Genomic DNA, 288358 nt, shown 5'->3' on the forward strand with positions numbered 1-288358 from the left:
GACTTGAAAAATAATTATCAGGTTATTTGCATTGTTAAATGTTAATTAGCTATGAATGGTAATTTTTTTTTTAACACTGCAATACTTCAATTTCTCATTACAAAATAATTTCAGCTCTATTAATTAGTTCTAACAGTAACTCATAGTAATGGATGACACCTTAAGTGAGCTATTAAATACAATTTACCACTGATTAGGAAGACAATGAAAAAAACCTGGGCAGGTTTACATAAAGACAGAATATGAAACAATACATTGCAGATTTATTCACTCTTTTAAGTAACGTAGGCTCAGCAGAACCAGAGATTTTGTCACACGTCTGTGAGGGATGTGGGGTGACCATTTTAACAAATGGCCTGGCATTGAAGCTCGTAACTATGTATGACACTGTTCCCTGTAGAGATCTCTATCTACATGCATGTATGTGTAGACACATACAGACCTGACTTCATTTAGCCACCTACACACTAAAATGTAGTGGCAGTGGCTATCAAACTCCATGATGAGTGTATTTGACCTTTCTGGGAAGCTCAAGCCTTTACATACCAAGATGCTACCTATAATGTCTCAGAAACTGGTGCAGACCCTTCTTTAAACCTGAAGTGATTAGCCCATCAGAATTAAGATGCCACTGGTCTGCATGCTGTGCAGTCGCAGATCACACTGTGAAACAGCAGCTGATGGGCCACAATGGCTGAGAAGAACCACAACCCAAATTCCAATGGCAAAGACAACTGACACTTTTAACTTGTAGTAACAGGAAAATGGTTACCGCTGGGGACAGTGGAAGTTACCTTGGATGCTGTTCTTCACAGGACATTCCAACAATTCCGAAAGAATTTGTGGAGCAAGAATGTGTCTTTCAAAATGTTCTTTGTTTTGCTGCATACTTGAAGTCTTTAGTCTTGCCCATAGTGCAGGCTTTCAGCAAGAAACTTGAGTAGATCTGCCTCCCCAGCCTCCCCACACAGGTCCTCCGAAACGGAAAGCATGGAAACTGCTGCAAGGGCAGCCTCCAGTGATTGAACTGTACAAGATCTTCAGGTTTTCCAGTTCTTTGCTCTGTGACGGGGAACATGAAAGCTTGGAGATAGTTTGTGAGACCTCCTCACTGCAGGGCCTGAAAAAATATTTCAAGAGCTGCAAATTGTCAGGGCTTCCAGGCTCTTTAACTTTCTGGAAGGAAGCCTGACTGAGTAGTCAGCCTATGGACAGGGCCTAGCAAAGCCAGAGCTGAAGACTGTGGTGATCTAGTATCTGAATAACCCACGGAATACATTGTGTCTTGGCCACAGTTTATTTGAAAAAGCACAATTCACAAAACATTAATTTTTGCTGAATAAACATTCTGACACAAAAATCCATCTGGGGTGAATAGGGAGTCTAGATCACGTATGAGTAGCTTGATTCCAAGCAGAGGAATTTTTTTCCTGTGAAGACATGAATTTATTGTCTCACAGTGTAAATGCAGATTTTATTCTATTAAATCTAAGCCAGAGAGGGAAAGTCACGATCACAGGCAGCCTACCCAGTGCAAAGTGCCTCTATGACCCTACTGCTGGTAGGGTCCAGGCTATTCATGGCCCTGGACGCTCAACTGGGAACCCAGCTATGAGAGGGACACTTCTGAACAGGAACAATAGCAAGCGTCACAGGCAAACATCAAGTGCTGAGAATACAATTTGCAGGTCTGAAACCCTACACCATTTTTTTCATGATCCTTCATCATGGAAAATCATATCCCTACAGGGGAAACTGCAGGCAGGTGCAATGTAGAGGATGAAAAGTGAGCATTCTCTACATGGTAAATTCATTTATCTTCCAACGCTTTAGCAAGTGGTAGCATTCCTGCCCAGTCTTGTCCTATCAAACCCCAGGCCAAGAGCCACTGTTTAGCAGCTGACCTACCTTTGTCTAAATTCAGTAATAAGACTGTAATTCATTAGCATTCACACGCTCACTAACAAAAACAAAATTAAAAATAAATCAACTTACTGCCACAAATATACAGGCTGGAGCACCTCTCCTGTGGAGACAGACTGAGGGAGTTGGGGTTATTCAGTCTGGAGAAGAGAAGGCTCCGAGGAGACCTTATTCTGGCCTTCCAGTATCGTAAGGTGGTCTCTTAAGGTGAGGAACGGAACCTTTTAGGATGTCAGGTAGTGATAGGAATAGGGGGAATGGAGCAAAACTAGAAGTGGGTAGATTCAGATTGGCTATTAGGAAAAAGTTCTTCACCATAAGGGTGGTGAGACACTGGAACAGGTTGTCCAGGGAGGTGGTAGAGGTGCCACCCCTGGAAGTTTTTAAGACCAGGCTGGATGGGGCTCCAGGCAACCTGATCTAGTGTGAGGTGTCCCTGCCCATGGCAGGACGGGTGGCACTGGATGATCTTTGAGGTCCCTTCCAAGCCTGACAATTCTGTGAACCTGGTAATTATGTGACTTATTATTTATACCACACTAAGAAAATCCTTAAAATTATTATTGGCTCATTCACAAAATCTCTTATTTTAGTAATAAGGCATATCACGGCAATCTGTAACAGATTATCAAAGTGTTCTCTCAGATACTGAAATTATTTGAGTTTGATTCAAGTTAACATACTAAAGTCACACTTGTCTTCTCGTTCGAGACATTTTTGCATTTTGTATTAACCATACTTATGTAAGTATGGTTTATGTTGTAGGTCATATCTATTACTACTAGAAATAAATAGTTTGGTGTTTAGGAAAGTTTAGAAAAATACTCCACTTTCTTCATAAGCAGCAGAACATCTAGATGCTTGAGGTAACCTGGAACACTTAAAAAAACCCAAGGCAACACACATGAGATTCAAACTTAAGACTTGAAACCAAAAGCACAAAGCTGAAAATTTGCATACTTGCAACAAGAATTTTTGTGCCTCTGCCACAATATTTTGTAAGAAAACAGCAAGACAGAAACTAGTGGGACTATGGTGAACATCAGTAAGTCTTCAAGGAAATAAAAAATCTAAATGCAGAAATATTTCATGGGAGAAAACAAAAAATATTTGTCTTGATTCTTTAAAGAATTTCCTCGAACAATTTAAATCCACCTTATAGTATACATATAACGAAACTATCTTACAGGCAATTAGCAAGAAAATGGTATGAAAAAAAATTTGCCTCTTTAAAGCAGAAAACCAAACATGTGGAAATGGACAAGCAAGGAGAAATCTGAGGTCCAGCACCAACAATATGAGATGCTTGAAAAGAAGATGGAGGAAGTTTTAGAGTGGACAAGTGCAGAATAAGCTAAGCTAACCAAGTCTGAAGGATTCAAAGTGGTAGATACATGAGAAGTTTCCCTTACCTCAGGTATCAAAATTCTCAGCATCTCTCAGAGCTGGGTCAAAATGTTGAGTCTGTTCTGCCAAACACTTCTAGATTTTTTTTTTTTTTTTTTTTTTTTAATTAGAGGAAGTATTACTTGGGACATATACATTTTCCTTTGCATAGTTCTGATGCACATTTTCCCCTACTTATCTGCCCACAGATTTCACAGATTTAAAATTTCTCATTGTATCATCGCCTCAGATGTTATTTTTGATTCCTTTCATTACCTATAATTCTTAACTTTCCTTTTTGAATTGAAAGCATTCATTAGCTTTTTCCTCCTATTTTTACTCATTACTTTGCTGGAAGGAAATGCTACGTAACACATACAGAATCAACTATCTAGTACTAGACTGACTGACTCCCTGGTGGTGTTGACTGTGACCCAATCTAGTGTGAGTGGTTCAGGGTGTGTTACTTTGGGCACTGCAAAATGAAGATTCCAGGTTGAAATGGCACTCTGACTCCTTGCACTGCTGGGGTGCACGGTGTTTGGTACTGAAAGGATGGGCAGACTGACACTAACAACAACCCAGTAAGTTAAGTTACAACAGCCAAACAGGTGCTTTAAAGAAATTTAGTGCTGAAGATGGGCCAGCACGATCCAGCACAAGGGCAGCTGACTCCAGGGGTGTGTGGGAAAATTTAGGACCTGTATCTTTTACAGGCAATGAAGTTAAGGCCCCAGTCTGCAAACACTTGCACACATACTTATTTTTAGACCTAAGCAGTACTTCATATCTTGAAGTCAATAGAGATATTTATGTGCAGAAAGCATCACATATCTTCCAGTCTTTATCATCTTGGGGCTAGAGGAAAGAGAGGGGCCAACACGTGAGCTTGACCAGGTTAAAGACATTTCAAATTTTCATGACTGATGAAGGCAGCAGTAGGTAAACAACTTCACTACACTAGTAGAAATTATATAAAACTTTGAGTGATATCACTTAGCTCATGCTTGAGATTACACTTTAAGAGAGCAAACACTGCATTCCGTCACTTAAAACTTATGTATGGTTACACTTTTCACAAAAAAAGGACAAATATTATGGATGGAAGATAACACTAAGGACAAGGCACAATTAAACTGAGAATATCTATGACCAAATATTCTGAAAGACAACACTTTAATAAACTCACATAATTAATCGGTGTAAATATATTACAATAAAACATACATTCCTCAGAGATTAATGGCTTACATTCACAGTTTGAGAAGACTCTCTGACATTTAAATTCATCATAAAAATACTATAAGCAGTCAGGCCCTAACCATACCTTCCTACAGATGGAACACCTCATATTAATTCAAAACCCTTTTCATAGCTGTGAATAGCCATGTTTCTCATGGGTGGGAGGTTGAGTTTGCAAAATCTGACTAATGTGCAGGCTTTCACTTAAAGATTGAATATTCAAATACAAGTAATATACCATCACAGTAAAAATATCTCCCATATCTGTTTTGCTTTAGGACAAGAGAAGAGAATCACAGTCCAAATGTTTCCACCAGAGTTCAATCATTAAACTTTCATTGTTTTTGTAAAATTCTCCACAATAACTTAAAGCACATTTACATTAAAAAGGTTTATAGTCTTACTGGAGAAACTCTCCTACAGCTTAATATTCTGGTACAGTTTTTACACAGATCTTTAGCAAAAATCAATTGAGACAAGCAGAACACCCATGCTAAAATGACTGCACCTCCTCCAAGTCTTTTTCTGGTATAGAGGGACCATTACAAAACAAAACCAATGCAAAGTTAAAATACTGTACCTGCAAACCCCCCCCCCTAGACTACAATAAAACCTTTTCCAGAGGGAACTCAAAGCAAAACCAAGTAGCAATCTTTAAAAATGCTATTTTCTCTTTCAGCATTTTATATTAGCTTACAACTGGTCAATAAACAAACAATCTGGACTGTGTTTTTGGAGACTGAACACACACACACACACACACACACACACACAATACCCTTTGGTGTGGGGCCCTATTGTGGGCAACTCAGTTATGTAATTACTGTATGCTAACTACACACAATTGCTGACAACTCTGCTAGGAATTAAAGTCTAATTAACAAGTCTCTTGACTTTAAAGTAAGAGGGAACAGATCCCCATTTCTGATATGCCGTTACTGAAGCTGCCCTGAGAACATAGGGAGACAAAAAGCAAAATAAACCAAAGTTTGGGTGAGTTCTCCTTGGCAGAAGAGTTTTGGAGAACTGTTTGTAAAGAAAGCACAAGGTCCTGTCCCAGTTATCAAAGCACACACATACGTAGAGTGAAGAGAACTTGTATTTAAACATCTTAGAAGAATATGATAACAAAAGTACTGCAAATGTGTTAAAAAAGGTATTCCCTGATGTTGTGGTGTAACCTTTTCAACTGGATAATAATAACCTAGGAAAGAAGCCCTAGTAAAAAGGTACATGTAAGGTTGTATAATAGCTTTAGCATAATATGCATCTGCTTGGTACAAGATATTAGCAATCTTAATTATATTTTCAGAAACAGCAAGTTTTTGTACTTACCTGTGCAATAATGATGCTATTAAAAAGGGCAGTTTAAAGAAAAAGAACACACAAAACCCATGAAGAAGAGAATCTATTTTATTTTGTCTTGCATTTGTGTGTTAAAGCAAAGCATTCTATACATATTATTTAGCTATTTACTGCCATTCTACACCCATTATTGACCTAATTGCAGAAAGACAAATGCAGGGACAAACTTGTTAAAGTGAGCATACTGATAATGCTACTCTGACTTTGACAAATACTTATTTTAAAATAAGAAACTGCTCATGAGTTTCTTTTGTCAACAGTTAATGGCTCAATTCACAGAACTTTGAGACACCGTGGAGCATATGTAATGTCTCTTCCCAAAACATTCTGCAGAGGAAGAATATTATGGTAACAGCTGAGCTACTGATTAATCAAACATCTAAATGGAAGGTTAGTGATGAATGGCAACTTTTAGATACAAGATGATCCCATATTTTTAGTGTAGGCAAAAAAACCTTTAGTGTCACAGCTGCTAAGAGTTATTATCTGAAAATACTTGCATATGTATTTTAAAATAATGTGAGCCAGCTTTATAGCAGGTATTATAGAATAACTGCAAGATAGGTATGGGAAAAAACTGAAGAAAAAAAACCCCAATAAATCTTAGTACTTTGACCTGTTTCAAAGCCAACTAACAATGAGATGTCTCAGAAAAGAAAAAACGTACAACTTACTTTTGTTTCTAGTTATAAATGTACAAAATTACACTACTGGAGTATATTTAAAAGCACGCCTATGAGATCCAGAAAAACAAATTAAATGATACTGAATTTTACTGAATTTAAAAAAAAAAATCTCAAAACACTATGCTAAAATATTTTAATGTGTCTTTTTTTTTTTTTTTTTAAAAGCTCCTAACAAATAAAGTTGACTGTCAGCTGTGGCACCTATGAGAATACCTACTGGAAAACAGACAAAACGTATCTATTTCTATAGGAAAATAATAGTTTCTCCCTAATAAACTGATTTAAAACAAAAAACTCTAAGATTCCCAAACAGACTAAATAGTTCTTCCATTATGATTGTTTACTGGGTTGGCTGCTTCACTCTGTCTGTAAGAAGGGATGAATGTAGAATTGAATAGGCTATAGAGGGTTTCTCTCAACACATATCCATTATTTCCCTCTTTTTTTTTTTTTTTTTATTCCAATAGGAAACATTTTCAAGTACTTTTGGGGATGCAGACCAATTGCTGCAGTAAATTGTACAGAAATATTTCATACAAGTGTATTATGTGCCATACTTGGAGCTTACAGCCTGAGATATGCAGGTGGTGTAACCAAGGCAGAACAATGGAATGTTGACAGAGAATGAATACTCCTTTACATTTTTGCAAACAGAGCTAGAACAACAAGAACTCAAAGATTCACTTTGACAATTCACACTTTGGAAATTATTTTCAGGAGCTTTTGATTGTGGTACACAATACAAAGTGGTCTTTAAAAGTCACTTGCTCTCAGTAGCACACTGCATTGAAAGAATAGGAATGTGTCACATACATTCACTATTGTAAATAACACTTACACAAGTGGGCACCTTTGTTAGCTGCAGAATTCCAGAATCTCAGCCCTTTGCAATTATGTGGCCCTGAAATTATTTGAATATGGAATGTATTCAACTCAGTTTAATTGTGCAAGAGATATCTGTAGTGACAACTCGCATTATGCTATGCCCCAAAACCCATCCAATAAAAAGTATGTATGTTGATTATAAATCCCAAGTCTGTTTAAAATTTCTTATAACTTCAAAAAGCAAAACCCCACAATCATATCAAGTATTTAAACAGCAATAAATAATTGTCCTGAAACTCAGGGAATATGTGCATTCAGGTATCATTAAAAACAGTATCAGGTACCAACCTTTTATTCTACGCTATGTGTATGGTGAAATATGGCTCCCAAACCAGTGGTACTCTCAGCAGAAAGCACAAAGATTTCTTTTAAGCAAATTCAGTGCTAAAATGCTGCCACTTCTTCTTTTCCTAGTATTCTTTTCTGTAAAAATATGTTAAGTTGAGGGAAAGTAAAACCACTTCTTAAAATTAATCCCTGTGTTTCAGTAACATGAAGAAAGCTGTGCTCTTTTTATTGTAAGGAAATATATTTGCCAACATCTAGAAGCAAGCATTTTTCTATGCAGTTTGGGAACAGAGGAAGGAGGAAACCCTCCTGTTGAAGAGAAAGAAAAAAAAGACTGAAGAATGAAAACCTGTTCCCTCTGCAGTCAGGGTAAATATTGCCAGCTGCTACAGGATTGTGTGAGGAGGCGGGGCAAGATTTCCTCCTTAGCCTGTTTCCTTCATCCCTATCATTTAATTTTAAAGTAGAATTTGTTTTATATTGCAGACCAATAAGTACCCTAGGAGCTTGATTGGTTGGTGCTTAATGAAATTGCTTCTGCTGACATTAGATACATTAGGATACTGATTAAAACACTTAATGATCTCTCTTGATTTTAAATTGCTAGCTTAGATTTGCGAGATGCCATCAAAGTATCTTTTTTCCTTCCTCCTTCACCCTAATCCTGCTTCTCTTTGCCCTTTTTCTATTCATGATCCTTAAAGGTTGTGGCTCATTGGCACAAGCACGATCACAAACCAAATGATAACACTATGTTGAACACTGCATTGTTTAAAATATGTCCAAACCCAGAATATAAACACTGAAAGACAGTCATCTTTAAAATACAATTTCCTGGTTCAAAGCTCAAACTGTTCTTAAATGTGGAAACACTGAGGATTATGAATATAAAGGGAAATCCAAAGTCAGAATAAACTTTAACCTTTTAAAACACTTGCTGAAAAAAGATAATCCTGTAAATGTAAAAACAAGTATAAAAGCTTAGCTTTGGAGTCTGAATGTGGGAGACAGTGATACATTGCCAGATAATGGTGTCAGAACAGCATTCCTAAGACAACAAAACCATTTTTCATGCTCTTATACAAAATTGCATACCATATCATCTTCCAGTGGGAAAACTGTATCTCTTATGGTTAAAATGACATTTTATCCTCAAATACTGTTAAACACTAGAAATGCCAGGTTTGGAAACTTTGCCTGAAAAGAAGCACAACACAATAGCTGCAAAAAGTACTATTTTCCTTGAGAAATCTTACCAAGGCTCTCGAGATGAAATTATACTTAAACAAAAATAATTTGCTTATATACTACAACTTGCTATGGCAGAAGCTTCTATGAAAAAAGGTCAATGTACTGAATTTTATGCTTAATACAAACTGTAGGACCACAGGAAAAAAAAAAGTAGAAGTTTTTGTACGTTTTAGCACCATAGTAAAGTGAGATTTGTATGCCAGTTCTGTCACTGGGGCTGTACCTTGCAGCTGGTGTAGCTAATGTGAAGTACATTGACTTCAGTGATCTTTGAGAGAAGAACAACTGGATTGGCCGATCACAACAAATAAGATGTTTGATTTTTTTTTTTTAATTTCCTTTTTTCTTTTTTTTTTTTCTTGTCTTTTAAAAATGAAGGTTGAGCTTTGTTTGCATTGAGCAGCCAGAGTGCATTTCTGTCAGCTAAATCCAAGTCCGAGTCCTTTTGGTCTCTGGATGGCTCGTATTGGCTCTGCCATCCCTTTGCCGTCTGGTCCGAGGCCAGTGCCAGGGGTCCAGCCCATGCTCTGAAGCATTCTGTTCCCAATGTTGTTTTCTGGGATTGGTTGGGTGTTTTCACCTACAAACCCTGAGATTAAAGAAACACACAGCATTAATCAGCACTGCCTGCCATGTGGAGAAGAGCAGGATAATCTCCCTTAAAGCTTTAAACCTTCTTATTCTCCTAATTCTTCTAATAGGTTGCTAGAACAGGCTGTCTTTGCACATGTTGACCTCCTGACTGCATATGATTCTAAATAATAAAGTCTTATGCTTTGCTTTATTTTTAATGTTTTAAAGACTCAGCTTTTAAGTATAACAAATACTGTCACAGATATTTTATATTCCAGTACAGTGGATTTTACCTCAGTCTCAAAGAACAGGCACTACTCTGCATAAGTCTACCAACATATCAGCAAGATTACCTGAAATTCTTTGTCCTATAGTTAATAAGTTGAAGCACATCAATGTAACACAACCACCTTGCCATTCTTAGCAATATTTACCATGCTCAAAATCTCTTTCCATAAAACACAATCAATAATTTCTGTTTAAACAATTACAGGTGTTACAAAAACAGCCCAGAGAAGTGGTCTGCTATTCTGAAATTCAGCTATATCTTTACTCATTTTCTGTTTCACTGAACACTGTAAGAGACATTTGATACATTCAAGTTTACTTTTGGTCTTTTCAAAGCCATTGTAAGTGTTGTTTACATTTTTCTCCCCACACCATCAATAACTCTGAGAAAAGCTGCACACATAATGGAGAAAAGAGGATCAGAATTTCAAATGTTACTATAACAGATTGAAACAAAGTTGTTAGTTTCACCTCATTGACCAAACTCCTCAAGCTAGAGTTTGGAGATGAGACATGGATAAGCCTTCCCATATGTAACTGTTTTGCATGAGGGACACAAATCATATTCATTTCACATATCTGCATTAAAACTTATGAATTTACACCATACAAACAATTTTTAGAAGTACTTAAGTTTGTGACCTAATATCTGCAGTTGCATGTAGGCAGCTGGATTGTTTTCAGCTTTGGTGAACATCTCCACACTGCTGATAACAGACTGCTCCCCCCTTTCCTCCCTCACCTCTTGTGTCCAGCTGTGAAATATTATCTGTTTAACTTTCTACCTATTTATTCTGGCCTGCTATGTGTTTTTTTTTTTTTTTCTGTAGGAGATGGTGATTTTGTGTTTGTGGAGACTACAATGTCATCAAACAAGAATTTAGCATTCAGAAGTAGCTGGCTCATCATTACATTAACTTAGTAAACAAGAACACAAGAAAAAGTTGAACATGCACTTCTGAAAAACCTCCTTTATCACAGACACACACAAAATTCCAAAGCTCCACAGCAGAAACTTGCACACACACACACAGAAGTTCAAAATGAGAGGTGCACATAAAAAAAAAAAAATCATGATGATTTTGATAAATTTACAGCACTCCAGCATTACAACTACAGATAGGTTCATATTCAATAAAATGTTGGCTACATAAAAGGCAGACAGCTTCCTAGTATCTCAGTTCCTGAGTCAAAGAAGAAGGGAAATGCACTGAGAGAAGGCATCCTTTAATACTGGTTTGAAGCTATGCTTAATGGTGGGCTTAAAATAAAGGCTTTCAAGTCAGAAGCCTCCAGTCCCCAAGAGAGTTCCTCTTGAACTGACCAGCACAAAATTCAATGTCCAAGATTTTCTTTCTTTTCAGGCCCCCACAGGCAGAGGCAATTTTCATACAGACAAGTCTCCAACACTGCCTGGCATACACAACACAGGCTTTTCAACCTTCTTATACTTTCCAGCTCAAAAAAAAGGGAAAGAAGAAAGGCTACCATCCAACAAAAGTTCTGGTACACCTTGAAGGTAAAATCCTGGAAGCAAATTCTGGTCCATTTTTCATAACTAGTGATGGTAAGAAATGAAGCATTGTTCCAATGAATTTCTGTGGAACAATTAAGGGGGAAACTTAAAAGGGAAGAAAGATACAACAGATCTGACAAGCAGGAAAGAGCAGAAAAGAGCACATTTCAAAAGATCTAAAACTGGAAATATTAAACCATATATAATGTTGCTTAGGCAAAGACAGCAATACTGTTGGAAGGGTATGCAAGGCATAGCCTGAGACAATGCAAACAGCTTTTTCTTAGCCTTTTTGGAGAAAAAAAACCCCCACAGATCTTTTGCTGTAACAGATGTATCTTTCTATACGAATTTCAGTTCTCAAGACATCCAGAACAACCTCACAAAAAAAACATACATGAAGGAACAATCCATACCCTGAAATGTTATTTAATAAACCAATGTTTCTATTTTTAATACTTTGAAGTAGTGCTGTGTTTCCCCCCCCCCCCCATAACTGATAGGATAATTGAAATAATCTTTGTATTTAGATACATATAAGTACTTCTAGAATGTATGCTATTTTTCCCTCCACTTCACGTGCTTTTCTTTCTCCTGTTAGAAGACTGAAACATCTTCCTAGGAGTCCTGTTTTATTTGCATACATCCCCAGATAAAAAAAAACCAAACAAACAAACAAAATCCAACCAACCAACCAAAAAACCCACGGAAAAAAACAACCAACCAAACAAACAGACAAAAAAAAAAAAAGAGCAGAAGCCACCACAAAGTTGGCTTCACAACCCACTTTTGGGAAAGCAATTGAACAGTGTATACTGTCCAAGGGATAATGTGTTTGGCGGCTTTGTATTGCAGCAAGAATAAGGCAAAACCAAAATCCCAACCAACTTGGCTATATTACTAATTGGCTAATTATTCCTTCCTGCAAATGAGGTGAAGATGGGTAGCTTTTATTTTAATTGTCGAAAATATTTAATATATGGAAGCAATCTTTAGCCGTATAGTTTTATCTGCCTTCAATATTCCTACAAATTTCACCTTTAATTTGAAAAATGTATCTGTAAGGCAATATATTTTTGAATCAGAAGAATATAGATAGTGGCCATTCACCCTTTCCTCCATTCCACAATGAATCAGCGCTTGGAAAAAAAATTAAAAGTTGCATTGCTGGATTGACTGTAACGATGGGAGAGAGCTTTTGAAAATCCTGCTACACTGCGTGCTGTTCCCCTGGCCCCCATTCCTGTGCTTTGGGCTTTTATTTTCTAATTAAAGCAGTAATTGTCCTTGCAACATTCACCTTCAAGTTCAGTTTACAATTCATGCCTATGGCACTTCCTGGACTAGCCAGTAGGGCCTGTTAGATAGAATGGTCCAAACACAATGGCCTTGAAAATGGCTGTACTTCCTCTGGGACCTGTTCAGTCTTGACCCACCCAGAAGCAAGAGCAAAATCAACCCAGTGCACTGTCCCACAAAACCCATTAAAAAAAAAATATATATCTTGCTCTATGAGGCTTTATGGGCTTCCAGGAGTTACAAGGAAGTTTCTGAATTAATAATTTGTAGGAATCTCCTGTGCAGACCCTTTTCTGTCTCCAGAATGGAAATGTTTTTAGCAACTGTAGCAACGTGGTGCTTCCTGATCTACCAGATGAGTAGTCTGCATGTAGAAGTGGTTGCTACTACACAAGTGAGGAGCAGTAACTTGCCTGAAAAAGACAGCACTGTAAAATACCCTCACTTATGTTCCTTCTCTTCGCAGTGCTGCCAACTGAAATAAAAAAAGAACCCAAAAAGGCCAATCCTCAAACCTTTGTGTATATGAACAGACACTTCAAGGTCTACACGTATTATGCATATGACCTTACATACAAGGAATATGGAACTTACGAGTAGGAAGGGGCAAAACAGGGAACAAAAAAACAAAGAAAAAAATCATCTCATTTGTTTAATTTTGGTATGATATTTATGATGGCATGAAAGGCAGATTTCAATGAAAAATAAGGGTATGCAATTTTTTAACAGCTGTTGAGACAGGTATGTCCTGGTTAAACAGTACACTAGCATTCAGTGCCATACCCTTGATTTTACAGTGATTGCCATGAATTAATTTAATTCCATCTGTAAGCTAAAATCAGATCAGAGGTCTAATGCTGCTGCAGGCTCCACATCTGTTTAATCATTTTTGGATACAACAGCTTGTGAAAGTTCAGGTTTTAAATTTGCTTCATATTTAAGAAACAATATTACACCAGTGTACAACATCTTCACCAGGAAAAAAAATGAGCCTATGCAGGGTTTTGATCAGACAGATCCACTTCATTTGCAAAATGCTTCTAAAAAAGGAAAAACTCACCAATTACATTATCATTTATTATAGAATGATAAAAGAACTGTGACTCCATATACCACTATTGTGACAATACTTATGTGCATGATCCAACTGCTGGATAAAACTAACATCAAACGTGTTTGGTTTATATTGGGGTGAATAAATTCACAATACAGACAGGTTCAATGTGTTAAATAACCCTTATTTAAAGAAAATGTTAGAAAAAAAGATTTCCCCCCTCAGTTGTAAGAAATAAATGAAGGCATATTGAAGTAATTTCATCTCTGGCCACTGAGCTATTTTTGATGTTAAGAAAACGGGGTTTTAAACAGTTCTGAGAAAATGATACTGTATATAAATACAGTTTTTGGCCTTTCATCTTTCTTTTATATGATTAAGACTTTTGAGCAGAACAGTGATGCCTTTGCAGTGCATACCACAACTATTATTTCCTCTTCTATCGCTCCCAGCAGCCTTAAATCCTTTAAATCCTTTCCTAGAAGGATCTCTTTTTGCTTGGGTAATTTTTGCAATACATGGCCTGCTAACCCTTACCCCCTACCCTGGATCTCACTTATGTCTATCACAGCAGAGTCAGTCTTTCTACCTCAAATCTTCCAAGGAGCATTGTGGATGGTAATTCACTTGCGTAATTGGCTCAAGAGATGAAAATCTTGTATCTGCCTCTCTTAGCCACTAATCTATCCAGCTGACTGCAAGCCTAATTGGCAGCTTGTTTAGTAATTTGGCTCCTAAAGTGTTGTATTGATGTTGGATAAACAGCCAATGGAAGGAGAAACGATACATGCTGCTTCACTTTAAAAGCTAGTGCACTTTCCCCCTCATTTTCTGAAAGCATTTAATATTCCATCTCTTCTTTTTCTTTTTCTGATTCCTCAATAGCCAGAGGAATAGGGACTGATCCTAATGCACAAGACAATTTTACAAGGATTGCTATCAGAAGAACACATTGCTCTAGCGTATCCCTTTTTATGCCAGCTCTCTCTTAACTAGCAAAATGGGAAATCAGACTGCCTAGACGCTGATATTCTTTAAACAGTTTTGGATAATTACACAGTCAGCATCATGAGCATAGCTGACAGCCGTGCCGTGCCTACACAGCATAGTATGGCTCTATATCCAAAAAAACCCAACAACAACAGTTATGAAAATGCTGTATTTGAGACTGCATGTTTACATCAGACTTTCATATATCCCTCACACTGAGCTATCTAAGACTGTGCCTACAGAATAACCTTAGAATGATTATAGTTCAGGTGAGTCCACTTGCATTGTATTTTATTCTGGCAAGCAGAGATACGATAACAGCAGAGAGGAGAGAGCTGTAACTTTAGTAGGTGTTGGAAACCTCCATATTTACCCAGCATTCACAGCAGAATTTTGTTAATGCCTGCACTGCCAAGCTTCCATTCTTACTGCCCTATTGCAAGGGGTATTAAAGGAATGATTGCATAATTGTGGCATGGGCTAATGCATTCTTTCTCTCAGAACGGACCCCAGATTTAAATAAAATTTCAACTCTCCTGAACAGAAAAACATATATCCACATACTGATGAAAACTGAGATACTGGACTTTAGGTTCAACTGGTCATCTGGTATCACAGATCACTTGGAAATGGATTTGCAGGTACTCTTCTCCTTCTATGCTTAATTGGACTACACTGTGTGCAAAATGTGACTTCATACTCATTCAGCCTTTACTACTATTAAAACTGGTTGAGAAGAGTTGGAATTATTAGATTTATCCCACTCCAAGGGGCATCTCTGGAATACCCACAACTGTCTTTCCACTTGCGTCCAAAGGAGATCTGTTGTGCACTCTAAGCTGACAGAAAGACTGTCACAAACCAGCATTTTGAAAGAAGTATTCTCACTGGAGGCTATTTCAAAGTACTGGTCAAATCCCTTGAACATCAGCAAAATTGCTCCCTTCTCATAAGCATTCCCTGACTTTTACAAAAAATGATTTGTAACCTAAGACTTGAAACCCAAAGGGAAAGAATTTAAATCACAGTAGTACTCTCAAAACAGATATTGTGGTTATTGCTAATTTCAGCAGAATGATCATGGATTAAATTGATATTAGGACTATGCATGTGACTGCAGCTCTGCCTGATTTAACTCAAGTTGGGATGGATTGCCAGGATACTGGAGGTGAAGTTCCATTTCTATTGCCTATTCTATGCCTAAGTGGTTGGAGTATTATCTTCTGTCAAATTATTTTCATTTTAAAATGAAGATAAATTAATTAAAACTAGGCAAATGCATCTGCATATTTTTTTACTACAGGCTAAGTAACCATTTGACTACTTATTTATGCAAACAATGCTCACTGCGATCCCTTTATCAGTAATGAAAGCATCAGAACATAAATCTTAGTTATTATTTCAGCACTGGCAGTCTCTATAGGCCAAAAGGTAAACTTCTCTTAAAATCAATTGCAAGACCACTACTTGGCCATAGAGCGACTCCAGGACCGGCTCTGGGGGCTCTAGCTGAGTGGTGCTTTATTTCTGTTTATTTTTGGGGCTTTCTTGGGGCAGGTGGACCCGAACAGACAGCGAGGACCAGCACGGCTGTCCTCTCGTGTGCCAGCTTGGGAGGGTGACATAGCTAGGGGCAACTGTGGGAAATTGAAACACGGAGAGAACAGGAAAAAATGCCAGACTGGAATTCAGTGAGAGAGATCTCTCACTGGAATGCGGTGAGCAGCGTCTGCTGGGTCAGGTGACAGAGTGCAGAAGCCTCAGCAGTAGCCTGGGTAAAACACAGACAGCAGTCCAGTGGGATAAAAGCCAACCAAACAAACAAGACAACAAAAAAACAAAACAACCCCCCAACCAACCAAATTTATTACTTTTCACCATCTCAGTCAAAATACAATGGTCTTATAACAGCAGCAAGCACTATTCTCCACAGGCTGCGTGCCAACATGTTTCCAGGTGAAGACAGGACAGGCAGACTTATTGTGAAAGGCGAAAGCATTTATTGCCTAAGCAACTAAGCAAAGCACTAAGCACAAGGAAAAGCAAAGCCTAAGCACAAGCCTACTACTGTGTTACATAGTCAATTTATATACTTTTCTAATACAGAGCTGTCACATCCCAATTAACTATCCTTCCATTGACATGGGTCCAAGCAAAGCATACAATAGGTTGATATTGACAAACAAGCTTCTCAACATATCCAGTCAACTTCTGCCTAGTCTTTCTTTTAGGTTATAAAATGCTTACATCCTTTCCAACTCAAAGACAAAACAGAGCCTTCTCAAAAATTATTCAAAGTTTGCTATCTTCCTGTATGTCTCCATCTGGCAGAAGAAGATCATGCTCCTGATGCCAGCCAAAATGGAGGTGGGAACCCAGACAGAGCTCCCACAGGAGGATGCAATGGTACAGGTCACTGGCTGTAGTGAATGGCTCAGTCTCTCCTTGGTAGCAGGGAGCTGTGCACGTTATGAGCAGGTGGAATTTCTACTCAGCTGTGCAGCACAGCTTCAAAGCGAGGTTGACAGATTGAAAGACAAAGTTGATAGGCTTAGGAGCATTAGGGAAGCTGAGGATGAGATTGACTGGTGGAGCCAGGCTCTGACTGCCCTGAAGAAGAGTTGGGAACATCCCTTAAAAAGTACTGAAGGTCAAGTACCCCCTGTAGCCTTCCCCTGCCAGACGGAAGGCAGTAACCTAAGGGAAAGGAGGGAATGGAAGCAAGTCCGTGGTCAAGGCAGTAAACAAAATCCTGCCTTGCCCACCTTCCCCCACCCCTTCAACAGGGAGCAGTGGCAACAAGTTCCTGCCTGGCGTGGCAGGAGTGTTGCTTCAGTTATTCCGCTAGCCCCCCATGTGCCCTTGCAGAACAGGTATGATGCTCTGCAAGTGCAGCAAGCCAATGAGGAAGATAAATCATCTGTCTTGGATGTATTCCTAAGATTAAGGAAGCCCAATCCCAGCACCCAAACATCTTCTACCAGAAAAAAAAAAAAAAAAAAAAAAAAAAAAAAAAAAAAAAAAAAAAATTCATTGTTACAGGCGACTCCCTTCTGATGGGAAGAGGAGGCCCAATATGCAGACCTGACCCACTTCAAAGGGAAGTCTGCTGTCTCCCTGGGGTCCGAGTTAAGGATGTGGTAGGAAGGCTTCCTACCCTGGTACAGCCCACAGATTATTGCCCATTATTAACCTTCCAGATAGGTAATGACAACCTTGAAAAAAGAAAGCTGAGGGCTACCAAAAGAGACTTCAGGGCCTTGGGCCAACTGGTCAAGGGAGTGGGAGCACAGGTAGTGTTCTCGTCTATCTTCCCAATTGCAGGGATTAACCCAGAAAGACTAAGGACGACTCACTGGATTGATTCTTGGCTTCAAGCCTGGTGCCTCCCACAGGACTTTGGGTTTTCTGACCATTGGTCACTTCAAATGATGCCAGGTCTGCTGGTGTCAGATGGGGTACATCTCTCTCAAAGGGGGAGAAGGTTTATATTGCAGGGGTTGTCTGGGCTCATTAATCAAGCTTTAAACTAGATTTGAAGTGGGGATGGGGGAAAACCATGCTTGCTGGGAGCAAACCTGGGATGTTGTGAGGTGGTGTGCCAGCTCCACTGCTACTTCAGGGAAAGTAGGGGATAATGACCCATGTGTGGGGGAAAATGCAAGAGCTATCGAGGAGTTAGAACTCACAAGAGAACCTGGGAATGATCAAGTAGGTGTGAAAGAGAAGGGGGATAATGGTATTATCAGGCCCTCATGTGATAAGCTGAGGGATGACACACGAGGGTGGGAGGGATGACACACGAGGGTGGGAGGGATGACACACGAGGGTGGGAGGGATGGGGGCCTAGTAAAGGCCTTCAGCCTGTTGCCATGCAGCATGCTGGGGACACAGCAACACAGTCTTACAGAGATGAGCCAGGGGCTCATGTGGTAGTAACAGCCAACGAGAAAACATCAGCACATGCAGAGCTCACTGGTAATGCTGGTGGCCAGGAGTGGTTGGACAGCAGGAATGAAAACTAATGGATTAACTCCCTCTCTGAAATGCTTATGCACGGAGCATGGGGAATAAGCAGGGGGAGCTGGATATCTGCGTTGGGCTGCATGACTATGATATAATTGGAATCACTGAAACATGGTGGGACAGCTCCCACAATTGGAGTGTTGTCATGGAGGGCTACATACTGTTCAGGAAAGACAGACCAACAAGGCGAGGCAATGGCAATGCTCTCTATGTGCGAGAGCAACTGGAATGTGTCGAATTCTAGCTGGGCAGGGGGAGGTAGAACAGGTCGAAAGTTTGTGGATAAGAATTAAGGGATGTGGAAGGGAAGGTGAAACTGTTGTGGGTGTCTATTATAGACCACCAAATCAAGCAGAGGCTGTTGATGAGGCCTTCTAGAGTAAACTGGAGGTAGCCTCTAGTACACACTCCTTGGTATTCATGGGTGACTTCAATCACCCTGATATTTGCTGGAAAGCCCACACAGCCAGGCACATCCAGTCCAAAAGGCTCTTGCAGTGTGTCAGTGATAACTTCTTGATGCAGGTAGTAGAGGAGCCACTACTGAACCTTTTACTAACTAATAGAGAAGGATTACAACCCTGGACTTCTGCAGGGCTAACTTTGTACTCTTCAGAGATACACTTGTAGGAATCCCATGGGCTAAGACTTTGGAGGGTAAAGGAGCCCAAGAAAGTTAGTAAATTTTTAAATGCCACTTTCTCCATGCCCAAGATAGGTGTGTTCCCTTGAGTAAAAAATGGGGTAGACATGCCAGGAGACCTACATGGATGACCAAGGAGCTTCTGAAGGAAATCTCATGGAGGAAATTTTATGGAAGAAGGGACTTGTCACTTGGGAGAACTATAGAGTAGTTTCCAGGGCATGTAGGAAGTCAACAAGGAAGGCCAAAGCCCTCTTGGAACTAAAACTGGCAAAGGAAGTTAAAGAGAACAAGAAGGGCTTCTTCAGATATATCAGTAGGAAAAGGAAGAATAGGGCAAGTGTGGGCCCTCTGCTGAATGAGGAAGCAGCCCTGATAACAGTTGCACCCTGTGATAGGACAAGGGGCAATGGATAGAAACTATAGCACAGGAAGTTCCACCTCAACATGAGGAGAGTCACAGAGTACTGGAACAGGCTCTCCAGAAAGGTTGTGGAATCTCCTTCTCTGGAGACTTTCAAGTCCCATCTGAATGCATTCCTGTGTGAACTGTGCTAGATTCTATGGTCCTGCTCGGGGTGGGGGTGGGGTTGGACTAGATGATCTCCGGAGGTCCCTTCCACCCCTAACATCCTGTGATCCTGTGAATCAAAATTTCTTCTCATTGTAGGAGAAATCAAAAGCAAAAACTTCTTTATGATACTTGGAGCATAACAAATGTCTACAACCTTTATCAAGAAACTTTTCTATCAGTTGCAAAGCTTTTATAGAAAGACATAAAACAGAAAATCATACTTGCCTGCACTGGAAACCTGACCAATTAATTTTGTATTCTCACATTACTAAAATATTCTCTCATAGCTTAAATGGTGGCAAAAACCTTCTGCATAAAGCTGCTATGTGCATAGGCCTACTTCCTTATTCAAAAAGTAAATTATATGCTAACAAACCTTTAAGAAAGTGATTTCTTTGCATAATCTATAGCATAGTCTACTTACAGCAGTGCTCCCTGTTCTCTCAGGAGAAAGAAAAACTAGTCACCATAAAATGAGAGGCTGTTGTGCAGAGCTGGGGTAAGAAGTTATACTGACTGGGGAAAAAGTACTCTTATTTCCTCCTCTCACATTTTAACTCACAAACCTTCCCTGGTTAACAAAATCCTTTGGTATTATCAACCTAAAGCAGCATGGCAGGTACTTGGCTGAGTTCTCAGAAGACTGCACAATGTGCATCAGCCCATCTAAAATGGTGATAGTTCTAACAATCTGCACCCAAAATGGAAATGGCTCATCAATATGAGGAACCGCTTTATTATGGTATCTGGCAGAGAATGAGGAGAATCTACAGAGCACATAACTGACCTGGAGGATGAGTCTCCCTACCAACACCTCCCAGCTGCATGCAAAGCTACTGAGTCTAATGAGACATACTTTTGGAACTTAACAAACCATGCCTGGTTTAGCCTTTTTTGAGAGAAATTTCTTGTATATTAAGGATACTCTCATTAGTGATATTCTGTGTTACGCTGATTTTCTTGAGAGTGAAGTCCAAAAACAATCATAGAATCACAGAATATCTCAAGTTCGAAGGGACCCATAAGAAGGATCATTGAGTCCAACTTTCAGTGCAGGCAATCTTAATGGTTCTCACAACCAGAAACAGTGACCTTTGGAATAACTCCAGAGTAATTTGGGGAAGTATTTTTGAACCTTCCACATAACAGAAGATGACAGCATTTAGAAAAGACAGGTACAGCCATATTCTATCAACCTGAAGGTTTCTTCTTGACTATATATTGGCTGTGTGGTGTAGAGCCTGGAAATACTGTCTTCTCTCTAGATCACAAGAAATCCATTAGCAAATTCTCAGTATAAGCCTGGTTCTTGTTGCACTATGGATCTCATCTTCTGAAGGTTGTTACTGAAGTCTCCTTATTACTCTAATATTTATATACAAGCAGCTCAGCCTGAACCAATAACCTCAAGCTCAACATGAAAAGTCTTTCACTCTGAAAGGACAGCAGTTTTCAACACTGGATGGCACTCTGTGATCTTTTAATTTTTGAACTGATTCAGGGAGACAATGTTGTAGGAGGAAAAAAAGAAACAGAAAGGAGTCTCTAAATATAAATGTCCTATAGAAACCAGCCAGCTAAAAAAAAAAGAGTATCCACAGGCTTGATAATCAAGCACCAGAAAGGACTTTGGAAGACTAAGCATAAGAAATAGTGCAATGCACTATGGTGCAGCATTCCCGACACATGCCAACATTGTATCACCCTATGACAATGGATTTCTGTTTATGGAGGTGTACCTTTAGCATATAGAAAAGCAGTGAATCAAGCTAAAAAGGAAGTAGGCATAATAATACATTATCCAGAATTTTAGAAATACATTGCCAGTTCATCCAAGTACACAAAAGTCTACCCTTTCTCTGCAACTACCTCACTAAGTTGACCTTCACCACAAACTTAGCCTTGGCCACCTCTGTTATCACAGTGTAATCACAACCTTTTTCAAATCCTCATTTTGGTACTGGAGATATTCAGGTCTGATTTTTAATCACTGACATATTAAGCATCAGCAAAATAGTTTGCTTAGCTGTTCTGTTAGCAATTTTTAAAAAGGAATGAAAACATGTACCCTTTTGATTACCTTGTTAAAGTGAGTCATGATGGCATTATAGCAGTGCTCACTATTTCTGCTCTAATTAAGAATCTGTCATATTTTTCATTAAAACACATTCTTTAAAATGAGACTTTTAACTTGGTCATTTCAATCAGTACCAGCTTGAAGTGTAGCATGCAACTAGATAAAGAAAATGACATCTGAAATTTGCTTTTGCAAATTATTAGCTGAAGTGCCCATAAGATGTAGAATAATTTATCTATTTTATATGCACATTCTCTGTATTTTAAGTACAAACTAGATTTCTCTTTTAAAAATTATTTGTTGCAGGTTTTTAATGCTGCCTTGAACTGTACACCATGCTGTGTAAACATCAGAGCAAAAGACTGTATTCAAATAGAATTAAATGGCTGTTTACAGGGCACACAAGTAAAACGTTGTCTTCTGAATCAAACTTTCTACATTTATAAAGTAACACCCCAACATTTCTGATTTAGAAGTTTCTTAGTTAAAAAAAAAAAACAACAAACTATCTACAAGGTCTTGGAGATTTAGGAGGAGCTGACTGAGAAAAAAATCTTGTACAGAAGAAGACAAGAATAGTCTTGGAGGGAATAACTGGGGTAAATGTATGTTCATAGAATGGCTTAGGTTGGAAAGGACCTTAGAGATCATCTACTCCAACCTTCCCAACATGGGCAGGGACACTTCACAACTAGACTCTGCTACTCAAGGTCTCATCCAAACTGGTCTTGAATACCCCTAGGGAGGAGATATCCAGAACCTCTCTGGGCAACATATTTCAGAGTCTCACTACCCTTGCCTTGAAGAATTTCTTCCTAAGATCCAGTCTAAACCTCTTCTCCTCCAGCTTCTCCTTCACCTTCCCCTTGTCCTATCTCTAGACACCCTTATGAAAAGTCACTCTCCAGCCTTCCTGCAGGATCAGATCAGGTATTGGAAAGCATCTGTGAGTTCTCCCCAGAATCTTCTCTTCTCTAGACTGAACAACCCCAACTCTCAGCCTATTCTTACAGCAGAGGTGCTCCAGCCCTTGGATCATCTTCGTGGCCCTCTTCTGGACTTGCTTCAACAGCTCTGGCTCTGTGTCCTTATGATGGGGACACCAGACCTGGACACATTATTAGAGGCTTGATATGAGACTTAGGTAATCTAAAACTGAAATTATTGTAAACATTTCTAATGTCTGTGTTGCAATTAGTAACAATACTTTGCAGAGAATGTCCTTTCTTGCATACATTGTGTGTGGGGTTGTTTTGTTACTATTTTCATTTATAGTGGACCCAGCTTTTGCAGGGCTATTTCCATGATGATATATTGGTTTGTCTCAGAGGTTTTTATACAAACTTGAGGGCACTGTTTCACTGCAATGAAATATGTCAGAGTGTCATATGAAATAGCTCTACCACTCAGGTAGTCAGAGAGGGCATAACGTCATTGAGAATGACCTGGACCCAAATCTGACTAGAATCAGTGAAATAATAATGGTTTCATGGAAAAAGATGTGCAAAAATGTAGCTATTTCTAATGTATAACACTTCATTCTTAAAGAAATCATAGGAAGCAAACAATTTTTAATAGTATCTTTTTCAGTTGATAAATTAATTAACCTTCTAGGTTAAGTAACACACAGATGGAGCTACATCAAGCACCCACAAACCAGAAAACGTCTCAGTAAAAAAAAAGTCAGAATAGGACACTCCTGTCTCAGAACTGTCAGCTCCTAACAATCCATAGCTATATTATGTCCCATTTTCTTCACTGCTTTTCAACACAGCTTTTCGTCACCCTTACAAATGACATTTTTGAAACTCTAAAATGCTCCATGCTGCTCAAAGTTCCTTGCTTCAATAGTTTCTCACTGCTGTGCAAGTAAGCCTACAACCTTTGTTACTAATATACACAAACCTACTGGTATGTGACTTTGACTCCAGACTGAGAACAGACTATAAATTTAGAAATCAATATCTAACTCTATCAATATTCATTTTACTTTTTCAATACAAAATACAAAGGTGAAAGAGCAGTAAATAAGCTGGAGTACTGAAATAAATTGGGTGTTCTTGTCACAATTAATAAATGTTTAACCAATAACACTGCTTGCTACAGAAGTCTATGGCTTTGTAAGGTGCCTGAAAGCAGCAGGTGCTACCCTTGTGTGAGACTCAAAACCAGAGAACACATTTTGATACTTCATTAGGCTCACCACTCATTCTCTCCAGTACTGCTACACAAATGACATTTTCAACACTGTGCACAGTACTAAGCATTAATTTATGATGTGATTTATTAAAAAAATCCAGATGAATCCTGAAAATACTTTTTTCAATGGACTGGCTCATCTAAGGTGAAACTTCGTTAATTTGTGGCTCATATAGCTCCAGAAAATATCTACAGTTAATGACTTATTTATGGACAGCCTTTCAGGTTTCAATCTGATGTCAAATACGGACAATGATTAAGAAAACGCTTCTTTTAATTTACAAATTCTGTTCATGCAAATACACAATTTTTGTCCTTTCTTTCAAAGAAAAAAAAAGTTTACAAATTCTTCTACATAAAATCTAGTCCTTCTGTTCCTGTACCTTAGCTAAGTAAAACTACTGAAAGAATAATCCAATTGTGACTTTTCATATTAGTGAAAATTTTAATTCTAAAAAAGAAACTGTTTCTTTCATAAACAAGGTCTATGATGGATAAAAAAAATGCAGGAAAGTTAGCTTTTGAGAAAACTGTGGTAATTTATAAAATGGTACATGTTACCTACCTACCTACCTGTATGCACAACTTTAAGTTTACCAAAGTCTCTATCTCCTTAAAAATTTATAATGATCAAATGTAAAAAAGACCACAGGAAAAAAAAACCCTCAATCCCCCTGCCTACAACAAAGTAGATATTACCTTGAACTTGGTAAGAAAAAAACCAAACCCACACTAGTTAAATGGCACCTTACAGGATACCCTTTATCCATCATTTTTCTTTGTTGATCTCCACATAAAGGCAAATTTTGGGGGCATAACAATGAATAAAATTGTGAATATGTAGATACAGAACATTGAATGACCACATAATATATTTGCTTTAGTATCAAAATATTGGCTTTGCCAAGTTACGCAGAGGAGCCAGCTTGCAAAATAAAATACTGAATGCTGAAAGTTCAAGGTAAAATGAATAATAAAATTAAATTCATGATACTTCATACCCTCAGTACAAAACGACATCCTCTAGTACTTGAAAGTTGTGAAGTGAAAATCACCTTGTAGAAATAATTATATTATTCTCTCTTCAGCCATTAAGTATCTTCCTTTCTTACTTCACATATGTTCAGAGTCTTAGAAGCTGACCCACACATTGTCTTTTTCCATACTGCTGCCTCTAAGGTGCTTTTTACCATTTTTAATATTATTCTTGATATGTTTCTGCCACTGAGGTTTGAAACAAAAGTTTCAGGAGAGGGAATTCAGTCAGACTACAAATATTAGGCTTCTCTAAAGACATCTAGTTAGAATCTTTTTGAAGAACTTCATGTGTTGCATATATTGTTCTACTAATTGATATACGACTAGGACATGCAACCTAGATTTCCATATTAGCATTATACAAAAATCCTCACATAGGCACGCACACACACAATTTAATCCTTCTAGTATGCACATATATAATATAACAAACTGATGAGACTCCTATAAATCATTCCTATGTATTGAAAAAGTCATTTCACAGCTGTGACATCAGCAAAATGCATCCAATGGTTGTGACCTTGCATCCGTAAAAATCTTCCAGAAACACGCTTGCAAGTGCTTCCTATTTAACCAACAGCACTAATTTTAAAGCTGGGTTTCATAGCCTGATCTCCACATTTTTAATTGCTTGCTCAAGAATTCACATCCTATCTTTATTGTGGAAGGTATTTATATTATTTACACGTGCTCCTCTCAGAAGACAACATCTAATTTCTTCTACCACGTAATGCATGAAAAGACATAAGCTGTAATCTTTACTGTCTGTGATTCTCAGTATATGAAAAAAGAAAGATATATTTTCTGTAAAAATGTGGTGCGTGACAACAGAAGAGAAACTGGAAACGTTTAAGGGAGAATTAAGAAAATCTATTTATTTCTTAATCCCTACTAATAAATAAGAACAGGACATCTCTGAAGTTATATGGGAAGTTACTGATTTTACCAAGCATTTCCCCAGGTCACTGACCTACTGCTTTGTATTTAGAGATTTAACATCTTGTGTTTTGTACTCTGTCCCAGCGAAATTGGTTACCTGTGGGTCCTGGCAGGGGAGCAGCTTTCCTTCTCCGTTTGATGTCTCCCATGCACAACGATCCTAAATGTACGCTGGTTTGTCTGCAAGTAATTACAGGAGAGAACTATTAACAAAGGAAGAAAGCAACCACATAAATACACAGCCTGTATAATCTGAACCTATATCAAAACATTCTCAACCAAGATGAATCTGCACAGTCAAGCCACCAATCTTGTTTATATTGAAGCATAATTATGTTTGTTGACAAGCGCTCAGGATCTAAATGCAGCATCATAAATTGTTACGGGAATGAATAATATAAAGGGAATGCTTTTTAATTTTCAAAACTGGCAATCTTTCTAGCTCAACATAAAACAAAAACACTGTTGCTCCTGACAGGAAAATAGCTAAGATTAATTATCTAAAGAGATCACAATACTGTTGGTAGGTTATCAATTGGCTAGTAACGCCTGACTGTCAGAACAATATTTATTACACGAAAAGTATTACCATTTTTTTTTTTTTAAGGCAAGATGAAGAATGAATGAGAAAACATGAAACAGTAAGCTCTTTAAAAGTACATGAAATAAACTTGTAGCACAGCAATTTTTCCTTTTCTAATTCACTGGCAAGTTGTGAGAACAATAACATGGGTTTAGCACAGTATCTGCTATACTCATTAAACAATTACGAGCTATACACTTGGAGACTGCAGAGGGTGACAAACAAGCAAATCTGACTGTATCAAAACCAGCTACTCAAAGTGAGGTACCACAGAAAAGGGTGAATTTTGAATTTCCAAATACTAAGTTTTAGAACATAATCTGAGAGGACAATTAACAGTTACTATTTTTCTTAATATTAACCTGCAGAATGGAATATATGTAGCTGGCGTTTTTTTTGGAAAGAACTGGAATAGAAAGGAAGAAAATGCAGTAATTTCTAAATTCCACAATTTCTATACGTCTCCACAAATGCTACCGGGAACTGTGGTTCTTACTGCAAAGATATAGTGAATTTTGATAAAATTACAAGCTGATAATTGCATCTGACAGTCCACTGTAGCAATGTAACACTGTCACTCATGGGATGTAGTTTCAGTGTGGATATATGACTTGTCCTTTATTGCGTTTATAAACTTTTTAAAGCTGTGCTGCTTCTAAATGAATAACAAACAGTCATATAATGTTGAGAGACCTCAGATGTGCTCAATAATGCAAAGAGTGACAACAGTGGCTCGATGAAAAAGATAGCAATGTACAATCCTCTACATACTTCTAAAAAGTTACAGAAAGGTACTACAGTACTTTTATTTAAATAGTAAAATAATCCAAGAAATTTGTTTCTCACGGAAGTGCACTCTAGCTTCACCTAGTGAACCCCTATTTCAACAGTTATGTAATTCTTAGTTTAAAAACAGATGTTTTCTTTGCCATTTTTCTAAGCTGAAATTACATCCTACTTTAACACCCAGAAACTGAACACGGTTGAACTAGTATATTAACATTGTGAGAAATTTCAATTCTAAATTTAGAAAGAAATCAGTGTAACCCTTTCATAACTAATTGTATAATAAAGAAAATAAATATTGGCATACAATATGGGGGGGAAATTATTAAGAGGAAAACCAAATGTTCAATCATCAAGAGATCAATATCTAACACTGATACTAAACAAGCAGAGTAAGTTGTGTTTTAAATTGTATGTTAAACAGTGTGCAACTTGTTTTTTCTCTTCCAAATGAAAACGGGAGAAAGTCTCCAGGAATACAAGTAGGATGAAAGATAAAAATTAATAAAGTCAGGCAATTGAACCTGAAGACCTGAGCCACAGCACTAACAGCTAGCAGTGTTTGAGTTATTTTACCCCGAATTGATTATCTGTTACATTACATTGAGATATCTAGATTATTGATCTGTATGATTATGGTACTGGGGTCTCCCCACTTTTCCTCCAGGCGCAGGGAATGGAGTTGCAACAAATAACACTAAGTAAGGACTACTTTGTTATTGTTGTCACCCTTCATGTAGAACATAGCAGTTACTTTTTAATTTAAAATCAATGAACGTCTGAAAGGCAGTCTTGTTCCTTCAGCATAAATGAATCATTCGCCTTTGCCGAGCACAACAACCTGATCACCAGCCAAGGTGAGAGTGGGTATTTCTTTGTTGTTGTTTGAAAATTCTGTACACCAGAAATAAATAACAATATGCTAGAGCACCAACTAAGCTTTGTGAAACCCAATTTTGCATCCACTAACATAAAACATTAAGCTAACTCATGATTCTAAAGTGGCATTCGCTTTTGCCAGTCTTAACTTTTTTATATGCATTGTCAATGTACATATGTCAAAACAAAATACTTTGTTCAATTTGGGTTTTTAATTTTTATTTTATTTTTTTTTTAAGAGGAAGGGATGAGAACTATCACTGCTCTAGACCTGGCAGTTTGGACAAAATGAAGTAGTATTTGGAAGCTGAACAAAGCATTTTGAAATGCTTGTAATGGGGGTATTATGAAGTAGGGAGAACTCTGACCCTCAATCAGGCTAAGTTCAGCATTATGCTTCTTAGCATTAAATCAGAAGAGCGTGGATTACAGAAAGGAATAAAGCTATTTGCCTGACTTCTCTCTACTTACCCCTAGCTTGCTTCCAGCTATCATTTATAAATAGTGCTCTGGAGGGAAGCTAGGCATTTTATTAGGGAAAAAAAATGAAACTTGTTAAGACCACCTTGCCTGAAAACTTGGCTTTTGACGTGCTGGTGACAGGGACTGGAGCAAGCAGTGTCAGATGGAATAATTTTTAAGGGAAGACAACAGGAACTTGTCGCCTCATTGTATGCATTTACAAATAGAGGCTTTTCAGAGTATTAGGCCTAGTTAAAGCTGCCCTCTGGATAAAAAGTGTTCCCAAGCAGCCTCAGACAAGCTTGGGAGACAAACAGATGTGACTATGGTCCCTGGCGTTTGGCAAGAACACTCACTGTCAGTAAGAAAAATATGAGCATGGACAGGGCATCAGCTGCACCACGACCGAGCAGGCCTGCAAGTGTCAGAGCAGCGGCAAAGTTGTGGCAGAGGGAAATGAGGGCTGCAAAAGCCAGGCTGGTGTGAACTTACACTAGCATGCCAAGAATTTTTTGTTGTTATCATGTCACGCCTCAACATATTAAACAAAAACACTGGAAAAGCCTCTGTCAATTTTTATTCATTTTTCATCTTGCACACAGTGTTTAGAGTCTCCTTTCTATGTGGTGAAAATAAAGACAGACTGAGAAGGCAGTAACAACAAAAAATCCTATTGAAATTATAAACAATAAAAAATAGCTTTGATAACAAATAATTTTATAAAAGCAATGACGTGTCAAACAATTAGTAAGCATCTATGCATTCTTGTGACAAACATCAACAGAAATTATGTTTTCTTCTTAAATAGTTGCAATCTATTATTTCTTTCTTCAAGGTATTAGCCTTACTAATACCTTGTCTCTTTAAACTCCTGAAACATTTCTATCCACATAATCTCTTCTGTAATTTTCACAGTTCAGTAAGAAAATATTTTTAAGTCCCTTTTCTACAGTTACACACATTCACCTCGCCAAGACATTCATAATAGGCTATGTCAATGGAGCATTTGGTTACATTCTCCAAATAAACAAATTGATGATCTTTAAAGTCCCTTCCAGCCCAAACAATTCTATGATCTTGTTCCAAGGGGGAACCTGTAACTGAACTGCTTTAACTGCAATCTGCCTCCTGTACAACTGAGCACACAAAGTGGTTAACTGTTTCACTAGTAGTTACCACCTTTGCTGCTACTGGAGCTGTAAGTTTACCAGCCCAGTCACTAAGAAGGATAATACAATAAATTTGGTGTAGGATAGCCAATACTCTTGAACATAAGTTCTAACTCTCTGGTTTATTACATGCTTCTGTAAGCACTGTCATCTCATGTGTAAAAACCACAAACCCAAAACCAAGGTCCCCAAATAAATGCAAAAAAGGCCCTCTCCTCCCTCTCCCCCAAATTAAAAAGCTGTATTCAAATTCAGTAATTGTTCCACTGTCTCTTCAGAGAGATACAATGCAGACAGTGTTATACAGTAGGTAGCTTCATATGCACTAGTACAATGGCCTAAACTAGCAAACTGTCATATCATTTGGGGAATACAGAGTAGTAGTGTATTCAATATAAAATGTTTGCATATTTATTCCATATGCCCCACTGTAACAGCATCTTCATTGATTACTTCGTCTGTTAGAGCCTGTGACTTTCCATGCAAGTTGCAATGATTTATTTGGTATCAGTGCAATTGCTCTTGTTGGTGGACTGTAATACTGCTGATAGAATCCTATGCAGCATATTATGATGATAAAATGTTTTTCTAAAAGACTGGCATCTATTTCATAATTAGATGAATTGGTAATGATCAATATTTGCCTACCCATTATATTCCAATTAACATCTCTCTTACCTGAGGAACAAATCCACAGTAAATAGTGACACACTGCTCTGCCACAGTATCAATGCATTCCTGCAGATGGCTGTAGAACTCTTCAAGTTTATCATCACTAAATGCTTCAGCTAATGGAGAGGCTTGATAAAATTTTGAGTGAGCTTCTTTCATAAGAGTATAATAAGGCAAGAGTTGACTGGTTTGCGTTATAAAAGGGACTCGAGAGAATTATTTTGAAGGGGAAATCTAACTGAAACTGTCAGTTCTCAGTCTTAAAATACAGTTACAAAACAGGTTTGAATATGGATATAACTGAAGACAGAATACAGTGAGGATCACCACTCACTTTAAGCTTGAGACGACTGGACAGTTATAAACTGAAACTGAGTAGGGAGTGTGTGAAGCAGTGTTCACAGCAGCAGTTAAAAATGAAAAACAGAACTCACAACTGCATAGCAGGGAATCGAGTCAATAAAATCACTAAAAATAACTGTGAAGATCAGCTCAACTTTCTAAAAATCAAACTATAATCTAAGCAAATATTATTTAAGTACTTTTCATTAAAAAAAATAATCACAGTTAATGGTTCTCATATCCTTTTATGTTGATGACCTCAGTTCTTAAAATGGCTTACAACAGCCAGAGAAGAATGACATTTGTAGCAATGCATGTGCCTTGAGGATAATTAGAGGTGGATGGCACCTTGTCCATTATGAAGATGCCCACATTCTTTAGCTTTCTAAAATATGCAAAGGACCTCTTCCAGTAGATGGACAGGACACTACTTTGAGGTCAGCATTTCTGGGCAGTAGATGACTACAAAGAACAGTGATCAATATAGTTGCTTTAACAATGAAGATTTGAACTCTGTACCTTAATATTATAGTATAGGGCAATCCTGAAAAAGAATCCAGCAATATTTTGATAAGAACATTTCAGCTAAACCTCACTCAGTACAAACTTACCCATCTTTAGGTCAAATCAATATTGAAATCTATGTTGTTATTTATTAGAGAAACACATGCATGGATGCCTGGTCGCAACCGGGAGTTAGCATTCCAGAACACTCACAGCACTCCACACTGCTACTACTGTGACAGCTGCATTCTTGGTGAACAGTTCTGCACCCGAGTCTTTTCCCCACAAAAAATACACTTTTGCTAAGGAGAAACTGAGATCAAATCCTCAGCCTCTATGTAAGGCCTACCTCTACCTCCACCAAACCCTCTGAGTGAATTTGAAGAATTTCATGGCTTTTATGGAACCCATGAATTCAATGCTGGTGATGTGCAGTATCAGGACACAAATTCCTGGAAATCAGAGACTTAAACATTTATTTTTCTGGTTTGCTTGATTTTGCTTTTCATGTGTGAAGTGATTCAGAAATTCATAGATGTCTCCTCATGCTAATTTTCTGCATGTTGACTACTACCACCCTGACTTCATCTAATACCAGAGTGTTGGCAATTTTAAAAGGATTTCTCACTTGGCTAGGACAGGTAGACCAGCACTGCTGTAAATTAGTCTTGCCTACAAAATACATTGCTTATACAGAAACTTTTACTCAGTGCTAAAGAACTAGCAATATAATAAAGAAATACAATGCATATGCAACATACATACATATATATATAATGCTTATGAAAATTAATATATATATTTCTTCTTGGTATCACTATTCTCAAACACCATTCAGGTGAGATCAGTTCCATACTCGATTGCTCCATTTCCTAGACAAACAGTAAAGGCTTTCTTCAGGCTTGTCTAAAGAATGATATCATTTATACACAGATTCCTTCATCTCCTTCCATAAGTGTGAAAATCATTACAATAGCCAGAACAGCTATGCACTTTATTTACCTATTACTAAATCTTAAACAGATGTGATAAATCCATGCAACTCTATCAAACTCCTTTCATACTATGCCGACCTGCATGCAATATAACTTTAAACATAAAGGTCACATGCCTGTATTATTGAAAGTCCTAGTGCAATCCTATAATGAGATGAATAAAATCTTCCCCTGGCCCCATCAGATTACCTCATCACATAATACTACATCCTAATACATTCCCTTCCTGTTATCTTTTTCAGCACTTTTTGGTGTCATTCAGACACAGTAGTCATCCAAAATTTACCTGAACTCTACAAATGTACATGTTCAGCTCCACATTGGCCTAATTTTAACAGATGCAATATAAAATAAATACTAACTTCACTACATATGTCTTGACACTCAATCTCAAGTCACTTTATTGTGAATTGAGTCTCAAAAAAAAGGGAGAATTCTGTAGTAGAGGCCCTACTGCCCTCAGAAAGGATAATGCATTGTTTTTTCTTGTTTCTAATTAGTAATTTAAGCATATGTTCAGCATTTAACTCTAAATGTTTGCCTTTTCCCCAAGCTCTAAGACAGCTGTCCAATATGTGAATGCCAGAAAACATTTAAATATCAACATCTGTTGAATTATGTTAATTTAGTGTAATATAATTGGGCATGAGTTGGAATTGATCAAAAGTATATGAATTACGCAAAGGCAAATCCAAACCAATATCTTGGTGTACAAACAAGTCACCAAGGAACAGTGAGGGCATGAAACTAAAAACAAAACCAACAACAACAAGGAAAAAAATCCACTTCTATTAAAAATTAAATAGCTAGAACTTAAAAGTTTTCTTCAACAAATGATTTAATTTCACATTTTCAAGACAGGAAATTAATATTTTTATACTCATTCAGAATATAAATTTTATATTCATACAAAATAGTACTACATATCTTTGACAGCAAGTTCTATTACCGTTTTGTGTCAAGGAATACTTGCTAAAAATAATGCTCATATTTGTGCAATGGTGAAACACAGTTAGAAGATAGGCTGCACTAAGAGAATGCCATCCTGCTACCAGACAATGTTGCTTCACAAATTCTAAAGCAAGCAAATATTCTTTATGTTTGGTTTTTTTTTTTTATTCATCTTGCAACAACATTGACAACCAGGAGATATGGGCCATGATCCAGCTCTGAACTGATTTTGGAAATATCTTTTTGACTTTAGCAGTAACCATGGTGTTGAACAGATACTTCACCAGAAGGACTAAATAGCTTACTCAGCTATACTTTCTTCCAGATATTTCTGGACATGTATTTCTTTACTAAGTTTGATATTCACTAAATAACTGAGTGCAGGACAAAAATATTGAAAAGACTATTAAAAAAACCTCTTAAAGTTCTGGATCATCATTAGCATCATATTCAAAATCCCTTACTTTTAAACCAGGTATGGAACAAGAAGCAAAACTAAAAATTGAAGTATCTAATGTAGTAGCTCAAAAATTTAGGGAGGAAAATGCTTTGTCAGGCTGGAAGCACCCAATACTCAGTCAATGCATGCCATTTGTTTCTTTACCTCTGTGCTGGTAAGGTGAGCAAGCATGGCCAACTGGAAGGAATTTGGTCCAATATCAGAGACCAATTACTCAATTAATCTAGGTGAACAGCCAGCACAATATATTTATTTTTAATCAGTCAGTCAGACCCAGCTCTGGACCAGCGACATGGAAACTTTTTTTTGTCCTACTACCATTGTGGTCAGTCCTTAACCTACTGCCTTCCAATCAGTTCCAAGAAAGTAATAGCCCTGCAGCTGGACTCCCTTTCACTCTGTGTTCAACAAACAACTCTTTGGACAATCTTATCACATGGCCAAGGTACTACAGTTCTACTTCAGCCAATAATTTAATAAACAGAGACATAATTGATGCAACTTGGGCTGAGAGGGGAAAAAAAAAAAGAAATCACTAAAGCGGAGACTGAATATTAAGCAAATTATGCTCTCTAACACTCTGCACCCATTTCCCTCAGTAACTGTCATGCAACTCCATTGAGTACAAGGGGGGTGTGTGTATGTAGAAATGAATACAAAATCTGACTTTAGAATAATAAAGGAGAAGTAAGAGGACATTTAAGAAACACTAATTGTTTTTATGTCTTTTTAGTTCCATAATTTGCTAACATTAAAATCTTCACCAACATCCTTCTCATCTATAGTGTTAATTGGCAACATGAGCAATTTTAAGAATATGTATAAAAAGTAACCAACAGCAAAACTAAATCAAAAATCCCCAAATCACCAGCCTGAACAGTGTGATTTGCTTCCTTTTGGCTTGGGCAGGTGCTGAGCATTGGTTTCTAAATAGGATGAAATGTGTTTCTAAAACAAGTGATAACAATTTCAAAATATCAACAAAGAAAATAACCATGAAAATTTGATGTGATTTAAAACAAACTACTTAAACTCTCTTCTAAGCTCTCTCCTTACACAAAATCACAGTCTGAATACAAGTCAGTGTGCTTGTGTCTCAGAATTTGACTGAATGTGCACCAGTAGATGCTGCTCAGAGATCCCTTCAAGGTTAGCAGGAACTCAATGTAAAAACTACACAAACAGTTTAATTTACAGTAAGAACAGAAAGAGGCAAACCCACCCTTCCTTTATGCATGGCTATTTATCCTTATGTTTGTGGTATGCAGCTTCCATTGTGCTTGTGTGGTGAACCAGACAGAAGAGTCACAAATTTCTTGTGACAAGGGAGATGGTGGGACAAATGAGTGGTGGAAAACCAGACTGGAAAACAACCAGACTGCTTAACAAGAGGTTAAACACTCAGTGGAACTACAGTGCAGGTAACTGCATATAGTTCCTGCTCAGAACTTTTAACAGCAGGAAGGGTCATCACACCTTTCAAGCCCAAATTAACTTTATCCTTATGCCATTAGCATTCTAACAGGAAAGCTGAGACAAGCTTGAGCTGTGGAGTGCAAACGTGAGCGAAAAAAAAAGAGAAAAACTAATGCAGTTGAGTATGAGAAAGGTGCTATCAATTTAGATGGTACATCAGTAGGATCCAGAAGTACACAATTACTAGAGGTTATCTGATTTTTAAATTTTATATACACACACACATATGTAGAGTAAAATCAGGAGTAACTGACTTTGTTAGTTAACATGCTCATGTGTACCTAGAAATCAATTCTAAGTGACAAATTTTCAGTGTCATTTATCAGCTTACTTATGTACAGTATTATAAAGTACATTGGATTTTAGAGCAATAACAACAAAATTTGGCTTGTAGTTTTGTACTTAATTGGTTTTGCATTAAAAATGCAATAAAACTTCTCAGATCATATGGAAAAATCAATTTTCTTCAAAATTTCAGCTACTTTTGCAAGTGTTCTTATTGTAGTGGCATTGAAATATGATACTTTTAAGACAGTTACTGATATTAATAAATGGATACTTTACATCTCTCCATGAAGCAATACTAAAGCTTGAAGATTTCCATAAAATTAAAGCATCACATATTGACTGCATTTTGAAATATTTAACTGTTGTCCTTATCCACTTGTCCCAAATGAAAATCTTTTCTGGACCTTAAAATAAGGCTAAGGTGTAGAAAATTCAACCAGGAATTGCCCTCTTCCAAAATGGTACAATATTCTATTCTTCCCAGAGAAGAAAATACTAAACTGATGGAATAACATTGTCCCCAAGCGTGACAGCATGGGAGGAAAGCAATGTGTCCTCAAACATTCACATAATTTAATCTGGAACTGCAAATATTATTAAGGACCAATCATAACAGTACAGTTACTGCTTCACGGCACTCCAAAGAGGAGATAAAACTGCTTAGTTGTTAATTTCTAATGATGTAAACACATTTGGATTTTTGATGTTATATCTATATCTCCTGTATTATTAGCTCTGGGTTTACAAGACATGAATTTCCTACCTTTAATAATTTTACACTTGAATTAAAAGGTGTGTTTAAATATTACTTTCTTTTAAAGTATTTTTGTTGAGAATATGTGTTCATGTGATGGCAGAAGTGAATCATCTAGTAAAACACCTATGCATTCCTCAGCTTCACTGCAGCCTAAACTATGTGCACATTTTCATGTATAATTTTCAAAAATTGGCTGAATTTACCTCCTCTGGTATTGTAATTTCATTCCACAAAAAACACATTAAACAATTACAGTTCTTGTAATTAACTAGTAGTCTAATGTACAGTTTTCTTATCCCAATCCATTAACAGCTGCTCAAAAAATGTAGTAATTAATGGTTTCATTTATTTTTGGCAAACCTGCAACTCGACAAATAGTTTCGTATCTGCTGCAAATTAGGACTCTTTCCCAAACAACAGATGACATGGTGGGAAAGATGGAGCAGGCAGAATCCTTGCACATCTTTGTCTCTTTAGAAGATCAAATAAAGAGCAGCTGCAATGCTATTTGTCACATTTGTGTAAAAAAGTACCATGATCCTTATCACCAGATGAAAATGAACAAGTGCTGTAGAAACGTAAATGTGGGAGTTTCCCTTCCAAACTGTGAAAGTCAGAAAGCTGTACCTCTAACCAAAGCAAGAGTACACGTTATTTTAAAACACTGTCATCAGGTTTGGCATCATTTTCTCTGAGAAGCTTTCTTTAAATATTAATTCATAGAGAATATTGTTAGCTATAAAAAATGAATATACTTGAAAGTCGTCATCCTCTTGAATTATCACAAGGCACATATTCAAACTAGATTGAGAAAAACTATGGGAAGGCTGGAAAGAGTCAGTTGCAGAAAACATGGTGTAAATATGACTAACACTCTGGGGTTTCACTGACACTTTATTTACATTTGATGCCATTTAGGAACATCTGATGTATTTCCTTTACAAAATCCTTCTTGTACTACTGCCAGAGTTTGCTTTCCTGAATGTCTCCTCTAGATGTGCAAATACCTCTATTTCAGTCTGTGCTGCTCACTATGGCAGGTGAAGACTCTGAATACCTCATGTCAGCTCAAATTAGAGAAGCAAGAGGTGATCATTTGACTACTGGTACACAGGTCTCCTGTCACAGTGTAGTAATGATTAAGTAGGTGGCTCCTGCTGATTTTTAAAGAAAAATTAAGCTACTACCTCTACCTCAAACTATGGTCTACAAGAAGTGGCTAACTGGTTCATACTAAGCTACTGCTACACTGACCAGATTGTTAACCCAGCATTAGTTAGCTAGTTGAAACCTAACCTGTGTAATACTGTTCCACCTGGAAGTCACTTTTATGTGTTAGCCTCCTTCCAAGCCAGAACTGAACTGTATAAGAATTACAAACAGCTTTCGCTCCACTCCCTTCTTTTAAAGATCTCTTCCCCCCACCCCCCCCCCACCTTTAAAGATCTTTAAAGCGGCATTTGAGTGTGGAAAGCTGATGCAGAATTATCAAGATAAAAAAGCCTGGTAAGCAGTGAAACTTTGAGCACTACTTTCTTTTCAGATTCTCAGTTCAAGCATGTGTCATAAATTCTACTTACAGTACAGTAAGAAAAAAATAATAAATGTGGGTAAGCCCATTAATGATTCTTAACAGAAACATACCATAAAAGAAATATGGCACAAGACCATTATGTGTAGTAAAGAAAACAATTACACAAGCTTAATTTATTCAATAACCTGCTGTTTTCCCAAACTACAATTCTGTTGTTTCTAGATTACAGCATAATTTAACTAGTTATGGCATCATCTGTATGACTAGAGGCAAAATATTAAAGTTGCTTAAGCAGAATATTCTGCCTATTCTGTCAAATAAGGATAAAATTAATGCCTAACTTCATAAAGGTATTGTGAGGATAAACGTATTAAATATCCAGAGATGGGCAGATGGTTGTGTGATGGAGGTCCCCCATATATTTGGCAATAAAATTACAAATTCAAACCCATGCTGTAGCAGCTCAGAAAAATACTGTTCCACGCTGTCTCCATTGATGACCAAACGAATCTCTTAGCTCTGGGGAATCTTCTTTAGGTAGAATTAATTTTAATGAAATCTTGCAAAAGTGACTTAAGAAGTTGTGTTTTACCTTGTGATGGGAGCAGGCAAGCAATGAGCCCATGATCAGCTATGGCAGTTCAGCTGCCTAGCAGCAACTTGTTAACTCACCGTAACTCAATCATGTTCAATTGTTTGCCCACAGCCTCAGGCTACAGACAGACATTTGGTCTGCTAACAACTGCACCAGATGAAGACATTACTATCCCAAGCTATTTGTTATCACACATCTGCTGGAGATTATCATCTCCACAGCACTGCTGAGGAAGAAATCACGTGAGCAATCTCTAATACAGTTTGTACAAAACCAGGCAATTTAATTTAAATAGGTGAGTTGAGCCAACCAGGCTGGTTTTACTCAAAGCATAGTAAAAAACACAAACAAAAAAACCCTTCTTCACTGACAAAAGAGCATGGGAGCTGGATGAATGAACACCTTTAAGCAGGGTGACTGAATTGGGGAGGGGACTGTTCCTTTCCTAATGCAGGGAGATAATGAAAACGGGCACCTTTTAAAGGCTACACAGGTTAAACACAGCTTCTAAACCACTATTATTTAGTACTGTCTACCTAATTTAAATATGTAATGGAAAAATGACATCCTTGTAGATTAAAGTTGATCTGTAAAGGTAGCACAAATATATACATATTTTAATGTCTTGAATACAGAAGACCATGTGTCAAACTGTATCAGCATAATATAATCCATCCAGGTTCTAACTTGTGCGGTGCAGGACTGCTCCTCTCCTTAACGTGTAGTTCATCAGTAACCATATCAACAGTTCTCAATAACCTAATTATCTTGCCACTAGTAAAATTTCATGTTAGTTTATGCAAGATTGCCTCATTACTACTAATTTGAACAGAAGACATGTAACACAAACAACCCAGTAAAGCTCACCAAGAAAGTATCAATATTATTCCAACACATACAGAAACAGCTGCAGACCACTGCTGTACTTACAGCTCCACACCTTTCTGATGTATTTAGCACAAATTATTCCACAAGTTACTGATCTAATGTATTTACATATTGTCTACATGCTGAGACAAGAGTGGTGTTCAGTCATCCAAAAGGCAAGCATAGAGAAGTGTCTGTATATGGATACCTAATACATGTATGAAAACCAGAAAAAGGGTTTTACAGAATGGCAAACAAAAAAAGATAGCCCCACAAAAATTAATACAGTCAGGAGAAAACCATACAAAGAAAGATGCAGAGAAATTCAGTCTTGCAATAAAAACAGATTAAACTGTATTCTAAGTACAATAATTGTATAGAATACCCAATACTTACCCACTGCTACTGTTTTATCACTGCGCTTAGCCACAAACAGTAAGAACTGTACAACCATGGTCACAGCCATTCTTTGTATGCCTCTTTTTAAGGGGGTTACTCATCTGAATTACCTTGATGTGTCAACTATAATGGTGTAAATTAGTTTTTGAATGTGTTAGAGTCAATTTCAGAAAGCTTCATACTTTCAGATGTGAGTCAAGACATGCATTCAACAGAAGATTTAACTGCATAAGCACGTAGTACACTGAAATAGTGGAAGATTTACTACAGTGTTTCTTAATTCTGTAACTTAACCTTGTGACATTTGATTAGCATCACTGTAGTTTAATGGTTTTTTTTAAGTATTTGGGCTAATGTAAAAATCTAAATGACAGATTCCCATCTTAAGATTTAAAAATTAAGATTTTTTACACAATAATGAAGATGCACATTTGCAACTATGGTGATGTTCACATTTTACTAACTATGAACAATAGTTGCTACTGAAACAGCAGTTTCTGTAGGTATTTTGTTAATCAGAAGCATTTTCTTTCTCTGTAGTGTCTGGTGAAACTAAGATTCGCCCTTCTGGTATAAGTGATAATTTAAAATTAAGTCATAACAAAATTCAGCCTTCAATATTATCCACAGATAAATCTAACGTATGTCACAACACACAATGAATTTCATTTGTAAGGAACAGAGTAACGGAGAAATTGTCTTGAATTGAACGAGAACAGATACTATGAACATATGAGGGAACGGACTGTGTATTTGTCACGTGTTGTTCTTACATATATCTGAAATTCAACCTCTATTTTTCTGTAACAGTATTCCAGAAAAAGCAAAATACTAGGTTACAGAACACTTAACTTGTAGAAAAAAAACCCTAGTAGACATGCTTTTGGCCAGAGACCAAAAAAAATGTTTGCACATTGTGCAAATAAAATTCTTATATTCAGCAGCTAAACTGTAACAAGAATGTTAATGTTTGTTCAATATATGTCTTGTAAACAAGACATATATGATTTGATTAATCAAAGACAGCAGATGGCCTGATAAAATGTAGTTTTCATAGATGTTTGAGAATTTATGTTTAAGTCACTTAGAGGAATGAACAGTAAAGTTTCTGTGGTAGAGAAAACTTAGATTTTCTGAAAAAGCACAAATAGCTATTTTGAAATAACCTGACTCCATCAGGAGGAAAAAGTCATTGAAAACAATAATGGTACCAGGATTTCGCTGTTTTTTATGGATGATAACATACTGACTTACCTAATGGTCATAAATAAACCACAATGGTTTATTTAAGTCTTATTTGAATAGTACAGATATTTTATGTAAAATGTCAGTCTTGAGTCTTGGATTTGCCATCTACTGTTTCTACACAACCCTATTAGATGTTTATTGGGATAACAGTCTACTCACATACTGCTGATTGGACATGAAGAGATGTTGAGGATCACTTCCAGCATTTAATGTCATTTGAAAAAATCTCTTTTCTAACTCCTTATGTAGGTAGCACTTTGCAAGAGCTTCACTGGTTAGAACAACAAACTTATCCTGAGTTCCTCAAACACCTTTTTTATATTGCAACAGCATAATAAAAAGATTCTAGAATGACTTCAAATATAATGTTTTTTACTGCACACTTTGTACTCTTAGTTTCATGTAAGCAATCTGATAATAAGAGTGTGTTTATGGTGAAAATGTGAATCTAAAGTGAAGTGATTCTAAATTTTGGAACAAAAATATGATTTAACAATCTTATGCCAGAAAAAGTATACACAAGCTTTTAAATTTCTTTTGTCTTAATACACAATGTTTAAGAGACAAAGATAATCACAATTTCTGAAGATAAATGATCAACACCTTCATAAATAATATCTTAGAATGTGTAACCAGAACTTGTATACAACAAAATAGATTCATATTCAATACACATGATTTTGAAAGAAGTATTGGTCCCTCATTAAAGCAAGTATTTGACAATATTCAAAACTTACTTCAGGATAACCCCATATATACAAAAAAGACAAGTGTCTGAAAGACAACTGCCACATAAAACCATAGTTTGGCATTACCATTTAAAAAGAAAAAGTAATTTGAAAGCACATTGACTTCTTGACAGAACACAAAAACTGCGTAAAGATGTTGTGCATAGCAAGTGAAACACATCAGAATTAAAATATTATTTGGCAGAATAGATGCAGCAGGTAACACGTGCATAAAAAACCCTCTAGCAACAGACACCTAGACCAGTGCCCATCAGTTCAGTGTTGAACCTTTTGCATTTTGAGGGGAAGGAAAAAAGCTGGAGGGTAGAACTAGATTTCTTTTTCATAAGTCTTCACAATGAAATTTTTATTGTCAAAATATGACATAAGAACAATTTAAGTGCTATAGCATTTGAGTTATGTTCTTGATTTCAAAAGCATGTATGCATAATGGTAATTTCATACATTTTTCAGCACTTAACTTAAATGCCAGAAGCACAAATCTTACTTTGGCATCCATTTAATTCTGATGTTTACTAAAGAGATTAACTTTAATAAATGTTGCTGGATACAGCCACCAATAAAATCTAATACTCATAGTCTAGGTTATGCCATATAAAATAAATTCTTTAAAGCATATCATGAAAGAACCCACAAGAGCCAAAGGATGGTGTCATTTCTTATATAAAAATTTGAGAGATTTAAGAAAGTGATAAATTCACAAATAGTATTAATAACAGCTGAAGCATTAACTTACCTGCTAGCTGTTTTTACAGAGCTGTTCTTCTTGTGTCCTCTCTCTGATCGGTTGTCACGCAAGAGTTGAAGCTATTAAAAAAAGAAAGTTCAAAATTGTCTCACAAACAATGCCTTTATTTGCTAAAACTACCACAGATTTTAGAAATGTTATCCTGACAATGCTATTCTTAACTGTCTTGTCAGTAGTTTTCACTCAAGGCTCAGTGACAGATATCCCACAGGATTTTACAGTATTAGCTAATATTTCAAGATATACTCACCAATTTAAAATTCTTAAATAACTGAAAATGTGAAAATGGAAGCATTCACCCAGTGGATTAGAAAGCCATGCAACTCACCATTTCATTACTATTCTATCTGTAAATTTCTACAATTTTCAAAATTACAAATAAAATTTTCAAAATTGTGTAACGAAAAACGTTGGAGACCACTTACATTATGAAAAAGTATTCACGTTGGCACTTGAATCTAAGCAGTTATGAAACAGTTACAAACTGTTCTAAGCCCCAGGAGCTTTTGTAATTTGAAAATTGCAGAAGCAACAAAACCCACAGTATTAAAACTTCCCATAATAGCGCTGAAGTAGGAATAATAAAGGATTCATTTAACTAAAACAGTGACTCAGCTTTTGGAACAAGTTCTGATTTACTCTGTTTGCTTTTAGACAAATAAAGACTTTTTTCCAAGCTGCTTCCAATACTCAAAAGTCTATTCCCAGTGTTATATTGTCATGTCGAGTAAAGTGGCAATAACATTAAAAAACAACTGTCAAAAAGTTAAGCAAAATAAATTAAAACTAGACTGAAAAAAAACCCCAAACAACTCTTTTTTTGAATCTAATAATATATCAAAGAAGCTATGAAATGAAAGACTGTTTAGAAAAATATTACAAGTGGATCTAATAGTCACAGCAAACACATTTGAAAGCCCACCAGAAATTAGGAAATGCTGAACTTTATGACTTGGCCAACTACATCTTAATATTGTACATGAGTATGGACTCCAAAACATGGCTCCTATTTATAGAATTATACTTGACTAATTTCCCCCCAACTCTCTATAACTTGCTACTTATAGAAGAAATATTTCTTGTCATTTCAACTATCAAGTCCTCAGATGCAGTAAAATAGTGCAATATGATTTTAAAAGGAAATCTGAAGGATATGTAAACATAAGACAACTTGTTCTGATACATTTTTGCAAAATGACTGTTTCATTCTCCTAACATCAACAAACCAAGAGCTCTTACAGTTCATGTTTAAAGGTAGCCACAATTTTTATGAGCATGACATTTGTACAAAGTGTATCTACTTCACGACCAAGCTAAGGAGAACAGTCTTACTGTTATCAATATCCAGATTCATAGAATGGTGTGGGTTAGAAGGAACCTTAAGATGTCCAGTTGCAACACCCCTGCCATGGGCAGGAACACTTCCACCACACCAGATTGCTCAAGGCTTCATCCAACCTGACCTTCAACACTTCCAGGGAGGGGGCATTCACAACCTCCTTGGGCAATCTGTTCCAGCATTTCACCACCCTCACTGTGAAGAATTTGTTTGTAATATCCAGTCTAAATCTACCTGCCTCAAGCTTCAATCCATTCCCCCTCATCCTATCACTACAAGCCCTTGTAAAAAGTGCCTCCCCATCTTTATTGTAGGCCTCTTTCAGGTACTGGAAGGCTGCTATAAGGTCTGCCTGGACCCTTCCCTTCTCCAGGCTGGACAGCCCCGACTCTCACAGCCTGTACCCATAGGAGAGGTGCTCCAGCCATCTGATCATCTTTGTAGCCCTCCTCTGGATCTGCTAGAGCAGTTTGATAATGTTCTTATGTGGCACCAGAACTGGATGTGGTACTCTGGGTGGGGTCTCAAGAGAGTAGAAGAGAGCTTAAGAATCACCTCCCTTGTCCTGCCTGTCACACTTCTTTTGATGCAGCCCAGGATATAGTTGCTGAGGGTGCACTGCAATCATTCTCTGGCTAGTAAGTAAGTTGTAGTTACAGCATGTACAAACACAGATCAGCTGCCAGACACTAAATGTTTTAAGGCAATAATTGCAATTCCAAAAATTAACTAAAAGAGAAAGTATTCAACTCATGCAACCAACAGTAAGAACTTTTAGGCTGTCAAAATTATCACAATTACACTGCACCACCATTCTTATTTCTTTTACTTGTTGAAAAAAAAATAACCCATTATAACCAGTAGTACCTACACTATTCGATGACATTAGTGCCACTTTACAATTCATTAATCTACCTCGACTTCAGCAGGGCTTTTGACACTGTCTCCCATGGCATCCTCACAGTCAAGATTAAGAAGTGCCAACTGAATGCCTGAGTGGTAAAATAGATTGGGAACTGGTTGAAGGTCAGGGCTTAGAGAGTTGTGGTCTGTGGGGCAGAGCCTAGCTGGAGAACTGTGGCTAGTGGTGTCCCCCAGGGGCTGGCACTTGGTCCATCCCTGTTCAATATATTTATCAGTGATCTGAACGAAAGGGTAGGGTATAGCCTCAGCAAGCTTGCTGATGATATCAAACTGGGGTTAGACTTGATCATCTCCAGAGGCCACTTCTAACCCCTACCATTCTGCGGTTCTGTGATTAATAATCTGTAAGTTACAAATACAGTGAACTTCAGGTAAACTCTGAAAACTCACCTCTTAGGAAATACATAAGATTTAAAATTAATTCAAATCTACTATTATATGAGAAGAATGAATCAATTTGTCATTATATAGACCAGCTAAGCAGACATTTTGCACACTCTATGCCAAGTGTATGACAGAGTTTAATGTGCTTCTCAGCCTGGAAATTTCCACACTGTTTTAAGCTTAGAATCTTTTAAAGAAGTAAACAGTACATCTTCAGTTAAGTACTCTGCTATGTGAGACAATCATGATACTAAAATTGCAATTAAAAATATTGTTTTATTCATGATTAATTAGGATGAAGCATGCTCATATTTAATTTTTTTTAATGTGTTCCCTTCTACTAGGAAATGTGTTTTAAAATAATGAGAATTAAATGCAAATTAGTCATCCATTTAGACGCTAAGTGTCAGTCATCTTACTGTATAACAGATTAAAAGTTCACAATTTACAGCTAAAACTGTACTATATTTCATTCACTCTGGCAGTCTTAGTAAGTAATATAACTCTGAGAGATTCAGCTTGCTCTGGAGTTCAAAAGAAGGGGGAAGAGGACAGGACAGTGTGTAGACTGAACTATGACTTATTGGAGCTACAAGTGTTCATGATGATCCTAAGATGAACCCTCCACATCTTACTTCCTTTTATGGTTTCAAATCTATTTCAATTTAGAAGTATACTAGTCAACTGGCACAAATCTAATTAAACCAACTGTGTTATATTACTGTTAACCAACTGAAAAAAAAAAAAAGTACTTTGGAACTTTACTCTTAAATTTCAATGTATTGATGACATACTCAGCTACTTTTATGGAATAGATAAGTATACACTTATGACATAAAACCAGACTAAGTTTCACATTTTATAGCTCTTGGCTATGCTTTGTTTAGATCTTACTACCAGTCATAAAGAAAGGTATTCCTCCTTTTCTGAAGACAAGCAAAAGAAATACAGTAACATGCTAATCAAGTATTGAACATACCTTCACATTGCCTCAACCACATCTCTTGGAAATTCTCAGGACTACATTACAGGGGCTCAGCAGACAAACTAGATATTTTCACCAATACCAGCACCATGATGGACATTTAACAGTTCGCTTTTAGATGCTTTGGTCATTTTAACCAATGAAATGCAGACAAATGGCACTGAAGATCTTCCTGTAGAAGCCTCTTTGATCTTGTCACTGTTCTGTATCTCTTGATTTTTTTGAGTCAAATGTTTTGCCTTCCAGCATTTTGAGAAATGCAACATTTGGAGAGACTATGATTAACAAAACCATTACAAAAATGAACGGACATTTCATTGAACCTGTTAAAATTCAAAGATAGTTAACTGAAATTAAGTGACTAATTAAAGAATTTTAATGAAGGGGCTTTTTAAAACGCATGGCTGTTAATGTTTCCTTACAAGAAAATACAAAATAATACCTGCTTTGTTTATCATTTCTTAAAACATCTACTATCTCTGGAGCAGAGGTAGTTAAATTCCTTTATATATTTCAAGTAAACTATTCTTGATCAAAGCAGTTCTTACCTGGCTGTGCTCCTTCCTAGCCCCAGGGCTAAACCAGTGGCTGTGGGAGAAAAAGAAAAGACATGTTTAACAATATAACTAACAAAGCACATGCTGTCATATGACCAGTCTGTACGTGCTTTTGGATATTTTATTGTCTGCCAGGAAAATACAGCCTTTGGCTATGCTTTATTTGAATGGGGTACTTTTATTGAACTCTCTTTGTCTGTAATAGTTTTGAAAGAATGCACCACAAATTTAACTTCTGTGTAGCTATTGCCTTTATAGGTAATTACATTTAGGTTTTATATGTTATTATATAAAACAATAAATGATCACATTTTAATAGACTATAATACATGTACTATAAATAAAAATAATCCCATATTTAGTACTGAAGTGCTATTAATGATTATAGACAACAAAATTTTAAGATAGTGTTGACTACCTGGTACTTGCTAATGTATTATTTCACAAACTGAGATCTGAGTTTGAATCTAAAGTGAAATTCAAAGTCTGTAAACTCAGTGACTTCTGCTTCCATGCAAGTGTACAATTTTAACTACCGGCAGCCTTATGTAATAGAGATGAAAATATGGACTAAGACGTTGAATACCGTGTCCAGTTCTGATGTTCCCATCGAAAGAAGGACACAGAGTTGTTGGAGCAAGTCTAGAGGAAGGCCACAAAGATGAGCTGGAATACTTCTGCTATGAGGATAGGCTGAAGGAGATGAGGCTGTTTAGCCTAGAGAGGAGGAGATCCTGGGGGAGCCTTATAGCTGCCTTCTAATACCTGACAGGATCCTACAGGAAGGCTTTTCACAAGGGTGTCTATAGCAATAGGACAAAGTGGAATGGTTTCAAGATGAGGGACAGTAGGTTTAGACTGGATCTTGGGAAGTTCTTCAATACGAGGGTGGTGTGACTCTGGAATAGGTTTCCCAGGGTCATTAGGGTGTTCAAGGCCAGGTTGGATGAGGCCTTTAGCAGCTAAGTCTAGTTGAAAGGTGTCCCTGCCCATGACAGAGAGGTTGGAGTAGATGATTTCTAAGGTGCCTTCCAACCTGAGCCATTCTATGATTCAGTGATGTTCAAGGACGAGAACTTGAAATGGGACTTTTCCCTAAAAAGCAGTTAAAGTATATTAATATGGGTTCACACACACACTGTGATCACATAGAACTGAATCACCAGCTGAAACTAGCTCTAGTAAGCATTATACAAACCTGGGACAAACCTCAACACTTGCAAAATGAAAAGGAGAAGAAAAAATAAACCCCAAGGGAATCTGAAATTACATATAGTACCTACATCTTACTCATGTAAGCAAGGAATAGATTTTGGGCAAAGGATAAAATAATGCTGTTCACTATGGTGTTGCACAAAAAGACCATCACATTATCTGCTTGCAAGTTTAGTGGTGAACTTGGTAGAGCAGGGTTAATAGTTGGACCTGATGATCTCAAGGATCTTTTCCAACCTGAATGATTGTATTATTCAATGCAGTTTATTCTCATTTTCCACACCCCCCCCCGCCCCCCCCCAGAAGTCACATAATGACACTAAAATTCTCACTTTAGATACTGAAAGAAGATGATTCCATGGAATTGTCTGGTTTAAATAAGTCTTTAAGTGGCTTTTTATCACTTTTCCTGAATTTGTTGATGACCAGTCAACTCACTCATTTTTGCATACAAGACCTGCTGTCACCAAACCTGCATACTCCTAACTCCTTTTCCTGTGTTTAAGGTGATTAAGGAAAAGAAGTTGTAAATGAATAAGGAACAACAGCAATAAAATTAAAGTATACCTCGAGATAAGGTAGACATTTATGTATTTTGGACATAAAAATGTTCATTAGCTGCACCAAACAGTTAAAATTCTGAGCAATGCACATGGCATTGATGCTGACAGTAGATGAAAAGAAAAGCCATCATGTTTGTGAGTGACCTTACAAATAAAATCACAAATATCCATAAGCTGATGAAGATAAGAAAAATAATGGGTTAGATCTTAATTTCACATATGAGTTTCTTGTCTCTGATCAACGTCAACAGCAAATGCTTGAGGAGGAGCAGTGAACCGAGGTATATTCCCCCCACATAAACTCTGATAGTTTGTGGCAAATCAGTGGACTAAAGACTAAATTACTAGTTGTTATAATTTATGAAGATGAATATTCTAGTAAAATGTATTTCTGTTGAAAAAAAAAGTATCAAAGTAAGGTCCTGCATCTAGGTTGAGGCAATCCCAAGCATAAATACAGGCTGGGCAGTGATTGGCTAGAAAGCAGCCCTGAGGAGAGGGACTTGGGGTGCTGGTGGACAAGAAGCTCAACGTGAGCTGTCACTGTGCACTTGCAGCCCAGAAAGTCAACCAGATCCTGGGCTGCATCAAGAGAAGTGTGGCCAGCAGGTCAAGGGAGGTGATTCTCCCCCTCTACTCAGCTCTGATGAGACCCCACCTGGAGTACTGTGTCCAGTTCTGGAGCCTCTATTACAAGAGGGATATGGACATGCTGGAACGTGTCCAGAGAAGGGCCACCAGGATGAGCAGAGGGCTGGAGCACCTCTCCTATGAGGAGAGACTGAAAGAGTTGGGGCTGTTCAGTCTGGAGAAGAGAAGGCTCCGAGGTGACCTTATTGTGGCTTTCCACTATCAGAAGGGGTCCTACAAGAAAGCTGGAGAGGGACTTTTTAGGATCTCAGGTAGTGATAGGACTAGGGGGAATGGAATAAAGCTGGAAGTGGGGAGATTCAGGCTGGACGTGAGGAAGAAGTTCTTCACCATGAGAGTAGTGAGAGCCTGGAATGGGCTGTCCAGGGAGGTGGTTGAGGTCCCATCCCTGGAGGTGTTTAAGGCCAGGCTGGATGAGGCTCTGGCCAGCCTGATCTAGTGTGAGGTGTCCCTGCCCATGGCAGGGGGGCTGGAACTAGATGATCCTTGTGGTCCCTTCCAACTGTGATGGTTTGAAACTGTCTTTTTAATTTTTTGCTTGCAAAGTTCAAAACAGAGAAAGTGAAAGAATGTAAATAAGTCACTATTGGGTGTAAGAAAGCAAAATAATGATTGTTCTAAACACTTCCATTGGATAGATAGAAATGTTTAAGAACAATTACCCAAAACAAAGTAGGCACTCTGCACATTCTGCGTTCTGCAGTGGGGGCAGTTGCTGGGCTGTCTGGCTGCTGTTTCTTCTTCTCTTCTGGCTGAAGATAACACACTGACCTTGGCAGCTAAGTTAACAACTTTCTGCTTAACTAACTCTGCTTCTCTGTCCAGGAGGGTCTGGGGGGAAGCTCTTGGGAGAGAGAGGCCCCTTTGGGAGGGTCCCCTTGGGGGGAAGCAAAGGGAGATCGGTTGTGCTTTTCTGTTGATTGTATATATTTGTAAATGTTGTGAATTTTGTATATTTGTACATATTCATTGCATTTCATCATAGATTGTAAACTCTGCTTGTAAATACAGCCTTCATTTGCTTCCAGACTGGGCTAGCCTGGTTACTTGTTGGTGGGGGGGGGAATTTCAGCTCACACCGACACACCAACCCTGGCTGATTCTATGATAATCTGAATGTATCTCATGCTGAGACTTTAAAACCCCTCATTAAGAATAAGGCCTCAATGGGAACGTGATATTCGCATCACACTGGCTTTTAGGATTTTGTCCATGCACTTAATTACCATATACTTTCTGTTCTTGTTTGTTTTAATAAAATAAGACAAAGCAAACCCCATAAAAATACCAGTTCAATTATTTTAGGGTAGAAATGACTTATGAAATCGCAAGATCTTTAGTTGACACATATTACCAAGTCACAGGGTACAGGAGAAGTGGATTAGTAGCACAAAAGAGTTGGCACTGACGACCTGATGTTTGTAGTATGTGTGCTTTGGCAAGTTTTGTTTTACGCTGCAGTTGTTATATCTAATAGCAGCTAGAACATACAAATATATTCCAAAATATGTTATTTCCTTATCATGTCTGTCTGTATTTTAGATTTCTGATTTGGAAAATACAGGAAAATATAATACTACTGCAACTATTAAAAAGTGGTACCTATGAAATAACATTGCTAAATGCTGTGAGCTGAACAGGGTAAGTGTTCACAGTAATGACACTCTGGAACAACAAAATGAACTGAATGATGTTCCCTATTTACATGTATCTAAACAATTAATTTGATGTCTTTTGTGGAATTCATTAAAACCTTCTTCCTCATGTGATACATCTTTTTTAAGAGTCAAAGATGTAATGCTTATTAATTTCCATCTATTCAGACTTGGCATTTCTGAATTTACCTTTGGAAAAAAATGAAGCAGGTCTTTCAAAATAACCCATATTTGGTATGTAACCTTAGAAAGTGTTGTGTTTCAGGAAAGCATAGACTTACCAAGTTAATAAAAGCACATTTACAAAGCACTGAACGTCATGTTTCCTTATAAAACATAAAATGAATTTCAAAAGATTATAAATATTATTATTAAATGAAGATCATTATGTAACTGAGCTGAGGCTCTCTTATCACATGTTTTTACAGTTGTAAAATATGGCTTTGGGCCAGAGGCACTACTGTAAAGCAAATGATAATAAAAAGTTATAACTCCCATCACTGATACTTACTCATGGTGAAGAGAATCCTGGGACAAGTGAACAGTTTTCCTGCTACCGCCTGCTCCTGGAGTTATCTAATGGAAAAAAAAAAAAAAAAAAAAAAGAGTCTTTGAATAATGAGTCAGCATTAATAAACAATCACACAGTGTCTAATTGTTTATTAAGAAAACCTATCACAAATACTAAATACAAAATAGAGATACAGATAACAGTAGAAAATAGAACACACTAGATTCAATAAATGTGGTTAGCAATGTCTGCAATTTCACAGTTTGAGTGCAGAATGTGCTATATAAAAATCTACCAATACTTTACATCTACTTCTGATTGAACGTCAGATGTCACGACATTTACAGATGTCAAGGGCCTAAGTTACTTTTGACAAGTCCATGAAGCACTTTATCTCAAAAAATGAAAGAAGTTTTAGAAATCATATTCAACACACTATACTCATTTATACATAATATAGCAATAAATTTATTTGAAAAATGCTCCCCACCTCTGTATCCCAACACAAAGCTTTTGAAATTCACAGAATTACTGAGGCTTGAACAGACCTCTGAGATCATCAAGTCCAGCTTATGACCTAACACCACCACATTGACTAGACCATGTCACTAAGTGCCACATCCAGTCTTTCCTTACACACCTCCAGGGAAGGCAACTTCACCACCTACTTGGGCAGTCCATTCAAGTGTCTAATTGCCCTTTCTGTGAGGATGTGCTTCCTAACATGCAACCTAAACCTCCCCTGGTGCAGATTCAGGCCATGCCCTCTTGTCTTGTCACAAGTTACCTGGAAGAAGAGCCTGACCCCCACCTTGCTACAACTTCCCTTCAGGTAATTGCAGAGTCTGATAAGGTCCCTCTGAGTCTCCTCTCCAGGCTAAACAACCCCAGCTCCCTCAGCCTCTCCTCATCAGACTTTCCCTCCAGTCCCTTCATCAGTCTTGTCACTCTCCTCTGGACCCACTCCAGCACCTCAGTATCTTTCTTAAAGTGAGGGGCCCAGAACTGTGCACAGTACTGGAGGTAAGGTCCCACCAGTGCAGAGTATAGGGGCAGAACTACATCCCAGCACTCCCAGGTCCCTCTCTGCCATTCAAGTTGATGTAGGACAGGTACCAAAGATAAGGTAATTTTTACCACACTGTACTCTACTTCTTGTCTAGTGTTTTATATACACTGAAATCAAACCCATATGATATGCTCAGTTTAAGACTGATTTTAAGAATGCACATGCAGTCTTTTGCAGATTATAACATCTCAGTATTGCTCAAGAATGCATTCAGTTTTATTTTTAGAACCTGCTTAATTTATCTGCACATGTAGATAGGTAAAACCAGAAGAGTAAGAGACCACTTGATAAAACCGATGCTTGAAAAACAAGAGAAGGTGGCAAACTCTTCCAATTGGAAAAAATGCAGGAACAAATTTTCAGTTCCTTAACGATAGTTTTACAGTCAGTAAATGACCAGAAGTGAGAATGAACTCGGATAGTCTGCCAGCTTTGAAAGGAGACCACAAAAACTTAATATATTTATATGGCCCAGCCTTGCCATAAGTACATACGCAGAAGGTTCATAGATAAAAGTAGGCTAATCTTTGTTGAAAGAACAATGCACTCAACTTTTAGAGCAAAATATCCCTACTTTTCTGGTGTCATGGAGAAAAGCCAGGGCAGTGGAGCTCCAAATCTGGAGAACTTTTGAAGAACACTCACTGAGTGATTTGAAAGCTCCAGGTGGCTAAAGTATTTGACCAAAATCTGTTTCTTTAATCTGAAGAATATCATCACTCAGGGCCAAACAGACAAGCTAAAGCACTGTCACTTTTCTGGCTGATAGTGATTGAAAAGAGTTGGTAATACCTTACCACAGAAAAATCTATGCAAACATACAAACCCCTAATAGAGGAAATCGTGGCAGCTACATGGAAGAACAGCACCTACTGCTTTACCTGCATTTGGAATGTACTCTTTTACTACTTATTGAAGACTTACATAGCTACAAGAGAATAATAAAACAGTGACCAAATATTATTTCTGCAATATCGTAATTCACCTAATAAGAGTGAGAAGCATCAGTTCACAAAGACAGACCTAGAAATACGAACAAGTATTTCAATATGTAATTTCCAAATGTTAAGATTAATAACTAGACTGTTACTTTAACACTGTAAGTAAACACGGTAGAGATGTAGCTCAGCTCTTGAGAGTTACATCCTGCATTAATCTCAAAATGAGGTTTTCATGCTATTCCAGTGGGTATCCCTAGAATACAGTAATCCATTTTCTACACTGTGGCTATAAGAAAAGCCGACTGTGCCTATGTCATGCTTTGTTAGAGGTTCATGATCACATTATCTCATGGTGGACCTGACACTTTTATTCAGTTTACAGTATGTTCTGTGTACAGGCAACTTATTTCCTTTGCCAGGGCTGCTGACAACCTTTTCCACACTATATTAATCTTGTTTACAGACTTTATCTTGGTACAAATATCAGAAAACTGAACTTTTTATCTCAGGGAGAAAATAAACAACATGTTGACAGAAGCAAAAGCTATTTTCTGGACTAAAATTGGTTGTTTACCTGCAGCCATATTTATGGAAACAAGTTTAAGTTTCCAGCTTACTCAAAATACATAATCTAAAATTTAATAAGCATAGCAATTTTAAGAAAAATCACTTCACAAATTGCAAGTTTAAAAATAATATATAAGCCACAGAAAAATATTTTTCCACTAATTTATATGAAAACATGAGCTTGCCTGGATTACAGTTACAACTCATCACAAATGACACTGCTCAGGTTTCTCTTGCACACCCCAAGTAACTTCAGTTACCAAGCACTCACAGAACATTTATAAAACTAAACTCATAATGCATACATACAGATCCTTGCAGAAAACTGAATACTGTTTACTGCAAGATTCACGATATGTTAATTCAAATGAATTCCTACTTGCAAAACCTATTTTGGGTGAAGAAAGGCTGAACAAAACCCACTGTCTATCCTCATGTGCTAACTCATTATGAGAAAAATCTACTCCAGAGATGTGCTGAATGTCCACAGAGGAGAGAGCCCATTGCTCTTGAAAGTGGCAGCAGACTGCAGGACGCTAAAATCAAAACAAATATCCTCTCAGCTGTTCAGCAAAACAAAACCAAACCTAAAACCAGCCAGTTACCTAGAGCTGGTTTAGGTGATGAAATCCCAGTGCACATGAAGAAGTCAGAAGGTAAAGTACTAGTTTTCCATTGGCTAACTAAAAATAAACTGCAGTGAAGGTTTGCACAAATAATTATTTTTTTAAATTATTTTTTCCTTCTCTACTCAATGTATGCAACTGTGCATGTCTGAGTGAGCGCACACCTGTATCAGGGAATTGGAACTGCTGCTGGGAGTGTTCAGAAGACTAACAGATCAAGCCTGTTTTAAACTTTAGACTAAGTTCATTCACTAAGAACATTCTTCTTGGACAATTCTTACTATTAAACACTCTTCTTCTAGACACAAGGGTGTTAGTTTTTAACTAACATGCTCAATTAGCTGAGTACACAATATCAGAGTTGGTACTGCATAGTTAGCTCTGACAGATACTGTACTTGATGGTTCTTAGCTACAGGGGTTAAGGTGACTAGGACTGAGCCATCTGAGAAGACACTGGAACTGAAGTGAGCTTTTCTTCCTTCTCATCAAATTCTCCTTGCCTGCATCTGATGTCTTTACATCACTGCTATCTCACAAAAAGCGAAGGAGAGTGTGCCTTCTCCTTTTCTGTAACAAATATCATGCATAAGTTATATGCAATCTGAAAAAAATGTATTTTGATGATGTCCAACATGTGCTGTAGACTGCTTTTGCCACATGTTTTACAGGAAAAACACACAGGAAGTTTTTTTTTTTTTTAGTAATATAAACATAGTAATATTTCTTTCAAATCTTTTGATGAATAAAACTACGGGAATAAAATGCCAGGGCACACTTCAAATTCATACACAAGATGATCAGAACTCTGGCTTCAAAAATTCCTTTCTATGAGATAGTAAAATGCCTAGGAAATGCCCAATGACTTCTCAATCTTTTTAGCAATATATTTAATAGGCTGTATTTTCAGAAGTCACACTACCCCATAAGCAAATATAATCACACTCATACTGGAACTTAGGTAACTATAATTAATATAAAAAGTAGAAGTATTTCTAACTATTTTTTCTATTTAAGAATAGTAGATTTAAAAGAAATTGGTAGATATAGCAAAAGACTGGGAGTGATGTCTCAGAGGATAAAATCCCAACTTTCAAAAAGTACAAAAGAAATATGAGTCTTCACACAGTCCAGTTGTGCTACAATTTGCACTGTGGCTTAATTGCATGAAAAAGCAAAATAAGTAGGAGTGTAAGGGGAAACTAGGGGAACCTCTGAGCCTTCTTGCTTGTCATCTTCCTCCCATGCAAAGGCTCCACAGCAGCACATTACACAAGAGATACTGTAATCTACAGTTGATATAACTGTTTTAATATGAGTGAAGTTTAGAGTAATCTTTGAACTCAGTTTCCTCTGGCTACAAGTCCTTTTATGATGACTTGAATGAGATGACAAGGTGGTGGCTGTGTAATATTTATGCAGCCTGAAACACATCAGAGAAAAAGCTCTACTTCTGGTTTACAAAGATTGCTTTGCTTGAGCAATTATGACCTACACTAATGGACAGAGCAAAACAATAAAATATTGAAGACTAAGTGGTTTTGCCTCAGAATAGTCAACATTGTATACTGCTTCCTGAGATACTTCATATGACAAACTTCAGAAGTGATATATGAAAATATGTTGGGATTAAACACAAAAACAAGACAGGATTTCACTCTGCAGAAATAATGTTGAGCACAGTGACTGTTATTTTAAAATGCTAATAAACCAGAGTGTATCAGGTGGAAGGGACATATAATGATTATCCAATCCAACCTCCTGACCACTTCAGGGCTGATCAAAATTTACAGCATGTTATTAAGGGCACTGTCCAAATGTCTCTTAAACACTGACAGGTTTAGGTATCGATCACCTCTTTAGGAAGCCCGTTCCAGTGTTTGATCACCCTCTTGGGAAAGAAGCGTTTCCTAATGTCCAGCCTCAATCGTTCCCAAGCTCAGCTTTGAACCATTCCCACACAATCCTATCACTTCATTCCAGGGAGATCAGCATCTCCCTCTCCACCTCCCCTCTTCAGGAAGATGTAGAGAGCAATGATATTGCTCCTCAGATTACTTTTCTCCAAGCTAGCCAAGTCCCAGCTACTCAGCTACATACCCTCCAGCCCTCTCACCAGCTTTGATGCCCTCCCTCTAGATACCTTCAAGGACCTTCTTCACGTCCTTTATTAATCATGGGGCCCAGAACTGTGCACAGTTATCAAGGTAAGGCAGCACCACTGCTGAATACAGTGGGACAATGACCACTTTTGACTAGCTGGTTGTACTAAGACGAAGCAAATTACTTTATTCGAGCAGCCTGTGACTATAGACAAAGTGCCCAAGACCTGAGTCTATACAGAACATTATTTAAAGAAAAAGAATCAACTTAGTGTATTATTGTGCTATTTTAATTTACATGTGCTGCAGTTTAAAGAAAAGATACTACCATGTGCCAACAAAGAAAAGACAGTAAGTTAACACAAACCAAAAACCTGCTTACTTCTGTTTGAAGGATTCTGTTTACTTCTCATTTGAAGTGTATTTTGATGTTTAGTTACTGAATAGCCCATGGGAAATCATCAATATTTTTAAAAGACATCTATAATACAGACATCTCAAGTATGGATTTGTTCTATGCACAGTATTTCCTTAATACTTAGTTAGTGTTAGCTTTATGGTTGGACTTAATGATCATACAGCTCTTTTCCAGTATGTTGAAGAACACACATAAATAATCATAGAAGTATTTGATTCGAATGCTTAACTTGGTCACCACAGTGTGTCACACTCATAGTATGCAAAATCAGTAAAGTTTCATCAAAATTATGCTGAACACATAATGTTACACAAATTAGTTAACCACTTTTCTAAATGAAGGAGTATCTCCTGTTTTCCACTCCCTAAATCAGCTGTTATGACGAATTACAGGGATAACAAATGTAACAATTTATTAAATTCACCAAATATTTTAAAGAAAAGATACTTTTCTGTGTTCACATACTCATAGTATCTTTCCCTAAAATCCTCTATATTAATGAATACAATTTGAAAATTTCAGCACATCCAATTTTCTCAGACAGGAGTTTCTGCATAACAAATTGTTGTCCAAATGAAAATGCAACTAAAATCAAATCCTGGACTATAGGATTTTGTAGCGGAAATTGCATCATGACAGAACTTCTCTAATTCACAGGTCTGTAATTGCCAATTTATAGGAAATTAAATCAAGCAATATCAAGGGAAGAAATAGAGAAAAATCTACTCTCTATATCTTATTGTGCTGATTAAGAACAGTTTCTTTCTGTTTTCGCCATCAATATATTATCACCCATTTTATACTCCTTCACTAGAATCAAAGGAAACCACCTACACTACACAAAGCTCTAGATTTAAAATACATCTTAAAAAAAACAGATTAAAAATTATTTGATTTGGAGCAGAAAAACTAAGAAAACAAAAACACTTTCACAGTATAATTACTGAGTCACTGCCATAACACCATCTTGACATCACTATTACATTTTTATTCCCCCTCTTCAAACACAATCTTGCTGAAGGGACCAAACTGACCATTCCAGAGAAGCTTTAATGTGCAGATTACTTTGAAGTGATGCTCAAATTCCTACAAAATCTTCATGAAAACATGGATCACTGGCACAATCATTCTATGATGGTTTCTTGCTACTCTAGTTACAATTCTTTAAAATTGACCTCTTGCTAACATAGTGTTGCAAAAAAAAAAAAAAATCAATGGATCGTTGCCATTCTGCTTGCAAAACATATGCATGGGATAAGGAAAGAGAAAAGCATCAAGAAAATTAGGTTGAAAGATGAGGACTTCAATCCTAAAGCAAAGACATCTCCCTTTATATGTTTTATTGTTTTAATAAACTAAAACAACAACAACAAACCTGAAATAGTTACACATGCTAGATAAAAAGAGAATCATTACCTTTCTTGGAGTTAAAGAATATGTCCCAGCTACCCAATCTCTCTCTATTTCACACACTGTTAAGGCTCTTCTCTATGTTTCTTTTCACACAACTGATCAAAAAACCTCTCTCTTCACATATAGTTTTTAATTGAACGATTAAAAGATGGAAAAAAAAATGATGGTATCAGGATCAAAATAAGAAAAGTCCACTATTGAACACAACTCGAGAGAAAGATGGAAAATTTAAATCTCAACTATAAAAGCAAAAAAAAAAATATTTGCAAAAAAAAATATTATTTGGCCTACAGAGAAAGAATCAGGGGAAAATGAAAAGTACAAGTGTCCTATCTGTAAGGAATTCAGTAGAGAGTTTCTTTTGTGACTCCTAATATTTAGTATGAAATAGTATTGCATGACACCACTACTCTAACAGCAGCTTACAGCACTGATCTCTAAAACAGGCTGATCACTTAAAGACTGAAGAATATAAATCAGAAATTATTTTTATATGAAATGAATTCCTTGTTAGAAGGCAAAAATAAGATCCTCTGGAATGCATAAACACACCACACAGCACCACTATTTTAATTTTTTGTATTAGGAAAGGGAGAACCTTCAGGGCATCTATCTGAATCATATTACATACAGCAACAAAACAATGGTCCCAATTTTGCTACTTCATTGCCCTGTAAGTAGCTAATATTTAACAAATTTCATTTAAATGAAACCAAATTTCCCTTAATACAAAGAGCTACTAATTCAATGCTGCAGTAATATGCATATTAAAAATATCTTAACACTTTATCTGTCTGTTTAGATTCAAAACTTACTCTAGGGTGAAATCTTCGCTTCAGTAAGTCAACAGGACCTTGCTTTCTGTAATGCCTGGACTGCATTCTTACTAGTTAAGAATGATCTAAAATGCTGAAATTGTGTTTTCACTTGTAAGACCACCACCAATAAGTGTATGTCACACAGGAATATAGACAGTAGGAGGGAAGAAGCAGTGATCAGGGTACTAGCCTTGACCTAGGAGATGCAGGTTCAGTTCCTTGCTCCACTGAAGGCTTGCTGTTTTGGCCTTTTGGGGAAAAAATAAAACCAATACACACAAGAAAAACATACAAATGAAACCCTCCCCACCACAAGCAATCTGTAAGAGTTTCTCCTTGTGTGCTTTTCTTATAACACAATGACAATAAAAAATTGCACCATAACTAATTATGTCATCAAAGAATTTGCTTTAATACTGCTTGAACTATACTACTGAAGGTGATTTTTATTCCTACCATGACAAGACTTATTATAGGAAACAAAAAAATGTCAATATTAAATACATTTACATTTATTAACAGAATTACTCAGAACTCTCTGCAGGTACAAGTCATACCATGATAGTTCATGGCAGCACAAGCTTGCTCAGAGTAGATTAAAAAACAACCATGCACCTAACAAACCCCCCACTTTCAAATCACTGCCCAGCTTCAGCAGCAAGCTATGAGTGGCCTCTACTGGCTGACCAAAGGCTACGGAAGTCACTAAGCTGTTGCTGTGAGTTACAGCTGTGGTTATCAAGTGTGTGAAGAAATGTTAACAGAAAGAATATGCCTGTCTGTGCTAAATAATTCACTTAGGCTGTGGTTAAAAATAGAAGCCAAACACAAGATGAGTGATAGAATAGACAATGGGGAAACAAAAATACCTTCAATACTGGTGCTCTTAAGATTTGTCAGAATATATGCTGTAAATATAGACGTGCACAAGTCCATTTTCCACAAGCTGATAATGGAATTTAGCAGGATATACTGTGCTAACTCTAAAGTTGGAAAGAAACCTGAAACTCAGGTAAGTTTATAATTTGTTTATATATGTCATATATTTTGTTTGAAGACTGAACTACAATTATGTTATTAATGGTTTGATTTAGATGCACAGTTAGAAAGCCTGTTGTGTCATCTGAGAAGGTAAGAAACCAGAGACTACAAAATTATTTTTTGCATAAATGTGCATCTTTTCATAAATGTGAAAATGTGGCCTTTTCCTTATCTATAAAATTAAAACCAGTTAAACACAGAATGTCCCCCCCACCCCCTCAAAAAATCCCACCAAACCAACAACAAACCAACAACCACCTTCCAAAAACCCCGTATGAAAGCATATATATTGTCACAAAGATTATCTACAACTTCTTTAAAGTACATAAAAATTACATTTTTAAGGAAAAAAAAATGAACAGCAATTATTAAAAAAAAACACAACAGAAAACACACAATAATTGTGGACACAACTTGAAGAGAATGGGAGTAAAAGCTGTCCAAAATATAGCAAACATGAATTACTAGATTATCATGAAAAATTGTATTCAAATTTAAAAAAATATTTAAAGATGAGGAAAAAAAAAAAAGATAGCACCAGTAGCAAGGGAGTAGTTTTTTTTTCACTCCACTTTTCTTTTCTAGAGGAATATGTACCTGATTTGCCATTCTCCCACATTTTAATTGCACCCCATCAAGAAGGATTATTGTCAAACATAAGTGAGCACCAATGCCAAAAGGTGATGCCTTCATAAGCAGCTGTGCTGTGCTCACGACACTGCTCTGTAGTATTTCCAGTTCCCATTCGGAATTCTGCCCCATTTCAGAGTTCTGCCTCATTTCAGAATTCAGTCCCATTATCTCCACTGCTCAAAATTGTTCACAGGGTTATCTAGCTGACATGTAAGATAACCCCTCCATCTCACTAGACACCACTGGGATATGACATGCTGACCCACAGTAAGCCCTGATTATTAGCTTGAAACACACACCATATAAATGGAGCTTCCAGCCAAATAATTTGTTTTAAAAGTCTTTTCATTTTACTTGTATGTTAAACCTCATTTTGAATGTGCTGACATCACTTTCAGTAATCTATATAGCCATGAACATATTTAGACATTTTAATCTTAGATTTTTATTATCAGAAAACAGATTAAAAAAATACTATGACTGGAATGCAGACTGAAAGGAAGTTTTTTTTTTATTTTCAAGAGAGAAAGGGAATACAGTTTAATAAATTATAACTTAATGAAAAGCAAATGGCCAGCCACAGTTATTAACAGAATGTCCCATTGCCTGCATTACACTGAAGCCCACAGTCTTATTTGCACTGTAAAAAGGCTTTCAGTAGACAGAAGCACAGTAAGGTCCTGTTCTTTCTGTCCCATCTTTTCCATACTACTACACTTGCAGTGACTGGGAAAGCAGTTGGGATTAGCAACCCCAGACAGAGGAGGGCATAAGTGATCTGCTAGGACAACCCTCCTTGTCCTCCTATCTCTGCAGAATGGTTCCCTATCATAGCCCCCAAGTTCTGCACCATCTTAAGAGTCCTGAACCAGTCAAGTGCCATTTGCACAAAAACCTTGCTACTTTTTCTTTTTAAAAAGGGTACCCAGTAAGTTATGTCACAACCTGGACAAAAAACCCCAAACAGTACCTGAATTATTTCCAGGCGAATGAGACAGTAGGTAGACTGAGCACAAGAAAAATACCTATAGCAGAGTACCTTAATTTATTTGTGTGGGAAGTTCTTAAGAAAAGTTTTGTTTAAAGGGTTACACTGGTAAGACCTGGAATTAAATACCTTTGAAAATTCATAGAATTTAATCAATAATAGACTGTATAAAATTTACACATTTGAATTGCTAAAATAAAAACATGACCTTTTGCTCTGTAGGCAAGATAACATTTAAATAGTTAGTGCACACAGGATAATTTTTCTTCATTTCAAGTAAAATTCCTACCAGAAGGCCTCACACCAGTAGTGAAAGAGCAAGAAAAAGGCTTTAGAGGAGTTTCAGGTACAAACTTGGTCAGTTTCACTGCTGACATTATTGTACCTGGATGACAATTTTCCATTATTTGACTCTGCAAGTTTACACGATTGGTAGATTCAAGAAATTTTTCGGTACTTGCCACTTTCTTTGCTACCTGCACTTCTAATGTATAACTATAACAATTGTTTCAAATTGCAAACACCAGCAGAGATGATCAGGAGAAGCAAGCAGGAAGCTCAGAAATCAGCTTTTCATTGGGTACTTTTAATGTTGAACTACATTCAGGCTTTTTATTTTTCATGCTAAGCACAATGGTGTCGAAATAAAATAAGTTTTAAAATACATTCTAATAAGTACTATTTTTCTTAGAAAGATATTCTCAAGCTTTCCCATCGTCTTGTCTTGAAATATCAAATGTAAATAATTCATGACTTCTATTATAGAAGAAATGGAAACAAGCAGGTTCTAATAGGAAAAAAAAATTACAAAAAAATAAAAAGTGGGAATTCCACTCATACATTTTTAAAAGAAACTGTCAAGCTTGTTAGCCTTAACAGCAGTCTCATGCTGAGATATCAACACCTGATATGGTAGTATTGCATTTCAAAATTTCTAACATAATGCAGCTACCAAAGATGTACCCTACCAAAAGCTCTGACTGTATTGTGCTAAGTCACCATTAACTTTGATTTGAAAACTAAATTGTCTTATCTAACTCTCAAATCCCTGCTTATCCGTAGGAGTCCTCCCAGGTTCTCTTTAAATGATATCAAGCTCTACATAATGGAAAACATCACAGTATGCTCTTAAGGGAGAGTCTATAGTTCCTTACAGTAATTTAAGCTTGCAATGCATTAAAATGATAGCTATCCCAAAATGCTAATTCATAAAGGAAGGTGAAGTCTGTGTTCTAGGAGCAGAACACTGCTTCTGTCTGTCCACTCCTCCAGCAGGATGAATTGCTATGTTTTGTCCTGTGTTCTTCATGGCACACAAGATGCATCTCCTTGGTAATTTCATGCTATTTTGTTGAAGCAGTGGATGTTTCTGGAATTGTGCTGTCAAGTGAAACTTTTACAGTGTTGCTGTCAAAAAAGTCGTGTTTACCATGCAGAAACCTTCTGCTCTTTTAAAATTTACAACTACATGGAGGAAACGGTTTAACCATTGGCTAGACAAGTGTATGTATGACTGAAGGCAGGGTAATGTATGTGACTGAGGGGAGGGAAATGTGTCTGCCTTACTGACTGCCTCTGCTGCAAGCCAGAAATCAGGGCATTGTTCTCATTTACAGGCTCTCCTGTTCCTGCAATTAACATGAGGGAAAGACAATTCCATTTCCCCTAATGGTGACATCAATTTTACTTTTTTTTTGCTAGATCCATAAGAATAGGTTTTATTTCCTACACAACACATCATCTGCCTTGGGCTTCTGAAATTCCTGATGAAACCATGTACAGGCAACTTCTGGCTACCAAAAGCATCTCCTTCACTTATGAATCATCACTGCAGAAATAAGGACAAGAAGAGTAATCGTTTTGTTGGGTCCTGACTACACAGAGGATCAAGTAAAGAACATTGTTCTTTCAAGTGTTTAATTTGTTGCAGGGCATAGAGAGCAACATTATTTTTCAGATAGGAAGCTATAAAGTACATTTTGCAGGGTCCTGGATAAAACTGACTTTCCACCCATGGTAGAGACCATACATTGGAAAATTATGGGCAACTATGAGCAAAATGACAATGGAGTTCTAAGTTACCTTGAGTTACCTAAGTTACCCTGTTCTTAAAGGAGGAAAAGCACTCAGGAGAAGGCAAAGTCTTTGTTACATTGACATTTTGCATTTAAAAACTTACAAATTCTCTAAGAGCATAGCAAGACTCAACAAGACAATGTCCAAGACAATATGGAAGGAAGAGAGTACTGACATGGAAATACATTGCATCCAACTATTTGAGTGAGAATCTTCTTGCTAAAGATGTCTATATATTACCAGTAGTTTTCAGAGACTATCAAAAATTTCTAGTGAAAGGTAACAAAAGCAAACAACACAAGATTCAAGAATTATGGAAATGCATTTTGTTAAACCTAAGTAGTAGGGTAATTTCTGCAGCTTAAAAATATTTAAGGGCTATACTATCTCTCAAGTTTAGTTTTAGAAGTCAAATGGCAAACATATAAACAGAGAATAGCAGGGAAAAAAATCCTTGATAGCTGAAAAAAGATTGACGTTATTCCAGATGATCCTTAGGCAACTGGAGCACGCTTTATTCACCACCCTAGGAACCTTAACACTTTAAAATTTACAAGATCAAGGTAGGGGAGAAAAGGGTGGGAGGAACAAAGAATTCTGTTTTGACTCTGTAGGCACATCTGTATCAACACAACTTTTCAAAATGGATTATGCTTGGAATTACTGCAGTTTAAATAAAGGAGCTACTTTTTGTATCCCAATATTTCTGTGTGTTTGCCTTCCACGTGATGTCAGAGTCAACAGCTGAATGTCTGCCTGTCAAAAGAACAGACACTAGTCTTCTCTATATGAATAACACCCACTCCCCAGTGTGCTTTAGGATTCTGATCTACACAAAGGTAATCACCCTTTTATTCATTTTCACAAAAGGCTATTTGTGGTTGTGGCTTCTATTTAAAAATGAGTATTTTTTAAACAAGGTACAATATAGTAAGAGAACTAGGGCTGGCTTACACAATTACTACTGATGAAACTAAGTGAAACATCACAAATATGGGACCTCTGTAAAGAAAGTGGAGACTTAGGGTCGGTGTTAGTCCTCCGTCACTCCCCCACTCCCTGCCACCGCCCCAGTTTCATACAATCCTGGAAAAGCAGTTCCCAAAAGTTTAGGTTTTCCAGTGCCTCAGGAATCTGCATTAAGTAAACGACTAACAGCTTTTGAACTGCAAAATCTTACCCCTAATAAAATGGAGGTCCTTCTTTCCAACTTTGGAATACACTTCTTCACAAACCAAAAACATAAACCTGCAGACGACGGAGCAGGTAACAAAACATATGCAGGCTAAAAATACATAGTGAAACCAAACAGAAATCCCACTAATTCCCCCCAAAGCTGCAGCCATTCATTTTAATGGAGCACTTAGGTTGTCTAAAAAGGGAATAAACACCGGAGATGAGACAATACCCCTCACAATTCTTTGGGAAGTTTGCTGACTTCAGAACCCATAAAACATTAGGCTGATTAGGACAGGATGTATTTACCAGCCTTTGCATGCATTAAAACAGCCCTCATCTATTATTGAATCATCACATAGAAAGGAAGAATTAGAGATGAAAACATGAAGTTTTGAAGAGGTCACACATCAACAGTGCAATAGGATGGGTGATCCTCAAGATGTTTGAAAATGGCAAGTCCCAGGAACCCTAAATCCCAATGTCATTGTTAGTTAACATACAATATACACATCTTAAAAATCACAATTTTTTATTTTTTATATATATATATATATATGTATGAAAAGCATTCCTACTAAGATATTTAATTACCCAGCTGTATGACTTAAATACATGAATAAAAATGTCTCCAATGAACAGTAAGCTCCCAAATCAAACTTTGTTAGGTGTCTTACACAATTGCATGCACTTCTTCAGCAACGGAGCAAATATTTTCTCAAGTGTGCTCTTCCTGATGGCTGTCTGTAGTGACTTCAGTCCAAAATGTTGCAACCCATGTGTCAAGCACAAGCCTTTTTCCATACCAGAATTGGTATTTCATCTCTCCTTGTTTCTTCTTTCTAATAGAATAATTTTGGGGATGTAGCAGTGACATCAGTGCCGTTCCCAATATACCAAAAGTTCAACCAAAGCACTTTCTGATTAAATAATTCAGTGTAATACATATTTTTACTTGCAGGAAACTAAAAATAAAATACAGCATTGACACATGTATTAATGCATCACCACTGTGCTCACCAACCTACAAGAAATAATACATACAAGTAAATCACAAATGTCTTGTTTCACACATGTGAATAGTGTGCTTCATGGCACACTATTTGTAGACCTGTTATCACTATGTGATGAAGAGATAAAGATGTGCATTCTACCTGAATTCAATTATCTGAAGTTTACACTACATATAACATCTTTATTCCAAACCTGAGTGTAAATGTCTCTAAGTGGTAAATTATATTCCACATGCCAACACCTAAGACTAAGACCACTAAACTGGTGTTTTCCACATGCTAAAGTGTAATTTCCACTTATTTGACAAAACCTTCACTTTTAGCATTTCAAAAGAAAGTGAATGCTGCTATAAAGACTCTGTATGGATACATTACTTTCAGCTTTATTAGTTTCAATTTCTTTTATTTACCTTTCTGCAGGGACTAACCTTTCAGCTGGTTTAAATAAGCACATTAAAGAAGCTACAATTAATTAATTAAGTCACCATTCTTCTACTAGCTGAGACGCCAGTTCTAAAATGTACACTCATAAATATTTATGTTTCCAGGACAGTAAACATCAAATAGACTAGAAAAGGAAAATGTTAAGATGCAGAATAGTGCACTTCTTCTCCCTTATTGCTATACCATAACATTTGTATTTAACAGTTAATTATTTCATGGTGAGAAAAGGCTCATTGGCTTTCATTTTCATATATATATATATATATATATATATATATACACACAAACTATAAATATCTTTTGGTTCTACAGCAAGAACAGACTCCTAGATACTTGAAAATGGCAGCTGCCACATTGTTCCCTGGGTGCAACACAATTGCAGGTCAAACTTTTGTTCCTCTTGTCCTACAAACAATTTTCAAGCCCATGCTCAATAAATAAATTTGGTCTCAGCACTCCCAATCAGGGCTGCACAATCCCCTCAGTAGCAGACCTATGATAAATGGACTTATTTTCCCAAATCAAACACTTGAATTTAAATTCAGATGAGTTAATGCAAAGGTCAACATTGTAATCAGTTCTTTTGATCTTTATAGAATTTCTAGAGTAATACATAATAAATCTGAAACAAGGCAATTTGCAGCTCTGTATGTGTGGCTGGTAATAAAAATCTTAACGATTAGAGCCTTTATGTACTTAGGGAACGTTTTATAGTAATAGCTATAGTGAGAGCCTCAATGCTTGGGGAATGATGGCAATAGATAACACAAAGACATGATTGCTTGATTCTTTATATAGTTTATACAGTATGTATAGATTATACATTATAAATTAAAGCACAATGTATCTGAAAAGTCTCCCAATGTTTTTCTAATATTCTATTTTCAATTTCTATCCTCCACAAAATAAGGCCTTGATAAAAAACTTGTGAATTTAACTAAAATCTTGTATATTGAGAATGTTATTGTTTCATACACTATACTATGTTACTTCAGCTAATTGTGAAAAATAGGAAGAAATTAAAATGTTTGTTCACAAAGTATATACATGTGCCTTGGTGTCTTTTAAAAAAAATAAAGATTCCTTTTCCTGAAAAAAGTATGTGTTTAGAAGTTCTATATGCCACATCTCTAATCAACAGAAAGAAATTACTAGGCTAAAGCTATTTTGGTTGAAAACTGGTACATGCAACCCTAGAAGCAGACTAAAATGTCAGCAACCATATGAGGAAGTTCTTAAGACCAAAAGCGTAAAAGCTGATTCTTAACTAATCCCGTAAAGTTTTAATTACAATAATCAGATAACTACCCATACATCAAAAGCTGTAAAAACATCCTCCTTTCCAGTATTCACAAAATAAATGAGCCCTTTAAGAACAGGTGTCAGAGAGCAGCTTTCATAAACATACAATTACATAGCAGAGCCAATACAGGGTATAATGTAGGAATTGAAGAAAGAATACATTTTCAGGGAAACTAAGACTAAGCAACTGGCAGGGATGACTGCAAAGTGAGGACCAAGATTTCATACCTGGAAAGAGCAATGGAGTATCCCACTATCAGGACACATCAGTTCCCTGCATCTATTCAGTAAAGTTGAGATAAATAAAATGGATCATTTGTTTACTTTCCCTACTCAAAAGCCTCCTATTCCCACAGAACACATACACATCTCTTCAGCAAAAACAAAATTCCGCTTTATCTCATACCAAATGCACTTGGGTGTTACCCATACAAACTAAATACATCATCACACAGAAGTATTACTGATACTGAATGCTGTTCATGGAAACTAAGTAATGCTTATTGCTTTGTTTTGGTGCAAGAGCACATACCTTCTGTAATGAACAGAGTATGTGACAGTGATCCTCTCAGCATGCTTGGAAGAACATCTTAAGTCTCATCAACTGAGATAACACAACTGTTTTAAGGTGAATACACCTGCTGCATCATATATGGGTTATGAAGTATACATCTAAGCTGAAGGCATTCTCTAAAGAATCTGACTTGATAATGCATGGCAGGTCTATTAAAAGTTATCATTAGTCAAAAATCAATACACCACCTAGTATATATATAATGGATTAAAATCACAGCTGATAGTCTTCAGAAATAATTACTTCTGGGGAATATTGTTTCTATAGACATATGCCTAACAGCAGCGCTCTACAGGAGTCTGAGAAAGATACTAACCAGCAAAAAGCTCAGAATGCAAAAACTGGAAAACAACCCACAAGTCACTAAAGCTAACATGCATGCAAGTGCAAATTTTGGTATTGTGTAACAAAAATTACAATGGACGAGATTTCTGGCAGGAGTCTTTTTGTCTGTACAGACAAAACAGTTTTCACAGCTCTCAAGCTGTCCTTTATAAAGAGGCTGCTGGTTTTTCAGTGATTCTGAATTTTGTTAAACTCCCACCTCCCTCTCTCAGAAAACCAGCATCTTAGTAAAACTCTGTTCAACAGGATGGACTGACATTTGTAAAACTGTCACACTGAGGACTTTCTCCAGTCTTTCACTGCTGTTTCTTATAAAATGCAGAGGAAGCTGCATGCTACAAAACAGCTGATAACCTCATGAAGAGGATGACTTCTGGGAGTACATTGACTGAAAAGGACTTTGGTCCTTCATAATTTAACTTGTGTACTGCTGGCTTAGTGTGAAGAAGGAAGAGGGAAAACATTGCCATTATAAAAAAATTATTAGAATAACAACTTCAAGATTGCAGAAGGTGGATTTAGTTTAAAGAAGAAGAAACTAAATTTCCTAGGCTAAGATCATGAACCACTGGAGAAAAATGTGTAGGCCCCAAGAATGGAGATCTTAACTGTTACATAAAAATACTCAAGAACTGACTTTGTGGTTTTGAAAAAGAAGTGTAAGAAGAGAGGTGACAATACAAGCAAGTATGACTGAAGACCAATCATCATATTGGAGGAACTTCCTTTGGTGTAAAGGTGACAGTTTAACTGCAATGACATTAGGGGTACCTGAAACAAAAGGCAGCAATACAAAACCAGGACCTTACTATCTTGTACACAGAGCTACACGGCCAAATTCCCCAAAAGAAAGGCATGAAACTTAAACTAAGATTTTAAACTCAGATATCGTGCAGTACTGGATAGCTGGCTATAAAAACAAACCCAGAAGGATCATAAGAGAAAGAAAAACATCTTAAGTTTGAAAAAGTTGGGAAAGAGAAGGCAGTTACAAAGACATTCAGCTAAGAAAGCAATCTTTGTAACCACGTTCTAACTGGATATAAACAGTCCAGAATGATTTTGTCAAGGCTAGACAAGAAACTGCAACTGAAGATAGAGAAAGATGGGAGCCTGAGCAAAAGATTAAAACTGTGTAGAAAGACAGAAAAAGAAAGGTTGTTTCTTAGCAAGACAGCCAAGTAACACGATTTAGAAAGAAAGCTAACTCAAAGCTGACACATACTATTGACTGATATGACAAAGGCTGGGAGCATTCTCCACAGTGATTAAACATGGGAAAGCCATATATATATTAAAAGACACAAAACCAAACAACCAAACAAAAAAGTGATAGCCCAGATAGGACACTGGAATGTTAGACAGTAGACTGGATAATGTCATGCTAGGAAAACTGTTTTTATCTGTGCTTTGATACAACAATTAAACACCAATACTACATTAAGTTATTTCTACTATTCTATCTGCTGGTATACTCCTGTTCTGTTTTCAGCTACATCATCACAAATATCTTTCAGACAACCATTATGTTATTTCTGTTCAAAATGAGACCACCACAATAATATACCAATCATTTTTATGTTAAATATATTTATTTTAAACAAAACTATGTAGAATGCTATCTACAAACTTGCTTTCAGCTGGCCGATTAGAGCCCCCTTGCCCAATATGCAACTATAATTTGGTAATTGAATACTTTGGTAGTATAATTAGTGCAAATACATATAACTTGCCAAGTAAGAAATATAATAATTAAGATGTGCAATTATAGAATTATCATGTGTAATTACACAGGCTTGCCTAAAACTTTGTCATGTAATTAAAAATATCAGTAATGATACCTGAGTTAAGAGTCTGAGCTTCATAATGAAACTAGTTTAGATTTCCAAGATAGTTCCTGCTGTACAGATGCTCATAGAATAAAATGTACTTTTAACTCTACTGTATTAAAGAAAAAATTAAGTTGAGCTGCAGTGTATCTGTATAAAATGGGCAAAATGAAGCACTTCCATAACTGTTTCCACCTATTCTTTGGTTAAAATTCTTTGCTTTTTAAATTTAAGCACTACTGGAACAAAATCAAACAGACAAAGCAGGAGTACATCTGAAGGTTCTTGGACTGGCATGATGGTTATCATGTTTCTAAACAATAAGGAAGGGTTTTGAACAAGGAACAGTTGGGAAAATGGTACTAATTGCTACGAGCAACAGTTTGAGGGTGTTTAAGGTACTGAATTAAAATGTATCTTGTACTGCTGATAACAGACTAAAAAGACTATGGTGAGAAACTGCTTCCATTGTAATTTGTTACATAATAGGTTTCTAGGAACAAAATTATAAATTCACATGGTTTTCTTGTACCAATTCTTTACACACTAGAAGATCTGCTATGTGAAATAACCCCAGGGAATTCTAGTTATAGAAGAGACAGAAATGTCATTACAGTATAACAGGTGATAAACACATTAGCCTAACAACCAGTATTGAGTTGACACTTTACACACAGGTTTTCAGAATCCATCTCTGCAATACCTCATCACAAACTAAGTGAATTCACTGACTCTATTAATAAGCAGTACTATAGTTTATATTTCTGGTGCCAAATGTATTAGAAGAGCTTTTTATGTTTGTGGGGACTTTTTCAATTTATTTTTTTCAAAGAGCAAACCTAGCCAGATAATCATAGAATCATAGAATTGTTAGGGTTGGAAGGGACCTCAAAGATCATCTAGTTCCAACCCCCCGGCCATGGGCAGGGACACCTCACACTAGATCAAGTTGCTCACAGCCACATCCAGCCTGGTGTTAAAAACCTCCAGGGATGAGGCTTCCACCACCTCCCTGGGCAACCTGTTCCAGTGTCTCACCATGCTCATGGTGAAGAATTTCTTCCTAACATCCAATCTGAATCTACCCATTTCTAATTTTGTTCCATTCCTCCTAGTCCTGTCATTACCTGATACCCTAAAAGTCCCTCACCAGCCTTCTTGTAGACCCCCTTAAGATACTGGAAGGCTGCAATAAGTTCTTCTCAGAGCCTTCTCTTCTCCAGACTGAGTAACCACAATTCTCTCAGTCTGTCTTCATAGGAGAGGTGCTCCAGCCCTCTGATCATCCATGTGGCCCTAATAATCAAATTGAATAAATTGCAGGGTCATCAAAACGCTAGCTACAGGAAAGCTTTAAATTCCTTTAAAGGTATTAATCCTGACTGCTTTTCTTTTTCAAAGCAGATATATGGTATGCTCAAAGTTCAGTTGGAAAAGAACTCAGTAATTTCTTCCTGCCATGAAATGTCACGCTTCCATGACCCTAAGTCAGGTCTTTTGCAGCTACATAGAATTACAAATTTTAAAAAGGACACAGATTTTAAGAAGGATTTTAAGAGAAATATTTTATAATATTTTTTAAAATTAATATGTAACATACATTACTATTAGTATTTTTATCACTTCACAGTTCCCAGTTACTGTCACAAAATTCTTAATACCACTTGCACAGCATTTGCTACATCTTACAGGGAAGAAACCCCAAAGCACTTAAAACCAAATAAATTCCTTTATTTAGATATAATCAATGGCTTTTCTGCAAATTCTTCCATTCTACTGTACTAGGCTTCCTTTGTTCTTCCCACAGTAGTTACTTGCTGTCTTTACTCCTCCTTCAACCTATGCTCTCACCTTCAAAAAACAATTCAATCACCCCAAAAAGCAACAAAGTAAAACATACCCATTACAAACAAAGTACTGCCTGTGAGATAGTAATTTTGCTCCCTGCTTTTACTGTTCTGGATACTTGAAATTGCAAAGCTCCCTAGGTCTAGGACTGCCTTTATGTTCTATTTCTGTATTGCTCAGCCCAATAACAATCTGAAGCTTTGGGGGTCTTGTGATGCTCACACTCATCAATAATTAGTTTATTCACCAAAAAAAAAAAAAAATCCAAATGCAATTGACAATTTGTAGATAGAATGCTTACAAGAATAACTATTAAAAAGAAAAAGCATAGAACAACCCTGACACCATGCTAGACACACTGATGAATTCAGTGTACACCAAACTAAATAGTACTGTAAAATATCTGCTTTGGGAGCTTGTGTACGGGGGTAGCATCCATGTCCAACAGAGGATTTCAGCTGGACAATGATGAAAAGTCCATATGTTACAGTGCCACCATAAATTATGTTAGAAGGTATGGTCAGGCCACAGAGGGGCTCCAAAAATAGGTTAGAAACAGCTCTCTGACTGAAAACAAATTGCCTAAATTCCAATATGAGAAAACAGTGTTCTTGACATATTTTCATGTGGCTACCGCTGTTTTGAGCTAGGTCTATAGAGATGGAATACAATATGCTGCTACTTTAAATTTGGAGGTTCTTATTCCATCAACACACTAAAATGCAGCGAAATCTGCATGGGTCTGATGCCTCCAGGCTTCAAGGTTTGTTATGAAATAAAGAAAAAATGAATGATTGTATGTCAGTTAGCCTGGACATCAGCCACTGAACCTGCATTATGGAAGCAAGGGAATGTTGAAATACTTTTAATCATCAGAGACATTAAAATGTTTATAAAATAACTATTATCACACAGCTGAGGCATGTGTAAAATGTAACACTTTTGAAATAAGCAAAAGAACATACAAGCTGGAATAATATTCTCCCATTGCACTTAATACTCTTTAAAATTAAAAGAACACCTGACTCTATCTATCTATAATGCATCACTTCACAACTTTGAATCTTTTAAAGCCAGGATTAAGCTTTGAAAGAACCTACTCTGAATGCAAAATAAGACAGCTTTACAGAAGAAACTGCTGTTAAGCAGCTTGCAATCCAGATACTATAAAATTCTAACCTCTAATAAAATCACCTTCATTTCAAAGTGATGACACCTGAGAGGATGTTTTTTTTTTCTCGCAACTAAGTATTTTAAAGTACAAGCACAAAACAAATTTACATAGTGCAATTATATTGACTTCATAAATTAATATTCAATAAATTCAATTGTCTTCTGTTGAAGAAGTGCTACACCTCTAAGGGGAGGAAGAATCAATCTGGGATTCACTGATTAACATGTTATGTTGATTAATCCTATGATCTCATTGAAAAGTCTAAAGATCAAACAAATATTAGATAAGCTGCCATGTTAAACTAAGTAGTATTCAGTTTTCACATTTTATATCTGGTGTACAACATGTTTTGGAATAATCCTTCATGCTTGTCTGATAAATACATTTGAGAGCTACACATGTGATGTAAGCCCAGCAGAATTGCACTCAGCAGAGAAAAGCATCACATTAAGATACATTAAGACATTTAGGATTTATAGTAATTACATGAAACTTGCCAGGGGCTAAGCAACCCTGCTATTTCTGTAAAGCATTGATAATGTCTTAGCATTTCCACCAATTTGTGTTCTATTTTGATATCTTCAGGTAGTCTAAAGCATGCTAATGGGAAAACAAGACAAAAAAACTTCATTGTGCCTGTATTTCTAAATCTGTTTTTGCATCATTACCTTAAAGTTTTCAGTAACTTGGCACTGACTGGTCTAACTTGACTTCCTAACTCAAAAGAATAAAAAGCTCTTTAATGTAAAGATCACTTCTTTGGATCACCTTTGGCTGAGGTAAAACAGAAGCCTGAAATAAATGAAAAATTTAGTTATTTTAATTGCCATTGCTGTACCAAACAGCACAAAGCCATATTGTCCCACAGCATGAAGTGATCAGATATCTGCCCAAAATGATGGACAGCTCTGGCCCAGTGAACAGGCAAAAAATCCCATTTACTCTCTGCCAGATGGGACCTACCGGACGCCTCAGCGCAAACAACTCATCCTTCTTCAGACCTTCTTGTCCGACTCTTGAGCTAGCTCCAGCTGATAATGATGGATATCAAGGCTACAGTAAAGTGGGTGACAACAGCAGCCTTGTTATAACTGCCAGTCTTTCAGTCTTGCCATTATTACACATCGAAGATTTATTTGAGTTTATTGTTGTGCACTGAGTGTAGCCATTTACAATTCATCACCTACTACAGAAGGTTCAAGATAGTGGCCGTAGCTATAATTGCCACATCCACCTGCTTCTGGAAATTATGAGGTCACCATCTAGGGCAGTCAAAAAAATTCACAGAGCTTTGCAAGTCCCCACAAGCACCCACACTGATGCTACTCCTGGTGTATTTGGAACCACTACCTTGGACATTTTGGAATGCCAGATTTTGTCTGTAGCTCCAGCATACATGTTTCAGAGTGTTCCTGAAGTTCCAATTCTTTAGCAGCATAATAAAACCTTGTATCTGCTTCAGAATCCAACGAATTGGTGTTGTGAGTCTTTTGTATTTGTAAACTAATATTTATTTTATGTACCTACAAAGAATTAATGCTATCTTTAGTACAGTGGGAGTGTACTTTTCAGACAGGCTTTCTTGAGGCTACAAAACATGAAGTGCAACGTGCTCATGTTAAACAAATCAAAAATAAGTAGCTTAAGAAAATAATTCCATGCAAAGAATCACATACTTTTAACCATGGGTTTCTTATTGCATAAATATTTTAGAAGTTGTAATTGGTTACTTACGACTGAAGTTTTCCTCAGTACTGGTAAATATTCAAGTAGATAAGTGCAGTTGTGAGAGGACAAAACTGGTTCCTCATCAGCTCCTCCATTCCCACTGCTTACTGAAGTGTTTTCTGGTTTTATTATAATATTCTCAATACTCACTTTTTTTTTTTCATTATTAGAACAATTACCTTTATCTAAATTGAAAATCATGGATTTATCTTCTATTAGCAATCAAGGATATATTATTAAGAAAACCTTCCAATTTCTCTCATGTCTTCAACATTCTAACACTCCTAGAACTCAATATATGGAAACCAAGAGTAATGCTTCTGCTGCTCATTACAGGGAGCCATTTAAGACAGGAGGGAACAAGCCAAGGTTCTAGTCAAGTGGCTTGATATAAAAAAATTAAATTTCTGTTCAAGTTTAAGCTGGGCTCAAGGTAAAGAGGGTTAACTAGGACCTCACAGTAAGTAGTAAGTAAACACAGCAGTAACACTTTTACCCAGAAGTTTCTAGAAAGGTGCAGCTTTCAAAAAGTGAAAATATAAGTCAGACCTAGTTAATGGTTACATATGCTGCTTAAACCTAAGGAAAAAAAAGGTAAGTTTTTTGGTATTGTTAGATCAGCAGTATCCTTTCTGTTCCTATCTTAGCTCTATTGCATGAGGTAGAACAGTGCTGTATTTACAAAGAATATAATAAGTACCAACTTACTACTCAGTCAGATTCGCAGAACCATAGGTTATTAAAAAAATAGTTCAGGATTCTAGTCAGTCATTAAAAAGGTATTTTCCAACAAAGTCTCATACAGAAGTGCAAACACACACCAAATGATTAAATTATTCAGGACTCAACATGACCCAGCATTATTAAAATATCACTGATGGATTTGCACATTTCACTTTCAAGTAACTCCTTTCATCCAGGAGAAGCTCTCTGATTTTTTTTCCCCTTCCCTGATGTCAGACAAGCAAAAGACATACAGAATTGTCTTGGGTAATTTCTTTTTTTAAGCAGCATCATTTAATTTCCAAATGCAGAACCATCTAATAAAGTAAAATGATTTAAGGTCTCAGTCATGAATTTTTCAATAAAGATGAGTACCTTTCCTACACTATAAGATACAAGTAGTTTGCAAAAGTGCATGAATATAAGAAAACACTGAAGCACCTTTCAGGTTTTTCATCTCAAAGCAAAGCTTTGCTCTGTTATTGCCTAGCATACAGTAAAATGAGACTGTTTATTTAGACAGTCTTAAAGTCATTATTTCATTTGTTTAAAAGACATGTCAAGGATGAATTTTATCATGTTCCCAATGAAGAAGTAAATCTATTTAACATAAAAATAAGTGTTTAATAAAAGGTCTGAGAATGAAAGTGTCTATTTGCTTTGAATCCTGAGTAAGTATAGGGGTTTAGTAAACAAGAGGGTCTCATGTTATCAAACTTCAATCAGTTACAGGTTATGGCGTTTTATTTTTAAATATATTTAATGCAACACAAACTGTCTATTTTTCCATCTTCCAATTTACAATATTTTCCTATTTTCCACTTAGGTTATTTCTGCAAGGGGAAGATGTAGTCAACACACTAAGATGATTTCAGACTACATTCTTTATCAAACACATTGCATATACTTTACAAACAGCATTCCCAAATAAGAACTCTACCCTTGGTTGAGAATAATGTGTATTTTTCTGGATTAGTGCCAGATTTTTAAAGTTCTCTTTTGCTAAGCATATTGTGATGGTTTGAAACTGTCTTTTTAATTTTTCTTTTCAAAGTTCAAGCAGAGAAAGCTAAAGAATGTAAATAAGTCACTATTGGGTATAAGAAAGCAAAATAATGATTGTTCTAAACACTTCCCTTGGATAGACAGAAATGTTTAAGAACCACTACTCAAAACAAAGTTTGGGCAGTCAGGGCAACTTGCTGGGCTGTCTGGCTGCTGCTGCTGCTTCTCTTCTGGCTGGAGATAACACACTGACCTTGGCGAGATAAGTTAACAGCTTCTCTGCTTCTCTCTCTTTGCCTTCTGCCAGGGAGGTCTGGGGGGAGGAGGCCACAGTCCTCTTTGGGGGGAAGCAAAGGGAGCTTGGTTGTACTTTTCTGTTGATTGTATATATTTGTAAATGTTGTGAATTGTGTATATTTGTACATATTCATTGCATTTCATCATAGATTGTAGATTTGCTTGTAAATACAGCTTTCATTTGCTTTCCTGACTGAGCTAGCCTGGTTATTATCGGTGTGGGGGGATTTCAGCTCTCACACTGATACACATATTCTTAAGGCTCATCTCGCACATTGCCTCTGTGTCTCAGTACTTTTGGGCCAGAACATGGAAATCTAGGGTGCTCCTAGATTTTGCATTAGTGGAATGCAAAATGAGCTGTTTAACTTTTAGGGTTTGTGGCAAATAGCTGGCGTTAAAAAAAACTTAGGAAGACTTAGAAACAGGCTGCACTGCATCTATGGGTAGAGCAGAGACCAAGCAGATCAAGAAAAAGCATGAGCATAGATGGCCTTTAATTCTGCACTGACAAAGTGAAGTGGCCACTTGATATTCATGAAGCCAACAGGTAAAGAAAGGTAACAGCACTTCCATTTGACAGAGCCATCCTTGGGCTTCTTTGGGCATAAGGAAAAGCTTAAAATCAAGATACCTTAAATCAGGTATTTATTAACAGAAATTATCCAGCGGCATTTCCAACAAACAAGAAACTCAACAGAAAAGGGAAAGAAAACAATGTATTTGGGATTATAAAATGCCCCTTCACTCGTGATGGTCAAAAGGCATAAAAGACTGACTACTACACGTGTCTCTGTGCTTTAAGTATATGGAAGGCAAGCAAACAGATGTCAAGAAACTTAAAGGAAGAATTAATTAATGCTGAAAATTATAAATAAAATGGTACAAATGCAATGCTAGAAATTACCAAAACAGCTTTAAAAAGTTTTTTTTAATGCCTTAATTTGACATGTGATAAAAATAATCACTTAAAAAAGATAACATTATTTGCAAATTGAGCAAGAGGACCTGATGATAGCCATATATAATCAGTTGTCACCTTGCAGCTCAATTAGCCCTCATGTAAAAATGAGGCATGTAAGGAGAAATGAGGTTTTGACATTATCTCTGCCAGCAAGATAATTACACAGCCTTCATTTAACAGTAGGGCAACACTACTGTAGCAACAAATTAACTCAGCTCCATTTGCAATTCATGGTGTGTTTTCTCATTTAATACCATTTGTCTTACCCCAAGTGAATGTTTCCATTAGTTTTCTCCAGCATAGCAAAATACTCTTTGACTTCACACATTACATCACCAACTACTTTAGTTCCAGTAACTTTCAGAAAGCTGTATAAATTTGATTAAGTGACACCCTCCCTCCCTCTAGTTTTAACTAAACCATTCTTTTTTGGTTTACAGCCAAATAATAATACAGCAGGTGCTTTTGGGTTTAATGAGCAAGGAACCGATTCCATTCCACATTCATTTCATTCCTGTAGATGACACCAAAAGCCCCAATTTCTTCATTTAATGAAAAATATACCAGATCCCAATGTACTGATATAAGTGCAAATGAACCTTCACCAGCATTGGCAAGTAAAATACACATGGCTTAATGGGAGCATATATTAAATACAACAAATTTGTGCATAAAACTGAGACTCAAAGACTTAAGATTGTGACATCTGCCTTTTCCTCGTTCCTCGTGTTCAGAAAACATGCACACATTTTTTTAAGCATGTAACTTCTTAAATGTTACTAAACAAGGGACTACAGGCCACAACTAACCTCTCAAAAACTTGAGCATATGCTAACTTCTAGTCATACCTTAATGCTTGCCAGCTCATAGGAATAGTTCGTGTTTGAATAGAGCTCCGAAGAACCCCCCCAGTGCACGTATTAAGCATTCATGTAGAAGACCTAAGAATGCCCTTCCTGGCAGTAATCAGCTATCTCTACATCTAGTTTGTGTATGTTTGAAGAATAATCAACAGTCAACTGGCTCCTGCCTTCACTGCCAACTAAGCAGAAGGTAGCATAAATGTCTGAAAATTACCATACGTTCTGGCCTAGGAAAGTGTTTACATAATATTACACAGTTTTGTAAATATTTTAATTGCTAGTCATCTTTATAATGTACACAATCACTAAACCCTTTTCTGAAAGCAACATCAATAGTTTAAAGTCTTTTCTACATCTTTAAAAATCCTTGTCTTCTAAAGGAAGGTCCAGTCTGCATCAGAATGTCAATTACATTGGAACTAGAAATTGCACAAGGACTGTAAGTCCTATTTTATTCAGCAGGAAGTGAAGAAAATAATTACTGATTTCTCAGCATCTTCATTTTCTTCCCCACAACCACTCCATCATTGTAATAAAAGAAGCTTTTTCATTAGTTATACATAAGTCCAAGGCGATTTATAACTTCCTAATGTTTCCAAGAAATCTTAAGACAAAAGCCTATAAAACTACTACAACTACTATTGTACTGACAAATACATAGAAGAGGTAGTAAGGGATCGTCCATCACAGTGACAATCGATCACAAAAATAACCCAGCCAGAACATGTAGGCCTAAAAACTTAAAATGGTCACTGCAGCTAGTACAAATTGTGGCAGCATGGAACAGCTATGTTTCTCTTAAGTAAGTTCTCTCTTTGTCTACTTAGGAAATACAGGGCCATTCCTCCTTGCATCAATAAACAAATTTTGAAAAGATGATATGCGCTGGTTTTAATCACATACTGTAAAAGATTAGCTGGTTTTTGCACCAGTCATAGGTCTGTTATCATTCCCATCATATTAAAAGCTTATCCAGCAGATGCCCTCCTCTTACCCTCCAGTGGTTCTTTGTGCACTCAAGATTAACACGCTAACACACTGTTTTGCTGTATTAACCAGTGCAAGATATTTGGAGGAGTCTTTGTTCACATAAAATAAAGAAAGTCGCATTAAAGGCATTCAAATTGTGTTCACCTGCTAGGAACATGAACAAAACACGACGCCAGCACTTTGTGCAAGGTATTCTATGCAAAAACTAATTAAAGGGTTTGAAAAACTGTATTATAGACACTCTTTCGAAACTTTACTCCATTTAAAATTGGCTACCAATGATATGCTGAATGTCACCTTTTCCTAGCAAGAATGAACAACCTCTCTGATAATAATCTAAACCACTTCAAAAAGTATAACCAGTTGGTTGGTTTTTTTAAGTGTTTAACAAACATGAACTCTGTGCTTGTCAAAGGAAAGCAACAACTATTTTCCAAATTAATTAAATAGAATAAGAGATAGAACTGACACGCTGATGATTTATCTAACTGAAGTTCACAAGATATATTTAGCCTATAGTAAAAGAAAGGGTGTCACTTTTTGTTACATGATTCCAAGGTGACTGCTTGTATTTTGAACTGCTAGGCTAATTCTAGCCTGAGCACAAATCTGTCTTTTATTTCATAATTAATTCTCAGTGTCAAAACCAGTAGATGTCTTTCTTTGTACCAACATACCCTGTCTGTTAATTATACCACCATAGAAATCAGGCTTGAAAAGAGAATAACGTTGTGACAGTCTGAAAGCACAGAAAAGGATTTCTGAGGGAAATAGGAAATCCAGGCTCAAGTAAGCAGTGAGCTCTAAGCTCACTTGACAGAAGATGCAACTTCACAGAAGGTTTCTTTTAATACAATAACTGAAAAGAAGGCATTCAAAATGAAACTCATTTAGCTGGTATTTTAGTATGTAGAGCAAGTGGTATTGTTTTACATATGCAAGGATAATATTTTATAGCATTACTCATAACATTTGTGGCTGGAAGATGGAACCTCTACCAACACAGAAAAGACTATTGGGGGTAGAATAGTGACAGCTGAAGGGAAGGGAAAGTGATGAAACATGTGGCTAACATTAGTGCTCTGATCGAACTTTAGAAGTCTCACTGTCTACAGAAGTGCTTAAGTCAAGGGTTGAAATTCCAAAATTAAATTCTTAAGAGTTAGGCAAAATTAAAAAACTTCCTCAGAACCAGCTCCTTCACTGTTATTAGTCACCATCTCCCATGCAATTAATAAAGCATGAGTGTGCCCACCGTACAAGAACCTGGACTTAATAACTAAGACTTCGGGATCAAGTACACCCTCAGCAAATTTGGAGATTACAGTAAGCTGGGAGGGAGAGTTGATCTGCCTGAGGGTAGGAAGGCTCTACAGAGGGCCCTGAACAGGCCGAGGACAATTGTATGAGATTCAGCTAGGTCAAGTGTTGAGTCCTGCACTTGATTCACAACAATCCCAAGCAATGCTACAGGTTTGGAACGCAGTGGCTGGAAAGCTGCCCAGCAGAGAAAGACCTGGGGGTGTTGATTGTCAGCTGGCTGAACATGAGCCAGTGTGTGCTCAGATGGCCACGAAGGTCAATGGCATCCTAGCCTGTATCTGGACCAGTGTGTCCAGCAGGGCCAGGGAAGTGATTGTGCCCCTGTATCTGAAACTGTCTCTACTTTTGGGGCCCTCACTACAAGACAGACATTGAGGGGCTGGAGCAGGACCAGAGAAGGACAATGAAGATGGTGAACGCTCTGGAGAGCAAGTCTTTTGAGGAGCAGCTGTTTAGCCTGGAGAAAAGGAGGCTGAAGGGAGACCTTATCACTCTCAGCTCAGCTACATGTTGTAGCAAGGTGGCTATTTGTGTCTTCTTCCCAATAACCAGGGATAGGACCAGAGGAAATGGCCTCAAGTCCTGCCAGAGGATGTTTAGATTGGATATTATAAGAAGCTTCTTCACTGAAAGGGTTTTCAAACACTGGAATATGCTCCCCCAGGAGCTGGCTGAATCAACAACCTTGGAGAGGTTTAAAAGACAGACAGATGTGATGCTAAGGGTCTAGCACCAGACTTGACAGAGATAGGTAATGGTTGAACTCTATGATCTTAAAGGTCTTTTCCAACCAAAATGATTCTATGACAGAGAGCTCTAAACATCCATTCTCCTTTGAGAAACATAATTCTTCCTGTGTTCAGCAGATTAGTCTTGGGAAGTAATTTCAATGACACACCCAGAATTATCTCTGACCAGTGTTTCAGCTAATTTCTGTTGCAGGAAAATCAAATGGAGGAGGTCCTTGTTCAGCTACTAGTCAAAGCTTCTGCTGGCTTTACACCAATCTTGGTCTGCACCCTAGAGGTTGTTTAGCTCTGCAGTCTGAAAATCTGAAGCCGAGGTTCTGCAGCCCAGAACACGTTTGTGATGGCTCTCAAATGCACCGACCTTCCATTTGTTAGTTTTCACCCAACCTAGATACCAACTCCTTTCCTGAAACCTCATGCAGACATCTGAGGGTCAGTGTAATATAACTGTAAAAGAACAAAAAGCCCAAACCGCCTGTTCTGTGTTCCTATTTTCCAAAACCTTTTAAGAACCTTAAAGAACCAGGAAAAGAAGGAACACTGATGTCCCAGTCTTCTCCTTTGCCTGCTATTCTCTCTTTAGACAAAAGTTTGGGTGTCAGACTCAAAGGTTACAGGATTACCTGAATTCTACCACCAGTATCACAAAACTAATTCAAGCCTTACATCATTTTTCATGCCCCCTCTCCTGCCCCCTTCCCCCCCCCCCCCCCCCCTCCATTTTCCTCTATTTTCTTTTATGCAATCTCCTTCTCTTTTGTCACGGAGACCAGGATTCTGCAATATTTTTAATTTTGTTTTTATGCTCCAAGCATTACCAGTTCTTTGGTTTCTTCCTGTCTCTTGCGCACAGAACATTTTTCATGAACTCATCTGTAAAGCTTTCACCCTTCCTCCAGCTAATTCCATTTAGAAGACCCTTGTCTGCCACACTGTCCCTAAGAAATCCAGCTGATTTATAATGACAAGTTAATTAAAAAATAAAATAAAAAAAATCAGTCTATTCTTATTTACCAGCCAACAGTCAAATATCCTGCTATAATATTTCCCTCCATCTCCTCTGTATATATATTTATATCACGTTAAAAATAAAACATAATTACAGAGCTATGATATGGTACTTCCCAATGTAACAGGATCATAGAATGGTATTGTTAGTACTATTGGAATCAACCAGTAATTCAGGTGGGAAGAGACATCAGGAGGTCTCTAGAACAATGACCTGCTCCTACAGGTTACTCAAGGCTTCATTTGGTTGGATCTTGAAACCTACCAAAGATGGAGACAATACACCCTTCTGAGCAACATCATCTACTGCTAAACTGTCCTCATGATGAAGTAAGACATTACCTCAAATCTGAATTCTCAGCTAGTTAAAATAACCCTACGAGACAGAGTGGTATGCTGATGGTGAAAGAAGCTAGTAAAACATATTTTAATTAAAACTGTACCACAATTACATCCAGATTTCTGTTCTTTGGAAAGACTGTTCTGAGTTTTGGGTTAATAACAAAAGTAATTTCAGGGTGCTTTTGCTTATCATTTGTTGCCGCCTTCAAATCCCAGTCTGATTAATAGTTAGATTTTCATATATCATTATTGCAGTAAACAGTAACATTGAAAAATACAGGCAAGTTTCAGAAAAATTAAATATTTCAGCTATGTCAAATTCTTCCTGAAACACAGGAACTGATTTCAGCTACTCCCTCCAAACCAGTAGATAATATGCTCACTGTACACATAAAATGATGCATACAATAATACTCTATTATTATACAGAAAAGCAGCACGTTTCCTTGATGCAATAATGCTCTATTAAAGCTGAACTTACGTTGCTTGCAAGAATTACCTTGCTGGGCCAAAGGATCTGATTACATCTTTTGTTGTCTAGACAAAAACCTTGTTTGTGCAGTAAGTATTAATTGTTACTCCACATACAACATCAAATGAAAATATTTCAGTATAAGAATTTGGCATAACACGATGTGACTGTTCTTGTAAGTTTAAATATTTAGGTAGCTTATTTTTCTTAAAGTACAAATTAACACCCTAAACTATTGTTTCTTCAGTTACAGTAGCTGTAGCTTCAGAATGGGGAAAGCTTAAACAGGTAGATAACCGTAGATTATTTCTTCTATGCTTTCTGGGCTTTTTATTCAGCAAGCAGGAAATCAATGTAATCAAGATTTCACTGCATTTCTAGTTGCAGTGAAGCAATTTCTGCTCTTTTTTAGACCAAGGGATTGTTTCTCTACGAACATTTCAGATACTGGGCCAGATTCTCAGAAAGCATTAACAATTTTGGGATCTACTCATACTCTGTAGTGGAAATCAAAGACCTGCACAGCTTGGCACCAAGAAACATAATATTAAAGATAACAACCCTGATAAACAGCAAAGGTTTGTTTTGGGGGCTTTCTTCTCATCCCCACCCCTTTCTGCTTTCTATCTATTGCTCATGCAGAAACATCAAGAGGACACACTAATACATCAGACAGAGAAGTGTTAGTGGCTGACTTCACTGTAACTGGTCAACAATTTCATGAAGTGAATGTTTGGACAGAGGACAGAAAGTGGGAGCTTTGATAAAGCAGTCAGCCAGGTTGTAGACTCTGGCTGGTTAACATTCCTTGCTGATTTAACAGCGTAATTCCCAAGATAGGCATTGCTTCTGATGTAGGACTACCAAAGCACTTGAATTTAAATGTTTCCCTGTAAAATTTAAGCACTTGGTCAAGTGCATAAATCTCCATCAAGAGACTGCATGCACCCTTTCAATATTGAGTACTATTCAGTTAGCCAAAAGACTAAGTGAGATTAAGTCTCTGCCAAAACTGGTTCTTAACCACTCAATTAAATCTGACATGCTTTAAGAGACAAAAGGTGTTTAATCAGTTGTTACAGCTTTTTCTGACAGCTTGAGCATATGCAGTCTACTCTGTTCTTACTCAAGTCAATACCAAAAACTTCTGCAGTGTTGCTTCAGGTCCATGGAAGGCAGCAAGGCATAATTCCCATTTCCTAGATAGGATGCATATTAGTGCCAAAAATAAAGAGGATGCTTCAGGCAAAGAAGAGACAAAGTAAGTTGTATGGGAATGAGAAAGACTGTTACAAGCATATCAATCCTACACAGGTTTCCAAACAACTTTATAGAGCCTTATTTATCAATTCTAATTTTATATAATCAAAAACTACTGGTAAAACCCACCAGGACATAGTCTGTAGTAAGAGACCCACGACTGCTAAAAGGGGTTGTCTCACATCCCCCGTACACCTTGCTTCACATTCCTGTCAGAGTTGATGTTTCTGACCTCCTTTAGATCACTTGCAGTTCACGAAAAAGACCAGAAAGCTAACCTCACAAGACAATCTGTCTTTTTTTCTTGTTTTGGTGAATTGTGGCAGCTCAGAAATGCATCTTACAATTTAGGGCTGTGGCAAGATTTAGAGAAGGAAACGCACAGCCTGGAGCAAGTGAGAGATGGGGTTAAGAGCTATATTAGAAAGCGAGAAACAAGGAGGTGAGCTTTTTCCTTCTAGTAGCAAGAAACACCTGGATCAATTCAGCCACCCCAGAGACCTCACATTTCAATTTCTCAGATATGTTTTTCTTAAATATTAGAAGCACAAAATATCCATTTCAATTCTCATTAACTGAAAGGCTGAAATAACTTTGAAAATCTCAGCAAACAAGCATTATTTTGTTTCTCTCAAGCTACCAACATAATTCAGAGAATGCATCACACCTGGAAAGAGGCTTATTGAATTTGTGTGTGACCAACTACCATTCAGTAAACAATTCACATGCAGAACTGCCTCCCTTTGCATCAAACGAATTGTGTTATAATGGAATAAGTGTGAGACTTGAAAGAATTGCTTACAATTGCACACACAAGAGAAAAAGATAGCTAAGTCTAAATTAAGATGTTGGCTATGAAGTTTCCAATAGGACCTTGACATGACTGTTGACCTACTCATGACATGATCACACCAGTAAGGATTTGGAATTCTATTAGTATTACCAGAGGAAAAAAGTCAAGGAGTCATCAGGAAAACAAATCCATATCTGCTACTCCATCAGCCAATTACTGTTGTTAAAGTGGAATTAGATGAGTATTGACAATGCGAAGGGGATAAGGATTAAGCAGATGACAGAGTATACAACTAGCATTGCTGTTCTCTTTTTCTATCCTGCAGAAAGCCTGAAAAAAAAAAATCAGATGGGAAAGGAATATACCATACAGAATACAGCATTATAACTCTGATAGTGCCCTGATGTAGCAGGTATATACATTAGCTTTCCAGTCAATCACAAAACCAGGCCAAAACCTAAACACAGTATTGAAGTCTGCTAAGGCATGACTACAAATGTGACTTTAACTTGACAATTCACTTGAACCCCAATTATCTGGATGCCATGAAATAATGCAATTAAATTATGTCAGAGGCATTATTCTCGGTTCTCAAGAACTTTTTTTATGTAATAAAGTCATAAACATTTCTCAGTTAAATGTAAGTCTTCATCAAGTCTGCAGACTTTTGGCATTTAAGAAATTAACTTTACAGCTTATTTGTATAGCTTCTTATACACTCCAGGTAAAGTTAAAAAGGATAAACCTAGAATTCTTAGTGATTATTTGTTTTGACTGATATAGCATTGAGTACAATCATGATTAATTTATTTTTAAGCACCAACTCAAATGCTTAGAGTGTATTTCCACTTGGAACAACAGTTAGACAAAGCCTTAGCAAACAACTTCCTCCTATGGTCTAGATTCATAAGCATAAAACTTTCTTAGTAAAAAAGACAGGTCAAATGGTATAAATGAAGCTAATAATGAAGTCGTGATGAGCTAATAAGAACTTTAATTGTTTGTATTTCTTACTGAGGATGGCAATACTACTAAGAACTATGGCAAATCTGGATAGATTATGTCAAGTTCTCTTTCAAATCAAGCACCTAATACAGTAGTACTGAACCATAAACTTTGTCTCTATGCAAATCAAAAGTAGAAACTTCTCATACTCAAGCCACCTAGTAGCACTGTATTATACAGTTTACTTATATGATCCAAATAAACATCAATGTAAGTAAGAAGAAATCAGAAGGAATGAAATCATTGAATCTCTAGAAATTAAGATTCTAAGTAAAGGATAAAAAAAGCTGGCATAAAGACGAATGCACAATAGTATTTCACTTTATTTTAAACTCATTGGTTCTGGTAGCTGTAAATGTGCTTCATATACAGCCCACATTCAAAGAATTAGTACATTACCTTTTCTGTTACGTGCTTCACTTGACTAAACCTAGCAAAGAGCCAATTCTTATTCTGGGCTACCAAAAAACACGCCTGCTTCCTCCTTGACCCATCATTCTTGGGACTCAAGGGACCTGCCCTTCTTGAAAATTTGCCAGGAATTTTCTTGGCGTTATCTTTTACCAGTACCTTAGGGAAACTTAACCTTGGACACTATTAAAACAGGAAAACACAACATTTTTAGAATATCCATCCGAAAGTTGAAGTAAGAGATAGAGGTCACTACAGCCATAGATCTAACCGCATCAAAAGAAATGAATCAGTATGGATTCTATTGGCAAAAAAGCTTCAAGTATAATGAACTGAAATATAAATAACATTTTCTAAAATAATTAAGGATAACAGAGGATACTAATTACTAACCATAACTAAAATAAATAGCCAGCAAATCAATAAAACCAGTGCTTCTATTGTTCACCATGCATCCTGGATAAAGGAAGGTGAAAACAAAGCAAGCAACACCACTTGGCTTCTTACAGTTTTACACCTGACATTTATGTGACTTTTGATGTCTAACGAAGACACAAACACCGATCAAATGCTGAAGTGTTTATAAGGTGACTCCCACGTGGGCTTCTCTCATGCTAATAACTAAGTTTATGTCACAAGCCTTTCGTCAAGGGAGTTAATAAATTTAGGTTTGTCACCTCAGCCTGGCTACTTCTTTTCAAGAAAGTTAAGTTATTTAATAATAATTTACATCTGAATGACTGTCAAATTTAAGTGGATTGTCAAATGAACTAGGAATTTCTGAATACATTAAAAGGAGATAGGAAGGGAGAAAGAACTGATAACAGCTTACCATACTTCCACAGAAAATTCAGTTAAAAAAAGGCAAGGAAAAAAAAAATTGGCTTTCCACTAGAGAATGACAATGGATAACATGCCTCTCTCCCTCTCCGCAACAAAACAGATTTATTATTCTGGAAAACACAGAAGTACCAACACAAACAGCTCATGACAAAAGTTATGCAGTTCAATTCATTATCATAAAAAAGCCTAAGATACCTGGAAGTTCAAATTAATTTGGAGAGACAAGGAAAGCTGTTCATTTTATTTGTTTTTCTAAGTTATATTGTCTCGAGTGATATGAAGCAGCTCTCGTAAAAGTCATTTTTCTTGCCCATGTAAAGAACAAATATCACAGACCTCACAGCATGCTTAGATGTTTCACTGCTATGAGGTTGTGGAAAACATTATCCATTTATCCCTAAAGACAGAAACTACATGCCTAGTTTCCAGAAGTTTCTCTACAACTTTACTGACAAACGCCCCTTGAAGACTTTCAGCAGCCCATAAGAATGTTTTCATAGTTTTCCCTTTCTTCCTTCTTTAATATATATTGCCATTAAAAGGAAGTAGCTATCATTACCTGTTCAACTTGCTGCAAGCATTCAGATTAAAAATCAGTACAGTATTGAAGTACATATTTGCTTTTTAAACTTAACTAACATGCATGATTAATATCAATACACACTAGCCAGACCACATTAAGACAGAACTGTAACCTTTTAAGAGTGAAAAGAAAATGATTCACAGTTTGTTTTTCAGCAGGGAAAAGCTCCCTACCTATACCCATCACTATCAAAGAGAATCTCTTAATCACTTTCTAGAGTTTAAGCAACTAGAACCACAGTATTAAAAACCAAGAGACACCACCATGGTTTTTATGGAACTGGTCATTCCCTAGGCAGATCTACTTGGCATTTGATAAGATTTATATGAACTTACTAGGTGTCATCTAAGTCTACATTTACAGACCAAATGAGGCCATATTCCACAATATTTTGTTGATTTGCACCAGAGTTATGATCCACTAGTGAATACTTATGCCCATCTTTACATCTCAGTTACTCTTCAGAGTGGCAACCAGCAAAACAGGCTGAGCAAAAACAGAGGTATGGATGAAGTTTAACATAGTAAGTCAGAGGATAGCCTTGTATTCACAGAATGCCTTGCACTAGGACTCCTCAACAGCCCCACAGCCAGCTCCCCTTTAGACAGTAGCATTTTGACATGCACCTACTCAGACCCAGCACTGCTGGGACTCTCAGCCTGTTTCTGGGTGAATGCAGGTTCATTATTTCAGCTTTCCAAGACAGAGAAGACTTAGAGCACTGCAGAGCCATGTTCCCAACCAGTTTTTCCTCATACAGTTTGTGGGCTTATAGCACAGGCACAGCTCTTCAGACAGCCTGAAGACTGTGTTTCCTTTAATATAAGATGGATATTTTAAGTTATTATGATGGTACAGCAATCGGCATCAACTACTACACGCTTGTTAATTTGCTTACTTAGGACAAATGAACTAGTTTAACATTCAAGTGCAAGAGAACAGAAAAAATGTGAGAAGCAGTAAGATTATCTCCATTGGTAACTCTTGTATATGTATTCTAAAAGCAAACTGCTATTGCACAAGCAGCTGGTTGATGACAAGATGTGGACAAAAGAGGTAATTTTATTGCCATCTCAAAAAAAAGGAGGGGATAGAACATTTTATTCAAGACAATCTATAGAAAAGCAGTCATTTTGAGAATTCTTTGCTCTTATTCTACTACCATTAAAGCTTAAGAACATTTCAAGATTTTTTTAGGTGTTAAAAAAACCCTCCTAGCTTTATGTAGAATACTTAAGCACTCACTAGGAGATGAAAACTCAGAAATAAAACTTAGGAGGTGTCACATGTGAATGACTATAACTTTGTCTGAATTCAGTGCCACTGGGTGCATCTTTTCTCAGTTAGGGGACATTACAATTACCTGTAATAGTGATTGAGAATAAAGGGCAAAAGAGCAAGAACATACAAAAGTAACACGCAGAAATATAAACTTAAACCAATCCACTAAATGTAACCTGCCTTGCCAGATCTTTTTCAACTTATTGGAAAAGTTGCTCTACTTAATATTGACAAAGAGATGTGTAAATCGATACATTTGGAATGAGTGATATATTTTAATTTAAAAATCTTCAAACTGCAGCAGTAAATCTATGCACTTAGCACACAGAAATCATCACAGGGGTTTGCTTGTGTAGTTCTGACACAGTAAGACAAGATACAAAGCTCAGATACATGTTACACAAACATTTTTGAAAAATAAACTAGTTGAAAACAGGAACATGTTGAAACAAACTGCATTACAACTGGCTTGAATTTACTTAGTGAAGTCAAGTAAAGGACAGTATGGAAAAACAAATAAAACTCTGTGTTTGTCTGTTGTGCAATCTGTTCCACCTATTTACTACTGTCATAAAATTGAGACCTGGGCAGTTTTCAGTAAAATGTATGTCCAAAATGGAAAAGAAAAATAGGAAAAAGCAGTTTTAAAAGTCTCAAGTGTAAGTAAGAACTCCTCATTTCTTTCTTTTGATATAATACTGCCCCCACACATTCTTCCCATGCTACTTCAAAACTACCTTCTTGCTGCCTTCCCTTTGTCTCTTATATGCATTATATTGAATAAGCTTTCAATAAAAAAAAAACCCCAAACAAATCTAAAATCAATTATCTTCATTTCACATTTTAACACGGACTACAGTATGCCATACACAACAAGTTATTGGGCTTTTTATATTAAAAAAATATACTATGGTAAAACCAGTCTCTTTTGAAGTTCACAAATTACACTGTTAGCAAATTAAAAAAAGAAAGCTTGGTAGCAAATAATTGTTGTAAACGAATGAGGGAGGAATCTAAACTATTTACTGAAAAAGTAATTATTGGAGGAGAAGGAGCAGGCAAGATGGGACAGTCTTAAAAAGATCTTAAGTTAAAGAACTGTTAAATAATATATTCCATATACAAGTCTCATTTTGTGTTCTCTCATTGAAGGGTAATTCTGATAATGGGAGATAAACCATTCTTAAAAAAGAAAAAACATCTGTAGAGGTTATTTCAGCAATTAACTTATTAGTCTTAAAATTTCTAAAGTTTAAAAATAAAATTGTTTAGTTTAGAAACAATGATAGCATCACCATTATGTACCACTTGTACAGACTAAATTTTTCCTTCGTAGTGCTACTGCTCTTCTTTGTGTTTGCCCTATTTGCTGTAGCCTAGCATATAATCCAAGTTTCTGCTGTTTCTACAAATGAATTCAAGTTCATAGCAATTTGAAACTGGGCTACAACTTTGATCATACAAATTAGTGCTAATAAGGCCAACTGTTCATTTGTTATGGTGATGGCAAAACACTGATTATTATTTAACTTTTAAGTACAGTAGGAGAATTGTAAAACAAGAGCTAGTACTATATCATTCAAACTGGATTTCAGCCATTGGGATCTTAAAAAGAGGAAGAAAATAGAATCACAGAACATTACGGGTTGGAAGGGACCTCAAAATATCATCTAGTCCAACCCCCCCTGCCAGAGCAGGATCACCTAGAGTAGGTCACACAGGAATGTGCCCAGGTGGATTTTGAATGTCATAAGCAGCTACAGTGTTGAGCTCAGCACTGATGCATTGCCAAGCAAGGTCTGTTTGTTTCTTTTCAGTCTCTGCTGTTAGCAATCTTTAATGACAATGTGCAAGTAAGCATTAATCTTACTGTGATAAACGGATTTATTGAAGTTAATACCATACCCAGTACAAACAACGCGAGTAAGGAAGGAAATAATGATTATCAAGAATACTGAAAAAAAGATCCGAAGAGAAAACGTCATGAAAATGCCATGAAGCATTTGTGGGAAATGAGGGTCCAGGAAACCAAATATGACACTACAGCTGGTGGCTTTCCTCTGTTTTCTCTTCCAAACCTGCTTTGCAATAATACTAAGTCACAGTTCAATGAAGGACTGATGCAAGAGAGAAAGGGGCTCTGGTTTATCTTTTGGCTCAAATGAGACAACTGAGCAAGACAGTTTTCTCCTATTCTTACCATATATACGAATGTCATGGGGGGTCATGTAATGTGTGCCTCCATGCAATGGCTTCTATGGTAGGCAATAGACCATGATGGAGGCTGTTGCAAGCAAGCTGGTACTTTATGCAGTGCCTCTCCAAATATATGCCACAGCTAATGTGTATGTTCACTGAGTCCTAAGGAACATTGCAGAGGTTTTATGTGGTTTCTAGAATTCATACCCCTAAACCAGGTAGAGAGAGGCCTAACTGGCCACATCTCACAATTCAGACAGGGTGCCAGGGATGGGATGAAAGCATAGCACCTTGCTAGAAACATGGGTGATATTGACACCACAGCACAAAGCATCAGACTCTGAGAAATGAAAGCCTCAAACACTGAGATTCAATAATGCTGTTCAATGTTTTACAAGATTTCTATATTTTAATTTGTAAATAATACTTCTTTAATAAAATACTGCAACACATAGAAATGCTTTGCATTTGGTTTTGGCAATACAGACTATCATCTGAATAGCATATCAGCAAGACAACCTTTTTTTCTACCAGACCCTCTTTTTAAAATTCCTTTATTTAATAAATATGCATCTTTCTGCTACATGCTCTACATCAAAGGTCTTCCCTTGCTCTTCTTAAAGCCCATGCACTATAAACCCTATTCTGCGTCACCGATTTTAAATTTCGTCTATAAAAGTCATTTTACATATAGTACAAATAACAATACATTCCCTAGTTTGAATATTAAAGCTGTAATTCAATTTCAAGGTTCTTGTGACAGCATTCCAGTATCACTCCTCTTTTCAAGATGCTACTTGAATCCCTGTCAGGAAATTCATAAAACTACCACAAATCAATAGTATAAAAGCAAATATATTTCATCAAGAACTTCATTAGGGCTTACTGCTATTCATTTGAACAGTACTAAGAAGTTGATCCATTAGCATAATAATGGAAATTAACAAAAGTAGTTAAAATTAGTTTTAAAAGTTCCATGATTCCATAATCCATACTCTACACATATCCTTTAGATTTTGCTATGTGTTTTCTTTTTGCATTTCTATCAAATGGAACGGTATACTAGCTATTAGACAGAAAACCCAGAGATATGTAAATTCATATTTATAGAGTGTAAACTCCACTCAAGTCTCTCTACCTTACATTTTACCAGCTTTAATTGCTCAGAGATACCTAAACAATACTAGGCTCCTACTGGAAGAAATGGATGAAATTTAGCCTCTATGAACCTGGATTAATCTCTTTCCCTTACAAATCATGAGATTGTGTCAATATAGTCACTGCTGGAAAATTTTAAATTATACAAATCACATGAAGCATAGTGAGCATATTTACTGTAACTATGGAGTTCTCCACACTTAAGAGAAGCCACAGATTTTTGAAAAGCTAATCACTGTTGTTTAAAATTTATTTACCACCTTCTTGTTATGAAGCAAAATGGTACCACAGAAGTATGATTAGTACTAGTAAGCTACATACATCACATCAAGCTGCCAGACAAGCACATAAAATGTTTTCTATCAGTTATGTACTCATTTTTCAGTTCTAATTTTACCTTCTCCAAAGCATTTTATTAAAGTAAATAGTATGTGCAACTAACGTCAGCAACAGACAAATGGAAAAAATCCCCACAAACTTTACTTTTGAACATGACTCTTTCCCCAGCTCTCAGTTTTGTCTTTGTGCTGCTGCAAGCATTTACAAGCCTCTACATAAAACCAGACCACAGCTATCTACCCTGCACTGGGCACAGCTGGTAGAGTTCTGGCAGCTGGAGGTGGGGGCTGCAGGATTGACTTGTGTTGGAGAAGGCCAGAGACCACTCTGTGCCAGTCACAGTTGGTACCAATTGGATGTGTGGTGGACAAAACAGACCTATTGTGCACCAAAATTGAACCAGAGGAGTCCCTGGTGCCTCTGCAAAGGAGTAAGAGGTAAAAGCCAGGAGATGCTCACAGAAGTACAGAGGGAGATGACAGAGGAGACTGAACACCAAGCAGAGGAGATGCAAGAGCTGGTGCTGGGACAGGAGAGATGCACGAACAGGCACAGGCAAGAAGCAAGACAGAAAAGCAGACAGCACAGCAGGAGAACTGCTAAAGCAAATGAGCCACTTGAGCAAAGGCTGGAATCAAGACTGAGGAGATACAAGCCAAAGGGACGGCAGCAAGCAGAGTAATCCATGCAGAGCAATTGGCTAAGAAACAAGTAGCAGCAAAGGCAATGCAATGCACAGGCTCCCATCTCCTGTGCCTGCCATCATCCCACTGAAGTGACTGAGTGTAAGGGATAGTAAGGGAGACCAAGAAGCAGAAAGAAGGGGTGACTGAAAGGAAGGCGAGGCAGGCTTGTCCAAGTGTTTGATTGGGTTCATTTTACAATGCCAGAATCAGTAATTGAAAGTTTGTTATATTTCAATAAAATAAAACGATTGACATTTCCTGACCTGAAGTTGTGTTTTGGCCCACAACACACCTTGAAACAGGAAAGCTGCCAGCCTTAAAAACAGATAGATGTTTATTCTGGGTCCATTGCACTCAGTAAATATGCACATATATTTAATACCATATTCTTTCTGCTAGCACACAAAGATCACAAGCAATGTACAGGGATAATTCATAGATCTTGGCTCAATTCGCTTCACTTGGAAGAGGCTAAACATAGTAAAAGAAAGCACATGGCAGAACACTTGGACAATCTCAAAGAGGTTCTCCCCCATCTCAACATTCCACAACCTACCACCCCCCTGCATATAATAAAAACTCATGGTAATGCCTGGGGGGGAAAAAAAAAAAAAAAAAGCCACCCAAACATCATTTATTTGACAGCTTTCAAATCAGCCATTGCTGCATAGTAGGTGAGACTCCACCAAACTCTCAGGAGATCCTTGACCAGGTGCAATTGCCACTGAGAGAATCAATGAGGATTTCAGTTTGGATTACCACTTTCGTCAGAGAAGGCTTAAAGTCCCTGGGATTTGCTGGCCTTCAGAGACAAGATCTTAAGTGTATAGGTGCTGCTGCTGCTCAAACAACACTGAGCAATACTTTCCTGTCAGGCCACATAATATCTAGATGATACTAAATGATGTGGGTCAGGCAGATAAAAAGGACTTATCTATAACAAGCATTCTGCCACATAAACCTTGAGGAAAATGTTGAACAAACTTAGACAAGAACCACCGGCTTCTTCAGAATGTTCAGAGTCAGAAGATGTGTGTTAAAGAAAGCACACAAAGCTTCAAAAAGTCTGCTCAGAGAATTTGTGCCAGGCACTTTGCCAAAGGATAGATCATTAATGGTTTCAATGATCTCCCCTTGGAGAGGGGGCTGCCAAGGCAAATCCTCTTAGTTATACTAGAAAGGTTAAATGAGGTCAAAAAGTCCCACCTCTCCTCAGCTGTGGGCACTTCACTGGTTTGATAATTTTGATAAGTATACGAATGCTTTAGGTGTTTACATTTAGTCTGATGCCAGTGGAGTTTCTAATAACCAGTACACTTGGGTTTGTGTCTGCTTTGATTAGCTCTCTCTGCAGCCGATCATCTCTGCCACCTTACTGGAATAATCTGTTTTGCGTAAGTCAAGGCCATTTGAGATCTCTGTGGCCTATGCGTATGCTGACAGCACGGCTGGCCACTTTCAGCTCCTCCAGCAGGACAGTGAAATAAAGAGAACACCAGATGTACCTAAATCTCCAAGCAATTTTGCCTCCCTTTAGGTTAAGGTAGATGAGACAGCCTGTTTATTTTCTTCTGAAGGCATAACAAATAGCTAGGCTTGGTAACACACTTTGAAAGCCACAGACAGTACAGTGGACAATACCTCAAGGATACATTTACCTTCCAAAGCAAAGTGTCTAAACATCCACCTGTTCCCTAAACATTTCTACCTATACACAGGAGGCAAAAATTCATCTCAGGCATAATACTTCTAGAGCTGATCTTCACAGCAACAAAGGCATAACTGAAAATTGAACAGTATCATAACATTTAGCATCCTGTCAAAAGAGTTGGCCACAACAGGTACTGAGAACTTATTCAAACACATTCTTCACAGTGCAATGTTCCCATTTCAATTGTTCTGAGATGAAGTTTCTTTGCTGTACTAATGGAAGAACTTGAAAAGAAACACATCCAAAATAAATCCAGAATTTTTGAGTATAAACAACCACAAAAACATTAACTGAAAGGTCACAGTTTAGTCTCAAAGAACCAGTAACAAATAGTACACTTACAGTCTGCAATAATCTTGGATAATTTTGCTAACGTTTTAGTGAAAGCCCTCTTCGAAATAAAAGTATTTTCTACTCTCAGTGTCACTACATGGTAAACTAGCAGACTACAGATATAATGGATGTAATCTAACACAATATAAGAGTTTCATATCTATTAAGGTAGCATTAGAAGAACACTAAATTGTTAAGGACCTACTTCTCCAAAGTCCCAGGTCATTTTAAAAGCATCACTACAGATAAAAGCAGGTCATCATATTGAAGCTTTCCAATGTTCATGGGGGATTTCAGGTCTGCTGTACTCTAAGACTGCTCAGCAGCTCCAACCATACCACCTGCAGTACCAATACCCTCCCAAATAAATGCACAAACATCTCTCTACAAAAAAACCCAAAACACAAAAACAAAACAAAAAAACCCCTGAGCAAACCCTAACTAAAATCTGACCAAGTTTCAGAAAGGATGGCATAACAAAATACTAAAAAAAAAAAAAAAGTTTTGAAGTTAGAGTGAGTTTTACCAAAGTTTAAATGATCAAATTTTTATAATGTGACAATTGCTACTTCTCACAGTTCATTTACAGCCTTGTATTAGTCTACTCCATTAAATATTCATATACTAACTATGCTTACTGATGCACTGCTAACTTCTTTCATCTATTTCACTTTTAAAGAACAAGAATATGGCTAACATAGTTACTCTTTCTACAGTTCACGCATCCTGAGGCTGCTGGTTGAAAATGCTACTAACAAAACTAATTTCTTTCTGCCTAGATCTTGCCCGTTAGTAGTACTAGGTAGATGACCTCCACTGCCCCATGGCAGACAGGTATTTAAAGGAATTAAACCAAACAACGTATTTATAAGAATTTGCTAGAGGACAAAATGAACATGTACAATACCTCTGTTCAGTTCCTCCTCTAATTCTATGATAGCTCACTCTTACCATCCTCACACTCCAGGACATAAGTCCTCTGGAGACTCTAAACAGATTTATACAATTGCTGGAAACAGCTTTGTTGCAAGCGTTTGGCTATTTTTGTAATGCACACTATTACAATTCATAGAATTGTTTAGGTTGAAGAGACCTTAAAGATCACCTAGTTTCAACCCCCTGCCATGGGCAGGAACACCTTCCACTAGACTGGGTTGCTCAAGGCCTCATCCAACCTGGCCTTGAACACCTCCAGGGAAGGGGCATCTATGACCTCTCTGGGCAACCTGTTCCAGTGTCTCACCACCCTCACCGTAAAGATTTTTTTCCTAATATCCAGTCTAAATTTCACACTCCCCCCCCCCACCAAGCTTCAATCCATTCCTTCTCATCCCACTACAAGCCCTTGTGAAAAATCCCTTCCCAGCTTTTCTGCAGGGCACCCTTCAGGTACTAGAAGGTTGCCATAAGGTCTGTTGTACTGGGTAGTACTGATTTTAACACTATAAACTTACTCTTGAAGACTTCATTTTCTCAGTAAGTGCATTATGAGATAGGTATCCTTTAATAAGTACTTTGAGCATTAGATTTCTACTTGTACACAATTAGAGGAAGGCTTAACAAATGTGTAACAGAATCATACTTCCATATAAAGATAGGAAATTAACTTTGAGAGTCATGAACATATTGACACTATTTTTAGATGAGAAGGTAAGACCTGTAATTAAAGCCTGATCTGTGCCTAAGAAAACAGATGTTTTCTTCAGTGTAATTAGTAAAATTAATGAATTCCAATCCATCCACACAAATGATTTTTTTAACTCTGAAATCAATCACTTGAAAATCCAAGATGCTTTCAGCTACACAAATTTGCCAGTAAGTGATACTGTAGTTATGTTTGAAACATATTCCAGCCCTTTCCCTCTATTCAGATACTGATGATGTTTATACCATAAAAAAAACCCAGATTGACGCATTAAGAAATTTGGCTACATAGTAGATTGAAGTTCTCATGCATAATTCTTGTCAGAAAACTGACTAAAAGATCATGTTGTTTAACTGGATCAGAAGAGGAAATACGCTTATTGGGGGATTCTAAAAAAATTAAGACAATCCCTCTCTGACACCTTTTATTATATACAGAGAAGGAAACTGCTGAACAGTGAATACAATGTCACAACACAGATTAGAAGATCAATCATTAGAGAAAGTTAATAGAATTTTCTTCTAAAATACTTTCTTCTTTTAAAAAGTGGTATTTCTCAGACTGTGAGGTGGCAGATCACCACACTTGAAGAGGTTAACACTGGATAATTACAGGCACAACAAATAATGACAAACACACTGTATGCTTTAGTGGTCTCAGTACTATCATTGTCTTGCTGCTATAAATGGACAACAGAAGCAGACTTATTCCCAGCTGGATTCTAATTCAAAAGGGAAATTCTGATTGTTCCTACAAAGACTCTTTGGCCAAAACCTATGTATCTGTTCATTTCCTGTAACTGTTTTAATCTTTCCCTTTGAATCAAGGAGATGTGCAGGAGAAAACCAGTCAACAATCTTCTAAGTATTGTTTTATGAATCTGGCCCTCAGTCAAGAAGTTGCAGTGAAAAGTCTTTTAATCACCTTCTGATCAGAATTTACTGGATTGTATCTAAGTTCAAGGGTATTAAAATGTGCAAAGGAGACTATGAAAAAACAGCTAGGTTATAGATTTTAACTTCTTAACTAGAAAATTGACTCAAAATAGATTTTCTAATTTACAATGAATCAAAAGAAAAAACATTAGACCATAGCAAAAGTGGCACAAATGTATCAAAAAGCAAATGAATAAACATTTGAAAAGATTTATTATTAGAAATTGTAATAAATTTTGGAAAGATGAATCGATTTTAGTTAAAAGGTATAACTGACAATTTATTGGGCGGGAAGATGCATTATTTTCCAATTGTTATCCACCTACAGTAAAACTGATTTGTGTCCCATTGTATTTTATGGAAAAGGAGAGAGCAACTTTCAGTGATTTAGATTAAATGTATTAATCATAACCAGGCACTGTGAACTATATATCTACTATTAAAGAAGATTTTTGACATTTAATTCTGTAGCAATATTTTGGCTCTGTACCACTCTTCCTAAATCCAATTCCTGCTACAGTTGGCAGATTTCTCCCTTTTAATTTTATGGGGCTTAAAGTAGCATTTAACCACCCATGCGGTAAATAATGCAGGATTAGAAATATTTAGTGTTTTGTTTCCCTTTCAAGAGTACTAATCCATCAACCTCCAAATATTTTAAAAACATTTTCCACATTCTAGTAATATTTAATATAAGATTCAGTAAAACAGCCTAAGTAAATTGTTTTCCAGAAACAGAACAAAACCCCCACATTAAACCCCTAAAAAAATAAAAGCATATACATCACCCATATAGGGGAATTAATTTTATAAATATATCAGTTCATGTAGAAAGAAAACTTCAATAAATCCTTCAGAGTTTTTAAATACTATATCTGACTTTTGTCACAATTTACTCTCAATAAGCTGACATATATTAACTTACTCTGTTCTCCTGAACAAGGGAGAACAACATACTTAAAAATATTTACGCCCAGCTTCACACTGAAATATTAGCTTTTATTTATGCAAAAACCCCACTTTGTTTTTATGTACTGATTTCCTGTCTTTCACTTAAGTGCTGTATTTTACTCCATGGGGGAGCTTCCTTTATGGTAAATTCTAACAGGTAATGTTCTTACAGTTGGTACACAGCCTTACAGTGTACCAGCCATGCCAGCTTGCCTAAATGATCTCTAACCTGATTCTCCTTAGCCTGGAGAAAGGAGGAAGAAAGGTCTTCTCCTATACCTTCAGACTGGGATTCTATACATACAACATAGAGTTTGGAAACCAGACAAATCATAGACCAGTTTGAGCTGGAAGACACCTTAAAGATTGTCTAGTTCCAATGCTCCTGCTTAAAGCCCCATCCAGGCTGGCTTTCAAACACTTGAAGGGATGAGACATCCACAGCCTCTCACAGAATCAACCAGATTGGAAAAGACCTCAGAGATCATCAAGTCCAACCTATTACCTAACACCACCTGACAACTAAACCATGGCTCCAAGTGCCACATCCAATCTTTTTTTTTAACACCTCCTGGGATGGTGATTCCACCACCTCCCTGGGCAGCTAATTCCACTGGCAAATTTCTCTCTGTGAAGAACTTTTTCCTTGCATCAAGCCTAAACTTCCCCATGTGCAGCTTGAGACTGTGTCCTCTTGTTCTGCCACTGGTTGCCTGGGAGAAGAGACCAATCCCCACCTGTCTACAACCTCCTTTCAGGTAGTTGTAGAGAGCAACAAGGTCTCCCCTCCTCTTCTCCAGGCTAAACAACTCCAGCACCCTCAACCTCTCCTTATGAGGCTTGTGCTTGAGACCTCTCTAAGCAGCCTGTTCCAGTGCCTCACCATTCTCACAGTAAAGAGCTTCTTCCTTCTTGCTTCTGTTCTATCGCTACATGCCCATGTAAAGAGTCTCTCTTCAGAGAGGCCTCCTTTGGGTACTGGAAGGCTGCTATAAAGGTCTCCCTGGAGCCTTTGCTTCTCCAGGCCAAACAACCAAAACTCTCTCAGCCTGTCTTCATAAGAGAGATTTTCCAGTCCTCTGATCATCTTTGTGGGCCTCCTCTGGACTTGCTTCCATAGGTCCATGTCCTTCTTACATCGAGGCCCCAGAGCTGAGCACAGTACTCCAGGTGAGGTCTCACAAGAGCAGAGTAGAGGAAATCACATCCCTCAAGCTGCTCATTACTTCTTTTGACGTAGCCCAGGATATGGGTGGCTTTCTGGGCTGCACGCACACATAACTAGGTCCTGTTGAGCTTCTCATCAATTCTCACATCTAAGCCACCGTCCTCTGGGCTGCTGAGGCGGACAGGGGTGAATGAGTTAATTGTTAAACAGTGCTAGTCTCAATACTGACCCCTGATGAACGTCACTCATCACTGGTCTCCACTTGGACATTAATCTATGGACCATAACTCTAAGTGTAACCAACCAGGTAATTCCTTATCTACTGAGTGGTCCATCCATCAGATCAATGTCTCTCCAATTTAGAGATGAAGATGGCACGTGGAACGGTGTCAACTGCTTTGCACAAGTCCAGGTAGATGACATTAGTTACTCTTCTTTTATCCACCAATGCTGTAACCCTGTCAGATGGTCACCAAATTTGTCAAGCACTATTTGCCCTTAGTGAAGCCATTTTGGCTGTCATCAGCTATCCCCTCATTATTCATGTACCTTAATATAGTTTTCAGGAAGACCTGCTCCATGATCTTGCCAGGCACAGAGATGAGACTGATTGGCGAGATGAGACTGATTGGCCTATAGCATCCCAGGTCTTCCTTTTTTCCCCATTTTAAAATGGGTGTTATTTTCTCCCTTTTCCAGTTAATGTGAACTTCACCAGACTGCCACAACTTCTCCAATATGATGCATAGCGGCTCAGCCCATCCTCAGAACTACACTCTCAACATGCACATTTGATTTTCCTGTTTCAAGAAACAAAATGGTAGCAAACCTGTAATTTTCCACCTGTGTTACAGGTAAATTAGGCTACAAACACTGTGGTTTACTCTACTTTATGATTATTCTCATGAGATTATTGAACATTGTCTTTATATCTGACAAACTAAAGCCACAATAATCAAAGACTCTTCATTCTCATACTGTATTTCACATTACAAAAGTAGAATAATTTTCTTGGATGATTCAATTTCAATACAACACATCATGTACATTTAATACTTTATTTTTGGTGCTGTATTTTGAAGTTATTTGATTTATGCACCTCCATGACAAATTGCTGGACAGGACATGGTTTGATTTACAGCTGCCTCAGTTTGGGTACAAGCCATAAAAGCTTGGACTGTATATAGAAAAGAAAACACCAACATTATCACTTGATTTTGTATTTTTGCTTTTGTTATAAATCAAACTATATTAAAGCCTTTTCACATCTTGTCTTTGCCTCATAGTAACAATTTTAGAGATTAGCTGCTAAGTTATGTTGATCACTTCCCAGAGAAGATTTTGGTTTTTAATATGTAGTCCATAAAGTAGAGCTAGAATACAGCTAGCAAACAGGTGCATCTGAGTAAAAATTGTGTATCTTGGAACAAATCTAGAAGATCACTATAATTAGGCTTAAGATAGATGTTTAGAGATAGGCAGAGCATGTCTCCTGTAGAGTTAGATAATAGTTGGACTTGATCTTGAAGATCTTTTCCAACTGAAACAATTTTATGACTCTTAGATATCTAAAGTGCCATTGTTTTCCCTGTGGATGGACACCATATGAATGATGAAAAAACAGAAGGACTGTTTTCAAGTAGTTCCACCTGTCGGTAGCCCTTGCTCTCCCACACCCCTTATTCTAGGCAAAAAGATAAAGTTTCCTATGGAGTGAAGAATCAACTCATGTGAATGAGTTGTTATGATTTGAATTAGGAAGAGATTTAAAGCACTTTCAGAGTATTACCTAATATTGTACTTGCTTTCAGTTAACCAGTGCTAAACAATGTGCTACATGAAATCACTGTCATGATTTACTTGACGTTTATGATGTTGGTAAAGCATAAATGAGATGTTGCTCATCAACTATGGCATAGTATTTGTGCATGTGTTCCTTGCCTATCACACATATGATTTTCTGTCTATTCTCAGCTTTAAATGATTGATCAACTCCTCCATCAAGCTCAATACAATGAAACATGACTCCTAGTTTGATACAAGCCCCTGTTATTTTACCATTAATTCTTCAAAATGCTGCTATTGAGGCATTCAGAAGTCTCTAAAAACAAAACCAAGTGAAATTATTGCAGGAAAGATACGAATCCAAATTTCTTCTTTCCATTAGAATTGTACTAAAATATAAAATATCAAAGAACCAATATGGACATAGGGAGTCAAAATAAGCAAATTCCAAATACCTGCAGAAGAAACATTTCGTGCAGTCAGGCACCAGAAAGGTGCTTTTCTTTGTCATAAGCAGCAGAAAACAAGAGCAATAATTATGCTGACTCATATTTTGAAGTCAAGAGGTTTCAAAAAATCATTATCTGTAAGGAGTGCTTCCAAGACAGACAGTAACTGAAGAATAGAAGTGATATCATTATGGTATTTGCCCCAATTTAAAAGTAATCTTAAGTGAAATTGTAGGTGACTATCATTGAACAGCTGAGGTAAGGTGAATTACAAGGAACACTGCTCAGACTAACAGTTCATAGCACTTGTCACCATGAATAAACCACAAAATGCATTTAAATAATAAGCAGCATATTTGGCATTTCTAAGACTAATGCTGGAGGGCAACCATTTTGCTGAAATGGGATGCCGGTTTTGACACTATACTTGAAGTGAGAGTCCAAGAAAAGAGAGTAAGTCACCACATTCACTTTAGCCAGACAGAAGTTAATCTTTGGTATTTTAAAGGTATGCTGTGATCATCATGGCAGGTAAAATATACCAAGAAAAACCACTGAAAGCTATGTGATACAGAGTGCATTGCCATAGTTACATCTGGTAGATACCTCAATTTTGTTGATAAAGTAAAATCATTACCTCCCTCTACATGCTATTAATTGCCTGATGTATTTGGATTACTTGTTTTTTCCTGGATAGGCATGTATTTCATAAGAATGAAGGATACAGTTCAAGACTATCCACTCTAATTTACAAGATCAGCAACAGAAGAAAAAGAAGAATAAAACAATCACACGCTCACCTTCATCAGTTAGTGTCTTTAAAGCTCAGGATTTCGCTAGCTCTTTGTTATTGCAGAGGAGTTTTACACTTGGATAAATGAACTAACAACAACAGTGACCAACATTAGATTTGTTGAATTCTAAACATTTGGTATTTGAATTACCTGTAACTCCTTTTTGCTAATGAACTGCAGCTTCAAATGAGACAGACATGCTGTGGTAATATTTGTACCTGTTTACTGGTCTGAGGAAACCAAGACGAATGAAGACTTTCATTAGATAATTACAAGGGATAGGAAAATCATTGCTGGTTAAATCAAACATAGGTTGCAAGGCAAACTTCATTATACCATTGAGATCTCATAAGGGATATGTAGAAAGAGTATGTAACAACCACAACTGTAGTGACAAACTGTCTACTAATTCTAGTGCTTCGCTGACCCACTAGAAAACATGGTACAGGTACAATCATGATGCTTTTGATGAATAAGTATGCTCAGCTACCTCTAAAGTCACTAAGAAGCTTTTACCCTTCCATCAGGTGAAACCAATTAAGCTTACTGTTACAAACAGTAAGCAGTGCCTCACCCCTCAATATTAGACATATGAAGCCAAGAACATCACAGATAATTCAGTACCACCTCCAATATTTACATCCCATTTTTTAAAACTTGTTTATAATGGGGTTTTGAAATCTGACAGAAGTGTGGTTCCTCCCCCCCCATTCTTTCCTCATAAAATAAAGATATTTCAATATAACTAAGTTCTGAAGTCTAGAATGACTGAATCTGACTTCTTCCTTGGGTAAACTGTAGTACCTTTGCCAGTAATGACTGGAAGAATCAAAGGTGTGGTGGCCTAAACTGACATCAGAGAAGCACCTCCTCTGATAACAACCTGAACAAACTGTATCTGCAGGAAGCTCCAGTGTAGAGAACCACTCACTCCTTGACAAAGTTTTTTCCTCTATGAAGTAAAACTAAAGTATGGAGTTAACTAAGAATTAAAAGGAGATGAAATCAAAACCCACGATGTAAATGTGATAGATGGAAAAAGTTGTCAGAGTCACTTTTAAAACCACCACTTATTTGTATGAAAGAGTTGTGAACAAAAGTGAGATCTTTCCAGTCACTGAGTACTAAGTTGTGTAAAACATTTTAAAAGAAATTAAAAAGTCATGTTCTGTTGTCACTAACTCAAATTAGTAACTTATTTTCTTTAACTAGGGCTTTTTTGATCCCCTTAGGAACCTGAGAAAAGCTTGGTGGCCTTAGTCATTGAGGTAAGGGGTTCCTTCAGTAGTCTACATCATAAAAATGAACCTTCACATTTCCAAAGCACCTAAAATATCAGATTTCCAATTTTATTCCACTAAATACCAAAGTTTTGTTATGCAATTTGTTGGAAAGGACAGAAATATATTACTAGATAAATTATATATCTATAAACATATATAGATTTAAAAAAAAAAAAAAGACAGGACCAAAAAAAAACGTTCCTTCCAAGAAATTATCATTTGATTCATACAACTTTACTTCTAAGTTGGTAGAACTTTTGCCTATCATGAAGGAATGCAACATGCCTTCTAAAGTGTACATTAACTACTGGTATGGTATGAAAGGATGTGTCATGTTTCTGACTATAAAGCTGCTACTTGCAACTTGACACAGATATGTCACATTTTTTCTATTTCTTTTCAAATGAAGCTCTGTTACAAATCATGCTGCCACACAAAAAAAAAAAAAAGACATGAAACGTCAGCATAACAACAGTATGCCAGAATAAATGTCTGACAAAGCATTTAATTGCAAATTCCATAAAACCTTCCCTACCTTAAGTAAATTAGACAATCCAAAGGACATAAGCCAGTTGTGAGGAATTAATTCTTTTTATTTTAATTTTATTGCTCAGGTTCTTCAGTTATCATCTTCTGTATGACAAGTAATTCAACCTGCACATTGGATTAGGTGATTTTCATAGTATTTGTATGTTAGGTTTTATTTGTCTCTTGCTTGCTCAGTGCAATATGATAATTAAAAAAGTGCATTAACTCAAAGGCAGTGATGACAGAAAAACACAGGAGTTTGTTCAAATTAACAACTCAATGAAATGCAGGAAGAGCACCTGAACAAATTCTGAGTCTTGGAAAAAAAAATATTTTTAAGTTCACCAACTGGCCCATAAAGAGGACATTCTTCCTCTCATTCTGAGCTCCCACAGCTTCTGAAAACTGTGGTGTGAAAATGACATAAGCAAATAATAACTACACTCTTAGCCTGATGATTCTCTAATAAGAAAACACCCAAACATCTGGGCATCAAACACTTTCTCTCAGAGGATGCCTAAACCAGTGATCTCTTCAAGGATTTGCTAGCTGTTTTAACTGTGAACATTCAACTAAAATTTCAAAAAAATAAAGATTCAACTCTTAATGTAACTATTCACTTACATTCCTTAGATACAAACTATACATCCTTAGAATGATTATAATGTGTCTCTCTCAGGTAGCGCACCTCAGTAGGAAACTTCATTTTTCACTTTAAAGGGATACAAAGCCTGTGTCAAAGCAGTGATACAGACATCAGACTCCTTGCTGTTAAAAAAGAATTAAGTCACACCACAACCCTGTTCAATGAGTTGAGTCTGCAGTGTTCTTTCCTCAGGATATTAATCTTTCTAAAAGCATTCTTGCTCTTCTTCACTGTTACTATCTAATAGCAGTAATTACTTCTTGTTCTGTGTTATCAGATGTCACAGGTATTAAATGGCTTTCTTTTTGGCCATTGGATTGAAGTATCTAAAAAGATTCTCTTTCAGAAGCAATCATGGACAAAAGGAAGCACATGAGCTCTGGCTTATACAGCTACGTTTACAAAGACACATACAGCAGATGGGACCACAAACATAAATAGTCATTAAGATGGTCAGAAAACTGCATCTGAAGAGTCAGCTGCATATCTATTGTATACACACACTCCTGCCTAAACAGTTGCTTAGAAAATACATTCACACATCAACCTGGTTTCAGAATACTATGTAAATGATATAGTTAATAACTGGAGGCAACTGAATTATCAGTCTTTAGTAGATCAGCTTGTATTTTTGTAGAGAGAACTAGGATACTCTTTATAAAGAGAACTAGGATACCATCTTCATATATAATGCACCATGATTGGAATACAAAATGGGTTCCTGAGGACAATCCAAAAAGTATAGCAGAAAATAAACATTAGGATTTTTTCATTATACATGCACACATTCGCAGTATATCTTCATCAACTGAAATTTAATCACCTTTTTACAATTTAGAGGAAAAGACAGTTTTTAGGGTAGTTAAGCCATGTATCATCAACACCATGAAGCTAACCTATCAGTTATAATAGCTCCTATAAAATACCAGAGTGAAATTGCAATAAGCCTAGAAAATGGGCTACAAATCCCAGATATGCTCAAGCAAGCACTGAACCAAAAATAAAAATAGGTAGATAGGAAACCAAGAACTAGATAGCATTCATCTAATTCATGACCACTAACAGCAGAGAGCACAGGCCAAGGTTTTAAAGCATCCTATTTGGCTCCAAATGGCAGTTATTGAACAAGGACTTCAATTATAAAAACCTCTCCTCTTCAGAGTGAGTTAAATTTCTAACAGTTTCTTTCTATTCTCTCTACATACAATAGCTCTTACATGTATTTACAAGCACTTTATTTTGTTCAGGCAAATTAAAGTTTGAAAATGTTTACTGTTCTTGAATAATAAAGAGCATCAATGTTGCAATATTTATTGTGCTGGGATAAGTTTATTACACACTGATAAAATCTTCCACATTCTACCCCTCTTCCAAACACTATTCTGGTAAGAAAGGTGACTGCACTACAGAAAAATACATTTTAACATTTTCTTTAAAAAGTCAAGTCCCTCTTCTCAGCCCTCCTACAAAGAACAAATGCTTAAAAATTCATTAGAATATAATTTTAGAAAAAAAAAATGGGAAAATCCAACAAGTAGATTGTACAAAAATGCAAGGACAGTTGCCCTTTTCTTTCTTTTTCTTAATTTATAAGCATTACTCCTAGAGCTGAAAGCACTAAAAACCCACAAGCATGTCTCTCTCACAGTCACAGCCTAGAACAAAGTCCAAAAGAATTCCTAAAGTTTGTGACAGGTTCATCACCAACTTGCCGTAAGTTTTTTGTATATACCCTTTCCCTGACCATGCAGAAGTCAACTGAACAAAGGAGAATAAGGAAGATTTTTCCAAACCAACTTTTGGGAGAAAAAGAAAATAATGAAACAAACAAATCAGAATTGTGCCACAGTCCACTCTAGAATGCTTTTAATTATCAGAAAAAAAATATTACTTTGGTTTGATTTTCATTGCAAGAGGAGAGAAACATGTTTTCATAAAGAGGTAAGATACATACTGAAAATGTTACATAAGCTCCTCTCCAACTTTTTCCTTCACTTGTTTCACGTAAGTACTGAAAAACAGTACCAAGACTGTTTCTGCCATTCAAGTACACATAGACATTCCATTACAACAGAATTGCAGTTGGAAGAGTCTAGCTACTTTAAAAAAACCAAACAATATTAGTGGCACTGTAGTCTTACCATTTCATTACCTGTCTACAACATAATGAAACAAGCATAAGAAAGAATATGCTTTAAGAAAAGCCTCTAAGAGCAGTGCACATTAGCTTACAATAATAAAAGCACCTACCAAGGCATTCTGGTTTCCTGAAGCCTTTTTTATGTTTCTTGCTGGCATTCCATGAAGATGACTAAATCTGTTCTGGAAACCTATAAAAAAGAAGTACAAATTGATGTAAGAATATTTTCTTATACCATATAACCAGTAAAATTCACCATTACATGCCAATCCATGAATCTGACTTCAGTTACACAAAAACACCTTACTATTTTCATATGTTGTACTGGTGGAAAGAAGAGCACAGACTGGGAAAAGTGAAAGAAAGGCTTTGCTGTCATGAAAATGAACATTTCTACAGATATTCATACTGCCATCCTGGGTTTATACACAGTCAGGTATATAAGTATAGCATACTGAACTACAGCAGGAAAGTGATTCTTCCATCACAATTTCATTAGTACCAGAAAATGTTAAATCTGGTGAATATGCAGTGACCAAATAATTCCAAGCATCTGGAAAATAAGCCTCATGAAAGTATTAAAGATACTCAGAGTTCGGAGTCATTCAAAAATGATTTGACCACGTCTCATACAAAGATCCGTATTTGAATATGAATGAGATCCTTGTCACAGAGGGAAGATTCAACAAAATTATTTAGTGGTAAGCTGAGGTCTGACAATTTCAATCTTTAGACAAGAGCAGGTTCCTAGGTATAAATGCAATCTAACATTGGTATAACCTACCATTGGTTGCGGTGGATCCACAATTGTCTCTTAAAGAAAAAAATATTTGATATTTTCTATGTTACAATCACAATCCTTGCTTTAAAGGAATTGTTCTCTCTTCTCTACAAACAATATGGCCTGATCATAAAGTAAAGCAAAGCAGATGTCCAGACCAGTCCTTCCAGCCCTCGAATTAATCAACTTCTATAAAATTACAAATATTATCACAGAAGCCAGGAACCAAATGGAATGTAACATTCACTTCAAATAAAGCTTCATAATTCTCAGTGCAAACACTGAGATAACAAGTAAGACCAGGCTATCAAAATGAGCCAAGTTTTACTCTTTCCAACTTTTCTGTCATTGACTTTTTAAAAAGTATTTCTAATTACGTCTTAAAAATTAAATAGTTCAAGGAAACAAACTTGTATTTCCAAAACCTGGTCAGCATTTCACATCTTTTGTACAATGCACAGATATCTTTCTATTCTACTCAACTGATTCTACAGCTTGCATTTGCTTGATTGCTACTTACCTCTCCTCCCCGAGTGGGACATAAGAGGGAAAGTACCAGTTAAGATACTTTCAAAGACTGGATCAGGCAATTCTTTTTCCAGTTCTGTAGAGTCTTCTTGTTCCCACCATGGAATGACCCCTGTAATTCCACATGCTCCACCAGATTCATTTTCATGAAACCAATCACTCTGCTCATCATCACCTGTATAAGGGCAGTATACCCCCCAAGACCCCAAAACAGAGGGAGGAGTAGAGAAGATAAAAATCAGATGTTACCATCAGCAAAAACTCGGGCAGGACAATTATTTCTTTTGCTTTATAGCTGTATAACAATTACTTGTATGCAGCAGTTCTGTTTGGAAAATGTTTCTCAATAGCATGAGAAGCATTGCCATCAATGAAACCACATAAAATGTAATGTTTTAAAACCAATTTACACCAGTGAAAAACAATAATAAACTAGTTAATCCTTTGGCAATAACTGCGGGGAAATCCATTTAAATTACTGCACTTTACATATTAACAAAAAACAAGTCTTAATCTCCTGCAGGGAATTAAAAGGTATAAAACTGTGAAACTAGTTCTTTGCAGCTGATAATGGTATATAATTAGCTTAATTTCATGATTTGTATGGCTAGTAAAAGGGGAAAACAATCATGAGCAGATGTGACTAAATGAAGTTAATCTGATTAAGTTCATTTAGAAATAAGTTTTGAAAAAGTTGATTTTAAATGAAAACTGACAGTATCATATGATTGAGAATTATACTGCATTATACCACAAAGCTGGTCATTTTTACTGTCAATATTTATAGATGTACTATTAAAATACCTGGATTTGAAGGCCAGAATAAAACCAGACTGAAAATACGATCTTAAAAACTTAGCTCATAAACACACTGGCAAGCAAAAATAAAATTGTTATGGTTATTTTATAACACCTTCTTTTATACAAACCACAGAGACATCTTCATATAAGACATGGCAAATTACCTTTCTTAGACCCCAAAATTAGATTTCAAAGTATGTGCTGTACATTTTAATTCAATTGCAAAGTATCCAAACCATGCTACACTATTTCTGCATATAAATTATTTGTTTGGCATTTCAATTTTTGATTAGACAGAACCAAGCAAGACATAAATGCAAGATTTATTAGATAAAATTTTGAAGAACAAAAAGCATTTCTGTGAAATTTCATTGCCACTCAACCCTAAAATGGGAAAATAAAAATAATGAAGACCCAACACAAAATCTGAGGAAAAATAAAATTCAACACACTTTATCCAAATTAATTGTTGAAAGGAAAAGAATACTTCAAGACTAATAGCTCCAAACATTCACTGGGACATGTACTTCAAGAAAAATATAAAATAATTAAAAGCTCTCAGTGATCAGTTGCAGGTGAAATGTGATCTTTACATCTTTAATGATAACAACTAAAAGCAGAATTAGCAGAGACTAGAGAATAATTTGGATAGGAGGGGAAAACAGAGATGCAAAGAGATACAGCCCCAAATAAAATTTAAGTTCCTTTGCATTCCTGGAGCATTTCAGCTTACTCTCCATATTTATTGTAACCCTTATTTATAGCTATGCCATTTCACAAAGGCATTCACCATTAATTCTATCTCCTTTCATTACATCCAGGTATGGTTTCTCTGGAGAACATCTAAAAATAATGAATGGAGATAGTTGTGGAAGGAGAATCACATCTTTTCATTTTGATCTGTGGTTCACAATTAAGTTTTAACTCCTTTGTTTTGATTTTCCAAACTTTTTCTGAATATTTTGTCATGAGAGCTCTAGACACTTTGGCTAACAAGGAATACTATCAGGAACTGAAAAGAAGTCTTGCTAAACATAAATCAGATATGAAAGTAAATAGAGAATTCCTAAACTGGCTTTCAAAATCAGCTTGAGGACAGAATCCTGTAAGAGGAATGCAATGCAGTCTTGGAAGAAAGAGAATTTAAGACTGGGCTGGACTTTCCCTTTCTGTGCAATAGGAACCATCCATTAAGACATCTTATCTCCTCCACTAATACATGCACTTTCCTTAGCACTTATGTTGGTTACTGCCAAATGCAGACCTAAGATCTGAACCTCACAGGCTTTTCCTACATGACAGCAGTGACAGCAGGTGTATCTGGATTTTAGCTTCCTTGTCTGTACACTTTAAACAACTCTGAACCCTTTGATTATTTTCAATCATATTATCACCTTGAGGTGAGCATAAACCTATTACTACTATTCTTATCCAGGTGAGAGCTCCCACCATCTCTTTGATTACCAATTGCTCCAACCCTGAAGGGATCCCATTTTCAAAAGGAGTCAGGGAAGACTGCTGAATTTAATCAATTCCCAACCTCATTTCTATAGGTAAGATAACAAGGAACCTCCCCACTCAAGAATATGGTAACCAAACACTTCCATTTCTTCTTACTTAATTTGTGGCTCTCAAAAGACAACATGGTATCCATGGCAAGCATGAACTTAATAAAAATTTAAAGCAATATTTCTGACTTCAAAAGATTCAGTACACTGTTCATTCCTCTTCTGGATGCTGATTCAGTACAAGACTACAGAAAATGATTGCATTTATCCAAGCTACAGGAAAGGCAAAATGACCTCCAGATGCCCATTAACTGATCTCTGAGCCCATGCATTCTCCTAGCCAGATATTTAAAATACAAACTTGTTTGTGGCTAAGGCTAATGCTTCAAGGAATTATTTCAAAGCAATTTACATTCAATTATAGCTGTACTCATCAGTACAAACAAAACCCACAAAATAAATTTAAGGCTCAGAAATGTCAACCTCAACTCTAAAATTTTAAGGCACTTCAGTCCCTGGCTTAACTTAATTATATTTATGCTTTCCCTTCCCCCCAGTTACTGTTTCCCTAATTTTCACTCTATATTGCTGAGTCTACATATTCATCTAATTACTATCCCTTCACATTAAATTATTTGCCTTTCTCTTTAAGAAGTTTAGAAAATGATTTATGTGGGCTTATGGTTTCTCTGTGGACACAGACTCCATCAGTTTCACGTTCAGAATAGCAGAACTGTTTCACCTGAATCGTATTTATTTACCTAAAGCAGTACAGGATTATTAACAAAAAGACATCCCCTTCACGCAGTGGAGTTACTCTCCTCTTCATAGTCTTCTTTCATTTCAAAACACCCAGATTACATGGGGTACATGTGCTCATCTGTAAGAAGCACAGCCTACTCCAAGAAGCCATCATGAAAAGAGCTCAGCATCAGCGTCCTACAAGCACTACTTGGATACTGTGCTACTCCACTATTCACCAACTTGCACACAGACAGCAACAGCACATGGACTAGAAATACCATAGGAGGCCTCTCTCATTTCCATGCACAGTGTGCCTCTTCCTACGTACAAAACCCCATACTCCTAATAGCTCTAATACTCCTTTGGAGACATCAGAAGACTCAGTGTAACACATACAAGGAGCTTCAGGAAAGCAGAATCTTAAGCTACCCATCCACAGAGGCAAATCACATCTTGCTCTTTGTGCTCTACAGAACTACCTTGGCAAAAGGGATAGGAAGACACCATTCAAACACCGTTCCATTTAAGCAGCTAGTTCTTCTGATTGAAGCTCGAAAATTTCACATGGAGAAAGCTTTCTCTCATGCCTTCCATCCAAAGTAGTATCATATCTACTCTGGAGTACAACTGTACACGTTTATTGTTAATAAGTTGCACCAAGAACACCACATGACCTCATTTTTATGCTCCTCTCCACCACTGTGATCCACATATGATATTTAGGATTTTGATTACTCAGGTCACAGACAACTTCATGTTATTTCTTTTTCACTTGCAAAGACTAAACTAATAAGTCAAAACCATTCAAAGTTAGGGGTTATACCTGACACTGAAAATTCCATTTCTTTCTTATATTGAGAACGATACCCTGACACCTGCAGCTACTGAGATGTTATACAAGGTCCAAATTAGTTTCTTGACAGAGAAGACAAAAGAATGGAATTCTCATATACTGAATCATTAGTGGTTCATCTTCATAAAGGACACAGTAATGAATATATATTTAATCATAAAATAGGGAACAGCTATCTTTAAAAGCTTAGCCAACTCCACAGTGGAACTCTGACATTCCCTGACCTTCTCCAATATTAAGTGTTTAACACTTTATTAGTATAATTTTCTTACCTACTTGCTTAGATCTTAAAGGGTATTTCACAAGTGCTGCGTGTCATGATTTAAGAGGGCTTAAGTCAACTTTGGATCTTCCCAAGTGTACTAGTATGTGTAGATGGACTAGGGTTGCAGAATACATTTTATTTGCAATGCAATAAACTAATATACTTGCAATTCGCTTTTTTAAATTTTGATATTACTGCTGTTTTGGAAAAACAAAGAGTGTTTTACTAATATTACAATTTTGTAAACATTGTATTGGAAGCTTAACTTAAAAAGTGCCTTTTGACTTTATAGGTCTTTACAAAGGCACTTTAAGGACACTGAAACTGCAGATGACCCTACTAGCTAGGACTATGACAGAGGTGTATTTATTATATGTTGCAACATAAGACACTTCATTTTGGAAGTCCTTGTAAAAAATTTCTACACTACCCATAACACTGCTTATCATTAACATTTTTAACAATGTTCATAGATGTCTGTTTTGCAATGTTTTTTATGAACAAGGAAGCTAAGATAAAATTGCTGAGACTTGAAAAGTCTTCGTCTTATGTGGTGTGCTAACAGGTTCAGTTCTTTCAATTACATTGTTGACAGGCTCTCCCACCTCCATATGCAAAGGCTCAAGGGCTTCATGTTTGCATAGGATTTTGGCTTTTGGATAGCTGTATCAATGGATTGAGTTGAACCTGCTACTGTAATTCACACCATGCTGCAGTCACAATAGCTTCGAAAAATGCAAGTGCTAACTGGAGCAAAGTATTATGGGGCTTGAAGTTCAGATTGCAACATGCAATCTGTTCTGGTTGCTGCTCCTGGGTTCTGGGATCTTGGGTGCAGGCTCCTGTTCCGGTTGCTACTCCTGGGTTCTGGGATCTTGGGTGCAGGCATGGCGGCATGACAGATGGGAGTCAGGTAGCTGCCGGTTTTGGTATTATGTTTTATATTTCCCCTGTATTTCACTGTGCTTCTTTTGCAAATAGGCTAAGCTAAGGTAATCATGCATTGTATTGTTATTAGATTATTAGCTAAGGTAATTATGCATTGTGATTATATCTCATGTTATATTAAACTCCTTATCTCAGTCCTGAGTTTTGTGTGTTAATTTTCCCCTCACTTTTGTGTTGGGGGATCAGGGAGTTTAGCCCTTGTGTTAAGCCATTATATTCTGAAGAGAGGTAACAATTCACTCGTGGTTTGTTAGTAGTTCAGCATCCATCTTCTTCACTGACTGTACCTGCATTGAGCATTTTCCTTAATCTTTATCCTTTTCCTGGCTAACCCTATATGGTACGCAATGTTTCACAGAAGAAAAACATTAGCCATATTGAGACTGCAAAACGCAGAGTACCAATTACTTCTGCCAGAAGGTAATTTGATAGTAGAAAGGAGGACAGCAAGAAAGATCCTTTTGCCCTCTCACATGACCAAATGTAATCACCTGGATAACTTGGAAAAAGAGGACAAGCATAGGTAGGTTCAGGGGTGGACTTCATAGGTACCAAAAAAACCCAAACCAACCCAAAAAAAAAAAAAAAAAGTCAAACACAAAACAAGCTATGAGACTAGAACAGAAGCAGGCTGGAAAGGAAGAAGGACAATTAAAAAAAACCACAAAAAACACAACAACAAAAACCTGTTAGCACACCACATAAGACGAAGACTTTTCAAGTCTCAGCAATTTTATCTTAGCTATTGATGGCAATTAAAATATATTTAGTGGTTAACCCATTACTACCCCCAATCTCAGCTACATCTGGCATTCTTAAATCAAACTATAAAAGTTGAAACTTTCCAAGAGCCTGTGCACAGAAGTATAGTTACTGTGCTGGAATTTACTTCAGTTTGCTTTCTGAAGCAATTTTTTTGAAAATAGTAAAAGGTGCAAGGTCAGGCAACTCCAAAGTTAAGAATGATATACTTAACTGTCTAACTGAGTAGCCAACTGCTCAGAGAAATTGCTGCCTTTTCTACAGTATCTGTCCCTTAGGATACATAGTCTTTGGGGATTAATTAGGGGTTTGTAAAGAGTATTTGTCTACAATAAATGAGATATGGTTCTTAATCTCAGAGACACAGAACGGAAAAGTGTTGCCCTGAAGAGCAGGATCCCCTTCTTCCCTGCTACCCAAATTTCTGAATGATGGCAGGGATATCATTTAAACCAAATAATTCATCAGGCAGCATTAATCAGTCTCTGGTTCTCCACTTGACTTAGCAAAAAACCTGAAGTCAGAAGTGCAGAAAATTTGAAGTACAAATGAGGTCAAGATGCTGATGTTCTGATATCCTGTAGAAGGGACACAGGAATCAGAATCTACCTTTAAAAATGGACCAAAAAAAAAAAAAAAAAATCAGCCAGTTCTTCCCTTAATACATTCTCATCCTGTTCTCTTCTCTCATCTAGGCTTTTCCTTTGCTTTTATCAGATTTATTCTCTTTCCTTCATTCTTTACAATTTTCTGTGTCTCAGTTCAGCTACAAATTAATTTACAGAGATAAAATAACCTCATCTTACTTCATATAGGGAACACAAAGATAAAAATTACTGGCATTTTCTTGGGACAAGGAGTAAGTGTTTTTAGAAAACAAACAATTCTAGTTTTATAGTAGCATCTCTACTAGTACTTTTAGGGAAGTCTTCACAAAACCAAAGCTTCAATGTCTGAGATCAAGGGTGAAGTTAATGATCCTCTGATCATAGCCACAAAATAATTAGTTCTAACTAGAGATTAAAAAAAAAAAAAAAAAAAAAAATCAAAAATGCTGTTTTGTCCTGATAATATCCTTCAAGTTTATTTATTGTTGTTCTTCTCATTTATATTTCAGAATACTATTTCAGGTCTAATACTTTCTGCTTGAAAATTACAATCAAACTGATTCAAGGTTCAAAAATAACAACTACAGCTTTACTATAAAGAACCAACACTAAAAATGGCAACACCACACCAGTGAAATAACACTATTGTTCATCTATCCCTCCCTTTTTCTCCTCCCTCAAAATATATAAGAAAACCAGAAAGTAATTTAGATGTTTTCAACCATATTATTCAAAGATTTAAATAATTTAGTTCAGTATTTAAGGATAAAAATATTGATACAAATACATCATATATACGTAATTACAAAATGTGATCAGTGATGTTACATTGAAATACAGAGGATAAATGCTTTAAATATTGCAGGTCAAAAGGGAAATTCATATAGGGAAGTAAAACCAAATCTTTTTCATCTATCTTCTGTTGAAACACTTAAAAGAACTGAAATATTGAAGTTAAAAGATCAGTCTAAACTTTCATAGAGAACCTAAGTTCTTCAAAAAAAGCTATGCATTTCACAACTAAAACCAGGTAGCACAGGTTATGCACCACAAGTTACTGCTGAGCAAGGAAGGTAACATCTGTTCTAAGTCTGAAAAATCACCTCCCTAATATAACAAATTAGGAGACAAAAAAACATAAAACAATGAATTACATTTTAGGAAGAAAAGGAAACAAATAAACAAAAAGACCACGAATATTCCTTTAACCTGAATCTATGGAATGGGCCAGGATTTGTTTTCTTGTACACAATGAAGCAGACTGTGGCAAAATGCTTCAGAAAATCTCATTATATTAGAACTGCAAATGGAGGGGTGGGGGGAAGTCTTTATCACCTAGCAGACTACTCTTTTTGCCTCATTTTTGTATACTGTTAAAAGCAGCAAATTCCTAGTCCATGAGCTGGGCACTAAGATGCTAGCATAATACAGGTAAATGTGTTACACTTAAAGATGGTGATAAACACTGAAGATAAAAAAAATCTTATACTTACATCCTCAATAGTTTTATCACACAAAAACACGCGAGAACATTATGTATGCTACAGGAAAATTGTGAATCTTCACTGTATTTCAGATTAAAGAAAAATTTTTCACAGGAGAGACTTTAAACAACATGCACCTTCTAATCTCAATCTTAAAACTGCTGAAGAAGTAGTCTGTTTGAAATTACTGAATGAAAAAGAACTACAAAATCCTGCCAATATCAATCTGGAAGAAAAGAAAGAAAAAAGGCATCTCAAAAATAGTTTGTGAAGAAGAACTGAGATCACAGAGTCCTGTCTGAAAATTGGAGCAACCAAAGAATTAAAATTTAAGAGATAAGCCTTCGGAAATGCTCAAGTTGTAATTAAGTTTGTTATATTAGAGACTGCTTCTCAAAACAGTTTTTGAGTAAGTCATGGATTCAGGACAGCCTCTGGTAACGTTTCAAAAAACCTAGACAGGAAGCTATTCTTCAGCTCAGTAAAACAGTAATAGCGACTGGAATACAGAGATTAACCTATGAAATAACTTGTAACGCTTACAGAACTGCAATTGATGTGGTTTGAGGGGTGGAGAAGGGAAAGATTGTTTCAATACCTTGTCTTCCCTCATCATTGGTAAACAAACCAGCATCACTGCTGCTCAGACTGCTGGATTCACTGTAATAAGAGAAAGAAAGAAACAGATCAAAAGAACAATTGATCTTTCAGTTGTAAAATTTTAAGGAGACAAGGCTGTGCTCAGATTGAACTTAAGCCCAACAGAGATCAGAAAGAAAATAGGATGATTTTTTTTAATCAAACTGCAAATATCCTAGTTCCATTAACTACAAAGCATATTATTTTTGGCACATAAAACCACAGGAATCTAATGGTACCCTGACAGTAAGCCAGATGTGACTGCAACGAGGTGCTGACACAATTGATGCATTTTATTATCTGTTTTCATCAAATGCTCACTGTTCCCCTTCTTATGCTGTGCAATTCAGCTTGATCCTGGAACACCAGTGCTCAATAAAATAGGAAAAGTCTCAATCAAAAGCAGCCTAAGCCTTCCTTCAGCACATGAAATAAGAGCCTAAAAATCAAATTACCTTTCTGAACATCGTTTGCAAATATTCCGGGAAAAGACACTGCTTAAGATTTCACAACTTTCTACTTGGGGAGAAAGAAACAAGTTTATAACAAAGGTAGCCAATTAAATAAAAATAAGGGTCACCCTAAAGAGTCTAAATATGATCAATGATCATAATAGCAGTATGAGGCACTTTTCTGTGACTTCCATTATGGCCTTAAAATTACAAGACGAATATAAAATATTGCACAAACTTCTGTCTAAATTCACAGACATCAATAGGTAAAGTATTTTGTTCTTTGCTGCATAAATATTATTACAAACAATATTTCACATGTCTCCAAATAGTAAAGTAGACTTGCCTTTTAATAACACAGATGATGACTTGGTGAGTTTCACTTCAAATGATTTTTTCGTAAATGATTTATTTCATTATTATCAGAGTACCTCTGCTAAGGAAGTAATATTCTTAGCAAAATTTAAATGCGTTTTACTTACACTGAAGTGTAGAACAATTTGAAAAACAAACAAACAAAAATCAGTTCACCACACAAATTCAAGCCACACTGTTCATTCATCTCATGACGCAGTCAAATAGGGCAGGGATCACAGCCAAGATAATTGCTACATGACAATCATTTCACTGAATAAATTCAAAACCTCTGAACTCAATACCTTAATATCTAAGTACATGAAAGCTGTTACAATGGAATTTATTTCCAGTTTTAATATAATTTTGAACTGTATATTGCTAATTGCTTTGCTTTTGAATTGAGAATTCCACTCTTGGCAATGTTTCCAGGGAAAAGGAAAAAGGCACAGATCCCTTTTAGTCCTGTAAAATAGTGTATTCAAGCAAAAATGTATATGAAACTGCTCTGCTATTCAAAAAGCTTTCACAGTTTTATTTATACATTTGTGGAAACGAAGAAGAAATTATTCTTATTTATTATTATTACTAGTAAACTGTCCCATACCTTGGCTTCATATGCAACTTGTGACCTCTATTACTAACAAAGCTAGTCACCCAGAACTGATCAGCCACTGTACTGGCACTGACTGGCAAACCAGTGGGTGGGCGCACCCAAGTCTCACTGCTGCTCTCTTTTGAAAGAGGCAATTGAGATTTCTCTTGATTTAGTCACTCAAACAATTACCAAAGCTTGCAGCAATTAAATACCATCCAGAACTCCATGCATTGCCAAACTTGTCTTAAATTAGCCAAGGAGTTTAAGCACTGAGGATAAGGGAGAATGAGCAAAGGTCAAGTTCTGATGATGAAAAGCTCATTTCCAGTGCTCAAAACCATCGCTGGGATCCTTTACATGCTGCCATTTTACAAGCTTGAAGACTTCTCATACTATTCCTCAACCCTTAATATCCTGTTAGTGTTTGGTGTTTGAACACAAAACCTGCAGAAGAAGGGTCATTTAGCTCTTGTAATGTGCGCTTCAAATATGTTATTTTGAAGTAATTCTGTGTATACACTGGAAATAACTCACCAATTTTAGATATGAGCAACAACTCCCATTTAAAAGCTACTGGATTTGTTTTCTTTTTAAAAACTGAACTTCTAAAAAATTAACCCTTTTTGGGATTACTACTAAACTGCATACACACAAATGTACAAAATTAGAGCAGCTTTGTATGCACTTTATTTTCCCTCTTCAGTAGGTACTGCTGAAGCATGAGTCTTACCCAAGATGCTTTGTTAGTTCATGTCTTGCACAAACTTAGAAAACTCATGTTCCCTTTTAAAACCTCAGTTTTTGCTTTTAGAACGTATTCTTAGGAACAGAGTTTGCCAATTGCTTCTGATTCTCCTAGGTAAATGATCTCAGACAGAGACACTACTGCATTTAAGTGAAGTTAGTTTAAAATTAGTTAAAATTATTCACACACAAAATATGCAGATACAGGATGTACCCAAGAGGCTTAGACATGGTGAATTTAAATCACATTATGGAATTTTTTTTTAATTCAGTGGTTTCCAAATCTTTTGGTACAGGTAATCACTGCAAGAAATTCAGTAGAATGACAGACCATCACTCAACCACGTGCATAAGCAGAAAACACTACAAAGATGAGAATAATTTAAAAGGCCATTTACTGGGGCCAGAGACAAACATCTGAGCTATGATTTGAATAAAGTGACAGCATTTGGTGTATCAAAAGCATTAGGCATTTTAAAAAGGAACATGAATTTTAAAATCAATAATGTTTGCTTTGCTGGGAAAAATAATAATATATATACGTAGCACAGCTTTGGGAGTTTACAAGAGGACTGACATATTGATCATTCTTCTCTTTACCCAAAAATTACCTACAGAAGTTTTGAGTTGGAACATAACAGAAAACATTTTCTAAATAAGAAAATAACAAGATTATGGACATGTAATAAACTATGCAATGGTTCCTAGCTCCAAAGAAATTTGACAATCTGTCTTTAGGTACCAAATTTGGGGGAACAGATTCTCAGTATCAGAGAAAACAGTAGTTTTCTATAGGCTTCCTGACAACACACTTCCCTGTCTTGCCTGTCAAAGCAGGTATCTGACCTTACACACTGGCTGCCTTGAGGCACTGCTTCTGCTCTACTCATTTAGACCTTAAGAACAATCTTTAAGAATCAGGATTCATTCAGCCCTTTCAGTTGCTTATTGTTAACAGGTGAGGGACAAGGCTGACATGTAATCAAACGACTTAGAACAACTTTTCTGACAATGACTGGAGTTAGTCATCAATAACGCTGTTTTTACAGTAACCAGTGTCTGCTCTCGTCAATCCCTGGGCACTCTGATTCTCAGTTCTACCTCTCCACTGCAGAACAGGCTTCACAGTTTATAGGCAAAACGTCTACAAAAACCCCAGGGAGTGCAGTCAAACAATTGACCAAAATTATGTTTCATTATGAGTCTTTCTTGTTGACACTTCTGCATTCAGAACCAGGTACATGGAATAAACAATAAAACTTACCAGGCCCTCCAGGTAACATCCCTTGTGTATGGTGGAAAAATTACCTGCACCTTACTCTATTGTCAAAATACTACTTTGGAAACAATTACCATTGTAGTATGACTGCTGTCTGGAATGGATGGATGAGGTGTACTGCCAAAGGGCCATCATTCTCTCATTTTTCTAATGGTAAGCTCAGGTGTTTCTGAACTGTAAATTGGTTTTTGCATTTCGTAAATGGTGTATATCCTTGGCAACCTGCAGACTTTTTATGCCCATGACACATAAGAACATACTGTCTAAATGGCGACTCTAAACACTGACAACATTTCTGAAGAATAGAAATAGCAAGCAAAGCACCCATGTGGAGAAATTGGAAAAGCATTTAATTTTTGTCTGTGAACTGTCAGTATTTGAAAACCCCAGAAAAAACAAGCATGTTTATCATTTGTATACGCTATCATTTTTAATCTTGAAACAACTAGACTGTATTAATTCAAGAAATTGTTTCCTTGGTTACTTCTCAGCTACATGACTGAATTCCATAACTTGAGCAATTCATGTAGTAGATTTTAAAAAAATAAATTAAGGAGTAACTTGTTAAAACAGGTATTACTGATGTTAAAATTTTAACTCTGAAATTAAAGAAATGTCCACAGATTCCCAGTACAAGCAACAGTAATAAAAGAAATATTATCCAAAGTTTTTGTAAAAAGGAAGAGAAAGAATAACCTGTCACTCATGTTCTCATCTGAGCCTTTTTGCTCCTCATACTCCATTTTGTCCTTATTTGCTTGGTTCACGTCTTCATTTTCTATAACCACCCCTTCATCCAAGATTTCTGGTCCTTGTCGAGCTGCAGCTACTTTTCTTTTTTTCACTTTGCTCTTGGAGAACTCTTGGTGTTGGTATGATTTATTATTATTGTCCATTTCTTGATCTCTGCTGTTATCCTGCTGTTGAGTTATTGTCAGCGCATTAGAGACTTCTGATGGCAGATCTATCGCCATCCGTTTTACCTTTCTTCTCCTGCGCAAAGTTCTGTTTCCCAAACTGTCAACAGCCAAATCTGGGTCATGCCACAGAGGTCTCTTGCCTCTAATGTTATTTAAGTTTGAGGAAGGCCTACGTTTAGCAACCAACAACTGGTCATCAGAGTCACTGTGGTCTTTCTTATTAGCATGATTCTCCCTGTAGTCTTTATTTGACTCTTCTAAACTCGAATCAGAACCTTCACTTAAGCAGTGACCAGTTTCCCAGGGATGATGAGTGGTAAATGAACGTCTTTTTCGTCCCCTCCTTTTTCTTGCCTGTCGTTTTAAAAGACAAGATACGCTTCGAGAATGATCTCCAGTATCAGCAAAACCTCCTCTGGCTTGCTCTGAACTTTCTTCCAGTGCTGAGACCAGATCATGAACCAGCTCCTCCATAGTCCTACTGAAATGCCTGTATATTTCATGAGAAAAACAAAACACACAAGAAAAACACCAAATGAATCTGAAGTGTTAAGTATAAACTCTGTAACAATTTTACCTGCCAAAATCATTTTAGTCATTGAAGGGAGTTTTGATATCCATCCTATAGAGATTATTGCATTTCTGCTGAGGCAAAGCACTGCCAATCAGTCCTACATAATCTGCAACGCATCAGCGTACATTGCTTTTATCTTCCCATATTTCTGTCTTGAAAGGAAGGGGGGTGGGGGTGGGGGTGTGTTATATAATATTCCTCCTTGACAGTATATTAGAGTGTTCTGTTTAACAGTTTTCATTATGGTAAAATATTTTTAAGGATAATTATTACTTGACAGTGCCCAAACGCCAAAAATTAAGACATCAATTCTTTCATAATATACAACTTTTTTGCTTTTAATAGTGACTAATTCTATTTTCCCAAATAGCTAATATCTGTATGATTTTTTTAAAATATTGATTTGGTGGCATGATAGTGAGATAACATACTCCTACAGTATCCTAGAGTATTAAGTGCTAAGTTTCCTACCACACATAGGTACTTGCAATCACTGAATCACACAGCTGTAAGGAATAATATCCCTAAACACACAGAATGTCTGCTTAAGGCCTTATCCTTTTAAATGTTTTGCTCTTTCCTCTCAAATTTCACTAGCATTTAGCATGTCTTTTAACTCGGTATGCTTCGGTAAGTTCATCCACGAATTACATGAACATAATTACGGAAAGACAAAACAGTAAGTGATCACTGCCAAAATCTAATCCTCTAAAGGCTGTGAACCTCCCTGTACAGCAATCGGATTCTCACATCAAAGCATCAAAAGAATCCTTTTGTTGAGGTAACGCAATGAATACGGTTCATGCTCCTTACTACATTATGCCAACTGATAAGACACTCAGTAAATTATGTAGAGGACATTTAAAAGCAAGACTCTTCACTTTGTTTTACAGTATGATGGAAGAACTAATAAATACTTTTCCACCCACACCAGCAGGGCTGTAGATCTGGACACATAGCACACAAGCTACCTCTCTCAACTACTGCAAACTGCAGTATTAACGGTACCTGATGGTGGTGGCTGAATGGACAGTCATGGCCACACACACATTTTAAAATAACAATGGGGCAACTGAAGAGCATGTTTTAGAAGAATTTCAAGCTGGTCATGAAATAGCTTACATACAGAAATTATATATTCTCCTTTTAAACCATTTTCAGACATACTTATTTCAAACCAAATGGCTTCAAACATTTCAATTGTAAGATCACCAAAAGCATGAAGAGTGGTAGAAAGACGGCCTTATTTTGAATTCCTAAGACTACTGTCACTTTATTTCTCATACCTCTTTTTTTTTGCCCTACTGTAATCTCTAGTCCTGTTACTACCCCTTAACCTAACATTTTCTTTGGCTCTTTGTAGAGTAGATATTATCTTGTAAGGAGCAAGACAGCTCTGTAAGGAGCAAGACAGCTCTGAAACAATGCTACACTTTTTCCTTAATTCGAGTCACAAAACTTCATAATCACACAAAAATATTTCTGAGAAGCTACACAGTAGAAAAATCATTCCAAATGAAGCAGTGATTTTCTGAAAATTCAGAGAAAGAAAAGTGGAAGTCAATTTACCTAGAAAACACTTTTGAGATGTGTGTCATGGACATGATTTCAAACCAAGTCTTACCTCATCTTTTCAAAGTTCCAGTCACTACAGAGGGTCTTAGGAGGTGTGTAGGGATGGTTGTTTAGTGCTTGTCTTTTTTCTTTTCTTTTTTTCCCCCTCCGCTTTTGTAGTAGAGATTTTTACCACCACCAGAGGCAAACTCAGGTATATTTGTATAAATTCTCAACACATGATATTAAATATATTCACCCCTGTTTCTCAGTAGCTGTAACTGCACAATGGGGAGGGTGCTAGCCCCTTTAATCTTATTGTTAAGCATCCATAAAGATGGCTATCCCTGTAGGTGTTCACATCACAAATGAGATGCCCTTAGATTTAAGGGGCTTTCTAAAACTTCTGCACTACTGTGACATGAGCCATAAGAATCAAGCAGACAAACTCCAGTACATTTCTTTGGGTTGAGACAGTGTGTCAGTGTGAGCTGAAATTCCCGCCCCTCCGACAATAACCAGGCTAGCTCAGTCTGGAAGCGAATGAAAGCTGTATTTACAAGCAGAATCTACAGTCTACCATGAAATGCAATGAATATGTACAAATATACAAAATTTACATCATTAACAAATATATACAATCAACAGAAAAGCACAACCAAGCTCCCTTTGCTTCCTCCCAAAGGGGACCTACCTTTCCCAAAGGGGCCTCTCTCCCAGGAGCTTCCCCCCCAGACCCTCCTGGCAAAAAGCAGAGTTAGTTAAGCAGAAAGTTGTTAACTTAGCTGCCAAGGTCAGTGTGTTATCTTCCGCCAGAAGAGAAGAAGAAACAGCAGCCAGACAGCCCAGCAACTGCTCCCACTGCAGAATGCGGAATGTACAGAATGCCTACTTTGTTTTGGGTAATAGTTCTTAAACATTTCTATCCATCCAATGGAAGTGTTTATAACAATCACTATTTTGCTTTCTTACACCCAATAGTGACTTATTTACACTCTTTCACTTTCTCTGTTTGAACTTTGCAAAGAAAAATTAAAAAGACAGTTTCAAACCATCACAGACAGCAATTCCCCAAGCTGCCTGCTCAGCCCTTCTGCACAGGCTTTTGCATTTATAGCAAACTGATGGAACTGAAGGTGCACCAAGAAATGAAACCTATATTCACAGCTCTCAAAATGAGCAGGTTTCTGCTAACTTGCCAGAATATAACTAGCATATATAATCTCCTGCAGCCCATTCTGCTAACATCTGTGCAGAACAAAGTAAAAGGGAATACAAACACAGGAACACTAATGTCTTACACCATAGTTTACGATTAATTCACTCGATTCAGTATTCTTAATCCACAGGGATAAGTATATCAGTAAAATGAATGTAGCACCTAGAGTGGACATACCAATTTACTCCCGATAATGGTGTAAGCATGGAGGTAAAGTTGCCTTAGTTCTATGAAATACTTCAAGATCAAACACAAATAAATCCAAGATGGATGTATTACCTAACCTCAACCTGCCCTGAATTCTCCTCAAAACATTGTCAAGTACTTTTGGTGCCAGATCAATAGATGAAACTCAAGAACAACAAACATCCTTCAGCATTTTTGAAGGAAAGGGTAATACAATTCTTAAAAGGCACCAAGCAGTAAAGACACTTAATTTCCATCAGATTACAACTTTTAATCTTATGCATTTCTGCAATTAATATTCAAGAGAAAAGATTAAGGCTCTTCATCGCAACTCCCAAATTACAGGGCAATGACCTTGTTTACTGTAAAAATTACAACCACAGTCTCATGCTGTAATACACCTGTATCCCAAGTGCACTACCTCTTAGACCTATCAGATGAATTAACATCGTAGTTACTCTGACATGTTTCCTTAGGATGATTATGAGAACTACCTGATCAGTTTGAGACAGTGGAAGCTCCTTTGTAACAGGTTGAGTATAGAATACATATGCTACTACAACTTTTTATATGGTAACAGCAACCACAAAAAACAATCCAAAACCTGTCTTCAAAATTCAGGAGCATATTTCTATTACAGTATTATAATTCAGAAAAATTCAATTTTCCAACTTTCTCCACTTTTCACAACCAGCTGTCAAGCTTCTTTTCTAAACCTAAGAAGTAATTTTAATAACCACTGCAGATGTTACTGTAACAAAAATATTTGCATTTGAAATAGGGTGAAAAACAAGTACAAGAAGTATTACAACACCACTTGCATTCAGTAGGACAAGAAATTTCAAAGGTTGTAATAAGGAATGTACAACATATTGAGGTACATATATTAAGTTGAGCCATAGTTTAGCATGACTCAAGGCTATAAAAACGCTGTTACAGCAACAGCCCACAGCTAGCAATAAACTGTAATGTCTTCAACAGAAGATTTTGTTTTACTATAAAGAAAATACAGTTTGCCTACACTAACCTTTGCGTTTATTTGAAGCAATCCTAGTGTATCCATCAAAGGCTGACCCATTTCCTCTCTAACTCTTACCAAAACAGACCATAAAAGTACTGGTGGAGGAAATACAGAAACTGCTTTCATCTACTCCAAAACAGTTCCCACAACTTGTGTTCAGCTTTAATATGTGCCCTGAAACTCCTAATTCAACTAATGCACACTCGCCTTTTCAGTGAAAAGTAAGTATCATTTTTGTTCACTTTTACCTAAAGCATACAACAAAATGTGAAGCTCTAACTGCACACAAAATATTTAACAAACAGACACTGACAGGAAAGCTAATTTAGTTGTACAACTCATAAGGAAAGGCAGCATCTTTCACTAAACTGACAGCTGCATTTGCATTCACTTTCTAGTTGTGTATCTTTTCCTGTTAAATAAAGACAGGGTCTCTTGCAGCTTAAGTCATGCTGCATCTGTGTCTCATCAACTCTGAAAAGAACCGTGATTTTTGCTGCCTTCACAACCTACCATGATCACAAGCTAAGAGCACAAGAAAAATCAAGTAGTTCCTTGAACATCAGAATTCTAAAACCTGACTTTCCATAATCTTTTCCTGTATGGATTCTCTGACGTCTTATAACACAGCTGTACTCACAGTGTAGTTTTATCTTCAGAAAGGTACTAATTTAAATCCCATTTCTCTGCCTTAGAAGTTATTTTCTCAAAACCTTAAAAACATCAGCTTTGAGATTTCTACTTTATTGACGAATGTGACTCAAATTTGGATTGAACAGGTGCAAGTATTTGGGAGGAAGATGATAAAACTAAAAAAAACCTCGAACTATCACAGTTCTTGGGACACACAAAGCGGAAAGGAAAAACAGAACAATGCAACTTAGCTGAAAGTATTAAAAAAGCTAGTAAAAGACTATGGCAGATGGGGAAATAACTGATAAATCTATATTATGTAGAAGGTTATGATATACATTAGAAAAAGAAGTTGTGCCTACATTAACCCAATGCACTGGCAACACATTCAGAGTAAATCTGATATGCAGACCAAAGTTGTCATATTAGGAATTTTTAAAGTGACCAGTGTCAGATTTACAGAAATTAAATGTCAGAAAACAATTATTTTGAGTTTCACATATGATAATGTGAACAGTTACAGGAACTGAGAACTCTTCAGACAAGTCATAGGATCATAGAATGGTTTGCGTTGGAAGAGACCTTAAAGAAGATGATCTAGTTCCAACTCCCCTGCCACGGGGAGTGCCATCTTCCACTAGAACATGTTGTTCAAGGTCCTGTCCAACCTAGACTTGAACACTTCCAGGAAGGGGGCATCCAGAACCTCCCTGGGCAACCCGTTCCAGTGCCTTACCACCCTCACTGTAAAGAATTTCTTCCTAATATACAGTCTAAATTTACTCTCTTCCAGCTTAAAACCACTCCCCCTCTCCCTATCACTATGAGCTCTTCTAGTAAGTCCCTGCAAAATGGCTTTCTTGTAAGCTCCCTGGAAGACCACAATAAAGCCCTCCTGGAGTCTCCTCTTCTCCAGGCTGAACAGCCCCAACTTGGGATACTACGTTAAAGCATATCTCTATCTGAAAAGGGAAAAACAAACCCAAAATCCCAGTTATTTCTCATCTTCAAGGTATGCTTCAACTCTCCTTTTTGAACTCAGGACTGTAAACAAATTAGTTTCACAAAATGATAAATGGACAGGAGGAGTTTAACAAAATATCTGAAAATTTATCAAAGTCATTGTTCTACAATGAAAGACAATTAACAGTTGCTGGAAATGCCCATAAATTCTTTTGTCTATCAAATATACAGCTCCCATACATTTAACTGTATAGAACTACTAGCAACATTTTACTCCTCCCATCACACACTACACATCAACTCTTGGTACCAGTTTTGCAGAGAAACTTCTTTAGACAAGTTTTAGGTTTTCTTTACACTTGTCCAAATTATTAGTATTTGATGAATAATAGAATTTTATTAATTATGCTGCTAATCCCCCCAAAATTAGGGCCAAACTTGCAATAAGTACACCTAACTTTTCCACAACTGATGCTTATCTAAGAAAGCACAATAAACACTTATCTACTCATATTCAAAAGTGAAAGCGTTCAGTAGAGAGCAATGGTACACAGTCTGAAAGATGCTGACATAACCGTATTTAATAACGCTCTAACAAATGAACTGGTCAGCCAGAAATGAGATTTAGAGCAATTTATCACGAGAGGTAGCAATTCCTGCAATCCCATTGCTGCCATTTACTGATATGCTTGCCCTTTTCAGAAGTATGACTTCATTAATTAATTGTCAAGGTGGAGAATCACAGGAATTGTCAAATGGTAATATGCTATAGCACCAAAGTCAAGACAATTGGAGTGCTCAGTAAGTACACAAAAAGCAAACTATTCCTAACTTGTCACATGTTCACAATATAAATGAAAAACATTCAGCTTCACAGGAGCTTTACCACCTGAAATGAACGCTCTTACACGCTGGCTGTTCTGAATCTACTCACTTGTTTAGCATCTTGATGCTTTCAGAAAGCACAAGTTCTTGATTCTCTGCATCAAGTATTAGACATTTAAAAAAAAAAAACAATTAAAAAAATCTCCGAATTTCTGCACCTCGTTCAAATGGTTGACACTGGAACAGGTTGCCAGGGAGGTGGTGGGATCCCCAACCCTGGAGGTTTTTTAAGGCCAGGCTGAATGTGGCTCTGGGAAACCTGATCTAGAGTGAGGTGTCCCTGCCCATGGCAGGGGGGTTGGAACTAGATATTCCTTTAGGTCCCTTTCAACCCCAACAATTCTATGATTCTAAACAAAATCCCTCTCTGAAAGATTTCTCATTTAGAAAAATTTAAAGAAGCCATGGAAAGATCCACAGGAAAAAGAAGTAGTGGTATCAGCAGAACTGGAGGAGGAATCAAGTTTTCTATGTAAGAAAACTAAATGTTGAGCCTTTCTCTTCCTCTTCTTCCCTGTTCTCAGAAATTAAACAAATAGTGTAAATAAAAATCTATTTCAGATCTAGAAACTTTCTCCAGCAGGTTATCTGTAAACATAACATAGCCTCTACAAAAAAGCCTCAAGGCCTCAAATTACCAACAGACAAGAAACAAACAAACAAAAAAAAAACCACTACAAGCACAACCACACCACATTCCTATTATTAAAATTGAACTGAAATAGAAGTTATATACATCAGCTGCCGCCTACTAAATCATAAAATATCTAACATTTGATGAAGGAAATGAAAGGCTTTCCAGGTGGTTGCTTGTGACATGTCACTTCTATCAAGCCTCTCCAATACCACTCTTTATATACTTCCTGTCTGTTATACTTCCATATACTGTCTATTAACATGTCACTTTTCTGTTCTGTTTCCCCTCTTCAGAGTTCTGCAGTAAAAAAAAAAAAAAAAAACAACAAAAAACGTGGCCTTTGGGGTCATTATGCTTGTATACAGAATTACATAAAATGGTGAATCTTCAGAGTTCTACAGTAAAAAAAACATGGCCTTTGGGGTCACTACGCTTGTATACGGAATTACATAAAATGGCAAATCTGTGAATTCTGTTGCAGTAAGCTACTTGTATTTTCCTTGTTCATTGGCTACAGCAGCACTTGTTGATTCTTGGTTTGCAATAAAATAGCCTCAGAGAAGCAAGACACCTAACTGGATATTTCTGCAGTATACACCTCACAAGGTTTAAGCCTTGGAGAGTTCACCATAATTAGAAAAAAACAAACACATACTAAAAGAAAGAAAGAAAGAAAGAAAAAAAAAAAAAAAAACCACAACAAAAATAACTACCAAAACTTGTGACAGAAAGTTTTGATTTACCGTTTGTCTGCTATCTTTTCTTAGCAACGAAGAGAAAGTTTCTTCCTCCAGCCTATTGCTCACTCATAAACATGGCAAGCCGTTGAAACGTGCTAGTGGCACCTGCCAAGCCTCCAACCCCTCTTCCTCCGAAGGCCTTTAGCGGAAAGCACCAACGTCTCCCCCCCAACGAAACCAGCAGCGGCAGGGGTGCATACCGGGACAGGCCTGGCAGCCCGCCGGTCGGCGTGGAAGGCCGGCCGGAGCAAGGGTACCACTTGCCCCCACGTCTCAAGCCCCACACACGACGAGGAGATGGTGTCTCCGATCCTTTCTCCCAAATACCGGCACCGCGCCCGCGGCCCTACAATAGCGCAGGGGGCGGTGGAGACGTCCCCCCCCCCCTCCACCCCGGCCTGTGGTCCGAGCGACCAGGCGCCCCCCGGGCCTGGGCTTACCAGCTCTTTCTCGCCGCCTGAGCTCGGGTCGGGGTAGGTTCAGCGACCCGGAACATGAACCCGGCGCCTCCCCCGGCCGCTCCCCGGGGAGGCTGGCGCCACTTCGCAGAGACTGAGCCGAGAAGAAACGGAGAGATGGCCGACTGCAGCACCGGAGACGAGCACGCGAGGGCCGAGAAGGAAGGACGCGGGCGACCAGAACTACCCCTCAGTCCCCCATGATGAGAGCCCGGAAGCAGCTGCTGCACCGGGAGGAAGCCGGGAGCTACCATCTCGCCTCTTCGCCTCCCTCTCCGGACAGTTACCCAGGAATGCCACATCCCCTCCGACACTCCCCACCTTGTCTCTTCTTCAATCCCAGTTCAGCTCCGCGGGGCCTCTGCTGCCGCTGGCGTCCTGCGTCGGGGCTGCCATGAGGAGCGCCACCCCCGCGCTCGCACCGGATGGTTCCGTCCCGTTGCCATGGTGGCGGCGTCGGTAGGGAGGGAAGGAGGGAAAGAGTATGGCTGCTTTAGCCCAGCTTCAGGACAGGCTATCGGTGCTGCGGGAGGAGTATTTCCGTAGGCAGAGGTAACTGGATCGTGCTAGTGGTGGGGCGTACGTCCCCATGCCGGGCTAAGGCTGGCGGGGCAGGCAGCTCCTGGACTCCCTCGGCAATGAGATGGCGACACTCCCGCTGAAAACGGTTTAGCTTTGGCACTCCCTTCCCCTCCTGCCCCCCGCCCGCGAGCATCTACCCAGCTTGCTCCCCCAATATTGCCAGACTGATTCGAGGAGACCAGATGGCAGCGGCACCGTTTCTTTAAAGGCTTCATTTATGCACGGAAAATAGTGTCGTCCTGTTTCCCCCCCCGATCCCTGCTAATTTTGAGGGGGAAAGAGCCTCTGGAAACTCCCGAGAGGCGCTGAGCGCCACGGGTTCATCCCCGCGCCGACCCCGGATCCGGCCGTCTCCCTCCCTCCCCGCTCCGCCGACGCAGCCCTTCCCGGAGTGTTACTCCTCTTGGGCCTCCCTCCGGCAGTGGCACACAAGCCGTGGGACCTGATCAAATCTGTTCAAATCTCTAACTTTTACTGGACGATTAGTTTATCCCGTTGACAAGCGTCAGGGGTTTGGAGGGGTAGAGGGGGAGAGGTTGGCTTGTTTGGGGTTTTGTGGAGGTTTTTTAGTTAATTGACAGAGAAGTCCCCAGCTGCTGAGCGAGTTGATTTTTATTCCCTACATTGTTTAAAAATGGGCATTGCTTCTAAATTAAATTATGCAGCCTGAGTTTCTGCGATGTTCTGTTTCTTTCTAACACCTCTGTTAAGGAGATGTTTATTATACTAAAGATCCAAAATGTTCCTTTTAAGACCTATTTTAATAATGCATAGATTTGTGCTGTAAATGCTTTTATTCAACTGCATTGTTGCTACTGAAAAAAAAAGAAAAAAAAAAGTATATTTCACATAGTATTAGGATTTTTTTTCCTTCACTGATTAATGAATAATTTGTTTTAGAATCCAATTACATCATTAACATGAATAGGAAAGCTGAACATAGCTAAAAGTACAGTGAGTTCGAGTCCTGCCTGCATAAAGGGTGCTGTGTTTTCCTGTTCTTTCCCTGAACTTTAGCTCGTACTCCTGTGGCAGTACACGCAGCAGTTCACTAAATGAGCATCAGTTACAGAAGACTATGCTTGTATTTCACGTACTTCAGGTTAGAAGGAGCAGGCTGAGCCAGACATGGAAATCCATTGGAGGGCAGCATGCTTGATGTTTGGGGATTTGTTTTTTTTGGCAGAGCTTTCAAAAAAATAAATTGTTTCCCTTTTAAGAATATGCTGTAATCCATCGGCTTCTTGAAATTCAGATTTTCAGCTGAGAATTTAAATGAGAAGCTTTGAACAGTCCAGGTCAGCAACTAAATGGGGCTGATCAGTAATCTGATCTTTGTTTGTTAGAGTGAAAAACTTGGACTACTTCAACAAAGCTGTCAGCAAAATCCTGAAACAAATCAGGACATCTTGGTTAGAGATTTTGGTAGATTCTTTTTTAACTCTTAATTTTAATAAATGAGGCTTTGATATTAATGTGTGTCAAATTTGCAGTGATCTTTGAATTATTTTTGGAGCATTTATATTTTGAAGTCAGACAACAGCCTTACTTTCTCTTTCAGAAGTCTGTTTTATCTACATAATGTCATAGATTTGTTAAAATTGACAAATCTGGGATGCTGTGAGCATGTGAGTCGGTGTAATCTATGCAGTCACTCATCATTCACAGATAGTTGGAAAGCATTCAGCATACAATACTTAATATTGTGAACAAAAATAAAGCTTAATTTATGATGTCAGTATTTTGCAGTGAGGGACCAGAACCCCCAAAAGATGTTTTGATCTGAAGCATCAGGATGTGAAGAAGTACATAGATTACCAAGTATTTACCTTTTTTTCCCCCCTTTTTTTAATAAATTGCCCTGTTTGCAAATACCTCCAAGGGTAAGACGTGAACCACACACTTCCACATGTGTCGAACATATTTTAAGGCAGAAGAAAGGTATTTCTTTCTTCACCTATGCATCAAGACCTAAAACCGTAATTCTGTAGAACACCTAGAATACACGCACCCTCCCGACCAGCTTGACTTAAAGTAACTCTGGTGAAATCTAAGTATTCTTGCTAGCAATTATCACTGCAGGAGGAAAGTAATAATTGAAGTGCCTTAATGTAAATCCACAAGTTAGAAAACTTTGTCTTTCAATTTTTTTTTCCTATTTTAGGACTCTACGCCTGTTCCTTTAAAACTTATGGCACGCTGATGACTGTAATCTTTCCTGTTGGTTATGGTTAGACAGGTTTACCTGTTCTTCTGATCTTAATAACCTTTCTGTCACGTTTTAAGCAGAACTCTGTTTATGTCTGAGGTATGAAGTTTCTTAAAAGATTTTATTACTTATTCAACTTTCATTTACTGTAACATCTATATGTCAGATGCTGACCTTGAGCATGCCTTTTTAACATTCAATAAAGTCTTTGAGAAGTATGTGACTCTAAAAGCTTTATTCAATAGTATGGCAACTATGTGATCCGATCAGAAGGGCAGATAATAGCTGGAGCAACTTACACCTCAAACCACTTCTTCTGTTGGCAAGGCCACTTTGAAAGTGTTTATGGAATTATACTGTAAGAAAAACAAGTCTGTTGCTGGACTGCTTCAATAAACTTTACAAGGATTTCAAAGATGATTTGGCCAGGCAAGATAGAATGTTAACTAAAAAAAACTGATGGGAGTAATAGGGAATGCTTCTGGTCTTCCAGAAGCAGACTGTTGCCATTGCCAGGTGGGTAGGACTGATTTTGGAGCTGTCACCTCTGACACAACCAGTCCCACATCCTCCTCATTTCCAAGTTGTAATCATGGCTGCCTATCCATATCCTTTTAATCAAAATAATTTTACTTCTGGGTTGCTTCCTCTGAAGTCTAGAAAGCTGAGCAAGACAGCAGCAAGGAAGCTCTCTAGAGTAAATGCCAGCTTTGATATCAACTTTTGTGGTCTTATTTAAAAAAGCCTGTTTCCTACAATTTCCAGGTATGGACAGGTTTGATGCATGTCGGATGGCCACTTAATTTGATTTGAGAGCACATGCTACACCAGATGATATAAAATGAATGGAGCTAATACTTCTTGATCTCTGGTAGCAAATCTGTGTTTTATTTTTGAAGAACTGTAATGAGGATAATCCTAATTTATCAGATAAAAATCAATCTCCTTTATGTTTACTGTGGAAATTAATTTTGCACAACTCATTCTTAGGAGACCTAACTAATATGAACTAGATAAGAAAAATACCCAATACTAACCTACTTGTTCTTGTGCCAGTTGTAGAAAATTGAAGAGTTTGGTAAATATATTCCTAATAAAAATGGGATAGAAAAAAAATCCATGAAAACAAAAATAAAATTTTAAGTTTAAAACCTTAGTTACTGACATTTTGAAGCAAACAAACAAACAAAAAATGAATAAAAGATAGCTGGATTCTACACCTCCACATTGAAACTCATAGTAGTAATGATTTCTTCCTGAAGTCTCTGAGAAACTATTTCTTTAATCTCTTTTCGATTCATGATTTTCCTTACCTGACATTTACTTTGTCACAAACACTATTCTTCTAACAGACAGTCACAGAAAGACGGCAAGCAACAACTACTTATGAAATTATTTTCTGACTTTCTCATGAGCTCCTTTTGCTTGCCCTTCTTTCCCACTTGTGCTCATGCCTTTTCCTTGTATTGTGTCGTTTGACACAAAACTTTGACAGCTAATAGTTCTTGGAAATCTCCTTGAAGTCATTGATTGTCTACTTACATCTATCTTGCATCTTAGCTGCTTCACCAGTATCTCTGTCTAGATGACCTTTCTTCTTGTGTAACTTTCTCTGTATCCTCCCTTTTCATTAGTTCCTCTAACATCTATATTAATCAGTTCTGCAACCCTGGTATGTTTCCTAATTCTTTTGTTTCCTCTTGTGCCCTCCTTGCCTGCCTGAAGCGCTTGCCAATATGCTGCCAGCTTCCTTTCTGCATTATCTCCAAAATCCATGTCTTTAAATTCCCCATTGTGAAAAGTCAAGATTCAGGAAGCTGTAGCATGGACTGCTATGTTTCCACATAAAAGATCCCATGGTTATATTTTTGGAATCTATTCAAATTACTAACACCACTGGTTTCCAATTCCTTTTAAGCCACAATGATGCAAAATATTAATTTTGTATCCTGACAGTCCCAGCCTTCTAGAGTTTCTACATCTACTGTTGTCCTATGCTTTCATTGCTGTAATATAAAAAGTTCTGACTTTCATTTGTATCTCACTTTTCTTCAATCACCTCTTCTTCATTTTAGTATTTTTCTTCTTTAAATTGCTTCCTAAGAAACTAGCTAAAAATGTCTAAATTCTCCACTTTCACTTTGTATAGCCAGCTTATACTTATTTAAAAAGGTCTATAGACAAGGAGTGCATCTGTCACCATTATTGATGATATCATTCTTCAAGTAATAAATAAAATATCTTGTATTGGTCATCAAACAATGTATTTGAACTAGATCTCATCCTTAATATATGCTTCTTACTAATTCAACTGATATTTATCATGATAATATTAACTATGGTTAATTTATTATTTATGTAGATGTACATTTTTTTTGTTATCATTCAGGCCTAATTATCATTAAAGCATTGACCATATATTTCACCTGCAACAAAAGAAGTCCATGACATGCTGACATGCTGATATTCATGTATTGGTTCATAGCCAACTGGATATGGGTCAGCAGTGTGCTCAGGTAGCTGAGAAGGCCAGTGGCATCCAGGCTTCTATTATGGATACCATGCCCAGCAGGAATAGGGAGGTGTTTGTCCCCCTGTGCTTGGCACTTGTGGGGCCACGCCTCAAACACTGTGTTTAATTCTGAGCCCCTCATTGTAGGGGGGACATGAGGCTTGTGGAGGGGTGATGTGGCTCAGGAAGGGCTTAGAGCACGTCCTACAAGGAGTGGCTGATGAAGCTGGGGTTGCTCAGTCTTGGGGGCCTGAGGGGGCTGAGGGAAACCCTCATTGCTCTCTGCAGGTATCTGAGAAGGGGTTGGAGCTGGAAGGGGGCCAGACTTTTCTCCCTAGTGGTAAACAACAGGGCTAGAGAAAATGGATGCCGGCTGTACTAGAGGAGGTTTAGGCTGGATATTGGGAAATACTGTTCATTGAAAAGGTTGTCAAATTTTGCAGTAGTCTGCCTAAGGCAGTGATGGGGTCACCATCCCTGGATCTGTTTAAATGGCGTGTGGACCTGGTGCTTAGTGACATGGTTTAGTGTTGACCCTGCTGTGTTGGGTCGAAGGTTGAACTGGATGATCTTGCAGGTCTCTGCAACCGACAGTAGTCTGTGATTCTGCGATTCAGTATTGTATGGGAAGAAGTACAGTTTCCCAAACCTTACATCATCTATAAGTTGCAATACTCTATCTTTGTTATCTTCATAAAATGGAACCAATGCAGATGACACTGTTCTGCACTATTATTTAACTATTAGGATGTGCAAAACCTGTTCAAAAACATCACAAACTGCAACCATATGACATATTAAGAAGAATTTTCTGCTTTGGTACTAAACTATGATGATGACAAGTATTACTGCTTTTTATATTTTCAGATCTGCAGATGAAGGCAGAAGAATAAAGTACAAAGCAGCTGTCAAAATCCAGAGCTGGTTTCGAGGATGCAGAGTTCGAGCCTATATGAGGTAGTATGTTAAGCCTATTGTACCATCCTGATTTTTTTCCTGACGTTTCTCAAAGTATTACTTGATTTTAATAAAATGGGAGAATTTGGGGAAAAATATTTTGCTTTTAAATAGAATTAAAATTACTGGGCCACTATAAGAAATATTTTTTTTTCAGAACTTCATACAGTTAAAATGGCATGATGATAATAATCCAAATAATCCATTTTGAGAGTAGATGCACAGTATTGTTTAAGATATCTTGGTATGACAAAGCTCCTGAGAGGACCAGTTAGTGCTTCTCTATTTCCATCACATGAGTAACAATAGCACAATGCAAAAGAAAGTTGAAAACCCAAGTCTTTGGCAGTCTGTTCTGTAGGAAAATGTTCTTCCACATGCACATTTGTATTTGCAATGACCAACTTATGAAGCACAATGTAATTATAATGAGCGTGTAAAAAGAGCTAAGTCAGCTAAGTAAAGAGGAGGATTTACCTGCAACTGTGTACAGTGATCCTGCTCAGTGTCCTCTTTCCAAAGGTGGATATGGTGTCTGATTTATGAGTACAAGCTCAGTATAGCTGCTTGTCAGTGCTCTGAATTACCCTCTCATTTAGGCCCTCTGAACTACCTGCTGGAAAATAACTGCCTCCACTGAGTGACTAGCTGTACTGCAAGGATTCTAAATTTCGTGTCCATGGTTAGGTGGTGAGAATGCTCCCCTATAGAACTTACAGGCAGCCCCAAAGTAATGATTGTGACATTCCAGAACTTTTAGTACCATAATAAAATATGTACAATAAAAACATAGTAAAAATTTTCTTCAGTTATGCTAGGTGTAATCTAATAAAAGGGGAAAAGTAATCTAAAAATTCCAGATGTCTGCGAGTTTTGTCAAATATTTAAAATTGTAAAGCTGTGGCAAGTTTTGCACTGAACTTGTCCCACATGCTGGTTAAAACCATTCATGAAAATGCAATCAGGTATCTTGCAAATTACATATGTAAGGTTATTTCATTAAACTTTTTTAATGACAACTGAAATAGCATATAGGTAAGTTTGCAGAAGCTCCTATTTTTTTCCATAATGAAAGTGTATGTGTATGTATAAATATTGGTTTATAAGTGTTTATGTGTATTTGTGGTTTTATACATGTATAAAGTATGTTTGCAGTGTCTGTGTTTGGAGTAAGTATGGATACAGTACACTCTGTTATTGTTAATATTAGGAAACAATAAAGTTACCTTGTAAAATCTAAAAACTATCATAAAAAATGTATTTCATTTTAGATATCTGACCAAAATGGTGATCTCTATACAGAAGTGGTGGAGAGGTTATCAAAGCAGAAGACACTTCAGAAAAATAGTAGAGGTAAAAAACTAGTTTTGAAAATTTTGTTTGGTTATTTATAGAATACGTTCTATTGTAGTATGTTCATTCACTCCCATTGGAATTAAAAAGCTGGGACTTGATTCTTTATATACACAGACACATACTTAACTTTACTGTGATGAAAAGCACCATTAGTTTCAGTAAGCCCACTCATAGCAGTCAAGTCAAGTCAGTGTTTTAAGTGTTTTCAGCTCTGGAGTATTAGTCTCCAAACCAGCAATGAGATCTGTTCATGCAGAAGCCTGCCTGTATGATGCTAATTACAGAACTGGAGCTTTACAAGATGCTATTTTTTTGCCGGTAGAACTTTTAATTCCGAAAATATATTAAGCCACTGTATCTACACGTTGCTCTTCTATGTTTTAGTGGTTTAAATTTCTTACTTAATGAAGCTTGAAGTATTTGAGGGTTTGCCTTAAGGCACACAGCAGATCACAGTCAATCTAATTCCCTTGAGAGACTTGAAGATAGCAAAAGTGTATCATAGCACACAAGCTAAAATCTCTGTTAGCAGGTTGAGAAGATTAAGAACAAACTAATTTGCCTTTAACATAAAACAGTTAAGTTTTTAATATGTAGTTTACTTCACAAATGTATTAATTTATGTCAGTATTTTACAGTAGTTTAAAACTTATTAGTCACTTATTCTTGATTAATTTTGGTAAAGTTAAATTGATTTGTTTCAGTTAAAAGCAACAATTCAAGAAAAAGCAAAAGAAATGAGCCATAACAGCTTGTACTTTAAAATCTAAAGTCCACATTTACTGAAGTGTGTTTTCCAGTAGCAGGATCTGTATGCCTAAAGGCTTGTCAATGTTTTCCCCAAGCCTATCAGTAATCAAATTAAAGATTTTCTCTCTTCAAACTTACCTGGCTTAACTAATAAATCAGGAGTCTTCCTTTCAGGCTATGTTTTCCAGTCCATCTTCTAAACTTCTAACTTTTGTATACAGGGCACATATCTTCATGGTTAGATTAGGTTCCACTTCGAAAAACCAAGGGTAACTTCAGTTGAATATTGTCCCTGAGTTTAAGGAAGGTTTGTTTAATCTGGAAAAGCTTCTGCAGAAGAAGAAAGATGTGATAAAGTATGTTAAAATTTGTTAATGAAAAGAAAGGATTCATGCCGCCACTACAAAAAGGGAAGGAAGAAAACAATTTCATATGAAACATTGACATGTACTGCCAAAAGATTCTGTGGAACTCCCTCTACTGCACACTTTTAAGAGCAAGTTAGACAAATGGCTATCATGGATGGCTTAGATATGCTTCAGGCAATGCGTTAGGTAAAGACATCTCATTCCTTTCAGTTCTAATTTTTTTCCACAGTTAAATCATTATAAAGTGGTGAATTTGACTTTCAGGTGATTTACGTGATTACGTTTCTGTGTTTTTCAAGATGAGAATAAGAACCATGTCAGCTTTTGGCATCTGCTAAGTCTTTGAGAGGCTTGAAGCAGGAAAAGACCAGATAGTGGCCATTTTACATATTTTTCAATTGTCTCAAATTGTAAGGAGCCATCTTTTTGTCCCTCCTATGTTCAAATGTGATTTTGTTGGTGGTGGTGATGGTAGTAATCAGTTTCCTATTTTAAACAGAGTTATGCCACTTCAGAGACTTATTTTTCATATAAAAGTTGTAAAAGCAGTGATTTTTAACAGTTAAGATACAAAATGAACACATTATCACTGTGCCTATTGTCCATTGCACCATTCTGAGTGGTGCCTTATAGGTGAGATAGCAAGAAAATTCTTCCCAGATACCCAGCCTACAATGGCATTTGAAATTGGTGCCCAGTGACAGGATGAGAGGCAGTGGACACAAACTGCAATACAGGAAATTTTACTGTGAGGGTGGTCAGATATTGAAATGGGTTGCGCAAAGATTTCAAGTTGTGCTTATGGAGTATCCATCCTTGCAGATAGTCAAAACCCAACTGATTGAGGCCCTGCACAACTGCTTCTAATTTACTCTGCTTTGAGCAATGATTTCGAACTCCAGAGGTCCCTGCCAAACTTAGTTGTTCCCTGTTTCTGTGAAATTTGAGGTATTTTACCTCATTTCTTTATTACCTCTTTCTTCTTTTGCCCTCTCTTCTTAAAAAACACACCTCACAGCTACATTTTAAGAGAGTTTCAAGTTAACACAGATTTCCTGTAATAACCATGCTGAGATAGGTTCACACATAGTTCTTCAAATAGACTTAAGTGACAAGCCCTTGCCAAATCTGAAGTCTATGAAATAATGTAGGACAAAAAAAGTTGCAAACCCACATTTAATACATACATTCTAAATTAGATCACAAGTTCAGCCAGTTTCTGGATTCCAGTATTTATCCAGTATTAGCCAAGCCTCTAGTGAAACAGAATTGTATCAACAGGCTTATGAACTGTACAGCAATCAGTGTAGCAATCTCACTTCTTCCCTCAAATTTTTAATTTTATGCTTGTGTCTCTTTGATTAGAAAAGACTGAACAGGACAGCTTGGTTGGAAGCTAACCTGAAACCTGTACAAGTACCAGATGAAAAGGCACCTTTTTCTACCTTTAGACGACTATATTCAGTATTGTATATTTTTGGGTGGACTTAAATACAAAGTTCAAGTTAATTCCCTATGTTCATTGTCTTTACTCAGTTAATGACTGAATCTGGAATATTTTAAAGAGAAACTCTCCTCAGCAGCTTAATGCAACTTTTAAGTTACAGGATCAGTTAATGTTTGTTTTAAATTCTTGCTAACAACTGTTTTAATGACTCCTGATTGTGAAACACAATGATACATTAAACATGATAGTTCTTTAAATACAAAAAAATTAGTCACTTTAAAATTTGTCCACTGATAATGATCAGATTGGTATCTGCTGCCAGCAAACAAGGCAAAGCATATGCACAAAATACCCATGATTACTTGATAATAAATCACTTTAATGATTATATTCAAAATTGTGAAATGTGAGTGGTACTGATGCGGAAAATAACAAAGGCTGAGGCTCGTCAGATTGGTTGTCCATATGTGCATCACTACTAGTATTTAATTTGTTACTCCTAGTGCCTCTTCCTTTCATTGTTAACACACATTAAGTTAAAAAAACCCTTTTGGTGATGGTTTTAATGGCTGAAATTATATGACTTTCTATATTCTGAATATAGCTACTTTGGTGTAAAGCTTTGTTTTCTAGTATTAAATTCAATCTAAAAGTAAGAACTGCATTCTTATAGTTTTCTTAATAACTTAGTTACATAGGTTGTACTGGATTCTGAAAGTCTTGCATGATCTACAGGAAAGTATGAATTTTAAAATCAGGTAAACAGCAGAACATGAATCAAACTATACATCACTGTTTCTTTTTACAATATCTCTCAGAGTCAAGAAATCACTTGTTAAAGCAAAGGGAATTGTAACATTTCATTGTTATGTGAAGTTAGCATGCATGATAGCCTTATTTTCAGATTACTTTGGATGGAGATGAAGTTGAAAAAAGTTAGTATTTTAAGTGATGTATTTTGAGACGACTCTAAATAGCTCAGATTCACCTCAGGAACCAGTTTTGAGTAGTCCCAGACCACTATGAATTAGGCAAATGCATATTTGGTCTAGTGAAAAAAAACACACAACAACAAATTGCCCATTCTCAACTCAGACCACGTGTGGATTTCTTCTCTCAACCTACTTGCAATCGAATTTCTTTCTCCTTTGGATTTGACACATTGTATTAACTGGCTAAAGGAAAACCACACTAATCATGATCAGACCATATCTGTGGGTGATTCTTAAACATGGTTTTAAACAGAATAGGAGAAGAACATACAGTAGTTTATACACAAAAGGTTTCAGGTATATTTTGGAATCATAGACTTAAAGTAGACTAGAAGGGACATCTGTATATTAACATCAGAGACAGATATGAAGACTTCATGGTTTGGAAGTGGAGATGGTGGGTGTGTCAGTGTGAGTGATTTAGAACAATCATTATTTTGCTTTCTTACACCCAATAGTGACTTATTTACACGCTTTCACTTTCTCTGCTTGAACTTTGCAAAGAAAAATTAAAGAGACAGTTTCAAACCATCACAGTGGGTGTGGATGAAGTGGCAAGGTAATTCTTCCCAGAGAGTGAGCCTTGCAGTGGGGCCTTGGCAGACAGTGAAAGAATGAAAGGCAACAGAATGGGCACAAGCAGAAATGCAGGAAATTCCACTTAGGCATAAGAAAGCAAATTTCTGAGCAAGAAGGTCCCAGTTCAGGAAAGAGTCTTTTGTTTACTAGGAAAGCACATAAAACAGACTTGAGTTGAAGCACTAAATTATGGCTGTGCTTTTGTGGGTAGGGATGAACACATTCTCCATCACTTGTAATAGCAGAGTTAGTGTATATTAGATTAGAATAGGATTAGAAAAGAGAGGGCAAATTAATTTGCAAAAGAACCGAGATGGTGACACCGGCTTTGGCTTTCAGCTTAAGACAGCTATACAAGCACTTCTGCATTTGGCCAGCTCGTGATTTAGAATAACATTGAGTCAAAGCAGGAATGTGTAATTTCCTTTTTACTGCAAGCAGGGTAAGGTTTGGATTTCTCACACCTAAGTGAGGTATGAAAGTTAGGATCCTATTTGCTTTTGACTGTATCTGTAAATAGCAAGCAGAGATGCAATTGCAAAGCACTTCAACACTTTGCCATGCTCAAGGTGAAAATGGTCCCACTGTCTTTCAGTACTGATGATACAAATAGCATAATGGTGTTAGGTCTCCAATTAGGTTCTTCAGTGAAATGGGATGGATTCAGACCTAGGTGCTTACAGCCTTCAACTGTGAAAAGAAGAAACAAAGATGTGTAAGATTCTTCAGTTTAATCACTGAGGGACAGAAATCTGATGAGAAAGCTTAGGAATTTCCATTAAAAATGTGTTTTGTCCATTTAAGAGTGTAACAATTCTTACATTCCCTTCAAAAGAAATTAAAAAAGAGCTGCAAAGTAAAATTTTATCAATTTAATCAAACAGTTCAGGAATATACTTAGACCTGGCAACCATTATTTCATTCCAGTATTAGCTATCTGCAGTTAATATCACTCAGAAAACATTTATGGAGACAAAAGGAGAGATGGAGTCCATTATTTATTCTAATTCATACCTTTGGGGTGAAGATTCCCTCAAATATATATAAGCATACATGTGTATACGTCTACGTATATACGTGAAACTTTTTGGAAATTTAGCAGTTCTGCATTTTTCTTTCATGTAAGAAATATCTTTTCCACTGTTTCCATTATTAGTAGATTGGTATGATATTAAAGTGAGCATTTAAAATGCACCTTAATTAAACTGCAGGAATTATGCCTTGCTTAATGTAATGAAGAAAGAGAATTTAAAATGAAGTAGCATCATTGTGTTCATTTGTAAATAACATATTGCAGCCAACTGTTTCTTAATTGCCCAGACTGTTGATAAATAATCCAGTCCTGCTGCTCTCCACAGACAATTTGCTTTGGATCAGACTAGGCAATTCAAATAACACTAATTACAGTGAAACCCTTTTATAGTGAATTCCTGTTTGCCATGGGGGAGAAAATCACTATATCAGGGGAAAGCACTTTTGCTTTTGATTTGTGTCTAAAACACGAGAAACACATAAAAGCTGCACGTTGTGCTAAATAAAGGACATACTCTTGCATTCAAAGTACTTATATTTTACTTTTTATGATACAATTGTGAATTATGTTCATTTTGCATTTGTAATTAGAGGGCGGAACAGATGTGAAAGCTTAGTTTAAAGTGATGTATCCATTAAAATAACCTATGCTGCCAAGTGATTGCTTAGTATAATAGGGGATTCGTTCACTAGGAGAGGAATCTACTTTATTGGAAGAAAACCAGGACTTCAGGAAATGTTTTCTATATCAGGGGATTCACTGTAACATAGTATCATTGTATTTATGATTTTATGATGTTAAAATGAATATTAAATGAAACAAAATTCCCAAGGATTACTCGAGAGGCAGCTAAGTACATAACATTTAGTACAGATGGTTGGAAGGCACAATTTTGCTCCATCACTGCATCCGTATCCTTGAACGATTTCGACTGAAGACAGCATTTCTTTGAATTTTTCATTAAACCAGACGTCTTGAAATATGAATTCCTTTTATGTTTCTGTGAGTTTTGGCTAAAAGAACCCCAGTGAATAAATCATACAATACTACGTGTCACCAGCACTTGTGAATATTTCTGCTTTGTTATTCTACTCTCAGTAGAGCACCATTGATTATCAAACTCAGCGGAGAGCATTTTATGATCATATATCTCCATTAGCTCCTAGTTTGACTACCATAGATTTTTCTGGTTAAGCCTGCATTATGTATTAGGAAGCCTATCTCTTCAATACAAAGTTTGATTTTATTCTCTCTAAGCCTAGAACTCTTATTATGTATTATGTATAAAGATTCTTATCTTTTATATGTAAAAATAGGAGCACTGTCTTTGTGTAACTGAAATATATGCCATCTTTTTTTTTTTCCTTGATTCACAGACAGCATATTTTATTATGAAGATGAATTTCTACAATGAAATGGCTGTCAGGGTAAATATTTCTTCACTTGTTAAACAAATGAAAAGTCAATTGTTCTCTGAATTTGCTTTTAATAAAATGAGCAAACCAGAATAATATACACTTGATTGATATGCTGATGGCAACAGCGGGAAATAGTACAAAGTTAAAAATTAAAGTTACACTCAGTGGTCTGGATTCTATTTGAAAACTGTAGCTGAATTTCAGGCATCTGCATATGTCTTGCCCCATTTGAATGTTCATTGTACCTTAGCATATACAATGCTGATCAAAACCCTAAACATTTTATCTGCCAGTATTCTTACAAATGTAGACATGTATTTACAATTCTGACAAACTATGGGGCTTTCATCTTTGCTGATGTGACTTGTGGCTGTGGTTTTTTCTTTTGTTAGTACATGATATTTGATGTATCACATCTCAAAAGAGGTACTCAGACAGCACAGTACAATTTCATTGTCTAAACTTAGAAGTGGAACTGCCACTGATTCATCAACTGCCATGATCTCGTTGATGATATTATGAGCAGATTTTACTAAATGAAGAAGTGTATAAACAGTCCTTGTAACTCTAATAAATATACAACAAATAAGGGGGAAAATGCAACATATATTTAACTAGAAATCAGCACTTTTCCCCTGCTGCACTTAAATTTGCCCTTAAATATGTAAAACAGCTGCACTTAAATATGTAAAACAAACATGGGAAGGACATGAGATAGTTCTTGGGATGAGGGACTTTGGCAAAGGAGCATTTTATGAGGGCATGTAGTAATAAGACAAGGGGTAATGGCTGTAAACAGAAAGAAGGTAGATTTAAATTAGGTGTAAGGAAGAAATTCTTCACTGTAATGGTTGTGAGGCACTGGAACAGATCACCCAGAGAAGTTGTGGATGTCTTGTCCCTGGAAGTGTTCCAGGCCAGGTTGGATGGGGGTTTTGAGAAATCTAGTCCAGTAGAAGGTGTCCCTGCTCATAACAGGGAAGTTTAAACTAGGTGGTCTTTAAGGTCCCTTCCAATTTAAAACATTCTATGATTCTGTGAAATCTTTTTATCTTTATTTGAAGGGAACTTCTGCAAATTAGGAAGATTCTTTGAATGGATTTTAATTATCTGAACTTTCTGGTTGCAGGAAAACTCAGGTTTTTGACACAGTTCCAGTTCTCTCAAAGGCACAAAATATAGTATTTGGTGCATTTTGAAGAGCTGAAAGCAAACAACTTCCTCAGAAATGCACTTTATTGTTGTTTTAGTGTATTCCTTAGCTGGTTTAACAGATGCCATAGTGGATCAATGCTGTATACTCATGTGGCTGAAATCATAGGTTCACAGATCCATAGAATGGTTTAGGTTGGAAGGGACCTTCAAGATTATTTCGTTTCAGCTTCCTTGCCATGGGCAACAACACCTTCCAGTAGACCAGGTCGCTCAAGGCCTCATCCAACCTGGTCTTAAATATCTCCAGGGAGGAGGCACTCATGACCTCCCTGGGCAACCTCTTCCAGCGTCTCACCACCCTCACTCTAAAAAATTTCTTCCTAATACCTAGCCTAAATCTACCCTCCTTCAAGCTTAAAGACATTGCCTTTCATCCTATCTCCACAAGCCCTTGTAAAAAAGTCCCTTCCTGGCTTTCTTGTGGGCCCTCGTCAGGCACTGGAAGCCTGCTCCATGGTCTCCCTGGAGCCTTCTTTTCTCCAGGGTGAACAGCCCCAACTCTCTCAGCCTGTCCCCACAGGGAAGGTACTCGAATCAGTAAGAAAACACAAGATGCAAGGCAGCTCTTAAAAGTTATCTGTGTACTTTTAGAAGACATTTGAAGACCAAATTTCAGAGGTAATTATGTATTCTAGTCAAATGAAGCTTTGCATTTGGTCTTTCATTTTAAAAAGTAATCGAATATGTTCCCATTCATTTGTAATGGAAATATAATGTTGAATCATTAGGTGATATAAATCTTCAAAGTATCATTCTTTCAGTCATGCCCTTTTCTTTAATGGAAATTTAAATCAGTAGAAAAACAATAGAACAGATCTTTATTTAGTTGCAAATGTCAGAATCTGGTTCTCTGTCTACATCTTGTAGAACCATATCTGCAGAGCTAAAGATGCTACCATTCTGAAACACTGCATTTTTTGTATTTTTTCCTGTCATCTGTTTTCATAAGAGGTAATCAAGTCCAGGGCAATAAAGAATAAGGCCTGTGGAGTTTCTGTATAGATGACATAGCCAAAATGTAGGTTTCCTAAGTCAACAGTGCCTCACATTCACATACTGTGAGCTTGATTCATGATTAATATACTTCAGTGTTCTGAAAATAATAACTGTTTATATTTTCCTATTTATCCACTTAGTTTTGCTGTATTAAAATACTTATTTCACTTCATAGCTACTGATTAGAAAGATATTTTGGACTTTGGCAATTGAAGTATCGTTGAGGGTGCATACACACCCATAGTTTTGAAGGCAGTCTACATCTCTGTCTTACTGGTTTGCATTTCGTTGTAACAAGAACATCAGTTTCATATTTAAAAATTAAATCAGAAAACTTGTTTTAATTTATTTCAGTTTTGAGTACTAGGTCAGAATATGATTCTCCCTTAAAAAAATTCTAAGGTTGCTATAAATGCTCATCAACAAAAGTAATCCTATGGAAAAAAAAAGTATTTCCATGAACAGATGGCTTTTGATATATCAAGGTTTTGCCATTTGTTTTAGTGCTTAAAATAAACATTATTTATAAGACCACTTACATTTTGATGTTACTTAATGAGGAATATGCATCATTGATTTGACTAGCTTAAGAGGTCATTTAGAACTTGCCCGTTAACAAGCTGTAATCTGCTGAGCACACAATGACTTTGTTTAAAATTATCTGTTCAGTGCTGATCAATGACAATAATTGTTTAGTACCAATCACTTTTGAAACTTGCTAATTACTTTGAAGGGCATATACACTTGTCTATTTTTTCCAAGAATTTTTTAAGCATTCACCTTGGAGTTAAAAAGAAGTAGTCACAAGACATACTTCCCTATATAACGGATATTTAGAACTTTCACATTGAAAATATGAACATAATCAGAAGCTTGTGCAAAGTGTTCTTTCCCAGAATGATTATAGTCTTCAGTTTTGTGATATGACACAGTATTAGGGAAACAGAATTCTAGCATAAAATAATTGGAGACATGTTGCAGTTTCTCTTACTTACGTTTCAATCGGTTGAAATCGGTGAGGTCATTCTGAACAGAAAATGGTGTAAAAGTAGGATGCAACATGTACTTGGTGCACAGAGCCCATTGGACATAATTACAGCTTTATACAATTTGAATATTTTGTCTTTCAGTTTGAGTTTTGATTGTTTAACCCAGAAGTATCCAGTTTTGCATATATAACTGGGAGGTGAACACCACCAGAAAGAGTTTCAAAGGGACCATAATCCTCCATTAATAAGCACACAGCTAGATGAGAGCCAAGTTACCTTTGTTGAGAAATTTTGAAGCCAAACAGAAAAACAAGGCTAAGATCCTTATTCACATGCAAAAGATTTTGCTTAATCCCAGATCTCTGAAGGCATTACTCATTCTTCACTCCCTCTCTATCCCTTTTTAGCCCAGTAAGCTTGTGTATAAGAAAGCGAAGATGCAGAGTATGAAATTTACTATCACCTAGTGCAAAGAAACCATTGGTACTTCTTGTTCCTGTTTCAGCTGCTCACATTAAGTCATACTATAACCATTTCTGGAGGTCCAAACTTTTTATTAAAAACCTCAAATGAACAACACTGCATAGGTAAAAGACAATACCAACTTCTAAAAATTCGTTTCGAGACTTTAGAAGGGAGGAAAATACATGGTGATGCACAAAGGGGAAATAGAAGAATGTACTAACACTATGAGTTAATATCTTCAATTCAATCTTCAATCCAATCTTCAATCCCTTCAGCTTTATTGCAAAATTTTATTTTCTTTGTGACACATCGTTCAGACTTATTGAAAGCTTTTTTCTTCTAAAATATCACAAAGAAATAATCAGAACTGTACCACAAGGTGTCATCAGTCAAGACTGAACGCTTGTTAAATAAAACCATTTTGATTTCTGTGATTGCAAAATGGTACCAAAGAAAGTATGAAAATATGTAACTCTGCCTTAGATAGTAATTTTATAGATGGCTCCTGCATGTTACTGTTCTCAGCTCAAGAAACAGCAGGGGATGGAAACATTACAGTAACTTTTGTTGGTTGACCTAGTGGTAAAGAAATGGCCTGCAACAGAACTGAAAGGACTAGGGACAAGTTTACCTATTACTGAAAAGCACTCCCAATACTTGAAAATACAGACCTTGAAGTCACTGAGTGTAAAACCTGATTACTAGCATGAGTAATGGACAGCTTTTCCCCTTGTCTTCTTCCTCAAACACATCAAAACATGACTTTTTTTTTTTTTAACATGCTTCTTTGAGATAAGAGAGAGAGAAAGAGAAAAAAAAACAAACAATACAACACATGGATTGCATCCTGCTTACCAAGTAATTTGGAAAAGGGATTCTGGAAAGGTGTAAAGGGAAAAAACCCCAAACAAACCAAATCCCAAAACAAACAAATAACCCCCCACCACCATGAAACCTCCAGTTCCTGCAGCCAGAGGCCCACAGGAAAAGGAGAGCTCTTAGCAAATTGCAGGGTTCTCCTCTTCAATGCTTTTAGCAAAAGGGAGCAGCTTCTCTTCTTGGAGTTGCTTTTGGATTATAAGACCTCAATATTCTTGCTTTTTTAATGTAGATTCTGCCTTTCAGCTTTATGTGTCTTAACATTTTAAAGCTCTAAAAGCCAGAGATGGAAGCTGGAGTAGGAATAAAGGTAGAGCAGACTGGAAGATAAAAATTGGGAGATTAGAGATATATTGAGAAAAGAAGAGACTGCAAGGAAGGAAGATAGTTTTGAAGGAAGATAAGTAAGTTCAAGGAGGGAAGAATGTCAAGAAAGAGGACCTAGATAGAACAAAGGAAATGATCATTAATCTATTTTTCAGATATTTATCTAGAATACACTAACTTCTTATGGGAAAGAAAAGAAAGAGCAAGGGCAGCCCTCAGCACGTCTGAACAGATCAAGTTATGTCTTCCACCTCTGTGCATTATGACTTAGGCATAAATGTGGCTAAACAAATGACAGTACTGATAATATTTTACCTAATTAATATTTTTTTTCCTCCTCAAAAAGCCAGTAAATGTAATTATTTCAGAAGCATAATGGTTAGAAATTTTAACTATCAGAAAAGCTTTAAACTGTTTTTTTTTTTTTTTTAATTATTCAGGAAAGCTGGGGTAGACAAAGTCTTTTTGTCCCCCATGTTTTTTAACTGATGCCTTTTAAAGTGCCCCCAAATGAGAATCCATTCTCACAGAGGATGTTACCACATTTCTATTCTCAATAGAACTTTAGGACTAACTACAGATAAAGAGATTTTATTTTCTATTTTCAGCTTTATCTGTGGCAAAGTTTAGCCTGTATCTGGGGCTAAACTCTAAGAGTTAGTCTCTCACCTGATGACCCCATCCTCAGAACAGAAAAGGAATCAGGAAAAGGAGAGAAGATCCCCACACCAGAATGAATTTAATGAAATAGCCAAGTTAATACCTATGTCAATACCAGAGACATAACATGTGGCAGTCACAAACATCAGAAAAGGAGCACCCAAGAACAGAAGAAGAAGGAAGATGAAGAAAAGCCCAAGCTCTCCACTGCCTCCTTTATATTGAGTGTGATGCTCACTATCTGGGGATACATCTGTGAGCCCACTCAGGTCAGCTGTGCTGCCAGATTAGAAACTGCTAATGGCTTGCAGTTTATGGCTGACCTCTAATTCTGTCCCAGCAAACCCAGGACAATGTTATGCAGGAGCAGTAGTACTTTGTGAGAAGATTATAATTAACATAAAAGAAATAGATATACATCTTCTTACTTTGGAGATGAAAGAAATGCAATTTGTAAACGTTGTTTCCAGAAAGCCTGAGTCACTGAGTTATGGGGAAGGCTTCTATTCTTCTATTTAGTTTAGATTATATCCTGAGCACAAAGGTGAGAGTGTAGCAGAAGATATTGATGAGGTGGTGACTCAGTAGGGAGTGCATGTGGTACCTGCAAAAAGGCACTAACACTGTCTGCTTTTTTACTGTCCTTACATAGAGCAATACCACTGGCAGTAGCAGGCACTTCTCTTCATTGTCACACCCCAATATAAACAGTGGTTTAAAATTTGATTTTTTTTTTTTGATGTTGGCATTTAATAGTAAATTCATATCACCATTTAACTACAATATGTTACGTTCTTCCCTTATCTTGCTCATTAAAACATATTGGTGCCTCTACTTGATATCACTTTAAAGGAAATCATAGTATTTGGGAAATACAACCGATGTTTAATATGCATAAAAAAATGTTGATTTGAAGTATCCTAAGTAATTTTTTTTCCTCTAGATTCAGAAAAGATGGCGAGGCTATTATGTTCGGAAATATATCCATAACTACTATGCACTGAAGAAATACCTGGAAGCCCTTTCTTTAAATAATGAGGTTGTCAGGTAAAGATAAAACTCTGTGTAGTAAAGCGTTCTTTTCCTATTTTTAATTTACAAAATGTTTATGACATTAATTATGCTATTTATCTGAGTGTAGGTTCACATCCATTATCATATCTCTATCTCTATCTCACCTATATCTATATTCTATATACATTTTTATAGATATATTTATATACCTCAGTCATCATTCTCTTTATCCTAAGCCTATGCATGTTATGCTACATTCTGTTCTCATTTACACCGTTATAAATTAAGACTAATTTCTTTGAATTGATTAGACATACTCTGGGTTTATAGCAGTTTAATAAAATAAAATTTGGCTCTTTGCCTGTGCTTAGAACTCACAGATTATTATGTCTTAAATACACCTAAAAAATTATTTTCATAGTCTATTTTCAAAATTGATTATTGACAATGAATGAAAGTGCAGATTTGGATCTAAGCTGCATACATGAGCCGTATTGAAGTGGATTCTTTTCATACTTACAGAAGAGATTCATTCATGCCTGTAAGTTTTCTAGCTAAACCATTACTACATGTTGCTACACTATTTCTCCTATCCATCTCTTGTCTTTCACAGTACTTAAGCTGAAAGCTCTCTCAAATAGAGGCAATTATTCCCTCTAGCACATTTGATATTGTGATCCATGACTATTTCTTCAGACGACAGTGGAAACAGATAAAATACTAAGTGACCATGATCGCCACTTTCTCATTGTTAAGAGAAAGGTTTTGGACAAAATCCACTCAGTGTTTGCTGTTCAGAATGCCTGAGACACATCTTTGCTTTCTGAAATGTAAAAATATAAGGGAATCTAGTGAAAAAATAGTTCTGGAAGTCTTGCTTAGATCACATGGCAAAGGCAATTCATCAAGAAGACTGTTACAGAAAATAGTATATACAAATTATATATGAAAAAATAAATATCCAATTCCTTTGGAAGCTGCCTATTAATTTATATTATTTTTCCATAATTATAGCTGATACTATATCCTCTTTGCCCTAGCATTGTAATTCATGCATTGCACTGTTACATACAATGAAACAACCTCTAATTTCTTACTACTAATTTAAATATATTCTACGCAAAAAGATAGATCAAAATCAGCAAAATCAGACTTGAAACATTTGTCGTCTCTTCAGCTGTACTTTCTTGTTCTGAAATCCTTGAAATACATTTTCTTCTTGAAAAGGCAGAATCTTAGGAAGGCTGGATTAATTCTTGGAAAGTTAAGCCATAACTTTTCTGGCTTAAAATGCATATAGCTGGATGAACTACAGAAACACAACCTGTTCATGACAGTTCTATCACTCTTCTCCATTTCTGTGCCTGAACCTGGAACAAAGCTCATAATCTGTCAGTCAGACTCACCTTTGATGTGTGTGAACACAACCAGAAAGCAAGTGGTATTCCTGCTGTACTGAACACATTAATTAGAGCTTTATATTTTATTTCCCATACCTACAATATATCTCTGATGGGTACATCTAACTTTGGAGTTGTCCTGATTTCAGCTGGAATAAAGCATTTACACCACAAAAGGAAAACTACAAAAATGTTTGTCTTTCAGTACTTGGCATGTTCATCAAATGTCCTAGTATTTGTCCCAGATCATTAAAACCCATAAAGCTTATGCATTGGGTACATATTTTAGTAAAGAAATACTTTAGTACTGTTCTTCATTTACAGGTAAGGTACATCAAAATATGTCAAATTTGATCCGTGTGAGCTCTTAACTGGCAAATGATATATTGATATTCTGCTATTTTTAAGTTCTGTCTTCTGGATTTCACAGAAATATATGTCCTGTAGGTTAAAAAAGAACCATATTTCACATTAAAGAAAAAAAATATTTGTGAGAGAATTTGGTCAAATGGATCATATTGTTTCAGTTTTTAAAATGCATCAGTTCAAGCGCAAGCAAGAGTCACTGCAGTAATCTCTTTACTGGGGTACATTTGAAAACCAGGATGTTATTTAAACATTCTTCTTATGAGATCTAGCAGATGTTTAGTGAAGATCAGGTTTAGGCCCTCAGCCAAACAGATTTTACCTCTCACTGGGCTAAATTGCTGCCGGCTACTTTAGCCCCAAATTGTCCCACTTTCTTATGAGGAATGTTGATCAAGGTGGAGGGACTCTGAATATTTTCACCAGACATCACATCAAGTGTGTAAGAGTATAACCCCATTGTTCATAAACATTTTTGCATATATAAAATTATTTAAATTGTGTATTGTAAAAAAACCCAACCAACCAAACAAGCAAAAAACCCCCAAATCCCCAGGAATTGTCTAAAATTTAAAAACTATATTTATGAAATGGTCGAGTTTTACTCCAGCATTATCATTATGAAAATTTGTGTGGTGATAGACAGAGCTACTACTGTACTAGTGCACTCAGATGAGGCTGGCTTTGAGTATTTCAGATCTCTACAACACCACAAAACAAAACAACATGATACATGAATTAATGAATTTTTCTTGTTTCACAACTGTATTCATTGGAATATATGCAGTAGTGCAGTGTCAGTGCTAGTAAAAAACCAAGTTTCTCTGCAAATAGCAATAAAACCACAGTAAAATAGAGACTGATTTCAAGAACTTCAGAGTGGATATAACCCTTTGCCTTCCACCGCTCAAAAAAACCAACCCACAAAACCCCAACAAAATTTACACTAGAAGTTTATAATTTCAAAGCTTTGTTTAAATCCTATTCTTCCTGGAATTATGATAGAATTCTAATCTGAACTGCAATGTATGGTTCTCAGGCTTATCTTCTAGAATAATGGTGACAACATTTTTATTTTTCAACAGATACCTGAAATCACACTGCAAGTTAGTCTGAGACACATTTTTACCTCTTGGTCTCCAAAACCAGGGGTTGTGCTTAATTTTCTCCTCTTCCATTAAGGAGGAGCCTGTATCAAATTACCACTCACTTGTTTCTAAAAGAAGTGTCCGAGGAAGTTGCCATGAAACTTTGGACATTGTGTTAGTTCCTTAAAAGAGTATCCTATAAGAGCTGTTGAACAAAATTTGTCTCCTTCTCTCTTCTCCTTCACCCTATGTTTTTTTATTCAAATACAGGACACTTCCCTTATTAAAGGGTTTTCTTAGCCAGTAGCTGCATCTTTACCATTCAGCTTTAATACAAACCGTCCTTACTTAATAGCTGCCCTCATTTAGTAGCCAGACCTTTATCATTTGTCTTTACTGTGAAAACCCCAGGAGAAAGTAAACTTAATAGAAGCTGCCCCAGTTTAAAGCCATAGAGGCATGTAATTAAGTTTAACAGAAATTGGTTTAACAGAAATTGACCTAAAATATAATTAAATAATAGTAGTCATATTATGTGTGAGTTTCCACTTGCTGAACAGATTGCTTATCCTAACTTAAGTCCCTGGTTTGGTATGAACCAAAGATAGCTGTCGGCTTTAGCTCCCAGACTGACTGAAGAGTGTATGGATTTTCTTCCAGCATTCCCATTACCTTCTGCTGCTACAGAACCAATAGTTGTAACAACTGTTAGCGTCCCCACTAAGTTCCTGGTAGTTAAGCTGAGAAGTGATTCAAAGAGTAACATGACAGATGGAGAAAGCGTGAATTTGAACCCTGAACTCTGTCTACATAAGTACACACTCAGATTTTCCATGACATTTGTACATTTTAGCCTCAGTATAATGGTTCATCAGTCCTGAATTCTGTTTTGCCTACAAGATTTAGGAAGTTCTAAACAAGCCAGGCAAACCTGTTCTTAAATATTTATTTTACAAAACGTTGTTATTTAGATTTTAGTAATAAGTTTTCATCAGTAGCATTCATTTGCATTTTTAATAAATACCATTGCATACTGTGTTCTGTCTGAACATGGCTTACTTGGGTGGTTGCATGTATAAACACATGCATTGAAATAAATTCCAGTATTTCTCAGTGAAGTTAGTGTGTTTCATTTCAAGAGAAAACACCTAGTTTTGAACCATTCTTAAAGCTAAATTTAACATCTCTAAGTGTGGGCAAAATGGTTACGAGGGAAAATATACCAAAAGAAATTAGCATAGGCTGTAACTCCATATGATAACTTCAGAATTTTGTTTTATGTGGTGTTACGGTTTCTGATCCATGATAAGCAAATGGACATCACATAAATTAACGTGCTGGTGCCATTATATCAGAAGAATTTATGGATGATGTCAGTTACCCAACTGTGTGATTAACTTGCTGCTCTTTGACTAAGGTTATCTACACACCGGCCTTTAAACTACAGTAAAGCAACTTTGCTATATGTCAGGTGTGCAACCAGAGATAAGATTTTGGGATGTCGTGCTCCGTTTACTGATGAATGGCACTGTTTAAATTTTCCCTTAGGCACAGAACTCAATAAGATAGCAATATCAGAGAACTAACAAAGCAGTGGCAAAGTACTGGCATCAGGGTTCTTGTGTAATCAAAACAGGTAGTTTAGCTTTCTTGGTTGTTGAATAAATACTGACTTAAAGGTAGCAAACTGGTCCTAGCTTTAGCAAACATTACAAGTTACATGAACACTTATGATTACAAATGGTGAATTCCACACATGTAGAGAATGGACAACAAATTCTTCTTTCTGTTGCTGTTGTTGACTTTAGTAGTGAAAAAGCCACAGGAGTGGCCCTGAAGAGAGGGACTTTCATCCAAATTTGACTAGCTATTCTATCAGCAGATTTTGTACCCCAGTCATCATTAAAGCTTTTTGATCCTCAAAAAATGTCAGGGAAATAGATAATGCAAAGTGATAAGAATCACTTGCAATATGTATATTCACAAATCCCTTGTGCAGTCTGATTTTTTGATAATCTTAATGAACAGTGAAATACAGTACTCTTGCATGTTGCTGTTGACCTAATGCAATGTTTAGCTTTTCTGCAACTATACCTGAGCATGTAGTACTGAAAAAAATAACAGTATCTATCTTATTCTTGATCACTAGAGCATTACTAAGGTCTATTTACTTTTAACATGGCAAGTACTTTGATGCTTAAAACTTTTGAGGTATTGCTGTTTTGCATGAGGTGGATTTGAAATAAATCGTCTGTCATCATAGTTATATGAGAAGGACTTGCTCAGCCTCTATCTGTCTATTCATTTCTGATAAAGATAAGTTTAGCTGCTGGCCATTTTCTCAAGTGTCAAAGTGTTTTGAAGAATGTATATATTGTCTTATAATTCAATTAAAATGTTCCTCCTCATTGACTGCAGAAGCAATTGATTTTGTAGTCTATTTTCAATTAGTGCCAAAGCCTTTCAGACAGCTTCTTGGAATTCTTGCCACAATAAAAAACTCATTTTTGTAATGTTATCTTTCACTTGATGTTTAATTAACTAATTTATCTTCAATCCATCTTCTTTTCCTTGTCTTCGAAGATATCTAGAGGAAATAAATTATGCTTTTTAAATTATTAAGCTGTGGTTTGAATTTTCCAAAGGTAAACTTACCCTGCCAGCTTTCCTTGAGAGCCATAGAAATAGAGACAAGTGACAAATATGCTTTCTTTTATTTAAATATTCATTTTGAGTAGTAGGGCATGTAATTTGAGACATCCGTGCCTATTTTGGAGGATTTTAGGTATAACTTCTAGATCTCGTAGAAAGAAGTGTAATCCACCTAGGATCCCAGCTACAAAGCTGATGCTGCTAGGATAGGTACAATACAAAAAAATTAGTTACTTGATTCTTCTCTGTGATTTGACCTAGTTTCCATCAAACAATATTAAGATGTTTATATTCTCTGAAGAGGGCATTAGACCACAGAAAGACTTTAAAATTACACAATTTAGAGACTCACCTGGTTGAAATATTCTCTACAGTCATGTGTTTTGTGATGGTTGTTCCTTCTTAAACATGTTGTCCATAAATCCAACTTTCTTTAGAGTCTGAGCATAAAAACCGTCCTTGACAAATCAGTCCGTTTTTAGGTCTTTTCTTTGCCTGCTTTTGTAAAAATTAACTCAGTTTCATTTGCAGATATGCTTTTATACAGCACGTATGATTCTATAAATATAGACTTTCAATAACGCACTTTGTAAAACAAGACATTTTAGATGGACTTTTTTTCTTTTGAGTTTAACCATGAAATTGAAATGAAGTGACTAAAGTTATAGAGCAGGTGATATCCTGCTTTAACTCAATGGGAAAGCACTTCCTGCAAACAGTGAAGTTTAGGTAGGAACCACTCTGATTACTCAGCTCAGGGGTGACCTCATTGCTGTCCACAACTACCTGAAGGGAGGTTGTAGCCAGGTAGGGGTTTGTCTCTTCTCCCAGGCAACCCGCAGCAGAATGAGGGGACACAGTCTCAAGTTGTGCCTGGGGAGGTATAGGCTGGATATTAGGAGGAAGTTCTTCACAGAGGGAGTGATTGTCCATTGGAATGGGCTGCCCAGGGAGGTGGTGGAGTCACCACATTTGGAAATGTTCAAGAGAAGACTGGATGAGGCACTTGGTGCCATGGTCTAGTTGATTGGATAGGGCTGGGTGATAGGTTGGACTGGATAATCTTGGAGGTCTTTTCCAACCTGGTAGATTCTATGATTTTATGATTCTATACTCAGTAAACTGAATTTCCACTGCAGATTCAGCTAGACACACTTCATGTGCCTTATTCTATTCATATCCCTCTTGAGCAAGTGGTGAAAGCAGTCTTACCATGTTTTTAGCTCGTTCTGAGTAATAGCGATCAAACTTGGTGGATAAACATGAGTTTCATAAGGTACATAAATACCTGGCTAGGTTGTAGTCTTTAGGAATAGGAAGATTATATTTCCTTGCATATATTTCCTTGTATAGCACTAAACACACCCTTAGGAGCTTGTAACACGTTAAGCATAAGGCTTTATTTCACTTGAATCCAAAGGAAATTTTTAAATCTCGCTGTGCAGAAAGAAATTTTGAGATCCTTGCATTCACTCTTTGGACCAAAAAGTCTGTGGTGTAGCTGATTATTTTTGGAAAAGGTCAAATAAACGAGGTGTGACAACATAGTATTATAAAATAATGATAATTTTATACCTGTGAGCTTTGAAGACACTGTAGTGTCTGGATAGATTTTTTTCATTTGAAAAAGGACTGTTAGAATTGCTGACAGCTCACAAAACATTTTCTGTGAACAAAAACTGAATAATCTAGAATTTGATATTGTCTTATATAGACAGATATGACAGTCTTCTATTTTGTCTGAAGTAGGATATTCACTGTAAAATAAGTAGAAGAGGGGAAGAGGTGCAGTTTCATTAAGCTCTAACATATCATTGACTGTCAGGTAGGTCTTGTTATGCTGTCCATCCTCATTTAACTATCCCACAAGATCTCTTAATGAAGTTAAGCCCCAAGTTCACTCCAGTAATTCTGTGGCAAGAGTTTGTGCAATGTAACAATTCATCACTTGTCAGGAAGGCACTTTTAGTTTATACATTTAATAAGGGCATCCTCTAGCTTGGTTAATTAGAAGTGAACAGTTTGCATATTTACTAAATGCAGAGTGTCATTGCCACCACGGCCTATTGCCTACATGAATTATTTCTCTATCTGCAATAAACAGCTGGGTAATTATTACTGCCATAATCAGATAAATTCCCTCTGTAAGGCTTTTCTTACATGGCAATTCTTTGAACTCATCCAAAGCTGAACAAAATTTATGAACTCCAGCAGCTAGGCCACTTTTTCATAGTGTAGTGTCCCTGTTCCCTATTTCAAGGACATGTAGAGTATCATGAATATTGTGTAAATTAGGAGAATAAATATGATTACCCAAAGATTACATATTAATAAACTTGATTTTCAAAATATAATTTTCAGGTTGTAACTGATTAAATTATAGCAGTTCTGGTTTTATCTAATTGTAGAGACATGACAGGCCATCTATATACAGGATATACTAGGTTATCAGGGAAGAGCTCTACCAGTTCAAGACTAAAGACATGAAAAAAGTGTATAAATATTTTTCATGTGCCCTTTGGAGAACTAGTAATTTCAGCTGTTTAGGTCATTAGAAGGATGACAAGTGTTATATGCCATCAACTCACTTAAAGTAGTTCTTTTGTCTTTACAACAAGGTGATGGGGTTTTTTGTTTCTTTTTTTTTTTCCTTGGTGTGCAAATGTCAACTTCATAAAGAAGCATAAAATTTAAATGCACGACTTTATGTGTTATGTTATAAAATTAGATGTTTCCTTTCTTTTGTAGAAGCAATTTGTATACAAATTATTATGTAACTAAGCTTGTTTTATGCTATGCAAATATTCTAGCTCATACACGAGTGTGTCTACAGTTACATCAGGGAGTAATTAATTTACACACACAGCTTTTCCAGAATGTGCTGCAGTGTAGCTTATTTTTGAGCTCTCAAAAAAAAAAAACCCGCAAACAAAATCAAAAGACAGAAGTGTCAGGTTTTTTTTAGTCAATGTACAATGTTACATTTGATTTAACACCACAAGGTTCTTTTAATTGTAATCTAAGATACTGCGAGTGGAACTAGAAAATTGACATTATCTGCTCACATACTTCATAACTCCTTATTAAATAAGTAGCATGCTTTCACTTTCATAATTTAACAAAACGCTCAGCTATAGCAGGAATATTAAGGAAGACCAAACTAAGTAAGAGGTTCCTTGGCACTGTCTTACCCAATGGAAGGTTTGTGAGACTAGGCTGCCTTTCTCATCTCCTATTCATGTTGGAGAAATAGAGACTATGGTGGTGAAAGTCTTTAAAAAGAACCACACCACAACTGTGTTTTGTTACTAGAACTTATGGTGGTACTTATGCATAGCATTTTTTCAAGTTCATGATCTAATTTTTGACCAAGGATGTAAAAACTTACTGTTTGTTTTTTTTTAATTTCCATTTCTTTTATGGTTGTTATCTTTACATTGGTGTATCGTATAATATACTGTGAAGTATCACAGAATTTCATGAGATACAAAGCAGTATACAGTCTCTCATAATCACTTGGGTTTGCTTTATGAAGAAATATATCCAAAATGAATAAAAGGGATTTAAAAAAATGTCTTAGTTGCTTTCTTTTTTTTTTTTTTAATTTTCTAAATCATTGTAAAGAGGCTTTTCTATTATCTAAGAAGAGTTAGTTCTCTGAAGTACTCACTCAGAGGAGAAAATGGAAAAACTACTTCCCTTCTATTTTTTCAATCTAGAACAGTGATGAAGTGAGAGAAAAAAAGGCTTTTTTTTTGTGTTGTCGTTGTTGTTGTTCTAGTGATGTTCTGAATAATGTTATTCTGAATTAGATGGTCAATTCTGACTTAATCTCTGTCACCAGTAGCATATATTTCAGTAAGAAACTTATAAAAATATTTATAAAATCCCATTAATCTTTGGCTGAACAATCTAGTCTTGATTTAAGAACATCAAAAGAGCGACAATATCTTTTTTTTTATCTTTGCTCTTCACATTTTCTTCCCATATTTCCCCATTGAAACAGTTTTTTCTTTGAACCATTGCTTGTTGTTATATCCTCCTTTACTAGGCTGAAAGCTCCTTTATTATTCAGAGACTATACATTAATCTAGTGATCGTTTAGTATTCTTTGTCCTAAACATAAACAGTGGATGTCATTGCGAGGTGTTTTCTTTCTGCTTGAAATAATTTTTGTGACCATTTTGGCCAGACTTTCAAAATTCCTTTAAAATGCTATCAGCTTCAGAACTCAGCACAGTCATAGTGCATAAGAAATTAGAAAAAAAAAAAATTCTTTCTAATGTATTGTCATATAATGCATTGATTTAAATATCTTTTCATCACAGCATCATTAAAGAGCTGCTTCATCTTTATGAATCCTGCTCAGACCACTCCCTTTAAAAGCTGTAGTTCCTCATACTGTGAGCATGATTTTTTTTTAAGGTGTGTGAAAATTTTACTTGTTATTATTCCCCCTTTCAGAGTCTTCAGACTCTTCACCTTGTAGGGATAATTACATAAATCCATTAAGTTGTTCATCCTTGACAGAGAAGCTAAATCCCAATGTTTTACCTTGAACTGCATAGTTCCTACTGCTTTCAAACCAAATCAGCACAACAAAGCATTACAAGAAAGCAACGTTTTTCCACCTCTTTTCTCCAAACAGGCTATTCTTTTCTTGTCCAATTAACTAGCTGATTATGAAATATTTATAGGCTGATCTGATAAACTAATTTGGTCTTTCATCTTGCGTGACACCCAAAATGATGCCTATTTGAATTGGTGGTGGGAGGCCTCACCACCACCTAGCATTGTGCTTGGCTACTCAAGAAGAGATCTAGTACTCAAATCACAAATCTATGTGTTCCTGTATAGACAATAAAATGGAAATGTTGGATGTACTCTTCAGGCATGAATAACTGGATGCCTAAATCTATAATTAAGTGTAGTCTGCTTTATATGGTAGAACCCAAATGTCAGAAAGCAGACTTGAATTCTGAGCGAAATTTCTTTCAAGCCATACTAAAGAATGCCTCATTTTTTGGGGTGTTGCTTACTTCAAAGATTTAAAGACAGTAAGAGATAAGATTTCCTAACACTTCTGAGAATTGGGATTGAGCTGATAATTTCAGTTTGGCAATTAGCCACTGCTGTGAAATCACATACTTGCCAGTGGCAGTGCAGTATTTACAGCGCAGTGTCACGTATCTCCCCCCAAATAACTGCATTTGCTATTATTAAAAATATACTAATTTTTTGTGTCTTTCAGAATATTTTATGCTTCATTAGAAATGGCATCTTAGGTGCTCAAGTGGTAGCAACATTCCATGAGTATGGAATTTGAGAAAACCATCACCTACCAAAAAATTGGGATGAAATTATGGGATTTGGCATTACTGCTCTGCTACATGAAATGGGTCAATATGTGAAAGCTCTCCCTGCCTTACCATTGTAAAACCTGCTTCATATGAACGAAGTGTACCATTTTATTTGTAATCACATGCAGAATTTTGTATGAAAGGAAGCAAAAGATGTGACTTAAGTAGACCTCAGTGAAATTGTTTCATGATAACCTGAGAAGGAAAATCAACTTAACTGATGACCTTTAGAAGTGAAAACGTCATGTTTGCTTTCTAAATCACATAATGTTGAATATTGTGAATGGTGCCAAGTACCATTACTGAAGTAAAAGGAATGCAGATATGTCTACATTGTACTGTACTGCAGCAGGGAGATAACAAGTTACCTTGAATGAATTCATTCTAGTACTGGGAACAGCTTAACTGTAGCAAAACATAGCAGTGTGCTTTTCTCTGGTTATTACTGGGCAGATGGTAGCATATATAGTCTTCTGGGAATTGCAATGCCAGAAGATAACAGATACTTTCACATGACATTCACTAGAAAACTTTCAATGGCATTTGTCTGTGGTTAGATATCTCTTTTATTATATATAGGTATTGCTGGAAAAATGTTAAGAACATGACAGCAGTGACACTGTACACTGTTCTAGAAATAGCTACTGCCGTATAACAGCTATCAGAATAATTTGTGTTAAGATCCTGTTATCTGTTCTGAGTCAAATCAGCTTTGTTACCTCCAAATACTAAGTTCACTGGTTAAGCTGATCAATCAGCCTGATTCCATTAAGGTATCAATAGGAGCAGCCATGGAATGAAAACATTTTTCCTGTGATGTTTAGCTTTAGTAGTATAGACTTGAGTATAAATCCTGTACACTGGTTCAGTGCAGTTCCTCAACCAACAGAATCTTTGTTGTTGTAATTACTCTAATACCACACCCATAATGGGTGAGGTTTACAATTTAATTAAATCAAAATAGTTAAGCGAACAAAACATCATTATTTAAGGTGGACCTTAAAAAAAAAACACAAAAGAACTTAGCTTCATAGCATTCTGAAATAAATTCATCTCAAGTGTTTATACAGACAAGGAAAAAAAATCTTTGCACCATTAATTTGCATGTTTCCAGAAACTGGTGTATTTTGAAAGATTTTGATTTACCAGAAAAGGAAAAATTCTGTCTGAGTTGTTATTGAAACCTTAATTAGAAGATTCTGTATAGTAGATTAGGGAAAATACTGTGTTTTATTTATGAACTGGGTCTGCAATCAGTGTTTTGAAAAGCTGTTGCATTCTCTTGAGTAACTGTGCAGCAGTGGAAATTGGAAGGATAAGAAGGACACATCAGTCTGTTCCTTCCTATCGTCTAGTACACGCTGTGTCCTGATCTCCTGATCTGCACAAGGTATTCATTCACTGTATGCCCTTCACCGCTATGTTCATCGCATTTCCTACGCAGTATATTGATCACATTGGGACCTTGACAGTGGAACTAGTATGTCACTTAATTCTATTGGCAGTGTACACTTTGTGATTGAGGAAAGATGAGTAGAGTTTGTTCTACCATGCTCAAATTATAATGGGATTTTAAAGTGTTACGAATTTCTACCTGTAAAATCATTAATCGTAGAAACTATAAGGTGTTTTTTTACATGCCTACACATAAGCTTTATTTATTTTATTTTGTTTTTCTTCCTAAGTCATATTAGTTTCCTGGTCACTGCACTGCAATGACAGAGCAGTACTATTCCTCCAGATTCTGAAGACAGTGTCACGATTAAGTTGTCAAATGAATTAGTGTAAACCTTGACACTTAAAATTAGGAAGAATTTAGGACACCTGCTTGTGGTGAGTCTCCTAGGCAGTGACAAACCTTGTACCCCTAATAACTGACTGTCTCTTTAAGCATCTGTTTCACTGCAACTTGAGATAAAACATTTTGGTTAAGGGATTCTGTCAGGAGTATACAGCATGAGAGAAGTAAGAGGGTTGCAGACCTGCTCTATTCTGATCAGTAAATCTGAACAGCTTTACTCAAAAATTCAGACAAAGTTTAAGGGTGAGCAAGCTGTCTTTTGGTACATAGCTAATGTAAGTATGTGTGTTGTGTCAAAGCTTTGCCTTTAAAATACAGAGCTCTCTAAACTATTTTTACATCCTAGGCTACTCTATACATATATTTAATTTTTCCCCAAATAGAATAGATTGATTCAAATGATATTACCATGGCAAGTCATACTCCGTTCTCACCCGTACCAATGTAATGAGAAATCAAGTGGTGTGCAGTGGTGTACCAAAAGTATTGTCCAGCTAATTCCATTTTCCCTTCCATATTCTGTATTTGCGCAGGGAGGATGATATATAGTCAGGAAAGTAAAATCAATGTAGGTTATCTCCTTTTATGGTAAGGTTGCCTACTGCCTATGTTGCAGGAATTTTACGATTTGGGGTCTGAACTGTTAAAAACCACAGTAACTTGATACTCTTTCTGGGTACTCCAAGCAACTATATTCATTATCGATTTTCTCAGATGCCCTTTACTTTAGTTACTATTATAATTTTATGGCTGTCTGGTGAAAGGTCCAAAGAATGCCAATGAAAATGCCAAAAAACTGCAATCGTTTGATAAAGTTCAATATATGTAGGTCAGTGTGAATTTGTAAAATGCAGTTTTATGCGGAATTATTAAAATCTGTATATTGCTGAAATCATCACTTGAAGACCTTTCCAGAAGTGCCAGGAACAATATTATATGTGTATTTTTAACCTTTATACAGACAGCAGGAGCACTGTCAACTGAATTTGCATCTCATAGCTGGAACCAGCACCACTGCTTACTGCATAATGAAGTATCAGAATAACAATAAGTTATCATGTCGTATGAAAATGTTTTCTTTTCAAACTCTATAAAGCAAAGAATTTTATCATTAATAAATCAACAGCTACTTCACGTTTGTTAACACAAGATTATTTTTAATTGTGAGCTTTAAGCACATACTTTGATAACGATATGCTGTTTTTTCAGTTACACAAAACATTCTCTATGACAAAGGAAACATACTTTGTGCCACCCAGTATATTCACTTATTTAAAAAAAAATTCCTAAATTTGCACTACTGAACATTGATACTCTTCTGATTTATTGACCAATTTTCAGATCGTGATAAGACACTACATATGTCAGAACTTACACATATTTCCTCTACAAAGATATTCCATAAAAATCTATGTAGGAGAAACTCTGATTTGACTAAGTTTGTATGAGAAGCAAGGTTTGTAGGAAGATGCAGTAGATGCTGTTAATATAAGAGATAAGCTTTATGTTAATGAACAGATTATATGGCAAAAAAATACTCACTTTTTCAGTTTTAAGAGTTTAAATGAACTGAACTATTCCAACTATAAGCCATGCAGCAGATAGATCATTTATAAAAATAGACCGTTAGTTAACCTAAACCATGTGTTGCATGAGAACTCTTTCTCCCCAAATAATCTGGGCAAATATTTTATGGTATTCAATTCTCCCACTTCATACCAGGAAAATTTCATCCTGAAGCAAATTTGGTCCAGAGTCCACAGAGTATGATGCATTATAGCTAGTGTTCATAATATCATATAATCCCAAGAAAAGATCACTTCCTATTGCTCAATGAACCTAAGATCCATATGAACAAGGAGCAGGCTGGCAGTAAGTGTAACAGTTTCATCCAGAGATCGTTTTAATTTCAATGCCATTTCTACTGACTTTAATAGAATGTTGGATTTATTTTCTCTCGGAAGGCATACACGACATGAGCTTGAAACTTTTCAATAAACACATTTGTATGTAAAGTATCTGGAAGTCTAATTCTATTTGGAAGTCTAAGTTTATGTCTTTAGTATAACTTATGCTTGTACATATTCTTCTGCATGGTGACAGTGAAATCCCCTACATGGTGCATGTTAGTATTAACTAAGTAACACTATTGTATTAAATACTATATCCATACCCAACTACTTTTAGATTCTCTGCTTTTATTGCTCCTATCCAAATTCTTGAGAGTATGGTTGAAGAGGTGAAAGTTTCAGGTTCAAATAGCTTTAGAATAAGTCTACTACTATGTTAAAACATCTATGCTTTCCAGTCATGCAGTGTTTGGACTACTACATACCTCTTATTTTGTACTGCCTTTCTGGAGAGAAACACCTTGGGAGCTATTACCCCCAAAGACAGAATTGTCTGCTTGTTCTGTACAACTGTACAGAGCAGTATAATGCATGATAGAAATACTTTAGCACAGCTGTGTATTTTAACACAGCATGTGTAGGCAGCAAAAGTATGTTGAAAATTGTTTGTAACTGTTTAAAAAACCTTGGAATTTTAAATGGATTATGGTGCAGCATTAATGAGGACGTGTGATAATCAGGAATGATCACGATGACTCGAGTTATAGTAGCCTGAAAAGATCATGAATTACACTGAACTTCAAAAAGTGTTTTAGACTTCATTTATTTTCAACCAATAACGATTATTAATCATTCATTCAAAGTAATCTGGCAAATTCAGATTAATGACAATGGGAAACATTTTGCATCCCATTATCGTTACAGCTGTAACACAAATTTATATTTTTATCGTTATTTGGGGGTTTTCATCACCAGTTGTGTTCTAAATAACAAATCTTCCATAGCAACGGTTGGGAAGAAGTGCTTGAGTATATAAGAGCATGAACAAACTGTAGTATTATGTTGACAGACGTTTCGTCAGTTATAGGCAGTGATACTAAAGATGAATAGAGGACTCTGTATTCAAAAAGGAACAAAAAATAATATTAAATATGTAAAATGTGGTTCATACACTCTGATATTGAAGGTAAATTGGCAAAAAAAAAAAAAGAACAAAGCTGATACTATAGGCATTGTCTATTTATTCATTTGTTTATGACTGACTGATACAGAACAAAGAGTTTCCAAGTAAAAATGCTTATGCACCTACATGCAGTGACTCTGAAATCCGTACCTTAAGGACAAAGAAAGGTCGCCAATCTCTCCAACTCCTAGTTCTTTGTCAAAAATGGACACAGTTAATGAGGTTTGTTTGGTACAGCACAAATTCTCAGACACAGATAGAGATCCTTTCAATGGAAACAAATTTGTTTGGCTTTACCAGGTTACTTAGCGATTAATAATAGCCTTGAGATGCAGGTCAGAAAGGTCATCGTCCCTGCTTGCCAACGCAATCTAAAATGTGCAGCTAGTCCGGCTCTGCAGGCTTTGAGGCCCCAAAATGCTATGCATAAAGTAAAACAGGCTATTTTCCAACTTCTTTTTTCATATTAATAAGCAATTTTCAAGAGAAGGGTGGCAAAATGGGGGCCATGCCACTCTAAGTAATTCATTTATTTTGCAATTTAATCTTATGTTGGAAAAAAAATTACACTGCTGCAAAAGCATAGCATGGTGATTTTTAAACGTCAGTGTGCTTCATAAGTAACCTTGTATGAAATATTGTATTAGCAGCTTTAACAGTAAACTGCAACTAAAAAATATTTCTGTGGATTGAAACAGGCCTATACATCTTTTCCAATCTTTATTTCTTTTGCATTCTGGTTTTGTTCTTTTACATTTGAAATAAGACATGTTTAATTACTTAACATCTTACTTATTTTAGTTGATAAAAACTTGAAAGATGGCGTGAAACAAATACAAGTTCAACACTGCAACTTGTATTTAAGAATGTGATTTTGCACTGTTCATATATGTAAAGCAATTGCTTCTCTTTCATGTATTTTGATGAACTAATTTCACATTATGGTAATTAAAATATTAAGAACAAATCTAAGTCACAATCTTAAAAACACTTTCAGGAGCAATATGACTTTCCCATGGGATTATTTGTATCAGCAAACTTATTCATGTGCATGTTCTGACAGGATTTGACCCTTGTCCTAGAGGGTGTTATTTGGCACTCATTGAAATATCTGAGACTATTAATATGGACCTCTCTAAATAATCTGTTTTGTGGGAATATTTGAATTATCCAGATATGCGAAAAGTGTATTTTTGCTTTTCATTTTATCATATACACACATGCTTAAAAAAAAAAGACGACTAGAATTTACGTACTTAATTAACTTTTAAACAATCTAAATGCTTGACTGAATACGCTTGGTGTCTTTGGCACACAGGTTAATTTGAACTAGCCATTTCTTAATAACAAAAATAACAAGTGTTAATCAAACTAACCTTTTTCAACTGGTTCAAAAATATTCCATGCACGTGCACTGTGCACAATAGCATGGAATTTTGTTTCTTATAGAACATTAATTCACTCCACTGTTTGCATAATTTATGGTGAGCCTGGCTCTATGAAAAAAAAAAAAAGCCATTTATGATGAATTGTACACCCATTTTCTGTTAAAGTTTTCTTCTAAACCTCCAGCTAAAATGATAAGTTTTCTCCATTGTTTGAGAGCTGGTGTTAGGTACAGTTCCTTATTTCTTTTACAAAGAAGAGTATGTGGTGGCAAATCTCTGTCATGCAGTGGCTCATGAGGCAGTTATGTTCTTATTTCTTCTGATGGCCTGTAGCATTGCTATCAGACCAGAGTAGAAATTGACCTACGCAAGAAGCCTAATACTGTGGAAATGCTGTTTAAGGTTGTTGCACACTTTAAAGGTTTACATCCAATTCTTCTCTATGCCTTACATTCTCAACCTTACAAAAAGGTCAAGGATCTAGGAATGAATGCCAACTCTTATCCTCTGCTTCTTATCTTCTCTCATGCCAGAAGGTTTCGTCTGTTTGCAGATCAGAAGCTGGTGTTGCAAGGCACTAGCTGAAACATTGAGTGAACAATTTTTATTTTGAAACCATTCAAAGAAAAAAAAATCCTAAATGATAACAATTTCTGCTTAGAGAAATTCAAACTAAAGTGGCTTTTAAAGCTGAAAAAGGGACATGCTATGAATGCTATGTAATCAAGCTGTAAAAACACCAAGGTTGACATATTCTTCAAAATAGTAAACAATAAGGACTAATATACTGTTTATAGGTTTGGTAATTTTAATCCTATTTCTTCACAGTTATATCTATGTAGAATCCTGCTGCTATAGAACTGAATGAACTGTCATTTTGATTTCCAGTGGTGACAGTATACTACCAATGTATAATAGCAGAACACTGTGAAGGGTTAAAGCAAAATAAAACATTAGCACATATATTATTCTTCTAACTGGCAGACTTATCTTATTACAGGAGTGAACTCCAAGAGTATACAGAAATGAAAGAAAATGAAGAGAAAAGGAAAGACCTAGAAAAGAAAGAAAAGGAAAAGAAATACCAAGCCCGAAAGATGCATTACCTCCTTAGCACTGAGCAGGTTGGTATACCTGTCCCTGACAGCTCATGCAAACCACTTGGGCCACAGCCTGACAGAGATAAACTAGCAGGCTGAATGGGACATGACTTGTTGAAAAGATATCACAAAGACACTACTTCGAGTTCAATTTAGTGCTTTTCTATAGGCAAGAGCAGGTACCATGACTATTCCTTGACAGCAGCTTCATAGAGGCAGCATCAGCACTGCTGGCAGAAAGAGTCCAAGTCAGCAGTTTGATCTGCCACTGTGATAACACAACACGAAGGGCATAACCTCGCTTTAAAAACTCATTTTGACTGGCTTATTGTTGTGTTGTTGCACTTGTCAAGAACTAACAAGTTATTAAACTGAGAAGGGATTTCATTTTTTTTCCTTTTTTTTAATTGAGCTTGAATTGATGCTGTGTTCTGCTTGTTTTTAGGATAGATTGTAAATGCAGGTTTTAAGCTAAAGCTTTTCCTAGAACTGCCTGAATCAGCTTATTTAACATGATTGTTTTCAGTTAGAAATGCCTCATAAATTTTAAATATTTACAGATTAATTTGTGTTGTATTGATAAAAGGTGTATGTTTTCTTTGAGCCTTTTTGTGTAAGCTGCTTTACAGACAGGTGAGTATGGGAGTAGATATAACTTATACAAATTTGATGTGATTAGTAAAGCTTGTATCTTTCTTTTTTAGTCCCCTTTTATGAACATTTTGTTCAAAAAGGTATATTGTGTCCATAAATTTTTGGTTACTGGTTGTTCTTCATATGAGTAAAGAATTAGCATTCAATCAAGGTATGCTAGAATGAACTCAGTGCTTGCTTTTCATAGCTTGTTAATTATAATCTCTGTGTAAGAACTTTTAATCCTAAAGAACATAAGAAAAATACCATGTCACTTAGTGACAAAATTCTTAATATTTCCCTCTGTTTGGCAATTATTTGTGATCTATCTATCCAGTAAGAAGTATATTTTAATAAACTGGATATTGTTATGAAACCTCATCTTGTAAATCAGGTGTAAGTAATTATGTTTGCAAATAATACATCATGGAAAAATATTAGAATAAAATAGCACCAAAAGTTTTCTGAGTGGCTTTCAAACAGGGGAGGTAGTTAAAAACTGAAATTATCTGACAATACTTGCTTAGTTCAGATAGACATCTAGAATACTAAGAATAATCTGCACAGTGTTTTAATATTGTATTAGTGTTTTAATATTGTATTAGACTGTAGAAAATTGGGAATTCTTGTTTACAACAGGATGCTTTATGCAAACCAATGCATATACATTAATGTGTTTACCTGCAGTACAAAAATAGTCTGGTTAGAGACATTGAGTGACCTGTGATCTATAAAGATTTGAGTAAATTAATTTTACTTCTGATGATACTGGTTTAGCACTTGTAACACATTTTTAAGGAATGGTAAGTAGTGCCCTATTTAAGCCATATACCTGGAGGACTGCTGGTAGAGGGCAATATCCTGAAACATAAATGAGTGTAAATTAATGCAACACCTACAGACAACCTGAAAACCAGCAAAGAGATATATAAAGTCAACTACTTCTGCAATCAAAGTATTGTATTGCACAACTGCACATAGTTATAGAATTTGATCTCTTACTAAGATACAGGGCAAATTATTTTAGTGCAGAATTTACTGTTTGATGCACTGTCTCATACACCTGATCTTCTGATCTGACTGCAGTTGCATCTTACTGTCTTCAAAGGATAGGTAATTGGATTACTGAGCAAGGTCCAGACATGTCTCAGTAGAAACAGGCCACAGAAGTCAACACTTTTGAGTGAGTTAAGGAAAAACATTGTAAGCAGAGGGCGTAGTAAATGAAAAGGTTGATGAGCTAAACATTCTGTAGTCGTGTATTAACTAAATCCCAATAAGATTTAGAGATGAGCTGCTAAAGTTTCCTACAATCTCCTCCCCTTCCTGCCATGCATAACTTGGTGCAATGACAGAGCAGATGCTCAGGCATGTTATATGGACAACACTGCAAAATCTCTATTTGCAGTAGTTGTTTCAAATATATCCTAAGATTTTGAATCTTTTTGTTTTACTACAGGCAAAAAGAGGAGAAAGAATGTTTACTTATTGTCAGAAGGGAATTAAGGAGCTGTTGCTCCTCAATTTTAGTAAAGAAAGGCATGTCAAATTCCATTCCCCACTCCTTACATGGTGAAGCCCAGAAACCCAGCTCAGAAGTATGTTATAGGTTGAACAGGGAGATGATCAAACATTGTAGCATTGCATTCTGCCCTGGTGAGACAGCACCTGGAGTACTGTGTCCAGTTTTGGGCTCCCCAGTTCAAGAGAGACAGAGACCTGCTGGAGAGAATCCAACGGAGAGCCACAAGGATGATTAGGGGACTTGAGTGTCTCCCCTACGAAGAGAGACTGAGATCCCTGGGGCTGTTTAGTCTTGAGAAGAGAAGACTGAGAGGGGATCTGATCAATGTCTGTAAATACGTGAGGGGTGGGTGTCAGGAGGAGAGGGCCAGGCTCTTTTCAGTGGTACACAGTGATAGGAAAAGGAACAATGGGTTCAAACTAGAACATAGAAGATTTCACCTCAACATAGAAGATTTCACTCACACTTCTTTACAGTGAGCGTGACAGAGCCCTGGAACAGGCTCCCCAGGGGGATTCTGGAGTCTCCTTCTCTAGAGACTTTCAAACCCCACCTGGATGTTTTCCTGTGTGGACTATCCTAGGTGATCCTGCTTTGGCAAAGGGGTTGGACCTGATGATCTCTTGAGGCCCCTTCCAACCTCTGATATACTGTGATACCGTGATACCGTGACGATACAGTGATCCTTCTGTGGCTTTAAAGCCTATGAATCTCTTAGTGCTTGCAGAATTTGTTCTTACCCCACATATTGTGTTTATGTGTAAGGTCATGCCCATTTGTAATTGCTAGCATTGTTTTACATTTCAAAGAGTAAAGCTTAAGAATGCTAGTGTCATGAGTGTACAGGGTGTCTGGTATGTATGTAATAGCATGGCCTATGATAAAGTCAATATATTTTGCCTTTGTCATAAATGAACTTGTTATTCCAGCATTTATTTCTTCCATAAACTGTTACCTTTATAAAGGAAAAAATAGCAGGGGGAGGGAGGGGGAGGGAAGAGAAGGAGTGGTTATCAGACTCAAAATTAGTATGCATTATTTGTTGTTACTGATGTCAGGTATATACACATAGTCTTATACAGACAGATGTGAGCTTGCTTTGATTACTTTCCAAGCCAATCTGGAGCTATAACATGGGGCTGAACCCAAACTAATTAGCCCTGTTGAGAGCCATGGTATATTAGCTCAAGAATTAATGCAGTTACACAGCTCCTGGTCAGCTCAAAACATGGGCAGAATAAGTGTGCATGCTTTCAACTCAGGAACAAGAAATTTTATCTGCCTACAAAATATTATATAGGCATACATACATTTAAGATTCTTTGTCTTCAGTTACTAATTTTTTACAAGGGGCGGTGTGTGTTTAGTACCATTGCTATGAAACTGACATTCAGGAAAATCATTGGATGATAAAAAAACATATGCTATTATATGATATAATTTTCCTACATTATTTGCAGGCAGTTGGTTGAGGGTTTTTTCTGCCATGGAAATTTACTCAGATACAATTATTTCCCACTGCTAGTTTTAAAAATCCATTGCATTAATACAGGCATTTTAATCTGCAGAAGAAATAAACAGTTTGAATAAAATACTTAGTATTTTAGCAAAGTAGTTTAAAGAAAAGAAAGTTAAAATAGGATATTTGCATAATCAATAATTACTCACCAATAATGTTAATTTGCTCTTAGTAATAATATGTAATAATAATTTTTATTAATAATATAAATTACTTGCCATCTTTCTGTGGAATTACAATATTGTTCATCCTGCCAACTCCAAAATAGTTTTTTGTGTTACGAAGAACTAGATAAATATTTTTTCTGTAGTACTTGTAATATCCATGCCACACAAATATAACCCTATTTTTAGCCAGAAGAGTAGGCTTGAAAAAAAAGTGAATTTTAATTTTATTTAAGTAATTATTAAACCAAATAATGTCTGGAGAAATAAAGCACAAGCTCTAAAACTTCATGATTATGAATCACTGAGCTTTAATCATAGAATTGTCAGGCTTGGAATGGACCTCAAGGATCATCTAGTTCCAACCCCTCTGCCATGGGCAGGGACACCTCACACTAGGTCAGTTTTCTCACAGCTGCATCCAGCCTACTGTTAAAAACCTTCAGGGATGGGGCTTCCACCACCTCCCTGGGCAACCTGTTCCAGTGTCTCACCACCCTCGTGGTGAAGAATTTCTTCCTAACATCCAATCTGAATCTACCCATTTCTATTTTTGTTCCATTCCTCCTAGTCCTGTCATTACCTGACACCCTAAAAAGTCCCTCACCAGCTTTCCTGTATCAACTTGCCATATATACCAGTAGTATCAATGAGTAGTCAAGTAACATCTTACATGCATAAGCTTCTTTTGTTTGAAGGAAATTTCTTCTTTGAAAGACAATTTTGTAATTCTCATAATTATTTAAAAAAAAAAAAATCAAGCCCATGCCCTTCTTACGATGTGATAAATTAGGGCATGGTACAGGTTGCCTGTTGCAAGAAATTCAGTTCTGAAACACACAAAGAAATAATTCTGTGAGGTGGCAACTGTGGGGCATCTAAATTAAATTCCATTTGAAAAATAAGATTATCTATAGTTCAGATTAAAGAAAAATTATATCTATATATCTATATCATTTCTTTCTTTGTAATAATCTGATAACTTTAATAATCTGATAAATGCTGACTTCATGATCAACATGATAAAAATTGTAACACATATTTCACAATTCTTTGCCTTTATTAATTCTTGTAATTTCTGATTTATAACACAATAAAAATAATGTTGCAGAGGCATTTTTCATTGTTTTTATCTGTTATATCATGAACTGCATTATAATTTCAGATTGAGACATAAAACTTATATATAATTCAAGTTTTCTTATTAGTCCAAAGTCACAGTATGCTATTTCCACTATGGTGGAAATGATCCTTATTTTTAGTTGTCGTTAATAAATGAACTAGCTATTAAATGTGATTTTCTATTATAAACATGTTTACTTATGTAGATTATCCTTCTATAATCCTGTAGTTCCCCTTTCTGTATTAACAAAATTCACTGTAACTGATTAGAATCTTACTCTTTGTCTTTGCAAGTAGACATTTGCAGTAAAGGGCCATCCTTTGCAAAGGTCTGACAAACAGCCTTTATTGTTGATGAAAGACAGAATCACTGAATGCATTGATAGCACTTTGCACAAGTGGAAATGAAGGGCTCATATCTGTTGGAACATGTGGTTGCATGATTCCTGACATTGGTATATCTAAACTTCCAAGAAATACTGCAGTTGGTCTTTGTCTTACAAGGATGATTAGAATTAGATATATAATAGACTAATTCCAAAGATCCAGTATCAAAAATTGTTTAAGCATCTGCTGACAGAACAAACAGCAATGCTGAGGTGAGTGGCAGCAAGTCTGTCAGCTGCTGCTGGCACGACTGCTGCTTACCAGGTGGAGGACTTGTAAGTCCACAGTGTGGTGTGGATCAGAAGGCAGCAGTACCTGAAAGAAGACAAAGTGGGAGAAGTGGTGGAAGGAGCAGACTGATGTGTGTCTTGTAAAGGCATTGAGATAAAGAAAAGATTCCCATGCAAACAGTCTTCGAAGTCTTCAAATAGCCTTTTGCTTTTACAGCTTCACCTTTCACTAAGAAAAGTATTGGAGAGCAGCAGAGCATCAGATCTTTTCCCTTCACTCTATGGTTTTTTTTCTCCCATACGGTAAACATTACTGAGTGAGGTAAAAGAGAATTTTAATTCTTGTTTCTTTGCCTTTCTTCTGTTTCATAATAGAATAAACCATAACAGATAAACCATATTTACCTTTTGTTAAAGAAAATAAATGTATGAGTAGTTCAGAAAGCTGACATTCTTTGTGTTTTTTTTAATTACACTTTTTTTCTGTCAACAGAGATGACAATTCATAAACATTAGACTGACTATGTGTGCCCTGTTTTTACACTATTGGAAGTCAGGAGTTAATTCTATTGAACTTAATATTGCACTAAATTCAGGTGTAAATGTTCTAAGAGAGGAAGGAAAAAAAAACACTATAAAATCCTTCCTGGAGCAGGCTAATGAATATTCAGAAGACACAACCGATTAATATGCTTCTAACCTAATGTGCTGTCCTGTAAGAACTTGAAAAACAATTGGTCTAAAATGACACTGTTTGACACCCACTCTATCTCTGGACACCTGGCAGTTTTATTCTTATAAAGGTGAGGACTCAGTGGATAAAGCTCTGGCCTTTGATCTTCAGATCTACAGTTTAAGAGACAAGACTGCAAGTTTGGTCGTTTGAGCTTAGTCCCGAGTGAACAGTCCACATCACAAAATGATTATACATAATTTGTTGCTATTGGCAGTGTCTGTTCAGGAAAGGCCAAGGACTGAGCTAGCATGAAGAATGAATTAGCTCTTACCTTTTACATTTTATTTCCTCCCTCTTTACTGTTATAATTTTATTATCCTGTCTCTAAAACATTCAAGGGATGAAATTATCATTCATTATAAGGACTAATACTTCCTGAAGATGAACTAAAATGGTTAATTTTTTTTTTAAGGTAGGTGCCCTAGTCACTGAACATCCCCACCTATCCATGGGTGTTTAGTATCCACTCATCACTTCTATGCCAAGAAATCAGATATTTCTGAGTACTTTCCAAAGCTTGTACCGTAAAAAATCCCATTTAAGTTAAAGAGGAGAGAGTGAGTTTTCCTAGCTCTCACACAGGTTTACAGCTACATTTAAATACTGTTAGTACATAAAGCACATCATGCTGCAATGTTCTGGTTTTATGAAATATTATTTCCAGAGGATTCTCAATTTGCATTAAATCCTTCTTACAAAAGTTGGGACAGGGCCGTTTGATCAGCAAGCCTTCTTGATGCATTCACTTCCACAGTGGAAGTCAGATGGATCAGCCTATTCACAGGTATTCACTATAGGAAAATCATTCAAGTCTAGTGTCTCGTGGGGCACTATACACACAATCTCAGTTCACTTGGAAGGGATCTCTGTTAATGTTGCTTAATGTTTCTGTCAAAAAGAAGGACAAAGTAAGGTAAACTGAAAGCAGCCAGTAACTGAGATGTTTGTGATTCTGGAAGACATTGTACCTGAAGAAAGAATAATGTTTATGTCTAGAAGGTTAATTCCACTAGGTCTGAATTCCAAAAGTGACCTTTACGTTTTTTGCACACTTGATCAAAAATCTTTAGTTCTCTTAGAATTTGAGCCCAGCTCTTGCACTTTGGGACTGCACATCCTGGGAGCACTCAGGACTGTAATTCTGTTACTGACCACAGTACCATAGTGACATAAAAAGGAGGCAAGTGCTGGAAGCTGACATATACATCCAGAATCTATGTGGTGCACACTCTGCCAAAACCATATAGTGAGAAAGTTTACAACTTCCATAGATTTCCCAGTTTTGCTCATATCATTTTCAATCAGCCTTTCTTTTTCTCTAAGAAGTGCTTTTTGTCTCTCTGGAAAGCCTAAGTACTACCAAAGCCAAACTGTTTAGAAAAGCTTCTAGTGGTAGGATGAGGGGCAATGGGTTTAGATTAGAGAAGAGTTGATTCAGATTGGATGAGGTTAGTAGAACACTGGAACAGGTTGCCCAGGAAGGTAGCTGAGGCTCCATTCCTGGAGATATTCAAGGTCAGACTTGGCAGGGCTCTGAGTAACCTATCTGGTGGAGAATACCGCTGCTTACTGCAGGGGGGTTGGACTAGATGACCTTTAGAGTTCCTTTCCAACTTATATCATTCTATGATTCTGTGACAAGTGTGGTGATCTTCATGCCTGGGAAAGGTTAGCTCCATAGGCTAGGGAACAATGGGAAGAAGATGGCAAAAGGCTATTTACTGACACTGTGACCTACCTCCTATGAGAAACATATGGCTATGCACCATTTCGGATGGTTTTTTGCCCAATGTCAGTGGGCAGTACTTCCTTCCCATTCATTCTTCTGATAAGTCTCATTCCAGCACAAGTGGTAAGTGAAAGTGTTTCCAACAGAAATCAATAATTTCTCTCTTTGCCACACTCCTCAGAAAACAAGCTTTCCACATCTTATTTTTTTTAGAGGAAATGATTGAATTAATTTCGATATAGAACAAATTTAATAATTCTAAGCATATTTTGCGACAGTATCGCAAACTCCATTTTTCCTAAGGTATGCTTAATACAAAAGTCTTTCAGTTTGTTTGATAACTGGATAACTGTGCAAAGAAATTCAAAAGAGTTTGCGCCAAAAACATCATCTGTCATTAGAGCTTAACACAAAGCAGAATGTAAAGTCTGAGTGCTGTTTTATGACTGATTCTATACAAATGTATATACAGATTCTATACAGATGTAAAGGCATATCCATGTAGACAGGGCAATATTCCTAAATAGCTTGTTACTAGCCATGTCACTCATATGAAGTATATGTTATTATAGCATAGTTAGATCTCTGTATTGACCATGTATTACATCATTTAGCATCTCTGCATCTAGCATTAATCATTTGAAAGTCCACTAACTAGGACTTAAACTAGGCACTTAAACTGTCTTTTTCAGCATCTGAACTGCATAATCTCTGTTTGTGTGGATTTTTTCTAGACAACAAACTTCTTGCTCAACTCCTGTGGGCAGGATTAATGGCAGAGTTTAAAGGACAAGCTGTGTGATCTATCAAAAGTGCACATGCTGAGATCTTAGAAAAACATGACCACATTTTGTGTATTACTGTCAATTGGAGTGGCAAAAGGATTGGGTTGCTGCAGGGTCAGAAAACTGGTAAGAGTGAGTTATATAGTGAATGTTGGCTTTGTGTATGCTGTGGTCCACATGTTTTAGAAAGAATTTCTATTGCAAGGAAATGACAATGTAGTGCAAATACCAATTAAATAGCTCACACATTCACAGATACTTGTTAATAGGATGAACGTAGCTGATGTGTAGTAGTCCATCTGGTGTTTATACAAGTTTGATGTGACATATGGTCTTGCTCAGGTAATATTTGAAGCTAGTATAATAGCAGAATATGTTAAATAAGAGATAAATGCATAAGAAGAGTTAGGTTAGGAATGGCAGAGGGGAAGTCACCAAGATAAAATACCATACCTTTCTCAACAGCAAACCTTGCTGTTGATTAGGAAACAGCACTGATGGCATCCTTGCATTAACGAGACTTCAAGATGAGTGATGTACACACCAGTTCTTTTGGTTTTCAGCTCTTCAGCAAGTGAATAGTATAGTAGTGAATTTCTTTCGTTAACTTGCACAGTTTATTCAACATTCAATGCTTTTCTTTAGTATGTAATATATGTAGTTAATTTGGGAATTATGTTGGCCCTGCAATACACATGGTGAAAACTTTATTAGCTTTGTTCTTCTATTATTTTCTTGCCTTCCAATTTTTCCTTTTCAATAATATTTTAATAAAATTTTCAGTTTTTTCTTGTTACATCACCCTTTTCTACTAATTTCTGACTACCTTTACTGATCTGACTAAGATGACTCTGCTCTTCGTTACTCTTTCCTGTATATAGTACTATGACTTCATTAAAACTTCGCCTCATTGTTTGTCTCATTGAAAACATCTTTGTTAAACAAACTGTCACTTTCTGAGTTTTCAGACATTGTTTGTGAGAGAAGGTTCACAGGTAAGCACTGTGCAACAGATGTAAGAAACCATGAAAAGCAATGAAATGTTACCTCATTTGGGTTGGTATTGGAGAAGTGAATGAATTATCTGCTTAGCAATTGTTTTGTTAACAAAATTTCTGTAAGGTTTCCATCTCTATCTGTTAAGAAGAGCTGATGTTACAAATTCAAATATAGTAAAAAGTATAATTAGAAGGATTTCTACAATTACAAGGATTACAAGGAGAGAAAATAAGTGGATTTCCAGTTGATTCTACAAAGTTAATCTTTTCCATTATGACAATGACAGTAGGTGGAATTTTCATTTGGAGGATGTAAATAGAATCACACATTATAAAAAGTGTTTTAATGCTCTGAAAACTTCTCACAAGCATAAATAATTTTAGCCTCAAAACAACCCTGTGAAGTAAGAAAATGCTGTCTGTGTTTTCACATGCACTTATTGAGATGTGAAAGAATAAAAATCACCTTCAGAGACTATTCTGCAGACTAAACTCTTTAATTCCCATTTATACAGGGTGGTTGTAGAAATAGGTTGGTTTTCAGAGATTCCTAGAATTCATACATGATTCTGCACTCCCCTCCCACTTTTTAAAGAAAAAACATGGTAACATTAATGGAATTTCCCATTCCTATTTTTAAAATAAAGACTTGATGTGGCCCTGAGGAGCTCAATCTAGTTGGAGGTGTCCCTGCTCACTACTGGGTCATTGGACAAGATGACCTTCGAAGGTCCCTTCTAATCTGTCAATCTGTAAGCAAGTTAAATTGTATTTTTCTCTTTGTTTTGAAATCAGTTAGAAGTCAAATGAGAAATCTGTAAGAGAACTTTAAATTCTCTCTCTGTTTTTTGTCTTATCATAAGAGTATTGTGTCCAATGCCATCATTCGCTCATTCCAGTTGATATCACTGATCTAGTCAAGTCATCAAAATCTGTGTAAGAATCAGATCTGACAGAGTAAATGTTGTTCAGAGACAGAACCAGTGAAAGGTGAATACATTTTTGGGATATCTCTTCATTTGCTGGGCTGCTGTGTTTTGGACATTATACCCCAATGATCCATGCATTAAACTAAGTTTGTTTGTCTTTTGCCTTGTTGCTTAAATGCCCAAACAGTTGGTATTTGTTTGGAGACAATCACAGTTTTGTCTCCTACCATTGAACTTCATGCCTGTGCATGCATGGCTGATTTTACAGTCTGTCCAGGATACCAGACTTGAATGTATCCTTAATACCTCATGCTATAGTCCATAAAACTGCAGCCTGGTTTACTTGTATAAAAGTACATTTAAAACGTGATTGCACCATTGTTTTGATATCAAGGAAACATTTCACAGCTGAAAAGGACTGAACCAAGCCTTACAATTTGAAGGCAGAATAACGATAATTAATGCTTCTATTGCTCTGTTTAAGCAGAATATGTATTAAGCAGAAGACAGGTAATTAATCCCACTTGAAAGAGTATATGCTACTCATCACTCATTTATGAATTCCTCACTCTCTGTATAACAGCAGTATTTCAAACAAAGCTAGAATATTGTAGGTACTATAACAGACTAGGTCCTTCAGTTCTTGTTTAGATTAAATTATTAAGAGCATGTTTTTATAAGGATTAGAGGATCAGGCCTAAGGTGTAGTTTTAGTTCATTGAAAACTGAATCTACATTTACAAAACTGGAAGACTTTTTCCTGTTGTCAGCCATGGTAAAGAAATTTTATCTGTAATTGGAATGTTGCACCACGCTACAGTCCTTTTCTCATGTCTGAACAAAGTTTGCCCTGTATTTCTTAATTTTTAACGTAGAAATGTGTTCGTAATAGTTAAAAAAGCACAGACTAGTATTTGTAGAGTGCATTCTAATGTGGCTTAAATATTTTGATGTTTCTAATTTGTGTTCATGGACATAATTTTATTTTACAGTATTTACAGAATTTTTATAGATGGCAAGAAAGCTGGGGAGGGACTTTTTAGGATATCAGGTAGTGACAGGACTAGGGAGAATGGAACAAAGCTGGAAGTGGGGAGATTCAAGCTGGACCTAAGAAAGAAGTTCTTCCCCATGAGAGTGGTGAAACCCTGGATTGGGTTGCCCAGGGAGGTGGTTGAGGCCCCATCCCTGGAGGTGTTTAAGGCCAGGCTGGATGAGGCTCTGGCCAGCCTGATGTAGTGTGAGGTGTCCCTGCCCATGGCAGGGGGGTTGGAACTAGATGATCCTTGTGGTCCCTTCCAACCCTGACAATTCTATGATTCTATGGCTCTTTCCCCAGTAAATTTCATATTAAAGATATTATCCTTTTATTTTTCACTACATAGGGAATATTCTGACAGCCTGTAGTTAACTAGTTATTTAGAAGTTTTAAATTTCTTCTCTTTTACAGACATGGTTTCTGCATCATATAAGCACATTTTTTTCCCTTGTGAATCATTAATGTTTTAAGGTATTTCTTTTACCTCCTAGAGAAACTATATCTGGGGATTAACAAGATTGTTCCCTGGAATTCATGTGGAAGCATAACTGCAGTAGCTGAGAAATGATCATGTTTCCTTTTAGTTCTCAGCAAGAGTAATTGAATGTTGAATATCTTACTAAACGCTGGACTGTGACAGTGTGTTAACACTCCGACTATCTCCTAACAGCAGGGCAATTATTTGCTGAGTGGGATTTTTATAAATCCCCTGGCAGTAGTATGTCCTGATAATTATGATGAAGTGCACTGGTCAGTGTTGATTCAGCAATCCCATCTCTAGCAAATATTTCATTCACAGCTCTCCTTCATGCTTTTACTTTTATGGCTTTTAAAGATATCTTACCACTCCTCGCAGCTTGCTTAGTTTTTTTCACAAATTACAATGGAACAAAAGAGGATTTTCAAGTTAAGACCTTATTTTGTTGAAGTCTTTTCATTGTTGTTTAACTCCTCATTAAAAGACCAGAATGAGAAAGTAGGAATTTATTCAGGTTCTTACTGTGACAATCTCTTGCAAAGATAGTATTACATGACTGTTTAATGAAACATTTATTTCCCTCATACATGTAGATGATTTTGGACTTTCAGAATTGATGTGGAAAATAATTAAAATAGAGCACAGATTTATTATTGTTTAGTTAGATTACAGTAAAAATATTTTAAAGATATGGAGATACACTTCATATTGACTTCATGCTTACATTTTATCTTCAGCTCAACTTTATTTTCATTTGGCATGTGTGCAATTATTTGCAGCACAGCAGCTACATTGTATCTACTAAAGCATATATTGTTTGAAATTTTATATGTAAATTTTAAAGGTAAATAAATAGGAAAGAAGAATAAGGAATAACTCTTGCATAAATAAAATTTTCAGTATCTAAAACTGTTCACATTTATTATACTACTTGGAATCACCAGTCTTTTCTGAGGAACTATCCAGCATAACTAACTCAGCCTTTCTTTCCCTTCCTGCCCCCACCTTTTTTTTTTTCCTTTTTTCCTTCCTTCCTTCTATTTCTTTTGCTGGTTTCTTCCTTCATAGTTTAGCTCTCAAGACAAGCTCCTTTAATAATTTCTTTGTTGTATTCTAGGAAAAAACAGTTAAGTCTTTATCTTTTTATAGAAATGATAAACAAGAAAATACTAAAATGCATATTCTGCAGCATAGCCTAAATATAGGATTAGAGGTGGAAGCAATGCACTATATAAGAAAAGCCACCAACAAATCTTTTCTTTGCTAATGTTCATTAAATTAATATTTGTTTTCTTATGATTTTTTTTCTTTCTTTATGTGCCACAATTAATTACAAAGATAAGAAAATGATTGGGAGGAAACTAAATGATAGAGTGTTAGAAATGCAAAATGATTCAAAATATTAATGTAATGCTAAGGATGACTGGGTAACAAATGGTACATTTGCCAGTATGCTTGACCTGACACAATTAATATTCCAGGTCATGCTTGGGTTTCCATGATGGAAGGTCTGAGGCAAAGAATTCTAGGGGAAAAATATATCTATTGTGTAAGTCATTTCTCTTTTTCTACATTTTTTTCCTTCCCCTGATGAGTCAGAGCCATAGTTTTAAAAAAAAATATCAGTGCTTTCACACCTCATTTGCCATATTCACCACTGGGCCACCATTCACCAGAAGGGCCTGATGCAAGGAGGTCAGTAAGAAGCTATTAACAGAGTCCCCTCCTGAGATTTCTTTGGTCTTATTGAGGTGGAAGTTAGCATGACAGTACTGCAAATAACTCAGTTGTAGGTTTTTTAATGGTTAGCAGAGATTTCCCCATAGTGTTTGTCACTTTAGAAAATTGTTCCTGGAAATGAAGTCCCAGAAAACCTGGATTTGACAAGGGCCTTTCTTAGTTGTGAGGAACACGGGTGCAGAAAAATGTGTCGTTCTCCTTGCAGACAAGAGGTAGTTTTTGTAACCTATCATAATGTTTTGGAGGATAACATATTTTTTGTGTGGAGTAAAGGTGGGGAAAATATTGGAATCAAAGTATGAAGTAATATCTCAAAACAGATACTCTCCTAACACTGAAAGAGTGGTACTAGCTACAATCGTTTTATAGTTAAGAGAATATTGCATAAAGTAAGGAGAAGATGAAGTAACGGATTTAACACATTGTACTGGTTTCAAAATTATTATTTTAAAGCAAATTTACTAAGTGCCAAGGGCTTTGATCCTCCAGATTCTTAGATTTCTGCAGACTGCCAGCCCCCTGCAGAGTACAGTGTGAATAAGGCATCCATCAGCACACAGCACATGTGCAAGAAATTGCAAAAAAAGACTAATTTGCAAAGATATTTAGAATTGAGTGGAAGCAAATTTACCAGAGATTGGTCTGAACTGAGAGGTAGAATTGAACTCATGTTTTTTTCCTCTCACTAAACCTTGCCAGTTTTAAATCTAGGCCTAAAACTTTACCACATACCTTGGAGAATTTAGAGTAAATTGTTATTAATTTTATCTATCTAGATAGTAACTCTGATGATTGCTCTACTGTCTGTTTGAATACTTGAGCATATATAATTAAAATGTAATTAAAAAAGATTGCTTGAAAAATTATTTAGAAATACATTTCATAATTAATTTTGACCCAGATCTTACAAAGAGTTTCAACTGTAGCAGAAACAACTCTTAAAGTGCCCAGATGGCCTCACTAAAACTCAAAATCTGTTTTCATAGTTTGTACTTTATCTCTGTGTTTAACCTGATAGTACATAAGAATAGAACAACAAAAGATGGATATGTGTTAAGAGTTTTTCAGCAATGACAATTCAAAACACACTGAATCAATGGATTCCCACACCTATTATGGCTAATTTTGCTGTCATTAAAAGTGCTAAAATTCAATACCTTTTGTGTATCTTGGGGTTTTCAGCAATGTTTCACAGTGTTTGAACCCTTCATGAACTATTTTCTACTGCCAAACAATTAAACAGAGAAATGTCAAATAAAATATACGTAGTATCTCTACTGTAGATTGCAAAATGCAGTTTCAGAAAGTCATTATATTTGTGGAACCATTTATACCAGCTCCAAGTATGATTAAGAGAAGCAATGCCATTTCTTAGAGCCCAGAAAGCACATGCTTGTAATTCTACACAGAAACAAACCAAATCAAAGCAGACCAAAACAGAAAAAAAGAAGAGTATTAAAGAGTATTTAAATTATGTAAGATGATGTATTTTTATACTGTGGGGAAACAAATTCCCAAACCTCTCAAACCTGTGCTTTGTAGATTGAAAATTTTTTCGTTAATGTTTCCTATGCAATTTGCTCATCACTGTTTTTTATTTTCTTTTTTAAAAGCTGGGCTTAAAAAACAGTGTAAATTTTAGGCAAGTGCATCCCTAATCAGAATTTGCTCCTGATCAACAAATCCATGCTTGCCAGGTTCAGAGAGTCGTTCTTGTGCCACAGTGGGGCACAAGAGGGTCATCTTGATTCTCAGTGATAGACATGGAGATATTTATCTTCTGGAAAGCATTTACGTTTTCAGTGACACTATAGTTTAAATATAGCAAAGATATAGTAAAATATGTCTCATACATACTTTGAGAGAGCTGTATCTCTCCCACTAGCTGGGGATCTCTGCAGACTCATGGTATAGCTAGGACACAGTCTCCACACTAGGTAGGATACAACAGGTGGAAGAATGAAGTAACAATACAGTGAGCAGTTAAATAAATAAATAAATAAAAAACAGTAGCAGGCAATCACAATCTATTTTACTGCCATCATCAAAGTGAAAGCAGAAATTTGTTGATCAGAATGTAGGCAGATGCAATAGCTGCGGTAGGACTAGTGAATGAACAACCATGACTGTAGCATAGAGACAGTTTGTATGTCTCCAGCATTGGATCTAATTTGCAAGGAAGACCTTAATTGCAGCATTTTATATTTGAGAGAATTCGTGTAACAAGAATATAGCAGAAATGCATTTGATAATTGTAGATCAATGCAATAAAGCCCAAGACAGCATATGGAACTTGTGTTTATGTAACATTTACAGGGCAGAGCACTGAATGTTCACAAGCAAAACTGTACTGATAAAAACTGGGCTGATAAAAAAAATTGTAATTAGAACAGTACTATAAAAATAATAAGAGCATTAGGAGAGTCTCTGACTTTATGAGAAGTTTATGTGAGTAAGAGCCAGACATTTAAGATGCAGCTGGGTTTTACAGAGCATACAGATGGACCTGCTATTTTGCATTCACTCCAGTGATTCTGCTTGCCTGCTATTTGAAGCATGGATCACTGCCATTTTAGTTTGGCATCCTAAAGAGCTGAAGAAACAACCAGTGTTTGTTGGACATGCAAATGTTTCTACCACTTACATCTACTCATGTTCTCTATCCCATTACTCTTTTGGACCAATAGTGTAGTGGAATAGGTTACAGAGTTTGCACTAAGATGGGAACATGTAACAGAAGGCCAAAATAAATTGTTGTTAGAACCAGATCATTTACAGAATTGAAGAATACAACCCATAACATCTTGAATAGCCTAACAATATTTTGAATAAGCTACTATCTCTGGATTATTTTTTGCCCATTAAATAATATTTTGCCTGGGCTTTGTTTAACTGTTTTGGCACAAGAAAATGGAACTTCCTGGTAGGATATATTAATGAAAAATGCATTAAAGCTAATTGGGGAGTGTTCAAACCTCTCAGCCCCAGGAGATTTATACTTTATGAGGAGGTTGATGCTCTACTTTCATGAGTCTTCAGAAGTGTCCCAAAGAAGAAATGCAATATTTTAAGCATTTACACTTTTCCTTTCCTATCCCCATGTCATGAAATTGCTTTCTTATCCTACTGCTTTTATTCAACACCTAAAATTATGATAAAAGCAAAGGACAATATTTTTTAACTGAGAAAACCCACTTTAAAAGTCTTAAGAATATTCTGAGTTGTAGAAAATATAATTATCCTTAAAGCAACTCCGTATCTTTAATTTTTGCCAGGTCTATTTTAAGCATATATATTCTGTTTTAGGGGAAATGTAGTGGCTTTGTGCAATGTGCTATAGGGACTCTCTTGTTTAATAGTTTGTAATTAATTCAAGAAACTCACATATGTCTATTTGAGAATTGTTTATATACAATTGATAAAATCCATACATTTATGGGAATGATTTGGGAACAATCTGTCGCATAATTTTGACTTCCTAGATAACAACAGATTGCTAACGATGTATATTACTACATCAGAATTTCTAATGTATGTCTGTATGAATTCTTGTTACATTAGGTCACACTAGTGATGCAATTAATGATGTACAAATTTTTGTTCTAATGTTTTTCTTTTTCACGAGTTTTATACTGTTAAAACTAAATACTTTTGAATAGTTGTAGGTATTTAATGTGAACATTTTGTTGGAAAAAAACGGTTAGTGGGTTTGATATTCGATAAATTTTCTGCAACTTCTGCTTAACCTCTCAGTTTTACTTTTAAAAATGCTGCAGTTGCCAATGTCTTCATCCACATTGTGAGTCAGCTATCACAGTCTTTAAAGGGACAAGAAATACAAGATTCCCTTGCATAAGCATTTATTTTACTCTTTGAGTGTATGTTTGGAAATAATAGGTATTATATTTTTGTTCCTATTGTATGTAGGGATTTAAATTGGAATTGAAATTAAACTTTAGATTTCAAAACAACTATATAGTTTGCTTTTAAAACTAGATGCAAATTTGTACACTTTTAGTTATTTTTAGGGGAAAACCGGCACGTTTCTTTGACTACTGTTATGAAAAATGTAAGATTGAATGTGACTGAAAAAATACATGTATGAGATGCAGAAAGTTCTTCCTTCCATAAAAGGAAAATTACTCCCATCTGAAGGACCAAAACACAGATGGCACCTTACATTATCCTATTTACACCCTCTTGTAACTGTATTGCAGTGCAGAGATGTGTTTAAACTATAGATCTGTCCCATGCCAGTAGTTGTCAGAAACTTTGTGTAGAGCTGTTTGTTACATAGCTTTTTTAAATTGGTTTGATTTATAGAATAAATGCAAGAATGAGTTGTAAGTCAGTTAAGTTAAAGATAACCCCAGCTTCTGCTCAGATTGCAGGCATCTACAACTCACCATTCAGAAAATTCCCAGATCCCATGGAACTGCTCTTACGGAGCTCAAAGCCTTTAAGCCACAGAGGGCAGCAAATAAAGAGTCACTCTGCTTATGAACTCCGTGACTGGCCAACTTGCAGAAGGCCTCCTTCTTTCTTCACAGAACAGTCTTTGCCACTTATTGGCAGGCAGAAACCTCAGGTAACATTTTCTAACAGCTTTTGTTCATGTATTTTATCATAGGTTATCGCAGAATATCTCCATTTTGTTCGTTGTATAAATTTTATGTATAGATCTAATGCTTGCATTTCAGGATATAAAGTGTCTGAAATTGATTTGTCTTAAAGAAAAAGAAACCTAGGTGGTATGTAAAAACAGGAGAATATGATTCTTTAGACTTTACATATGTCCCTTAGGAAAAAAACTCCACACCATTATTTCCAGTATTTCAAAGTGAAGATCTGATATAATTGAGTATCTACATTAGAATTTATCAGAGGTAGAAATTTTACCTTCCAATTAAAAATGAATTAAAAATAGGAAAAATTAAAGGTAATCAGACAAATTAAGCCATTGTGATAGCTTTTTCCTAATTTTGCAGTTGTTGTCCATATGAAGGCCATGAGACATCCTCTCAATAGAGAACAATTCCTGCTCTTTTGTGTCCACTAGTTGTGTGTCAGCTATAATTACAAAAATCTCTACATCACAACCAAGTTGCCCAGCTCCCATTCTTAACTGCCATGGTCTCAATTCCAATTTCAGTTGATGTCAACGTATGTTGCAGATAGCTTTATTTGTCTCTTCTATAAAGCAGTGGAGATCTCTGAGATAATGCATCAGCATGGGCATCCCACAAGATGACAAAACAACTTTTGCCACCTTATTGTCAAAATCTGCTGGGAGTGTGGCAAATATACAGAGCAGACAGGCTTTTGAGACCTTTGTGCTACTCACTGGATGGCAATACAATGACATGTAGCTTTTGCCAGTGAATGCCTAATACAGTTACTTTGGGGATGGAAGTATTCTGTCTTTCCCTCTCTTCTGAAGAATTTTTCACTTTGTCCAATCTAATGAACCTTCTGCTTACTTCAGACATATGCTTTCAATACCACCGTGGCTTTGAGTGAACACAATGTCTTCAGAACCTCTTACCATTTTAATTTTATTTGTATTCCACCCTATATTTAATGTTCTCATCCATGTTTTGTTTAGAAAGACAACACTTCTAAATTAATCCTTCTCAGTAACCCTCAGCTATCCTTTAGCTGCAGGATTTATACAACAGCTATGACCAGTAAACAATGTGTAGGATATTTTATTGGTATGCTACACCTTGGAAGTGATACAATTATTTTCAACATATTATTACAGCCCCTTGTAGAGGTGGTCTGAACACAGTCTTAAGCTGGATCGACTGCAAGGTTCAACCTATGTTTACACATGCTATCTGCCACAATTTGCCTGTGGTTTATTGATTGCTTCCACGTTGCTCTTCAGTGGGGACAACCATGGGCATATTGGCTAACACAGAGAAGTGGCTTTTCTCACCTTCATGTCATGACTGACTTGTTTATAGCAGGACAAACCCGTATCATTGGTGGGACATGAAGGCAAAGACAATTGAGTTAGAGAACAAGAAGAACCTGCAGACCTCTGGAGCTACACAGAGATCCACACTGCTCATAACAGTAAAGATCAACTGCAAGGCAGTTCTCCACCTTTGTCCTTCCCTCCTTATGTTCTCCCTGTCTTGACTTACATTAGAACTGAGACAAAGTGTGAGCCAACAGTTTGGGTGATGAGGGATTTTGGAGCCAAGATAAATATGACATTTTAGCTTTACCTTCTGGGAGCAAAAGTCCTTCAGTTGGACGTGAGTGAATGCAATGTCTCTCAGGAGAGAGGGGTAGATTTTGCCAATTGAATATGGTACAGGAACCATGCTTTTAAATAAAGAGGGAATCCAGAGTTTTTTCAATCGCTAAGTTGCTCTTGCAAAGCCACTTTACTTTATATGAAGTATCTTACAAGCTTCTGTTTGGATTTGGAATATTTTATAGACCTTTCTAAGTTCAGAGGCACACACAGCAGTCATGCACAGATAGCCTTTTAGAACACACCAGAAGAGTTCTGTTTATTTTCTGCACCTCAAAGAGGGAATTTGCTATATAATACTTTAATCCTTTCAGCACCCTGGGACATACACTGTGGGGTAAATTTTCAAAGCACAGCGCGTGGATTTAGCTGCGCGACTCTTATTGATGTTAATGGGAGTCACACGGCTAAATCCCTGCACAACACTTTTGACAATTTAGGGTTGTATGTCTAGGAAAAGGACACTGGCTTGAGCTGATGAAACAGCTGGAAATGAAAACCCATCAGAACACATCATCCTGAAAGTTGCTTGGAGTGAGAATAAGAAATTTAATTACTAGATACACTTGTGTCCTAGTTCTCTATGGCAACACTTGTTTGGCACCAAGCTTCTTTTCCTATTATCTGAGTCACTTGTGGGTTTGCTATTCTTTCAGGAGCCTAAAATTTTTATTGCCCATAAAGTTGGATATTTTGCACGAGAATTTCAATTATATTTGTTTAAAAGAACAAAAATTATCTATCATCTATCTAGCTAGCTAGCTATCATCTATTATCTAGCTATCATCTATCATCTATCTATCTATCAATCATCTATCTATCTATCTATCTATCTATCTATCTATCTATCTATCTATCAGCTTTATTTAAAGAAAAAAGATAATTTTATGGGTAAGCTCTCTGTGTGTAAGGTAATGAATTTAAAAGAAAACTTTTAATGATGCTTATACATCAGTTAGATCTATCATTTTTATTACTGAATTAAGTAGAATTACAGTTTGATGGAGGCACAGATAATGCTAAAATTAGTCATCTGTTCATTAAAAGGCATTAATAACAGAAAGCATGTTGCCATTTTTAGACTATTTCTTGCATGCTGTTAGGTCTCCTGGAATGGGGGCAGTGAAGAACGTATGATTTCATATAGGTCATAATTTTTATCATGAGTTTCTGATTTTATGGTAAAGTAGTAAGAAGGCTGATCTGCTAACCTTTATTTGGCAGACCAATAGGTAGTGAGAAGATTTATTCTATGCAGTACAGATTCCAAGCATAGAACACAGTTGTGTGAGTTGCTTTCAGGGTGAAAACAGTTGGTTGACTCCTTCCCTTCCTTTCATAGCCTGACCTCCCCAGGAAGATTCCCCTTTTGAAGCAGGATGCCTGAAAGTCTCCCAAGCACTGCCAATTTGAAAACATTTGCAAGGAACATTTCTACCACAGACTCCACAAATCTTAATGACAATCTTGTAAAATGTAAATAAATAAATGCAATTTATAGAGGCCTTGTCATCTTAGATATATTTCTTAGGTGGTTATTGCTATTAAAATGCAACAGTAAACATAGAATCATGGAATGGTTGGAGTTGGAGGGGGCCTCTGGAGATCATTTGAGTCCAACCACCATGACAAAGCAGGATCACCTAGGGCAGGTCACACAGGAAGACATCCAGATGGGTCTCGAAAGTCTATAGAGAAGGAGGCTCCACAACCTGTCTGGGCAGCTTGTCCCAGTGCTCTGGCAACCTCGCACTGAAGAAGGTTTTCCTCATATTGAGGTGGAACTTCCACTATTCCAGTTTGTACTTGTTACTCCTCATCCTATCACAGGGCACCATTGAAAACAGACTGCCAATAGTACACTTCTTTCTTCTTTGCTCTGTATATCCACTTCATGCAGACATCTTACAGTGCAGAATATTCAGGTTTTGTTATAAATTTTAAATATTTTAAACAACTTGGTCATCAGATTATATGTTACTAGAATATTGCATACTAGTTTTAATGAACTATTCTAGTATTAGTTATACTTTCACAGTTGATAACACTCTTCATTTTGCTTTTAAAGACTTATTGTGTCCATAGCAAATGAATATATGTTTTTTATACAGACTTTGAAAGTAGAAACAAGAAAATATCTGAGAGAAGTGTAAATGTTATGCTCACTTGCTTACTAGGACCTTTAAAAAGATCACCAAACCTTAATGCTGTGCCTTTAAAAAGTAAAGTTCCAATAAAAACCCATTAACTACTTTCAAATATAGCAATCCTCCTGTCCAGCTGTGAAAAGTACTAGATGATACTTATTTGCCATTTGTGTTATTTACGGTCCATGACTTTTATGGTAACTGGTTCCTATTATTGGTTTCTATTAATGTAAAACATAAGTGAACATAAATGAGGCGTGAATCATTTCTTTTTATTAGCCTCACAGTCTTCACTCAGTGCTTGCAGTAACTCCAGCTGTGACTTGTTAGTGATAACCTATTTAAAGAAGGGTGTCTTTAAGAATAAAGGCTGTGATTAGGATTCTTTGTCTCTTCATCGTTTCAGAAGGTTTCACTAGTTCATTGCAGGATCAACAATGATGAAAATAAAATAAAAATAATTAGTAGCACTTCTAAACCCCAGTTTAGTTGCCGCTAAACTGTCCTGAGTGTAATACGGCACTAATTACACTCCAGGTAAGTTTTTACTGGTTAGTATTAAAAGCAAGACACAGGATATATCATGTTGACAGTGCAGGAAAGGACTTCCTGCTGCTATTTATCTGTGTTGTTAAATGGTAGATGATGAAATGATCAGTTATTAAACAATATAATCTGGGGAAAGGAGGAGGTAGGATATATATGTGCATATAGAGAGAGGCTTGTGAAAGAACTATGAGCTTTCATTTTTTTAAGAATAATGAAACTAATGTGGATTTAGACTTTTAAAAAATGGCTTATAGACTGTATTATTGTAGTCATTAGTTTGAATTGTATTATAAGAATTGTATCTTAAATTATATATTAAGTTCTCTTCCAGATAGCTTCGTAATTAAATTGAAAAGAGCATGCTCTTTAAGGTGAAACATTATTTATCCTATGAAGAGGAAAAGACTTGAGCTTTCTGCTTAAGCAGAATCTAGATGCAGCTAATACTGGTGTACCAGATTTTATCACCATTTTTTTTAATATGGAAAAAACATAATCAGTTCTAACAACATATTGTTTTACAATAATAAATATTTATTAGCAGTTAAATGTGGAGTGCACATTTCTCATTCTCTCTTTGGATCTTTAGAGCATGCTATCAACCTTCGTGTTATTCGTAACTCTCTATCAGAATGAACTACTTCAATTATTTTGCAAGAAAAGTCTTGCTACACTTCCCTGTGTCCTCTTTCATCAGTGATGTATCAGGAATAAAAGAAGGAAAGAGAAGTGGCATAACCCCTCGATAAAACTCATATACCTTTCAGGGGCCTTTCCGTAATACCGCTGAAGTGCTACAGCAGCGCTACAAGCCTTTGGAACCAACCTTGCGAGTGGCAGCATCAGTCCATTTGCCACTAGAGAAGGCCAGGGAGGACATGAAAAGAGAGAAATGGATAAATGGTATACATGACAATGAGTAAGTTCTTTGAGGGGTTTTATGTTGTTATGAAAATGTTTTCCTTATTCCGTTGCTTTCAGAAACCTTTTCATGCCTGACAAAATGAAATGTCAAACCTGACAGCTTACTAGCAAATGTTCTATGTGCATACTTCCAGATTTTGTGTCCTTAGATTATAAACTATTCAGGGCAGAGACCCTATCTTGTAATTGTGTGACATGTGCCATCCATATCTATGAATCTGTAGAGGAACTTGTAATAATGATGTGATGCAACAGATGGGCTCCACAGGAAATAAGAATCGAAGAATCACAGAATGGTAGGGGTTGGAAAGGACCTCCAGAGATCATCTAGTTCAACCACCCTGCTAAAGATTCACCTAGATCTGGCTACACAGGAACCTGTCCAGGCAGGTTTTGAAAGTCTCCAGAGAAGGAGACTCCACAACCTCTCTGGGCAGCCTGTGCCCCTTAAAATAAAGAAATTTTTCCTTGTGTTTTAGAAAACAAATGCAAATTTTGTTCTGCCACATGTACCTTGCCAAGTAAAAATTACTGTTTCAGTCTTCGTATTCAGGGCCCTTACAGACTATGGGAGGAAAAAATGGTGTTGCATGCCAATGAGATTTGCTTTCTCTCCCAGAAGACTACCAAAGCTCACTTGGAAGGGAAGGGAGCATATGTCGCACATGTTAGAACACGATGCAAAAACTGTAATTATCTTTGAAGCAGTTTGGTTTCCTAAGCCATAGCATCTGTAATAGTGTCAGACAGGCCAGTTGTTTTTCATACAATCCCAAATACAGACATAATCCATCCCAAAAGATTTAAGGCTTCTGTCCTAAAAGATTTAAAGCTATTGCCAAAATATTTCCAATTCTTTTCTTATCATAATGGAGCTCTTTTGTCCAATCATAATAAAAGCCTGTTAAGTTACTTGCTCAGGCTTTGTAGGTAACTAGAAAAAATATGGGGTTTAGTCAACATTTCTCTTGAATTCACTGCTCTTGGCAATCCTTTTACACTTTCGTACCAGAATTTAGAGCAGAAAGGAATCCCTTTTCCTCATGAGCCGCCTGTGATCCACTTATTCTCTAGGACATGATGCTTTGCTATCTTTGATCTCTTTCAAGGCTTTCTTTCAACACCATGTTGCCATGTGTCAGCTTCAGGACTGGGACTTAAGAATGCCAGAATCAATTGCATTTGCATGCCTTGGCTTTTGTGTTTTTATTGTTTTCCTTGCATTTTTCCTGATTTAGTATTAGCAGTGGCTCTAAATGGGAATTCTACTCACAAATTATTTTGAAAGAAAAATGTCTCTTAATTTGATTACTTTTCCACTCTTAGGCAATGTTATTTTTTATATTTGGTGCCAAAAATAGGATATAGGACTTTTTATTCCTTTCATGCCAAAACATAGCTGAGTTTGAGGTAATTTACAAGCAAAAATTTAATCCAGTTTTCTGTTCCTGCCTGTATTTTTCATTTATGGAGCCAAGGGAGAAGCAGATTAACTTCCACATCTCAGCTTAAATCTTATTTTTAAATTCTGCCAGTGAAATTAGGAAAAAAAACCCAAAACACCAAAAAAATTCAACAAAGCCACTAGGTAACAGTGTTCTGTCATTCATTTAATGTGTAGTTTTCACTGAATGAGTTTTGGCTGATGCATTCCAGGCAAGATGGATGATGTCCTTCATTTATAGGCATGACGATATTGCCCAGTCTCTATTTGGTGAGGTTTACCCCAGACATCACTGTATCAACAATTTCAGAAGGTCAGATGTGGTAATAAATATTTCACCGACTCTGTTCCATGAGTGAATTGTGAAGCTTTGGTCTTGTACAGTCTAAATTTGGAGTCTCCAGCTTTGATGGATATTAATTGATATGGGGTCTTTATTTACTTTATGGATAAGGAAGCATTTAGTGCCACACTTAATGCACAGAAGCAATGTCCTAACACCAATGATTCTCAGCTTCATGCACACGGAATGCATAGTGCATTATACATTTTCAGGCTGTGATCATTCCGTTTGTGCTTCATATTCAACCAACCATGCAAGGGTCACATCTGTAACCTTGAAAAGGTGATGACGGAGTTGCAGGTCATCATCAGGACTAACGCTCACTCGTAAGGCTGCACCTGCTATATGGGATGCTGGTCTCCTGGGAAGAGTCAACAAAGGGTTACTCAGATTCTACAGTAGTTTTTTTCCTTAGCAGTGTCTATTATGAATTGACAAATTTCTGTCTCTTTCTATGTAATTGTGTACTTTGGGACTGTATTTCTTCCTTGTAGTGCTTCCTTTGCTGATTAGTCTTCTGTTTTAGAAAATAAGGAGAGAATGAACAGCAGAAGCGTGTGGCAATTGTTGAGAAAGCTTGTGTTTGCATAAAATGACAAACTGAATTCTTGTTCTGTGCATTTCCAGAGTGAGTATTGTGTGGTATCTCTTAAGACAGAAAAATTGTTGGTGCATACCTGCAATTTCCAACAACACAGAATTCCTGTCTACTTCTCATTTTCAGGGTTCTTTAAAGTGATAACATGCTTGCTCTAAGTGTTTCAAGCTCCCAGAAAGTTTTTGCTGCTGGTAAAATGCAGAAATAACTGAATAAGCTGTGGGAGAGTTTGAGGCAGGCAAAAGCAGTACAAATTAAAGCAAGAGAGAATGTTGAGCTTACTTAAAGCAACTGCTGGAACTTACCATTTTGTAATGAGAGAGCAACTGGGTAATCTAGCCTAATAATAACGATTCTTTTTTCTTGTGTAATTGAAGCCACTACTGCCTTATTGTGCTATTTTTCATACAAATGAAGTGCTTTCCCCCTCCACTTGAGTAGGAATGACATTTGGGCTCCTTTGGGATGGCCAGTTAATAAACTAGTGTCTAGTTTGAGACAACAACTGCTGGATCCAGCAGATTTAGATCACTAAGCATGAAAAGTTCTTTACTCAGTTGCATGGAGCTGCATGCTGGCCTGATTTCCCAGAGAACAAAAATGTAAAATATTTTCATTACAGAAATCTGTCATGTGTAATATGCTTCATGCTTCAAAGTACACTTCTAAACATCTCTAAAGTCAACATGCATCGGAATCTGGTGCAGCGTGGTGACAGAATAGTGCTAAACCAGCAATGGGCTGAAATCTCCTGATTTATGGTAGTCTGGTGTGACACCAGGCAAAGTCATCTCAGCTTCTGGCTGTGTCTGTGCTCAGTACCATGCTGGAGATAGCCAAGCTGGTCCTGAACATGCTAATTCACTTGTGTGCAGTAGAGTGAAATGTTTGCACATCCTGCTTCTAACATGCTCAGTGATCATTGCAGCACCAAGCTCCTCATGGGCTTATTCTCAGCAAGATATCTCTTTCCTTTAGAGCCACCAGCATAGGTTCTTCTGTGCTACACAGTGCTGTGCATGAAAGGTATGTTTACAGAGAAGGTGATGACATCAATAATCTTGGTACTTGGAAAGCATCAGTGTTATAAACTGCCTGGTATTAATGGTAATAAAATTTAAAAAGCATTTAAATCCTATTTTAAATAGGATTTAAAATTTTGAAAATATCTTTGAGTTTCAACATTTATAAAATCTCTTCCCTTATTTCTCACTTGGTCACAGTAAAAAATGTCAACTACATTTTATTTCCTACAATTGCAACACATCTGTAAACTTTTTTCAAACGATGCTTAGTTTTTCATACGCTTTGCAACTTCAGCAATGTGCATATTTTCTGGACTGTTATTGTATTATGATAAACAGGGATTATCATATATTTTCAGATAATGTTTTCTTAACAATTCAACTTCTATTTGTAACTCTTCCATTTATTTTAATTACTAGCACAGTGTGCAACATTTATTAATCAGCAGAGTCTTTTTAAGTTAAAATACTAAATTAGCTAACCCCATTAACACAGAATACTCCAAACAAGCAGTAATAGGAGAGGTAGTTACTGTGCAAATCGTATTATACATGCGGGTGCTCTAGGGCACAGTTAAGCATGATTACCCTCTTTTGATCCAGTATTCCTCTGCTTCTTCCAGCTAATTTCCACTGGAAATTTACAAAGTAGTGCCTTCATTTTTCCATCTTAATTTTTCTAATGAAGTTCTGGTACTTTATAACACTGGGGATGCAGATAATAAGTCTGTGTATAATTAAGAAGTTCCGGAATCTGTTGCAGAAGAGACCTCTTTTACTTCCTACGAGAACTAGGCTATGCTTTTCTTTGCCATTTTATATTATTGCAGACAGGGGTTAAACAAAAACAGTCAGAGGACTCTTAGATTTACTGATGTTAGGATAAAGTGGTTGATAGATAATTGAAAAAGCATGTATTTAGTGTATTACTGTAGACAATATTTGTAATAATGCACCCCAAAGCAGGTTTTTATGATAAAAATGCTGTGCTAAAGGTAATGTGACTAGATAGGTTATGTAAAATGTTCTGCTTTTTTTGGAAATAACACTTTGATTTTAATATATAACTCATTATAACCTAAATAATGGCTACACTGCTGCTGTTGTTTTGCTATGTGCTTCTTCCTTTGTTCCCCAAGTGAAAAGATTGATACTGTCAGACCTGATGAAGAAATTACTTCAGGTATAAACCAAATTTGAGGGCTTAAAAGTAATTTCATGTTCTATTTAAAGAAGAAAGAATAAAGATAGAAGATTCACATCTTCCCAGTAGAGAATCTGTGGATCTAATTGTTCATGGTCTTACTCAAAGTGAGGTAAAACTGTTTTATTTGAATTAGACCAAGACAACAAGGAATTGAATTTCTATTACATAGAACTACAGATAAAAATCTGACAATACTATCACACATCTAAAGTTAAGACTGGTAGTATTTTTACTACTAAATTACAAAAATATACAAGTGCAAAAATTTGAAAACCCATCTAAGCAGAATATTCCTCTAGTTCTCTGGTTTTAATATTTCTTCTTGTGCTGTGATAAAGCAGCAGGTGTGACAGTCTGGCAGTAGATCTACTGTCAGTTCTTTCTTAGAAGCCTAGGTAAAGTTTAAAGCATTTCTGGTATCAGGATTGCATGTTTGCATAGGTAGACTGCTGGGATTTTGCCTCGTGGCCCAGAGAAAGTGCTGAAGGACCACTCTGGTGGTTTTGCTCCCATTTAAATTCAAGAAAAAAATGAATGCCTCTGAATTGGTAATACTGGTAGGTGCCATATAGCACTGGGACAAATCCTCATTCCTTTTTATGCTGCTGCTCACTCCTCGCACACTGTCATAGACACAAGCTCTGTACCTTCTACTGCTTCTATGATCTCAGTCAATCCAACTGTAAAGCCTTCACCATCTAAAAGGACTCTTCCATCTCCTGTTGCAATAGTGAGAGATGTAACCATAAATGAGACAGAATAGAGGGAATAAATGGAAGGTCAGCAATGCAGGAATAAAGGAGACATAGAGGAGATAAGAATGTAAGGGAAAAGGAGGATTAGAAAGATTAAATAATTAATAGCAGGAAGGTGCAAGACAGAATGAGTGAAGGGATTGGAAGCAACAATTTTTTTTTTAACCACAAATATCTAGAGCATCTTTTGAAATTTACATACACACCACTAGCAGCTGTCATGTCCAGGACTGGCTACCAAGTTGAGCGTTCTAGGTCTTTTTATACTAATTAGGTTCACTGTGTTGTGGTCCTGGCAGCAGTGCCGCTTGCCTTTATTCCCAGTGTCACTGCCAGCTTTGGTCCTGGTCCTCTCTCAGGTTGTGTATGTGTAATACTGCTATTTGAAGTACCTGATAGTTTCCAATTTTTGTTCCCAACTCTTTCCCACTGTCTTGAATGTATTCTTTGGCATATCTCTCATTCAAGTTTTTGTGGTGTGTGAAATGAAATAATTTTTCATTTTTAAATGGATTTCCTTAGGGAAAGTTCACCTCACATTAAATCATCACCTTTTGGAAAGGCTCAGCTAATACTGACTACATTTTATGGCACAATATAACATCAATATGGAATTTAGTTCTTCTTTGATCCTGCTACTTCTTTCTCTGTCATATTTAAAAATGTCTGAATTTACACTTAAATCACAAGGAAATGCTGAAAGCCTGGTGCAAGAATCCTGAGAGCAAACCTTTTGTGCAGAAAGACTATGGAGGTCTAAACTTGTGCAGTTGATATGGCATCATACTATTATCTGGTTTTAATTTTCTTCTCCTTCCATCACTCTTTTCTGTCACATTCAGAGCACATGCTGTCATTAATTTGGGGAAAAGCTGTGTCAGGTGTTCAGAGCTACAGAACACAATACCATTACTGAAGTGTTATGCAGTGCTATTGCTTTTTACTATTAGTATTGGTTGTGGGGGTATAATGACTTTTGTATGACTGCCATTAATTTGGTTACCCTGCTTAACACAAAAAAAAAATGTTTTAATGTTCTTTTAAATTACTTTTTTCACATAGAGTAATAAAAATTCTTTCCAAGCACATGATCCTTTCTAGTTTGATCATTATCACTATAAGGTTCTGCCCACCTGGTTCTGACATCAGAACTACAGATAGAAGTAAAAGAAAAAAAAAAAGAAAGTTTCTGCTTTAGACTACTTTATACCATTATACCCTACTGTATTTTTACTGTTCTTTCACTTCAGTTTTGATACTTTCTTGCTGTTCAACGTCCTTCCTCAATATTTTGCAGTAGATTTAATTTTTTTTAAATGCAGCCTGTCTGTGTGTGACACATAGTCCTGTTAATGATCTTAAAGGAGATAGGCAGTAGAATTCAGAAGATCACGTTTGTGCGAAGCAAATGTGGTAGAACACAGATTACTCTGAGTGTTGGTTTGCCAAAAAGGCAATAATTTACTGATTCACAGTAAAATCAAAACCTCTATGTAGGAAATTTCATAGGGAAAACTGTGATAATTTACCTTATCTTCTACTTTCCTCAAGATTTTTTGGCCATTTTGTGTATAGGTTTTACAGGTATAGTATTCATGTTGAATGATGAATGCTATGGCTCAACTAACTTCTATGCATATACAGGCAAATCCCTAATCTGCTAGCCTTGTCTTCTCAGCTCTTCAGTCCCTTGAGAAAGCCAATTTTCTTTCATGTCTGAACAAAAGAAAAATGTACTATTAAAATGCAATTCAGAAGTGATAAAAACTGCAAGTGGAGCAGCCGGCTCACAGCACCTTCAATGTATTCTCTGGGACACTGGGGCCACATTAATTTTTTTGTGTGTGTGATGTCCATCCCATGTGCAAATTAGCATTACAAGTACCATAATCTGTCTTATGTGAGAATGTCCTTTCCCATGAGTATACACATGCTACTATAGCTCTGTATAATTTAAAAGTCTGCTAACTCAGTGTTTTTCTTCCTCCAACTTTACATGATGTTGTGGTACTTGATGAAACAAAATTGATATAGCTGGCAAATTTCTTAAATAGTTTCTTTTTTTATGAAATTGAAAGCAAGACATGTAATTTAAAAATACCACACTCAAACAGTTGCTGATGGATCCATTAGTACAAATAAATAATTTTCTGAGTCTGCATCAGCTGAGAAAGTATGTTAATGCTCATCTTTACAAAAAACATCTTTGACTAACTCTTACAGAGACTCTCAGTTCTGAAAAGCTTTCAACTGGGAAAAAGGTTTTAATTAACCAATCCTGTTCTCATGGCTGTTAAAGTTATGCTTTAATTTTATGAAGCATCTATTTCTAATTTAACTGTATATTTTTTCCTTCACATAGATAAAGAATCTGTGTTGTTTTTTTTTTCAGAATACCAAAAATGGTAAAAATAATTCACAAGATTTTACTTTCTAATAAAATGTACCTGTTTAGTCTTACAGCTGCCTAGAAAACTCAGATGCAGCTAAGACATCTTTGTGTGGTCTCTTACACATATTTAATGTCTTTCACCTTTCCCATGGTTTGCTATGGAACCTACTCAGAAAACCTGTAGTTCTCTATGAGAGTTAGGAACTTCCACCTGGAAACCTTTTCCATGCCCTAACTGAGTAGGTGGAGTGTAAATGGTCAGTGGCTCAATGTAAGCAGGGAATCCACCATTAAGTATGGCCAAAGGTGAAAGAATCAGTCTCCAACATTTTGCTAATATGGACATAATTATAACTTGAGAGTAAAGTACAAAATTTATGAATTCAGAAGAAATCATTGATTTGCTTTGTAGTCTGCCAGTGCATGGAAGTCACCAGTAGTATTTGTATAAATTTCTATTCTGATAAATGAGATTATGGCTTGTTTAGTTTTTGTTAAGAGATATCAAATCTCTTGCAAGGCAGAGCAAATCTGCCTAGATTTATGCTTATACTACTGGCATGCTTGAAACATCATCCTGATGGAATGATCAGGTTGAGGTTATGTTTGATGGCCTACATGACTTGTAAAGCAGATGCAAGTCCTCCAGAAATGAACTCTGTGCTTGTGCATGGTGCATGTGTGCCACTGACAGCTGGCACAGACTGCACTGCCTGCTAAGACTTGAGGTGGCAACATGCAGATCCCAGCAAAACTGAACCCTGCTCATTCTGTCTTCGCATCACACCAGCTGGTAGTACAGATACAGCCAAAGTAATAATCTAATAATGCAAGTGAACCAAGTTATATCTTCATACAGAAAACCTTTATTTTATTCTGTTGGAACTCTGTATCTCTTTGCTCCAAATTTAATTTAAAAGCAGCTATGGCAGAAATTGCAGTAATCCTCTCAAAATACTGCAGGGGAACATTAAGAAGATAGTGGAAAATAGCAGGAATGTGTAATTGTCACCTTTATAGCCACTGCCATCTTTGAGATATATATTGCTGTATGTATATCAACCCTGTGGCATCTAGTGTAAAGCACAACTGATTTTTAAATATTCTTGAATTTCAGATTTCTGCCATTTTCTTCATATCATAAAAATGAGAAGTATGAGCCATCAATTCTTAGGGCAGGCAAATATGGCCAAGAAACTTATGGATTTAAACACTTCCGAGAAGTACAGCCTAAGAAGTGGGTAGCTGACAAGGTAAGTCACTGCAAAATTAAAGAATGTTTTGTTTGTTTGTGTATCCTAATTTAAAAAAAAAAAATTTTAAAAAAAATTAATTGCTATTGTAGTAGAACTAAATGAGTTTGGGTCTGATCCAGAGGTTATGGAATCCAGTGGGAATCTCTCTACCATGTTATAAAATCATGCACATAGAGCTGATGTGATATTGGATTTCCTTGATTCTCTTCACAGTTAGTTCATTTTGAAGAAATTCACCACCTTTCCCACCTACAAGGATTTAAAATCCTGATTGAATACTGCTGTGGATACATAAGTTTTGTGAAGTTTTGTTCTCTCTGCATTGTCACTGAAGAGAGATTGCATATTTTCTCTTCCACATTAAGATAAACCTTCATAAAATTATGGTAAAAACTGACTAAACCCAACAAAATATTTTGCTGCTTGCAGGCTTTGGAAAATTCTAACAATTAGTGAAAAGCCTTTTTTTTTTTTATTTTAAGATAGCCTCATTAAACTTATTTTAAGATAGTCTCATTAAACTGTCTGCTTTGTCAGAAACATCTCATACATTTGCGGTTTTGTAGTGCTACAAGAGGTAATTTTCTTCAGAACATGAATCTGTGTGATGTTAGCATTACTTCTATTTGTATTAGGTATCATAATCACATTAGAATTTCCCAGGACAAGAAGGATAATGGACTTAGTAGAGTGTGCAGAAAGGTAGTTAAGGGACTGGAGCCTCTTTTGTTGGAGGAGAGACTGAGAGCCCTGGCACTCTTCAGTCTGGAACAGAGAAGATTTGAAGGAGATCGTATCAGTGTGTAGGAGAGAATGAAGAAGAGAAAGCCAGAGTCTGCTCAGACTCAGTAGCATCCAGGGACAGGACTAGAGGCAATGGACATAAACTGAAATGCATTAACTTCCTTCTGAACACAACCCCCTTTTTTATTTTTTAAGTTGTTTGGTTGGTTGTTTTTTTATTTGTTTTGTTTTATTTTTTGTTTGTTTGTTTTTGTCTGTGTTTTGGGGGTTTTTTTGCTATGAGGGTGGCAGAGCACTGGCAGAGCTTGCTCAAGTTGGTTGTGGAGTCTCCATCTTTGGTGGTATTCAAAACCAGACTGGACATGTTACTGGGCAACCTGCTCTAGATCGTTATGATAATTGGGCTAGATGATCTCAAGGGGTCTTTTTCAACCTAAACAGTTCTGGGATTTTGTAAAGTGTTTCCTTGAGAGTAACCTAACCTTTGTAAAAATACAGTGACCTCCCAGAAATCTTAGTTTGAGAGTAACATTTTTTAAAAGAATTATTTCTCAAAACTTTAAGCTTAGATAAAAATGAACTTGGAGAAAAAAAAACCCTATACTAACATACATAAGTTAACTCTCATTGCAAATACAGGCAGAAATATCAACTTTCAAACAAAAAGATCTGAATTTGTGTTTCAAAAGCAATGAGTGGAGGGTATGACTAGCTGAAGACCCACAGTGTATAATATATAAAAAAGATAAGGCCTTATTGGTGGCACTTGTGCTGTAAAGACTCTTCCTTTTCCAATACTTAGCATTTTTTGGCCAGGCTCAGATGACAATATCAAACAATGTAGATTTATTTATATTGTATATCACATCACACATATGTATGATTATACAAATTATGGGTGTTGCTGAAATAACTAAACTCACTTTAGTTGTGATATTGGATAGATTTCAAGCTAAATCTCTGGAGGTGAATAGCTGTACACATTAACCCAACATGACATACAGCCTTCCAACCCCAATGCTAAATCAATATGAAGCTTCAATTAGGAGCCGCTTACCCAAACAGAGAGATAAGAGGGGAAAAGAGCTGTTTATGACCTACTTGGTGCTTTAATGGGTCATTATTACCAGAACAAAATCTACCTCCTCACTGTATTATAATGGAGAAGGTCTTACAGGCAGATGTGAGGTCATACTTCCATAACTGTTGAATTTGAAAGAACTCTTCCCTTTCTTTTTTCTAAACCGTATTAGACATTTGTATATATCAGTGCTATGAACAAAATGATCCTGTTCTAATGAATCACCGTGCTAAAGGGCATGAATCAAAATATCACCAAAACCCCCTAGATCTTCACTTAACACCTTCTTTGCTGAACAGAACCCTCAGTTTAGTTTCCCATGAGGTGCTATTTTTGTGGCTGCAACTTGCATTGCGATCTGAATAGCTGATAACCCTGCCATGATGTATATTCAGGTTCTGACAGTATTATACTAGAGAAATTTCTCTTATCATTGCTGCTAAGATAAACTACTGCATAACTTCTTCCAAGGAGTCAGGTCAGTGAATCAGTGACCCCTTTGAGCTGCTGAGGTGTTATTTGATTTTTAGCTGGTATTAGCTGGTGTTTTTTTCAAACTGCATACAAAAAAGCTTTCCCTTTATATGTTCAAGAGCATGTCCTAGTTGTTTTTTCCTGGGGTTTTCATGTGTTTATAAGTGTACAATTTAATTCAAGTCACAAAAAGATTAGTATGTAAATTACATAATTACTTTAGAAGCAAAATGAACAACAATGAAAAATATTGCCTTGTTATTTCTTGTGGAAAATGAAAGGGCATTAGCATAGTCTTTCTCTAAACATAATAATTACCATATCTATGTGGTGAAAAGTTAATAGTTCTTCTTTTTATATAGTTATAATCTGAGAATTTTTATCTCATTCTGTTTACATTTCAGTTTCCGAGATAACAGGAAAGACATTTGTATTCTAATTCTTCATTAAAACAAACAAGAAATGGAAATACTACTCCTCTTGTGAAACTGAATGTAGTTTACCCAGTTATAAACCACTATAAAAATACTTGCATATTTTAATATCATATGTCTAAATACCTTGAAATAACTTTGATAGAATTTATGTAAGAAGTAGCAATATAAAAAAATTTACCAGTTGCTATGAATTTAATCTACAATGATAGGTTCCAATGTAGCTGGACAGCCAAGGGATCAAATACAATAACTATAATCTTTCACTTGTCAAAACACTCACATATGTTCATATTTACTGAGGCAGAAATGATAGCTTACAGCCTTTAATCAGCATTGGAATAGTTTGCATATGCATTTTAGAAACCTGACTTTAATGGCAGCATTTAATGTTTTCTTATTTGCAAAATTCAGGAACTGACATTTTAAGATGTTCCTTCCTGATGGATTCTTCCCTCTGATGCCTTATTATAGGTGAATTACAGTACGACTGCACCACTGTTTCATTATTTGCACAGATATTTTGGCCCTAAACAGAATTTTATTATCTACAAAGCATAAAAATACCCAGTACTGCAAAGAATTAATTTAGAGAACCTAAGCATATTGCACAGAACATAAAGTTGACCTTTACCGTCTACAGCTTTTGGAATGGAGTGGGATGTGGAACACATCATAGATTTAATGTGGCACAACGCTGTCTGCAGAAACTTGGGTGGGACTGTGACCCGATGATTGAATCTGCTGTCACCAGCATCCTGATAATAATGAACATTCAGCTTAACGACCGTGATTATGATTATCATAATTGATGTGCAAGTGCACTGTGTGGGGATCATTACAGCTGAACTGTACAGCAGAGAAACATGCCTTAGTTATGGATAATTTTACTTTTATGCATTGATTGGGATAAAATATGCCTTTCAAGTTCAACAGGCCAGCTTAATATAATTTTAGGGAGATTTCTAGATGTATGAATTAATGGTTATGGGCTTCCTGCAAAACAGTGATTCTGGATGTTTGTTTTGAATTGTTTCGTTCCATTAATACTAGGAAATAATTAAATTATTAGATGTTGTCGAGTGGAAATAACTTATAGACTACTGGCAGCATTAATCAAATATCAAGATATTTCTGATTGCCATGGCGTTGCCTAGGCTAGGAAAAATAGACCTTGCAATTCACTACCAACACAATTGTGGTCTTGGTGTGCAGTAGAAATTGGGCTCTGGTCAACACTCCTGGCATTTTCACACTGTATTGTGTAGCCATTAGAGCAGATGATAGTTATTCCTTATATAAGTTATATTTCTTCCATCTTTGTTACCAGAGGCAGACTATGAACAAACTCAAATTCAGCCAATATAGAAAAAGGCACAATCAACAGCTACAGTCAATGATGTTGGGCAGAGATTCCCTTCGACTTAGATTATGTGAAGTTGCAGAAGTATTTAATTAAATCATGACATGTATAATGGATAAACACAAGTGAGTGCCTGTATTTTAAGCTGGAGTTTTTGTAAAGAATACTACAACATAAGTATGCCTTTCATTTGTTTACACTAGGCATAAATTTGTCTTTTTCTCCAAGAAGTGGTAGAAATTGCCTATTAGGGATAATAGACTATGGAACGAATTCTTGTTCTTTAACTTGCTTTCTACTACAAAGATCATCAGAAAGATCAATTCTCAATGTCTCAACTGTGTAATTCATGACTTCACTATGTTTGGATGTTCTGTGGTGAAAAAGAGAAACCCCTGCCTGTCCAAGGATTTCATCTTATTTTATATAGTCTGATCCCTCAGTATGCTTCCCTGCATGTGGAATATTGTGTCCATCTCTGGGCCCCTGAGTTTAGGAAGGACCTCAGGGAACTGCTTAAAAGAGTCCAGCACAGAGCCACAAAGATGATTAAGTCTCTTCCTTATGAGGAGATACTGAGGGAGCTGGGGCTCTTCAGCTTGGAGAAGAGGAGCCTGAGGGCTGACCTCATTCATGTTTATAAATATGGAAAGGGTGAGTGCCAAGAGGATGGAGCCAGGCTCTGCTCGGTGATGCCCAATGACAGCACAAGGGGCAATGGGTGGAAGTTGAGGCATAGGAAGTTCCATGGAAACAGGAGGAAATTTTTTTTCCCTGTGAGGGTGACAGAACACTGGAACAGGCTGCCCAGGGTGGGGTTATGGATTCTCCCTCTCTGGAGATATTCAAGACCCACCTGGGTGCATTCCTGGATGATATGGTATAGGTGATCCTGCTCTGGCAGGGGGGATGGACTGGATGATCTTTTGAGGTCCCTTTCAGCCCCTAACATTCTGTGATTCTGTGAAAGTTTAATAGCCTCTGTGGTTTTCATTGTTGCTCATACTATGGGCCAAGTGGAATTGTGTTATCAGGTAGGGCCCTAATTTCCAGGTAAGTAGGAAGAGACCCACAAGGAGAACCTAATAGGGCTTGAAAATGTCAATGGCTTAGAAAGTGAGTGTGACTCTTCTACATGGCCTTGTCCAACCCATTTTCTTCCACATTCTTCTGAGACCACTGTGTTCTGTGGTTCCACAGCAAATTTATCTTTGTACAGTATCACTGTGTCACTGGGAAAAATAGGGCAGGAGGTAAGAAGTGGTGTGTTCTGTTTAAAAATTAGTTTCACCCATTGTAGGACCAACAATTTAGTCACAAAAATCATGTGTCTAGTAGATGATGTGGTCATACAGCAGAACTGTTTGATACGCTATTCATGCTTTTCCAACTCTGCCTGTAATTAATTTAAACTTCTCCTTAACTCAATTTCCTCTATCCTTGTAGCAATTGAACTTGAGATAGGTACACTGTACGTATGAAGTTTCAAGTGTTTTCTTTCTGAGATTGTGACTCCATGACATTTTTAAATGAATGTGCTCATTTTCTTTTTCATTAGGAAAAAAATAATATTTTCTAAACAGTGTGATATTGGCTAATGTTCACCTGTCCTAATCCTGTAACCTTATTACCTCTTTTAAAACTTTTAAGGCCAGGTTTACCACTGACAAAAGTGACTAGTGTTCAATGAGAAGAGCTAGCATGTCTTTTGAATATCAGATTCTTATTTCCCCAATCCAACAGCAATGTGTTTTCTTAGGCAATGCAGAGATGACATAATGTGGCAGCCAGAACTGCCTCTGTTGTAGTGGATTGATTAGATGATCTCTAAGAGTTTGCTTGTAACACTATCCTTTTCCTCATGAGCCATGTCAGGGATAATAAGGGTTGTTCCCAAAGTGTGTTGCACTCCAGCAATTCCTGGCCACCAACAGGGTTCCTATATGATTATTGCTGCTGACATGACTTATATATTCAGATGCTCCAAATGGACACTTAGTTTGAATTATCAGCTATCTGTTTCCAAGATAAGGCTGCTTGCTGCCACTTTTCTTCCTATCCCTAGTCCTGCATCAAGCCAAATAATTTAAATCCGAGGATCTGGTCCTACAACATTACGTCCTGTATGGAAAGTCTATGATTTTATTCTGTAGCATATATTTTCTGCTCTCAGAAGAACCATTGTGGGGCAGAACACTGCTGTATCTTCATGTGAAAATCAGCTTGAGTAATTCCCTGCTTTCATATAGGGCAATTCCCCCACAGCAGAATTGCTCTTCAGAGCTGTGAGTTCCTTCGAGCTGAAGCATTTGGCTTCCTGATTAAGTATCACAAAGAAAGGACAGTGTTACCCAATGTGATATTGCAGACCATCTTAATCAGCAAATGTTCTCTGAAGCAGGTGTGGAAAAAAAAATTAAACGTTTAAAGTAATTCTTGCAACTCCTGCAGGTTTTGTTTTGGTTTGGTTTGGTTTCTTTTGGTTTGGTTTAGTTTTTAAATAAAGGTATTAAAATACATTTAGCAAATGTATTAAAAAAAACAAGAGTATATCATATCCAGCAGTGGAAACCCCAGATGTTACCTTTCATCCACAGAACTAGAATGAAATATCCCTCATTATAAGATGCACCCATTCAGTCTTCCAAGAGAGCAAATTACAGTTTCAACTTTTGACAGTTGACATAACGTTTTTTCCCGATTCCTTACTGAATAGCCATGTCATATTTACAGAAATACATTTTGTCATGAAGATCACTTTCAGATCTCCCATTGGAAAAGTTGTTGAGCTGTAGCTTGTTTATTTTGAGAAATTGTTTAAGGTCACCATTGCTGGGGTGCCTTCAGAAAAGAAGCTACTCTTGAGATATGTAATGCAAATGATTGTTAACTATCAGAGATCTTCCAAATTATTTTCTTAGGTGTAGAAGGAAGGTAACACAGTTAAGCAAATTAAAATATACAAAATGTATCCCTGGCTACTGTTTAACTAAAAGCAGAAAAAAAAATGTGGATAACTGGAAGGATAAAAATACAGGCTGGAAAAACTTACTGGTGAAGATTACTGATGAGTTGCAGGGTCTGATTTTGAGGTAGACTGCAAAGCAGTAACTGCAAAGTAGTACTGCAAAGTAGTAACTAAGAAGAGTCGAACCACTCAGTTATTTGCATAAGAAAAGATACTGTCACTGCTCTTCTAAACAAATCCTTTCTAGTGGCTATTTGTAAGGGTTTGTCAGCAACTAGTTGAATATTTTCTAAAACCTGGTTTTCGGTTCTGTAATTTCTCAGTGGGAAAATGCAGTCCCTTGATGATGATCCAAGGCTTGGAAGAATAAATTGATTCAAAAGAGAAAATTAGATGGTGCTTATTATACTGTCTAACTAGCAATCCTGTGTCATTTGTCTGTTGGATGATAAATGTCTGTCTTTGCCCACCTTCCTCATTTAACAATTTGTAGTGGCGTAAAAGAAAACCTGGCTTTTTAACAATGAAATAATAAAGCTAACTTTAACCAATATTTCTTTGAGAGGGATATATGAATATTTTAACTTTCTAAATAATTCCCATTGTACACATTGCTTAAGCATTTTAAAACATCTTGTATAATCAGAAACACTTTAGAAACGGAGTATCTTGACCAATCTCTTCAGTACCTTACAGTAACTTGTGCAGGGATTTTAATGGTAAAAAAAACATCAGTTGAGCTGAAAACAGCAGAGTTTGAAGGTACGTCAGATTTGTTTTGTTTATATTATTTTAACATGTTCACTATTTGGATATTATTTTGTTTTCTGTATTTGAAAATCCTCAGATTAAACTGGAAAGTGCTTGGCCTTGCTTTTTGATGACAGTTTTGGGATTGGCTGTTGAGCATTCTTAGAATTAAGTAGATTTGTTTACATGTCTGCCAAACATAATGTATTTCAACTCAATTCAATTTGCCACAATACTGAATTAAAAAGGCTATATTTTGAAACCACTTAAAATTCTTTATGGAACATAGCTGCAAAAGCAAGCTGTTTAGTATTGGATAATACCTAGCCCTCATTTGTGCTGGTTAAATGGAGTTGAAATAAAAGTAACAAAGATTTTCATGGTCTTCTAAGAATTACATGGTCCATATAACTGTTGAAAAATGTAGATATGACAAGTGATCCTCAGTGCCTAACATAACTGAAATATATCCATTGAACTAGGCTAATTTGCATCAGGATCTGGCCCATAATTAATATAATTAGTATTTAGATAAATACTATTTATAAAGAATGTCCTAATGAGATTGTCACACATTTTCACAGAAAAATAGACACTGTATTTTTACTCTCATCTTTAAATGTGTGCTATTGGTGAGGTGGCTGACTGTAGTCTAAGATCAGAAACACTTCTTGCAACACATACACTTAGGACTACAGAAATGATGCCTGAAGGACATATTTTTGTCACACTGACCCATTATGATTGAATAGTTGCATAATTCATAGTATTATTAACACTTCTATCTGTTCTGGATGGATTCTAAGAAGTTATGTCAGGTATATGCCCAAGCTGAGAGAAAGACTTCAAGTTTTTGTTGTTTTGATGATCTGTCCAGAAAGCAAGAGTAGATTATTCTTAGAGCAGTAGAACTTCAGTGCCATAAAATGGATTTTAGAACAATCTATATTCCCTGAATAGGACAAATCACAATAAAAGATACCTCTGTACACTTATGTTACAGTGGATGAAAGACTGTAAGTAATATACAGGGCTTGTTGTCTTAATGTTTTTACGTAAGTAGATTCTGCTTCTTTCTTTAAAATTTCTATCATGAATCAACTCATTTGCTGCATTTTAAATACTAAAAAGATATTCACTTTGGTGTATACTTCAGTGTTTATTCATGTAATGCAATGAAAAACTGTTTTCAACATGCCCTTTATAAACTCAGATTAAAAGGATATTCCACTGTGATAGAGAAACTATATTGTTTATTCTCTTACAGGGTTTTTTTGATCTCAGCATGAAATACGTAGGGAAACTGAAAGGCATATTCACATAAGGAGTTATTTATGAGTAGATGCATAGCCATGTGTTAATATTCTAGAATGAGAGTTATGGAATTAATCCCTTTGCACTTTGAATTCATCCTTTACTTTCATTTAGATAACCTTACAAGCTTTGATGAGTTAAAGGTAGTAGCATCCAAAGGGGATAAGGTAGAAAAGCCATGATGCACACAATACCTCACAACTGTATTGGTTTTGTTTTCCATGAGATTAGTTGAGTAAGAATCTACTTTTTGACTGTGATAGCAGGAACTCATTGTATTGTGAGCCAGTAACTTTGAGACATGTTAGGATCTCTCAGCTGTATTTGTGTGAAGGAGTGAGAGCATGTTAAGTGCTTGTCACCAGCAACTGAGTACACTGCTCTTTTAAAGTGTAACTTGTTAGGTATGAAAGTCTCAAACTTAGGCAGTGTGGGGAATGGAAAAAGAGAAACAATAAAAACATTGCTTATTAACAGACTTTGTACACTAATGCAAAGCTGCTTGATTGAGCAGTAGTGTCAACCATGTCTTTCTTCTAATGCTAGAAGTAATGCACATAGACAGAGTGACAATCAGAGTACAGCCTCCCATCAGCTGTAATTAATCTTTTAGTTAACAGAGACTAGAAAAGCTTCTCATCAGCCTCTTCTGAAGTCTGAGGCACCCTGTTTTTTGATGTTTGCATTCTGAATAAAATTGTCCCCACCAGTTCTAACAAATTGAAACACCAGGCTAATTATGGCAGCTAATGAAGTGTGTGGAATGGTCACAGCTTGTCGTGAAACTGTTCCTTCAGCTCAGATTAGAGTTTCATCAATCACTTTTTTAAACTGATCCAGAATTGCTTCTGCCCAGTGCTTGGCATTTTTAATGCTGTTTCTGTAATTGGTTTTTTCCCCAAAGCTTAGGCTATTTTTTGAAATATTACATTTTCAGGACAGGACATACAAACTCCAGTTTATAAAAAAACATTTCATTATCACCTCTATCAGCTGATCAAGTGCTAGAAAGCTAATAAAAGAAGCAGAAGTATAAAATTTGATGTATTGCTTTTAATCCAGCTAAAGGTAGCAATAAAGCATATACACATATATGTATATGAATCATTATTACTGTGGACTGGATGTATACTGCAATCTCATGAGACATGGTTTGTGGGCTGGATGGTTCAAATCCCACTGAAGAACCTAAATTAAATGAATGAGTTGGTCTTTGCTTATTTCCTAGTGGATTGTGGTCCTTCATATATCACTCACTTTGGCATGATTTGTAGTTTTTGCAGATACCCAAGCCTTTGGCAGAAGGAAGACCAAAATGTTTTGCTGTTTAAAGAATTTCCACATTTCAGGTCAAATCCAAAGTCCTCACAGAAGTATAGAAAACTTTACAGTATAACTCATACTGCTACTACACTGTCAATGAATAAATTAGCATATAAAACACTGTAAAAAATTCCTAGCTCCTATTCATTTGTAAGATATAAAAGTACTCAGCTATACATTCAAAGTTGTGCATAGACATTAAAGACACAGATGTTAAAGAAAGTTGAAGGCTGAATTCTTTCGTCAGCATGGACAATGGAGTGCAGAATTTAGTTTGGAAGTTATTCAGCTAAAAAATGAAATCAGACTTTTGCTTAAATACTTCCATAGAATATGTTTGCACCAGTTGTCATGTTTGGTATATATAGCATGCATCCCTACCTGAATCAAGCCAGCATGATTTTAGTTTTTGAAGTGTTTAACAATCTAGTTTTTAAATTTGTGCTAATATGTGTGATCTACTTTTTCTGAACACTGTTGAATCTGGCTATAAAGATCAACTGTTCCTTTCCTTAAAGTTTCTTAATCATCATCAGTTTGACATGACTAGCTTCAGGTCAATGACAAAACAAATCTGTGGCACCTCAGTGAATAATCAATGTTGCTGATCCTGTTCCTGAACTATATCAAAGAACTGGTAGATTTACACAGGAGAAAACGTGCTGTTGAAAAATGAAGAAAAACGTGACATACAAGGAAGATATGTTATTATATGGGAATAAACACAGACAAAAACATAGCAATATGTATTAACTTAAAACCTATTGTTCCACTTGTATTGATTAGTGAGAAGATTTCTGAGCAGGGGATAGTAGTTTTTCTAGTGTTTCCTGATCTTCAAACTAAGCTGCCTGCAAAATGAGAAAGGCCTTTTCCTACTTGATCATTTCAGTCTTTTCTGAAGGTAGCTCCTATTTATAAAACAGGAAAGCTGTTTTCCTCTTTAGCATGCACCATTTGTAGGGCATGTTGCTAATTCACATGATTGGAGAGCAGTGCAGGGGAAAGGGACCTAGGGGTCCTAGCAGACAGAAGGATGACCATGAGCCAGCAATGTACCCTTGTGGCCACAAAAGCCAATGGCATCCTGGAGTGTATTAGAGGGGGTATGGTTAGCAGGTTGAGAGAAGTTCTCCTTCTCCTCTACTCCACCTTGGTGAGGCTGCATGTGGAATATTTTGTCCAGTTCTGGGCCCCTCAGTTCAAGAAAGACAGGGAACTGCTTGAAAGAGTCCATATGTGGACATGGAATATGTGAAGGGTGAGTGTCAGTGCTGTCCAGTGAAAGGCCAAGGGGCAGCAGGTACCACCTGGAGCATAGGAGGCTCTGTGTAAACATAAGGAAAAACATTTTCACTCTGAGGGTGACAGAGTAGTGGAAGAGGCTGCCCAGAGAGGTTGTGGGGTCTCCTTCTCTGGAGACATTCAAAACCCACCTGGAGGTGTTCCTGCGTGACCTGCTTTAGGTGATCTTGCTCTGGCAGAGGGGGGGTTGGACTACATGACCTTTTGAGGTCTTTTCCAATCCCTAACATTCTGTGATTCTGTGATATTTAGCTAGTTGCCTACTGGAACTGCATTTTTTAAATTGATTCTACATGATTACAATGTTTTAAAAAATAAATACAACTTAACCTGGTAAGATCATAGATAATAAGATAAAAAATAATTTCACTTGAGAATTTCAACTCAGATTTTTTTCCCCCTTAACTCCTAGTGGCATAATATTGGCAAGTTAGAAATAGCTGATCTTGGCAGGTTAAATATTTTCTGGCTTTATTCCAGCAGGTTAAAAGTGGTCGAGTTTGTCTTGGCAGTCAGCAATGGGCACTGGCTTATTTTCAGCTGGAAAGAGAATGTTATGGTTGAACAGATTAGACAATGAAAGGGTCATCTTATAAATGGACTGAGTCAAGATACTTATCCCTAAGTGCATTCTTTTCTAATACAAGTCTTGTTGCTAGCAGAGTATGTGTGATGGACAAGACAAGGACTTGGGTCAAAAATACTGTGATAAAAATATGTTCTTTGCTTTTTCCTCAGATGCTTGTAAATCTCCCTATATTCTTCTGTACACAGAAATATAATGTTAGGCATAGATCCACCTCAGATTTAATAACTTCATAGAAGGGTTATGTATTACTCATCAGTGTGTTTTTATACTTGAGAAAGTTATTTAATACATCTATGCAAATGAAGATGAACATCTACTCCCATTTTCAAAAATATTTTGTTAAAATACCTTGCAAGAAGTAGACATTTACATGACAATAGCAAATAAACACCTCTCGGGATTCTGAATACCTACTGAACTATTTCAAGTGCACATTTATTTTTTAGTCCAGATTCAGTAAAGTTCAAGGGTATCCAAGTATGAAATAACTTGCAGAGAAATTCACATTGGTTTCTTAATTTAATTTACTTGTAAAAAATGACTACATTAGTTGAAAAAATAGAATATTATCTTTGGCAATACAGACATTCAGAATTTGGATGATGTTGTTTCATAACACAGTACAGCACGAACTGTAACTTTTTGTGTTGTAAACTATACTCTTAATGTTGATACTGGCTCTGAGTATGTCTAAAAAGACCTGAAAAGTGTCTATATAAAGGTGATTTATTCTTCTTCAGTAGATTAGCTTTAAACACATAAATAAATTCATTATCTGAGCAGTTATTTATAAAGGGCAATATGTTTCTTTTTAAAGCATTGCAAAGGTAGTACATGTTTGGAAGGAAGGGCCAGACAGTTGTCTGGGTTGCAGATCATCAATAAATGGAATAAATTAACTTAGAGGATACAGCTGGGAATTCCAACAATCCTTCCCCTTGGGCAATGACTACAAAATACTAAGTAAATGCAACAAATGCAAATTTGAACCAAAAATCTTCTTTGCTGCTTGCATTACACCTGACACAAATGAAAGGCTAGTTTCAGATCCCAGGTTAATTTTAAAGGAAATATTTATGAGAAAAAGTAATTCACTGAACCAAACCCTTCCCCTTTTCCTCTTTGTCCTTTCTTGCACAAAACTTCCATCAAAGACAAGAGATAATTTGACTTTGCTTGTAAGGGTTAACACATTCGTAACCCTTAATGATTCATTATTACAAACCCACGTTATTTAGAAATATTTGTTCTTTCCTTGTACAGTGTTTAAAACTATTGCATTCTCAAAAGCATTTTTATTGTCTGTCACGTCTTAGCTTAATTTGTGCAGCTATGGAAGGGTACAATGGGTTATGTTTTGTTCCTTTGTCCAAACTTCTTCTAACCATGCTGGAGTGGAAACAGGCTCTTTTCAAGGCTCCTACCCTGCACATGTGGGAGCTTGGCCTGTGTTAGCTAGTTACCTCCAGTTGTCTCTGGAGCACAAATTAGCAGAGCTTAACTGCTGAGCTAAGAAAGCAGGCTTCAGTGAGCACAGATTAGTAGCAGAACACTTCCTTCTCAGAATACTGGAGAAAGGGAGGAATAGAGCTATAATTTCCATGTTAGAGTGTCACAGAGGAGCACATGCTGCTGCTCAGCTTGTACTGGATACATCACGCAGCGACTATCCAAACCTGTGTGATTTTTCTGTGACCTGCTTTAGGTGGTTCTGCACTAGCAGGGAGATTGGACTAAATGATCTTTTGAGGTCACTTCCAACCCTTAACATTCTGTGATTCTGTGATTATCAGGTTGGTGGTTTTCAGATTCCTGAACCGTAGCTAGAAATATGTTATCATTTCTAGCAAGTGCTGTTTGAGTTTGGTTTCCTCATTTGTAATTCCAAAAGATGAAATGTGTAAGAGCCAGTGATCGTTATAAATCTCCATGAAAATTTAAGTGTAATAATAATGAAATGTTTGTTACATAAATTAAAGAGCAATTACTGTTTTCTCTTCTGTTTGGATGTTAGGGTATTAAAATAGTGTTGTTAGGTCTCCTACTGTGAACATAATTTCCCTCTTTTTTTTTTTTTTTCCACAGCACATTATAATAATGTCAATAAAAGACTAAAACTAATAAGTAGAAAAAAAACTTGCCTTATGTAAGCATTATAAAGTTGCCTTTTTTGCTGGTTATAGAATATAATTTTATTTTAAGATCTAATAACAAGTTGATTCAAAGGGGAGGACTTGCACTTGCAAAGTCATTAAAGTAAGTAGAAAATTGCCTTCTACCACAGTAACCCAGTCTTTTTCAATCAAAGAGTTTTATTGTTGTTGATGATGTTTGCATTTGCAGGAGGTAATTAGGGCATGAGTTAGACATCACACTCAGAGCCCTCAAGCTTGTAAAGAAGAACCATAAACTTCACTTACCAAAAAAAAAAAAAGGCAAGAAAAAGAGAGAAAGAAAGAAAAAAAGGCAGTTTAAGAGGGAAATTGCAGACAATAGAAGGAAGTAGAACCATAACATTTTAGATCAGTTTGACCATTGATGTGTCAATCCACAATATGGAGAAGCTCATAAAGTCTTCATGGAAGCACAAGTTTTTCATTGCACTTACCCGAAAGAACAGAATTTAGAATGTTTAGAATTAGTAGCAGTAATAGTCAGTCGAAGGAGGGGTTATGATGATGGCTTCTTGTTCTCCTCTGCATTGTGCTGGAAAGATGATTAGGGAACGGTGTAATTCCACCCCTGTCATCACAGCAGTGGTCACTTGTCCACTGTAGCGCAGGGAACTCCGATTAGGCACGCTTTTCCCTGGAAGTCAATACCTCTGCACTGACACAATGAGCTCCCATCCCTAAGGCATGATCCAGGCTTTTGTTATTATCTCTTATTTGAAGAGGCTAGTTGACCCAATTGGTTAACACATTAGCTTTTCAATTTTATAGCCTTAAGTCACAGAAAACCTATTCCTCCTTTTTGGATATTTCTCCACAGCGGAAAGCAAAATTGGCAGTCTGTGCCCACCAGCAACAAAAACAGAGTTACGCCAAACAACTGTGTCCTGAACTTTATGGCTAATTAGCTGTTGAAGCTGTGCCCAAGAAATAGGTTCTGTTACCCATGGGAAGAAGTGCGTAGCCATTATTCATGCCCCAGCTCATATCTCTCAATAGATCTTATGAGCAGTGCTGCTTAAAGAGACTAAATGTACAACAGGGAATTAAAAATTATAGTACCCCTTTCACTGACTGAAATATTGTAAACTTGTTTCACTGGGGCCAGGATTGGTGTCAATGTACTTTGTGTGAAAAGTGCAATAGAAGCATTAGTATTTGACAGCCCTGGTTGAAATAAGTGAAATTAATGGAGCTCTTTTCATATACGACAAGGCCATGGCACCCCTTTCATGCTGCTTACAGACAGAGAAAAGTCAATACTTTTTTATTACTTGATGCTGACCTACATTCTGCACTACAAGTGCCAGGCCCACTAATTGGTTTCAGTTGTGAGAAAAGTTTGCCCCAAAGAAACACTGGAGCAGATAAATCAATCTTTTTTAGGGTAGCTTAGTGGCTTTTGAGCACTTGAAATGACATTTGTGTTGTATTGACAGAATGGGTTGTTAGACTCATTTTGGCATGTCAGAGGACCCTGTACTAGTTGGAAGTATTGTTAACCAGTATTGATAAATTTGCAAAGAGTAAGAGTTAGCTAGATCCACATTTTACTTGTATAATAGCTTGCCATTTCTGGTTTGCTTCCTTGTTAGAGACCTCTATGGCTATTAACAGGTCAGGAGGCTATGACAGCTCAATTTAAAACTCTGATTTTACTATTACAAGCATTAGGATCATAAGGAATACTTAAATGTGGTCCCTTAGTATTAAAGAGAGAGAGTTGTGCACTGTGGCTGTACAGTGAGCACTCAGCAGTTCTGCCTGGGTATTCAAATTAGATGTGCACAAGGTGTGTCCCAGTTCTGTGGCAAAAGTGAGACTGCTTAATGAGCTTACCCTAAACTGTGGACACAGGGTTGGAAGGGGCTTTGAATATCATCTAATTCCAACCTCCCTGCCATGGGCAGGGAGACCTTCCACTAGACAGGTTGCTCAAAGCCCCGTCCAACTTAGCCTTGAACATCTCCAGGAATGGACCTCCTTGGGCAGCCTGTTCCATTGTCTCACCACCTTTACTGTAAAGAATTTCTTTCTAACATCCAGTCTAAACCTACCTTCCTCAAGCTTCAATACATTCCCTCTTGTTCTATCACAACAAACCCTTGCAAAAAATCCCTTCCTGGCATTCCTGTAGGCCACCTTCAGATACTGGAAGGCCACTATAAGGTCTCCCCAGAGCCTCCTTTTCTGCATGCTGAACAGCCCCAACTCTTGTATCCTGTGCACACAGGAGAGGTGCTCCAGCCCTCTGATCATCTTTGTGGTTCTCCTCTAGACTTACACCAGCAGTTCAATGTCTTTCTTATGCTGCATGAACATTTATGGACAATTTTTCTTCTAAAGTGTCTTCTAAAGTGTTGATGTGTATCTGTGGGTATTGATTTCAAGCTGAAGAAAAGTGAGTTTTATTATTTCTACTATTAGTAGTATTAAGATAGAATCAGGATTCTAGCAGCTGTGGCCATGTTTCAGTTATTCCTTCTGCCATGGATTCTTAACAGAAGTTACCTACAGCTGTATGTCTCTCTAGGAGCAACAGATATAACTCCAATATTAAAAAAAGAGTTTTTCTGAGATCCAAACTTTTTATGGATTGATTTACCTTTTGCATAGTACATGGTGTCATGTTTGACATCATGCAATTATACAGCATCTTCAATACTGTTAGATCAGCTCAAAAGAGGGCTCAGTGCTCTGAATCACTGTTATAGGTAGAATGCTGTTCATTAGAAAGGTTACACAATTCATCTTTGAAACATCTTCATATGCTACTTCTCCATACTCCTGAAGGAAATCTACATTCATACAACCTAATGCAACTTTAATCTCCATTTGTGCAAACAAATCTCTATTTATGCGACAAAATGAAATTCTGTCATTACAGAGAAAGATTATGCAAAGCTGTGAATCAGGTATCATAAGTTTATTGTAAGCTTATTGTTCCAAGTTTATCATGTACTTAGCAGCTTCATAATTATTATGGACTTGATACAGGGAATTACCTGAGAAGTGTGTGCAGGAGCTGAGAATAAATGGTCATAATAGCACTTTCTGGCCTTAATATCTGAGCAGATATGCTACTGCTATTTGCCTGTTCTTGCCTTGGTATGAAGCAGCTGACTTTCTAGTTCACTAAATTTCCAAGAAGATACTTAATTGCAATTTCCATCTCATTCCAAAGTTCATTTTTATGTTACAGTTCTCTCATAATAGTTTGGAAAGAAACACTAGTGGTGCAAATTTTTCACTAGAATATGAGAGAATGCATTTTCAAAGTTCTTCAAGCTGATATGTAGGTCTACAAGATCTCACTGGTTTGCCAATGTTATTTACATGTAGTCTGTATTTATGTGTGTCTGCATACTCAGGTATAAAATCTGTTTATATATATATTTTTAATATTGATATTGAATTTGCTTTAACACTCCAAAGATAAATTATGTGAGCATTTAACAAGTCTAATCTGTGACATCAGTGTGCTGATTGAGATCAGTCTTTGGTGGCTTTACATCACCTTTTTTTTGACTCCATCATTTAGAACTGATGAGCACACATGACAATCAAGGAGTCAACTCTATTGAAAGGGTCTCTAGATTGAGAGGAGTCAAAGCTAGACAAGTTTAAAAAGGAAGTGTTATATTAACTTTGGGGATTTAAAACCAGGTCTCAGTCCTCAGAATTACACATCTCTGATGCTGAGAGTTATATGGGTTGATCTAAGAACGTATTGTGGAAAAATCCCTTTAAGTGCAGCTCCATGCTCCTGCAATCCTGAGACTGAATAACTACAGATTCAATCTCATCAATATGTGAGAATTCATTTGTACATTAACTGTTTCCAGCTACCAGCAATGAGGAACTGATGGTGAAAAGAGTTTTGAAGAAACTGGGTTTGCTCCACTCACAACTTTTGTCCTTGCAGCTTGAAAAGGATCATCTACATAACTTCATCACTTCTGTGCTATGTTGCAATCACATTACACTCAAGATAATCCTGGAAGTCTACCAGAATCTACCAACAGGGCATTGCAATGTTTCTCTGCACAACTTGAACCTACATTTTACCATCAACTTAGATAGACTGTGAGAGCCTGGCTTCCAATTCCTTTCCCTTTATGCTGTTACAGTGATGCAGTGGGATAGACTTGCAAGACCAAGTGGGAGTTTTAGATCTTGCTTTCTCACACTGTTGAAACGTGATTAAAATCTTTATCTTCAAATACAGAAACCGCTGGGGTTCTTTTCCTGAAAAGATTTTTATACTTTATATGCATATTGTGCAACATTTATATTATATACAATCTAAACTTCTTCAATTAGTCTAACTGTAAATCCAGCAGCACTTGTATTTATCCATCAGACTGCATGATGTTTCCTAAATGTGGTCAAACATAACTGCTGTCATCATAATCAGAGCCAGTTGTTTAAATGCTCAGTTGTGAGTATCTAATGAAATAGCTTTAAATAACAAGATAAACAGTACAGCTGCCAACCCAAAGTAATCTTACACTGAGGGGGCGTGTGGCACAGAATATTTCCTCTTTGTCATTTTGATTTGAGTTTGAAGCTGGACCTGGGCTTAGTTCCAGCTCAAAAAACTGTTCACTTCAAAGGCTCCTAAATCGTCCCAAGGAGCTAATTTTGGCAGCCAATTGTTTTTGTTTGGCCAGGCATCCTAATAGCAACAGCCGTCTGCTCCAGCAAATGAAGGCTTCTTCAATGCTCAGATTTACCCATCCTGATTTTATCCTGATGTGGGAGGTGTACACCTTTATTTTTTTCCCTTTCTTACCCCAACTTTGCTGCTTTTTTTTTTTTTTGTTATTAATCTGTACCTAAATGTCCTGGCATGTGAATTAAACCTATACTTCATATTTTAAAAATAAAGGATACTGTGTTCTGCTCTGAATTACTGTTTAATCATAAATTAAAGCTTTCCTGGTAATTAGAACTCTTTTTTTTTTTTTCCCCCCACCCCATTCCTATGACCAATATTAGCCTGGTGAATTTACTAAATTAAATATAACTAGCTTCACTTAGAAGGAAACTATTTGCAGTTATGCTGGAGTTATAATAATATTTATTATAATAATTACATGGACAACTTTTCCTGCAGTAAGAAGGTGCTTGTGATGCCAAACACACAATGAAAATTAAAATACTGTGCCACTCTTCAAGTATAAAATGAAAATATGCAAATAGGCTGTTTCAGCTGGGTAAGAAATTGAGTTGTACAAGGCACAGAGAAACACTGAAGATGAAATCTTGTGAACAGTTAAGAATGGAGACTTGCACATCACAGAGGGAGTATTTAATTTTGAATGTATATATCTACCTTGCTGTTTTAAGATGCATGAACATAAGATGTATACCGCATTACTTTTAAGTATGAGATGTAAGAAATTCTGTGATTGCAGTTTGGCAATACACAGTGGAGGTAAAACTCCAGTGGGCCATGCCAGTGTTGTCATGCAGCTTGCCAGAAGTTGTAGTTCATCTGTCAGTTTATGAAGGTTCAGCTGAACTGTGAAGTAGCTTAATCTGCTTTATGTAATTTTTCAGGGAAAAAAAAAAAAAAAGTTTTCACTCTGTTTTTAAGAGAAAACCAAATATTTCAATTTGTGAAATGTGTTGGATGGGCAAAAATTTTAGCTTCCATTCACACATAGCCTCAGACATTTTATGAAGACACTGACTGTACTTGCACAGAGCATCATGTTGACAAGAGAAAAGAGTAGAAAGTGTTCTGACCAACTTCTTTCCTAAAAATCAATTATTAGATGCTGGAAAGCAGATAATTCATCTGCGTCATGTTACTTTTGGAAAGGTGAAACAATTTGAATGCAAAACAGCTATTTTGTATCGCTGGTAATATTCTGTATTTCAGCATTCAAAGCAAAAAGTTTTATTAAGAATGCTTTAAAACCTTGATCTTAAATCCTATAGACTTGCTAAACATTTTCCATGAGCATTAGTATACAGCAAAATCTAATATTTAGCTTATTTTACTGCCTTGTTTGTTGCATGTATTTACATTGTACTTTTAAGGCACAGGTTCACCTGCATTTCTTACTCAATTTAGATTTATAAGCATTTGCATTTTAAAAAATTGAATGTGACAGCCAATAACTCTTTCTGGAAAAAAAAAAAAACAATCACCGTACTCATATTCTTTTCTCCCAGAACTCCTAATCTGTTTGTTGGCAGCAATACTTATTTCTCCATTTTTCATGGAGCTGGTTGAATATCCACATTTTAATGTGTAGTTAGAAAAGTTAAAATATTGCAAGGGTATCTTGATGTCTTTAACCTACCTCGTTTCCAGGGAGGAGGATATTATTTTGTATACCATGATTTGCAGAAAGGCTATAAAATCTAGTTTATTGAGCAGGGAATTTTTGCAGTGTTTATAGTTACCGAGGGTGTGAAATACATACATTGTAATTGAATCAATTGATTCTGGTCCTCTCCTTCAAAGTAATGTACATATAATGTAAAAATGTGTGCTTCATAGACATTATTTTGTGCGATTTACATTTGTGATGGTTTTAAGGCTATGCCTTTAATTTCTTTTCACAGATTTCCAAGCAGAAAAGTAAAAGAATGTAAATAAATCACAACTGGGTGTAAGAAAGCAAAATAATTATTATTCTAAACACTTCCATTGGAGAGAGAGAAATGTTTAAGAGTCAGTACTCAAAACAAAGTCAGTCTGTCTGGTGTTTCTCTGCTGGGCAGTCTAACAGAGTTCTTCTGAGTTTTTCTGGCTGGCTTTGCTTTCAGAGATAACACACACACACACCTGCATACTGACCCTGAAAGCTAAGTTCTAACAGCCTCTCTGCCTCTTGTATTTCTTCCTTCTGCCAGGGGGTTCTGGAGAAGGCAGGTAAGGGGTGGGGGGAGGCAGGGGGTCAGCTTTGCTGGCTTTGACCAGGAGGGTTTTGTCCTGTTTCTGTTAATTGTACATATTTGTAAATACTGTAAATAGTGTATATTTGTGCATATTCATTGCATTCCACGGTAGACTGTAGTTTTTGCTTGTAAATACAGCTACATTTGCTTCTGAACTGAGCTAGTCTGGAGTTGTTAATGTGGGAGGGGAATTTCATCCCACCACGCTACAACAACATTCTAAGACATATAATGAAGTACAACTAGAAGACAATATTTAGAACTCTAAAATACCCTAGAAAAACAAGCAAACAAACAAACAAAAAAAACCAACTAAAATCATGAAAGCCAAACTTAACACCTATTGTCTCTTTTTTTCTTTAGGACTTTCACACTGTTTCACCGTCGATTGTTCTCTTCGAAAAGTTTGGAAAAACATATTCCAGAGCTGGGCAAATAGTGTAACTGTCCCGCAGACTACACCGTGTTAAGACACCTGATAAGAAACCAATAAATGTATTTCAGCAAATGGACAGCAATCTTTTGACTAGAAGTCTCATAAAAGACTCTTTCTGTCAAGTGGTATCTCTGAAGTAGTGTTAGTTGATTTTGCTTGATCTTTAAAGCAATACAGCTTCCAAGATTTCTAAAAAAATATTTTTTCTTTTCAGTTCTGGGAAAAAAAAAAAGTATTATCTTAGGGAAACTACTTCTAAAAATGTGATATTTTCTTTAATGTTAATCCTCCAGGATACAAAACCAGAGTAGTCAAATAGAAGGTGTGGAATCATATTGTACTTTTACAGATTTGTAAATGAGGTTGACAATGAAAAATGAAAACATTTAAAAGTTGTATCTGTTTCATTTTTTTTCCTCACAACTATAAAAGTATCTGTTTCATCATTGTAGTTCATCATTTTCAGTATTAGTATGTGTTCTTTTTGGATATTGATCTATCACTTCAGAAGAACAAGACAGGCTATTTAAATGGAAGACTATTTTAAATCCTTTTAGCTCTTTTGAGTGATAATAGAGCAATCAGTGTTGAAATACTAAAGTTCTAACAACATATACACTGTACTATTAGATCAGTTTTTCTTTATTCACTTAATTTACTTTATGAACAGCTGTATATTTACTCCTAGACCTGTGTTAAGCAGAGTGATATATGGGTACATAATCAAGTGATACTTGGCAAAGAAGAACACTTTTGATCACACAGAACTGAGATTTGTTTGCTGTTTGCTAGCATGCAGTCCTGCAAAATATTGAGTATCTTCAGAACCCATTAACTTCAAAAACTCAAAGAATTCAGCATCATGGGAAGACTTCAACATTTGTTAAGAGCAAATCATAAGCTGATTCTTAAAATCATGTGGGTGAATTTTGACAGGAGTTTTGTGCTGAATTCTGTAGGACACTGTTTGCTTTCCACATCATTTGACTATATTTAAATCATTTTTTTTACCTGTTTCTCAGAGGTATACTTTTTACTACTGAATTTCATTACACAATTCTTTTCTCCCCTACAAATGTGCAGAAACCCTCCGTGAGAAGCCTGAATGTATGACTACTTTCTGAACGCGAAGCCACAAATTACACTTCCTCAGGTTTTCAGCTGTCAGCCTGTGTGAAAAAGTTTTACTGCCATCATACAGGAGACTAAAAGCACTTTCAATTCCATTACAGTAGGTTATGACTGCAGGCACTGGGTTGTATTGTTGTTCCTTCTTGGAGCTGGTAATTTTCAAGCTTTGAAAAGTTTATTCTTCTCCATGACAATGAGAAACTAGCTCTGGGAAGTAAGAAGCAGCCACCTCAGTTGCAGAGTCTCCTGATAAGATTTAATCTGATCAAATGTATCGAAGTGCTTTAGTCGTTCATGGAAAGGATTGAACATGAGACACTTTTGCAAAACTGTTGATGAATAAAGATGCCACAGTAATTTTTATATGTGAAAGCTATCTATTTGATTACTTCAGCTTTAAGGTAGTTCATCACAGTAATTCACCCTGTGTTGCCTCTTTAACTTCGTACCACGGTTTCCCATCAGTCCGATTAGAAATGGCAATGCCTTTATCAGATTAATCTTTCTTTTTCTTTCTTCCTTTCAGTGTCTCTGACCCCAGGACAAAACAAAGCTTACCAATCTGCCTGTACTGCACTGGTGGTAGTGCTCTTAACTTAAAATAAGGAGCACAGATGGAGGTTAAACCCAACACTTCTGGTTTGAGTGTTCAATGCATACACAGTTTTCCTCCTCTTAAGAAAAAAAACCCCAACTTTTCCATTTCTAAGCAGCTAGTTACTTGCCAGCTACTTGCTAAGCAGCTAGCTACTTCTTAGACACTCAGCTCTGTTCATTTTACTAGCTAAATAAACATCTGCAAAATTAATAAAGTAGTCACCATATTACCTGCCAGGGGTTCTTTTGCCAATTATATTGCATAGGAAATCCAATACTATTCTTTATCTGGAGTTCATGCAGAATTTATGTAATTGGTGGGCATATAAGATCCAAAATATTTTGTGTGGCCCAGAATCCTTTCATTTCTCATTAAGTACCTTGAGCACTTATTCAATACATTTATTCAAACCACTTGATAATTATTCTAGTGGGACGTTCACCAGTTCTTTCATTATGCAGTCTTTTTAAAATTATTATTATTTTTACTTTCTTAAACTGCACATAAACACATGCAGAGAGTCAATAGAGGGTTAGCTTGAATATATTTTTAATTCTTAAAGTATGTTGATCTCTGGAACTGTAGAAGGATCTTGACTTTTTAGGTAGTTTTAACTCCCATCCAGATGCTGCACAATCTAGGAACCCCTGTGAGCATGGACTAGAGAACCTGCCCCTACATTTTTTCCACATATGGATGAGGCTGGTAGAGAAAGGAACATCTAGTAATAATTTGAGAAGCCAGGCTTGGGATACCTTAAGTGTGCTGGACTTCCTTGATTACAAAAGTAGCTCAGAATACATAATACAGTGCAGGGCACTCTGGTAGGATTTTATCATGTAGAGGATTAGGACATCAGGAATGATTCAAAACAGAATTTTCAAGTGAATGTTAGCAACTCTGCAGTATATAGGAAAGGGGGTAAAAGGTAAGTTTTAGCCCTGGAGTGGACCTAGAGCCTGTGACTCAGGGATAGACTATCGCTTCCATTCGGTAGCCTTTAGTGACAAGCAAGTAAACGTCTGTCTGGCAATGGAAGTTTTGGTTTGCTCTCTTGCTTTAATCAAAATATTTGCATGTAGCAAACAGCTTTTATCTAACACCAGTTACAGCAAAAATTTGATGCTTTTTTTTTTCACTGCAATAACATAGTGAACAAGACAGCAAAGAACTGTGATGATGGCAAATCAGTCTGTCAATATAAACATGTGATTGCGTGATTTCACTTTACTCTGATTTATCTTTCTTGTTGGTATAGTTTACATACAAATTTTAATTAACTAATTAATTTTTGTAATGGATTTCAATCATGTATTTTTTAATATTTTATTTACTCCAGGTTTTTCATATTAATAAAATTATTGGCTTATAACATTACAATACTGAATAGTGTGTACTTCAGAGAAGGTTTTTCTGGTTTATTAGGGGATCTATTCTCACAGTGCAACATTTTAACACACAGAATGGCAGACAGAGGCCCTGGGAAGGGAACACTGAAAATTTGAAATGGGCTCATGGATCTTGTGAGCTTGCAAGATAGACATCCTCTTAGTAATGCAGCAATGACACTTAACAAACTACTCACAGCAATGTCTAAAAATCATAAAGAATCATTGTGATGCCAGAGAAACAGACAAATAAATGCCAGAAGCTGTCTATCACTCTTCAGAAAAGGAAGTGTAATTATTTTAATTTCCCTATTAAATATATTTCAGTCAATTGTGGTTGAACTAATTTGAACAGTAAAATGCATTGCCAAACTATACCAAAGCCACCTGGCTGCTGTTTTTCTGCAATAACGAAATATGGCCTCTAGCCTGCAGTGAGACTTGTATGATCCTTGCTTTTCATCCCCAAAAACCCAAATTTTTTTTAGTGATTTGGACTCACTTAGTCCATGTGTACAGAGGAAAAACAATTACTTTTGGGGTTTTTTTAATGTGTGGCTGAAAAGGCTTATCAAATACATTTAAGAACTAGCAGTTACTGGGAAGAACTTATCATACCAGCTCACTGATATGTCACTTATGTACCATCATCTAATGTATGAAAAGCCTGAAATACAATACTTTGATGTTCACTGATATCTGAGAAATTTGTATAGGCTAGAGATCTTGAAAGAGTCAAATAATAACTTTATATTTGTTTCTACATCAAGTACACTGGCCTGCATGCCTGATGCTAAAGACTCAAAGCTTCTGTGCTAATGTCCAATGAACTTTGGGTTGAGCCACCATTGGGAATCACAGTGCTCATAAAAAGAATGCAGACAACGTCATTAAAATGTAACAGCAATGTGCTGAAAGTTGTTTCCAACATCTCAGACCATGACAAGTTTCAGGGACATCAGAAAATGTCTGGTGACATCTTTTCTACCAAATTGACCTGCTGTTACTCAGTGGATTAAGGATATTTCAGTATTGCTGCCCAATAATCGCAACTGACTCCTACATATCTGATATTGTAAACACAGAAAATCTCTTAATTTGGGAATTTAGGTAATTTAAGAACTGTCTTCTGGGCTGATCCAAGATGTTCTCACCCCTTGTCAGAGAAAACATTTAGCTTGTAATGCCCTCTAGAGGCAGAATTGCTATAATAGTGTTGACCACAGACTTAGCCATGCTTTTCTGGTCCAACTACGATGCTGCAGCTTTTAACAGTCTTCTCCTCCTCTCTTCCGCGCCCCCCCCCCCTCCCTTTTTTTTTTTTCCTTAATAATAAACCATATTTCATATTTCTATAGGAGCAAAGGTCTAGAACTGTTAGGGGCTCTGTAACCAATCTAGATGATCTAGATGCCTCATTCTAGGCTTGTACTGAAGTTGTCTCCATCTAAGTTACAGGCATATTTAAACTGCAAAGCAAAATGGTGATGCTTGTAACCTATAACAGAGTTTGACATGCCAACGCTTGACATTCAATAAGACTCTGAGAGCATCAAAAGTAAGAAACATTTCGAAGAGTTTACTGTTATTTCAAAGGGTGTGTTTGCACTGTGACATTCCTGAATCCATAGTCCTAAATTTAATGGATTTAGAAGTTCTCCCTAGTTGAGTTTATTGGAAAGATGAGTAGCTCTGTCTTTTACTTGTAGCCATGGGCTCCTTTCTATACTAAAAATAGCAGAAAGTGAAAAACAGAGGATGTGCATAATTCTTCCATTTAAAAATCTGTCAAAGGAGTCATATCCATTTAATCAGAAAAATAATTTGAGCCTTGAAGCTTTTACTTTGTTTATCTGCATTTTTTTTATTGGTTAATTTTCTTTCACAAGGTGGCAAAGTTTTCTGGAAACTTTCTGGGAAAACCATAGAATCGTACAATCATAGAATGGTAGGAGTTGGAAGGAACCTCTAGAGATCATGAAGTCCAACTCCCCTGCCAAAGCAGAATCACCTAGGGCAGGTCATGTCAGCAATCTGAGGCAATGCAAAGCTGGGTTGATTTTGTGTTCTTCCACCTCTTAAAGGTTGATCTCATTAATGAGAAAATCATCTGGCTGCTGGCACAATCAGATACAGCCACTTATCAGTACATTGAGTTCAGTTTATAGCACTCCGATTCATATTCATGATCAGAGGATGCTGTGGAGCAATTCATTAGTGCACTGCTGCATTAAGCAATCACTGCCAAAATGTGACATTAAACTGCTTCCTTTGAGAATGTTTTGGTTAAGGAATTCCTGAGTGCAGAGATCTGTTGAGATAAATCACTCAGGCTCTTCAAGAGAAATATTTAGACTCCATGTATATGACATTAAGTTAAAAAAAAAAAATCACTGATGCTGTTTTGTGTGTGCCATGATCATATCCTCAAATGTTAAGTTTAAACTATTATAACAGCTAACAATATTTATAAACTAGATCATAATTATCCTAGCATGAATCCTCTTTCTTGTTCTTAATTACTTTATGCTGTCCAATTTAAGTTGAGGATTTTTTTTTTTTTGGTTTAGGTTGAGATATTCAGCAGCATCAAAACATCAACCTTCTACATTCCATTTGTCTGCTCATGGTACAAGAAAGGGGCACTTGCAGTCTGCACATGCTCACTTCACAATGACTTAGTTTTTTGAAAGGGACAGCACTCATAGAAAAACATGCTGCTTCTGTACTCTTGCAAGAAGAAGAGGAAGGCAGGTTTAATTACCTTCTCATGTTTCCCCTCCAAGTTTGTAGCATGATATTGTGGTGATTCCTTGTCTGTGTGCTTCATTTGATTCTGACGTATCATTTTCTACTGACAATTGTTCTTCCAGTTTATTGTCTCTTCTTCAGAGTTATGGTAAGAAATGTGCAGAAAGAAAAGAGTAGAATTGTAAATTTGTCATTGCTCATACATAAGCAAAATAGATGCTAAACTTTCTTAAACTTTCGTAACGTAACTATTCTCGCTTGAGTAGTAGTATTAGTGTATTTCCTTACTGGTGTTTTGGCCAAAATCTGGGCCAATCGATCACTGCTGAGAGGAGAAAAGATGCATAGTATGTAAAAAAATATGAAACAGACTGCCCTTCTTTTTCCCCTGCAGCATTAATAATCTCACTTATGCCTTGTAGTTTTTCATAAGAATGTGTGGTCTGCTGTGTTTCAGATACTGACCAAAACCACTCTGACATGAGTCTGCCCTTACTTCAGGAGACATTTGCAGGCTTCATTATCCCTATTTCCTTTGTTTTTTTCCTCCCACTTGTTCTGTTTACCCTGCAACATAGGCTATTGCTAGTTTATGCTGACAATGATATAAAAAAATCTCAAAGAAACTAGTTAAACTGGGACTAAAAAGATCAAGTCTTTAAGAACTTTTTGTCTGTAAGAATTTCTTCTCTCTTAAGCTTCTGTATCTGGTCCACCTCAAAGTGTTGCCATCTGCAGACGAGATGAGAATCGGTTTGCCATCAAACTATTGCTCTATACAACAAAGCAAATGCATTATTCTGAAGCAGTCAGTATGGCTTTCAAACAACATCTAAACATTTCTTCAGAACAGAAAGGTCTTTCTGATTTCTTCACAGCCCCCTGAACACACATATGACAGTGCCGTAAACATGAACATTTTGTAACCACTGGTCTGATTGAACAGATTGTATTTTATATTTCATAATATAACAATGTATTGAATGATTGCTATATTCTGTAAAACTTAAATTCCATCCTTAAGCCCTCATTATTCCAGATAACCACTTAAACTGCCCATATTGCTAGGCTCTGTTTCCAAAGTCATTTATATTTAATACTATCAGCTACAACTCCACTGAAGTACAGTTATTCCTGTACTGTACCCTGTAACTGGATACAGACAAGCACTACACATTAAATCTAAAAACTTGCCCATCACATTTTTGTGGGCTATCTGTTGCCCTTGAGAAGGCAGGAATTCTGCCACTTTCACCACTTTCACATAGATGCTTGGTACCACAGCTCCTGCAACTTGTTGGTTCTTCACTCGTAGTCTAATGACCGTTGAAGAGGATGACCGTGACAGACAGCTGTGTCTGTAAGCATCAAGAGAGAGCTTATGTTTGACCTAGTTCTGAAATGATTAACACATGATTTACCTCTCATTCATTTCGATTCATGGCGATATATCTCACAGCTGTTGCTGAACGCCAGGAATCAGGAAGGGGATTTGATGACTTTATACTTCATAAATGCATAATCACATGGTGAAGATCTGACTGTTTACAAGAACAAGATAAGTTCCTTGTTACAGAAAAAAAATAGTTGCTCCTGTTGCTCTGATGTTTTTGTTTCACTTTTACCACCAGCATATTCCAGCAATGTAAAACCAGTGATAGTGTATTTCATCCCCACTATCAATACAGACTAGGAGATGAAGTGATAGAAAGCAGCCCTGGGGAAAAGAACTTGAGGGTGCTGATGGACTAAAAGCTGAACACGAGGAGACTGTGTGCTTGCAGCCCAGAAGGACAATCACATCCTGGCCAGCAGATCGAGTGAGGTGATTCTGCCACTTTACTATGCTCTGGTCTGCCTAGGTCTGGAGCCCTCGATACAGGAGGGACATGGACCTGATGGAAGGCCACAAAAATGATCAGCGGGTTGGAGCACCTCTGCTACAAAGTTAGGCTGAGGGAGCTGGGGGTGTGCAGCCTGGAAAAGAGGAGGATCTGTGGAGACTTAATAGTGGCCTTCCAGTACTTGAAGGGGGCTTACAAGAAAGATGGAGAGAAACTATTTACACAGGCCTGCAGCAATAGGACGTGGGGCAATGGCTTCAAACTAGAGAAGAGTAGATTTAGGTTACATGTTAGAAACAAATTTGTTACCATAAGGGTAGAGGAACAATGGAACAGGTTGCCTGAGGAGGTAGTTGGGGCCCCATCTCTGGAGATATTCAAAGTGAGGCTCAACAGTACTCTGGGCAACCTGATCTAGTTGAGGATGCCCCTGCTTAATGCAGAGGGGGTTGGACTAGATGACCTTCAGAGGTCCCTTCCCACCCAGACCATTCTATGATTCTATGATATCCATCATCTTATTTAATTTTTCACAGCTACTATTGAGATTAAATCACCTGTGCTATAAGTGTAATAACAATAGATAAAATGCTAGTGTAGGTCTCCTTTTTTAATAGTACGGTTTTACAGTGAAGACTTCATGATTCCTTCTCCAGTATAATATAACTAAATGGACAATGTGCTTTTACTGCATCAATATTTAACCCATTTACCTCTCTTGATAAAGAAGAAGAAGAAAAAAATGTAAGGCTGTGGCCAACTGGGAACTTTACAGTGCCACAGTAGTTCCATGTGTATGCACCCAGAAATTCATAGCCTAATTAGAGGTAGCATGTGGTAGGTGATTTGCTGCTCAGTAGCAATCTGGTTGATTACCACATCTGGATTAAGAGAGGATCTTCACTGGCTGGAAAAGTTTTTGGTGTGTTTATTCATTTGTCCCGAGGACAGCAAAGCCTATTGTGCAAACACAACACTTTTGTGGGAGGTTTTTAGAATCTATGAGTAAGGGTATGCACAAATTGTACACTGACAATTTGTTTGAGTTCCCAGACTTTTACAATTTTTGCTCATCTGTCCCACAGTATTATCTTCAGGGATGCACAGTGGTGAAATGTGTAAAATCCAGATTTCTCAGGTATCTCTACTTCCATCTCCCATAATTTTACTTCTGGCTCTTCTGGATAATGATTGCTCCACATATCAGCAGATTTCGATTGGAGACACTTATCTCCCCATGCATCTGATTGAAACAGACAAATATGTTAAGGTGTTCAGATGCAAAGGATTTTCAAAGCTACTCAAGATGCTCAAGCTGGAAAAAATTATGTTCTTTCATCATAGCTTTGTTAAGAGAAAGAAGATAAAGAATTGGCAAAGAAAGTGTGGGCAGGTCATATTACAAAACTGATTGTCTTGGTTAAAAAATGTTCTGAGAATATAAGAAATTGGAAAAAATGAAACTTGTGTTTCAGTCTTGTGAATGTTTACCAAGTGTCATAATTTTATTATTCATATATTTTTCTCAGAGTCCACCAGATTCTCAGAGTCCATTTGGAGAGAAAATAACAATATCTGTGCAATTGTTTCTTGAAAATTCTTCTTTCTGAGGAATCTCAGATTCTGTTATAAATGTAAAAAGCTCATAAAACAGATGAGATTTGAAGGGCTCAGATTTGTTCTACATAAAGGCAGACTGAAAGAAGATTCACCTTGAACAAATCACTGCTAACTTTCTGTTGAGTTTAAAACCTAGGTTTTAGACTGATAAAAGGAATCTGGCCATATTGTTTTCTCAAAATATGTTGATAAACTGGCTCTTCACAGCCAGAACACATTTAGCTGATGCATTGTCACACAGAATTAGCAAATCAATTCAAATACTATGCATTTTTTGCTGTCTAGAAGTTAGAATCAAGGACTAGGGGGACAGGTCTTGGCACTTTCTATGCAGAATTTTTAAGTGAATACTATTAGAAACAACTGAGTCATCTTTGACAAGAGAAAGTAATTAAAGAAGACAAAAAGGACTTTAAAAATACTAAAAATTTTACAAAAAAGGAAGAAATAGCTTTGCAAGAGAGATTTCCTGTGTGATCTGGTATAGGTGATCCTGCTCTGGCAGGGGGGTTGGACCAGATGATCTCTCGAGGTCCCTTCCAGCCCTTAACATTCTGTGATTCTGTGAGATTCAAAATTCATATGAACTCTCTCCTAGTCATGTCCAATATGTCCCTGAACAGATGACAACAGTGTTTCTTGAATATCTCTCTTAGTCCAAATCCAAACATGCCTGGGGTGTAAGAGCACTTACAAGTAACTGAAAAGCAGAATGAAAAGGTATAGTTTGAAATCAGAGAACATCAGTGCAGTGACAAAATAGGGCTAGGGGACCATTCACTACGTAGTTGCTTCATATGAGTGCTTCTGTGTGAATGATTCTGTACTGTAAAGTACAAATGGAAGTCATATAACAGTGTAGACAGAATAGCTCCATATTTCAATATGCATTAGAATCTTATGTCATCAACTGCAGTTAATTAAAAGCTGGAAGTAATCTATTCATCCTTGTGATTTTACTGATGCAACTTCTGATAATGAAGCCTGCTTCAACTTGTTACTTAGTGATGGATTCTAAGCAGATACCATCGATATTTTCGTGTGTCAAAGAAAATGACTATGTTGATTTTTTTTCCAAAACAGAAATGACACTATGGGTGCCCAAACAATCCATATCTTTATTTAGATTCCTGAAGTGGAACCTATCAGGAGAAGAAAAAAAAAAAAAAGTGTGGAGCAGAGCATAGTTTTGTGCAAATCTCTGTCTGTTCCATTGGAAACTGTAGCAAGGAGCCTCAAGAAGAGTCAGTCTTCCCTTGGTCACAATTTATATCTTTTCTTTAAAAAAAAAAAAAGGAAAAAAAAAAAGAACAGACAGGAAAAGTAGTGATGCATGTCTGATATTGATGGAAAGCAAGTATGTACCTCATCCATTGAAAACATTGATCAAGGCCACTTGCCTCCTTTTTAATGATGGACCCATAAATCTGCCAGTATCAATGAAAGTCACTGTTATCTGCTTGAGGTTCTAAATGGATACACTAAGGAAGCTAAGTTGTAGCTAATGGTTTCTTGCATCCAGGAGCTAAATTGTTATACTTATCTCTTTCAAAACTCTCCTTCTGCAAGAGGAAGAAATTCCACATACCCATGGTAATTTTTTTTTTTTTTTTTGCTCACCTTTTGTCTCTGTTGGTTTCAGGCAAGAAGGATGAGAACCCAGTAAGATGTGTCATTTTTCTCTACATGCAGCCTATTGACCATGGCAAACAAATATGAATAAAAAAGGCCTGGAAAAGTGTTATTTCTGTTAAATGTCAGCCTAGAGTTTGTGGTTCAAGGTCAAATTGGAAATGAGATTTAAATTCAATAGCAATGAAACCTTACAAATAATTCTTATCAAAATGGCATGGAAAACCTCCTGTTTGCCCTGATCTTCACCCAGTGATGGACAGAAGTCTTTGACCAAAAATTTCATATGGACAGTAATTCACAGGATCGTTTCAGTGTCGCACAACCCAAAGCAGAACAGAAAGATGGGAATGAGCCTAAAATGGTATAAAAGACATCTGTTGCCAGTTAGAAGATTGAGTGTGACTGTCCTTTAACAGCTTTATGTCTTCTTTAAGTAATCTGATGAGGGCAGAGGCTAAGAGGAAGCATGTGCTATGGCTGGAACAGAACTCAGATCACAGGTGATTCAACTACAAAGTTGCTCCAAATATAGAGGAAGGGAAGAAAACTGGGAAATCTATTCCTTTGGATCTATGGGCATTTTAAAAAGTCACCTTATATCCACAGCTGGGGAAGCATTGCAACTGCCAAAATTCCCACTTGTAAAACATTCTGTGCTTTGTTTAGTAAATCAAGGCGTTGATTTGCCTCTTTAGCAAAGCCAAGGAGGTGCCAGATACCATATGTAGGGTGCTAAGGGGACATGAATGAATGAACAAGCAGGTGGGACTGAGCTCATCCTAGCTCACAAACTGTGTTTAAATACATGGGCTTGTTCTGCACTGCTGTACTGCCTGCCAGCAGCACAGTTCCATAGCTTCCAGTGTTACATCTTTGTCATGGACCCCTCAGCCCTACCCAGGGTAGGCTGAAGGACCTTTCTTGAAAACTCCAGTGTAAAACAGAGATTAACAATTTTGTACTGAATGTGTTTAGGATTCAGGTATATCCTCAGTGGAAGACTTCATCTCACAAAATTGGAGGAAATAAACAACCCTTCTCCAAAGAGATGTTGAAAACATTTTGAAAAGAAAATTTGGTTATGTTTTGCCTCAAGAATATAAAAAAGATCTCTAGAAAAATCTGACTGTATTTCAGCTTAGTCTTGCCCCAACACACATTCCTGTGTTATATGTACATGAATCTTAGAAACAGATGGAGTACACTTTACCCAGAATCTAATCCTAGTGAGGTAGAGAGGCCAGATGGTCTCACTTTCCAAATGAAAACTTTCAGAGAGTCTTTAAACTAAGCAAAGATTTTATTAACATTGATAGCTGGATGTAGCATAATACACAGAGAAGATTAATTAGAAACCCTAATTAGATGTAACAGTGTAAAAGAACCAGAGCACTATTTGGTATCAAACAGCTTTTTAAGATCCTTGTTGAAACCCAGAGTCTTCAGTATGTCTGCAAAGCAAACAACGAAAAAAGCAGAAACAATGAGATTTCCTAAAAGGTGCCATACTCAATTCTATATGCAATCATTTTGTGTATTTTTTATAGAATCATAGAAAAAAGGGCTGAAAGGAACCTTTAGAGGTCGTCTAGTTCATCCTCCTACCCCAAGGCAAGATCAGCTATACCTAAATCATTCCTGACAGATGTTTGTCTAACCTGTTCTTATAAAGCTCCAATCACAGCGATTCCAAAACATCCCTAGGCAATCTATTCCAGTGTTTAACTATCCTTGTTGTTTGAAAGTTCTTCCTAGTCTTTAACTCTGAACCACCATTGCTCCAGTTTAAACCTGCTATTTTTTCTTCTGTTGATCCAGGTGCCTTTTACAAACAGGAAGATCACTCCTATGTTTTCCTGCTATTTTTTTTTTTTTATCAATTAATCCCAGTTATTTAATTTTCTTCCTGCTTAGACTTCTGATCACTTGCTTTCCCTCTATTAGGACTACATCTTTCTCAAAGGTGGCATCAGAAGCTGAATATGGAGCCATGCTTTTAGCTATAGTCAACAGGACTGCATCCTCTCTTGTAACCTGCTAGGAGGCATGTTTTCTAAGGTTTGGCTTTGAAAATTGGTTGCTAAATTCGTCTTGTTTTCCTATAGAACTCTTTCCTAGTCACTCATTTCCACTTTATTTTTAATAAAAGTTTTCTGAATATATTGAAGAAGGGAGTTCTTTGCTGTTTTTATCTGCAGACAACAGTATAAAAAGAATATTTATTTGCCTGATAAGGACATTATTCTGTCCCCCAAGCAAAAGAGGTGAGAGTCAGTTTTCTTCAGCTTGCTAAAAGAATGTACATTTGGATGTAATGTTATAATTCTCAAACATACAGAGTGGGTAGCTTGAGGATACAAGTATCACACATTACTTTTCTGTTTAAATCCTGTGCTTGCATCTCCAGCTCACAGCAGGAATTCTTGTACGTCATGGATAGTAACGAAGAAAATGTTGCCATGCTTTCATAACATCTGGACCCCTAGGCTGTCACTTAGTTGATTAGCTGGCAATGCAATACTATAAAGGTGTACCATCTTGCTAAAACCAGTTTGGAACTTCAAGAAGTGAACAGCATATATAGGTAAAAGCAACTGAAGCTGGCCAATGGCACAGAGAATGACTTCCAGGAGCCTTCTCCTGTTCCTACCCATTAAGAGTGCTCCTGCTCCAGCTGCCTAAGAAAACGCTGTGGTGAAGTGCTGTAGACAAATACAGGTAGAGGCATCTGGACCCCGACTGTTCTGAAGGTTTGCTGAGATAAACATGTTTACAGTTCACAGAAAAAGAAACAGATGTGCAGATTCAAGGAATTTTATCCCCTCAAATGCTGCAGTCACAGCTAAAGAATAAGTAAAAATAAATGCAGTTGTGGGAGCAGCAGCAATGGCAAGGACTAATGCTGAAAGGGTGCAGGGAGGGAGGAGAGGACAACTTATCACAGAAGCAAGGATAAGCAGAGAGGGCATTAATTATGGACTACCCTAAAGAGTGACAGCACCCAAACTGCCTCTCTTAACAAGTTTCCTCTTTTGTAGTTTCCCAGCATCAGCTGCATACCACCCTTTCCCACTACCAGTGTGCAGCACATATGGCTGCCTTGCAAAACCCACACAAATCATCCCGCAAGTTCATTTTTATTAGTAGCTTCTGCTTAATTAAGGGATGCATCATGCTTCATCAATCAGCTTCTGTGCATGTGAGTTGATCTCAGCCACTCTGAGGATTCAAACTTCAAGCGGATACAGTTCTTGTACTGTAGGCAAGAGGATGGCTAGCTTGACTTTGGGGAGCCAGGGGCAGAACTTTATTCCTGATCATTAAAGGGAAGTTTTACACCACAGCTGTGACAGTGGTAGATCCACAATGACTTTCTGTTTTCAAAGTACTGAGGTAAAAGCTGGTGTGAAGAAAAAGGTTAGTGTTAAGACAGTGAAAATCAGAGGTACAAATTGAAAGCTGTTTGTTTACAAAGGTAATTCATAAATAATTTCTATATTTTTTTTTAATGAAACCATTTACATTAGCTCCTAGAGGCACCCCTGGTTTACACTGGTGCATTTCAGCCCTGTAGAAGAAACTCCTGCACAGGTGATAATCAGGCAGGTTTGTCTAACACAAGACAGTGCAGTGGCATATAGAGATGGTGTGGACAGTAAAGTTGTAGCTTCACTTCCCAGAATGGACACATGAATCTACATGAGAGTACATATGTCTAAAAGTGCTGGATCTAGATAGCCTGGAGTTGGCTTGGGACCTCCATGGTGCTGCACAGTGAGATGTGCACACAATCACAAATAATTTAGTTCCCTGGTCGTTCAGGTAATGATAAAAAAGGCTGTTTATCAACACCAATCCATTATTGTTTCCAAAATAGTGTTTCTAGTAGCAACTCAGTGAATTATTTTCTTATTTGCTTAATAACACTAAAGATAGAAGCTTTGTAGTTTAGCTTTTCCATTGCAACATCTTTCATGGCCTCAGATACATTTTTCCTTTATTTCTTTATTGCAGGAAAGATTAATTCTGATCAATTATCTCAAACTCTATCATAGTTAGTTGCTTGAAAGATTCATTTAGAAGTGGAACCTACCAAAACCCAACTGGCAGCTAAAAAAACATTTTATTTCAATCTTCTGATGTGAAAAGCTAATACACTAACCCACTGGGTTATCTAGCCTTTCAATACACTGTTAAGTGAATGTAAGTAACATGATAACACACATCAGTTACTTCATCTAAAATACACAGGTCCTCATTTTCCTTTGAAATTTTCATGGCAGCCTATCCTGTACATTTTGTTTTGTTTTAAAATGAGAGCTATTAAGCCCTTGCAGATCTCCAATAGATTGCTTGCAAAACAGTGCATGTAAACAGTATATATGGTTTTTAATAGTGTCATTAAGGTGGAGCCAACAGCTCTACTATATTATCATACACATCTCTGCAGTGAATATATTGTAAACGTTGCAAAGTGTATATATGACTTCTGCAATGCATGTATCAGAGCATAAATGATATTTGTGTATTTTTAAAGCATTCAGTAGAAAGCTGGGGAAAAAAATAATTTCTCAAGATGCCTCTCATCCACATTACAGGTACCTACAAATGCATAAGTTAATCCACCCCTAGTTAGAGACAGTTACTGGCTTTACCAGTCTTGACCCAAGATAGATAAGGGCTATCCTGTTTTCAGTCTTCAGTATAATAATAAGAGTTAGTGACTCAGGATAGTACTGCTAACGTGTTAGTACCAGAGATTATTACTCAGTTGTGGTGTAGTAAAATTTATACATCCTACATAGGACACAGCAGACACAGAGAACCACACATCCTCCATGTCAGGTCTACTGAAAACTCACTATATCAGCCCAGCTTAATTTCAAGAATACAAATCTCTGAACCAGATGATGTGGAGTTGTAGATTGCTGGCCTCTGTTAGGGAGAACCAAGATCATTCAGATAACTCATAAAGACTTATGAAGGACCAGTGATGACCTTGTTTATTGCCTGCTGTGGTGGTTTAGCCCTGCCTGGGGGCCAGATGTCCAACAAAGTCACTCTATTACTCCCCTTCTTATATGGACAAGGGAGAAGTAAAATATAACAAAAGTGCAGGAGTCAAGACATAAGCAATTTAATAAAATGCAAAGCCAAAGCAAAAGCCACCTGTGGAAGCAAAACCAATCAAAGACGTTATTCTCTACTTCCCATCAAGCCAGGAAATGTTTGGTCATTCCCAGGAAGCAGGGCTCCAATACACATAGTGGTTGCTCCAGAGGACAGAGGCCATCAAAGAATATTCAGACTTCCTTCTTTCACTTAGTTTACATATCTGAGCTGACGTCATATGGCATGGAATACCCCTTTGGTCAGTTTGGGTCAGCTGGCCTGGCTGTGTCCCCTCCCAAGATCTTGCCCAATCTTCAGTCTACTTTTGGGGTGGTGGAATGTTGGAAAAGTAGTCTTGGAGCATGGCTCAGCAGTAGACAAAACACTGAGTGTGTTATCAACACCCAGCTACAGCACTGAAAAACGCAGCACTAGAAAGATGCTCTGAGGAGAATTAACTCTGCTCAGCCAAACCCAATACACCTCAATGTCATAAATTAGTGACAAGTAGTATACCCTCTTCCTTTGTTTTGATTTTCTGTATTGCCAACAGAGCTACAAAATCCTACTTGAAAAAATAGATCAAACTATTTCTGAGCTTCACTGCATATCTCTGCAAGTAGATTTCCTAATGGCTATAAGTTTTAGGCTGTTTCTAGCTAGCTGATACTAGAAGTAAACTTCTGTGAAATTTCTGATGGTGGGTCTGTGAAGACAGCTCTTGGGATTTGTTAGCAATCTTGCCCAAGTATAGCCAGGATGCTGGGAAGTAGTTGAAATTAAAATGCTATCAAAAGACTTTCACAAAGACTATTCTGATCTTGCAGAAGTTTCTCGTGAGCCACAGGTTTGAGGAGTGGATCACGAAAAGGGACATGCCACAGACAAAACATAGCACAGAAATTTGGCAAGGGTTATTTTACTCCTTAGACTATTCCTCCTTGAGTCCCCTATCCATTACTTGCTTGACTTATTAAACTTACAAACTCATCCTTAGAACAAAAGTAGAGCTCTCAGAGGGGTTCCTCACAAATTGTGAGGGAATCCTGATTTTGACCAAGCTCGGGACCTGAAAGATGTCTCTCCTTTTTCAACAAATAGATCAGTAGGTAAATCCAGCAAAGGAATAATTTACAACTACTTGATATTAATGAACATTACAGTCTCTACTTCCAGGCTGTTTTTCATTGTAGGGTGTGATTAGGCCTTTGTGCTGAAATACAACTACTCTAATCCAGGAAAAAGAGCAAGCCCCTGGCATCAAATACATGTTCCCAGATGAGCAACTGATGTGTTTTGCCAGAGAATTGTGCTTGACGTGCGGGGATTGAGAACCAGTCCCTGTAATCTATGACTTACTAGCTGTTCCTAAGTGGTTCTGGCTGTGTCGATACATTTGTTTACAGCTCTAATTGTGTTAACGAATTGAACATAATTAAACTTACAGCACATCACAAGCTTCCTCTGGCAACTCTAGTAGGTTTCTTAAGTAACAGTTCATCAGCAACCATCAGTGCGGGTTAAACTACACAGCGCCTTCTGTTGTGGTAAAAGTTAGCTGAAATTTGGGAGCTAGCATCTTAAATGTTAATTGCTAGAGTAGATGAAGCCTATAGATTGTGGTATATGAACTGTAACAACCATATTGCAACACATCAAACCAATAAATGCAAGAAGATCCAGGCAATAGTATTTGTTTGAACAACTGTGTGAGGGATTGGGAACTTAAACTGTAAACCATAATTGCCCAAGGATTTCCTCATTTAGGATCTCTGTTTGTGAGGTACCCATCTCGAGCTGCAGTGCTATTAATAAAATGCACTTTCATGAAGGAATCTATCTTTTGAACCATGTTATGGTAGCTGGTATCAGGAAAACTCATCTGAATTATGAAATTTGTCTAAAAATCCACCTTTATCGTGTCTGCAACATGAAAGGAGGGAGTATGTGAAAAGCACATACCTTAAGATAGAGCCTGGAATGGGTTGTCCAGGGAGGTGGTTGAGGCCCCATCCCTGGAGGTGTTTAAGGCCAGGCTGGATGAGGCTCTGGCCAGCCTGATGTAGTGTGAGGTGTCCCTGACCATGGCAGGGGGGTTGGAACTGGATGATCCCTGTGGTCCCTTCCGACCCTCACTGATTCTATGATTCTATGATTCTAAGATAGAATGAAGTGGAACAGTTAGTTCATTTTTCACCAGTAATTTAGCTGGGATGATGTATAACTTATTGTTCATGTACACACAACTAGGAATACCAAATCCTTTCATCTATCTTGATTGAGGTTTTGGGCATTTTCCTCAGTTTGGCTTCTCTACTTCTTAAGTATTTAAAGAATTGTAGCAATTTATGCATTTTTCAAGCCTTCGCTTTGATCTGTCTTGGATATTCCTTTGGACAAACCTTAGACAATAAAATGCTATATATTCTTCATCCTAGAACTTGGATCTACTCCTTGCCAAACATACAAGTAATGTGCAATCAATAATTAGGCAGCATTAACAAACAGCAAGATATTATAAATCCTTTTCTAAGCTAAAATATCTTTTAAAAATTGCCCTTAAACTTACATCTTATTCACCTCTTCTTTTTTTTTCATGTTAATACTGATGTCTTTACATGTATAGAATTTGTTAATTTTAATTTAAAGTAATCAAAAAATGGTGGCTATTCAGTCTTTGCTGGCAACATTTTAATTTGTTGAAGGACCTATAGATAATGCATTGCCCCAGCTGAAAAAAAATGATAGTATATATGTGTTAATTTTTAATCAATAGACTCTTCCTATAAAAACTTTGATTCTATTTCAGTGTTTTCATAATAGCACAAAACGTTGTAGGAATTACTGATGGTGCAGAACATTATCAGGTGCACACACCATGATGCCTGCACTGTTTTCACATGGCAATTTGTAAGGAAATTCCATCAAACTATAGCCTTCTGATGCAGCACTAGATAAAAATACGGAACAAATAAAACTATCTAGGAGAAATTTTGCCTCTAGCACAAAAGACTGAATCTCATTAATATCCATGCAGTTATCTTCAGACCACAAAAAATATATGTCTGTGTATTAGCTAGCACAGATACTGCTATGCAGTACTGCATTTACACAGAATCACAGAAGGGAAGGGTTGGAAGGGAACTCAAAAGATCATCTAGTCCAATCCCCCTGCCAGAGCAGGATCACCTTGAGTAGATCACACTGGAGCACATCCAGACAGGTTTTGAATATCTCCAGAGAAGGAGAATCCACAATCCCCCTGGGCAGCCTGTTCCAGTGTTCCATCACTCTCACAGTGAAAACATTTTTCCTCATGTTTACATGAACTTCCTATGCCTCAACTTCCATCCATTGCCCCTTGTCCTGTCATTGGGCATCACCAAGAAGAGCCTGGCTCCATCCTCTTGGCACTCACCCTTTGTGTATTTATAAACATGAATGAGGTCACCCCCCAGTCTCCTCTTCTCCAAGCTGAAGAGCCCCAGCTCCCTCAGTCTCTCCTCATAAGGAAGATGTTCCACTCCTTTAAACATTATCATGGCTCTGCACTGGACTCTCTCAAGCAGTTCCCTTCCTTCTTAAACTGAGGGGCCCAGAACTGGACACAATGCTCCAGATGCTTCCAGACCAGGGCAGAGCAGAGAGGGAGGAGAACCTCTCTTGACCTACTGACCACACCCCTTCTAATACAATCCAGGACACCATTGGCCTTCTTGGCCACAAGAGCACATTGCTGACTCATGGTCAACCTCCCATCCAATAGGACCCCCCCCTAGATCCTTTTCCCCTTCACTCCCCAGCTGGTCAGTCCCCAACCTATACTGCTACGTGGAGTTGCTCTTTCCCAGGTGCAAGACTCTACACTTGCCCTTGTTGAACTTCATTAAATTATTCCCTGCCCATCTCTCCAGCCTGTCCAAATCTCACTGAATGGCAGCACAACCTCTGGTGTGTCAGCCACTCCATCCAGTTTGGTGTCATCAGCAAACCTGCTGACAGTGCTCTGTGTTCTGTCATCCAGATCATTGCTGAATATATTGAATAGTACTGGCCCCAACACTGACCCCTGAGGGACTCCACTAGATACAGGCCTCCAACTAGACTCTGTCCCACTGACCACAGCTCTCTGACTTCTTTCCTTCAACCAGTTCACATCCCCCTCACTACCTGATCATCCAGACCACACTGCCTCAGTTTAGCCTCAAGAATGCTGTCAAATACTTTACTGAAATTAAGATAGACCACATCCACTGCTCTACCATCATCTGTCCACCTGGTTATGTCCTCATAGAAGGCTATCAGGTTGGTCAAACATGACTTCCCTTTGGTGAAACCATGTTGACAGCTCCTAATGACCCTCTTGTTCTTGATGTGCCTAAGGACAGCCTGAGGATAAGTTGTTCTAGTACCTTTCTGGGGATGGAGGTGAGGCTGTCTGTAGTTACCTGGGTCCTCCTTCTTACCCTTTTTGAAGATTGGAATGACATTGGCCAGCTCTCTCAGCATCTGCGGGTGCATGCCATCAGGACCGATGGATTTTCGGATGTCCAGGTGACCTAACTGTTCCTAACCCAGTCCTCATCAATCCAGTCTTCATCAACCAATCCTCCTTTGTTATGTCTTCCTCTGGGGCCCCAGGGATCTGGTGCTCCTGAGGACAGTCTCCAGCAGTATAGGTAGAGACAAAGAAGGCATTTAGTAACTCTGTCTTCTTCGTATCCTCTGTCAGCAAGGCACCCACCTCGTTCAGCAGGGGGCCTACAGTGCCTCTAGTGTTAGTTTTCTTGCAATGTATTTGAAGAAACCCTTTCTGTTTTCCTTGATCTCCCTTGCAAGGTTGAATTCCAAGGAGGCCTTAGCCTTCCTAGTTGCCTGCCTACATCCTTCAACAACAGTGTTGTACTCCTCCCAAGTGGCAGGCCCTTCCTTCCATGATCTGTAGACTCTCTTCTTCCACCTGCATTTGCCCAGCAGTTCCCTACTTAATCATGCAGGTCTCCTGGCTCCCTTTCTCAATTTCCTGCTTGTTGTAGGTTGTATAGACATACACAGAGTATTTTCTGATTAAATTAACCTGTGTCAAGCTCTTAAGGTTGTGTTTTTCTTTCTTGTGCATTCATCGCTAACCTGAAGTTGAGCCTTATTTTCAGCATCTGTCTCAATGAAACTTTGATGTCAATCCTGAGCACATGCAATTTTCATTATTCCACCATGTTTTGTTGACCAAATAGTAGCAAACTCTCAGCACAACTTAGCCTTTTTGCAATACTGGCAGAAGAGTGGGCAACATCTTAAATGAGTAGATAAACACAACACAATCAAACTTGTAGGATACACACGTACCCTGTATGTGTCAGAGACGTTTGTGTGATGAATTACACAGACCATGTGGTAAATTGCAGTTTGTGCTTTTGACTGCCTCATCTACTCTCTGCTTACTAATCCATCTCCACTGGGACCACTTCTATCATTTAAAAGATCTGATCAACTCCAAATAGCTCCTTTAAAAAAAAAAAAAAAACAAAACCAAAAGCACAACAAATCACAAAGCAACCTGCTGCTATATATAATGCAGGTTTATCTTACCATAGTAAATGCTGGATAAGTCAACAACCTTCAGCTAACCCATTTCATGCCATTTTAGAGTGCCAAAAATGAAAAAAAAAAGAAAAAAAAGAAGGGGGGAAAGGGGGAAGGGAACTGGGGAGGGGGAAACAATATGGAAAGACCTTACCACAGCTCTTAACAGAGATCTTACTGCCCCTGAAAATGTATAATGGAACTGCGAGGTCAGGTTAGGCTCCCAGGATGGTCCAGGAATAGTATTTTGTACTAAAAAAAAGGAAAAAACACAGCCAACCAAACAAACCAATCTAACCAACCAACCAACCAAAAAACCCTCGACTAACCAAAACACCAACCAACAATAACAAAACCAACCAACCGACCAAAAAACAACAACAAAGAACAAAACAAAACAAAAAAAAATCCACAAAACAAAACAAAACAAAAAAATAAAAAAAAAGAAAAAAGAAAAAAGAAAAAAAAAATTTGGCACCTCTCCACTCCCTAAATCCATCCATCTCAAGTTCCTAAACCAGAAAAATACTCTGACACCTGATGCAGCATTGAGACTAATATGCTAATTCTACATAGTTTGATTAATCCATTAATCATTGCTAAAAATAATTGTGTGTACCTAAATTAGCTGGGTCTTTCTTTTGAGAAGCAAAGAAGAGTAAAAGGCTTTACAGTACTAAAAGTAATTTCTGTGGCTGATAATTGGTATTGCGTTTAAACCCTCATTTTTACATTGCTGTTTTCCCTTGAAAAAAAACAAAGCAACGTCCTTGCCTTCACTGGACATAGTATTACCACCTCAGAATTGTACTGCTGGAGCCCAAACTTAATTAAATAACAAGGTGAGGATCAGACAATATATCAAGGTTATAAACTGGAGCATTAACCTTCTGGAGAGGAGAGATTCCCAGCTTTCCAAAGGAAACAGAACTTTGTGCCTATATTTGGAAGGTCCTGAGAGGACAAACTTTAGCATCAGCATAAATTAAGTACAGAGAAGGTAATTTAGGTACAGTTAGTGTCTTTTTCCATCTGTGCCTTGGTTCACAACTGGAATTCCTGAGCATACAGTGGTAGTGCTGCCACAGCTGATAACAGCAATAAAAATGAAAGCAGGTTGATTTCCTGGAGCTTTGGGTGGTGTAGATATAGCTTGTGGCTGATCTTCAGGAAGAAACTGAGCTTCAGCTTCAGCTCAAGGTCCTTCCTGATTTCTTTTCTCTGCTCACTACTCAATTTCATCAAGTTCAGTGGAGCTGACAACCTCTGGCTCCAGAGATCACCCTGATACCAAGGACATCTCTAGATGTACTGTAGCTGCTCAAAAAATGTGCATTTCCATAAGAAAAAAGGTGAACACAGACCACTGCCTAATAGTAGGGGGAACTGTCTTTTCTGAAATATGCCTGTAATAGCAGTGTGTTGTCCTTCAGAGCAGAGAGCTTTGTTCATAGAGGAAGCTGCTGTATAAAGCAGCCAGATAGTTTCTGTGCATGGCCAGAGACTCTAAGGACCAACCAAAAGGAGAATGTCTGGCATACTAACCCTGTTTGTCTGGCAAGATCCAAAGAAACACTAAAAATTAGACAAGTAATCAATAGCATTCAGATTTCCAAGAGAACAACAGAGAATAGAAACTTCAGACTTATTTAATTGTGTTGCTGGAAACTTCCCCTCTATTCCAAATGACAAAAATGCCTATTATGGTTTTGTAAAAGATATTCTTTATTTGATTGTTACTGTTTGTCTGAAAAGAAGATAAAACATTGTTATTTAATTTTCATGCAAACTGTTATGCATGGAGTAATTCATTAAGAAAGAATGAGTCAATACTTGAAAGGTTACCAACACTTCATTGAAAAAAAGGTTGAAGGGTCTGAAGATACATAGTCAAAGCTTGGCTAAACAACAGAGGAGGATGAGCTAATGGTTTGCCATGATCTGTAGGGTGGATGAGCCAGAAGGAATGGACAATTACAGAACAGTATAGTAAAGTGCAGCATGGGCTAATGGAATGAAAATATGAAATAGAAAATTTAGTCTGGGCATATCAGGAAAAGCTTCATATTGGAAAAATTATTAGATGGCCAACAGCCTTCCTAAAAATATACTGGAATTGCTGAAATTCTCTGAAATAGTTGAAATGAATCTACATACAATGCAAGAGATCATAGTAGTAAGAGCAATGTCAGGATGAGTGTAGAGTTAAATATTTCAACCTGCAGTCACCTGGTTTCATGCCTTCATTGCACCATCATGAGACTGCAGTGGAAGTATCATAACATAATTGGGAAGAACAGAAGTAGCTGGTGACAGAAAGCAAAAAATCTGCATTTACATAGGTATAAAAAAGAAAGAAAAAATTTAAATTCAGAAAGCCTTCATAGTCTTCAGAACAATATGTGAATTGTACAAATGTGGTCCTTGACCAGCCTGTGGAGGTAGAAATTCCACAACTAACTGCTTTCAATTCCACATCAATGAGTTTCCAGGTTGAAATTGGGTCTCTGTCTGGCAAACCAAATTTCATGACATCAAGTTAATTTTTCCTTTGCTGAAAAGCCTCACGTTCTTTGTGTGCAGCCAGGCTGAGGCCTAATGTTATAGAGTCATAGAATCATAGAATCACAGAATCAACAAGGTTGGAAAAGACCTCAGAGATTATCAAGTCCAACCTATCACCCAGCACCTCATGACTAACTAAACCATGGCTTCAAGTGCCACGTCCAATCCTTTCTTGAACACCTCCAGAGATGGTGACTCCATCATCTCCCTGGGCAGCACATTCCAATGGTAAATCACTCTTTCTGTGAAGAATATTCTCCTCACCTCCAGCCTAAACCTCCCCTGGCACAGCTTGAGACTGTGTCCTCTTATTCTGGTGCTGGTTGCCTGGGAGAAGAGACCAAACCCCTCCTGGCTACAACCTCCCTTCAGGTAGTTGTAGAGAGCAATAAGGTCTCCCCTGAGCCTCCTCTTCTCCAGGCTAAACAACCCCAGCTCCCTCAGCTTGTCCTCTTAGGGCTTGTGCTCCAGACCTCTCACCAGCCTCGTTGCCCTTCTCTGGACACATTCAAGTGTGGCAATATCCTTCTTAAATTGAGTAGCCCAGAACTGGACACAGTACTCAAGGTGTGGCCTAAGCAGAGCTGAGTACAGGGGCTCATATTTTGTTAGTGAAAAGATCTTGTCAATGATTTTATAACCAAACTTTTGGAAAAGATCTTTACAATGCATACTTATAGCAGGATTAGTTTAAAAGCAAAATTTTCCCTCTGATAGCAACCTTTCCTCATTCTGATTTACTCACCCCAGTCCTGTCACTGAAAAACATATGCTAATAAATGGAGTACTTGTAGAGCCTTCAGCTAACAGTGTTGCTAAGCCTACATAACAGTCAAACTTACTAAGAATGGGTGATTTGGGCTCAGGTACACAATGTATCAGCTGTAGGTTGAGGTTGCAGATATCGAGGAATTGGTTGAAAGAACTAAAATGATTTTGAGACTGGTAAGAGCTGAAAAGCTGGAGAAAGAGGGATGACCTGTAATATATGACTCTTTAGCTCTCTAGTGGCTTCATGTGTGATCGTGTGGATGAATAATTAATTCCTTTAGAAAATGGGGGAAAGTTTTCTTTAAGAGTGGTTGGTTCTATCAGCAGAGGGTAAAACTAAGGATATGTTCACAAGGTACGTGGCATAAGTCTAAAAGACAGCTGTGGAAACTCCTGAGAAAAACTTGTTCCGGCTAATTTCAAGAAAGAACCTTACATGCAAATTACAGAACAGGCAGAAGAGTCACCAGCACTATTCTTCAGTCAGCAAACTAACCCAATTCGAACAACAGTCTGTTGTATGAAATGAAACAAAACAAAGGAAAAAGAATTCAAAAGTTATTCAAATCAGCAAACAGGAAATGGGAGTTTTATGACAGCTTGCCAGTAGGTATTGTCCCAAAATCTATTTTCACGCACAGGCTTGAGAGTCCAGCTAGTTTCAATGCATGTGTGTATGGTTCATAGGATGATCTGGGTTGAAAGGGACCTCCAAAGGTCATCTGGTCCAACATTCTCTGCAGTAACTGAGGACATCCTCAACTAGATAAGTTTCCCAGTGCCTTCTAGAGTCTCATCTTGAGTATCCCCAGGGATGGGGCCCCAACTACCTCCCTAGGCTACCTGTTGCAGTGTTCCACTACCCTCATGATTCCAACATGCTTTATTGGCTAAGCTGAAAAGCCAGTTCTGTCAAGATTTTATTGTTTGAAAACAACATATCTGGACAACAGCAATCCTTCTTGGGGATGTTCACGTTTCGTGTGGCTGGTTTGATTTCTGCTTCTACTGTGAAGCTCAACTGATGTGTGTGTGAACTGAAAACATATGGTCATATGATGACTGGACATTTTCATATCTGCCAAGAGGGGTTTTATAGTTAAATTGTCTTTGAACATTCCCTCCTTAGTTATTGAATCCCTAGTGTCACTCCTATTTTGATGTTAGGGTACTTAACCATCTGACATAGCAATAGAATCTATCTGAAGTTAATCTATCTGTATTCTAACTCCTCATGTGCCCTGTTGCAATCTATGGAGAGCTATATAGTTCAGTTTGTCATCCAAGGACTGGAAAAATACTTCTATTATTGAATCATAGAATGGCTTGGGTTGGAAGGTACCTTAGAGATCATCTACACCAACCTCCCTGCCATGGGCAGGGACACCTTTCAACTAGAATCGGCTGCTGAAGGCCTCATCCAGCCTGGCCTTGAACATGTCCAGGGAGGAGGCATCCACAACCTCCCTGGGCAACCTATTCCAGAGTCTCATCACCCTCAAACTGAAGTTCTTCTTAGGAAGAAGTTCTTCCTAAGATGAAGTCTGAACTTATTCACCTCAGTTTAAAACCATTCTCTCTTGTCCTGTCACTAGACACCCTTATGAGAAGTCCCTCTCCAGCCTTCCTGTAGGATTTGCTCAGATATTGGAAAGCAGTTATAAGGTGCTCCCAGAGTCTCCTTTTCTCCAGGCCGAGCAACCCCTCAGCTCCCTCAGCCTATCGTCACAGCAGAGGTGTTCCAGCCCTGCTAGCCTTTTTCTTGTTGAAAAGGAATCAAGCCCAAATATATGAGTCAAGTGACTTATCTTGCAAGAAGAAAACAAGCATTTGTTGGGGAAAAAAAAAAATTGTATCTTGCAAATATCAACACTTGTGGCAAAATCATCCTTCTTATTTTCAAATAGTAATTACTTGATCTAATATTTACTACATTATTATTAGATTGGAACTAATACTGTCTCATCACCTTTAGGGAATTATGGTGTTATGCATTCTGTTGTATTTGGAGAACAGAAACATCCCCAACTTGTTTCCACATAAGTATAGTTATCCTTTATACTTCTATTCAGGAAAGATCTTTTCACAGAGACTGTTGATTATCCTTCAACTTAAAAATTATTATCCCTTACCTTTATGGAACCTAACGAACATCAGAAATGAACCTGACACCACTCTGCTCTGGAATGATCTTTCTCAATTATTTTAAGAATGAAGTCTACCACTGGAAAAATTATAAATTATAGAATTCTCCCACTCCCAGGTTTACTTTGATTCTGTGCAAATTTGCCAGAATGAAAAGATTACATCTTTAAAGTAATCAGGTAAAAAAAAAAAAAAAAAGTACACTGAGGTTTTTTAAATTAAAATATTTCTTTTGACGAAGGGATTAGTCTAAGTTTGCACACTCAGTGTAATTAGTGCATATGGTCCAGCTGTGAAGAAATAGCTGAGGACTTCTAACTTATTATTAATTAGGCTCATTAAAATGCAAGTAAGAGAACGATGCCTAGATAAACAATACCTTATGTCATAAAGTCATTACTTGACAAGAGCTAGTCTTGCTAACAGAAGTCATTACTGATATTTTAAAGGAGCTTTTTTTTCAGACTCCATGGGTGCCAGTTAACTACTTTTGACTGACATCAAGGACAGACATGCAAAGCTGTAAGGAGCCAGCCGTACAGCACAGCAATTCTTTTCACATCATTTCAAAATATGTCTGGCTGAGGTCAAAGGTTGACAACCAAATGACAGGCCTTCTTCAATTGCTGTGGTGTCACAGCAGGAGTGTGTCAGGGAAATTTTCCTAGGCCCCTCTGTGAATTTTTACATGTTCACATTTCTTTCCTTGTCTTGTAAGTGGGACAGGATTGGCAGATTTGTGATTAACACCTCAGAAGGAGAAGTGTAGACATCATCCCAGGTTGGGAGCTCATGGTAACTGCAGATAATAATCAAAAGGTTCTCCTTCCACATTAGCACAGTACAAGAGACCAGCATTTTATTTGTGTTCATTTATATCAGAAAATGGATGTGAGACTAGCAAGGGCTTTAGCTGTGTACATTGGTAGGACTTACTGCACTTCTCGCTATCAGAACGTCTCCGAGTGATATTAGTGTAATGAAAATTGTCCTGTAGACAAGAAAGAAAAAGAAGATTGTTTTATTAGATACCAATAAGACAGACACCAAACTGCTTTCACAGTTGTGTAAGTTTCTATTTCTTTAAAACCCATGTATGTTCACTTACAAATAACTCCGCTGATACAGCCTCCATTCTTAAAGGCATCAAAAGCTGCTATTGACAGGTGCTGAAATGAGGGTCTGCTTTTAACACAAGGTCAATTGATAGGTGCCTGACCTAGACTTTTGACTGACATGAAGAGCTGTCAGGCAAGGTGCATCATTATACGTGGTGAGTAAGCACTGAAGAGGTCTGAGTCATAGCTATGTTTGGTAAAATAACTTGCTACAGAAAAGACATGAGAACCAGATTGCAGGAAGGTAAGAATGCAAGGCATCTAGTTTTACTTGGATTTGGCCAATTAAAGATTGACATAATAAAGAATTCCAATTGCCTGTTTATCACCCTATTGAACCGTTCTGTCTGGTGAACAAGTTAAAAAGGATATCTTTAGTGTATCTCAGACCCATTGTAGATGACAAAGTACTTTTTATCTTGCTTCATTTCAGAAAACCTGCAAGCTTAAAGTTTCTCCCGAAACAGGTAAGTTAGGGTCTTTGGGACTATTTGTCTACATGTATTCCATCATGTATTACACCTCTTACTTAGCAATCATATCCATGGCTGGATGTAAAAAAAGGGTGTTTCACCACAAGAAATGATATAGGATATGGAGTTGTAAGCAAGTACAGAAATGCTTCGGAGATACAATGAATCAAGCAGCTGAGACAAATGGCTAGATCCACATATATATCTGCCACTGAAATGAAATATTATAAACCCAAGACTTTGATACTCCTAAGAAAGAGTTGCATCCTACAAGTGGGCAGGCAGCATTGACATATGAATCTGCTCTTCATGGCTGTAAGATAGCTATGTCTTCCTTAAGCAGATGGTGGAATATCATGGAAGCCAGTCTCAGTCTTTGTTCACATCCCGGACTTGCAAGACTTGTGCTGTACTTCAAACAGCAAAATCAGATTTGCTCTACTCACTGGAAACTCTCCTGAACTTCAAAATATCCTGTCCCGTTCTTATGACATCTGCTTTCATTTCACAACAAAGGCATCACTTCAAAAACTACACAAGACCATACTGACTTATTCTACATTTGTTTACTCTTTAAGGACAGGTGGAGAAAATTGATAGGACAGAACATCTAATGGAGTATCATATGTATGAAGATGAAAACAAAGATTTAGTTAGAACTGAAGATATCAACAAACCTTTGCAATCTCAAGAGAGATTTTATTTAAATAATATGATAAATTTGTATTATTAACTTCTAAGCACACAAGGGAAAGTCTTATCTCATCCGCTATAACTGTGTATCCTCTCTCTGGTCTAACACATATCCACATGGTGTACAGGTAAGATTTTAAGTACATCTAAAGTAAAAAAATGCATTTTCATCCTCAAGAATCCAGAAAAATCTCACAAGCCTATGAGTTCCTGAAATATATCCTTTTCCAAGATAGTCCAGTGTAAGACCAGATGAGCCTTCCCACTATCTTTTGGACAATGTAGGTATCCAACATGATTGCACATAATACATGGCTGCTGACAAAATCTGTAGTCCAAATGATAAAGGTCTTTATAGGTTACAACCTGTGTGTTAACTAACAGATCATAACCAGTTGCTCATGAAAGTATTACTTAATGTGTGCTTCTCAGCATCCATTAGACCACATTTAGAATACTCACCCTTGACTAAGAAACACTCAGTACAAGACGCTATGACCTGTGAACAAACCTCTTGGGTGGAAATGTGTATGAAACAAAAGACGAAAACCGGGAAAAAAACAATTGATCTCTCCACGTGGGCAAGAGGAAGTGGTGAATCCATCAACAAACATCCATTCTGGAGGTGTCATGAGTGGCCAAATCTGTTCCAGCAGCTTGGACTTACACATATGTACAGAGACAAATATTTACATGTACAACGCTCACTTGCTATAGCAGAGCAAATAATTGCATTGAAAAACTAGATAATTTGAATTGTCTGTAATCTACTGCTTTCTTTAATCTAATAGTTGCTGAAACTAGTCCCTCTGAGATTAGTTCATGATGCATAGCTAAGCCTTCATTCTTATAAATTAATGTGAGCAAAATCAGAGTGTATTGATTAGTTTTGGTCTAGTCTATTATAAAGTCCTGTTGTGAGAGAGGACACTGATTTTTAGAGACAGAAATTCTGTTTTCTGAAAGTATTTTATGATATTTACCCAAAATAAGTTGCTTGCACACGCAAACTAATTCACATGGTTATTTGGGCAAAAAAAGTTCCCCCCCCCACCCCCACCCCCCATTCCTTTTTTTTCTAAGTACTTTAAGTGTTTCTCTAGGTGCAGGGTTATTCTCCTGTTGCAATTCTTCTACCTATATCTTGAAGTTGTGCAAAGACTTGTCATTTTTATCCCTGCAGAGCAATTAAGGCAGAGAAATTTAAAAATGCCAAAAGCCAACTGGCTTGTACGCTTTATAAATACTTGCATATGATATAAATATATACATAATACATAAACTGTGCTTGTGCAAAGAGTAACAGTAAAACCAGAGGAACCAATTATCGTCACCAGTGCCACTAGAGCTTGCAAGGCATTGAATCTCAGCTGCTTCTCCTCCTTCAGCTGTGACAGCAGTACTCCTGCAAAGACCTCAGCAGATACTTTCCTGTCTACTTTAGGCGATCAGAAATGTGAAGCGGAGATGAGGATTGCTCTACAATGGCTGTGGAGAGTCCTGACTGAGCTAATGCTGAAATAATTAAGAGTGATATTGCTGTGGAAAACATGTGATGGGAGGCCAGACCAGCCTTGTCAGAAATTGCCATAACACAGCTACCCACAAATTAAAACACCTCCTAACCACATATTGAGCTAACTGCCGATGTCTGGGTCTGGCTGGCAAGAAGCTAAACCGCGCTTGTATTTTATCCTTGTGTTTTCAGGGATGCAGAGTGGACATATCTGTCATACTTTCGGAGGTAATTGCATGGGCTGAGGGTGGCGAGGAGGTGTGCCACACGTTGAGTTTCTCCCCGGGTTGCGGGGCCCTTTCAGCGGGCAGGAGATGTCTTGCCCTCCATTTCAATGCTGTGAGCATCCTCCGTGACCTTCCCTCTCCCTTCCCAGCGCATGCTGACACATCCAGCCTAAATTTGTGTCTCGCATCACCTCAGGATACTCATGGATAATTTCATTATTTTGGAGAGAAAATGCAAATGAAGCCAGACAGCTGGTGCTTTCCTCATGGCGAGGAGTGATGGAGGGGCCCGAGGCCTACCTCATCAGAGGCTCTCATACCCGTCTGCTCAGACAGGCCCTGGCGGGAGGAGAGCGGGGAGGCTGCGGGAGCAGCGGGAACAGATGGCAGGGAAGGTAGGAAGATGGAGAAACAGGAGGGGCTGGAGTCGTTCAGAGGAAGAGGTAGTGTCAGTTACCTGTGGGCTGATGCAGCCTTACAGGACAGTTCTGCATCTCTCAGACCCTCCTGCTTTGCAGGGATTTTTTTAATTCACCAGGGATGGGAAAGACAGTCACTGCTTAGGTGTTGCACAGCAGCGCTGAATTCAGGATGTTTTAGAGTCTGCTAATACTGCTTTAAAGACCTTGTTTCGCTATTAATGCCAGCCCTCCTAACTGCTAACCCTCCTAAAACCAGTGTGACTATAACTCCATCAGGTCTGGAGGTTGCTTTTTAAATTCCCTTTCAAGATTAGGTAGCAACTTTAAAAACACCAAGCGTGCTTTCCCCTTGATACAGAAGAGAGGGGGGAGGTTTCAAATAAAATTTTCTGTCTCTTTATGGAAGAAGGAAGAGAAAACAAAATCATGCCTGCAAAAATCTTTGAAAATGTTGTCTGACAAAGCACCTTTACAAGAGGACTGCAAGAGTAATGCCACACAGTGTAAACTGCCCAGCATTTGACAGTGGTTCAAACCAAACTGTAAGAATCTATTTCATGAAGACATTCATCAGTAGGAGTTTTATTTTTAGTCAAGTTGTTTCTGGAGAAGTCTGAAATCTTCTTTCATTCAATATAGCTGCAGGCAAACTGGAAATGTAGAAACACCCAGAAAAACCCACAAACAAACCCCAAAACCAATCAAACAAAAATCACACATTAAAAGAAAACCTGAAAAAAACAATGAAACAAAAAGCACAACGTCCTCTCTATCTACAGCACAGTTCTCTTAGATCCCTCTGTTTAATAATTATGCAGATCTTGCTAGAAATTGTAATAATATAAAAGTTGATTATAAAAGCTTGTCTCTGATTCATTAGGCAAGTAGCAGAAGGTCAGTATTATCATCAAAGCAGATTCATAGACTTTAGAGCAGATGATCGATGCTCAGCTAGCAGACGTAATAAGTGGTGTCTGGCAACACAACTAATAACACAGGATTCAACAAACTTGGTTTGCAGCGATTTTGAGATAGAAATCTGAAGTTGAACCACTACCATAAATCTTGTGGCCATCAGTCCAGAAATATGCAGGCAAATACAAATTTCAATTTTGTTTGATAGAGGGCATGGAGGGTTGTCAAGGGCCATTGCTGGAGAACGCTCCAGTTTCTTCTGTTCCTCTTCCCCACCCCTCACTGAGATTTGTACAAAACCAGCCAGCTTTCTATACACCTAATTTGTATTACTTGTCCATCTCTTCCTTATGACTATTGTCAATCTTGTGGGCCATGTGCTTCCTCTACTCCTCCAAGTTTCTTCTTCTCTCTCTTTCCACACAAGGTTATGCAGTACTTTCCTACCCTTCAACCAGTTCTTCTCTTTAGTGTTCCTCTCTGATTTTGACTGATAGCCTCTTTTCTCTTCTCATTGTCATGTTTCCCCTCTCATATTTCAGTATCCATGATGAAGAGCCAGCCTAACATCAGCAGTGTTTCCTTCTCTTAGCATCTTCCATTTGCATGTGTCCTGCAACCTCCTACCCTCTCTTCAACAACAACAAAAAAGAGTTCTTCATTTTACCTGTTCTTTGCTAACTATTGTTACTATCTGGTCTCTTGCCCATCTCTCTGACTATCCCCTTCAGTGCTGTCCATCAGCTTGCCACCTTGCCATCATTTGCAACCAATCAGCTTTGATGTATTCTCCTCTCGCTTCCCTAAGCCTACTGCTTGGGAGCTCTATCATTACCTAACTTTGGCAGAGACTTAGCTTTGGTTCTTGGTCAACACATTATTTTTCTCTTTGCTTTTCCTCTAAATACTCTTCCAGTATCTATGCTGAAATATAAATCTGTTGTATATAGTCCAAAATAAAGTCTTGGACTCTGATTTACCTTCACCTGTGTTTAATGCCAGGTGAAGTTTACTATGAAGAAAAAACCCAAACTTTGTCATCTCTTCTGACTTATGACTTCCTATCCACACTTCCTTGCTTTCTCCCATTTGCTATTATCAGTTGTTCTGCTGCATATCTTGGGCATTATCTTGAAAGCAGCCTAGATAGAAGCCCGTGTCTAAACCTTGGAGTTATTTATTGTGTAACATCTTCATGATGTAGATTTTCATGTCATTCAATATAAAGATAAATTTTGGACGATACCGGTTCACTTCAGATCCTGATTATTGTAGCATCATTATTTTTGTTATGTCAAATTCATCTCTTATGGTCATTTCCAGAATCTCCCTGCAAATTATTCATCATCTCCTAACATATAGAAAGCTGATTCCCACACATGATTAGTTTGGACTGCTATCTTTTGTTGTGCACTCATATTTCACTGTCTTTATATTTCTCATTTGCAGCACCAACAGAAACACAATCAACAGTTTTCGGATGTATGTACACAGTAAACTCTCAGGGAGTTCCCAGTGAGGCTGAGGCATAGCTCAGCAAAGCCCTGTGTGAGGAGACACTAGCTGAGGACTGAAAGTTTTTTAATCTGATCTGCTCTACACTTCCAGCTGTGCAAATAACACTCACATAGGACCATGCTGACAGATTTCCACTGCTTCTTGTTCTGGAGATAGCTTAACAGACTTGCTTTATCTCTGTATAGCCCTGTGTTGTAAGTTGCAGGATAATATTGGGCACTGAAGATTACAGCTCCCTAAGGAGCTGTGATTTTTTTTTTTTAAAGACTGCAGAGTTAGAAAATATTTTCTCTTTAAATGCCCTAGTTCAGGAATAGAGTCAAAGTCACACTTGATAATCAATCAGGTTTTTATTGCTTAAGGAAAATAATAATCTGTTATCATCCCCAAGATACATAGCAGCTTTTTTCCCCCTTTATTTTCCTTTTTTCTTTTTTTTTTCATCAAAGAGACACTCTGTTTAGCCATCAGCATTTACCAAAGCAGCAGCACAGACATGTCAAGTTCAACATGTTTTCATTCTGTGTTACTGAGCTCAGCAGTTAGACCATTCATTAATTTCCCCTTCTCCTCAATACACCGTCTGTGCACCTTATTTATATTCACCTGCTGCCAATTTAACACCCTGAAGAGGCACACCTGCAGTGGCAGCAGCTTCACATTGCTGCTGCTGGACTCCATGTTTTAGTCCCTTTTAAGGTTATTTCTGCTGTAGAGCTCTTTCTGTCTGTCCCTCAGCTTGCTTGAAACCCACATTGACTACACTGCCAGCTTGTTTGGTTTGCTGCAGTTTCACTCAAGCATGAGCTGGCTCCTCAGGTTTCTCCAGCACTGCACCACGTTTTACCTTCTAATTTCACTTACCTGTGTCTACGTCAGGAAACAAACTCTCCTGCAGTGTCTGAAATAAAAGAGCTCTGGCTGAGAAATGGATAACAGACCTTCTCTTGGATTGCAAAGCTGTGGTTCTTTGATTTAAAATCATGTTTCTTGCACCTCCTCCTCTCCATGAGAGGTCTGTGTAACCTAAAATATATGACAGTGCTAACCATGCTGGTTTTACCCTGCAAAGAGACTTCTGTTTGGAAGACAGAGAGGAAAAGTGTAAGTAATACACTCTTGTTCTCAATACAATTCTTAATACAACTCTTGTTCTCTGTCTTTAGAGCTCCAGTAGAAACCACAGCCTCTGGAAAAGTAACCTCCCTTGCTTCAGCTGAATTTAAATTTCAGTATTTTTAACACTATATATAGACAGTACCCCAAAGATAGAAGTCCAACAACCTTGATATCTTCTAACAGGAGCACGTGTCATAAAACCAAGCTGGTAAAATGTCTGTGAGTGTTACGTATCAGCAGTCACTCCTGCTATGAGTCTAGGTTTCTCTCTGGTTGGTGTGATTTCTAGTTAGGAAATTCACAGGCCTGAATATTACATAAACCTCCAAATGTCAGCTTGTCATAATATCCTGATTATGCTGGGACAGAATCAGAGGCCAGCCACGGGCTGTGGGCCATTAGCAGATCTGAGTCAGCCAGGACAGCTGACTTGAGTTGGCTCACAGGTGTATCCCAAATCAAAAGCATCACACTCAAAAGAGGAAGTTTGGTGAAGAGGGGAATTTTCTCTTTGGGTTTTTCCTCGCTCTACTTTTCATAGAACCAGCAAGGTTGGAAAAGATCTCAGAGATCATCAAGTCCAACCTATCACCCAGCACCTCATGGCTAACTTTAACCATGGCTTCAAGTGCCACATCTAATCCTTTTTTGAACACCTCCAGGGACGGCGACTCCACCACCTTCCTGGGTATCACATCCAGTGGCAGATCACTCTTTCTGTGAAGAGCTTTCTCCTCACCTCCAGCCTAAACTTCCCCTGGTGCAGCTTGAGACTGTGTCCTCTTGTTCTGGTGCTGGTTGCCTGGCAGAAGAGACCAACCCCCACCTGTCTACAACCTTTTGAGGACGGCCTTACTGGGATGGCTGTTGCTGTTTTTCTGGTCTGAGTATAATTTTATATACCTTTGATTGACATTGGTATTAATTTGTCTGTTTCATTAAATCTGTTTTCTTTTTTTGGTTGCATGTATTCTCTCCTTTTCCTGATTGTCCTTTTCTGCTGGGGACAGGTCATCAGGTGACAGAGTAACTGCCAGAGTTTAGCCCCAGATACAGGCTAAACTTAGATGTGTAATTTCTAAACATAATTTCTTTAGTCAATAAGCTCTGCTTACAGAGGAGAGTCCTCTAACCCTGTCTGCAGCAGAAATGCACAAATGACAGTATTTATTCATAGCAGCACCTCAGCATGCACAAGAAGGACATACATAGACAATACATCCCTTGGGCAGAAACTGGAAGATACGGATTTAATGCATTACATGCAACTCCCCTATCTGTAGGATTGCTGGCCACTTGGAGGTGGATAAGGGCATTCTCAGTCTTCCCAGGGGTATTTGAAAGGTGACAAAAACTCACCAGGAGAGTAAATACTGTGTCATCATAGCTACAAGTGGGATAGTTCTAGTTCAAAGTTCTGTCCTTTATACACAAGCATACCTGATTTTCCTCAACCTTCACACATAAATCCCACAGTCTACTGAAGAGAAAAAAAGAAAAGCTATCACATTCACTTAAACAAAATCAGAATTACTCCAGGCGCTAATAAAAGCAATGTGCAATCATGAGTTATTCAAATTGATGAAGATCACATAGGTTACAGGAAAAAAACAAAATCTAGTTGAGGTACTCACAGTTATGAATCTGGCCTGAGTGTTGTGTTCTTGGAAATACAATATGAAATGATCCCTCCTGACAAACAGTTTTATAGTCATTGGATTTGTGTCTATATAATTTAAATTTTGAAATCCAGTGGTAAAAGGGTAAAGCAACACCAGAGAGTGCTGTTATAGGATATTTATGAAAACACAGGCAAAAATGTTTAGCTACGAAATGGTAGTTAGAAGAATAGAAGCAATCTCAGAACCTAACTTTAGAGACAAATAAATCTTCCTTGTTGGTTCTGGTTTCATTTAAGGCAAAGATTGCATGTGGGTTTCTATTTTAATTATTTCTTTTGAGCTGCTTTACAAGGAGGGTGTGACACAGAGCAATGGCTTTCTCAGTGTGGTTTTTACTTACCTACATAACACCTCTGCGTATTTCACATCTGCCAGTAAGAACATTGAAGGATTTAGACTATTTGAGGTGTTTATATCTTCTCTCCAATTGTACAGCTCATGATGCAGATACAATTTAACAACATGTGAACTAAGTATGAGAAATGCCACATAGTTTGATGGAACTGCTTGTGTGCTTATCATTAAGCTATGTTTTAATGCCTGTCTGTAGTGAGATACCACTTATACTCTTCTTCCAAGGCAGGACTCAAGCAAGACAAACATTTTCATTTTCTAGTTACATTAGTTCATTTTCATTGATAATTTCCAGTGTAAGATGCAAATTTTGTGTATGAAGGCATACTGATTTCCTTCAGCTCTCCAGTTTAACACATATCTGCAGTCAAGACTGGGATACTTTTAGAGGAAAGTGGTTGTTTACCTTAGACTTGATTTTGTCTGCTGAGATAATTTTCATAGAGAAGCCAAAGTTCTGCAGAGGGTAAAGGAGAACATCATGAGTCTGGTGCTGTTTGGAAAGATAAAGACATCTGAAATGATGGAGAGCCCATTGAGAAGGAGAATAGTGAATGGATGACATCATTCATAGCAGATGATATGATGTGGTGGGGTCACATGAGTTAGATGGGTCATGAAGGGTGGTTCTTCATTTCATCCTTTGTCCTCTCCAAGGTACATTGTGTGACATTCTAAGTCCCATCCCTTTGAGCATTAGCTTAGGAGAAATGATCCTGACCAACATGGACAGTCATTTCCATAAGGCATATTGTTGCTTTAATCTTAAGTAAATATTGGTAACTGTGAATTATCCACTGGAGTGAGTTTTTATTTTATCTTGCACTTTATCCCCAATATGCAGATGATTTAGGTGAAAGCTTTGTTAATTTGTCTAGGAGTGCCACACTGAAAAATACTCAATTAGAATTGTTAGTTTAAGCAAGACTGCTTTTCCATTTCTGTTGGAAACTAGAAACAAACTCCTCAGGTCTGTAGATCTTAGTCTACATCTAGATCTGTTATAGTGGTGTCAGCTTAATTCCATGAAAATCAGTTTATTTCATGTTAAAACTGTGCCAGAGAGTATTTAGGCAGCCAGGATTAAACACTATTTCCAGAGAAGTAAATACGAAGACCGCTCTGCTCCTGGAATTGTCAGAGAACTAATTAATTCCTTAAATAGCACAGGAATGCTGAAAAATAAAATAGCAGAGAATGGAAAAAAAAGGGAATAAAATATACCTTACCATGTATATCAAAGCTTTCTTGAGAGCTGAAATAAGCTTCAGTTGAAGTATTCAATAAAAGACTAAAATCAGTTTTTAAACCCATTTAAAATATAATCGAAGATTTAATCCAGAAAACATCCTGGCATTGCTCTGTGCTCAACAAATATTGCAATACAGGAGTATTAACATCTGTCTGAAATTAAGTTTCTCTCTAAATTCCTTTTGCCACAACTCTCTGCTCTCTAAAACCTGCATTGTTTTGACTGCCGCATGGAAACTGCGATTTGATATCTCATTCGTAGCCCAGCTGTGTATGAACTCCGTTAGTGCAAAGCTTTGCAAAAAGAAGAAGGAAAAAAAAAAATCTTATTTGACCATGAACTTTAGATGATCTAGTTAGCGTTACTGTCAAGTATCCCGCGGTCTTTTTGAAAAGCAGGACTTGTCCATGTTGCCCTCTGGCCAACTTCAGTGGGATTGAAGCACTAGCGAGAGCCATCAAACTGCCTGACAGCTTGTCACCAGTGAGACTCCATTAATTTACACACATTTTCCACTGCTTGGCATTTACCATGATAACTCTTTTCTTTCCAAGCAGCTCCTGTTTGCATTTAACACTCGGGTTAATTTTCATCAGAGTTTAAATTTAGCCATCAGTTATTTCAGGGAAGCTGTCAGCCAACATATGGATGAAAAAAATCCTTCTGAATTTATAATAAAGTGGAATCTGTTGAATGTGAAACGAAAACCAACTGCAATAAACTGCAAGGCCCCGATGGGGGGACCAGGGTCAGCAAAGAATAGCAGAGTGGATTAGTTGTTCTATTCACCAGAGTGGCATCTGAGCACCTCAGGAGCTTCTTGATATATCAAAAAATGATGGAAAGACACAGTTCAATTTGTCCCCCTTTTATAAAGGATAATTAACCTGTCAGTCTTGCTACTTTAACAACTTCATTAAATTGGAGCAGAAATGGGTGCAGGGAGCCCCTGTCTTTTTCCAAAATGAGCACCAGGCATTTGTTTAAATGGTTGAATAGCCACCTTCTTCCATTCTCCCCCTCTCTAGAACAACATGATGCTATTTAGTTCTTTTTTACTCTGGAATTGTATACCCTTCCTTAAAAAACATCATGAAGCTGCCTCTCATATGAGCAACATTAGGAGTCTTCTTAACTCTGAAGGGTGAAAATAATCTGGCATACAAACAAGGAAAGAAAAGTGTAGCAGTTAAAGATGGAGCTTACAGGATAGCTATAAAACTTCACCCATACTGTGATGTATTTCAAAAATGAGATGACTTTCCCAGGTAAGGCAGAAACAAAGAAAATTCCTAGTTTCTTCTGAAGAAAATATAAACTTCACAATTTACGTTCTGAACAGGGTAAAAAAAAAAAAGTTTCGAAAGTCTCCAGGCAATTTTATATTAAATAAAAACATTGAATTACTATGTACAGCTGTGGGAGACATTTAATAAGATTTCATATATAACACTCGTTATAAATAATTAACTTGGTATGGACTAAATGACTGGTTGGTTCAAAAAGATTAATCTGCTAAATAAGTGTAATACTGTTATGTAAGATGTTTTTTGCACGTCATGAGATTTTCCTCTTCAGACCAATTGTACTTGGAAGAAAGTATTAAAGAGGTGAGAAAAAACTATTTCCCAGAATATCAACTCTCATAATAACAGGAAGGGTGAATATCCACATATGCTACACTGTAATCTTGCATTTTAGAAGCTGAACTTTTCTTTATTACTCAGAGGAGCCTTCTGATATCACTACAAAATATAAACTCTTGTGCCTAATTCTATATAAAAATATCTCATTTCTTTTATCCAAAACCTAAACTTTCTATAACATGGTAAAATCTTCAGATTAAAACAATGATGAAGATTTGCTCATTGCATTAAGTTAAGTTTATATATAAGTTTATAAATTATACTATTCAAGTTAAAATAATTATCCAAGGCTTTTTTTAGATTTTGCTTGGGTATTTTTGGTTTTACATGTTGGCATATGTTTCACCTCATGCATAAAACTCCACAGCACAAGAATAAAATTTCATCTTCTTACACCAAAATGATCACAACTGAAAGTTATGGCTAGCACAACTTCCCTTTAGGAACAATAAAACTTACTCTATATTTATTAGTTTTATGGACTGTTTTGGTATCTTTTAATCACAAGCAACCTACTAATGAAATAATAGCATTATTCTCTAATTTTGGATCTACAGACCTGTAACTGCATAAGAGTATATTTTCAAACTTAATTTTAAGATTTCATTTTTGGAACCGTACACAGATTTGCAACTAGATTTAAAAGTCACTTAAACATTAGTGGTTTATTTTACATTTGAAAGTTAAGGCACAGAGACTGAAGATATTCATGTATCCTAGTGTTAGTATGCCAAGCTAGACTTGCATTTCAGATAAATATACATAATGAGTTTACCGAGCACATGCACAAAACCCTAAACTAGTTTAAAATAAGATATTAATATTTTCAATCTTATGATAATGTGGAACAAATTCCTACAATTTTGAAATTGTGGAAAATGTTCATCCACACAAGAAGATATGGAAGACCTTTGTACTTTAGGTATTGGAGAAGCTTATTTTCTATAATCTAGTGAACTCTATTCCTCAGCAAAAAGGGAACTGCATACAACTGAAATCAGAATTTAAACACTGCAATCAGAATTTAAACACTGCAATCAGAATTTAAACACTGCAATGTCAGGAATCATATTTCATAAGCCACATACTTGATTGTCTCTACACTTGTGATTCATAACTTCACAAATTAATGAAAAGCTAAAATATTCCGTTATTCTTTTGTTATTTTTTCTGGGTTTATTTACAATACTTTAAAAGAAGAGATCTGGTGGACTTCCAGCCTTCACTATATAGATAAAAACTATGCATCTCCAATCTTAACACAATAATTGATTTGGCATACTTTGCATCATTTCAACAGAGACTACTGTCTACCTGCATTTCTAAACAGAAATTAAAACCTTGATATTCTCTTCCACAGTGTTACAGTGGGAGTCAGAGTGAAATTCAAAATGGCAACTGCTCTTGCCACTGGTGGTTTTCCAACTTGTACACTGCCTCAGAAATTGGGGTTGCAGACATGGAATGTCAGTATTTCACCAGACCACTGACATTCCACTTTTTTATAGAACTTGGCATGTTTGTTAGCTTTTTCTTTTAAAGAAAACCCCAGAGGCCAGAAAGAGAGGAAGAATCCTGCACTCTGTTAGATGTGTAAGCAGGGTTAGCAGGAGAGGAATAACAGCCAGGAAAGAAAATGACTTAAATTCCTTGTGAAATAATTTTGGAAGATCAGAAATGTTATGAAGGCAACAGAAGGGAAAAGCTATCAGTCAAGGTTTATTGGACATTTGCTAAAAGTAAATGAAGTACAGCAGGTGTAAAGTTTGAGAACCCATTAGCTAGATCTTACTCTGTATTTGAAGCATAGAGGGAGAGCCTTGTGGTAAGTCCTCTATCATTAAAATGTATGAATCTGCTGCCTAATTAATCAAAAAAGTATGTATATGTATGAATATATGGAGGTCTGTGTGTGCATGTGTATATAAATCACTGTTTATATCATTAACTGCATCTCCCATTCTCTAGCACACTTTTTATGTGCTCAGATTTGATGATTTAAGGTATTTTATACAATTTTTCTGATCATACTATTGTCTGATTGTACTTTATTTTAAATTAATCTCCTTTAAAAGCTCTCCTATAAGAAAATACTCTAATTAATGTAGTTTAGTAATGTGAGATATTTTAGTGTTCACTACAAATTTTTTTAAATTAATGTCTAGAATAGGGGAATAATGACCACTGTGGCTGGTAGCAGGAAAACAATAAAGCTCAGCTAGCTGTATGGCCCTTCATGTTTAATGAAATGCTTAAATTGACTTAGATTTAATCACTATAATTTATACACTTTAATATCACAGGTCAGCTATTCAGTAGCTGCATTGTCTTTATGAATGCTAGATTTTTTTTTTTTAATGATTGTATTTTAATTTGAAATTGTTTGGTTCCAACACTGAAATGAGTAGTGTAATTAAAAGCAAATGAGAAAAATACCTCTAGCAAACCTATGTTTTGATTGGCTATTAATATTCACTAACTATGGCCACATGACCATATAAAAATGACACCATATTAACATGAGGAGGATTCAGAGTTACATGAACATATCAAAACTATAGATCATGTCAGTTCTGGGTCAAAAAATAAAAAAAACTTAACTGATATTGTGTTTCTGTGGTTTCTGTGTTCCTCTTACTCCAGTGTTCTGCATAGCAAGAAAAACACATAGGAATATTGACTACAGCAAAGCTTGGAGAACAGGACCTGGAATCACATCAATGCTTTGGCCATCATCCTTTCTTTGGAGAGAAAAAACAAAAGCAATTTATTCTTTTCTGATCTGGAAGCAGACGGTTCTAGTGGTGACTGATAGCATAAAATCTGAGAGAATACTGGGGGGGATGTTTAGTAGCATTTCATCTTGCATCACACAGAAGTTTTTTATAAAGCAAATAGGAACCAATTTGTTCTGGCTTATCCTTCATATAAATGACTCTTAGTGAAACTCCAGATTTGAATATTGATTTTTTTTTTTTGTCTTTTAGGGTCCTTCCATACTCATGCTCCAAATTTCTAAGCTCCTTCCAAAAGTAAATTGCATCTGAAGAACTATTCAGCAGAGAATACATCAAATGTAATTCTAGCTATAAAACTGTACATTGAATATATGGAAGTGAGGGCATAATGAAGACCTCCAAAAAACCTGCCTAATCCATCCTGCCATCACAATGCCAAACTTAAAAGTGTTTCTTCTGGATTATTTTAAGAGACCTGTTACATGATTTCCACTACTTAATTTTTATGTACTTGGACTAAACTTTCTCCCTCTTAATTATTGCCTGTAATATTTACACCATCTTCATCACACTCTCATTCTTTTATCCCCTTCGCTTTCATCCAATTTAGTTGCTGTTCATGACTTCTCTTTGTAATGAAGCAGTAAGATGAGGCTAGTGATGTCTGACTTTGAGTGGTTAGGGTCTGAATGAGGATTAATCCTGGGAGGGACTGCAGGAGAGGAGAACAGAAGGGTTACTTTGGGCTTGCAATATCAAAAATCCCTGTTAATGCTGCATTTTTCTTAGGATCCCATCATAGTCAAAAACAATTTTAGTTCAGATTACTCTGGGCTCTCCTATAGTTTGAACGTGATATATTTTCTCTTCCTGTGGACAATTACAGTTTGAACTGGCAAAGGTAAGAAAGAGGAACTTGTCATGGGATGATCTGAACACAAAAGAAATACTGGTTTACCAAGTGCCAGGACAAAGGAAAGACTCCCAGATTGTTTTCAAAATCTAGCCTAGATTGGTTTCTGAATAAGATATGATCCTTTTCATTATTCAGTATGCTTTTTATCAAATGCTCTTAGTTTTCTTTGTAAGAAAAAATATGCATTGCCTTTTTTTTTCATTGACGTTGCTCCTCCCATTCTTGTACTCACAAGTATAATTACTTGAAAATCTTCAGAAAAGTTGTGTGTATGGGGAAGCACTTTTCTGTCTTTAAAAAAAAAAAAAAAGAAAAAAGATTCCAGGCTGCATGTATGTAAGCCACTCTGAGGACTCCAGAACAAAGAATGAAATTTGCATTTAGAGTAGTTGGTAAGTAAGATGCAATCAGAGATAAGAGAAGTTTTGCTTTCTCAGGGAGCTTTGAGTTTACTTGAACAGTGCACCAAACCAAACACCTGAAAACCTGAGGGAGTTGACAATTTGCCATTGTTTATAGATTGCAGTATGAGCATTTTTGTAACAGATTTTTGACCTGATGGTTTTACTGTGTAAAGGGCAAATATTTGATCAGGTCATAGTCTTATGACCCTTTTATTTTCAATGTGCATAAGGTAGTTAGAACTAATTATTTGGTAATTGTCAGATTTTTGTCCACTGTAGCATGAAATCCTGTTGTGATGAGCATGTGATAACTGACAAAAAATAATCATCTGCTATCAAGCCTCAGGTTCTGCAGCTGCAAAGAAGAGCAGTCTCATGAAATGAGCAGTCCCATAAAATGTCAGTGGCGCTACTCACTGGAGAAAGATTGCAGCATCACAACCTTCCACAGCCATCTAAAGTAATAATGTGATGCTATAACAAAACAAAGTAGACAATATAAATGGGAATGACAGTCCCAGTATAAATCCAATCCCTTACTCACAAGTGTAAAACTGGCTTTCTCATTGATTCTGGTTTTGAACACACATAAATGCTTGCTTTTATTATTTTCTGGATGCATACACATATAACATATACAGTATTTTTGCTGGTAGGCATGATGGAAAGAACTTTTATATTTATAAAGTATTAATTTTTAGATTTCAGTGACTTTCAGTGTTGAGTACTCATATTAACCATCATGTGTACATAGACTCTAGTTGTGGGTTTGTTCTGTCTAGTCTGGCAAGGCAGTCTATTTGCTATATTTAAGGAATGACCACGTTTTTATTGACATGTTAAGTCACTAGTACAGTGGAAATAAAATCTCTCCCTTCATAAAATTTTTACATGTCAAGTTTTTACTCAAAGTGCTGTTTACATATGTGATTTATTGTACAGGGTAAAAATAATTTTAAAAGCCCAACCGTATATTTATGTAGAAAAAAAATTATATCCCAAAGTGAGGTTGAGATTCAACTGGTATTTCAGTGATTGATTTATCTGCATGCATATCTCATATAATATGGGTCCTTTTGTCAGAAAGCTGGTAATGTGGAGAAAAAACTTGATTTTCACAATATCACAGTATATCAGAGGTTGGAAGGGACCTCAAGAGATCACCAGGTCCGACCCCCCTGCCAAAGCAGGATTACTTAGCGTAGTCCGGAATGCATCCAGATGGGTTTTGAAAGCCTCCAGAGAAGGAGACTCCCAACTCCTCTGGGCAGCCTGTTCCAGTGCTCTGTCACCCTCACTGTAAAGAAATTTCTCCTCATATTGAGGTGAAACCTTCTACGTTCAAGCTGGACCCATTGTTCCTTGTCTTCTTCTTGTGAACCACTGAAAAGAGCCTGGCCCCCTCCATTTGACACCTACCAAACAAAATGAGCAATCTCTCTCACATCTCATTATCCCTTTCTCTGCATCCTAATTCAGGATAGAAAAAATAGAGGTGTCTGACTATGGGAACAGTTCACTTGGCTGAGTTGTGGCTACAGGGATTGAAAATGTTGAGATAAAGGAGCCTCATAGGCCACTGATAAAACTGGAAAGATTTGCCTTTCGCTTTACCCACTGGTTAAAATATTTACATAATTGGAAGGAGACCACAATTCAATTTGCTTTCTGAGACCGCTTTAGAAACCCATCCCCTTTACTGAACTCCCTGACATCCAGACTGAGGCTTTCTGTTTCCTGTCAACTAAATACTCAAGTAGATTATGTTAAATAATCATGTTTTGGTGTGAAAGAAGAACCCATCCTAGATTTGTCTGGGACCCAATGACTAAACTTTAAAAAGAACCGTTATCCATTTTCACTGACTCAGAAATGAATAAGAGAAAGACCTGCCCTGCAATAGGGAGCAAGATTATTCTACTTGCAAGATTTGAGGTTAAACGTCTACAAGAATGAACTCCAGAGCTGTTTTCTACTAAAGGGAGATGGTTGACTTTCCTTTAGTTTGCTCTTTCTGCTGCTGAATCTTAGAAGCAGGTGGCTTAACTACTGATAGGACTATCTGTACAACTCTCCATCATAGAATGAAGTTAGGCTAAATGACAAGAAACAGAAATTCTCAGCATAAGTGCTTTGCTTGTAGCCACTTCCAGCAAGCTACAAAGTCAGGGTAAGGAGGCCATGTCATGCCAAACAGAACTACATTTCCACAAGCTTTTGAACTGCAGTGCTCAAACAGCAATAGTGATTTAATCCTTACTATCTGTTTTTTGGAAGGCTACGTCAAACTTTTTGTGTTGCTCTAAGATGACACTTCTCTAGATTCAGACAGGTAAAGGAACTCCTGAGTAGCTATCAAAACAGGTTCAGCCTCCCTGATGAAAAGGAATATATTGCTTTGCTAGATCCTTTATATATGGATTATATAGGACTTATTATTATAGAGGACTATATGCTTTTGAGGCAGGGAATATCTGAGCAGATACTGTGTTTTTTTATACCCCAATTTATATCAAGAAAAATTAACTATCTGATATAAAGGTGGGATTTGAAGCATCCCCTATTTCACTTTCCAAATTCTTTATGAAACTGAAAATCTGTATAGGAATATATGCAGCTGGACAGGAGAAAATCAAGCAACTCCAGGCAGCTGTCTTGGGAATTAGAGGTAGTAACTCAGATACAAAGACTCAATTCTTACGTCCCAGTGGTGCTCAGCAGACCAGACTCTGCCAAGAGGTGTTTTCCTCTTCAGAAAGCCCTCTTGTTTAGTTGAGAAAACTGTGCTAAAAGTGGATGGTCACGAGATAGTCAAGCAATCAAATATGTTTATTTCCTCTGTCAAACAATATTTGTGAACCCCATAATTTTGTTGTCTGCAATTAACTCACCTCAAGAGAAAAAAAAATGTTAACAAAGAGTTAACAGTTTGTTCTTGAGTTTCTTCACTGTATTTTTCATACAGGAGTTCATGCAGTACAGACAATTCACAAAAATCCACTATAACTTATTGCCTTGCTATTATTCTTGTTAGCACTACAAAGCAATATATATTTGACATATTTGTATTCCACTACCTCAGGTTTCTCTCCTCAGCATCTGGTACCTGGGTATCTACGCTGTGCACTGATCTTTTAACTGTGCACACACCTAAATACAAAGAGTTGAATAAATTGTAATAGTATTAACAATTTTGTGTACACACATTGAAATGTGTGCACAGTTAAAATTATTAATACTATTGAAATTTATTCAACTCTTCACATTTAGATGCAAGCCTCTTAAAAATCTACCCCTGACAAACAAAAGCTGTGTTCCAGGTAACTGGTGCTTCATATATCCTGATACTGATGCTGTCTAGGTGCTCTGACAGAAGTCATCTACACACAATAGATTAAGTCACATATTTCAGGAACTACCTCTGTCTTTCCGAGTGTACGACCCACTCTGCCTGTGTATGGGGAGGCTCCAGGAAAGGCACCTGTGGTGAGGAATGAATATTCTAATGTTTCTGAACCTTTTGGTGAAGGTGAAGGGGGCTTGTTGAAAACATTGCTGTGAGCAGATGGACCCCTGAAACCATCTGCTATCGAAGCAACTAAATGTTCAATGATGCATTACGAAATTATTTAGCTCTCAAAGAGCCTGAAAGTAGTTAGTAATGATGGCATTTGTACTGAGAGCAAACAACCTATTTATATATGATCTATCACTTCATAAACCGTTTGGAGACAATCTTTCCTTAAAGCAGCAGTAGTCTTGTTGACTCCCAGAGTAAAACATTGAGTTGTGTGTGATAACTTGTAAAATCCCAACTAGTTCATTTTTTCTTCTTGTAAAAGCACACTCTTTGTTGGAATATGCTGAAGTGCAAGCCTTGGTTTGGACAGAAGGGATTACACTGTGGGCTAGAGTACCAGTGCACAAAGATAAAAAATGAAAAAAAAAAAGAAAAAGAAAAAGAAGAAAAAAAGAAAAAAGAAGAAGGAGAAAAAGAAAAAGAGGGAAAAAAATAAAAAGAAAAAGAGAAAAAGAAGAAAAAAAGAAAAAGAAAAAAAAGAAAAAGAAAAAGAAAAAGAAAAAAGAAAAAGAAAAATAAATAATAAGAAAAAGAAGGGAAAAAGAAAAAGAGGAAAAGAAAGAAAAAGAAAAAGGAGAAAAAGAAGAAAAAAGAAAAAGAGAAAAAGAAAAAGAAAAAGAAAAAGAAAAAGAAAAAGAAAAAGAAAATGAAAAAGAAAAAGAAAAAGAAAAAGAAAAAAGAAAAAGAAAAAAGAAAAAGAAAAAGAAAAAGAAAAAGAAAAAGAAAAAAAAAGAAAAAAAAAGAAAAATAAAAAAAAAAATAAAAAAGAAAAAGAAAAAGAAAAAGAAAAAGAAAAAGAGGAAAAAGAAAAAGGAGAAAAAGAAAAAGAGGAAAAGAAAGAAAAAGAAAAAGAAAAAATAAAAAAGAAAAAGGTGTAACACGTTTATTAGGTCTTAACAAAACTAATATGTTTCTTTTTTTTCCTGTGAAACATTTCATCCTATTTAGTAGTAACAGGAAAGTAATAGGCATTTAAAAATCAAAGCTTCAAAATATGAATTAATTTTTTAATCTGCTTTGATTTTTGTGCATTATGTAGTTACCATGGGAACTATTGAAACTTGTTTATGTGGATTTAGTTGTGTTCTGTGTATGTTGTCAACTGCTTACTAAATATATAAAGGTATTATACACCCTATTATAGATGGGTTTACACCTGAAAACCACTGTATTTTATTTTGAGTTTCATGTATTTCTACAAATAATGAGCTTTAAATTAATATTTCAACCTAAGTGTCATTACATTGATTACATTTCTACTCCTGATAGTCAAACCAAAGTTATTTCTGTCACACAAAAAGAAACTCTATGAGGAGTGGAAGAAAGGACAGCCAGAATGGGGGGCATATAAGGAAGCTGCCCAAGCAGCAAGAGACCTGGTTAAAAAAAACTAAAGCACAGTTAGAATTCAATCTAGCCAGGGAGATCAAGGGGAACAGTAAAAACTTCTACAGGCATATTAATGGTAAAAAGAAGACTAGGAAAGGTGTGGGCCCCCTCAGAAAGGAAACAGGTGAACCAGTGGCAAATGACATGGAGAAGGCTGAGGTGTTCGATGAATTCTTTACCTCAGTCTTCACTGGCAAGGGCTTCAGCCGCACTTCTGGGATCATGGAAGATAATGGCAGGGAGTGGAAGAAGGAACTGCCCATTGTGAGTGAAGATCAGGTTCATGACCATCTGAAGAACATGAAAGTGTTCAAGTCCATGGGACCTGATGAGATACACCCACAGGTGCTGAGGGAACTGGCAGATGAGGTTGCTAAACCACTCTCTATTATATTCCAAAAGTTATGGTAGTCCGGGGAGGTCCCCACTGACTGGAAAAAGAGAAACGTAACTCCCATTTTCAAAAAAGGGAAAGAAAGGGAACTACAGACCAGTCAGTCTCACCTCTGTGCCTGGTAAGATCATGAAGCAAATCCTCCTGGAGGCACTGCTGAGGCAGAATAATGAAGAGGTGATTGGGTACAGTCAGCATGGCTTCATCAAGGGCAAATCCTGCCTGACAAGCCTGGTGGCCTTCTATGACAAGGTCACAACATTAATAAATGAAGTCCGAGCAACTGATGTCATTTTCCTGGACCTAAGCAAAGCCTTCAACACTGTCCCACACCACATCCTGGTCTCCGAGTTGGTGCAGTCTGGGTTTGATGGATGGACCATTCAGTGGATAAAGAACTGGCTTGATGACTGCACTCAAAGAGTGGCTGTCAATGGGTCCATGACCCAGTGGAGGCCAGCGACAAGTGGAGTCCCTCAGGGATCAGTACTGGGACCAGTCTTGTTCAACATCTTTGTTTGTGACATGGACAGTGGCATTGAGTGCACCCTCAGCAAGTTTGCTGATGACACCAAGCTGTGTGGTACAGAAGACACACTGGAGACAACAGATGCCATCCAGAGGGACCTTGGCAGGCCAGAGACATGGCTCCACGACAACCTCATGAGGTTCATAAAGACCAAATACAAGGTCCTGCATCTGGTTCGGGGCAATCCCAAACACCAACATAGGCTGGGCAGTGACTGGCTTGAGAGCAGCCCTGAAGAAAAGGACTTGGGGGTACTGGGGAATGAGAAGCTCAACATGAGCCATCAGTGTGCACTTGCAGCCCAGAAAGCAAATCAAGCACAGCTAGCAGGTCAAGGGAGGTGATTCTCCCCCTCTACTCAGCTCTGGTGAGACCCCACCTGAAGTACTGTGTCAAGTTCTGGAGCCCTTATTACAGAAAGGATCTGGACGTGCTGGAGCTTGCCCACATAAGGGTCACAAGGATGATCAGAGGGCTGGAGCACCTCTCCTATGGGGACAGACTGAAAGAGTTGGGGCTATTCAGTCTGGAGAAGAGAAGGCTCTGAGGAGACCTTCTTGTAGACTTCCAGTATCTGAAGGGGGTCTACAAGAAAGCTGGGGAGGGACTTTTTAGGATGTCAGGTAATGACAAGACTAGGGGGAATGGAACAAAAATAGAAATGGGTAGATTCAGATTGGATGTTAGGAAGAAATTCTTCACCATGAGGGTGGTGCGACACTGGAACAGGTTGCCCTGGGAGGTGGTAGAAGCCCCATCCCTGGACATTTTTAAGGCCAGGCTGGATGTGGCTCTGAACAACCAGATGTAGTGTGAGGTGTGCCTGCCCATGGCAGGGGGTTTGGAACTGGATGATCTTTGAGGCCCCTTCCAACCCTAACACTTCTATGATTCCTACGATTCTATGATTCTTTTTGTTAATTTTCTCTCAGAATCCCTAAGCATTTTCAGGCAGTTTCTTAAAAAAAAAAAAAAAAAAAAGGAAAAGAAAAGAAAGAATCTCTAATCCAAAAGCACTTTCAACCTTGTAAGAAATCTGTATTTCAGTAAAAAGTTTTATGTAAATATGAGGAAATGCAACACCAATTCTTAAGCAGAAACCCCCAATAGTATCAATAGTGAGTCTCGAGTTTTTCAGGTCTGATATCTATATTGAGATTGTACAAGTTATTTTAACTCTTTACTTGGAAGCAACATTTCTAGTGCTGAAATTACAGAAGATTTTGCCCAAAGAGACACGTCACTTTATCATGCTAAACCAGAATTAAACAGACCTGGCAGGGCCTACCTTGAACATGGGTCACTTCACAGGCATGGATTGCCCCATTCTCAAAGCCTTCATTGAGGCAAATGAAGGCAGCAGAAAGACGCGTTTCTAGCTTCTGTGCTTTGAGGCACAGTCACTGGATGCTACTGACCATCTTGAGCTATGTCAACAGGATTTCTCACCCTGCTCACACACTTGCTAACCTTGGAGCCTCCACCAGAAACATCATCCTCTTAGCTCAGAATAGCTCAGAATAACTCCTACCTGCAACCACCACCTCCCTTTCACTGCTTGGTAGCCTTTAGGATGGCATGGCTTAAACTGCAAGTTTGATGTCTAACAAAAATCATGTAAATATAAGCAACCTGAAATGTTGTTAAAATACATGGAAGTTCTGCAGAGAGGCAAGCCAGCTCCTACCACTCCTTATGGCATACAGTCCTTGTAGCAACTACACACCGAGTCTTCACAATTCAGCTCTGCATAAAGCCTTTGCCACGTGCTTACACTTCCAGAAATCAGTTTACTCTATGCATAGTTAAAAAAAGCAAACCTTGCTCAGCACAATTTCAGCCTGCTTCGCCTCTGAATCTCAGGGTGGAACAAACACATCAGTCGCAAATATTTTGGACCATTTCAAACTTAATTTGAGTTTATTTTTATGTGTTGTATCAGTTGAGCTTCTGCTTTTTTAATTAAAAACATTTATAAAAGGTGTTGTTAAACTTATAATGTTTGTGGTTGTTATAAACTGAATACAGTAGAATGATAACTCATTCCTTACAGCCTTTGGAAATGTGAGCATGTGAGAAAGGAAAGACAGGACAAAAAATATATTCTTGAAATTGCAATTTATTATTTTTTATTTATTTACTTTCTGGTCATAGAACTCAACTGTGAAGGTTTGCAAGAGCCAAATTATTTGGTCAAATACTTCCCACACTCTCCTATTCTTTGCAGACTCCAGGTCTACTTTGCATGGAGACTGTGGTATGAGTGGGACTGAAAGAAAAATTGCCCCCCTGATAACTACACACACCACAAAAATTACAGGACTGAAACAAAAGGCTGGTGTGTCTGGCTGACATGCTATATCCCTTTCCTCTCTACCACCTGTCAATCAATCACCAGTCAATCACAGAAAGCCACAATCAGCCACTTAATGACAGCCAGATGGCATCTACTTCTCATGAACTGTACTCCTGAAGTCATACTTGGTCCCCATAACTAGCAGCATTTCCTATCCAGGGTAATAATGAGGTGTTTTTTGTATTCAGAGGAAGCCATAATGCCTCACACCTCTGACAGGACACCCCTGTGAACAGAATACATGCTCCACCAGAACTGTTGTTTTGCTTTAGTGAAAGAATCAATGTGGCTTTAGAAATGCTGAGGCTCCCCCCGCCACGGCTGCAAACTTTGATCAGGGAGAGAGGTTCACTGGTTTATGAATAAGAATGGTGAATAACGTGGAAATTTTAGTAGGCATTCATTCTGCCTCCCTTATTTCTCCACAGTCCTGACACTGAGAAGCAATCCGTGTGGAGACCAATGTGATCTTCTTCACATCAGTTTACCAATGATTTCAACCTTGACCCGAAGGGAACGCTTTTTCTGGAAGTGACAGGTAATTTAGCTTTCTTACTTAGTTCGGGGGCTCTCTTGTGGTGAATTATGTATAGTGATTCTGTGATACGGACCTTTGTCCATGAAAGACCCAGCCTAGGCTGTTAAACTTCTTTTAAAGGCATTTTATCCAAAAACACCAAGCAGTCATGAGGGTTCTTTGCAACAAAAAAAAAAAAAATTCTGCCTTGGGACCAAATGGCAAACTTGTATTTTGAAGTGACCAAGTTCAGGCCTGTCGAGCATGAAACTTTGTTCAGGCCTTGCTTATGAGGCTCTTCACTGAACTGAGTAGAGGCTGGTGGGTTTTTTTCTGTTGCCTGATGAGTAACTCGTCACTACAGTACATTGGGTACATTTTATTATCACCATACACTCTCTGGGCAATACCGTTTGTTTTCCTAGGCACTTCTAATGCAGTCCAGTAGAAGAGGACTTATTTATGATCAGATTGGTGAAACATGGATCTGGTGTGTGAATTTTAGCCAGTGATGGCCACTATTGGCTAGCTCTGTATGAACCTGTAGCCCTTATCTTCTTTGTTAAAAACTGCTTGCTATTGACTCTGAACAGGAGTTGTTTTCTTAGGGAGTTTTGGGTTGAATGGGATGACTTGTAAGCAGCATATCACCACATTCCATTTCATGGTACTTTTAGAAGCATAAAAGCTCTTTACTCATAAGGTAAGTAACTATGTCTGCTGCTTAGCAACAGAAAATTATTTTATTCAGAGTTCTTCCTGGAAATTCCATGTCAGGCACATCCCTTCAACATGCTCTCCACCTACTTCAGGTTATCTCCCAGCTTTATCAAGCAGCAAGGCACAAGACCTTCACAGGGAGATTCCTCCCGTTACTGCTCCTCTGCTTATGTTTGTTGCCATACCAAAGACACATCAGTGTTAAATGCATATGTTTTTTCTTGGCAATTTCAGAAGCTTCTCCCTCAAGAAATCTTGGAGGTGGATACCTTGCAACTCAAGGACGGACAGATTTTATCCATTAAAGATGGGATGTAAATGGAGGCAACCTTCAACAACATCCCCCCTCCCAATATATACATACATTTTCAGCCCTCTTTCTGGAGCGCAGACCAAGAATCTCATTAGGAATCTAATATAATAAGGGCATGTAGATACTGAGGTTGGGGGGTGGAAATCAGATTAGCTTCATTACTTTATTCTGCACCTCGCAGCGCTTCTGCCAGTGGACAATTGCATTAGATCAGAGAGGAGATCAAAAGGCAAAAACTCCCCAGAAATACTGCTGCTCATTGTCTGAGACAGGAATGGGAAAGGTGCACTGTTGGAGGACACAGACCCATGGTAGATACCAGACACTTTTGGGAAGGGCAGTAATTTTTTTCTTTAAGCTTGCATGACACTTTTTACTGTTGATCTTACAGTGATGGAAAGGCCAGCCTCGAGTCCAATACATAAGCATGGAAACCAAGCAACTTGTCCAAGTATCTGCAAGGGGGCAACGAAAGAGCCAGAGGAGAGATGATACTCTGAGTGCCAGCCATGTCCTACCTGCAGAGTTCTACAGCCTCAGTCACCATTAACTCTTCCACAGGCAATTTTTCCAGACGAATTTCAGTTTTGGACTTGGGAGCAACAGCTCAGCACAGTGCTCTGTTTCAGCAATGATAAAAAATGAACACAAGGGAGTGTATGCTACTTGCCATATAAATCATTAAAAGCCTAGATCAGTGTAGGACCCTCCTGGCAGCAGTCTTCATGTACTGGTTCCAAGGGAGTACAATCATAGAATCATAGAATCATAGAATCATAGAATCAAGAAGGTTGGAAGAGACCTCAAAGATCGAGTCCAACCTGTCACCCTAAACATCATGACTATCTAAACCATGGCACCAAGTGCCACGTCCAATCCCCTCTTGAACACCTCCAGGGATGGTGACCCCACCACCTCCCTGGGCAGTCCATTCCAATGGCCAACCACTCTCTCTGTGAAGAACTTTCTCCTCACCTCCAGCCTAAACTTCCCCTGGTGCAGCTTGAGACTGTGTCCTCTTGTTCTGGTGCAATGATCACAGAGGCAGCTTAGCTAGCTACCCAAATTTACTTCAGTCCAGACACTGAAGGTCTGAAATAGTTTTTTTCAGTCATGATAATGAAGCCCTGAATCCCACTTCATCCCATAACACACCTTACCTGGAAGCCATGGAAAGTGGGCTGGGTAGGACCTTTTGGCACAAGAACTGCCCTGTCTTCAGTGAAACATTTTAACGTGAACCTGAGTTTCTCTTGAGGGACCAGTCACTGCAGATTGTTGGTGTTGTCAGCAGACAACAGGGGAAATTATTTTCACCACCTTCTACTCCACATTTTTAACTTTCTTTTAAATAAGTAAAATCCAGACATCCGAATCATTATCAGGAGCAAATGAGAAAAATTGACTCAGAACAAGAGTAAGAAGTTCCCAGAGCTTAGCCAGGCCAGGTGGGACATGCTACTTGTATCCAAGAGTCCTGGATGATTTGTTAATTCCTGAAGCATTGCTACTGTTATATTATTTCGTTCACTAACATTACACTGATTTCTTATGCACAGTTGGTACTTTTTTTTTCCTTCCACTGTCATTTTCTTCTTCATTACTCCTTATGGAAGCCTGTAATTTAAGTAAGAAAAAGACACGCTACACGCTAACTGCTACCACTATGACAAACAGGTTACTCTTTTGGTATCAGAGAAAGGAAAATAAAAGGAAAAAAAACCTTGGGACATAAGTGATTGACTCAGAAATATGAGGTGTGTGCTGCTTTGAGGCCAGACAGATCCTCTCTTGCCCCGAGAGGGACAAAAGAATGACACTCACACAAATGGATTGAAGAGTGACGGAAAGTTTAAATGGAAAAACAATTGGTGAAACTACAAAAACTACAAGCATAGTGGCAAAGATACCCCAAAGCGTACAGAGTCCCTTACATAACACCCAAAGAACTCCCAACTCTTCCCTTCTCCCCACCTGAGGGTATACCCAAACCCCCTGGGCTCGCTCTTTCCCTCCCACTGCTAGGCTGGTCTCAGGCTGGCCAGGTCTGAGACAGCCCCCTCCCCCCCCTTTCTCCTCCTGGCATTAGGCCTAGACAGGCCTTGAGATACTCCCCTACCATTACCCAATAGGGAGCATCTCCCATGGGAGCAGAGAGGGAAGAACGAGGAAGGTAATGACTTTGCAGATGGATTGATAGGGGGCAGGATTTATGGGTAGAGATACGCCGTTTCTAGTGATAGGACTAGGAGGAATGGAATAAAGCTGGAAGTGGGGAGATTCAGACTGGACGTGAGGAAGAAGTTCTTCACCATGAGAGTGGTGAGAGCCTGGAATGGGTTGCCCAGGGAGGTGGTTGGGGCCCCATCCCTCATGGGGGATGAGGCTCTGGCCAGCCTGATGTAGTGTGAGGTGTCCCTGCCCATGGCAGGGGGGTTGGAACCAGATGATCGTTGGGGTCCCTTCCAACCCTGACTGATTCTGTGATTCTATGATTTCCTGCGTCCACCTTACTGGGTTGGACACTTGGGACACCAAAGGTGTAACTTACGTGTCAGTAACAGGAAGCACCCAGCCTAAACTGCCACAGAGATGGAATATATGGTTTATATTAGAAACTAGGCTTTACTTATGAAAACAGTATGCAAGTAACAGCACTGTTATCCATGCAATACTCACAGGATCAGCTTACTGATACAGTTTGTGAAAGTCTTGCAGGAGTCCTGAAGTCTATAATTATTGCTCCAATATTTAATAACACGTCACATTTAGGGAGATTTGTCCTAAAAATATTGTTGGAGGTTTGTTTTTATTTTTGGACTCCAAGAAGTGATTAACAGTCTAATGTTCTTCATTTTGCAAACAAGAGGATGAAAATCTAAATCTATAAAAACCCAAAAGTGCTGTTTGCATGAATAAGTAGATCATGTTCTTTATCATTTATGCTTACCAAGATAGTAAATTTCTCCAAAATATAAAAGCAGTATAAAATTTCATAGGCTCATACACACTGCAAAAGTACTTAATAATTTAGTAGCATAAGTGAACTTATACTATGGTATCCAAGTGTCCTTTTGCCTCATGTTCTATACCTTTCAATACAATTTAACCTATTCCAGGAAGTCTACCCTAATTTCAAAATCAGTATGCTCACTTAGAAGGTATACCCATACAGCAAGTATCCAGAAAAGCTCATCTGTTTGGCCCAGTCCTTATCCTTTTTTTTTTTTTAAATTAAGTTTCTCTTTTACTGAGAAACTAGAGTTCAGATACTGTTGTAGAGTACTGCTATTAAAGGTATATCAGTGATGATTTTATCACCATGGGTGAAATGTACTTCCTCAACAAACATATTTGTGGATGACAAAAACCCAGAAGGTATCAGAAAAATGCAAGAAGAAAAAAAAAAACCAAACCAACAAAAACAACCAATACTTGAACACTAAGGGGTAGGAAGAGACTGGATAAAGACAAGAAGCTTGAGGCAGTCAATAATACAAATACTCCAATAACAATGACAGCAAAAGGAAGGTATTTTTTCTGAGTCTCTTCTTCACAAGTTCATATAGAAAAACCTATGCTGTGAATTTTACTGACTGGGATATCCTTTTATATATTCTTCCACATTTTTAAAAGTCTAATGCAAAGAGTGCTCTAGGATTTCCAGAGACAGCAGTACTTATGTACTTTATCCTTTCCCTAACAACACCAATCGAATCAAAAATATTTCCCCTGAATTCTCCTCATGCCCACTTCTCATTTCCAGGAGTATGTTGCAAATACTTGCACTTGCTTGTGTGCTAACTTCTGAACTGCCAGAAAGGGCTTGAAAGCAAGATGTACTGACAAGGAGAATTTCTTTCTTAAAAGCTCAAGTCATTGGGCACCTTTAATTAAAAATTGTATTGATTTTTTTCCATTGCTTTTAATGACAGGCACTAGTCTGTGACTTACATTGTTAGCCATTGACAGTTTAAGTAGTGAAACAAAGGGCACTTATACAGCACTTAGTGCAAAATTATGACTGATTAAAAAGTCATTTGTCATGGTAACTGCATCTGCTTAGACTTTGCAAAATTTGAAATGCACTCTTGCACGCAGTGTGGAGGAAGATGTAGTACATGCAAGTCCTCATAGCTATGTCCCTCAACAATTTAATACATTATTAACGTGCCATGTGAATCACATTTTTAAAGCAGATACTAATTTCTCACATTTGCTTGAAGAACTTTGAGCTCTGCTAAAGCTTCAGTGTTTGACCACAAAGGGAAACGTGCTATAGGTACCTGTGTTCAAGCCTTTTAAATATATTACAAATCTCAGAAGGAAAGAATCCAGAACTCTTATTTAACTAGGATTTATGAAAATTAACTCACAATTTTAGCACTTCTATTTTCCTAACTTTTCAAAGGCAGGGTCATGTCTCCAGATGTGTCAAGGATTCTTAGCATACCAAGGTGAAGATAGTCAGTTTAGTTAAATCACTGTTGCTCAATTGCTGTCAATAGACAGAAGTTACTGGCATCCAAAGATTGGACCAATGCTGATACAAAGAGAATATAAAAAGTATTCTGCTTGTATTAATTAGTGACACTTACCACAAGTAATAACAGTTATATTGCAGTTCACCCACAAATATCTACAGAAAGTGCACTATTCACTGTGTAGGGGAAAGCTGAAAGTGATCTGAGAAATCTGAAGGACATTGACAGAGGGCAGAATTGGGATAACGCACTGAGGTAGGTATCAAGTTCTGGGGCAAACAGGCAGTCTGGAGTCTTATTCTTCTGCATGAATACACAGAGGCATTTATATTTGTTAATCCCTTTAAAAGAACCTCCAATTATGTATTTTACACCATTGCAATTGTGTTGTATTTTGGAAGATCAAATAATTTCCTGGAGGCATCCGCCCACTGTAAGCTGAGCCTAAAAGTTATTTCTGGAGGTGGTTGGTGTATTTTGGACTAATTCCTCTCCCTTTGCGTGAAAATAACTGGGAAACACTTTTCCAGGAAGATCCATTGCCATGAATACTTCTGGGATATTTTTTTGCTGCCCACAGTGTCCCAGAACTTCTCCGACTACTGTTTCTATGCTATCGTTTTTAATGGACTTGGATCAAGCTTCAGAAAAATATTTTGCCCACAAATATATGTACTTGTATATATTTCATAAATTTGTGGTTAGCTTACTCTTGATATGGTAAAAGTGCTTCTATTTTCTTACTCTTTTTTTCTAGGTTTCACTTTTCCCTCTCCTCAGAGGACTGTTGTTCCATTGGACACTTTCTTAATCTTTGTTTGACCTCAACTTCTCCAGCTGTGATTCTGAGGAAGGAAAGAGAGTCTTGTAGCTCAAGAATTTGAAAAAAATACAGTAAGAGAACACTATTAGCCATAAAGCACAATTATTCTGATTATTATATATATATATAAAAATTATGCTGATAGTGAGATAGCAGAGTATATACAGACAGTATAATCTCTGATAAAATAATATTAGTCCTTTAAAGTACCATTAAAATTAATTTGAGCCAACTAAGAATACTTGTACTCAATCATTACTTTATGCTCTGCTAACAATGAGGTGTTGATTACTAGTCAATCACTCTAGAGTTAGTTTTATTCTACAGACTTTTAATTCAAAATTCATATTCATTAACATAGAGATACATGGGCCAAGAAGGAAATGTTTTCTCACCATAGTCAAGGACCTTTGTTAGCCTTATTTCTAAAAATACTGCATTTCCCCTTCCTCACAGAGGTTACAATAAGAAATTAATTCAACAAAGTGCCTCATAGCAGTAGTAGTAAGTTATTAGCTGCTCTGAATACATATAGAGTGGAAATAAAAAGTCCAGATAGCCAGGGGACATCACATTTGTTAGTAGCAAAGTCATGGTCATGCCCAGGAATATTTTTTCCCATTCTCACATCTGGAAATGTTTTGTTACTATTGTGGGTTTTTTTGTGTGTGTGTGGTTTTTTGGTTGGTTGGTTGTGGTTGTGGTTTTTTTGTTTTGTTGTTGTTGTTTCCTTCCCCCCCCCCCCCCCACAAACCTGATTCCTGAGGATATCTTTATTTGGCTCCAGTCCTCCTACAATTTACCTGCCAAAGTCTCTGCAGGTTACACAGGAACTGAAATTTTGCTGAAGTTCATAGGTCTCTCAAAAGCATGTGCGTTCCCATTCTTGACAAAAAGACAAGCATTGAAAATTCCAGTTTAGGTACAACTTCTCAGTGTCATGCTTTTTAATGATCTCCAAGATACAAAAGGCCATTAATAGTAGTTGAAATATCTGAATTATTTTGACTGAAGTTTTCTGAAGCTCTGTCTGAGCTGAAATGGCAAATTTTAGTTGTTTGTAACCAAGTCAAATGTTACCATTTAATGCATCACAACTGTAAGATTTGATGGAGTTATAAATTATGAAACACTGAGTTTGAGAAGGATTAACAGCTGTAGCATCAGGCAGTCATAGCTGATTCCCCTGCAACCTGCCAGAGAGTATTGATTGGAAGTTTTCTAAAAATTTTGGCCTAGAATTTAACTTCATGGTAACTGACTTATGTGCCGTAAAAATTCACAAGATATGGAACACAGTAAATGCATCCTTTGTAAGTGAACTGTAATTATGTATATTTTGTCTGTGGTGGAGAAACTAACCATGTAAATGATGACAGCTAATTATATACAGCTCTCCTGGGCATTAGTATCACTCCCCCTGACAACATACTCCTCTTTAAGGTTTTTCCTTCTTTGTATATAGGTTACTATTTCTGCACAGTCCTTAAGGGAATTGTGCTGTTACCTTTGCACTGGTTAAATGAAAACTAAATGTTTTTATCACAGAAATCCTTAGTGTAATCTAACTAATTTCTCCCTTATTGTGCTAATAAGTCAAATCCGGCTCTTCTTCTTACTGGTGTCAAGCCAGACTAATTCCACTGATTTCAATGAAGTTGCTATGGATTTACACATGCAAAGCTGTCAGCAGATATTTGGCTGCTGGTTTTGCTCCGCTGGGAGAGCTGGAGATTACAGCTTGCAGAAGGAGCAGTGAACAGTACTGGGTCACATCAAGGCCTGTCATGGAGGGCTTGGGTGAATGCCACATGGGAGGAATTTGGAGAAAGTAAACCCCTTAAAATCTTCCCTGGAAGAATTCCTTTTGACTTCTTCCACCTTGAAGGAGAGGGGAAGTGTGTGTGTGTGTAGAAGCAGGAAGGAGGGCAATGTAGGGATGAAGATGGTCTCTATAACAATGTAACATGGAAGAGGTTCTTACAAAATTGATCAGTCTTTCAGACAATCTTTGAAAGGTTTTCCAGACACATTTTTGTGGGTGACCACAGCCATTTTGATATCCCTGTGACTTTGGAGCACTCTTGCTTTCCAAAGCTGCGGTGACTTTTGGCAGCCTACTTTCTCTAAACTCACTTTTGAGGGTATACAGAAAAGTCTACTCTGTCAAAGATTACACAGACATAAAGATAGTACATGATGCAGTACTTGTGTGTAGATTTGCCACGAGCTTCAAAGGCTGAGATTATGCCCACTCCTCTCTGTCTATGTCCTCCTGAATGTTTGGAACTGAATGGAGAGAAGTAGATGGGAATATGTCTCACCTGTATTACTTGTCAAAAATTGGTCATGGCAGCAGTACTACTCTGCTGATCCTGGTAGGCAGTTTCCTTTCATTGTTATTTTTGTGGTCCACAATGAAAAAGGTCTGCATTGACGCATTTGCTAAACAGTCCTGACTGGAAACACACTGGGAATGTAGTGTATGCTTCAGTCCTTTACTTGATACTGCATCTTACATGTTGCAGTAATTATTACATATTCGATATGACTCTAGTCATACTAGTCTCACACTAGTACTGTGTGAGATAGGAATTGAATGGATACAAACACATAAAAATAATCTGAATGCTGTCTCCTGGGGGCCGTACAACTTCTGAGATCACTTGTCAGAGACCCTCTACCACTCACAGCTTTCTCTGTTTATCATTGTTTCTCTGATTCCTCTCCTTGAGTCTCAGATCCATATGGAGAACCCTGTCTTATTTTTGCTAGAAATACAGTAAAATGAATTTTCCTCTTAACAAATTTCCATGAGAAAACCAAAGCAACAATTTTGCATATCTTTAACCAGAAAATTGCTTCAGTATTTCTGCTATTGTAAAGGACCAGTGATTTAACTTCATTTTGTCCCCTGCTGCCAAAGCCACTGTTGAGCTGCGCAGGCAGCCTGTTTTCTTACATGCAAGATCAAA

At 37.0% G+C, this 288358-nt stretch overlaps 2 protein-coding genes across 2 annotated transcripts; one reads left to right on the forward strand and one right to left on the reverse strand.

Moving 5' to 3' along the window:
• Positions 1-9445: 9445 nt before the first annotated feature.
• Positions 9446-132452, reverse strand: GPATCH2 (G-patch domain containing 2). Its single transcript, XM_054399189.1, has 10 exons — positions 132397-132452; positions 123321-124034; positions 119157-119218; positions 110578-110760; positions 109387-109466; positions 51491-51555; positions 46887-46926; positions 42695-42765; positions 26340-26422; positions 9446-9615 (listed from the first exon to the last, which is right to left on the reverse strand). Exons 1-10 carry the CDS (start codon positions 132450-132452, stop codon positions 9446-9448), a joined length of 1524 nt encoding a protein of 507 aa, XP_054255164.1.
• Positions 132453-132892: 440 nt separating this feature from the next.
• SPATA17 (spermatogenesis associated 17) lies at positions 132893-226150 on the forward strand. Its single transcript, XM_054399201.1, has 10 exons — positions 132893-132966; positions 138585-138674; positions 139946-140027; positions 146576-146626; positions 153092-153195; positions 171251-171374; positions 189749-189952; positions 195096-195247; positions 204134-204269; positions 226070-226150. Exons 1-10 carry the CDS (start codon positions 132899-132901, stop codon positions 226148-226150), a joined length of 1092 nt encoding a protein of 363 aa, XP_054255176.1. The 5' UTR covers positions 132893-132898.
• Positions 226151-288358: the final 62208 nt, after the last annotated feature.

The sequence above is a fragment of the Indicator indicator genome, chromosome 2 (assembly GCF_027791375.1).
Source record: "Indicator indicator isolate 239-I01 chromosome 2, UM_Iind_1.1, whole genome shotgun sequence".
NCBI classification, from domain to species: Eukaryota; Metazoa; Chordata; class Aves; order Piciformes; family Indicatoridae; genus Indicator; species Indicator indicator.

What these genes read in the sequence shown, in the direction of transcription:
- GPATCH2 (XM_054399189.1), bottom strand. Translation starts at nt 132,452, where the DNA reads ATGTTCCGGGTCGCTGAACCTACCCCGACCCGAGCTCAGGCGGCGAGA. An exon ending in CAGGCGGCGAGAAAGAGCTG is followed by an intron (nt 124,035 to 132,396) that starts GTAAGCCCAGGC and finishes TGAAATATACAG; the next exon opens with GCATTTCAGTAGGACTATGG. An exon ending in CAGGATTCTCTTCACCATGA is followed by an intron (nt 46,927 to 51,490) that starts GTAAGTATCAGT and finishes TTTCTCCCACAG; the next exon opens with CCACTGGTTTAGCCCTGGGG.
- SPATA17 (XM_054399201.1), top strand. Translation starts at nt 132,899, where the DNA reads ATGGCTGCTTTAGCCCAGCTTCAGGACAGGCTATCGGTGCTGCGGGAG. An exon ending in AGAGTTCGAGCCTATATGAG is followed by an intron (nt 138,675 to 139,945) that starts GTAGTATGTTAA and finishes ATTTCATTTTAG; the next exon opens with ATATCTGACCAAAATGGTGA. An exon ending in TTGGCAGGCAGAAACCTCAG is followed by an intron (nt 189,953 to 195,095) that starts GTAACATTTTCT and finishes TATACCTTTCAG; the next exon opens with GGGCCTTTCCGTAATACCGC.